This window comes from Pinus tabuliformis, chromosome 9 (genome assembly GCF_031772625.1).
Source record: "Pinus tabuliformis cultivar Carrire ecotype Pingquan chromosome 9, CPIR1, whole genome shotgun sequence".
In the NCBI taxonomy this organism is placed as follows: domain Eukaryota; kingdom Viridiplantae; phylum Streptophyta; class Pinopsida; order Pinales; family Pinaceae; genus Pinus; species Pinus tabuliformis.
The window spans coordinates 6,008,504-6,296,861 of NC_142307.1; the positions used below are offsets into that span (position 1 = coordinate 6,008,504).

General features: G+C 39.7%; 1 protein-coding gene and 1 pseudogene across 2 annotated transcripts; one reads left to right on the forward strand and one right to left on the reverse strand.

The window, feature by feature from the left end:
• Positions 1-37,555: 37,555 nt before the first annotated feature.
• LOC149146833 (thiosulfate sulfurtransferase 16, chloroplastic-like) lies at positions 37,556-208,781 on the reverse strand. Of its 2 annotated transcripts, none has more exons than XM_089441476.1 (7): positions 208,396-208,781; positions 207,906-208,007; positions 142,719-142,792; positions 142,363-142,433; positions 142,167-142,220; positions 38,045-38,122; positions 37,556-37,821 (listed from the first exon to the last, which is right to left on the reverse strand). In XM_089441476.1, exons 1-6 carry the CDS (start codon positions 208,647-208,649, stop codon positions 38,048-38,050), a joined length of 630 nt encoding a protein of 209 aa, XP_089297602.1. In that variant the 5' UTR covers positions 208,650-208,781; the 3' UTR covers positions 37,556-37,821; positions 38,045-38,047. The 2 variants fall into 2 exon arrangements, with proteins under 2 accessions (XP_089297602.1, XP_089297603.1); XM_089441477.1 differs by having other exon boundaries at positions 207,906-208,012; positions 208,396-208,533.
• Positions 127,349-129,265, forward strand: LOC149146834 (putative glycosyltransferase At5g03795 pseudogene; annotated as a pseudogene).
• Positions 208,782-288,358: the final 79,577 nt, after the last annotated feature.

Below are 288,358 nucleotides of genomic sequence, written 5' to 3' on the forward strand. Positions count from 1 at the left end.
GTGTTCAATGAACCAAATAGATGACACCAAAATGTTGTCCAGATTACCAATATCACCATAAACAATTGCTCATGAAATAACAAATAGATAAGCAAGTCCAATGTTTCTTAACTATATTAGACAACGATAATATTTAAACACAATAGAATGATAATGTGTTATTTAGAAACAAAAAGAGAGAATTTTGGTTCTTTACAAACACAATTAGCAATTCTTTGGATAAACACAAGATTACTCTTATCACAATTATGATGACAATTAAGTGCCTTAAGAGTGACTTGATTAGCAAGATTATAAACTTATATGTGAAGCTCATTTGCAACAAGTTAGTAAATCCACAAGAAACAATATAACCAATTATCCACTTCTTTAGCAATGACAGTTATAGATATTTCAATGTCACGATAATGTTAGCTAATAATGAGAGAAAAAATAATTAATCAACAATGTTATTTCTTTAGAGCAATAAGCCAATTTTATCCAATCACCAATTCATTTAGCCTTTTTGAGCACTTATGTTCTTATTTAATTTTTCCAATTAGATTTAAGATGCAAATTATGAAAATCATATGCAAGAACGCAATGTGTGCAAATGGATGCAAGAGATACAAAAATGAAATGAGATGCAAGATGGAGTGGCCAAGAAGCCAATTATTTCAAAAACAAGAAAAAAACCAAATTTCACTAGACAACACCTATTTAAGATGCACAAGATGTAAGGAGTGAATGCCAAGTGAAATTAGAGGGTTGTCAACTGCTTCTCACACCACTGTTATGACTATATTAGACTTTAATATGCATATAACTGACCTCTGATTTCTATGACAACCTTCAAGAAATGAAAATATATGCTAAGAAATGAAAGCCAAATGATGAATAAATAATAAAATATGATTGTTAGCTTGCCTTTATGCCACCATTATGTTATTTTACCACTGTTGTAGGTGATTTTAGATGGTTGTAGCAAACATATCAATTCTTGAATTTACCCAACAGTCAACAAAACTTCACTTATATGCAGTTAATTTAACCACAAGATTAATGTTCAATACCTTAAGTGATTAATTAGTGAGATTGGGACCTTTGAAATGTGTTTAGGCCTTGAATACACTGTTATCATATAATGCTTCAAAATTATATATGAGAATAGTGATGACAAAGAGAGATTAGAGGGAAAACCAAGAGGCCTAATGCCCTTGTTTATGAATAGAGAGGCTTCCAATGTACTTGATCACCTGGAATCACCAAGTTAGCTCCAAAATTGTTGAAAAATTAAATGTTATAGACAAAATGCTAATGCAAATTGACTCAATGATTGAATAATGGTTGAATGAGGGCAAGAGGAAGAGGCTAGGGTTGGAGAAGTCCAACAATGAGGTTGGAAGGGAGAAGGCCTTTAAGGCCTGAAACCAAGAGAAAATAGGCAAATGGAGGGGGTAATAAGGTTAGAGGCCCTTCTAGGGCTAAAACAAGGCCAAAAATGGCATGCGGCTAGGAGAAGAGACCCACAAGGGGTTGCAACTAAGGGTTAAGGCCGTAAAAAGGAAAAATGAGACCCTTATAATGGATGACAACAAGGGATCAAGGACCTAAGGGCTTGCGATCCTAGGGACCAAGGCCAAAATGGGTTGCGACTCACCCAAATAAGGAGAAAAGCGTTGACACGGAGGGATAAAAGGCCATGACTACGCTAGAGAAGGTGAAGATTAGGACATAGAGGCATTGAAATTTTTCTGGAACCCCTGCAAACAAAAAAATATCCACAAAATTCCGAAATTTTCTTCCTTGAGGGCCAACATCTTCCTTTCCTGGCTAGATGTTAAGCTTGGATGGAGATTGGAGGCTAAATCTTGCCTTCCTAGGTCTAGATTTGTCTCAAAACCCCAACAATCTTCCTTCGTAGCTTGAAGATCCACCTGCAAAATGGATAATAGAATTCCAAAACACAAATATGTACACAAATTTTAAAACCCTAAAAACCTAAAGTGTTAGAAAATAAAACAAGGGTTAGAAATAATTTTACAAATATTTTACAAAAGTACAATATTTACAAAATAAATTTTTAGCTCTCATTAGCATGTTAAATCTTGTTAGATCTTAGACTTTTTTATCCATATTGATAATAAGATTGTCTTTCGGATTAATCACATTATTGAGATTTTGTCGACGTTTCAAACCAACTAATGTGGTTCATCCTCAAGATCAAATCTCAATAATGTGATTAATCCGAAAGACAGTCTTATTATGTTAAATATTTCTAGCCCAAGATCTGAAATAAAATTTTGAGAAGATTTTTTTTTTTAAAACATTTTTTTATGGATGAATTATTTTGAAATATAGACTAGCCAAAACCCTCCTGCAAAAGAATTTACCACAATGAAAGCTTAGAGCCCAAACAAGTTCGGCCCTTCCACACAGTCTGTGAACTTGGAGCCCAAGGGCTAACGTACCTGTAAATCTCTATCAATTCTCAAGATAAATTGTTAAATTCATATAGTGAATCAAATCACTTAACATAACTCGTACCAATATAATGTTATTATCATCGACAAATGAAATAACAGTTAAAAAATATTCAACACAATATAGGATAAACACATAGCTAGCACATAACACAAATCAACAGATAGAAAAACACCATGAACTGAACCCCAAAGTCTTTCTATTATGACAAGAAATGTTCCTAGTAGAGCAGTAGCTCAGTACCAGCGTTACAAAATCACCACATCCAAAGATGGGAAATAGAAGCTAAACGACTTATTTATATAAAGAAAACCTCCCCAAGTGGAAAATAATGGCTAGTTGGCTTGATCCTAGAAAATTAATCTCGATTATCAAAAATAACTTGATCATCTTTTAATCTCCACCGTCGAATTTTTATTTTGAGGAAGAATTCGAATTTCTCTTAAAAACCATTTTTTATTAGTTCAAAAATTTATATTTTGGACTAATTTCCTCAAAAGATTGAATTTTCCCATATGCGGGTGTTTACACAGGATGATGTGATGGTAGAGATAAGGTTCGGAAAGTGGCATAGCCACGTGGCCACCCGTAAGATCACACAGAGCAATAAAACTATCTTACAGCCTTCATAAATGCAATTCAATGGGACACTCACACCAACTTACCAATGCCATCCCGCCTCAGCTCTTCATTATGGAAACCTCAGGCGCTCTTCGGCCTACATCCTCGTTTGTTCATGCTCCTCTGCCTCTGAAATGTAAATGCCCCCTGGCTGTCGTGAAGCCAAGCACTCGCACGACAACAGGGAGGAGATTCCATATTCTCTGTTGTATAGAGTTCGGGAAGGGCAACCACCATTCTCAGAGCCTGTTGTGTAACCTGACCCTCACTTCTGAGCCTTCCGCCTCTGATAACGCCACTCACAGTGACCATTTCTACTTCGTGCCTACTCCTCACAGTCAGTCCCCTTCTCCCTATGAAATTATGCCTCGGCTGCGCCAGCGAATGCATTGTAGGAGGGGCAGCAGTAGAGGCAGAATGCTCCATTCTTCACCCTCAACAGTCTCTGACTCCTCCTCCCCATCATCAAATCACTTCTCGGCTCGTTATCCTGAAACACACAGTGGCAGAGGTCGCACTCCCGTTGTTCACTCCTATCCTTCGCAAACCTGTCCTTCAGCCACTACTCTCCCTTCCAGCTCTCAACACTCCAATTATACAGCTCAATTCACATACCAATGCTCTCTGGATCGACCTCTTATCAAGGCCACCATAACAGTCACGTTTCAGGAGGAGCCTTCCATCGCTGAAGGACATCCCACTCGCGCAACGGAGAAGAATGATATTGCTCAGGGCGAGCCTTCTGCAGCAGAGCAGAATCGAGAAAATCGGAGAAGGAAGACATGGGTGAACTGCCAAAAGACGAGGATGACCTCGATGCCTACAGGTGTCTAATTCTTGAAGAACACCAGTCAACACCAAATGACAACTAAACCAACACGTGTCTTTAGGTTTCAGGTTCCCAACACCCAATCCTATGGTTTTATTTATGCATTTTTTAGAAAATTAGTTTATTTTTGGGTTTTGAAGTTGTTTTCAAAAGAATATCACTCTATGCTCACATGTTGGTTTCCCCTGCGAGAGCAGCAAATCTATTTTGGACTGGACTAGTTTCCCTCTTCTGGGTAGTCTTCATTTTGTTTTAGTTGCAATATGCCATGAACATTAGCTACGAACTGCAGAGGCTAGTGCCTCCATGTATCATTTTGTTACAGTAATAGATTTTAACATATTTAGAAAAAAAATAAAATAAATAAATAAATAAAAATAAATAAATAAAACAAAATAAAAATAAATAAATTAAAAAAATAAATAAATAAAAAAAAATTGACTTTGACTTAACCACTAAGTTCCAAGGGCTCAAATTTTATTAAATTATCCATTTTTCCCTTATTGGAAGACCTCCAAAAAATGACTTTTTTTTTTTACCCACGATTTTTTTTATTATTTTCCTCTTGGAGAGAATTAATTTCTCTATAATTATTTATAAAATTAATTAATTTTATGGCTTAAGATTTTTATTTAATTTAGCCAAAAAAAATAATTAATTGACTTTAGAGGGGATTAAATAATTTTTTCACCCTCAAATATTTTAGCCATAGTGTTTGACTATGAGGGACCACGCACTAAAATATTTTTACATCAAAATATTACAATTAATTCAACCCTTAGAAGGGGAAATACACTTTCAGACATAGACCCTCAAGACATTACCTAATTCTACGACACTATGATCTGGTATGAAACCAAGTGTTCTTATAATAAAATAATTTAGCCATGGTTTCTGATTGCAAAGGACCATGCACTAGAAATATTCATAAACACACTTTTACAATAGACTCGATAAACACTGAGACTCACCTAAGACTATCAACAAATTCCACCCTAGATTTGGGGTTTAAGTTGGAAGAAAAACTTTGTCGACTAGGTGTGTTTACAAACACACAGAATTCGAGGAGGTTAAAAAACCTCCTAAGATGAAATCCTTTTCCAAAATCATAGGCTTACATAGGTGTTGTCACATAATTAAATGGTCCTACTAGCATCATTTACAATAGACCCAATAGAAATTGGGTTTACAATGATAACTTCATGTTGGCAGATGACTTTAACCTTTGAAATTTTTCTCCACTTGCTTGTACACTGCTTTCTCGGACCGTTGAAAAAATTGTGGACAACATGACCCTTGCACTAAGGTTAAAACAAGTGACCTTGCAGTTCTCTTGCGGGCAATCCCTTGTAGGAACGAAGGCATTTAGGTTTAGAACTCCAGGGTAGGTATCGTTAATGAGGCCTTAGCCTCCTTTCCCTAGACTTATTCTACAACCTTGTGTGAGACTTGTGTAAAAGCAATTGAAGAGAAGGCTCTCACCTATATTAGGCATATAACTAAAAGTAACCAAGATTTTGCATTCCATATCTAGATTAGGTTATGCATTTCATCTAGGATAGATTTTTCATATCATGCTTGCAACGCTTGTCTATTTGGTAACTTGGTGTATTAATTTTTGTTGTGGAAGTATTTCTTAATTTCAAGGCATTGGTCTATCACTAATATATCTATTTTTTGTGCTTATTAATCTTACTTGTCATATAATCTAAATCCAAGGTGTTAGGATATTCATTTGTATCTCCTAAACTTGTTGATTTTCAACGAGTTCCTCATTCTCTTCACCTTTAGGGACTGCCCCCCTTAAAATGTTTTAGGAGATAGCTTAAACAGAGTGAGTAGAGATCAAAGTGACAACCCCTACTCCGAGTGTTGCACCTTGTTTGTACACTTCAAGCAACAACATTTCCTGGCATCGTTGCCGAGGATAGAGTTTTTTTGTTCCCGGTTCTTGACATCCTTCACTAGGACAGGTTTTTGTTGTTGGTTTCCTTTTACTAACTAGCATTGGGGTGCCTAGGGTTAGTCTTTTGTTTGAGTGACAACTCCACTTATTCATCCTTTCATAAGAGCGTATACTAGAATGAACCATGTAGCTTGATTAATCCCACTTTGAGTCCTGGAAAGGCCCTTAAAGTGCGATTCAAAAACCTAAATTCTAGTAAACATCTTGTTTTTCTCATGACAAAAATATCTCTCTGACATCCATTTGCTCTTTCCTGACCCATTTGAGCAAGGAATCATGGATGTGTTCACCCCTTGTAACTTTGTTAATCTATAGGGTTAGACTCATGATCTTCCAAGTAGTGGCATGACATGCTACCTAATTTCCATGGTAATAATGCAGTTAGTGTTAAAGCTCATTTCAAGGATTTTAGCACCTGGTTGGGTAGATATTCTAGAGGTGCTCAATATAATCATGAAGATGTGAAAATGAGCCTCTTTGTACTTACCTTGGAAAAAGATGCTTTGGATTGGTTCACCAAAAAGCCCAATAATTCATTTGATTCACTACAATCGATTCTCAATTCTTTTAAAGGTAAATATGGAGATAAGAAAGAGGAGAGATTTTTACTAAGGGCCATTAGCAGTATAAACAAAAATGAGAATGAGACCTTGAAGAATTAAATAAAAGGTTTAATGGTATTTTCAAAGATTTACATCAAGATTATAAACCTACCGATAAGTCTCTTCTCGAATATTACCTTGATGCATTCAATGTTGACACTTCTTATGAGTTGAGATGTGCTAAACCTATCGATTATAAGATGCCCAATCTATGGATGAAGAATTGGAACAATGCAGAAAGGCATCCAGAAAATCCAAGATTCTAGGTTTTGATAGAGATCCAATCAAACCGCGTGAACCTAAAGGGAAGGAAATCAAAGAAGTTGACCATAATCCTATTAAATAATTAATGCAATTTATTAAGGGTATGAAAATCGAACATGCAAGAGAAATGAATGCTATGCAAGCTAGGCTAATAAAAATGGAAAGATCACAAGAACAAAATCTTCAACCTATAAATATTAACAAGAATAATATTGCGTGGCAAAAAAAAGAATTCTCCAAATGAACAGAGACCACCAAATCCTCTTGAATCTGCAAATGTTGTTGAGAAATCTTTGCCATCTAGTAGACCTTGCGAAATCTTCCATGATGAAGGCTCTTGTGCTATTGCAAATGGAATCTTGGATAGTAGACAAGAGGGAACAAGTGAAAAAATTAATGTAACCACTAAAGATTCCCGCTTTCCTACAGAAGATGTAGATCACAATAATGAAATGCTTCTGTCATCCTTTGCCATTAATAATTTCAGTGATGAAAATGATCCAATTACAAAATGATATGGAGAGAATCCATCTCAACAACAAATCTTGGAGATTGTGAAAAGTAAGGGATACATTTATCATGGGAGAAAAATGATAAAAGCAAGGAACAAACTTCTTCTAAAACTTATCATTCTAGTTTGAAAATTGATTGGGTCACATGGATCAATAATGTGAAGATTTTTGTTTTTGTCCTTGAATTTTTGAAGATTCCATCTCAAAGAGCAGAATTTGTAAAAGATATTGCCATGAGTGAACAAGATAATATTCATCACATCCTAAGGATGAGGAAGTTAAGTTAAAGGATCTAAATTGATACATGAAAAATGAGTACCACCAACCTTTCTTCATGACTTTAATGGTTGATAATCATTTGTTGCATAATTGTATGTTGGAATCAGGGGCTTCAACTAATGTTATGACTAAGAAATCCATGGACCAATTGAATCTGAGGATATCAAGGCCTTAACACAATATATTCTCCATGGATTCGAAGAAGATTGAAGTTTTTGGCATAGTCAAATATTTACAAATTTTCTTAGCAACACACCCAAATGGGATGAAAATTATGGATATTTCTATTATAGACGTACTTGATGTATGAGGAATGCTCTTATCTCGAAAATTTGTGGTTGATCTTGGAGGGTGCATTTAATTGGACTTATCTTATGCTATTATCCCTTCAGCTAAGGGTGGTATGGTCAGGCTCTAAATAGAGGTTGAAAGGAGGTATCATGTTGAGAATCCAAGGGAAACCAACAATGCAAATGCTAGTGGAACGCTCAAAGACTATAACACAGTATTGACTGATTTTTTTTAGCTTGTAATGGAACGAACCCAAGATTCCACATCATCACCGACAAATAAGAAAAGGAAAAGAAAGAAATTTGATAGATCTACACAGTGCATCATTACAATACTTCATCATCCTAAGAGGATCAAAATTCATCAGAGCACATCAGAGAAGTAACCAATGGATGCGCTTGTGAGCAGACAAGTCCTTCATATTGGACTTCAAAGATGACATCTAATGCCATAGGGCATCATTTGTATTATATCTCTAACCCTACTCTTCTAGAATAGGTTTCATTTCAACATTTAGGTTTATATTTTGTTGTTAGAAAAGAAAATTATATTCCAACACTTGATATATATGATGATTTTGATTTGTATTTGAATGGATATTTTCTGATTGTTTTCTTGGATTCTCACATTCTTCACTGAAGCAACGTGTCCCCAAGTAAATCCATATGTTGACCATGCACATGTCAACAATTCCAAGAAGCAAAGTATATAGCAGTGGATAAAAAAAATTTAGTAATTGTTGTTTAGTCAATTTAGTGTTGTCTAAATTGCTATCATAAATTGTCAACCCGGGGCTCGTAAGCTGATGAAGTGAAGGTGTACAGTATATACTTAAGTAACCTCTTAGATCTTTTTGTCGTTTGGGGGTGTTGTGGTCAATTTAACTTCCTAAGATGGAGTGATGATTTTATAAACAAATGAGTGATTTGTGTGTGTATGGTGGTTTCTAAATGAGTGAGTGTGTGTAAATGGTGGCTTCTAACTACTTTTGGAACTTGCAAAGAAAGAGCTTGAAAGAAATAACTTGAAATGAAACTGAAAGCAAAGCATAAAAACCACTTTCTAATGGCACTAGTCACTACTCATGCTGCTGCAATAAAAAGGTAAGAAAAACCACTTTAAAGACCAATTATAATGTTCATCTCTTCCTAACACTCTGCTTCCAACATATAGTACTATGTGAAACACGATTAAGAAGTAGTTAGATATAAGTCTAAAAAGTAATCAAGCTCTAAGATGACAAATTATAACACCACTATGCCTCTCTCCAACATTCTGCTTCCAACATACATTGTAATGTGTAACAAGTGAAGAAAGAGTTAGTAATATAAGTCAAAAACTACTCAAAGCAAGCTGTGATTTATTAGTATTCTGATCTCCTAAAGATGAACAACTTATGATAAGGAGACCATCAATATGTTAGCATACAACTTGAGAAACTAAACTAGAAATCAAACTAGAAAAACAGAATAAAGGCAGCAACTATGAATATGACAACTGAAAATACCATTAGAGATAAAGCAAATACAACAAAGACACACAATCCCGGGCTAACACCTGCAGAAAACAATCCTGATCAGTTAAAGTAAATGCTGGAAATGAGATGACAGTGAAAGTAAATCAAAACTGTACATGTATTAAAGAAAAGGAAAATTGCTGAATTCAAAAGAAGGAAATGGCAAGACCATAAAGGTAAATTTACTGTACAAAGGCTGTTATGAATGGGGGCCCTCCATCCACAAAACCCAAGGAAAGATCAGCTACTTGAAGGAGTCAAAACAGCACAGTCTTCTATTAACTCATATGCAGAAATTACAGTAAAAAGTGTTGAAACAGCAGCTTCAAAACAGAGTTTCTGTACACACTAAAATTGTAGCAATTACATAAACAAAACAACTAAAAACTAATCCTTAAGCGTGCGCAGACGCTGGATTTTATAGGCGTATGAACAACTGCCTACTGCGTAAAACATGAAACTAGAAATTAACTGACAGTCATGCTTAATTAAATGGTACAGCAACACGTAAACAGGTCTGTGTGTTATCTGGAGGGTACGGTCGTCATGGAGGTTGAATCCAAGGTTGGATCCTGTCTCCCATAACCTGCATAGCGTGGAGGAATCGCCATCTGGAGTGACGTGACCTATCAGCTCACGCAGCACCGTTTGAGCTGGCTTTGTTGACCGAAGTTTGATCCACGTTGACCGGAGGTGTGCGTGGCGTTGCTGACCGAACCAATAGCATAGGAACCTTTAACACCTTCATTCCCACGTGCCCATGTGATTCGTTTTTCAAAATGACACGTGGAACATAGAGATCAATGAAAAGGCTGCGGAATGACTAGATAGCTGCGGAATTGCTGAATGGCTGCGGAATTGCCAGACAGCTGCGGAATCTCTGTGCATATGTCAAAAATCTAGACAAACAGTCAAACATTAGCAAAGTTAACTAATCATGCTTAAAGACATCAAATGTAATGATCTGGATAGGTTTATGAGGAAAATAGGGCAAAAGAGAGGGATAAGTGAGGAAAAGTTGTAGGTAATGATAGAGAATTAGGTGCAAGTTAGAGGCTCTACAATTGTCATCATTGTAATCCCAAATTTTGTAGTTTAAATGTAAAAATGATTCTAGTATGACTATGAAGCCATGTAATAACACCTAATTAAGTCTTTGATTCTTAACAAAGGATTTCACTCAAGGGAGTCTTTTAATCTCCCTAATTATTTGTGTTTTCAAACACTAATAATTAACATAGTTTTTTTCCAAAGCATCCCCCCAAAACTAGAGTGGAGTCTTATGGTAAGGTCTTAGGTGAGTCCTAGGGTTATTGAGCCTATGTATATTTATCATACTAGATCATATGTCTTACGTTGCAGAATTTGGTTGAGTCTAAGGGGTCATGTGTTATTTGTAAATTCCCCTTCTATGGGTGATTATTGTAAAATCTTGATGTAAAAAAAATGTTGTCTAAGAATATTTTTGGTGAATAGTTACTCATAGTTAGACACCATTTCAAAAATATTTTAGAGCCATTTAGAGTTTTGAAAATATGTGTAATCTCCTCTTGAGTCTTTTATTTAATTTTTTAGCAAAAATAAAAATAAATTTACGATAAATTTTCAAAAAAAAATAATGAAATGAGAGAAAAAAAATAATTTCTCTCCAAGTGGAAAAATCATCAAAAAATTATTGAAGCCATTTTTCAAAAGGAAAAATTCAAGTGAAAAATAAAAGGCCTCATTTCCAAGGCAGAATGTCCCAGTTTAGAAATTTGTTGGACCAAGAATGACTATTTTTCCAGCAATTTGAATTTCTTGGACGAGGTGATTAATTAAATTGCACAAGTTACAACAATTCTATTTTTGAAGATTCTCCAAGGGATCAAAAGCCACCTACAAGTTCGATTTTGGCCCATCCAGGTTATTTTTCATGGGGTTCAAAGTTTTTGGAGATTTGTACATCAGTTATCAAGGGACAAAAATAATTTGACAAGGATCAAGCCTTAGATCAAGTCAAACTAGCCATTTTTCCACTTGGAGAGGGTTTAAAACTCTCATTTTTCTACATAAGGAAGCCTAAGGCTCCTCATTTGATCATTAAATGTTTGGATTTTGTAACGAAAAAACGGAAGCAAGTTGTGAGTCGAGTTATTGGATGTGATTTTGCTTTGTAGTAATAATATTAAAATCTTTGGGGGTTTACTTGCGATGGTGTTCATTTTTTGCTTCTAGTGGTAGTGTTATTCTGAATTGTGCTCTAATGCTCTACTGAATATAATTCTTAAATTATTATTTCATTTGCCAGAAGTTGGATTATCTATTTGCGCATATATCTTGTGTTAGGTATTGGGTTTAGAAAAACGGTCTAGCTCGCTTGATCTATCATGTATCTCTAGATCTTGAGGGTCTTAGCATGTATTTGGCCCCTTATGATATAACAACTTCATTTTAAGTGTGTAGAGATAATTTGATATTCATATTTTGGGCGTGAGAGGAAGTATTCGATTGGAAAAACCAACTCCTAAGACGAGGTTTAAAAGCCCATTATTTTGAATTTCCAAAGGCTTAGCTAACAATTTGTGTGCAACAACTTGGCAATGACACTAAATTAAAATTTATTTTCCTCAAATTATTTTCAAAATTAAATTGAGAACAAAGTTAGATCTGTTTATTTGGAGCTTGTAATTTTTATTTGTGAATATTTGTATATATTTTTGGAGATTATTTTACTAATAACTTCATTTTAAGTGTGTAGATATAATTAGATATTCAGATCTTAGGCGTGAGGAGAAGTCTTTGATTGGAAAATCCAACTCCCAAGACAAGAGGTTTAAAAGCCCGTCATTTTGAATTTCCAAAGGCTTATCTAACTATTTATGTGTAGCAACTTGGCCATGGCACTAAATTAATCCCTCTAGCCATAAGTCGCAAAGCTCAGGGCATGTATTCTTCCTAGTCACATGCCCAAGAAACCTATCTAGCCTTCGTTATGAGGGTTTGAGGGCATGCTCTCATCATTCTCAAGCTAACTTTTGTGGGTGCAGGTGTTTGGAAGAGCTACATTGCATTTTTTAAGCTTATACATTATTCCCTAGTGTCTTATGGCATAACAGTGATTAGAGGAAGGTCGCAAGGCCTTGTGGGTTGTTTTGATCCTTTCATACATCCTCTGTTGTTGTCATAACGTAAAAATTTCTGAAGAAATGCATTAAAATGACCTAATCACTCTAAAAACTAATAATAACAAGTGTGATAACACATAAGAGCATCACACATTAACCTAAGGGCTTAGTTTGTAGAAGTTAAGTTATAGATTTGCAACTACTCATGAAGTTTTAATCAAAACCACGAGACACAAACATACTCTACTGCTCTCCGAACATTAATTTACAATTTAGAACAAAAATATCAGACATGCAAGAAGAAATAACACACATGCAACAAGTATTTTTATCTAGGGAAAGCACTTTGCTAAAAAACCCAATGCTTGCTTGCATTAATAAAATGAACAGAGATGTATTACAATTTTTTTGCTCAATTGAGCTCACCTTGCAAGTGCACAACCTATCTCTCTGCTCACTGAAGAAGTCTGACCCAGACTCAGTCAAATTTTGTTTCTACTTGAGCTCACATTTCCTTGCGTTGTTTGTTGAACCCCAAAATTGCTTCTTTTCTACAACTCTTTTTCACTCTATTCCTCCATTTTTTACCTTCATAACTCCAATTTGGGTATTAGTTTACAAGGTTGATAGCGTAACAGGTACATAATCATCTTCTATTTCATAAATATCATTTGTCTTTATTATTTAACTCAATATTTACCTGAGCTACTGAATTACAATGATTTTGCAATTGATATATGTTTCTGCAACTAAGTCCAAGGTTCAATGGGTTGTGAAGCTTTAGCCGAAGAACATGGCATATGGGTAGATGGAAATTAGCTAGTACAACAATATGTTCCTACTTTCGTAGCCTAGATCAATAAAGAAGACACCCTAGCAGCCCCGTCAAAGCAAAATTCAACCACCGTAGAAGGAAAACCAAGTGAGCGAGATGTAGATTAATCATCTGGTGAAGACATTATAGTGATACCTATATCTCATAAGAACCCCACCTCGAGATAGTAAGGTTTTCTTTTATTTGTAATTAGTATTGCATTATGTGTTTCATGTAGGATTTTTTTTAGTTCATTTAATCATTTAAGTTTTGATTTTTAGATATAAGTTTAAGATTATTTTGCAACAGGTTTATCTAATCATTTTATTGTGGAAGTGAAGTGAGATTTCTAGTGCACATGGTTAGAGTATAAATTAACATAGCTTAGAAGCATAGCTTTACATTGTTGTGATATAAATAGGATTTTCATTTGTAGAGTTAATCTTTCTTTCTATTAAAGTAGATTTATTTATAGTGTGATTTCCATTCAAGCAAGTGTGATTTTATTTATAAGAAAGTGTTATTTCTATTCAAGCAAGTGTGCTTTTATTTCAAGAAAAGTGTGAGTGTGATTTTATTTTTAAGTGTGAAGTTTATTTCAAGAAGAATATGATATTTCTTTTCTACAAGAGAAATAGAATTGATTCCATTTTTATGAGTGAATTTATTTACTTACACAGTTGTAGAGAAACATGTGCATTTTTTATATCTCAAATTAATTAGAAATTGTGTGAGTGACAAAGACTACTAATGCATACAATGCACATACATTTCATCAATTTACTAGCCCTGGTTGATAATTCATGTAAGTAATTTAACATCAATTAAATTACCAAACATTTTGGCGTCGTTGCCAGAAAAGTGTATATATGAGTCTTTTTATTTTTATTTTCATTAAAAAATAGATAAAAATAAAATAAAAAAGATATGCACAGGGAAAGAGATTCTAGAAGTAGAATTGTAGGTAGATGTAAGAATTTGATTCCAACATCATCACTCACCCCACCACAACCTCGTAGTGCCACACCATCCACCCAAACTCATATTCCATCAATTGTAGGCAAACATAGACTTCTTGAGGTACTTAGATCTAAAATCCAACCTAAAGATTCACCAACTTCCTCTACTAAAGCCATAGTAGAAGAATATCCTACATCCCCAACAAAAGGAGTAATTTTTCTATCTTCAACCAGAGAACAACTTCTAGGACAAGAACTAGAAATCTCAAGTGGAGAGGAAGAATAAGAAACATATTTTAACATTCCATTGATAGAAGAACCAGAGGAGCTAGAGGAGGAACTAGAAAATCCAATTTTGGAACCTTACATTAGTTTTGAGGAATCTACAATGGCAAGAGAAGGGGAAGGAGAAGTACATAATGTGAATGGTGAACAACCTAGGATTGAGGTGGAAGAGGAGAAAATAGAGGAAGTGGAAGAGGTGGAGGAAGAGGAAGAAGAGGTGGTAAAGGAGATCCAGAACCTTTTGGATTTCCCATCCTCAATGAAGATACCATAGCAACAAAAAAATATACCCTCCATCCTTCCTAATTTTCATGGATTAAGAAATGATGATCCTGAAACATTTCTCTTTGAGTTTGAAGTCTGGTGTAGATCCTATGACTACTTGTTTGATACTCAAAAGTAGAAATTGTTTCCATCCACTCTTAAGGATGCAACATTAAAATGGTTTATTGGCTTAGAAGTACATTCTATAAGAACATGGGAACAAATGAAAATTGTATTCTTAGAAAAATACAAGGATTATTGTATGCCCCATAATCTTAAATATGAAGAATTTAAAATGATACAAAAAGAAGAAGAAAATCTTGAAGATTTCGTTGAAATATTTTCTTATAATATTAGAAGGGCTAAAATGCACAATCTAGATGAAAAAACTTTGAAATCTCTCTTACTAAAATCTATCAGAGATGAGTGGATAGATCTTCTCAATTTGATGGGTAAAGGAGATATTTCTCAGTTATCATTTGAAGATATTTGTGAATTATGCATACACATTTCAAAAGGAAACACGAGAATTGAGAAAAATCCAAGAGACATGTTATGCCTAGGATTAATAAATCTGTAGTTGGGACGGTAAGTTGAGCTAAAATAGGCAATTTGCTTGACAACTTTAAAATAGATATTTTGGGGAGTCTTAGTGAAAAGATAAATACCCTTAAAGTAAGAAACAATAAAAAGGCTGAAAATGTTGCATTATCTATCTTTTCTCCAAAACGTAGAAAAAAACATGCCCTCTTGACGCAAAAAGTGTAGAAACATGTGTTATATGTGCAGAAAATCACGATTCAAAGGAATGTCCTTCAATATCGGGTCTTAAAGTTGTCTATCAAGAGGAAATAATGCCAAATCAAGTAGAACCCCTCTGTTTTATTGCCAAGATACCATAGCAAAATGCACAATAAAATATGACCCAAGGTTTCAACACTCAAACATATGCACAACCATCACAAAGTAATTGGACTGCACCCATGCCTTGGCAACCTTGGCCTCAACCTCGGGCACAAGGATGGAAAAATCCTTATGGCAAGTACCCTCAATATCCTCAATTTCAACAACATTACCCTGTTTTTCCATCACAATATTTTCTTCAACCTATTCAACCCCCTCAACCTCAAAATCCAAACTCACAATTTTCATTACCATTTCCACAAAAACCAAATCAATTGTCTGCTCAGCCACTTCCAAATCCAAATAATAAAAATTCACAACCTATTTACAATATGGAAGGCAAAGATTTCCAAAATTACATGATAACTCCATTAAATCTAAATAATGTCCAACTTAGATCTGATAGAGTATTGGAAAAGAAGTCACCCTCTATTGTTATCCAGGAGTCTAAAAAGGATAACCCCTCTGAGAAAGAGACATCTCTTCATCAAGAGGAAAATTCTAAAAAACAAACCACCCTTGCACATCATGATGATACTCCAATAAGCCCAACTCCCATCATAGAACAACCTTCATTTTCTGTTCAAACTCTACATTTTCCTAAAAGATTGAAAATTGATAAAGGGGTAGAAAAACATATTGTGTTGCCTGATTATGATATGATAGATGAATTGAAGAATGTTTGCATAAAAATTTCTTTGTTACAAGTTATCAAAGAAATATCAATATTTGCAAAGACAATCAAGGAGTTAAGTATTAAAAGACCAGGAAAAAAAAAGTTAAAAGAATTCAATTAGTTGAGAAAAATGCAAATATCATGATGGGAAAAAAAACAATTCAGAAATATCTTGATCTAGGAAATCCCATTGTGAAAACACACATCAATGGTGTTGAAATCCCAAACACATTGATTGATTTAGGAGAAACCATAAACATCATGAGTAAACAAACTATGAATCAATTGAAACTTCTTAATCTTCAATATACATCTACGTTATTGAAATTAGCAGATAGACCTAGTATCAAACCTGATGGTATGTTAGAAGATATATTTGTATGCTTAGATTCTTGGGAATATCATGTGGACTTTAGGATCTTCACACCCAATAATAATTTAGGAGGACACACCCATTGATTCTAGGAAGACCATGGTTAGCTATAGTTGATGCTTTTATAAGTTGTAGATCTAGTGATATGTTTATCTCTGATGGAAGTTCGACAAAAACAATCACATTATATCCTCCTGCAAAAAAAAAAATAGAAGTAGAAAGTGAAGAATGGATAGATGATGATATTTATATATGACCAATCTTTACTACTTCACAAATAGATGAAGAAGACCATATTTTAAATCTAATGGAAAATAATGAATCTTCATCATATTGTGAATATAGATAAAGTTTTCAACAACAATGTAATATTGAATATCTATCATCTCATTAGATGTCTTTACATTCTATGGAGAAATTTTGCAATTCTTTAATAGAAATTTTTCCAGAGAAAACTTTGAATATTAATGATAATCTAGAAGAATTTCAAAAGAAAGAATTAATAAAGATGTTGCAAGAACATTCATCTTCTTATGCATGAGAATACATTGATATGAAATGAATTAATCTTAACACTTGTATGCATCATATCTATATTGAATAAAATTTCAAACCAATCCGACAACCCTATAAAAGAATGAATCTAAATCGAAGGAAAATTGTTAAAGAGGAATTACAAAAATTATTAAATGTAAATTTCATTTATCTAATATCAGACAGCCAGTGGGTTTCACCATTGGTAATTGTTCTAAAAAGAATGGAAAATGGAGAGTATGCATTTACTATAGGGAATTTAATAAGGCGACTTTAAAATATCATTTTCCGCTTCCTTTTATAGATCAGGTCTTGGATACATTGGTAGAGAAAAAGTATTTTTTATTCTTAGATGGTTTTAGTGGATATAACCAAATTCAGGTAGCTCCAGAAAATCAAAATAAAACCACTTTTACCTGTCCATGGGGAACCTATGCTTATCGAGTACTTCCTTTTGGGTTATGTAATGCGCCTGCAACATTCCAAAGGGCAGTTTTAGGCATTTTTTCTGATCTAGGCATTCATGATTGTGTAGAAGTTTACATGATGATTTTACTATCTATGGAAACTCTTTTGAAGAAACACTTAAAATTTTGGAGAAAGTTATCATTAGATGTAAAGAAGTAAATCTCTCATTAAGCCATGAAAAATATTTTATGATGTTCACAGAGGGAATTGTTTTAGGACACCATATTTTAGGAAATGGAATTAGAGTAGATATATCTAAAGTGGAAGATATTTCTAAATTATCAGTTCCAACTTGTCAAAGAGATATTAGAAGTTTTCTTGGTTTCACTGGTTATTATAGAAGATTTATAGAAAATTCTACAAAGATAGTCTCTCCACTTTTCAAATTGCCTACAAAAGATTGTGAATTCATCTGGAATTTTTATTGCCAAAAAGCTTTTGAAACATTGAAAGAAAAGATTTTTGAAGCACCCATTTTAAGAGGACCAAATTGGAAACTACCTTTTCACATTTCGACTGATGCCTTAGATACAACTTTAGGAGCTATATTAGGACAAAAGGACTTAACTCCTTATTCCATTTACTACACGCATAAATTTGACTCATGCAGAGTTGAATTACACTGTAAGTAAAAATGAATTTTTAGTTGTTGTGCATGCCATCAATAAATTCAAACATTATATCACTGCTTATGAAACCTTCATTCACACAGATCATTCTGCAATTAGATATTTAATGAATAAACCAATTACTAATGACAGAATTATAAGATGGTTATTTTTACTACAAGAATTCAATATTACTATTTTGGACAGACCTATAAAACAAAACACAATTGTTGATTTTCTATCTAGAATCCAAAATGATAATAATGATGTTCCTGTAGAAGATAATTTTCTTGATGGATATATTTTTGCAGTATCTATTAAATCTCTTTGGTTTGCAGATATTGTTAATTATTTCGCTATAAGGAAGTTATCATCATACTTGTCTCCTCGAGAGAAAATCAAGGTTATTCAAACTAGTGCATCTTATTCATGGATAAATGAAGAATTGTACAAGATAGGACCTAACTTAATCATTCGAAGATGTGTTAGAGAGGATGAAGTACCAGAGATATTAAAGGTTTGTCATGATGAACCATGTGGAGGACATTTCGTTGATAAAAGAACTGCTTATAAAGTCTTTCTCTTAGGATATTATCGGGCCTTCTCTTTTTAAGGATGTCAAGGAATATGTTAAGAGATGTGACAGTTGACAGAGAATGGGGAAACTTGTTCCTTCAGATGAAATGCCTCTACAACCTCAGGTACTTATTGAACCTTTTGAAAAATGGGCTTTCGATTTTGTTGGTCCAATCAATCCACCGTCAAGACAAAAAAGTACATTCTTGTTTGTGCAGATTATGTCACAAAATGGGTAGAAGCTAAAACACTTTCTTTTCTTATTGAAAATGTTGTAGCTTCATTTCTTTTTGAGGATATTTTCACCCATTTTGGTGTCCCAAGGAAAATTGTGACATATCAAAGCACTCAATTTACATCCAAGTTGGTACAGAAGATAATGGAGGAGTACAAAATCATACATAGGAAATCAATTCTATATTATCCACAAGCCAATGGACAAGTTGAATCTACCAATAAAGTAATTGAAGCAATTTTTACCAAGACTTTGCATTTGCATAGAAGGGATTGGGCAGAAAAGCTTCCAGAATATTTGTGGACATATCATAGCACATGGAGAAATACAATAGGACACACTCCTTATGAACTTGTTTATGGAAGGAAAGGCATGTTTCTTATTTATTTCCAGATAAAGACTTTTAAAATAGCAACCAAATTGGGTCTTGATTTATCAGAAGCCCAAAGACAAAGAATGGAGCAATTGAATGAACTTGATGAGATACGACAAGATGGTATTCATATAACTGATATAGTCCAACAACAAAGCTCTAGGTGGCATGATAAGTTTATCAAAGAAATGAAATTTCAGCCTGGTGATTGGGCATTGTTTTTTATTCAAAATTTAAAGATTTTCAAGGAAAATTTCAAACTCATTGGCTTGGTTATTATGAGATTGACACTGTCTTTGATAATGGAGCAGCCTGAATTAGAACCATTGATGAAGAAAAAATAGCATTCCTTGTAAATGGTCATAGATTACAAATATATCATAAATCATTAACAAAGGAAGAATTCATAAGAAAACTGCAAGATAATCTTGATTTGAAGCTAGTCAAGGAAGATTCTTCTTCCTCTCCAACTTAGTTTTCAACTTTTTTTTTTCAAAATAATATATATATATATTAATATATATAAACATGAAAACCAACATTGTTGGAATGTTTATACAGAAAATCCAGGTTGAAAACCAAGAGTTCTTGGCAGCTTATATTTTCTTTTCCCTATTCCAGTCTCAATTTCTTTTTAACGCTCTTTTCTCTTTTGAAAAATAAAGTAGCTACAGAATTGTCAACAATCTGCAGCTCTAATAGAATTCTACAATTAACTTGGTAGATTGTGACCAGGGCAGATGAAGATTATGGCAAAACGAAATCCAATGAAGACAGGTGAAGCAACTTTACAACCTACAAAAGACAAATCAAAATCAGTAAGACAAAGAATCAAAGGTATGTAAATATTAAGTTATATAATAAAGGTAGAACATTTGAATTATGAAATAAATGATGAGTAATCATTATTATTGTCATACTGAATAATGATTGCTTTTAATTATTCTCACACGACTTAAGTTTTAACAAAAATATCTATGTCTTGTCAACCAAGTCGGGAATGAACCTTGATATAATTCAAAGTTCACCCTCTCCTCTCCATTCATCATTCCACTTCATGCCGAGACACTTCAATTTCACTCAACCATGTTTTATTGCTGAGATGCCCTCACCTAAACTTTGTTTCCCTGATTCAATCCATACTCAAATTTCTTCCACTCCTTAACCCCGTCGAAAGAGCAATTACGTGCTAAGCTTCTCTAACATGGGGGGCATTGTAAGATCGTAACCGAATGGGGTTAGGTTTCTTGAAGGATACCCATAGGTCAAGCAATTGTTGCAATAGGCACAGTGGCTAGAATTCGTGGAGAAATTCGATGGGCATGAGAAAGAGGTGACAAAGTCTTTCGCTAGGGCATATGATGGCATTGACGCAAAAATTGGGGACGTGAAGCTGGTGTTGACAGAGTCTTTCATAGAAGAAGCTACAAGATTACCAAGAATTAGAGAGAGTTGGTTCAAGGCTTCTCTAACATGGGGGTCATTGTAAGATCGTAACCGAATGGGGTTAGGTTTCTTGAAGGATACCCATAGGTCAAACAATTGTTGTAGTAGGCACAGTGGCTAGAATTCATGGAGAAATTCGATGGGCATGAGAAAGAGGTGACAAAGTCTTTCACTAGGGCATATGATGGCATTGACACAGAAATTGGGGACGTGACACTGGTGTTGACAGAGTCTTTCGTAGAAGAAGCTACAGGATTACCAAGAATTAGAGAGAGTTGGTTCAAGAACATAACAATTGAAGAAAAAGAATGGAAAGTTTTCCTCAAGAATCCATGTATGGACATTTCTGTGTTTAAAAAGGGAATACCAGTCACGATTTTGAAGAATAAATGGAGGGATTTGTTACTGAGCATTCAAAAGTTTATAACTTGTGAAGGAAGATTCAACAGCATGTTTTTTTATCATGCAGGCTTAATGATGAATTTTCTGGACAAGAATGAAATTTACCTATCATATTTCCTACTTCATAGCTTAAGAAAGATGGTTGGTAATGTTCAAAGAAAGATACAATCTATAGATAATGCCCTATACCATCATGACCTAGTGAAAATCTTGATTGAAGCCCATATGAGAAACATGGGAGACAATTGGTAAGATTTCTTAGTTTGAAATCATTTTAAGGAAGTAGAAAAAGAAGAGCCTGGTGGTAAGACAAAGAAGAGTAGAAGGAAGTTGCCCCTAGAAGATAACTCACCTCCACAACAAGAGAAACATTCAGAGGATGAGACTCCTCTTTCAGATATGTTAGATAATCTTAAAAAGAAAAATGTACAAAGAAAGATAACCAACAGTAATGAAGAAAGTTCATCCAAAAATAAAATAAAGCTAGAGAAAACAGAGCAGAGAAAAGTTAAAAAGCAACCCCTTACTACTAAATCACCATCTAAACCATCATCTACCATAAGAAGAAGTTCAAGGCTCAATAAAACAATGCATGAACATCCTCGACAGTCCCCATAATTTGTCAATTTAGAGGAAGAAGAAATGGAACCTAGAGTTCCATCACCCATCACCAGTTGTTAGTCTAGTTAGAAGAACTCCAGAGATTGATCCTATCTAGTAGAAAATTTATGACCATATAGAGTCTTTGGAAAGAAGAGCTACAAGTAAAGTTGTTGCATCATCCTAAAACCAAGAAGAAAATGAAGCAATTCATTCTAATATTTCAGGAGAACTCCAAGTTGAAGACACCCTCAAGCAAGAAATTTATGAATTGGAAATATTGAATAAGCATCTGAAGCAGGGGAATGAAACAGTAAAGGCACAAAATGAAATCCACAAAACCCAAAATGATAACATCCTGCTACATCTTGGTTTATGGTATAAGAAAAATAAGAAATTGACAACTCAAAATAAATTTCTTAAGAGGAAGATTATAGGTCTGCAACACATAATTTTGATGAAGAAACCGAGGATGGCCGTCACTACTAAGAAAGCAAGGAGGACTAACTTGGATGTCCTTGCTCAAGTATTGGAAGAGGCTTAGTAACATGAAGGACTCACAAAATTCTCAAATTTTGCATGAGGACATGCAATGTCTTCTGTGTGGGGGAATGTTGAACCCCAAAATAGCTTATTTTTTACAACTCTTTTTCACTCCATTCCTCCCTTTTGGACCTTCATAACTCCAATTTGGGTATCTATTTACAAGGTTGATAACATATAGTGTACATAATCGTCTTCTATTTCATAAATATCATTTGTCTTTATTATTTAACTCAATATTTACCTGAGCTGCTGAATTACAACGATTCTGCGGCTGATGTATGTTCTACAGCTAAGTCCATGGTTCGATGGGTTACAAAGCTTCCGCTGAAGAATAGGGCATATTGGAAAATGGAAATTAGCTGGTACAACAATTTGCTCCTACTTTCATAACCTGGATCAATAAACAAGGCACCCTAGCAGCCCGGTCAAAGTGAAAGTCAACCACTATAGAAGGTGAACCAGGCGAGCGAGATACATATTTTTAGCCTCATGATTTGTTGCGTTGATAGTAAATCACGAGAAAATCACGTTATCTTATCTTTCAAAGTTAATTTTAGCTAATGTCGATTAGCATAAGGTGTAATGCTCTGAAACATTTAATGCGTAGGAGTTTTATAAATATACCTCTCGGCATAGCGAACAAAAACTTGAATTCTATTTTGTAAACACTTTGTTTTTAAATACAAACTCAGTTTTGTTCCATTTCCTTTGTTGTGTGATCTCCATACATGATTAATCATCTGATGAAGACATTACACTGATACCTGCTTCTCGTAGGAGGGCCCCCTCGAGATAGTAAGGTTTTCTTTTATTTGTAGTTAGTGTTGCATTCTGTGTTTGCTGTAGGATTTTTGTTAGTTCATTTAATCAGTTAAGTTTTGATTTTTAGATATAAGTTTAAAATTGTTTTGCAGCAAGTTTATCTAATCATTTTATTGTTGAAGTGAAGCGATATTTCTAGTACACATGGTTAGAGTATAAATTAACATAGATTAGAAGCATAACTTTACATTGCAGTGATATAAATAAGATTTTTATTTGCAGAATTAATCTGTCTTTCTGTTAAAATAGATGTATTTATAGTGTGATTTTATTGCATGTGTGATTTCCATTCAAGCAAGTGTGATTTCCATTCAAACAAGTGTTTTTTCTATAATCAAGTACGATTTCCAGTCAAGCAAGTGTGATTTTATTTCAAGCAAGTGCGTGATTTTATTTCAAGCAAAGTGTGAGTGTGATTTATTTGTAAGTGTGAAGTTTATTTCAAGAAGAATGTGATTTTTCTTTTAAGCGAAAAAAATAGAATTGATTCCATTTTTATGAGTGATTTATATACTTACATAGTTGTAGAGAAACATGTGCATTTTTAATATCTCAAATTAATTAGGAATTGTGTGCATGACAAAGAATCCAAATACCTACAATGCACATACATTTAATCAATTTACTAGCCCTAGTTCATAATTCATGTAAGTAATTTAACATCAATTAAATTACCAAACATTTTTCCTTGAGGAATTAGCCCCTATTATTTAGGAAATTCCCTCAATTGAATTGCGCAATTCCTTTAGGTTGATGATCTGATTGCATGCAACACTTGTACACTCAAGTCCTACCCCTGTGGAATTCGAACTTCCCTCTTGACAAGGTCTTTGTCAAAAAATTAACACCTTGTTCCTCTGTCGGAATGTATTGCAACAACATTATCCACCTCTACACACAATCCTGTAAATGGTGATACTAGATATCTATATGCTAGGATCGATTGTGACAAACGAGATTTTTAGAGAGCTTGACGCAACTCTGATTATCATAGTAGGTCATAGTTGGATCCATCATCTAACCAAACAATCCAACAAGTATCTTTCTCATCCAGATCGCCTCACATGTTGCTTGACTGGCATCTATGTATTATGCTTCTGTTGAGATGAGTGCCACAAATCTTTGCTTCCTGATGTACAAGGAAATAGTTGCAGACCCAACACTGAAAATTCCACCTGATGTACTCTTTCAGTCTGACGGACTCCCCACCCAATCTGCATCTGTGAAGCCACACAACTTCACTCCTATGTCTGTTTGTACCATAGTCCAAACTAGGCAGTGCCTCTAAGGTATCGTAGAACATGCTTAGTTACTCTCCAAAATAATTTGGTTGGCCTAACCATAGCTTGGCTTAGCTGGTTAACTACATAGCACATATATGGTCATGTGTTCACAAGATACATTAGTGAACCCACCAATTATCGTAAACAGTAGCATCCACTTCCTCACTTGAAGTGGCATCCTCCTTCCTCCAGTTGGTCGCTAGAGGTGTCTCCATGGGTTTAAAACTATCCATGCGGAACCACTGAAGTATCTCTTTGGCACACTTTCCCTAAGAGACAAACAGTTCCTCATCACCTTGCCATACTTCCAATCCGAGGAAGTAGTGAAGGAGACCCATGTCCTTCATTTCAAACTCTCTTTCAAGGTCCTCCTTGCAAGATCTGATCAACTGCTCATCACCAATTAAAATCAAGTCATCAACATATAAGACAATAATCAACAATTTACCTTTTGCCAAGATATAATAGAGGTTTGCATCTACTTCACTTTTCGTGAAGCCCAAATCGTTGAGATAGCTATCGATCCTGGTGTACCAAGCACGGGGTGTTTGCTTGAGACTGTACGACGCTCACTTGAGTGTGCACACATGAGACTCCCGATCAAAAGTCTCAAAGTCTTCTGGTTGCTCAATGTACACCTCCTCCTCAATAACTCCATTGAGGAATGTTGTTTTCACATCCGTCTGGTGGATCTTCCACCCCATCTGTGCAGCCAAAGCTAGAATTGATCAGATGGATGAGTACCTTGCTACAACAGCAAAGGTCTCATCATAGTCAATCCCCTCAACTTGAGAGTATCCCTCGGCCACAAATCTAGCCTTGAAGATCCATCTCGAACCCACAACTAATTTGTCTGTTGGTCTTGGGACCACTTCCCAAACATTGTTATTTACAATGGATTTGTATTCCTCCACCATTGCATCAACCCATACAGGTTTCTCTACTGCTTCCTCAAAAGAGGATGGCTCAATCTCTACAAGCTCAGTCATTAGAGCCATGTAGCCAGTGTACCGATCTGGTGACCTTCTCTTTCTGCGTTGATTTGAAGGAGCACCCACATTCTCCCTCACATCCTGCACAAGTCTCTCAGCTTCCCTGGTCCTTTTCCTGCCTTCTCTGGATGGTTCTACTTGAGTGGTTGTCTCCACTCTCTGCTCCTCAATTTGTGGTTGCTCCACAACTTCTTGAGGCTCCTCCTTTGGAGCTAAAATCTCCTCTTTTGGTGGGATCTGAATCTCCCTCTCAAGAGAGCATCGCATTTCTTTGTCCTCATCGAATTTTACATCCCTTCGCACAACTACCATTCTGAGGGATGGCAAGTACACATGGTAGTTGTGGGGAGTTTCTATGTAACCCAAAATACCCCAATTTTGTTGTTGGAGCTAACTGCGTCCTTCATTCTTTGGAGACATGGAAGTAAACAGAGGCTCCAAAAATTTTGAAGTGGGACACATCCAGTTTTCTCCCTGACATAATCTACTCCGATGTAATCATGAAAACAATTCGATGAGGACTCTGATTTTGCAAATAGATTGTTGTGTTGCATGCCTCGCCCTACAAATGCAGAAGTAGGCTTTGATCATGCAACATTGCCCTCGTTGCTCCCACGATGCTACGATTCTTCCTCTTAGCCACCCCATTTTACTGTGGGTTGTGGGGCGTTGTCAACTCTCATTGAGTGCATTCTTTTGCACAAAGATTTTTAAATTCATTTGACACGTACTCACCTCCATTATCGCTCCTGAGAGACTTCACCTTCTTTCTCGTTTCTTTCTCAACTAGTGCCTTGAATTCTACGAACTTGGAGAATGTCTCATCTTTCTTCTGCACGAAGATGATCCAACGCTTCCGTGAAAAGTCAGCAATAAAAATGACAAAATATGTGTGCCTGGCAATGGAGGTTGTCGAGAAAGGTCCACAGACATCAAAGTGGATCCTTTCAAGGACTACATGTGCTTTTTTGTCTCGATCATGGAATGTGGTTTTGTGTACTTCCCCAAAGTACATCCTTTGCATACATCTTGTTGCTCAAGTGCTCCTTTGGGGAGGCTTGTGGTTATATGTTGCATGATCTTCAAAGCGTCATGATGCAAATGGCTAAGTCTTCTATGCCAAAGTTCATCGACATCGCAACTATGCACATTCTCTTCCTTTATGCTCAATGCAGCACAATCCTCCACATATACCTTGTACAGGTTCTTCACATGAACCCTAATCTGCTTCACCTATCCCATGGCTATGTGTCTTAGGAATGCCTTTCCTTTGTTGAAGATCACATGATAACCACGGTCTTCCAAAACTACAACAAAGACGAGATTTTCATTTAGGCCCAGAACAAACATGACATTCTTGAACCCCCATGGCTATGTGTCTTAGGAATGCCTTTCCTTTGTTGAAGATCACATGATAACCACGGTCTTCCAAAACTGCAACAAAGACAAGATTTTCATTTAGGCCCAGAACGAACATGACATCCTTGAACCCCCATGTCTATGTGTCTTAGGAATGCCTTTCCTTTGTTGAAGATCACATCATAACCACGGTCTTCCAAAACTGCAACAAAGACGAGATTTTCATTTAGGCCCGAAACGAACATGACATCCTTGAGCCTAAGGGGGGAGACCGACTCCCTCTAAAAGGTGACTATACCAATCTCGGTCATGTTATACCTTCCATCATCCACCATCTCAATGCGCATCTGTAAATCTTTCTCCTCCAGGTCACTGAAAAAATATTTATTTCCCATCATGTGGAATGATGCACCTAAGTCCAAGTACCACACACTCCTCATCACTGTGTTATCCATGCATGCAATGAGGATAAAGTCAAGCTCAAACTGTGAAGCCAAAGCTTCCCTGTTGCACCTCCTGAGGTATTCTTCCTTGCCTTCTTATGTGGACACTTCGTGGCATAGTACCCGAATTCAAGACAATGGAAACATTTAATTCTTGACAAATCTTTCTTCTTGCCCCCTTGACTAGATTTTTGTTTGGATTGATATTTCTTCCCTTTTCCCTTTTTTTCCTTTCTAGCCAATGCAATTTTTTCTTCATCATCGTCCTTGGATGAAGTCCCATCTCTGGTATTTCGCCTTATTTCCTCATGTACCAAGTCGGACCATAAGCACTCCCAACTCAGTGATTTCTCCCTCATATTCACCAAATAGCTATGCCAGCTCTTGGGAAGGTCTAAAAGGGCTAAGGTTACCAAGTCTTCTTTAGGGACATTAACACCGACCCTTCCAATTTCATCACGACACTGTGTAAACTTGCTCAGATACTGCAAAATTGTGTCATTCTCCTACATCTTGATACTTCAAAGTTTATCCTTGACTGCTAGCTTCCTATGGTCACTACTATTCTCGAACAATTTTGTCATTGATTTCCACATCGCGAATGGAGTTTCTTTTCCGTGGATATTCGAGACAATATGATCCCGTAATACCTCCAAGATTATTCTCCTCGCCTTGGCAACATATTTCTTCCACTAAGCAACATTATGGGCATCAGATGCTTGAGGTTTTGCAACATCTTTCTTGATGTAATCTAGCAATCCATTATCATCTAATACTACCTCCATGAAATCCTTCCATGCAACAAAATTAGAGGTGCCTTCCAAGGCATACTCTAGCCTTGGTCCATTGAAGGCCATCTTCTGAGCTCTGAAGAATCCTGCTACACTGAGCTTTAAATTCGAACCTCTGAGAAACAACTTCGAATTTCCTACTCTAATGTGAATCCATCTTTTATACCATGTAGAAATTAGGTTGTAGATTTTCAATTCTCATGAAATTTTAATCAAATCAAAAGACACAAACCTACGTTACTGCTCTGCAACATTAATTCACAATTTAGAACAAAAATCTCAGGCATGCAAAAATAAATAACACACATGCAACAAGTATTTTTATCTGGGGAAAGCAATCTACTAAAAACCCCAATGCTTGCTTGCTTGATTAATCAAATGAATAGAGATGTATTAGAATTGCTTTGCTCAACTGAGCTCACCCTGCAAGTGCACAACCTATCTATTTGCTTACTGAAGACCTCTAACCCAAAGTTAGTTGAATTTTGCTCGGCTTGAGCTCCTATTTCCTTGCATTGTTCCTTGAGGAAATATCCCCTATTATTTAGGAAATTCCCTCAATTGAATTGCGCAATTCCTTTGGGTTGATTATCTGACTGCATGCAATAGGTGTACACCTCAAGACTAGTCTACAACGGATGTTACACTACCTTGGAATCTCCACCTCAACTGGGTAACTCGAATTCTCTGTATGCACTAGCTATTTTGGGTTGATTGGTCAGTTAACTAGATGAACATTGAGTTTGACTGAAGTCCCACTACTTAACTGACCTTCCATTAGTTCCTCCAAAAGTTGGAACTAGTTTAACTGAAAACAACCTGAAATAACTTATCTTCATTGCTACACATTAGCAATCACACATGCGGAACCGAACTCGAACTCCTCCAACTCGAATTTACTAAGTAAATTGGGTGACACAAGCCATGTCACACAAGTTAACATCATCCAAGTTTTTCGTTGATGTGGAAATTCGAATTTTCTCAATTTAATCAAGGCAAAATCAAATTGAGAAATTCTTACTACAGTTTTCAATAGTCATATTGTTCTAGCTATCTTACTTGTCCATTTGGGATTGATTTTCTTGTGGAAGCAATCTCACCCTTTTATTCGCAGTGGCATATTGAAATTTGGTGCATTTGTGACAAGTAAATCATTTTCATTTCAATAGTTGATTGGTAGGTTATTGGCATTGCTATTGGTTTCTCCATTGTCTTGTCAAGGATAGCCTTGTTTGATTACTAACTCATCCCTTTGTTAATCGCATCCTCATTGTGCATTTCAGGGTTGCATTATTAGACCCATTACATTGCCAAGTAGTTTCTCTCTTGCAAATCTCATAGCATGGTTAAATCTCTTTGTTACATTTCATTAACTAATCTCACTGTTAGCAATCTCATCCAATTTACTTATGGTTGTACTTGTATAATCTTGAAAGAATTTTCTTGTTCTAATTTTCTAATCTAATAAATGAAAGAGTAATTTTAATAATAATCACACATATAAGTGATTGAGAGGCATTGATATTGTTTCATTGAAGTGCTTCTTTAATTGTTTCTTGTAATCTTGATTGATAAGTGATATTTGACATATTGGTTATAAGTGATCTTATCTTGTTGTCATTGAAGCACTTGTCGCATGATTGCAATCTCATTGAAGCATTTCTAATTGGCTCGTATCTCGCATTCTCATCTTAGAGTAGTATTGCATCATTAAAATTTACCTCCAAGCATAAGCTTGGTTGATATAAACTTAGGGCCACCTTCTCTCCCAGTTTTTTACGTTTGACCCTTGCACTAAGGTTAAAATAGGTGAGCTTGCAGTTCTCTTGCAGGTAATCCCTTGTAGGAACGAAGGCAGCTAGGTCATTATAACTCCAGGGTAGGTATCATTAATGAGGCCTTAGCCTCCTTCCCCTGGATTGCATTCTACAACCCTGTTTGAGACTTACTTCGAAACAATTGAAGAGAAGGCTCTCGCCTAGATTAGGCGTATAACTAAAAGTAACCAAGATTTTGCATTTCGTATATAGATTAGGTTTTGCATTTCATCTAGGAAAGATTTTGCATATCATCCTTGCAACACTTCTCTATTAGTTAACCTTGTGTATAAATATTTGTTTTGCAAGTATTTCTTAATTTCAAGGCACTGGTTTATCATTGGTATATCTCAAATAATAAAATTGTTTGTTCTTATTAATCTCACTTGCCATATAATCTAAATCAAGTTGCTAGGATATTCATTTGTATCTCCTAAACTCATCGATTTTCAATGAGTTCCTCATTATCTTCACCTTTAGGGACTACCCCCCTTAACTTGATTTAGGAGATAGCTTAAACGGAGTGAGTAGGGATCAAATTGACAACCCCTACTCTAAGAATTATGCCTTGGGTGTACACTTCAGGCGACAACACGCTCTATTTCAAAGGTATCCTCCTTATGTTTGTTGCACATTCAATGATCAAATGAGGTCTCTCCTCGCCTCTATTTATTATTTTTCTTGTGACAACATCTAGCATAACTTTGGGCCTTTCTTGAGTCAAGTCAACCCTACCTTTTGTGCCACTTTTGCCCACACACATAAATAAAAATTAATTTGTCTCAATCTAGACCTTCCCTCTTAGTGCTTGAAGTTGCCCCTTATTGCTCTAATGGTGCTCTTCCATCTCCAAGTGTCAAATTAACAATTCTCTTCTTGGTTTTTGCCTAACTCCCTTGGGTGAAAAAACCCCCATGCCTGGGTTCTTAGCCCACAAGTGACCTTGTGATCCCAATTCCTCCACAACCCTATAGCTTAGGGTTTGGAGTACCTCCCAAGCTACCAATCTCAACACTTCCTCTTAGTGATGGAGGTACTTACAAGACTAGGAAGTAACCCATCATCACTATCATTGCTAACAACACTACTCCAACTCCTACTGCTCATAACTACTACAAACCTTGTAGCATGAACTATGCCTTTCTCGGAAGTGTCATTGCCACTGGAAGCCTCCCACTTTTTCTTCTCCTGAAACACTTTTAGGCCATTCAATGATTCCTTCTTGCCAGCTGTAGAAGTACCCTTACTCCTCACTGACCAAGCACTCGTCTTGGGCTGCACATTCTCCCTCTAAACTTGCAAACTCCTTGCAAAACTCGACTCACTCTAGAACTCGGCTCCCTCTAAACCTTTGGAATCTAGACCTTCTCATGATCTTTAGGCTTTCCTGACAACTTGTATAGACCATGCTCTCTAACTCCAATGACCACTCCAACAGAACTAGAGCCTTTGGGCTTGAGCTTCACTTTCCCATCTTGGAAAATCACATCAAACCCCTTCTGCTCAATCATTGAGACAAACAACACATAATATATAAGCTCTGGTACATGCAGTACATAGTTAACTTGCATCAACTGGCCTGACTCCATCCAAAATGGCACGACACTTGATCTTTTGATCTCTTTTTGATTCTTTTCGTCCACCACCATGTGCAACTACGAGTCCCACTTAGCTAGAGTCTTGAACACATCCTGCGACCTGTCATGCACTCTGACATGCCACTATCCACGCACCATGCAGCCTCATTGATGGTACCGTAAGAGAAATGAGAAATTAAAGCAAAATCCTCACTCTCCAATCTCCTAGAGAGGTCATCTATCTCAGTAGAAGTGGTGACACCTGCAACCTACTTCCCCTTCTTCTTCTCATCATCTCCCTGCTTCTTCTTCAAACACTTCATTAAATGTTGACCATACTCGCCATAATTGAAACACTACAACTTACTCAAATCCTTCTTTTTCTTGCCCTTCATTCTTGTTGCAAGATCCACACCATCATCAGAAGCCTTCTTGTTCAAATGAAAGTCCTCGTCTCGCAATTCTTCTTGAATGAAGTCTTCCCACAACCTATTCTAGTCTATCAGCTTGTCTCTGGCAACGATCCCTTTGATGAATGGTTTCCACTATGGAGTAAACCCCTCTAAAGCAATCCTCACCAGCTCAAGATCTATAACAATCTCATCGATGGCAGCAAGCTCATCTGAAACCTGAGACAATCTTGTTAGATACGAAGTCACTCCTTCCCCATGTATCATCTTGGTCGCCTTCAACTTATCATGTAATACCAATAGCCGATTCTCATTCTTATTCTGGAAGAAATCTTGAAAAGCTTTCCACATCTCATCGTCAATGTTCTTCCTAGACAGATGAGGTATCAAAGGATCCTTGACAAAACTAGGATGGTCAACTTGACCCTCGTATCCATCTCTTCGTACACCTCCAGCTCCTTAGGGTCAGTGGGCTTCTTGATCTCTTTCTCGGCAAATTCCCAGATCCTATTCACCATCAGAACCAACTTGATCCTTTCCTTCCAACAACTATAGTTGGATAACCCTTCCAACTTGTCCTCATATCACAGACCAACCAATATCTATGACATTGTTATTAGTCCTTCAACAACAATGTGACCAACTCCCTCTCGAGTTGTACTCGTTATGCACACTCTAATTCACTGGCCCTTCAAAGTAGCTTTGATACCATGTTTTTCCATGGCACTAGAGAATCTAGGTTAGGATCTTAAAATCTCTGACACTACCAACTCAAATGCCACAACAAACTACTTTGCACAGCAAAATAAATACAGCAGTAAATCAACATGTGCACAAATATACAACCTTTTACATTTTTTCGACAACCCAACTTCGTTATATTATCAATCTATAATACAACAGCCTAGGGCTACCGTATCAAGGATCATGGCCCTCATACAATCACTAAAAGAATATATACTAGGTTTTGGTGTCAACAACTATGACAACCAATCTACCATGAACAAGATACAACTGGTCATCTAGCTGATCGAGTGCACCATCACAACTTCTCTTGGTCGTACCCTAAACACATATGCTCAATATTTTTGCTCTCAATCTATAGCAACACCAATAAGCATGTATCAATGATCCTGCTCCTTTAGGCTACTGAACATGGCTCCAGTATGCCCTCTAGTTGACCATTAGTCCATCAACAACCAACACACAGGGTCTTTTGTTGAGTTGTTCACAACTCCATTTGTGAACAACTCTAGATTGCCTGTTGCTTTTCCTCAACTCTTAGGGACTTCTTCCCTTTATTTCATTCATGTGTTGCTCCAATGAGGCAAACTTAGGGCATGGAGCACTGCCCACTATGACTGTAAAATGTCCTTCTCCAACTGTCAACTTAGGGTTGGTCAAACTTCTCCCTTGACCTCCTTCTTTCGTCCTTCAAAGATCAATCAATGAGCATCAACTTTCTGCCTCTTCTAACAACTCCCTTTGTCCTTCAATAGGAGTCTGTATGTTGGATAAAGTTGTCATGGATGTCAAGACTAATCCTAAGAAAACCCTTGCCCTAATAACCCTATCCAAAATCCTAAACCTATTTCTTGAACCCTAGATCTATCAAACCCTAACCCTATCCCCAGTCCTTGGACCCTAAATCTATCAAACCTTGGACTAATTATTTAATGAAATCCTAACCCTAGTCCTTATTCTCCACAAAAATCATATGAACAATTTGTTTTTGTAAACCCTAAGTCCTAAACTCCAAAATCCCTATTTACTTACACAAAAATATAATGATAAAAAAATAATAATAATAATAATAATAATAAAAGGGACCTAACTTTTATTTCTTTTCATCTCTCTATATCCTATACAAAATCCTATTCCATAGCTGGAAAATATAGTAAAATTAAATATATTCAGTTATATTTCGACTTCAGTGCCCTCATAGTTCGCTCATTAAACCAACATGTCTTCTTCACATAAAATAATCACTATATATTCACATGCAAAGATACTCCAAAGGTGAATCCCGCGCATTCCATAGAAAATTCGAAAAGGAAGATTTGGAAAGGATAGAGAACAGTTCACAACTCGTGAACTTAAGGAGAGCAAGTCTTATAATTCGATGGATTAAAATTCAGACACCGTGTACCCGTGTAAATTATCGTAGACCTCGGCTCTCTAAGAGACCTGTGGCAAGAACAAGCTCATAATTTCTGACCTATGTCAAGAACAAGCTCATAATTTCTGACTTGTGGCAAACTATTCGTTCAAATCTGAGGTATCTAAATCTGACCCTATGGAGACAACGCATAGATCTCAAACAACATTAAGATCTTAACGCTCAACAAATCTATCCTAAACTAGGACCTTTTATCCACTAGCAACAAGACAACTTGAGGATACCAAACCACATACATTTATGCTTCATTGGGTCTGTGATTTTCTCTCAATCTAGACCTCCTCTCTTGGTGCTTGAAGTTGCCTCTTGTTTCTCTAAGGGTGCTCTTCCATCTCCAAGGGTAAAATCAACAATTCTTCTTGGTTTTGGCCCAACTCCTTTGGGTGTAAAACCCACACACTTGGGTTCTTAGCCCACAAGTGACATTGTGATGCCAATTATTCCACAACCTTGTAGCTTATGATTTGGAGCACCTTCCAAGCTACGAATCTCATCATTCATGTTGAAAAAAAATGTCAAGTAAACGACGATCAAATTAATTATTGAAAATTCTAAGTGAATATTTAACTCAAAATATATATGTTGAATACATTCAGTAATGTACTTAATGCATGTACCACTATCATAATATATATAACTATACAACATAAAAGATAAACCATCCTTATACCCAATAAAGATGCACCTTTCAAATTTACTATCCAACTTGGTTCTTTTCTCCTTTGGAACATGTACATATGCATCACATCCAAATACCCTCAGATGTGAAAGAGGGGGTTTCTTACCAGTCCATACTTCTTGTGGAGTCTTATCCTCCAACACTGATGAAGGTGATCTGTTGACCAGGTAACATGTAGTCTCCACCGACTCTGCCCGTAATTCATGTCCTAACCTAGCACCACTGAGCATTCTTCTTGCATTTTCCATCAACGTCCTGTTCATTCTTTCTGCAACTCCATTTTGCTAAGTTGTGTATGGAGTAGTCTTCTTCCGTATTATATCACACTTCATACAGAACTCTTCAAATTCCTTGCAAAACTCTCCACCATTATATGTCCTCAACACCTTTATCTTCTTCTCTGTTTGGTTTTCCACCAGAGCCTTAAATTCTTTAAACTTGTCAAAGACATTAGATTTCTTCATCAAGAAACATATCCATATATTCCTTGAAAATCCATCTATAAATGATACATAGTACATTTTCTTACAAAAATCAGATTTCTAAGCAATGCGGGATCTTACAAAAATCAGATTTCTGGGCAATGCGGGAATATGTAGAACACCCGAAGGTGTTCTAATCCTTCCACCTTGCAACTTCAACTTGAATTTTCTGAGATCAACGATTCTAGCCTTCTTGTCATCCCCTAAGAAGACATCACCGCCATCATATATATCATACTCGCAGAACCACTCCCTCAAGAGTGAAGTGAAAGGATGCACCTGCATCAATCAACTATGCCTCATGATCTCGATGTGTACTTGAAGAAGAAGCCAAGTACACATCCCCACCTTCATCTGAGATGGTTTTTTCTTCTGCAGAAGGAGCACCATCAGATCCCTTTCCTTTCTCAGGAGTTTTAGATCTACAGTTTTTTTTAAGTGCCCTTCCTTTTTGCATTTCCAGCACACCTTTACAGGTTTTCCTGAAAATTAAATCTCCCTCTAGATTTATATTTCCCACTCAAGGATTTATTTTTGTTTATGTTATGGAACCGTCCTCGTACAGACAAGGCATCACCATTTTGGCCCTCCGTATTTTTCCCTCTCATCTCCTCCAACATCAAGGATGAGGCTATTTCATCAAACTATAAGGCAACCGCATTGCTACCTATTGCAACAACTAGACTATTCCACGAATATGGTAGAGAACACAACAAATTAATGCACTTATCTTCATCTGAAATTTTTATATCAACAGAAAACCACTGACTTACCACAGTATTAAAGGCGTTCAGATACTTTGTCACCAAGTCTCCATCCTTCATCCTCGGGTTATAGAGTGTTTTCGTAGGAACAATTTATTCACCAAAGACTTATATTGGTACAAATTCCCTAACTTGTCCCACAAAGTCTTCGTCGAAGCTTCCCCTGATACATTCAACAATACTGAATCTGAGATACACAACCATATTGTGCTCTTTGCCTTCCAATGAAACTTCGCCCAGTCTTCATCTGACACTGTCATTGGTTTAGTACCCAAATCTACTGTGATCCACTGATCTTTATCCACCAGCAAATCCTCCATATTGAGTTTCCACAACTCAAAACTCTTACCATTAAATTTCTCGATCTCTATCTTTCCACTACTTGTCGTCTTCTTTCACCACAAGAATAGATCCCGTAGATCACCCACTAAACAGGGTCTACCACAGGCCCGAACAAAACCCCTCAGCAGCAAAGATGTCTCGTTGAAGCCAAAACAGTTATAATACCAAATGTAGGTTTTAAACCCATACGAAAATTACCTGCATGCGAATTCTAAAAACAAAAAATAAATAATGAAGAGAGCATAAAACATAAACAGATATATATCGAGATTTTCCCCTGGATCCTAAAACTGGAACTACCACATTGATTTTTCATTATATTCCTTTCAATGTTACAATACATATATATACATGCCAAATCATCCATAAAGCCCAATCCATTAACTTTGGATTAGAGCATAATTGTAGTTCCCTTTACCAGATCTACAAAATACCATGGGCAGAAAACCATCATACCCAAAACCATATGCGAAAACCATGCACAAAACCATAGGTAGGTCCGCCCACCAAATATAGGGTACAATTTTTTTCCAGTTTCTTGTATTAGCATATTTATATTAATAAAATAAGGCTGAGTTCTTCTGCATGTTCATCTTGTATGTTCTTCAGTTGCAGAATGTATTTTTCCAATTTTGTCGTTAAATTTGTGATTCAGTCTGCATAATTTATTTATCAAGTTGACGACTTAAATTTCAGATGCAATTTCCTGCTAAATTTATATTTGGGATATTACAATCTATTGGAAGTGGGGCTGCAGCAGCATCTTCAAATGCTGAAAAAAAAATTAGGCTCAAGAAAAAAACTTGTATGATTGAATTTGTATTATCATCATGTAAAATTGTAAATGTTTTAGTTTCTAAATTACAAAAATAAATAAATCTGTCTTTCATTTTTGTATTCATAATTCACTAATTTGTTATATTTTTCAATGTGTGTGTGTATAACATGTCCTCCAACTCTTATTTCTAGGGTCACCATGTCTTGTGTTGGACAATGATATTTCCATGCCCTCTGTGGCTCATGTCATGTGACTTAACAACTGGAGTTTTCCAGTACAAATTACTTTCTTAACAGGACTTTGTCTCATCTATATATATATCATCTACCATGAAAAAATAAATAGCAACTATTAAATGAAATTCAAACAAGTGTTACTGTTATCTTACATATAAATGATTGTGTTTCATATAATTGATCGATTGGGAAGATTTGTAACTTTCAATTTCCAAAACAGTGGGTTGTACTCAAGAACAAAGAATTTAGTATAGTGATAACAATAACCTTAAGATTCGGTTCATAGGGAAATTGTTTTGTGAATCCCTAGATAACCAAAAAGGCTTATATTTCACACTCAGAAAATTATATGATCCTGCAGAAAGATAAACATGATATAATCAGCTTGATTCCTCCCAATCCCTCTCCCTGTTCTTGCATGAGAATTAGCAACCTCAAAATTTTTTTACCATCTAAAGTACCTACTTTAAATATGGATAGCTGCAAAGAGAAAATCTTCTAAATTGTTTGGCAATAACTATTTACACCAAATCTGAAAATAAGACAAGAACAAACAAAGCCAACAGTATCAACCATACAGATTATGTTTTTACGGGAAGTCCACTCTGAACCCAGGCAGAGTAGCCACCCCCTACATCAGTGACACCTGTGAAATCCTGAAAAAATAATGATACCAGATCAGGAAAACATTCTGGGAAAAGGATAAAAGAATACTTTAGAACTTGAAGCATGCTCAATGCACACTCCTTAATTTTCTCGGAAAAAGAAGACTTGTATAAACACGTGAGTTCATAACCGACAACTAGACAGCATGATAATATGAATATCACGTACCATTCGTGCAAACTCTAGCACTGATCATTTCTTTTCGTAAAAGGAGCAGAGTAGGAATAGGTGTCTTTTATAAATAAATAATGACTGAGCAGAGAAATATTATAAATCCAAATTAGAACAGTCCATGTCAATCCACCGATTTTGTAGCGCATATATATGAGACAGATATATACGATGCAAACACAGTGCCATTCCATAAGGCTTTCATCGGAAATGGCCTATTCCATAACTCATATGTTTCTACTCCCTAAGTACATCAATCTCTTTCAAGTGTTCTTCCCTGGAAACCTATCCTAAAGCGATTATCATTAAACCATATGCCAGCTTCCATTACAAAATAGCCTTAGTAGAGTATGCTTAGATGGTAAAGACTAAAATAAAACTTTCTTTATATCAATAGCAATGCTCAGATTGTGTATTATTTATTAACGTGTCGGAAGATTACGAAACTAACACGCTAGCAAGCGTGTAGGGCTCAGACGTATGCCTAAGCATCATGCAAAGCTAACAGGAGGATCAGAATGAACATCCCTACTTGAGAAAAAATGCATCTATTGAAATGATTTGCTGAAAATATAGATATACATGATTTAAAGCTAATGATTTCCAATCTATTTTGAGATGAGAATAATTTATGTTAAAGAACAAATATAAAGGACTGTAGTACCATATGACAAAATATTTCAAAGCTATAATTCTGTGATATTTCAAGGTATGTTACGAACTAGTGTCCCAACACCTTGCAAATAAAACTTCACAAGCAGATAGAAAAAGATGAGTTTGTGTGCAATGCAACCTATTCAGACACTAAAAGGAAATTGATAAAGCATCCAATGCACAGGATACCTCTAGTGAGGGGGTAGAGTATGGCCATCCACAGACCTGACATATAGTGGAAACTACCAAGGTCAACGACAGTGAATGTTAAATGTCATTCTTCATGGGGCCAAAATTCAAATGGATTCTACTCACTAGTCTGTGACTGCTAAATTTCCATATCTATTATCAGTCATTCAATATAATTGATTGGGTGGTTGTTGCTAGCTCACCCTAATCAATAGCAAATCATTATTATTAAGGTGGACCTAGTATAGAATCTAGATTATGATCGCCAATTCTAAGGCCAATACTTCAGCTCATAGAAACAAAAGTCTATAAACAATTTCTTTCTTATAGAAGAGAATAATTACCGTACTGTACAAAATATTTTTCTTATATAAAATACATAATGAATGAATAACTTACAAGGAATATTACAGTAGTGAGATAGCTGAAGCTCCTCTCTTGGAGTATGGCTAACAAGATGTCCTTTATTGAAACATTAATATACATAATGCTAATTCTGTCCTTGCAAAGGTTATATTTGGTGCCATAACATCTCTCTACTTTCAGAGATTCATTGTCCCTAATGAGGCAAAATTATCTTGCAAGAATGTTGGGAATTAGCTAGCTTTTGGTTGTTCTTATTTTCTTTCTTCTTTCTTTATGCAATATGGATCATTGTTTTTGGGATTCTCATTTTCTACTGGGGCATTTGTTATTGATCTGAGCTATGTTAGCTTTCTCTAAGCCCAGCAAAATGATTGATTAATGTGCCAGTAAATTTTTATACCCAGGATTTTATTTTTACTGAAAACCCAGAAAAAATTTAGGTCTGAAATCCATGCACACAGCTGAGCTTCTAGCAAATTATACACAGCAGAAACAAGAAATCCAAGCACATAAATTTTTACACAGTTTTTACCCTAGAAAACCCCAATGTGGGAAAAAACCAGCAAAGAGGGATTTTATTAGGCTTCAGAGAATAAATCAGGAAAATATTACACCAGCAGTTCCAGAGAATGCCAAGAACAGCCCTAGAAAAGCAGCCACTCTCCTCTGCACAGTATGGCCCTCTCCCTCTGTAGCATATGCCCCCCTTCTCTTCAGCAAACTCAGCCCAGGACATGGCTTCTCCTCCAGCATAGAACTCAGCCCTAAAGACTCGGCCTCTCTCTCTCTTGTGAACTCGGCTTGGGCACGGCCCCTGTCTTCAGCAGATGATGGCCTGAACACAGCCCCTCTCTCTGTGAACTTGGTCCCTTCTCCTCAGCTGCTTGACCTTCCTTCTTCTCCCCCAAATCGGCCAGCTTCTCTCTCACTCGATGTGATCTCCAAATCATGTCCTTCACCCACTCCTACCACCAATTTATAATTTCTCTCATAACCCTCTTTCCTCCATGAGATCTTCAAAGAAAATATAGGCCAAAATTTGATCTATCAATTTCTTTGATTTTGTCAAATGCAAATATTAATTTCCAAAGCTACAAACTTTAGAAATATGAGTTACAAAGCCAATAATAACAATTAAATTAATTAGCATGCTTTTCCTAAGTTTAAACTTTGAAAAAAAACTATTGAAATAAGTAATTATTAAGGGATCTTCTGCAAGCCTAGACACAAGGGTTATGTAGAGACACATGTCCCAGCTACAATTTAACGCCCCCTATTAGTGAGGAAGGTGTTATGGACCACCCCCCAACTTGTCCCTAAAGAAGAACTTGCCTTTCATCAAGGCCTTTGTGAGGATGACTGCAACCTACTCATCTGTAGGTACATATTGCAGCTTCACCTTGCCTTTCTACAAATAGTCTTGGATGAAGTGATATCTGATCTCTATATGTTTCGGCCTATCATGAAACACTGGATTTTCCGAGAGCCTGATTTAGCTTTGATTGTCACAATGTATCACAGTCGGCTCCAATTCTTGGTCAAACAGCCCCATGAGTAACTTCCAAAGCCAAATGGCCTCAGATAATGACAAACTTGCTGCCATGTACTTAGCCTCAGCAGAACTCAAAACAATTGACTTCTATTTCCTATTGAACAAAGAAATAGCTCCAAACCGCAAGCTGAAACAGGAACCTGAAGTACTTTCCCTGTCAATTGTGTTGCTTGCCTAATCAGCGTCTGAATAACCCACTAGTTTCACTCCATCTCCTTGGGTATAACTCAACCCATACTCCACCATACCATGCAGATACACGAGTTTCGCTACCACCCAATGCACTCGCTTTGGCTCAACCATAAATTGACTGTGTATTGACAAGAAAATATATATTTGGTCTGCTGTTGATCAGATACGTAAAAGAACCAATCACCTGCCTATATAAAGTGTGGTTCACTGCCTTTGACTTGGAAGCATCAATTTTCTTCCAATTGGTCACCATTGGTGTAGCCATAGGCCTACAATCCTGCATCTCAAATCGCTTCAGGCTCTCCACAACGTACTTCCCCTGTCCAAGAAAGGTCTACCCATCTTTCTGTCACGCCTCTAATCACAAAAAGTAATGCATCAAGCCCATATCCTTCATCTCAAACTCTGAAGCAAGATCCCTCTTGCAATCTGCAATGAGCTTCTTTGAACATGTAATAAACAAGTCACCAACATATAACACAAGAATAAGCGGCTCTCCCCTAACCAATATGTAGTACAAATTTGAGTCAACATCACTCTTGGTGAAGACTATCCCAAGCAAATAGTTGTCTATCCTGGAATACCACACACATGGTGCTTGCTTGAGTGCATATAGCGGCTCTCTTCAACTTGTAAACATAGGGATCCCTCCCATGCACCTCAAAGCCCTCTAGCTATTCTATATAAACCTCCTCTTCAATCACACCATTAACAAATGTCATCTTGACATCCATTAGATGGATCTTTCAACCCAACTTTGCACCAATCGAAATCACGGCCCTGATAGAGGAATGCCTAACTACAAGGGCGAATGTCTCATCATAATTGTTGATTTGGGGTAGCATCGGATGTGCTCTAGCCACAAAAATTGGTGGAGAGGCTAAAGCACATGAGATCTCCAATACCCAGAAATGGTTTGGGCAGATTCTAAACAGTTTGGGAGATATTAAAATAATTAATATTTTTAATGGAGTCCCTAAGTCTAAACTTAGGGAAAATAAAATATTAATGTGAATTAATATAAAATTGTGTTAGAAGGGTCCAAAAGTCATGGATCAAGCTAGAATTGATCTTAGCCGTTGATTGGGGACTTAATCTCGGCCGTTGATTTGTCAACAAGAAAAGTATAAGAGGAGGCTTGAGAGTCACTTGGAGAACACACCAAGGGAGACCAGTCAATTCAATTTCCGGAGCGGGGTTAGTTGAGAAATTCGAACTAGTGGTCTGGTGAGTAGTCAGGAGGCAGCAAGTACGGAACAGAGAGACGGCATCAAGCACTGGAGACCAACACTGAGGCAGGAGAGGCAGACGCAAGGGCAGCAGGAGAGTGCGCAGTCACTAGAAGGCCTGCGTGGGTGACGCAGAGAGGCCCAAGGCTGACACAGTCAAGCAGAGGCTAACCCAGAGTGTTTGGGAGCCACGCAAAAGTTAGCCAAACTGATGCTGGGACTGGGAGAAGTGCTGGAGAATTTTTCTCTCTGTGGGTAAGCCAATTTGGCACCCTGTTGTACTGACGAATTGCTAAATAATAAAATTCTCCCTTGCTGCATCATTTTCCCACATTGGGTTTTTCTGGGGACTGTTGTCCAAAATATCTGTGTCAATGTGTTGATTCTTGTACATGTGTTTGTTTCTGTATTACGGTGTGATATCTGTAGCAGAATTTATTTTAATGTTTATTGAAGGAATTTCATAAATAACTTATTGAAGAATAAGTAGGAAAAGTAAATCAGATGTTGTAGTGATAGAATTTTCATAATAGTCAACTCCCTTTCCTTGAGAAAACCCCTTAGTTACGAACCGAGCTTTGAACTTCTCAATGCTACCATCAGCAACGTGTTTGATCTTATAGATCCACATGAATCTGACCACTAATTTCCCTTCAGGGCATCACACAACCTCCCATACATCATTCTTCATTATGGAAGAGTACTCTTCCACCATGGCATCCCTCCACACTTGTTGCTCAAATGCCTCCTGAAAACTGGAAGGCTCAGCCTCAATCAACTCAACTGATGTGAGCCATGTAATTGGAAAATATCTTTGGTGATCTGCTCTCCCTAAATGAGATCCAAGGAGCATCCACCAACTCCTAAGCTTTCCTTAAGGTACCCTCTCCCCATTTTGGCCTCTTCATGTTGGAAGTCTTTGTTGAGAAATGTAACTAGTTTCAGTCTTCATAATTGTTGTACTCATTTCAATATGCATCCTATGTAACAAACAAGGAAAAAGAAAAAAAAAAATTGTTATTATTAAAGCATGGGTTTTGTTGACCACTGGAGTGGCACCTGATGATTATATGAAGACTCCATGCCCAAGGATGATCCAGATGACATTTGTACCATCAGATATCATCAGTCAACAGAGTTTTTTAACTCTACTTCTATCTTCTCATCATCTTTCTTGTACCCAGATTCCACACCCTACGGGGAATTGTAATAAGTGATACTAGTAATGATGAGTTTTTGAGTCTGTAACAGGCCTAGGATGTTGGGACTCAATCAGCAAACGAGTACACCTTGGAGTGTTTTTTTTATCCGGTTAATTATCCCTTCTTTTTCAGAGGCGAATAATTTTCTGGATTTTTTCACTCATTTTTTACCCCAAAGCCGGGGTGACGGTTTGAAGGTTGAGCCCCTAACACATCTTAGTGTCTAGAGTCGATGTATATTACCATACTAGATCACACAAAAAATTTCGTGGAATTTGGCTAAGTCTAAGTAGGATTTTTTAATAATTAAAAATTTCCCGCAAAACGGGATTTTTTAATTATTTTCTATGTAATGATGTAAATAAGTGGCCTTAGGAAATGTCTGGGGCATGTGACCCACTTTGGGGGTCACAAAAATGACTTAAAGTCCCTCAAAAGCCGATTTTTCAAGTGACAGTAACAAAAATGAGGAAAAAATTCAAAAAAATGAATAATTAGAAAAATTTATAAATTTTTCTAAAGTCAAAATAAGTCAAATTTGACATGGAAATTATGTGGAGAGTCAAGGGTGATGCGGCAAGCACGTGGGACCCACCTCATAAGGTATAACAGGCTCAAGTCAAAAGTTTCAAGTCAAAGTCAAAGGGGCCCACAATGAGCTCATGAAAAGTACGGACAAGCAAATGTATGAAGTGACTTTGATTTAATTTAAATCAAATGTTAATTAAAGTCTAAAGTGAAAAAGTTAAAGGAACTTGAAGGGACCCCATATAACTATAGTCTACGCATTAGTTTGATAAAAGGCACATGATAAAAGAAGCTTCCATGTACAGCGACAGCAAAGGAATATCCACGTTAGTCAAAGATATCTCCACACAGCGAAAGAAAATCAGCATAGACTTTGATGGAATGTTAAGTAAGGTTAACTCAAGTTTTCGTGAGGACTATCTACGCATTAAACTCCACTTAGCCTCCACGCTGCCAGCTAAAAAGGTACCTACAGCAGTCAAAGCAGACCAGCAAGAGACAATACGCAGTGGTCATTTAAATGAGGATTTATCACAGCAATCAAAACTTTGGTTTGGTGGCAGTTTACGACAACAAATTGATGGGAGTTAAACTCCTCCTTATCTCCACTCATACTCACACCTGGCAGCAAAAATATGGCACGTTAATCTTCAACAAAAACACGCATAGAAGATCAACCTCTACGTTGGCTGCTATACACAGATTTTATTGGCAGCATTGGTATTTGGTTGCAGATGTGTCAAATCACAGGTTTTAGTTGAAGATTTGGGTGGGAGTTTGTCTCCCATTTACTTTAGTTATATATGCACTTGGCAGCCATAAAGAATATGCACCAACAGTTGGATGAACGCTGATTTTCAAGGGAGATATACACAGCCAGTTAGGGAGCAGTTTACAACAGTGATCTCCAGCACTTGGACAGTTCTTGCAACCACTTGCAAATTCGTTTTTGCTTTGGGATCTTCACCCTTCCACTTGTCACTTGCACTCCCATTCGGATTGGCTCCCATTTTCTTATTTATATGAGTCTTGAGCTCTCATTTAGTAGGGTAGAATGAGCTGTTGGGCTTGCGGAGACTCTGCTGGATTTTGTACTCATTTTTCATATAAATAAATAAAAGTCTTTGGGGTTACTAACTTCTCTTGTGGTGCATTCTTTGGTTGATGAGGTATACTTGTGTCATTTGATGTTATTATTCATTTGATTCTACATTGCTATCTAGTTGTTTTTTTTTGTGCATTTGCCTGAAGGCATTATTGTCTAGGGAGGAGAGATTTGCAGCTATCTCAAATCTCCTTTAGGCTTGGTATATTTTGTGCTCTTGTTGTAACTTGTCATTTTCAGTTGAATGACAAGCTCAACTTGGTCTCTATATGCCAAGTCTCTTTTCCGCTAACAATTGGTTTGCAGGCATTTTTGTGTTCAAAGGATAGGTTGCCAACTCTATTGGAGTGTGAGGACTTCTTTGGTTGGAATAGTCACCTCCAAGGATATCAAAGGTCCCACAAGTTGTTCAAGCCAACAATCTCATAAGACATCAAAAGATTTATTTAAGAGTGTTCCTGGAGGCAATTCAAGTTTGAAGAAGAAAGCTAAAGCATAAGCTAAGTAACCCTTTTCCATTGGGAAACCCAAGTCCAAGGTTATTTGGGCTTTCATTTGAAAGCGTTTGACTTCATTCTAAGCAAAAATAAAATAAAAAATTCATTTCTTAAAGAGCAATACTTTGAAGGCACTGGTTGTTTATGTATCTCATGCTTATCTTATGTGTTTATGGTTATTGCTCATATCAGGTTTGCTTATAAATCTTAAATAAATAATCTATTTAGCTCTAACAATTCTCCTAGAAACTCACATCTTTGTTTTTAACTTAACTTTTCATTAGGGACCACCCCCCTTAGCTAACCTAGGAGATAGCTCAAACAGAGAGAGTTGGGATTAGTGTGACAACCCCTTCCCTGAGTTCCCTGCCACCAACCACACCTTGTGGGGTTGAAGGCTTTTCTCACTGACTTGTAGGTAGGTGTAGGCGGCATGGTCAACATCTTTTGGCGCCGTTGTCGGGGACAAGCTTTCTTGTACCTGGGAAATCGACTAACCTTTTGGTTTTAGAATTTTTGAACTTTAGATTTAGATTCTTGCTCAAGTGGCGACTCCACTATCCAAATTTTGCAAGAGTCTCTACTAGGAGAAATTCAAGTGGTCTAGTTATCCCCTCTTCTGATCCTGAAAGGGTTTTTAGAGAGAGGTTGAATAGACTTTCTTGTAGTAGAGCTCTTGCTAGTCTTGGGCAAGAGGCTATTTCTGATATTCATTTGCTTTTTCAAGAACAAGTAGAGCCTAGCATCATGAATGATCTTTTTGCTCCTTGTTACTTCACTATCATAAATGGCTATCCTCACAATATCCCTGACAAGGCTATTGAAAAGTTGCCTTCCTTTCAAGGTAACAATGCCATTAGTGCTACATCACATGTGAAAAACTTTAATGTTTGTATCTTTAAATGGTGTAACTCTGTTTTATCTTTAGAAGAGGATGCTCTTGATTCGTTCACTGAGAAACCTGTTAACTCATATAACTCTTTACAAGCCATTCTAACTGCATTTTTAGATAAGTTTGGAGAGAAGAAGGAAAATAGGCATTTGATCAAAGCCATTAGCAACATGAAAAAAAATGAGAATGAGACCATGGAGGAGTTTAACAAGAGATTCAATGAATTAGTAAAAAGCATGCCTGTTACTGTTAAACCTCCTGATGAATTTCTTTTATGCTCATAACTAGATGCTTTTGGGGATGACACTGCCTATGAGTTGAGGAGGAAGGAGCCTACGAATCTAAGTGTAGCTCAATCTGAAGCCTTGAAGATAGAAAGGGATAGAAAGCAATCAGGAAAATCTGAAATTCCTGGTTTCAATAGAGGGCCATCAAAATCAAATGATTAAAAAGGTAGTGCCAAGGAAGAGACTACACATAATCCTATTAAAGAATTAACTCAACTCATCAAGAGCATGGAAGCAAATCACATCAAAGAAATGCAAAACATGCAAAATAGGTTGGTGGCCATGGAGAGATCACAAGTGCAAAGATTCCAAACTAGGCCAAATGATAGATGGTAAAATAATAAAGGCCCTCAACAGGAACATAGGCCTCCAAATCCATTGGAATCCACCAACATGGTAGATTAGATTTCCCCTTTTTGTAGGCCATGTAATGAGTTCCATGAAGAGGCCACATGCCCATATGTGAAGAGAATCATAGAAAGTGGCATGTTAGGAGGGACAAGTGGTCAAATCAATATGTTCTCCATGGAAGATCAAATATACACCTTTGAGAGAAATCAAGAGATTGACCATAGGCCTAATAATCTTGAGGTTTACAGTATGATTGCAAATTTTGACGAGGTCACTAAGATTTCTAGGGAAAAACCTACATCTGGACAGATTCTTGCTATGGCAAAACACAAAGGGATGATTTATCAGAGAAGGGATATCCAAGTCCGGAATAATCACAGAAATTTTTCTCCTCCTTCAGAATTGAATTTTGACTTGGGAAATTGGTTGAATAATGCAAAGGTTTCTATTCCAGTGACAGAACTTTTATAGATACCATCTCAAAGGGCCAAGTTACTAAGTGCCATTGAAGTTACTCAAAGGGCAGAAAAGCCTAGTGACAAACCAGAAGACGAAGAAATTGTATTTGAGTATGAACTGTTATGTGGGGAATGAAGATCATCTACCATTTTATGTTTCTTTGATAGTGAATGATCGTCTTTTACACAACTGCATGCTTGATTCAAGGGCTTCATCAAATGTCATGACCAAGAAAGTCATGGAGCAATTGAATTTAAGGGTTTCTAGGCCCTATCACAACATATGTTCAATGGATTCTAAAAGAATTGAAGTGTGTGGGATAATTAAAGATTTATAGGTTTTCCTAGCTGCATACACAGATAGAATAATGACTATGGATATTGTTGTAATAGATGTTCCAGATTCATGGGGAATGCTCCTATCAAGAAAATGGGCATCAGATCTAGGTGGCAGCCTTCAAATGGACTTATCATATGCCACCATCCCCATGCCTGATAATACCTTTGTCAGACTTGATCGAGAGTTAGAGAAAAGATATCATGTTGAAGATCCAAGGAAACCAAATAATGAGATTATCTATAGATCATGCCAGACAGGGAGTGATGCAGCGTTGAAAATTTTCCTTCCCCCTTAACAGGACAGATTCAAAACGAAGAGATTAGGCATAGCTCAAAAGGATTGGGTACTTCAAATTTTCCATCAGAGCATTTTCAAGACAAAGCAGTAGGATTGGCAATAAATGCATCATCATCACCATCGCAACTAACCAAGAAGAAAAGAAAAAAGCGAAAAAAAGAAAAAAGATATAAAAAATGAACCACCAGTTTTGAGCAGGATCAAGCCTCAACGCATCAATAGTCGGAAAAGGAAAAGGAAGAGGTTTGGTATATCTGATGGCCACAAACATGTTAAAATTGGGGCAATTCATAATCCCAAGATAGTCAGAATTGGGCAAGGCACATCAAAGAAAGAACCTATGGACCTGCCTACTGACCTGCCTATGAGTAGGCAGGTTCTCAAGATGGATTTCACTAAAGACATTTGATGCCATGGGGCATCCTTTTGTATCATGTTTCTAACCTTATCTCGTGTCATTTTTGTTTAAGTAGTTTTATTTCATGAATAAATTGTCATTTATGCTCTTAGAATAAATTTCCATTTCTTCGTTTCTGTACTTTATCTCATTTGATGATATTTTGAATGGATATTGCTGATATATGTCTTTTGTCGGTGGATGCAGATTCCAGGTTCTTGCACACTATCACTTCATATCTAGCATGCATCCCCATATGGAGCCAAATGTTGACCACTGGAGTGGCCCCTGATGATTATATGAAGACTCCATGCCCAAGGATGATCCAGAGGACATTTGTACCATCAGATATCATCAGCGAAGAGAGGTTTCTAACTCTACTTCTATCTTCTCATCATCTTTCTTGTACCCAGATTCCACACCCTACAGGGAATTGTAACAAGTGATACTAGTAATGATGCTTTTTTGAGTCTGTAACAGGCCTAGGATGTCGGGACTCAATCAGCAAACGAGTACACCTTGGAGTGTTTTTTTATCCGAATAATTATTCCTTCTTTTTCAGAGGCGGATAATTTTCTAGATTTTTTCACTCATTTTTTACCCCAAAGCTGGGGTGACAGTTTGAAGGTTGAGCCCCTAACACATCTTAGTGTCTAGAATCGATGTATATTACCATACTAGATCACACAAAAAATTTCGTGGAATTTGGCTAGGTCTAAGTAAGATTTTTTAATAATTAAAAATTTCCCGCAAAATGGGATTTTTTAATTATTTTCTATGTAATGATGTAAATAAGTGGCCTTAGGAAATGTCTGGGGCATGTGACTACTCGAAATTCATCCTCAGAGACCCAGCATTATCCTAGGACCCACTTTGGGGGTCAGAAAATGACTTAAAGTCCCTCAAAAGCCGATTTTTCAAGTGACAGTAACAAAAATGAGGAAAAAATTCAAAAAAATGAATAATTGGAAAAATTTATAAATTTTTCCAAAGTCAAAATAAGTCAAATTTTGACATGGAAATTATGTGGAGAGTCAAGGGTGATGTGGCAAGCACGTGGGACCCACCTCATAAGGTACAACAGGCTCAAGTCAAAAGTTTCAAGTCAAAGTCAAAGGGGCCCACAATGAGCTCATGAGAAGTACGTACAAGCAAATGTATGAAGTGACTTTGATTTAATTTAAATCAAATGTTAATTAAAGTCTAAGGTGAAAGAGTTAAAGGAACTTGAAGGGACCCCATATAACTATAGCCTATGCATTAGTTTGATAAAAGACACATGATAAAAGAAGCTTCCACGTACAGCTACAGCAAAGGAATATCCACGTTAGTCAAAGATACCTCCACGCAGCAAAAGAAAATCAACATAGACTTTGATGGAATGTTAAGTAAGGTTAACTCAAGTTTTCGTGAGGACTGTCTATGCATTAAACTCCACTTAGCCTCCATGCTGCCAGCTAAAAAGGTACCTACAGCAGTCAAAGCAGACTAGCAAGAGACAATATGCAGTGGTCATTTAAATGAGGATTTATCACAGCAATAAAAACTTTGGTTTGGTGGCAGTTTACGACAACAAATTGATGGGAGTTAAACTCCTCCTTATCTCCACTCATACTCACACCTGGCAGCAAAAATATGGCACGTTAATCTTCAAGAGAAACACACACAGCAGATCAACCTCTACGCTGGCTGCTATACACAGATTTGATTGGCAGCATTGGTATTTGGTTGCAGATGTGTCAAATCACAGGTTTTAGTTGAAGATTTGGGTGGGAGTTTGTCTCCCATTTACTTGAGTTATATATATGCACTTGGCAGCCATAAAGAATATGCACCAACAGTTGGATGAACATTGATTTTCAAGGGAGATATACACATCCAGTTAGAGAGCAGTTTACAACAGTGATCTCCAGCACTTGGATAGTTCTTGCAACCACTTGCAAATTCGTTTTTGCTTTGGGATCTTCACCCTTCCACTTGTCACTTGCGCTCCCATTGGGATTGACTCCCATTTTCTTATTTATATGAGTCTTGAGCTCTCATTTAGTAGGGTAGAATGAGCTGTTGGGCTTGCGGAGACTCTGTTGGATTTTGTACTCATCTTTCATATAAATAAATAAAAGTCTTTGGGGTTACTAGCTTCTCTTGTGGTGCATTCTTTGGTTGATGAGGTATACCTGTGTCATTTGATGTTATTATTCATTTGATTCTACATTGCTATCTAGTTGTTTTTTTTGTGCATTTGCCTGAAGGCATTGTTGTTTAGGGAGGAGAGATTTGCAGCTATTTCAAATCTCCTTTGGGCTTGGTATATTTTGTGCTCTTGTTGTAGCTTGTCATTTTCGGTTGAATGACAAGCTCAACTTGGTCTCTATATGCCAAGTCTCTTTCGCACTAACAATTGGTTTGCAGGCATTTTTGTGTTCAAAGGATAGGTTGCCAACTCTATTGGAGTGTGAGGACTTCTTCGGTTGGAATAGTCACCTCCAAGGATATCAAAGGTCTCACAAGTTGTTCAAGCCAACAATTTCATAAGACATCAAAAGATTTATTTAAGAGTGTTCCTGGAGGCAATCCAAGTTTGAAGAAAAAAGCTAAAGCATAAGCTAAGTAACCCTTTTCCATTGGGAAACCCAAGTCCAAGGTTATTTGGGCTTTCATTTGAAAGCGTTTGACTCCATTCTAAGCAAAAATAAAATAAAAAATTCATTTCTTAAAGAGCAATACTTTGAAGGCACTGGTTGTTTATGTATCTCATGCTTATCTTATGTGTTTATGGTTATTGCTCATATCAGGTTTGCTTATAAATCTTAAATAAATAATCTATTTAGCTCTAACAATTCTCCTAGAAACTCACATCTTTGTTTTTAACTTAACTTTTCATTAGAGACCACCCCCCTTAGCTAACCTAGGAGATAGCTCAAACGGAGAGAGTTAGGATTAGTGTGACAACCCCTTCTCTGAGTTCCTTGCCACCAACCACACCTTGTGGGGTTGAAGGCTTTTCTCACTGACTTGTAGGTAGGTGTAGGTGGCAGGGTCAATAGGTTTCATGCTCATTATTGATGGTCTTTTTAGGTAAAAGCATGTTCTTCGTGCTTCTAGGGTTTGTTAAGTCTTAGAATTTATTGTCTTGAGCCAAAGGAGTCAACATCATGTTTATAAGACTCTTATAGGTAATTTGTAATTGTAAAAAGAATAATTTTTTAGTCTAAAAAGTCCTGGAATCTTGAAGAGTACAAGGCCGCCCTGGGATCATCAAGTCGGCCTAAAGGAGAGAATTCGACCCCTTGAGAAGGCTATATAAAGAGAAGTTGGATTTAATTTGGTGATACACACTCAATAAGTTTGATCTACAAGAAGAAGTTCGATCTGAAGCTAGGAAGAGCAAAAAAAGGAGAGTGAAGATCTAGACGACACTGGGAGGACGAAATTCTTGTTCTTGGGCTCTACTCTTTCTCACACGTACAAAATTATAGGGTTTTGGGTTACACAAACAAGTCGAAGTTGCAGGTTCAAGTTGCAGTAGGACGAAGTGCAAAATCTAGTAGTTGGAAGAAGGAAAACCCTTGTCTTGACCTCGTTGACCTTGGAGAGTTGTCTTGCTCTAAGTAGGTCTCAAGAGGAGGTTGTATTCGGGATTCTAAGAACCTGCAAGGACGAAGACGCTGGTTCAAAGTTGCAAGTCGTGTAGCATTGTTGTAGCTGGTAGGTTGAAGTTGCAGGTTATAGCAGTTTGGTGCAGAATCAAAGGACTTGAGGAAGGGCCGGAGGGCTCATTAGGGTGGCAGGGTGGTGCAAGGTAGGTGATTGGAGTCACCTTTAGGTTGTGGCCTAAAAACACTTTAGGGCGGCAGGGTGGTGCTAGGGCAAGTTGTGGCTTGCACAGGGCGTTGTGGGGTCCATTCAGTTGTGGCTGATAAACTAACAGGGCAGTGAAGCATCCTTTCCGACAACAGCTGGTAAACAAAGTGTTGGGGCACGCATCACAGGTTGGAGCCTAATCTACAGGGCGTTGGGGCGTCCTTCTAGTTGCAACAAGATATTAGGGTCTAATAGCGTCCTACAGGTTGTAGCCTATGAATTAGGGGCTTGATGCCTCCCTTAGTTGTATCTGAAATCTTGATGTAATCAATTTTCTTTTAACAGTGAGAAGACAATTACTAAAAAAGCGTTTGGTGGTTTTTGACCCGAAGGGGGTTTTCCATCTAAAAGTCTGTGTCCATTGTTTTATCTTTCTGCATTGTTGTATGGTGTTGTCTATTGTTGATCATTGTTTATGATCATCTGAAGAAAAACAATAATAATAACTGAAGATTAACTAATGCTCTGAAAAGGATTAAAAAGTGTTAATTGCTAAGAAATATTGATTCACCCCCCTTTCAGTATTCAACCCCCTCAGTATTTCCAACAAAGTGAATCCCAATATAATAGCCCAGAGAGTCATAAACCATAACCCCAAGAACAGTGCTCCTCAAAGGCCGCAGAGATGCTTGCTTCAGATCAATATATAAACCCTTCTTCCACAAATTTGCCTCAGAGGAGACCAAGAATGTCCAAAAGGTGATCACCAGACCTTTCAATAGAAAACACCTGCAAAAAGAAAAATCAACGATACCCCTATGCCAAGCAACAAAGAACCAGAAACCTTGGTTGCAAATGAAGAAGAGAGAATTACTTCAGGTCCCTATTTGAAGAGCAAAGGCACTATATTTATAAGGGCCGAAAATGTTTTTTGATAATAAGCCGACATGAGGATTTGGAGGTAATTCGAATTTATTTTTAATTTTATGGAGCCAAAAATTTTACCTCTAAGTTTGGACCATTTATATTTGAAATGTGTTGACTTTCCTTCAAAGTTTCGGACCATGATAATTTGTTGGACCTCCATGTATTAATAATATTAAATGTGACCCTTTCAACAAATATTTATTGACTTAACAAAGGTCCTTTCTAAGATTAGTGTCATGCTGCCACATCATCCACTAATTTAGGGCTTTTGACAGCACCGTGGATGCATCACCTTAAATTGGGCATATCTCTCAAACCGTGAGAATGCACGAAGAGCTCCACATACCAACAAAATTGGCATGACAAGGAGAATTCAATGGTGAGGGTCTCCAAGGAAAATTCAGTGATTTGTATCACCAAAGTCTCCAACAATCATTGGGTATGATCATCTTCCAAGGCATCCAAACCCTAGAGCGAGGTTTTCATCAATACATCATGTCATCCATGGATACCCACATATCAAGGACATCAACGACGATATCTTGCACCCACTTTGACATTAATGACAACATACTCAATAGATTGTTGAACATTGGTTTCAATGCTCCCCACGTGTTTCACAACATGGACTAACCACCTCTCGTGGATCCTAACTCTGGTGATTGTAGCAGAGAATAACGCCTGCAAGTTTTGGTCTAACGGCTATTGTAATTCCAATATGTCGTTGGAAATACTGAGAGGGGGGTGAATCATATTTCTTTTACAATTAGTTAGTTATTAAAATTTACAGCATTAACAGCTAAACATTAATAATCAACACATCACAAGAGCAATGCACAAGAAATTTTTAGGTGGAAACCCTTCTAAGAGAAAAACCACTAAATGTTTTTCTAATATTTTATGAGTACAAAAATACTTTAGCTCCAATTGAAGGGAGAGCTCCAACGTCCTAGTACTCTAAAAAAGCATTCAAGTTTATCAGGGAGCTCCAACTCGTGAAATGATGCTCCTACACCCTGGTTTTACCAACTCAAACTAGAAGGATGCTCCAACACTCTAGTTTTATCAGCTACAACTGATAGGATACCCTACAAGCTCCAATTTTCCCTAGCACCACCCTATCACCCTGAAGTATTTTCAGGCTACAACCTGTAGGAGACTTCACTCTCCTGTCGTGCACCACCCAATCACTCTAAAAAATATAAGAATAGATAAATGGTTGTGGGCTCCCATACCAGGGACAATGGCCCACCTACAAGGATATCAATAACCCCTTAACTGCAGATGTATAGTTTGAATGTACAATCAATTTTCAAACTACAGAATTTTTCCTTGCATATCATCAATTTTCACTTCTCAAATTGCAATAGATGATAATGCCTTTCAATCGAATCATACCTCAAGTCTACTAATGTAGGTTGTGTCATTGTAGTGCTTGAAGATAGAATTTTTGATGTCAAGTGTGCCACTAATGCGCTAAGATGTCTTCTTCTACCACTGATATGACCTTTGTTAGTCTACCCCCTTTTTTCTCTTATCTTGTTGTCAACTTTGTGCCTCTAATTTCATCCCATTGATGCAACTGTCTTATGCTATTGATACAGAGTTTTTACTGAACCCCCTTTTTGTCTTACAATGAATGATAAGTCAATGGATATGAGTGACCCAAACCCTTTCCTAGAAAAATTTGAAGGATGGAGCTTGTTTGCTTTCTAAGCAAGGTACTATGTGTTTCTAAGGAAAGGAAGAGAGAATTTTCAGGGTTAGGTTTATACGAATAGGCTTGTGAAGAAGTTCCTCATTCCCTAAAATCCTTGTTAGACTTGGTATCCCGGATGGTTCTTGAAAGATGGTCTTTTGAAGCAGTGGGACCACACGTGACCAAGTGGACGCGATCTAGGGTATGAAGAAAGTATGTATCAACCAACGATATTCTTACCCTAGATAAGGTGGGGAAAGGATAAAAGAAAGTATTTTCACTCAAAGATGGTGTTTTGACCCTATGAGGCCCTAGCCTTAGGGATGGAAGGGTATGTTATGATCCCAAAGCTAGGGCTTGACTTTTCTCCCAACTCCATCGTTGGAATGGCTTCACAATTGGAGGAGAGCAAGAGGAAAGGCCAGTGCAGGAGACCCTAGGAGATCGAATTCTTTTGATGGCTAGCTTGTCAGGAAATTGATGCCCTAGGTACCCCAATGTGGCTAGTCTCGGAAGGATGTGAGAAAATATGGATTTTAGTGACCACCCTTGGTAGATCAGTGCCTTAATCTTTGGGAGAATGGAGTTTATGTTGAGTAAGAGTAGGATTTCCTAGTTCCCAGTCAAGGAGGCCTCAAGATCACTTTGTTTGCCCTCTAGGTCAAGAAGAAGCAACCTGGCATCTTTTATGCTTTGATGTGCAATGAAATGGCTTGTCAAGGTCAAATTTTACCCCTAGGAGATTTCTCTCACATTACATGACCCATACATTGAAGGAATGTTATAATAGAAACAAATTCCACAACATTGAGCAGTAAATGCATGCAATAATTAGCCCTAGAACAGTGAAAATCCCAGTCCAGCATATATGACAAAAATAAACAAGAATGACATCAAAAGTACGTACTTACATGTAATAGAGTATATTCAACCATTCACAATTGACAATAAAAAAGTTGTAAGAGAAGATAAACCAATATCCACACATCGAAACTCATCCATAAAGCTCCAATTCATCCTTTAGAAAAAGTTCGAAAATCTCAAGAAAGATAAGAGATCTAAACCAAAGTGATGATGATAAATGAACTCATCTCACTCCCGTTTATACAAAACTTAGGAGTTCGAATTAGCCTCCTTGGCCTACATAAGCCCCAAACATAAAATAATGTGCTAAGAATACAACTTTTATTGACAATCCCACCAAACTCACTCACAAATGAAAAAGTAAGCCTCTCAAGAGGTCAAATAATAATATATGCATGTCGTAGGGCCCTCTAAGAGGCCTAATGAGGTCCATGGGTGCCACAATGAAGAACAGGACCCTCAAAAGCAGTGAATAAGGTGTTAGCCCCTTGTAATAACCTCTGGTGCTCCAAATGACATGTGGGGTCACACAAGTATCTTCATGGGTCTCCAAACAAATCGAAGATGCCTATAGGTCGCCAGCAAGGGCTAGGATGATAGTGTAGGTGATGTCACATCATCATACAAGTTCTGGATCATCTACCAAAATGTATGGTGTAGATTTGGTGCCAGTTGGACATGATGAATCAGGTGCATCCTCCTCGTCCAATAAGAACCACAAATAATCTCTGAATAGTTGTGGGGATCCATGAAGTGCAATCTGCTGCTGTGGAGGCCCATGGCTCTTGCCCTATATGTCCCAATGTAGCCCTCTAGAGGATTAACACCCTCTATACGGAAACCAAACCCAAATGGAAACCATCTGTAATCCTATGTAAGATCCAATGCATCCCCTAGCCTTCCAATACAACAAGTCATTAGAGAAATCGAGTAAATAAGCTTACTTAATCATGGACCACAGGTGGGAACTTCATAATGGCCTGCCCTTGCATAATGGGCTTCGGGATGTGCCAATGTCTCCTAAACTCCAAATGGGGTTAACCAATAATCCTATTAGGTGGTTTCTACTTCTAAAGGGGAGAACATAGGCAAGGTACATCCTTCAAAAGGTGGTTGCATGTGACAAATAGGTGAATGAAGTAGGGAATGAGAAGGGGCATCCCTAGGTCACATGTTGGGGTGCAAGGGTAGCTAATAAGAGGGAAGCCCACACTTGGGTTTATAATGTGTAGGAGGGAGCAATCGTGGTACATGAGGTGCCCCCGCTTTGATTTTTCCACCCTTCTTTATATGCCTTTTTCCTTTTTATGATTTTCTTTGACTAACTGCTCGGGGCTCAAAGAGTTAAAACATGATCTATAAGATGTAGCAGTGAATTCCCCCTCTTAAGGTGGGGCAGTTCATCGCCGACCATGGGTTGGGACAATCATGGGTTCCTATATGATGAAGAAGATTCATAGAACCTGTAAGAACCAAGGTGACGCCCATGATGATGGGGTAGAGCTTGTTGTCACACAAAGTGTCTAGGCACCGCAACAACGCTCAGAGTAAGAGTTGTCACTCTAATCCTTACTCACTCCATTTACACTCTCTCCTAGGAAAGTCAAGGGGGTAGTCCCTAAGGTGAATAGATGAGGATAGTCTGTGGAACACAGGCTCTAGGAGATTTTAAGGATGAACAACTTGATGAACTTAGAACAAGTCTTGGTCAATTGAGATAGAAAAATAATACACAAACATAAGATAAAATTAATTATAGACCAATGCCTTTAATTTGAATTAACCATAGACTAAATAAAAACAAGTTATCTAGAGCAAATTTATAAATGTGGCAAAGCGACGATCATGAACAATTAAATCTAAAATGATCAAAACTTTAGCATGCAGGATAATCTAGCAAAATTTATCTTTCTCCTAAAGTCAATATGATTTTTTTAAACATTTATCGCACCTGACAATAGAGAAATCAGTACAACGAAAAGACGCCAAAGAACTTTAGTTTAACAATTTAATTATTCTTTAGGCAATTAATTGAATATGGTAAATGAAGAAATAAAAAAAATAATGTGATGAAAGTAAAACAAATCAAAGGGTTAATAAATTAAATTTTTAATGGGCCATAGGCCACATTAAAATTTTTTAATGTGAAAGCGCAAATCGTCCTTTAATTTATTTCGTTCTCAATTTCAAATTCACCAAAATAAATAAATAAAAATTAGATTTTTAAAATTTTTAAATTTTAGAAATTTTTATGTTTTTTTAAATATTTTTTAAATGTTTTTTGAATATTTTTAAATGAAAATCAAAACAAAAATAAAAGAAAGGAAATCTTAAAAATAAAAAAATCAAAATCAAAAGTTAAAATAAAAAGAAAAAAAAATTTGAGATACTAAAATGAAAAATGAAATCAAATAAAAATAAAACAAATTGAGAAACAAAAAGAAAATCACAATTTTAAAATGAATCTAACCAAAGTTTAAAAAAAAATGAAAAAATGAAACCTGATTTAAAAGAACTAACGAACTAACCCTAATGCATAAAGAAATAAAAAAGAAAAGGGGAAATCAAAATGTTTTGAAGTGTTTGTATATGAAGGGCTCAACGGCGGCATATGGAGAGTCAACGATAGGCAGCGATGAGAGAGCTGAGAGTTGTAGATACAGGTTGCAAGAATGAAGCAGCGAGAAAGGAGAGAAGAGAGAGCTTGTTTGCAAGTTTGTGGATATGAGGAGGTTGAGCTGCAGGCCGACGGGAGAAGGAGCTCACGTGGGGAGTTGGACGCAGGAAAAATGGAGCACAATGACAACAGCGAAGTGAAGGAGGGAGATGGGCAGAGAGCGACGAGGGTAGAAGGTGGAGAGGGTTGCAGGCAACGCGCAGATGGCAGCGAGCGAAAAGGTCACAGAGAAAAGGGAGAGGAATGGAGGGATTAGGAGAAAGGAAGAGAAAGGAAGAAAGGGCAATGAGGGTTTAGCCCTTTACATGTACAGCGACTGAGCAAGATACATGTACTCAAATCACTCTTCAGAAGCTACCATCAATGGTTTTAAAAAAAAATTATGTATGAAACACAACACATCTTACAGTGTTTGTTACGATATTCCTACACATAGGAAATAGTTAAGAATAGCTTGGTCTAGTGTAGAGTTAGGTAAAGTGTGTTTCTTTACTTTGTACTTTTTGTAACTTACAATCCGACAGTCACGATATGTTCTAAATATGAAGTGATCCGACAGTTCATTCTCTCCTTGGTATTACTGACACTTGATCTATGGCTTAACACCCGCTTGGTCCATGTTCTCTATTTAAAGAGCATGGAGGATCATTTGTAAAGTGACCGTTCATGAGAGAAGCTTATGTAAATTTTCTTTCTTTTACATCAATAAATTGCCTAAAGTGGTCGTGTTGGCTCAAGCCGTGGACTGTATTCCTCTTTGAGGTTCTAGCCACATCAAGAATACTGGTGTACTCATTTGTGATCTGTTGTGAGCGGTGTCCCTTGGTGTTCTATATAAGGAACTTACCCTGTAAATTCCTACATGGTATCGAAGCTATTTGAGGGCTACATTTGTTGGTGATCCAAATCCGAAGCCAATACAACTGCATCCGACTGTCGTTTCCTAGATCTACTGTTTCAGACCGCTTTCGGGCCGAGAGCACTGCTCTATTGTGTTAAGAGTATCTGTTCCAGTGAGGAACCCCTTTCATTTCACGCGAAAAGGTTTCCAGTAGCCCTAGCTACGTCATTTTGAGATCTTGAGGTATACAGTCTTTATTTGTAGTTTTAGTTATTTATCTCTCTGATTATTTTGGTTTATTTATCTCTCTTTTTTTTTACCGGACCTATACCTTTCATTTATGCATATCCTCTTTGCCCCGCGACTCTGTGTGATCTAGGCAAATCAAAAACAGAAAGAAAGGATTTTCTCATGCGTATGCTCTTTTCCGTCGCGCATTTAGTGTGATCTCGGAAAATTATAAACATTGAAGAAAATATTTAGTTTCAGGCAAAATCTAACTTTAAGTCGTAAGGCTTGTTTTTTTGCATGTTCGTTTTGGATTGTGTGGTTTTTTTTGTTTTGTAGACAAAAAGGGGTTTTTTAAGTAAGCACGCACCCCAAAGTTTCAGTGAGTAAAAAAAAAAAAACCCCTTCCTCTTTTTCAAAAACTACTAACTTTTTAAACTAGCTCACTTGGTCCAAAAGTTACTTTATGAGACTAAAGGTCTTCCAATCAAGTCTTTCTTTTTGTTGAGTTACTTTTTTAAAAAGCACATGTAACTTATGTTTTAAAGTTACTTTATGTAAAAGTGTTCTTACCCATTATAAAAAGTGAGTCACTTATAATTCTAAAGTCACTTTAGCTTTTATTTAAGTTACAATTTAGTGGGTAGCTCATAAAGTACCATTTTGAAAGTGACTTTCACTTATTTATAAAAGTGGGTCACATAAAGTAATCTTTTTTAAAAGTGAGCTAATTAGATTAAGCTTGGAAAGGGGTTTCTTTTTTTAAATATAACATTATCATTCACTTCCGAACATTCACGTACTTCGTTGGCATCTTCAACAATTTTCTTCAAAAAGTCATAACTTCTTCATCCAGAAGCCGTTTTCAGAGCCGTTTTTTTTAATCAGCCTAATTTTTCGAGACCTTTCTATTGGTACACTTAGTTTTAGCATCTACAACTTCAATTTATGTTAAAATAGAAAGTCCATGCCAAGTTATTCTTGACAGCACCAACTACTTCCAATGGTTTTCCTACATTATCGATTTACTTAAAAGTAAAGGTCTTTACAGAATAGCCTCAAGCCAAGAGTCTAAACCTAAAGATGAAGATAAGCAAGCCAAATTGGAAAATAAGCAAGATCAAGCACGTGGATTGATAGGGATGTCTATTTCTTCAGACCTTAGATTCCATATCGTAGAACTTGATACCGCTTCTACTAAAGTTTTAAAGAATATCACTCCAGAAGAAGCATGGAGCTCAATTAGACCAAATGTAAGTCACTTTCGTGATTTTGGAAGTGAAGCATGGGCCCATATTCCAGATGAGAAACATAAAGCCTTAGAACCTAAGAGTGAAAAAATTATTTTTGTTGGATATTTTGAATATGTCAAACAATATAGACTTCTTCCACCTAAATCCAAAAATGTTATCATTAGAAAAGATGTAAAGTTTGCTGAAAATATATTGGCCTACGAGCCTAGTTCGGCGGATGTGCCACCTCTCTCTATCCTTTCTACTTCTGAAAATATTTCTTCTTCAAATGATGACAATCCTCCCCCATCTTCTCAAGATCCTCCTTTAGCTCCTCAGCTTCCAAAAAGGGTCCGCGCTACTCGGGATGCAGCGGGTGCTCTTGCAGGTGATCCTACAGATCAACATCGCACACGTTCTCAATTTGATAGAGCCTCTTCTTTACTGGCTCAAGCTTCAGCGAATTATGATCCTGATACCTTTGCAAAAGCTTCAGACCATCCAGATTGGGACGCAACTATGAATGAAGAATATCGTTCACTATTGGCAAATGATACATGGGACCTTGTTCCTCTTCCAAAGGGACGAAAATTTGTTAGATGCAAACGGGTTTATAGAACTAAGTTTGTACCAGATGGAAAAGTTGATAAACATAAAGCTCATCTTGTTGCTAAGGGTTTTTCACTAGTTGAAGGCATTGACTATACTGAAACCTTCTCCCCTTTTGCCAAAATGAACTCTATCCGCCTTGTTCTTTCCCTTGTTGCCTCTTTCAAATGGGAAGTCCATCAATTGGATGTTAAATCCGCCTTCATGCATGGGGACTTGCATGAAGAAATCTATATGGAACAACCTCCTGGCTTTATACAAACAGACTCCAACCTTGTATGTCAGCTTAAGAAATCCCTTTATGGTCTCAAGCAAGCCCCTAGGGTTTGGTATGCCAAAATGAATAGCTTTCTTTTAGATACTGGATTTTCTAGGTGTCATTCTGACAATACTATCTACACTAAGAAAGTGGGTAAGTCTCTTATCATTCTTGTTCTTTATGGTGATGATCTTATCCTTACTGGTAGTGATCCCAACCTTATAAACCATGTGAAGTCCAACCTTAAACAGAAGTTTGAAATGATGGACTTAGGACACTTGCATTATTTTCTTGGTCTTAAGTCTTGCAATCAAAAGAAGGTATTTCCTTTTCCCAGTCCAAGTATGTCTGTGATCTTCTACGCCAATTTCACATGGAAGACTGTAAGCCAGCCCCTTCTCCCTTTCAGTCTGGAGCCAAACTTTCAGTCACTTGTACTTTCCCTGGAGTTGATGCTACCTTATACCGTCAACTTGTAGGAAAACTCTTGTATCTGACCCATACCCGTCCTGACCTTTCCTTTGTTGTTGGCCTTATTGCTCGGTTTATGCAAAACCCACATGAAAGTCATTGGAAAGTAGCTAAAAGAATACTTCGTTATGTTTGAGGTATAGTTCAGTTTGGGATTCATTACAGTGCAGAAGCATCTCCTCTATTGGTTGGTTTCACTGATTCCGATTAGGATGGTGACCTGGATGATCAAAAGTCTACTGCAGGTTATGTCTTCACTCTTGGTTTTAGACCTATTACATGGACTTGCAAGAAACAAAGTGCCATTTCTCTTTCTTCAGCAGAAGCAGAATATCGTGGCGTCGTAGAAGCTAGTAAGGAAGCCCTGTGGCTTCGTCAGATCCTGTCAAAGTTTGGCTTTCAGCCACAACATTCGACTACACTTTGGTGTGATAATCAAAGTGTCATTCAACTATGCAAAGATCTAGTCCAACATCAACGCAGCAAACACATTGAACTACACATGCACTTTATCGGAAAGCTCATTCATGACCATGTTCTTGAAGTGAAATATTGTTCAACCGATGATCAACTTGCAAACATCTTTACAAAGGCTCTCACAGAGGTGAAGTTTACTAAACTTCGATTTATGGTTGGAGTTCAGGGAGTTGTCACTAAGGGGGGATAGGCTCTAATGCCTCCTTCCTTCTCCTATTGTGTCATATTTGTACATCCTTCAACCATATCCCAAGCTTTTCTTAAGGGGGTATGTTAGGATATTCCAGCACATAGGAAATAGTTAAGTATAACTTGGTCTAGTGTAGAGTTAGGTAAAGTGTGTTTCTTTACTTGGTACTTTTGTAACATACAATCCGACAATCACGATATGTTCTAGACATGAAGTAATCCAACAGTTCATTCTCTCCACAATATTACCGACACTTGATCTGCAGCTTAACACTCAATTGGTCCAAATCTCTATTTAAAGAGCATGGAGGGTCATTTGTAAGGTGACCATTCATGAGAGAAGCTTATGTAAATTTTCTTTCTTTTACATTTTAAATTGCCTGAAGTGGCCGCGTTGGCTCAAGTTGTGCATTGTTTCCCTCTTTGAGGGTTTTAACCACGTCAAAAATACTAGTGTATTGATCTGTGATCTGCTTGTGCGCAGTGTCCCTTAGTGTTCTATCTAAAGGACTTACCCTGTAAATTCGTACAGTATTCCCATGAAGAGTAACACTAGGAAAATTTAACTCAAAAGTCTTTATTTATTATCCAGAAAAAAAATTACACAAAAGTTTTTTGCTTAGCACACGACTTAGAGATCAAATAGATCAACTGACAAATGACTTCCTATTAAAAGATAAATCCTCCAACAACTAGTTCGAGTGATCTTCATCAAAGAAATCTTGACTATTGATGAAGATTAAAATTTCTTTTAATCTCATCTGTCGAAATATTTAATTCTTAAGGAAATTCAAATTTTTCAATTAAATGTATTTTAACTAACTCAAAAATTAAATTTTTGAGTTAATTTCCCCAAATTTTTTACTTTGACCTGACCTCAGGAATCAAAGATTTAAAATTTATCAAAATAATTAATTTACTTTAATCCCTGGACCTCTTAAAATTTAATTCTTTAAAACCGACGAATTTATCCTTTGGAGAATTTAAATTTACCTAAGACCTAGAATTAATTAAATTTTTGGCTTAGGATTTTAATTAATTTTTGGCCAAAAAATTTAATTAATTAACCTATGAGGGGATAAATTATTTTTCCAACCCTCAAGACACGTTACATCATGATTTTCATATTTTTTACATCACAAAGGGGAAAACCCATTTGTAATAGACCCCCACAAGCTATACCCATTTTTGCGACACAAATATAATCTAGCAGTCCAAGCAATTTGTAACAAAATAACTTAACCAAGTAGTTAGATAAATTCCCAAATCACTTTTACATAGACTCGATCTAGAACACTAGAACTCGCCTAAGATCCCAACGACAAAATTCATTCCAACTTTGGGGTAAAACTGAAGGAAAATTCCAAGAATGGATCGGTGAGACAAAAAACCTCCCAGAATGTAGATCATCACCAGAAAAATAGGTTTACCTAGGTCGTTACATACATGACACAGATCTGCTGAAATTATTTACATCATATACATGCAGAATGGATTTACATTATAACATCTTGGAAATCAGGCTAATGATGATCGTTGAACGGCACAGACACATCGATCAAGCGTTATCCCTTTTGCAAAAAAAGGGGGTGTACTGCTATGGGTCGTTGACACGTAGTGGTCAATAGAGCTAAAATATTGGCTTTTTCCCACGTACTAAATGTATTTGTCCCAGCCATCTTTTGCATTTTGTGGTTCATTTTCCTGTTGAATGTGGCCATATATGCTTTTATCTTTATTTTAAGCTACATCAACCCCTGGGCTTCATTCCAGGCCATGACCCAAGGTGTGGGCAAGTGGAAGGGGCAAACTAACCCTATGTGGACCCAATGGAGAAATGTGGACACAGGCTGGAAAATGATGAATGGGGTAATAGTGAATCGAAAGGGGGTAATATAAGCGGATAAGGAAGCGGGACCATGCAACCAAAATTGGGGTTTCACGTGAAATACCATCCCTAGAACCAAATGGTTAGTGAAAGAGATCCCACACGACTAGAATCCAAGGTTAATTCCTAAAAGAGGTCTAAGGGAGAGAAGCACAAACCTAGTCCATTCTTTCTGTCGAATCCCCCCATTAATCCATACTCAAAAGTGTCCATGATAAACAAACTACAATATTCAATTTCCAAAAGACAAGGCATACCTTTAGATTCGGGAGGCCCACCTTCAAACATACGATCATGGCAGATGGGCGAGGGACCACATGGCAGCTCAGGTGGCAGAAAAAATGGCACAATGAGCTAGCTGGTGGCTGTAGGGGCCTACTGACTGCCAGATGAGGACCATCTTGGAGAAGAAATATTCTCCTAGGGATATTACGCACAAAATGGTGGGTAACAGTTACTACAACAATTAGTCTCGGAAGTGCTTCGAAAACATGCCATAGAAAAGGCCTCAATTATGCCCAAGAAAATGAGATCCAAGGGCTTCAAATTACTAACAAGAATTGCCTTAGAATCACCTACAAGAAGGGTCCTCAAACTACCAACGAGGCTACCTCAACATTGAGCAATCGTCCCTCTAATTAGGGCTTAGGTTAATGGTGAAATTTGCCACAAAAAGGTCGCATTAGGTCATAGCAAATGCCAGTGAAATAACCCTTATTTTGTGGACAAAGTCACCTCCATAGAGCTGAAAAGAATGTCATAAGCCCCTGAAACAAATACGCCAGCACTTGCTTTAGGATATGCCTCATGAAGTCCTACATATACACAATTGAGTACAGAGATCCAAAATACCCCTGGAGAAAGCCTCAAAAGACCTCAAAAAGTCTCAGTCAAGGACTGAGAGTGTCAACGAAATAGATTGAGATGTTTAGGCGTCCACCGAACTAGTCTCCCACGGGGTCGAGTAGTACTTAGGCTCAAATCACAAATGTTTAACAGTGTTACCCCTACCTGAGAGGTTTGAAAAGATCCACAGATTGTAAACCCGCAGTAGCCCCAAAGATTATGAGATATTGGTCCACAAATCCTTTAATGATCCTGCCTCAAAAGGTGTTAATATGCCCACAAAGAGCCTCAAATGATGCACCTGAATCAACCTCAGGAAAAAAGCCTGAATGCCTCAGAGGTGCTCAAAACCCAGTGATGAACCATAACAAAAAGATATAGAAATTAAACCCATAAATCTTCAGACTTGGCCTCCTCTTTGACTTGGTGTGACTCCACAAGACCGCAAACAAACCTTAGAGATATACGTGAGAGTTCATGGCTCATGGAAGGGAAAACAAGCTCCCTTTTGATAGAGGTCAAAGAGGCTTCCAAGCGGTGGCCGCTTTGATCAATTGGAGGGAGTTGACCTTCTGACCTTCCAAAAATTCAAATTTGAATTTTGAAATTAAATTTTGGAGCCAAAATATTAAACCCCTTTTTGGAGCCAACTTAATCAATTATTTTTCCCTTAACTAAACATTAATTTAATTTAATTTTTGAATGAAAAATATCACCAATAGACCAACAAAAATCAAGTTGCCCTTGTCCTTTCATTTTTGGGGACCTTGACCAATTTTCAGGGAACAAACTTGGATCAAGCATATCTCCTCAACCGTGAGGAGTTATGGAGCATGCCACCTACCGTTGGAATCGGCACGATTAGGATTATCAACTGGAGATGATCTATTTAGTAGAAACATTGATCTTCCTTGTCAATTTCTTCATTAAAGGTGTGGCTTCTTCTGGCAATGCTTGGGTTGACATCAATGCAACCAAATTTCAACACCTGCAATCTATAATGCCTATCTCCCTTCATCCTTTGGTGCTTCCTACTCCCGAATCTCTGTTACAGCTAGCTCTGAGCCACAAGACTTTCTAAAATCCCTATCCTCCTCAAATTTCACATCCCTCCACACTATTATCTTCCTAAGTGCAAGAATGTAGACTATATAAGCCTTTCAGGTCTCGTTGTATCCAACAAAGATACCCTTCTCTGCAGTAGGATCAAGCTTCATCCTCTTCTCGGATGGATAGTGGCAATAAACCAAGCACCCAAAAATGCAAATATGGCCAACCTCTCGTTTCTTACCCGTGAATGCCTCTTCAAGGATCATCATCCCCAACACCTTGTGTGGACTCATGTTTTGCAAATAAACTATCGTGTTACACGCTTCTGACCATAAGAACATACGCAGATCCGAATCATGCAACATTTCTTTCACTACCCCAACAATGCTCTCATAAAGAATGGAACAAGGACACTAGTGGACCCTCCATTTGGAACCAAACCAATTGGCTACAAGTGGGTCTACAAGAATAATTATAAATCAAATGGCTCACTTGACAAGCACAAAGCAAGGCTCATGGCAAATGGATTTGCACAGAAAGGAGTCGATTATGGAGAGACCTTTTCCCACATAGCAAAATGGCCCACCATCGAGACTCTCTTTGCCTTGGCAGCTCAGAATGGATGGGAAGTCCATCAAATGCATGTGAAGACTACTTTCTTGAATGGAGACTTGAAAGAAAATATCTTCATGTCTCAACCAGAAGGCTTTGTTGGGAAGGAACAAGAACAAAAACTATGCAAGCTCATCAAATCATTATATGACCTAAAACAAGCACTGCAAGCCTGGTATGAGAAATCGATTGAGCATCTTTTGAAATTAAATTTCAAACACTTTAATCTTGATGATGCAACTTTATTTGTCAAGAAAGTTGGCAAAATTGTTATGTATCTTGTAGTATATGTATATGATCTATTGATAGTAGAAAACAATGAAAATTATATGCATCCATAAAGAAAGAGTTGAAGAAAGGATTTGAGATGATATATTTGGGACACCTATACTACTACCTGGGCATTGAAGTGACCCAACATCCAAGTTATATATTCATCCCTCAAAAAAAGTACGTTGGAGAACTATTGAACAAGTTTGTGTGAAATTTTAATTTTTAAGTATATATTGTTGCAATTACTTGTTATTCTCCTATCTTTTTAGATTACTTATCAATTGCAAAATACTTGCAACAAACACTGAATAAAACACAACAACTTCACTGAAAAATTAATACCATGTGAACTAAGAAAATTACACATACACAAATGATGGACACCAATATTTTTGGACAAATGTCCCTAGAAAAACCCCGAAGGGAAAAACAATGCAATAGATGAGGGTTTTAATAATTAATTCTTTAGCAAAATATTACAACTGGTTGTCGTAAGATGGCGAACCTCCGGAAAAAATTTCTAATTACTTCTGCAAGTCTCACTGACTTCCTGGAAGCCAATCGACCTACCAAAACCAATTCGACCTCCCTCTGAAGTTGGCTTTGGCTCACATGGGCAACTTGGCTAAGAAACTCGACCCTCCTGGAAACTCGCACTAGCTGGGTAAATAATCTCGGCCTACACTAGAAAATTTTGACCTCAACTAGAAATTTGATCCTCCTGCACAAATCGATCTCTCCAGTGCAAATTTCCTTGCTCTAGAAATTCCCCTCTTTGAGCAATTTACACTACTTGTTTGGGACCTGGGTAACTCGCACCCCTTGCTGGAGCAACTCACACCAATGGAAAATCGTCTTCTCTCTACAGAAAAATCAATCTCTGGTTCTCCTTGGAAATCTCTATGAAGAATCTCTTTGGAAATATCTATTGAAACCTTGTTGTTGATGTCCCTACACTGCCTTTGTGCCTTTGTTATCACTGTAAATTTGTGTCTCTATGTGTTCTCCAAATGCCCATCGATTTCCTTTTATAATCTCTCATTGATGAATCAACGGCCATGATCTAATCACAATCGATGGCTAAGATCATCTTGACCTCTTCTCATGTATTTTCTAGAAGTCTCTAGAGGAAAATCAATATACCCCAATTAATATTGATTAATTAAGCTTATTTCCCTAAGTTAGAGTTTAGAAAATGAATTAACTGCTTAATTAAATCTAGTTAGGAACCTTTTCTTGCGAAACCAATTCTGGGTATTAAAGAAAATGTGTTCCCTGGCCTCATAGACACACTTTGAGACTAGAACACCTGTCCGAGCTACATAAACTAACAACTTGGCATGGCTGAATGCAATCCTTTGTCCACTCCAATGGAACAAAATATGAAGCTCACATCTAAAGAAGCAAATGAATTTGAGGATGCAACTAAGTATAAACAGCTTATAGGAAGTCTTATCTACCTCACCACAACTAGACTAGACATTTCTTTTGTTGTTGGAATCTTTCCAAGTTTATGCAAAATCCTTGTGAAGGACATTGGTCTACTGCAAAAAGAGTTCTAAAGTACTTGAAAGAAACTCAACACTTTGGACTCAAATATTCACAAGTGGATGACTTCAAATTGATTGGATATTCTGATTCAGACTTTGATGGAGATAAGGAGAATAGAGTGTCTACTTTAGGCTACGTTATGAGTCTTGGATCAGGAGTTGGCTCCTAAATGTGAAAATTCCGAAAATCGAAATCCTATTGCAACAACTGGAAATTATTCTCCTAATTGTTATTTTAATTAACAATTTATTCATTGTATCCTACAACAAACACTGAATAACTCACACTGCAACCTACACAAATAAAACAACGAAAGAATAAACGTTGGAAGAAATGCTAGCACACACATAAAATAGTATTCTTATTTTTGGACAAATGTCCCTAGAAAAGCCCAACTTAGGAAAACCGATGCAGCAACTGAGGGTTTTATTATTAAGCAGCTGTGAAATAATCTGAGTACAACTGGATGCCGAAACTGGAAATCCTACAAAGAAATACTTCAAAGAAAAATCTAGTGAGGAAATATCCTCACTCCACAGGCAAATTTGGGCTCTGATCTCAGCTCAAATTGAGTTGTCCAAACTGGCTCTGCGCAACTACTACGTCACCCTAGCGCAGTCACTTCTGCACTCAGTTTGAACCAGCTTCTCCTCAAGTCGTATAATCTGTTGTTGTCTGGGAAAATGTTTCTCCTCACCTCCGGAACCTCTACCTAGGTTCTGGCACTGAAACTCGTCTTTCCCCAGCGAAATCGAAACTGCCACTAGAGGCTACTGTGCTGCTCTGCGTCAGCATCTCTGTGGTTCCTCTGCCTCTCTGCAAATGCACTCACCGAATCTGGAAATCTTCCTTCGACTTCACTGTCTTTTCCCCTCTCTCACTACTTTGATCTCACTGGCTCTCTCTCTGGCAACTGATGGTTGCTACTCTAGAAGTCGATCTGCTCATGAAAACGATCTCCTCAAGTGTATTTTCCAAGTGTCCATCGACTTTTTATAATCCTCTATTGGGACTCCAACGGCAAAGATTAAATCTTAATCGATGGCTAGGATTAACTTGAAATCGATCTGTGTGAGTTTCTAGAACATTCACACCTTGACTTAATTAATTATGATTAATTAACCACATTCCCTAAGTTTAGACTTAAGAAATATTTAAAAATTGGCTAATAATCTAATTAAGTCATTTATAGGCAGAATTTCGATAAACGATTTCTGGGTTTTAGATATCTCTAGTATTCTAGCCTCTCTACAAAATTTCGTGGCTAGAACACATCCGATGCTACAAAAACTAACACTCTCTCTTAGCAAGGAATGTGTTCTAGTGCTCTACTGCACACCTTGTAGTAGCACCCTATCTCTACATCATCTCCTATCACGATGCTGATGTTTGGCTACTGGTGCCCACCAATCACTGTACTGCTACCAACACTGCATTTGCACTACAACTCCCTCTCAAACTGAGAAGCATCCTAAATATTAAATCAACTGTGATCAGCATGATGCATCTGTCTCCTAAGTCCTGACTGCTACTAGCTACTACTCTGTCTACTGAAGACTCTGCGTTGATGTTGACTCTGCACTGTGCCAACTGCATTGTTGCCAATTCTGCACTGCGCTCCCCAACATCTGACTATTGATAGTTTCCAACTGTCACTCGGCCTCTCGCTGCATTTACTGCCACTGATCCATCCTGTGACTGCATACTGTGGACCCCCGTAGTAAGGTATTGATCCATGACGCAGAGCTCCTCCAGGGTCCTGCCCATCTGTATCACTCTAGGGCTACAAAACCAAGTCACTCAACTTCACTCCTGGAGGTATGTCAGTAAACATGGCAAAGTCTTCCTCTAGCCTAAAGGAAAGCATATCGATCTTTGTTGATGCTACCTGTTGGTCCTACTTCTCCTCCTTGTCCTTCTTCCTGAGAGGACACTAGGTACTGTAGTGACCAAGTTCACCACATCTGAAGCACTTGACCTTCGATAGGTCCTTCTTCTTCCTCTTCTCCCCCTACCCCTCACTGCGACCCTTTGATGTGAGGGCCACATTCTCCTCCTCCTCCACCTACTTCGATCTGTTGTCGCTGCCACTAATGGAGCTCTTCAATAAAGCTCGTCTCAACTCCTCCTGCTACAAATTGGCCACATCCTGTCACACCTTGGCAAGGTATCTCTACCCAAAATACTTTGGACAAATAACTGCCACTCCTCGAAGACAATGTTTAGTACCAATTGCACTAGCTTTATGGGTTGAGGCGCTATTCCCGGGCCTCCTGAATCCTGGTCAGGAAGGAGTCTATGCCTTCCTCCTGCATCCAGATGAGCCTCAACTTCTCCTCTAAGTACATCTTCCGCTACTCGGAAGTTCCCTGGTATAGCGTGGAAAGTGCATCCACATCTCTTTGGTCGTTCCCTTGACAGCTATGTATGATACAACATGATCCCTGACTCCATCTAGGATCAACCTCTTTGCCCGCACCATCTCCTTTTTGTACTCCTTCAACTGATCTACATCCTGGGGTACTGCTACCACTGCATCAATATATGTTTTCAGGTCAAACTCATCTAGAAGGAAGGACATCCTTACCTTCCAGATGACATAGTTGGAAGCCCCATCCAACCTGTCCTGATCACGAAGCCCAACAGTGGCCATCCCAACAAAATGTCGAAAACCTCCTCTTTCCTACTGCTCAGTTGTCGCTCAGCTATTCGCACTCCCTTCTAGAGTGAGAAGATTTGCTCACAACAACTACAGATTTGCAAGGAAAAATCGAACTTCCTGAGACTAGAAGATCCCTAAGGTATTTTTTTCCTCCGTATGTGCTCTTCTTCCTTCCACCCGACGTTGGCTTTACTCTAGCAAACTGATGCAAAAGCCATTGCGTCCAGCCAGAGATTTGCTCAACGAAAAATCTGGGTTCCTCCCTTTGCCTCTAGAATCACTCAATCTAGTAGGATCAAATTTTTTCTACCCTCACTCAGAAAAATCGAACCTCCTCAAGCAACTCGGCCTCCTAGCAGAATGACTGTGCTGCCCTTGGGAATTTCGGCTTGCTACCCACAATGAGCAGCGAAATTCCTTCTCTCCTCGCCATTGAGCTCTCCAGCTGATCAACCACGCTTTGATACCATGTGAAAAATCCGAAAATCGAAATCCTATTGTAACAACTTGAAATTTTTCTCCTAATTGTTATTTTAATTAACAATTTATTTATTGTATCCTATAACAAATACTGAATAACTCACACTGCAACCTACACAATAAAATTGCGTAAGAATAACCGCTAGAAGAAATGCCAGCGCATACATAAAATAACACCGATATTTTTGGACAAATGTCCCTGGAAAAACCCAACTTGGGAAAATCGGTGCAACAGCTGAGGGTTTTACTAGTATGCAGCAATGAAATAATTTGAGTACAACTGGATGTCGAAACTGGCAATCCTACAGAGAAACACTGGCAAGAAAAATCTAGTGAGGAAATTTCCTCACTCCATGGGCAACTTCGAGCTCTGACCTCAGCTCAAATTGAGCTGTCCAAATAGGCTCTACGTAGCTACTTCGTCACACTAGCACAGTCACTTATGCACTCAGTTCAAACCAGCTTCTCCTCAAGTCGTCTAGTATGCTGTTGTCTGGGAAAATGTCTCTCCTGGCCTCTGGAACCTCTACCCAGCTTTGTTAAAATTGGCAACCAGGGCAAAACTTCATGTGGGTCATCTTATTCATGGCTGATAATATTTTTATTAGATTCCTCTCGTCGAGAGGTGTAGGATTGATATAAAGATCATCCGATTCCGATAAGTATTCATGGAGATATGAATTTATTTTGATTATGGAATTATTATCAAGCCGACCTACAACTCATGTAGGCTCAGAAGCCCAACAGTCGCATCTATTCACCAACCAACATTGTGTATAAATATAAGAGGAATTTTCCTCATTTGGACTCACTCATCTCATCACATCTCTCTCTCTCTACTGCGCAGATATGAGTCTCTTCTCTACTGCGCTGAAATGGGTCTCTCTCTCTCACACATGTGAAGCCGGACGCTGTTGAACTTGAAGTTGCAACTACAGAAGTAAAGATTGACTTGCGTGGCCTAGAAGATCTCCTCTTTGGAACTGCGTTGTAGGTTCATCTAAACCTCCTTTGAAAGGCGCAACTTTTGGTGGTGGAATGAAGTCAATCCGACGAACGGTTTGCAAGATATCGACTGCCCTAGTTTGAAGCCGGAAACTGCTAAAACTGAAGCTGCAACTGCAGAAGTAAAGATTGACTTGCGTGGCCTAGAAGATCTCCTCATCTGAACTGCGTTGTAGGTTCATCTGAACCTCCTCTGGAAGCCGAAACTTTTGGTGGTGGAATGAAGTCAATCCGACTGTCGGTTTGTGAGATATGGTCTGCCCTAGTTTGATAATGAAGCCACTAATGCTGATGCTACTGATCTAGGGTTTGCTACTGCTGATATGAATCAGATTTATTGTACTATTTCTCTCTGCTGAATTATTGAAGATAAAAGAAGATTTGATCAAAGGGTTTCCCCACACATTGTGGGGTTTGTCCCTGGCTAGCCGCCACATCTTGTGTCTCTTGTCTTGGCTTGTTTTCTGTCGATGGTTTAATGTTCTATCTGCACTTCACTTTATGTACATGTGATTGCTAATCAGTGGAATATAATAAGAAAAAGAAGTAAACTGTTATAAGCATAGAACATTCCATAACTTAACAAGCTTCTAGCACTAAAATTTGTCTTTCCCCAATAGAATCAAAACTACATCTAGAGGTTACTGCGCTGCTCTGTGGCTCCTCTGCCTCTCTGCAAATGCACTCACTGGATCTAGAAATCTTCCTCTGACTTCACTATCTCTGCTCCTCTCTCACTACTTCGATCTCACTGGCTCTCTCTACGACAACCGAATGTTGCTACTCTAGAAATCGAACTCCTCAAGTGTATTCTTCAAGTGCCCATCGACTTCTTCTTATAATCCTCTGTTGGGACTCCAACAAACAAGATTAAGTCTTTATCGATGGCTAGGATTAACTTGAAGTCGATCCATGTGATTTTCTAGAACATTCACACCTTGACTTAATTAATTTTGATTAATTAACCATATTCCCTAGTTTAGACTTGGGATATATTTGAAAAATGCCTAATAGTCTAATTAAGTCATTTTTAGGTGGAATTTCCATAAATGACTTATGGGTTTTGGAAATCTCCTGTATTCTAACCTCTCCACAATATTTTGTGGCTAGAACACATTCGATGCTACAAAAACTAACACTAAAGGTCAACAAAACAGTGAATTCCAACAAATTCCATAACAGAGGCAGAATATGTGGTATCTACAAAAACAACCAAGGAGATTGTGTGGCTCAACAAAATTTTTGAAGACTTGCAGGAGAAACAAGTGAACTCTACTCTTTTTCTGATTGACAATACTTCTTTCATTATTTATTTTAACTAACTATTATCATGAAGTAATTTTTTACATATTATTTTAATTATTTATTAATATTTTTAACTAACTATTATCATAATATTATTTTTATTTATTTTATTTTAAGGGATTGGTCCCCCTAGGGTAACTTTTTCCTTAAATTATTAAAAAAGGGGTTTTGATCCCGGTACCTAGTCCATAGTAGTTGTTGGTCTTTTTAGCCGTTGGAGGCTCTGCTCTATCTATTTAACTTGCTAAGCTGGATCTGTTTCTTCAACTTGTCCTGACGATGAACCACACTGGTTAGTTCGAAACACGTTGACAAATGATGTTTCATGTGATCTTCGCCGAAAAATCTTTTGTAAACTTGATATGGATCACAGAAGCCTGAACTCTACTTTAGTGTTGTTACTCTGTCGCGATTCCGATTAAGTGTTCAAGCAGTGATGTTACTCCTCGGGTGTTGTTACTCCCCCAATGTTGTTATTCCTCAGGTGTTGTTACTCCCCCGATGTTGTTATTCCTCGTGTTGTTACTCCCTCCAATGTTGTTAATCCTCCATTATTGTTACTCCATCAAGATAAGTCGTCAGGTACATCCCAATCGACTTTGTGGATTTGATTGATAATTCATTTGACATGACTCGATATGACCGCGGAAAGTCATCCCCTTAGTTTGGGGGGGAGGTATTATAATGAATACAAAGATGCCATAATTAAAATGAAGTAATGACTTGTCGTATCATTATTGAACCCTATGCCAAGTGCATATACTCCACAATCCCCACCATACCTCGCATGGTTATCCATATGCATTGGGACTTGAATAAGTACAATTGTGTTAATGGACGGTCCTTGTCAATGCTTTGAAACGATTACCATAATTATCACTCATTATTACCATAATCTGCCATGGATTTTTCCATATTTTACCATTATCTTTCCAACTTTCACTATCACCACACCCTGTCACTACAATTTTACCTATCAAGACTCCTCAACGGTCTTGTTGTTACTCCAATTGCTGCTACAGAGAAATTGTAGAATAGGCAAGCAAGCCGTTAGGCACGAACCAGCGAATACAATGCAGGTCTGAAGCAATTTAGATGCATGGCAGGTCTTTCTAGATGCAAGATGGAGGGTGTATTTTGAGAGGCTGCAGGGATTTGACGAAATAATCACAGTGGAATTTGCATTGAATTTGGATGGAAATCATTCCAGAGTGTGTGGGTTGGATATTCTCGTCACAGAGGAAGTAATTTTGACCATCAGTAGATTGTCGCAAGGAGGGCAGAAATGGTTTTCAAGGAAATCTCCTTTGCTAGAGTTCCCGGAATTTTTTTTACAGGCTAGTGAAACAGCAGTCCAAAAGGGTAGGGGGTATGATCGAAAGTCTTTGCCGCACCCATGGGCCGAGATTGCATATTTTGTCATGAGGTACATTACTTGTGAAGGTCGGTTTTCTACTTTGTTTAAGTATCATTTTAAGCTTCTTGCATGCCTTTGATTTCGGCATGCACGGATTCATTCCCTAGACATGCCATATTTTCTATGGAACAATCTTTAGCTAATGGTGCAGTCTGCTCGTCGGTCTCGACAAGCATTAGCGATCCTTACAAATCATGGGTTGGTCAAACTATTAGTGGTGCATTCTTTGTCCTGAACTTCTGTGGCTTGGCCACAATTCACCAAGCTAGCAGAGGAAGAACTTGCAGTTATGATGCCCTCAAGGGAGGATGAGGAAGAATTTGATGGCAGAAGAAGAAGAAGTCACAGACGACGTTGCTCTACAAGAACTAGCGTCGCCTGCTGGCTCAATGGGAGTAGAAGCAATGGAAACAGGAGAGGCCACAGCCAACGCTGCTCCACAAGAACCAGCGTCGCCTGCTGGCTCAACGGGAGTGGAAGCAATGGAGACAAAAGAAGCCACAGTCGACGCTGCTCCACAAGAACCAGCGTCGCCTATTGGCCCAATGGGAGCAAAAGGAATGGAGATAGAAGAAAATGCAGTCGACGTTGTTCTGCAGGAACCAGCGGCGACTACCACTTTGAGGAGAGAATCGCCACCCTTGGATGAAATTGCAAGTGGTGCTGACACACCAAGACCAGCATCACCTGTTCAAGAAATCGAGGAACCTTTGGACGAGGCTGCAAATAGTGCTAAGACACAAGGACTAGCATCACCTGCTCAAGCGATTAAGGAACCCTTGAAGAAGTAGGGGCAGCAGCCGACATTGCTCCACAAGAACCAGTGTCAACTGTTGAGCAGAAGGATAAACTAGAAGAAGCACAGGCAGAAAAAGAAAAAGGGAGCATAGACCAACCAATGAGCACAAGGGAAGGAGGACTTGAGGCAGTAAGCACTGAGAGAATGGACACTGAAGAAAGCATTTTTCATTCTCCGCTTCTTGCATCCTTACCAAGAGGGGCAAGGAAGTTTCGTTCCCCTAGGCGCTTGGTGAAGGAAGAAGCCTCTCCCCCGATCTTAAAATTTGTTGAGGCGGTTAAAGGCACCATCGTCGAAACTGTTACACAAGAACCAGTGTCGACTAGTGAACAAATTGCACAAATTGAGGGATTGGTGATCGGCACTGTCACACAAGAACCAGTGTCGACCAAAGAACAAACTGAAGAGACTATGGCCGACACTATCCCCACAGGGCCATTAGAGGAGGACGTTGTTGTTGACGCTACACCACAGGGACCTAAAGTGACTACAGAGCCACCAAAGGAAGGTTTGAAGGATTTGAGGCCCGCAGTAGAAAACGGTCGAGAAGCGGAGCAGTTACAAGAAAAGGGTATCGCAGACACTACCCCGCAAGGGCCTGCAATGACTCCAGAACCACCAAGGGAAGAAATAGAGATTCTGAGACCCGAAGGAGAAGACGTTGGGACTATTCCCTGAGTTGAAGAACAAACAAAGGGGGTCAGGGTAAAGCAAGTGCCGGAAGTTGAATTTGTCGATGCCAAAAGAAGGCCTCCTCTTAAAGAGAGGTGCCAGACGCAATTCAAGGAAAACATGCAGCTAAAAATGGAATTTGTCAAGTTAAGGAAGCAGGTGAAACACTTACGAAGGAAAGTGAGGAGGCATAAGAAGAATGTTGTGAAACTTGGGGCTGAAACCATCTTAGCAGCAGTGCAAACCGAGGATAGACCACAACCTCCACGGCTACACAGACCGATTCGTTTTTGCATGTGATCAACGCACGGGGGTTTTTCATGACTGCAAAAATTCCGAAGTGGCAAGCTACTGCAGCTCGTGTTCAACAGGGGACCATCCTTTAAAAGCTCATCGGGAATGAGTGAAGGGACTTCGTGAGCAAGCCGCGAAAATAGTTACCGATTACATGGGGCAATTGGAAAAAGAGAAATGGAAGCAGGAGAAGTAGCAGAAGAAAATCAAGGAATTGGAAGGGCAGGTGCAGCTACTGAACGCTGATAAGGAAGAAATATTTGCTCTAGCACAACAGGTAATGGCTTGCCAGCCCCCTACCCACAGCTATGCTATGTTCCTCCATGAACAATATCTATTCTTTTGTTTAGGAAGTGTCGCCAGGAACTCATCCATGTGATAGAAAATTCAATGTAGTTTTTGCGCATCTTGAGATGCCACAATATTCTGGACCAGCACTTGATGTGCAAACTCTATATGCATGATTTCTTTATGGGCAATGATGAATCAATTAATCCAGTACCATACATGGGAGACATTCAATTGAGAGCCTTTACCTCATTCATAGTTAATCAGGTTAAATGGGAAAAGGCCTTTGACATGTTCGAAGAGAATCAAAAAAACATGCCACTTGTCCTTCGGATGGAGAATTGTCAGTCTGTGAACGTTTATAATAGACACCAAACCCTCTTAGGGATCAAGGGACGGAAAGAACAGATGTTGGAAACCCAAAAATGGTGCGTTGACATATGCAAAAAACAAATTTTTACTTGTCAAGAGTAGGCCCAGGGCAACGGCCAGAAACGGTGGACGTTATCATCATCAGTCGTCAGGATACGTGAATCTTTTGGGGCCCCCAATTTTGCTCGGGCTTTAAACAGGGTACCTTGGTATATTGCATGCATGCAGCTTCGTGGGGTTCGATGGATGGGTTTGAGGTTCTGATTCCCCATTATTTCGCTGCCAGCCGATCAGTATACTCCAGCTTACGAGGTAGGCGAGGATTGGTGGAAGTCCTCCAGACAGATGGATATAAGCCTCTAGAGACAAAAATGGCTGCAAAATATGATCTCGCACAGCTTCATGCTGCTCACCGCAACTCCAACCCCGGTCTGCGCAAGCGACAGGTTGCATGAAGACATGCAGAAAGACTAGTTGGGGGGAGATGTTGGTGGTTGAATTTGCATGTTTTTACCCACCTTTTTACCTTGTTTCTTATATCCATTTTACACCATTGTTGGTCAATTTACATTCTAAACCGCACAGGTATACCTCTTGTCATGTCGTTATGAATCATTAATCAATGAAGCATAGTCATAGGGGATTGTTGCCTAAGTGGCTTGCTAATTCAATTATTCTTGCAAATTTGGAGGAAGTATGATCAAGGCCGTGGTTCTACAATGGTGACCATCCAGCTGGCAGCGCTATCTTGAGACATTAGTTGCAATGGTGGATCAATCTTTTAATCAACGCACTATTATCTTTATATTATGTTTTGCTTAAGAAACCACTATGTAATTGTAGGCAAACAGCTACCATAATTCTAGGAGTTGTTAGTGTTAACAAATTGTATAAGTAGAGTTACGGGGCTATGAAAGACGATAGTTAAGATCGCAATGAATTACGTTAACTTTGAGTCTGTAACAGCATACATGTAATATACTTTTAATTAAAGAAATTCTGATCTTCTAAGCATTTCGTGACTTCTTGATCTCACCACAGCCCTGATCAAGGAGTTGGGCCCACTCTCCTGACTAGGTGTTGTTGGATAGATGTGTGCATAGGTTTATTTCAGTTAATTTATTTATCGCTATGAATGATTATTAGTGTGTTGTTGTGAGTATGCTTTGTTGTTACTCTTGTTGTTGTTACAATCATTACTGTTGTTACTCTTATTTGTTATTACAATTATCGCTTGTTGTTACACATTGTTAAGTTTATAGTTGAATGTTCAGTACTGGGTAGGGAAACTGTGGCCTGCATATACTTTGCATGATAGCCTTGAAATAACTCGTAGAGCCTTGAGTTGAACATTAATGTGGAATTGGGTGAGTTGCATGATTCATATCTGAACACCAACACCACTGTCAATGTTGCATCCGTACTACAACTCCCTCTCAATTTTGCATTTGTGTTGCTGCTGGCACTACCACTGCCAATACAGCATTTGCACTGCAACCTTCTCCAACTATTGCTACTACTGTTAATTTTTGGTAGGCATCAGATGTGCTCTAGCCTTGAAATTTGGAGGAGAGGATAAGGCACATGAGATCCCCGAGACCCAGAAATTGTTTTGAGAAATTCCACCAGGATGAGGAGTTACTAAAATAATTAATATTTTTAATGGGTTCCTAAGTCTAAACTTAGGAAAATGAAAATATTAATGGGTTTTAATAAAGATAAGGGTGAGAAGCTTCTAAGAGACGAGAATCAAGTCTGTTTCAATCTTAGCCATTGACTAGGTACTTAATCTCGATCGTTCATTCGTCAACAGGAAAAGTATAAGCGAAGACTTGAGGATCATTTGGAGACACACCGGCAGATACTCGGTGTCTCTAAGAAAATCAATTCTCAAGTAAAGGAGATCAATTTCAAAGGGAGAGTTGCAGGGTGGAGGAAGAGGAGGGCATCAGCAACAGGCAGTGACTAAGGAGGAGGTGACACAGGGACAGTGGGAGACAGCGCAGAGAGAGACGCAGTCCAGAGGAGAGACGCAACCCTCACACAGGCTAACGCAGAGGGACGCAGAGCCACTCAAGGACACACTGAGCCACACAGAGTGACATAGAGGTGACGCAGGAGTGGGAGCAAGGTCTCCAAAGTGTCAGAAAATCTCAAAGGGAAAGTCTCAAGTGTTTTCTTTCAGTTTCTCTGTAAAATCATTCCTTGTAAAAGCAATTTCTACTGAAGATTAATAAAGCCCTCATCTGTTGCACCGGTTTTCCCACATTGGGTTTTTCTGGGGACAATTGTCCAAAAACAACTGTGTTAATGTGATTGGTTCTTGTGCATGTATTTTCTCTGGGTAATTGTGTGATAATTGCAGTAGAATTTATTTTAATATTTCCTGAAGGGATTTCGTAAATAACTTATTGTGAATAATAAGTAGGTGAAATAAATCAATTGTTGTAGTACAAATTCAGTTTAGAAATTTTCACATGGTATCAGAGGAGAGATCAGGTAACAGGAGAGGGAAATCAACTATGGGTCAAAAGCATGATGCAGAGGCATCTACTCAAGGGGACTCGAGCAAATTTCCAAAAGCGTGTACAAGGAACATGAATTGCAATTATTCTATGTTAGCTTCCAGATTGGAAGAAGAAGTCACTTGCTTAGCAAGCACTGCCTCATTTGAGGTTTGGTATATAGATAGTGGAGCTTCCTGGCATATGACAGGAATCTGAGAATGTTTTTTAGATTATCAGGAATAAAGAATGAATTTTCAGATCACCATGGGAAATAAGGCAAAGTGTACTCCAGTAGGAAGAGGTATTGTGGTCTTTCAAACCAAAGCAGGAGAGCGGCTTCTAGCAACCAATGTGCTACATGTGCCAGGATTGAGAATGAACTTACTCTTTGTATCTCAACTTCAAAACAAGGGCTATGACGTTTTCTTCATTAAGGAGAAAGTATATGTCAAACACCCAAGTTGGAAAAAGAAGGCCCAGATTGGAATCAAAAGTAACAGGTTGTACAGGTTGCAGCTAGAATCACCAATGGCACTGATAGGCAATAATGGAGACAAAGATTTGAATGAACTATGGCACAGGAGGATGGGACACTTACACTATGGGGCTCTCAGAATTTTCAGGAAAACAATATCAGGAATCCTAGAACTAAGTACCAAACGAGATGATGTATACAGAGATGCACTCTGGGCAAGTATGCCAAAGTAGTGTTTTCCAAAAGTAACGATAGGGCTAAAGCGTGTGCTAGGATTGATACACTCAGATATCTGCAGACCAATGTCCACAAAAGGTCTTAGTGGTGCCGAATACTTCGTCACCTTCATCGATGACCATTCCAGAAAGACATGGATCTACTTTTTGAAAACCAAGGATGAGGCTTTTGGTCAATTCAAAGAGTTCAAGGCTCTAATGGAGAATCTGACAAGAAAGATGTTAAATTGGCAACTAGGGCCAAACTCCATGTGGGTTGGCTTATTTCTGGTAGCTGATATTTTTATTGGATCCCTCTAGTCGATAGGTGTAGGATTGATCCAAAGATCATCCAATTCCGATAAGTATTTATGGAGATATGAATTTATTTTGTTTATGTAATTATTATCAAGCCGACCAGCACATATGTAGGCTCTAGAAGCCCAACCGACGTGTCTATGACTCTATTCAACCTCTACATTTTAGTATAAATAGATGAGGATTTTGTCATTTAAACATATATTCTTGAGTGATCTCCTCCTCTCCACGTCTTGGGTTTTTGGAGAAGGAGTGATACACCAAGAGTGATATGTTGGCCTTATGAAAATGCCCTAGCCGCAGTACAACGCAGTCATGGTAAAACGCTGGTCCATACGCTGTTTATGAAAACATCTATTCATAATATACGTTGTTCACATTGGATACGTCATGGATGCTATACGCTGGTTTCATGTAGTCATGGGATCACGTTGATTATACGCAGCCCTAGCAATAAACACAAGAAATTTGTATTCTTCTCTGAAATGTCGTGGGTGCAGAGGATCCGAAAAATGATGGACAGAACGTGCAATCCCTTCTGTGATCATGGAGCAGATCCGCATTAGGGCAAGGAGAGTGTAACTGCACCTCGGATGGGTTTAAGGTGTAGTAAGACTAGCCCTCGAATGGAAGCAAAAAGATTGGTTTTCGGATGGAAGGAGGATGACCTCGCACTATAGGAAGACTGGCTCTCGGATGACCTCGCATTACAGTAAGGCAACAGATCAGGTCTGACCTCGCACTATAGGAAGACTGGCTCTCGGATGACCTCGCATTACAGTAAGGCAGTATTACAGTAAGGCAACAGATCAGGTCTACAGATGGAATAACATCACTGTAATCTTCACATGTCTCAACATTACAGTGTGGAACACTCAGCTTTCCAACAACCCTAGATCATGTACATCAATGCATTCGTTACAGCAATTACTCCATACGCTGTCAATAGATAAGTCTTGGCATTTATTTATAGAGATACTATATCAGTCATATGGTCTCAGTCATATGCTGTCATAAATTCATAACACGTAGGGTCCATACGCAGTCATGAAGATACCCTTACACATAGTTCATATATACGATGTTCAATGTTGCTCATGTTATTACACGTTGTTCATATGTCATGCACAGAGATATCCATATGCAGTCATAACAACAATCAAGGTATGGGGCCGTTGTAAATTCCTATAGCCGCAGTCATGCACTCACAATGACAAGGATCATGAGCAATGATGGTTACAGTATCAACATAATGAGAATGATAAGAATGATATGTCTCCGATCATGATGGGCATGGGCAGCAAGATGATGCTAAGAGTAGATGAGAGCAGCTTAGTCATAGGGTTGCATGATGATAGAGGATGCAACATAAAAGGCAGCAAGATAATTAATAAGATCATGGACATGGGAAACATGATGATAATCATGATTAGTGCAGCATGGTGTAGTATGCAGTGGTGCAGCAAGAGAACCAGATGCAGCACGATGATAGGTGAAGGAGTCACCTTGGAGGATCAGTTGAAGCAGAATGTCTTCAACTGATCTCATCGTTATAGGAGATGATCTATGCTCAGATCTAGACAAGTCAAAGTGTTGACTTCTGTTGTAAATGTACTCTCTCTCTCTTTCTCTACTGAACTTTGAAGATAAAAGAAGATTTAATCAAATGGTTTCCCCACACATTGTGGGGTTTGTCCCTGGCTCGCGCCATATCTTGTGTCCTCTTGCCTTGGCTTGTCTTCTGCGATTTATAGTTATGTTCTATCTGCAGTTTATCTTAATGCTGATGTGATTGCTAACTATGAAAATTTAAATAAATTGCTCTACATAGAACATACCTAATCTTAACAAAAGAAGATAAAAATGTTGCGCTCAGACAATGGTGGAGAGTATGTTCACAAGGACTTCAGCAATTTTTGCGCTAAGGAAGACATCAGAAGAGAGTGGAAATCTCCGTACAATCCGGAGCAGAATGGAGTAGCAGAAAGGAAAAACAGGACTATTGTGGAAGCAACCAGGGCAATGATGTATGATCAGGATATGCCTAAATTATTGTGAGCAAAAGCATGCAGCACGACAGTTTATGTCTAGAACAGGACTTCACATAGGGCATTTGGCAAAATCACTCCAGAGAAGGTCTTCACGGGGAAGACACCTGAAGTCAGTCATTTCAGGATATTTGGGAGTTTAGCATATTGTTGTATACCAAAAGAAAAGAGAAAGAAATTGGATCAAACTGCTGAGAAATAATACCTTGTGGGATATAGCGAGAACGCTAAGGCATATAGAGTCTATCTTCCAAGGAGTAGGAAGGTAGTAGTTCGACAGGATGTAAAGTTCACGAAGGACAGAGCTTTCAGGAAATCCCGAGAAATGCCTTCCAAGGAGCAGTTGAAAGACGAGCCGTTGGTCAAACCACTTCGACCAATGGAAACTAGTACCAGAAATTCCCCTGAAGACAAAGCTTCAGAATAGGAAGAATCTCAGGAAGAGGAAGAGTTGATAGATGTGCCTACTACCAGTGGAAGAACGAGTCGGGAACTCCTATAGATTTTACGAGATGTAGAGGACTTCATTGGTGCACTAAGGAATAATAAAAGGGAGCGAAGACAGCGAGACGGATACCAAGCCTTAGTAGCTCAGGTTGGGGAATCTTCTAGTTTTTAGGAGGTTGTTCAGCATCAAGTATGGGTAGATGCCATGGTGGAGGAATACAGCTCTATAATGGTCAATGATGTCTGGGAAGTGGTACCTAGGCCTCAGAACAAATCAGTGGTAGGTTCGAGATGTATCTACAAGGTCACATATGTTGCAGAAGACAGTGTGGAGAAATACAAAGCCAAGTTTGTGGCTAAGGGATATGCTCAGAAGGAAGGGATAGACTACGAAGAAACCTTCGCCCAGTAGCCAGGTATACTTCTATTAGAACCGTGATATCTCTTGCAGCACAGATGGGGTGGGAGATTCATCAGATGGATGTCAAGATGGCATTCTTGAACGGGGTAATAGAAGAGAAAGTATACATTGAACAGCTAGAAGGTTTTGAGACACATGAAAAGAAATCTCATGTGTGCAAATTAAAGAAAGCCTTGTATGGGCTTAAACAGGCACCTAGAGCATGGTACGATCGAATTGATGGCTACTTACAGAAGATGGGGTTCGTCAAGAGTGACACAGACCCTAATCTCTATTATTTGGTCGCAGAGAATGAGCCTCTAATCCTTGTGTTATATGTGGATGATCTCTTCCTGACAGGATCATCTAGGCTCATCAAAAACTGCAAGAAGAACCTAGCCACAGAATTCGACATGAAGGATTTGGGACAGATGCATTATTTCCTGGGGTTGGAAGTTTGGCAGCAGAAGGGTGAGATCTTCCTTGGACAAGGGAGATATGCTACAGAAATCTTGAAGAGATTCAAGATGCAGGACTATAGACCTATGGCTACTCCAATGATCACCAACTGGAAGAAGATTGATGCATTAGAAGATAAAGACGTTGATCCCACCTTGTACAAGCAGCTTATAGGGTCCTTGATGTATTTGGTCAATACCAGGACAGACATTTGTTGCACTGTCAACACCCTCAGTCAATTCATGGTGCAACCTAAGAGGGCGCACTAGGCAGCAGCCAAACATGTTCTCAGGTATATATAAGGAACAATCGAGCATGGACTATTGTACATCAGAGGCAATGACATCAGGCTGAGTGGATTCAATGAAGTTCAGTAGATCAGAAAAGTACAATTGGGTATTGTTTCAACATTGGATCAGGAATGACCTCCTAGTGTAGTAGGAAACAGAAATCCGTGGCTCTGAGCTCAGTTGAAGCATAATATATGGCATCTAGCACAACTTCATGCGAAGCCATATGGCTTAGGAAATTGTTTGTGAATCTATTCAGGAGAAGGATGGAAGTGACCAGGATCATGTGTGATAATCACAGTTGCATTAAGTTATCTAAGCATCCAGTATTTCATGATCGGTCGAAGCACATTGATATCAAGTGTCACTTTGTTAGAGACTGTGTCCAACGAGGAGCAGTACAGTTGAGGTACACTCCTACAGGAGAACAAGTGGCATACATCCTCACCAAGGCTCTAGGAAGAACAAAGTTTGTTTATTTCAAGGAGAAGATGGGGATGGTAAAGAATCCACTTCAGTAGCAGAAATGCATAAGTGTTAGGAGTAGCAATGCAACAGTTAGTAGTGGCGGTGCTATGGGCAGCATGTTGAGAGGAAGTTGCATTACAGGTGCAGCAGTGGCAGTGGCAGTGTCATGGACAGCAGTATAGGAAGCAGCAGCGCAAGGGATGTGAGGCAGCAGGCCAAGCATCAGCATAGGTACCGATACGGAAGATCAGTGTGATGTTTCAATAACGAAGCATTGCTAGAGCACATTCCTCGCTAAGAGGGAATATTAATTTTTGGTAGCATTGGATGTGCATGATCCAAAATGGATTTTGGATAGACTTCTAAGTTTAAGTGTTCCTCACAGAGGAAAATGAAAGTCCAAGGATGTTCCCGGAAATAGTCCCATTGCGTAGATCTTTTCATTATGAATCTACTGCAACTTGAATGGGCTAAAATAGAATTCGGATGCAGAAGTTTTCCTTGTCCTTTGAAAATGAGGCAAAATCTTCTAAAGATGGGCTTAAGGCCTTAATAAAGGGAGCATCCCTGTATATATATATATATATATATATATATATAGATATATATATATCGTAACAAAGCCTTTTATCACATCCGGAGGAAATAATGTGGTTCATCGCATATATATATATATATATATATATATATATGGGGTTTCGTTATCGCATTGGAAAAACCCAAGTTTTATGTTAAACAACTGTGGTCTTTTAAAACGGCGATAGCAATCAGCACAAGTTAATGAGGAACATTGATCTGACGCGTGGATCAACGGTCTAAATCAACCACCATATCGCATCAAACAGCAGTTAAACCGTTTGCATGTTGGGTACCCGCCGACCGTAGGATCTTGAGACTGCATCATCCGACGGATATCGGGCGCAAAGATAATTGGGCGTTAATGCAGGGATCGGACCCGAACTTTTATGGATTGGGAGTTTATAAACTCCATCAGGTCTGTAAGGATCGTTAAGAGTCGAGCAAGTTGTTAGCCTGAAATCAACGTGGGCCGTCGGATCTATTGCACGTAGATCAACGGCGAAGGACTGTCCATCAACTTTGTTTGAGTGAGGAAGATCTCAGCCGTCGATCTGGTGGCGGAAGACCAACGGCCAAGATCTAATCACATCACAACACGGCCAAAGGGAGGACTTATTGGGGACTTGAGAACTTGCGACATGCGATAAGCCGATGCGCAAATAGCCAATAAGGCCAATCGGAGATCAGGGATCGGGGAGGACATGCGACATACGATAAAGCCGGACCCGAAAGGGTTTATGGATGCGAATATATATATCTTGAGTTTCGATATGAAGCCATTTGTCGGGTTTTCTATGTATTTGGGGTTTTTCCGTTATAAACCCAAATACAAAGGAACCCGCGGCGTGCGACTTGCGATAGCGATATAAAAGCGAACCCGATGGAATTGTAGGGCGGATTCAATAATATTTGAAGTCCAATAGAAAGCATTTTGGCGGATTTTTCAGCATTTCTTTGTATTTCTCTGCGTAAATAGAAAAACAACTTTTTGGGGATTTCAAACACGCCAATGGTCCTTTCCATTTAAAAACAGGTGGCCACCATACTTGAAAGCGTTCCACAATGATTGTTTAACGCTCAGAGGGGATTTTAACGAACAGAGGTCGGGAGCCAGAGAGCCCGAAAGGGGAAACGAACATACAAGCGCCAATAAGCTTAAAAGCCACTCAATGTTAGAGACAGGGGGACAGTTGCTGAGACAAAGAAAAAGTTGAAGGCATAGCAGCTAAGGGAGTCTTGGAGTCGCGTGGAGGTCAAGAGGAAAAACTAGAGAGCTGAAAGTTGTCGAGTCAATCGGTTGGAGGTCAAGCGGATTGTTGAAAGCTCACAAAGCCAGAGCCGAGAGCCAGAGCCAGAGCCGAGAGCCAGAGCCAGAGCCAGAGCGCCAAAGAGCTTCAGAGCCAGGGAAAGATGGAATTTTAAGCCCATTGTTTCTGTGTAATACAATGGAGTTAAGCGTGGAGCTTGTACAAGATTTCAGCCATAATCCCAGAGAGCCTAGTTGAGTTGACTAGATCTCAAAGAGACGTAGCCCAAGAGTTTTGGGTGAACTCCATATTATATTGTTGTCTTATGTGTTTGTTATTTGTTGCATTGTTCCCCTATTATATGCTTTATATCAGTTTAAGCAAATCATCTTACAGCACATAAACAATTTTAAAACAAAACCTAAGCATACACCTATTTTCAAGCACTTTTAATTCCGCAATTGGTTAATCACTAGATCTTGGGAATATATAAGCTTTGGAAGTGGGAGAGGTTCTTGTAAGCTTGACAAGAAACCTTTAGTGCCCAATTTTCAGATCAGGTGCTATCAGAGCCTAAGATTGGTTAACCCCGCCTTCAAGAAGGTGATATCAAAGCTGGTTATACCAAAGCAAGGGGTATCAGCTCATAATGCTTGGTTGACAGAGCAAAGATTGCTTATCTGAAAGGTGTTTGGGCAGTCAAGGATTGATTGTCTGATTAATTGTATGCTTGTGTGCAGACCGACTATTGTTTGAGTTTGCAGAGGTGAAGGGAAAGCTATTGACAGCTCAGTCCAAGAAGGACAAGAAGGAAGAAGGGCTGAAGGCATTCTTCTATCCCAAAGGACCTCAAGGCAATCCTTAAAGCACAAGAGGTTTGTTGCAAAAGGTTGCTTCGATAAGCTCTTTGTTAATCTTGTTTGAAGTTCTTTTGTCCATTGGTATAATGACAACTTCTACAAGTGAGTCAAATTCCTCCTTCATCACAAGAGTCTTTGATGGAGACATGAGGCAAGAATTGTTCATCATGATGGACAAGGTGAGAGAAATGTATGAGGATGGAAGGAAGAGCAGCATACTTAGAGAGCAATTGAATTCCGTGGAGGAAGAGAAACAGTTGCTTTCTGACAAATTACAGGAAATGGAGAGGCAACTTCGTATTGCAAACATGAACCTGAAAGGATGCATGAGTTGGAGACACAGCTCTTTGTTTCCAAAGAAGCCTTCATCAAGTATCAGCTTGAAGAAGAGGTAAACCATTCTAGTTTGTCTTCAAATTCTTCCAAGAATGCTTATATTGGTTCTTTTGAAAAATATACTAGAGGCATAGGTTCCAAACTAATGTCCAAGATGGGCTATGAAGGAAAAGGCTTAGGTAAGCATGCACAAGGTATTGTTGAGCCAATAATGGTCGAGGAAAGGCCTAAGTATTTGGGTCTTGGCTATGGACAAGCTTATGGGGAAAGTTCCAAAGCTGCCATGAAGGCCATTGAAACAGCGCCAAGAAGGAGTTGCATTGCAGGTCTTCTACCTCAAGAGTGTGAAGATTTTATTTAGGAGGAATGCAATAAGTTGAAACATCATTTGCAAGATGCAGGTGTTCAGAAGCACACACTTGAACCAGAGAGTTGTGGAAACCCTAACAGCCTTGAAGAGATTGATGGTGTTCCAAACGAAGCCACTTCTTCATTTGATTCACCTCCTCAAGAAGGCAATAAAGGTAAAAGAGAAAGGTATAAATCTGGTTCTAATCATCTTCCTTTTGATTATGTTAAGCATGATAAATTTCCACATAGATATGGGAGAAAAATTGCATGTTCCTTTTGTGGTTTGGATAACCATACTGTTTCAAGATGTTGGAAGAGAATGACCACATACAGGAAACTTTTTAAGGAAAGGAAGCAAGAAGCCAAAGGTCCATTGGACAAGGCAAATCATGCTGTCAAGAGGATGCACATGCAATGCACTTACTGCCATAAGCAAGGGCATCTTGCTGAAAGGTATTGGACTCTGAATCCAACAATGCTTCCACGAAACTTGAAGAACGTGGAAAGAGAAAATGGCAAGCATGGAAAGGAAGCTTCCATGGTTGATGTGTTTCAGGATGATTCACATGTTGATGTTGATGTGCAGACAAAGGAAAGACCTTTGAAATGGATTGGTAAGAGATGGTTAGAGTTCTTATCCAATTAAGATTGCATGTCTATTGATACAAGGCATCTGTTTGCATTTCTTTGTTGATGGAATGCAAGTTGCAGGGTTTTACCAAGATGGTGAATGGAAAAAAAGTTGAGTAGGAGACTCACTTTATTGCCGCAACATTATATTACAGTTCAGCTTCGAAAGTATAGTGTGCTTAAGCGAAAGTTGAAGGATGAAATGCATGCATAAACTTGATATGCATGAACACAGGGATGTTGATGATTTCTTTGTATTTGAACATGTATGTGTAATTAACTTGAAGGGTTGATTGCTTTGTTGTAACATGCATGTAATGTTGACTTGGGAAAAGTTATCTTGGTCTCCAAGATGGAGATAATGATAAAGTGTTTCATCTTTTGAAAAAGAGTCCTAATGGTCTTTTTCTACATGCCTGACTTGAAGGGTCATTTGTTTTAAAGGCATGTTTTGTGGGCTTGTTATCTAGTCCATCATTTGCATGCAGATGTAAGACATGGAGGTATTTACAAGATTGGAAATCTGTTCTTTTGTTGAAGCAGGAGTTTAGTCCATCCAGTTCTTGTCTGTGTTTCTATTGTTGTTAATAGTTGTTGTTGACAGCTTTTCAAACAGGTACAAATGAAAATTTTTGTGGAGCAAATGTACTTCACATTTGTTTGAGCCACCTTGGATCAATGATCAAGGCAGAAAAGTTCAAACTACCTTCTGTGACCATCTCAGCAGGAGTTCTGCAGGAAGGCAAGGAGGAAGGCAGTTCTTCCCAGGAGGACCAGCACATCCAAGAAGGAAAGTGGTCAAGGGCTTTGGCTTAGAGGAACTATGCAAGGCAAGTGTGTGGAGGCTGAAAGAAGAGGGTGTTGTTACTCTCATTTACTGTTCAGATTAGTATATCAGTCTTTTGGAGACCAAAAGTTCTTTAGTGGGAAGGCGTGATCCAAAATGGATTTTGGATAAACTTCTAAGTCTAAGTGTTCCTCATAGAGGAAAATGAAAGTCCAAGGATGCTCCTGGAAATAGTCTCATTGCATAGATCTTTTCATTCTGAATCAACTGCAACTTGAATTGGCTAAAATGGACTTCGGATGCAGAATTTATTGGAAAAAGAAGTTTGCCTTTCTCCTTTGAAAAGGAGGCAAAATCTTCTAAAAATGGGCTTAAGGCCTTAACAAAGGGAGCATCCCTGTATATATATATATATATATATATATATATATATATATATATATATATATATATCGTAACAATGCTTTTTATCACATCTCGAGGAAATAATGTGGTTCATTGCATATGCATATATATATATGGGGTTTCGTTATCGCATCCAAAAAACCCAAGTTTTATGTTAAACAACTGCAGCCTTTTAAAACAGCGACAGCGATCAGCGCGAGTTAATGAGGGTCATTAATCTGATGCACAAATCAATGGTCCAGATCAACCACGAAATCGCATCAAACAGCAGTTAAACCGTTTGCATGTTGGGTACCTGCCGACCGTAGGATATGGAGGCTGCATCATCCGATGGACATCGGGCGCAAAGATAATCGGGCATTAACGCAAGGAGCAGACCCGAACTTTTATGTATTGGGAGATTATAAACTCCATCGGGTCCGTAAGGATCATTAAGAGTTGGGCAAGTTGTCCGCCCGAAATCAACGCGGACCGTCGGAACTACTGCGCATAGATCAATGGCGGAGGATTGTCCATCAACTTTTTTTGAGCGGGGAAGATCTCAGCCGTCGATCTAGTGCCAGAAGACCAACGGCCGAGATCTAATCGCATCGCAACACGGCCAAAGGGAGGACTTACCGGCAACTTGAGACCTTGTGACATGCGATATGCTGATGCGCCGATAGCCGATAAGGTCGATCGGAGATCGGGGATCGGGGAGGACATGCGACATACGATAAAGCCGGACCGGAAAGGGTTTATGGATGTGAATATATATATCTTGAATTTCGATATGAAGCCATTTGTCAGGTTTTCTGTGTATTTGAGGTTTTTCCGTTATAAATCCAAATACAAAGGAACTGCGGCATGCGACTTGCGATAGCGATATAAAAGCGGACCCGATGGAATTGTAGGGCGGATTCAATAATATTTGAAGTCCGATAGAAAGCATTTTGTCGGATTTTTCAGCGTTTCTGTGTATTTCTCTGCGTAAACAGAGAAACGACTTTTTGGGGATTTCAAACACGCTAATGGTCCTTTCCGTTTAAAAACAGGTGGCCACCATACCTGAAGGCGTTCCACAATGATTGTTTAACGCTCAGAGGGGATTTGAACGGACAGAGGCCGAGAGCCAGAGAGCTCGAAAGGGGAAACGAACAGACAAGCGCCGATAAGCTTAAAAGCCACTCAATGTTAGAGACAGGGGGACAGTTGCTGAGACAGAGAAAACGCTAAAGGCAGAGCAGCTAAGGGAGTCTTGGAGTCACAAGGAGGTCAAGTGGAAAAACCATAGAGCTGAAAGTTGTCGAGTCAGTCGCTTGGAGGTCAAGCGGACTGCTGAAAGCTCACAAAACCAGAGCTGAGAGCCAAAGCCAGAGCCAGAGCCAGAAAGCCAAAGAGCTTCAAAGCCAGGGATAAGATGGCATTCGAAGCCCATTGTTTCTGTTTAATACAATGGAGTTAAGTGTGGAGCTTGTAAAAGATTTCAGCCATAATCCCATAGAGCCTAGTTGAGTTGACTAGAGCTCAAGGAGATGTAGCCCAAGAGTTTTGGGTGAACTCCATATTATATTGTTGTCTTATGTGTTTGTTATTTGTTGCATTGTTCCACTATTATATGCTTTATATCAGTTTAAGCAAATCATCTTACAGCACATAAACAGTTTTAAAACAAAACCTAAGCATACACCTATTTTCAAGCACTTTTAATTCCGCAATTGGTTAATCACTAGATCTTGGGAATATATAAGCTTTGGAAGTGGGAGAGGTTCTTGTAAGCTTGACAAGAAGCCTTTAGTGCCCCATTTTCAGATCAGTTCTCTAGCTTGAAATTTGGAGGAGAGGCTAAGGCACATGAGATCTCCAATACCCAGAAATCGTTTTGAGAAATTCCACCCAGATGAGGAGTTATTAAAATAATTAATATTTTTAATGGATTCCTAAGTCTAAACTTAGGAAAATAAAAATATTAATGGGTTTTAATAAAGATAAGGGTGAGAAGCTTCTAAGAGACAAGGATCAAGTATGTTTTAATCTTAGTCGTTGATTAGGGACTTAATCTCAGTCGTTGATTCGTCAACAGGAAAAGTATAAGAGAAGACTTGAGGATCATTTGGAGACACACTGGCAGATACTCAGTATCTCTAGGAAAATCTATTCTCAAGTAAAGGAGATCGATTTCAGAGGGAGAGTTGCAGGGTGGAAGAAGAGGAGGGCATCAGCAGCAGGCAGTGATTGAGGAAGAGGTGACGTAGGGACAGTGGGAGACAGCACAGAGAGAAATGTAGTCCAGAGGAGAGACACAGCCCTCACGCAGTCTGACGCAAAGGCACGCAAAGCCACTCAGGGCCATGCTAAGCCACGCAGAGTGACGCAGAGGTGACGCAATAGTGGGAGCAGGGTCTCCAAAGTGTCAGAAAGTCTCAAAGAGAAAGTCTCAGGTGTTTTCTTTCAATTTCTCTATAAAATAATTCCTTGTAAAAGCAATTTTTGCTGAAGATTAATAAAGCCCTCATCTGTTGCACCGGTTTTCCCACATTGGGTTTTTCTGGGGACAATTGTCCAAAAACAACTGTGTTGATGTGAATGGTTCTTGTGCATGTATTTTTCTCTGGGTAATTGTGTGATAACTGCAGTAGAATTTATTTTAATATTTGTTGAAGGGATTCATAAATAACTTATTGTGAATAATAAGTAGGTGAAATAAATCAGTTGCTGTTGTAGAATTTCAGTTTAGAAATTTTCACAACTACTACATCAACAACAAAAAAGCATCCCAAATTACTGAATTGGTGTTCAGTATGATGCATCTCATTGCTAGAGTTCTGAATGTTGCTAGTCTCTATGCTGACCCTCTGAAGCCTCCACGCTGCTGCTGACCTCTACTCTGTGCCAACTGCACTGCTGCCAACTCTGCTCTACGCTGCTCAGTCTCTAGCCCTCCTAGCCACTGCAACTATCACTCCGACACTCCTCTGCACCAACTGACACAGGTCCATCCTGCTACTTCTGATTTGGGCTCCCATGGCAAGGAATTGATCCGAGATGTGGACTCCTCAAGGATCCTGCCCAACTGCAGTTCTTTTGAACTACAGTTCTAAATCATCCAACCTCCATCCTTGAGGAATCTCGGCGATCATGGCAAACTCCTCCTCCTCGATCTTCACGGCTGCAACCTTCGGATCATGCTTCTCATCCTTGTCCTTCTTTCTGAGAGGACACTGTGTTGCGTAGTGACCGAATTCAACACACCTGAAGCATTTAATCTTCGAGACGTCCTTCTTCTTTCTCTGATGCTCCTGCTACCCCTTGGATGCGAGGGTTGCATTTTCTTCCTCCTCCTTGGGCTTCAACCCACTACTACTGCGCCTGTCAAGTTTACGCTCGACCAAGTCTCTCCTCAGCTATTCCTGCTTAAGAGCTGCACACATTCCATCCCAGTGTGGCAAAGTCTCCCTGCCCAGGATGCGCTGGACAAAAACTTGCCACTCCTCAGAAACTGAATTCAAGGTCAGTCTTACCATCTCGGAAGCTTGAGGTGTTGACCCCACAACTGCCAACTCGTCCCAGGTCTCCTGAAGCTTGGTCAGGAACGGATCAATGTGTTCCCCTTGCTACATCTGCATAGATCTCATATTCTGCTCCAAGTACATCTTTTGTTGCTCGAAAGATCCATGATATGGCGTCAACAAAGCATACCACATCTCCTTGGCAGTGTCTCTACCAGCAATGTGACAGACTACATAATCCTTCACTCCATCAAGGATCATTCTCTTACTCTTCACCATTTCTCCCTTGTACTTCTTGAGTGGATCTAGATCCGCGGGCTCAACTACCACAATGTCGATGTATATCTTGAGAAAATGCTCATCCATAAGGCATGACATCCTCGCCTTCCAGATCACATAGTTGGATGCACCATCCAAACGATCTTGATCTCTCAAACCCACTGGCTACCATATTTGCCAAACGGAAGTGTCAAATGACCTCCTCCCCTGTTGTTGCTCAACAAATGAGAATTTGAATTCCCTGGTTAGGAACTCTCTGAGGAAGAAATTCCCTCAAGTGTCTCCTTCCCTCTGACGTCTTTCTACCCAGCAACTGCCTGCAGAAAACTGCGTCACACCAGAAACCCCTCTTCGTTGAAGCTTTTGTTGCACTGCTCCCTCTGCCACTAACAAATCTCAATCTGGAAATCCTACCTCTCTGTCAACTCACTCATAGAGAGATTTACCACGAAAATCTTGCCCTCCTGGCCTGAACTGCGCACTCCCTCTGGGGATTCGATTTGCTTCTTATGCAGCACTTCGACTTCCCTTCTTCCTTCAACATTGGGCACTTCCGGCGCTACTCTCTTGTTTCACCTGCAGCTCTGATACCATGTGAAAATTTAGATGCCCAAATTTCTACTGCAGCAACTAATTACGTTTCTTCTATTTTTTAATTATTGAACAAAATTATTTACTGTTTCCTACAGTAAACACTGAAACTAATACACTGCAGCCTTCACCATTTAAAATAAAATGCGGAAACAAGAAACTGAACAAGAAAGAAATACACAACACATCTACTCAATTATTTTTGGACAAATGAACCCGAAAAAACCTAGTGTGGGAAAACTGGTGCAGCAGCTAAGGGTTTTATAATTATGTAGTAATAATTCTGAGTACAATTCGTTGGATGCCCAACTGGCTACCCTATACAGAGAGAAACTAGACAAAACTAGTGAGATGCTCTCACCCTGTCACTAGAAGAATCTGATTTTGTTCTCGCTGGAATAGAGGCTTTGCGTCCTCTCTGCGTCATCTTCTACGCAGAACTGCGTCAACCCCACGCAGTCTTTGTGTCACCTCTGCTAGGGATTGCGTTGCTCCTCCTTCGGACCCTCTGCTAGCCAGAAACTTTGATTTCCAGCCTCCAGGTCTCACACACCGACTTCTAAAATCGATTTCCTTAGCAGGAATTTGATCTCCCTCTAGGCTCTGCGTTGCCATAGTGTCAGAACTGTGTGGGCCAACGTGAACCTCTCTCTATACGTCGTTCTGTCCTCTCTGCCTTGTACTCTTCGGCCCAGGAAAATTCCTCACCGGCTACTATCCTTGCCCCTTACTGCAAAAGATCACTTCAAAATTCTCTCTGGTAGCTGCTTTGCTTCAGAAAATCAATCTTTTGATCTTCACTCAGTGTATTCTCTAACTGACCCTCAAGCCTCTTCTTATATCTTTCTGTTGGATGACCAATGGCCCAGATTAACTTCTAATCAATGGCTTAGATTATTTTGGCTTGATCATCGTCTTCTTCTAAAAGTTTCACCCACAGTTAGATTAATACCCTTTAATTATTTTAATTTCCTAAATTTAGACTTAAGGTCCCATTAAAAATAATTAATTATTTTAATAAAACTGTCTCTGGGTGGAATTTCCCAAAACGATTTCTGAGTATTAGAGAATGCATGTGTCTAAGCCTCTCTGCAAATTTTGAAACTTAGAGCATATTGAAGAATCTAGGGAAACTTAAGTTAATAAGATTCTTCTCACCATGATAACTATTTGAGACGTATTTTTAACTTTTCTTAATAGCATAATCTTCATCCGTGATTATTAGAGTGTGTCTTCTCAATTCATCAAATAGTTACCAAAACAACAGAGACAAGAACACAAGATGTTGGCTTTCTACCAGGGCCAGAACCTCTCACTCTTTGAGAGGAAAGCCTGCACAAAATTCTTCTTATAGAGATTCCAATTGACGAATACCAAGACCATGACCCTCGACCTATTAGGCCACTCCAAGACCAAGACAAAAATCCTCTTCTTTGTCACTGTTGAGATCATCATCATTGCCACTGAAGTCTAAAGTCATCACTGCTGCAACACCAAGGCCTTCACTACTGTACCACTGAGATCATTTACTGTTGCATCTTTGCTACACCTCGTTGCACTGAGATCATTGTTGCATCTTTGCTACACCTCGTTGCACTGAGATCATTGTTGCATCATTGCTACACCACCAAGATCTTCATCATAACAATGAGATCTCTATACTGAGATGTGTATATATAGCTACACCGAGATCTTCATCATGACTTTGTCTTCATCATGACAATGACCGAGACCATGATTACCACAATGCTGAGATCATGACTATGTCCAGTATGCCGAGAGTGTATTACTGTGGGATCACTGTAATCCTTCTCATCTCAACTGTGCCGAGACTGTGACTATGTCCTCTTCCTACACTGAGATCTTCATCATCACAACTACACCGAGACTATGATCATCATGGTTGTGAGGATGTCGAGACTTCATCCCTATGGTACCCATCCGAAAAGCACAGAGATGTTGTCCATCCGAATTTTGTACCTCACTGTACCCATCAGAATTATACAGGGAATCTGAATTTTGTACCTCAATGTACCCACTATAATTACCCACGGGCCACGAGATTTCAGATACATCTGAGTTTTTCAGCACTTTCTGTGGTGACCCGAACCGCATATATATAGTGGTATGCCTCTACATTTGACCCAACATGACATGCTGTTAAATTGGCAACTAGGGCCAAACTCAATGTGGGTCAGCTTATTTATGGCAGCTGATATTTTTATTAGATCCCTCTCGTCAAGAGGTGTAGGATTGATCCAAAGATCATCCAATTCCGATAAGTATTTATGGAGATATGAATTTATTTTGATTGTGGATTTATTATCTAGCCGACCAGCAATTGAGGTAGGCTCAAGAAGCCCAAACGTCGTGTCTATTCATCACCTACACGTTAGTATAAATAGATGAGGATTTGATGTCATTTGAGACACTCTTCATGCGATCTCCTCTCCATGTCTTGGGTTTTTGGAAAAGGAGAACGCGAGCCTAGTATGATGCCCTAGCTCCCAGATGATACCCTGATCTGCTACCCTACGCCGCAGTCACAAAAGAAAAGAAAAGGAACAACCGTAGTAAGCCGCAGTCAATAGGAGTTAAGGAGCCACAGATCAATGGGCCAAAACGTATATGAAGTCAAGCCGCAGTCAGGTATATAGAACTGCTGAATCAATGAAGGTCACGTATACGCTGGGTTAGCCACAGTCAGGTATATAGAACCGCTGAAGAGGATTACACGCAGTCAATGAAGGTCACATATACGTTGGGTTAGCCACAGTCAGGTATATAGAACCGCTAAATCAATGAAGGTCACGTATACGCTGGGTTAGCCGCAGTCAGGTATATAGAACCGCTGAAGAGGATTACACGCAGTCAATGAAGGTCACGTATACGTTGTCATTGATATAAGGAGCTAATGCGCTGGTCACAACTCTAATGTACAAGTCATGGCATATATATATATATATATATATATATATATATATGTCATCATATACGCTGGGTTATCATCACAGCAAATAAATACGTTCTGAAGAAATACATGGAGACCACGCAGTCATAACACAAGATATATATTGGATACCACGCAGCCATTATATCTTGGAACACTGTCATATACCACGCAGTCATTATATCTTGGAACGCAATCATATATGCATATGGGAATGAAGCTAGTGGCCATGCAATCATATATATACGCTTCATGATGTATGGAACACAGTCATGTTCATACGCAGGCCCTAATACATAGAGGCACAAAATGCATATAATATACGCAGCAATGGAGTGGAGTTGGTGTTCATACACAGTCCTAAATAAGACATACACTGCCTCTATACACTATATAATGAAGTTATAAATGGAGCTCTAACTGCTGCCAAGAAGAAGATATAATCTCATCTATACATTGTTTGATGAAGGCTCCGGTCACTACTAACAAGGTCTCAACTATTGTTGTAGGGGACAGCATGAAAATAGAAGGATTGTTTAAGATGGGACTGCATGGAACTATAGCCTCGCTGCTTTGCTAGGCTGCAAGCAACGAAGGCAGATATACATTTGGTTGCATAATTATGTTGCAGCATGATGAGATCATGGCAGAGCGTGGGCAGCATGAAATATGATGATGCATGGGCAGCATGAGTAGCATGAAGTATGCATGGGCAGCATGAGCAGCATGAAGCATGATGATGCATGAGCAGCATAAAGTATGATGAGATCATGAGCAACGTGGGCAGCATGAAGCTTGAGGATGGATAAGATCATGGACATGGGCAGCATGATGATAAGCATGATTAGTGCAACATGCAGTGGTGCAGCAAGTGGACCAGATGCAACACTAAGATAGGTGAATCTGTCACCTTGGAGAATCAGTTGAAGCAGAATGTCTTCAACTGATCTCATCGTTATACGAAATGATATATGCTAGATCTAGATAAGTCAAAGTATTGACTTCTGTTGCAAATGTACTATCTCTCTCTCTCTTTCTCTGTTGAACTTTGAAGAACATAAAAGAAGAATTGATCAAGGGTTTCCCCACACATTGTGGGGTTTGTCCCTGGCTCACAACACATCTTGTGTCCTCTTGTCTTGGCTTGTCTTCTGCGATTTATATTTTTGTTCTATCTGCAGTTTATCTTAATGTTGATGTGATTAACTGTGAAAATTTAAATAAATTGCTCTAGCATAGAACATTCCAAAAATTAACATGGGATCAAAGTTGAGGTGAAGACAATGCCCAAGCAAGAATGAAAGAGCAATCACCAAAGACAGTTGGGACAAGACAAAAGGATCAATGGGTTCTTCACAATTCACTTAGGGTGAAGTCGAAGCAAAGCATATTATCAGAATGGCGCAGCGGAACTTTTGATGGCATACCTAAAGATCACTTCATTGGGAAGTTCGGATCTAAGGGTGGAAGGAAAGGTAGATTTCTTGGTTATGAGTTCAGCCCTTATGCGAAGGAGTGTCCAAATGACAAAGATGTAGGCCATCAAAGACACAGCTGACTCTTCAAGGAAGCAAGGAACCCCAGGTAAGAAGAATCAAATATTGTTTCTGATAAGATAGAGAAGTGTTATCTTGTATTGGCCCTCTCCTTTAGATTCTTTGGGAATCTGGCTTATTGATTGTAGTGCTTCAAGGCACTTCATCAGATGGAAGGGTGCACTCTCTAATTTGGTAGAGATGGAAACAATCATGGGATTACACTTGGAGCCGATGCCACCTATCCCGAAAAGGGAATGGAAGTCAAAGGTTTTACGGTGGCATTCGTCAATGGAAAGGTACGTGTTTGAAAATTGAATTTTCGAAGATGCTTTTGAGTTCAGGGTTGTATTAAGTTACAAGAAGTCCACTAGGGACCATGTCCATTGACACATAGCACCGGAGGTCTGTGAGTCAGATGGTGACAAGGAAGCCTGAATTCAAAAAGAGCATGAAAGTACATGTCTGAGATGTACCTAAGGAAAATATTACAAGGGGACCATTCCCCTCATGTAGCAGGTCCACAGGTTTGAAACAATCCGTGGAGTTTGAGATTCTTGAACGGGAATCTCATGTATACAGGTAAAATAAAGTCCTCTATGGCTTGAAGCAAGACACCCTGGGCATAGTATGAGAGGATCAGCCGCTGTCTGATGACGCTGAGATTCACTAGGAGTGAAATCGAACCAAAGCATCCAAAGGTTGTGGATGACAGACCTCTCATACCGGCACCTATGTCTGACAGGTGCAGACCCTCTCATTTGTAGAAGACAGAAGAAGTTGGATTCCGAATGTGGAAAGATAAACTGCTAGCCTGTGACTACCTCGAGGATCTTAACTTTTAGAGGTTATATGGTAGTGATGTCGGACTTGATTTGGGAAATGTCTCTGAGTTTCTAAAGCTCATTCGCGTTGATGTTCTTGGTGAACCTCCGTCTAAACATATGTTTTGAGTGTGAGATCATATTTGGTTGAGCCTCACTAGATTGGTGCCAAGAATCTTCTAAGATGTCTTCAGGACACAATCTCTCATGGATTGCGATACACTGCCAGAAATATGAAATTGCATGATTATTCGAATGTCGATTAGGCAGGTAGTGTGGAGGATCATTGGAGCACTTCTTAGTGTTGTTTCTCTTTGGATTCTACTTCGATATAATGGATGAGCAAGAAGAAGAAGTTAGTTGCCATAAGCACCACCGAGACTGGATACATATCTACGAGTATGATCTTGTATGAAGCTGCCTGGTTGGGGAAGCTCTTCAATGAGTTGTTTTGATCACATACCACTATGATCCTCTGTAACAACCAAAGGTGGTATTCGATTATTGAGGAATCCTGTATTCGACAATTGCTCCAGCTGATAGACATCAGATACTACCTTATCTAGGATATGGTAAGTCGATGAGCAAGTAGGCTCCATCGCTCTGAGATGATGTACAGGTCAGAGCCCCGGGGAAAGATCCAATTTGTGATTTTCCCGAACGACTTGGAGTCGTCAAGAAACCCTTGTACAAGGGTCCTGCATGTTGCATACATTGAGCTTTGGGAGCTCTAAGGGCTTGCGGTTCTTACTGGAGCAACATACGACCACAGGGTGACTCACCCTCTCCTGGTGGTGCGCACTGGAACAAGATGATTCGCTCTCTTGTGGGACAAGATGATTCGCTCTCTTGTGGAACAGGATGATTCGCTCTCCTGTGTAGCAGGATGATTAGTTCCCTGTGAGGCTTGGATTGATGTGTTCTCCATGGCGATTGTAGCAGGATTGATGTGTTCTCCTGTGAGGCCTTGATTGATGTGTTCTCCATGGCGATTGTAGCAGGATTGATGTGTTCTCCATGGCGATTGTAGCAGGATTGATGTGTTCTCCTGTGAGGACAGGATTGATTAGTTCTCCTATCGAGGCATCCTACCCATGCAGTCAGGGACTCATGGGAAGTACCTCTCATCTGATCAATGAGCAGAGAAATGAAGTTAGGGACCATAGTAGTACCGATGGACGCATCGTTGTATCTACCGTACTCCCTACGCTAGGATGACCTCCATTGATCTGAGATCAATGATACTGGTCTGGGACCAGTGGTAGGAGTTGTACCATACTATGACGTTGACTTTGGGTCGGTTGAGACTGGTCTGGGACCAGTGGTAGGAGTTGTACCATACTATGACGTTGACTTTGGGTCGGTTGAGACTGGTCTGGGACCAGTGGTACATACTCTGAGACTGACTTTGTGTCAGTGCAGGACTGGTTTGGGACCAATGAGAGTGGTACATACTATGACACTGACTTCAGGTCAGTTGAGACTGGTCTGGGACCAATGGTAGGAGTGGTACCCACTATGACGCTGACTTTGGGTCGGTTGAGACTGGTCTGGGACCAATGGTACGCACTCTGAGACTGACTTCGGGTCAGTGGAGAATGTTATGAGACATTCTCGATCAATTCTTCTTCTTCATGGTTCAGCAGAGCTAAGTTGAGCAGAGCAAAGCCAGCAGAGCTGAGCTAAGCAGAGCAGAGCAGAGACCGCAGAGCTGAGCAGAGCTAGCAGAGCCAGCAGAACTGAGCTAAGCAGAGCAGAGCAGAGCCCGCAGAGCTGAGCAGAGCAGAGCAGAGCTAGCAGAGCCAGCAGAGCTGAGTAGAGCTAGCAGAGCCAGCAGAGCTAAGCAGAGTTGGGCAGAGCAGTGCAGGACACTGATGACAAAGATAATACAGTCGGACTTATGGATCAGTGGATGGAGTTCTCCCTAGTTGAGAGGGAGTGTTAAATTGGCAACTAGGGCCAAACTCCATGTGGGTCAGCTTATTTATGGCAGCTGATATTTTTATTGGATCCCTCTCGTCAAGAGGTGTAGGATTGATCCAAAGATCATCCGATTCTGATAAGTATTTATGGAGATATCAATTTATTTTGATTATGGATTTATTATCTAGCCAACCAACAATTGAGGTAGGCTCAAGAAGCCCAAACGTCATGTCTATTCATCACCTACACGTTAGTATAAATAGATGAGGATTTGATGTCATTTGAGACACTCTTCATGCGATCTCCTCTCAACGTCTTGGGGTTTTGGAGAAGGAGAACGCAGGCCTAGTCTGATGCCCTAGCTCCCAGATGATACCCTGATCTGCGACCCTAAGCCGTAGTCACAAAAGAAAAGAAAAAAGGAACAGCCGCAGTAAGCCGCAGTCAATAGGAGTTAAGGAGCCACAGATCAATGGGCCAAAAGGTATATGAAGTCAAGCCGCAGTAAGGTATATAGAACCGCTGAATCAATGAAGGTCACGTATACACTAGGTTGGCCACAGTCAGGTATATAGAACCGCTGAAGAGGATTACAGGCAGTCAATGAAGGTCACGTATACGCTGGGTTAGCCACAGTCAAGTATATAGAACTGCTGAATCAATGAAGGTCACGTATACGTTGGGTTAACCGCAGTCAGGTATATAGAACCACTAAAGAGGATTACACGCAGTCAATGAAGGTCACGTATACGCTGTCATTGATATAAGGAGCTAAAGCGTTGGTCACAACTCTAATGTACAAGTCATGGCATATATATATATATATATATATATATATATATGTCATCATATACGTTTGGTTATCATCACAGCAAATAAATATGTTCTGAAAAATACATGGAGACCACGCAGTTATATACCACGCAGCCATTATATCTTGGAACACTGTCATATACCACGCAGTCATTATATCTTGGAACGCAATCATATATGCATATGGGAATGAAGCTAGTGATCATGCAATCATATATATACGCTTCATGACGTATGGAACACAGTCATGTTCATACGCAGGCCCTATTACATAGAGGCACAGAATGCATATAATATACGCAGCAATGGAGTGGAGTTGTTGTTCATATGCAATCCTAAATAAGACATACGCTGCCTCTATATGCTATATAATGAAGTTATAAATAGAGCTCTAATTGCTGTCAAGAAGAAGATATAATCTCATCTATACACTGTTTGATGAAGGCTCCAGTCACTACTAACAAGGTCTCAAGTACTGCTGTAGGGGACAGCATGAAAATAGAAGGATTGTTTGAGATGGGACTGCATGGAACTATTGCCTAGCTGCTTTTCTAGGTTGCAATCCATAGCAAGCAGCTAAAGTAGATACACATTTGGTTGCATAATTATGTTGCAGCATCATGAGATCATGGGCAGCGTGGGCAGCATGAAGTATGATGATGCATGGGCAGCATGAGTAGCATGAAGTATGATGATGCATGGGCAGCATGAGCAACATGAAGCATGATGATGCATGGGCAGCATGAGCAACATGAAGCATGATGATGCATGGGCAACATGAGCAGCATAAAGCATGATGAGATCATGAGCAGCATGGGCAGCATGAAGCTTAAGGATGGATAAGATCATGGACATGGGCAGCATGATGATAATCATGATTAGTGCAGCATGCAGTGGTGAAGCAAGTGGACCAGATGCAGCAATAAGATAGGTGAATCCGTCACCTTGGAGAATCAGTGGAAGCAGAATGTCTTCAACTGATCTCATCATTATACGAAATGATATATGCTAGATCTAGATAAGTCAAAGTATTGACTTTTGTTGTAGATCTACTATCTCTCTCTCTCTCTTCCTCTGCTGAACTTTGAAGAACATAAAAGAAGAATTGATCAAGGGTTTCCCCTCACATTGTGGGGTTTGTCCTTGGTTCGCGACACATCTTGTGTCCTCTTGTCTTGGCTTGTCTTCTGCAATTTATATTTCTGTTCTATCTGCAGTTTATCTTAATGTTGATGTGATTAACTGTGAAAATCTAAATAAATTGCTCTAGCATAGAACATTCCAAAAATTAACACATGTTGAACGGGTGTGACTCTATAGGTGAGCCGACATGACTTCTTTAGCTATTTTTGTAGGCTTGATTTCTTCAAGAGGATTGTGCGTGTCTTTGGAAGGTTGTTAGACATTTCTATAGACTTGTATACATTGAACATAGGCTTAAGAAGAACTTCTTCATACATGACATTGACTCTTTGACTTATTAATAAATCCTAAGGCTCTCAATGGGAGCCACTAACAAATAAACCTCTTGCTCATGAAACCCATGCAGCAAGGCATACAAAAATTATTTTATTTCTTTTATTTCATCATTTAAAATGATCATGTCATTATGAAGACCGGACCTAGTTACACTTTCTTCAACGAAGCGCATCTGATGCTACCAGAAATCAACAGTTTAAACTTCTCTATTGGGCAGATGGAATCCTAGGGTACTAGGGCCCGGGTAGACCCTTTGTCTGATTTTTTCACAAACCATTTATCAACTACAAATCTCCTTGGCTTTGGGTCGTATCACGCCAACCTTGAGGAATATGCAGTTGGGTGATGAGTTTATTGCAAAGCAAATTGACATAATTTTGATTGTTGAAATTCTATTTCAGCATTTCCCTTTATTTCTTCAGCGAGCGGGTTCGAGGGGATCTCTAACCATTTCTTGATACTCTTCGAAATTCTGCATGGACTCCATAAGTCGACTAGTCCTTTAAAAATGAACTCCAATTGGGCTCTTGATTCGGGTTTTCCTTATCTTTTTAAAGCAAACAAGCGTTGTTTCTCTGAAGTAGCAGACAGATCTGCGCGGAACATTTCCTACAAAAGTTAAAAGACATAAAAATGTTGACAAAGGAATGTGCGACCAAACATCGATTGGAGGAGGATTCGAATCTCCAAGAGATCGAACTTCAAATCGAGCAACAATCCTCTTCCAGTGGTGATGAAGTTCCTTCCCATAACTGTGGGGCTAAGTTTTTGCAGCTCTGCTCCAAACGAAAGGCACATTTAGGTTCCAGGGAGGCCACATGGAGATTAAAAAGAAGGGCCATATCGCTGGAATGTGGAGATGAGTACAAGAAATTCTTTCATTCTTATGCTAAAGGGAGGAAGATCTCAAACACTATATGGAGTATGCGGGGACCGGGGGGGATGTGTCTACCATTGAAGGACTATCCTGTGAAAATTCCAAACTGGAATCCTATTGCAGCAATTGGAAATTATTCTCCTAATTGTAAACTTAATTTAACAACATATTTGTTGTTTGCTACGGCAAATACTGAATAAATCACACTGCAATCTATACAAATAAAACTGCAAAAGAATAAACATTGGAAGAAATGCTAGCACACACACATAAAATTAACACAATTATTTTTAGACATAAGTCCCCGGAAAAACGCAACTTGGTAAAACCGATGCAGCAAATGAGGATTTTATTATTAAGCAACAACGAAATAATCATAGTACAATCTGGATGTCGAATACTGGCAATCTTGCAAGGAAAATACTGGCAAAAATTTAGTGAGGAATTTTCCTCACCCCACGGCAAATCCGAGCTCTCACTGTAGCTCCAAGTGAGTCGTCCAAACTGCCTTTGCGCAGCTACTCGTCACCCTAGCGCAGTTCCTTCTGCACTTAGTCTAATCAGCCTCTCCTCAAGCCTTCTAGTCTATTGTTGTATGGGAAAATGTCTCCCCTGGCCTCCGAAACCTTTGTCAAGCTTCTGGCATTGAAAATTGTCTTTCCAAACATAATCAAAACGGCCTCTAGAGGCTATTGCGCTGCCCCAACGTCAGCCTCTTTGTGGCTCTCCTGCTTCTCTGCAAATGCACTCACCGGATCTAAAAATCTTCCTCTAGATTCACTGTCTCTGCCCCTCTCACTGCTTCAATCTCTAGCTCTCTCTCCGGCAATTGATTGTTGCTACTCTGGAAATCGATCTGCTCAGAAATCGAACCCCTTAAGTGTCTTCTACATCACCACATTGACCTCCTCTTATAATCCTCTGTTAGAGCACCAACGGCCAAGATTAAAACTTAATCAATGCCTAGGATCATCTCTGGATCAATTAGTGTGAGTTTCTAGATGATTTTTGCCTTGACTTAATTAATACTGATTAATTAACCATATTCCCTAAGTTTAGACTTGGGAAATATTTAAAAAATTGGTTAATAATCTAATTAAGTCATTTCTAAGCGGAATTTCTAGAAACAATTTCTTGGTTTTGGAGATCTCATGTATTCTAGCCTCTCCACAAAATTTCAAGGCTAGAACACATCTGATGCTACAAAAATCAACATATCCCAACTAGGTATGAACCATTTTCAACCAAGATATACTTAACCTGATAGCACTAACATCGCAGAGGCGATCAGGGTTGCTCAATACTGTCCAAAATTTGTTCAGGTGGAAGATAATATGGGTCTAATGGTAGAGGTTTCGCAGGGTGACCTGAAGGAAGTCTTAACTCACTTTCAAAAAGGAAAAAGTCTTGGCCCAGATGGCTGGGCAGTAGAAATTTTCAACGCCTACTTCGAACTAGTGGGACCAGATCTCCTTTCGGTGGTCAATGAAGCTAGGGAGGGAGGATTTATTCATTTGGCTTTCAATTCAACTTTCATTTCCTTAATTCCTAAAGTGGAAAATCCGGTTTCTTTTGAGGACTTTTGTCCAATTGCTCTTTGCAACTATGTGTACAAAGTCATTACAAGAGTGATTGCTTAGAGACTAAAGTCAATCCTCTCTAGATGTATTTCACAGGAACAATTTGGGTTTCTTGAGGGAAGGCAAATCCACGAAGCCATTGGGGTAGCTCAAGAATGTCTACATAGCCTTAAAACTTTGAAATCAAATGGGGTGGTCATAAAACTGGATCTCTCAAAGGCATATTATAGAAAAAATTGGCTTTTCTTATGGCTTTCGCTGACTCATGTGGGGTTTCAAATTCCATTTATTAACTGGATAATGAATTGTGTGACGACTGTATCATTTGCAGTCATTATTATTAGTTTGGATTCTACTTTCTTCTCGTCTCAAAGGGGGCTTAGGCAGGGTTGTCCTCTTTCACCTCTATTGTTCCTCCTTATTGTGGAAGGGCTGAGGAGGATGTTGTTAGAGGCTAAAGTTAGGGGTTTCTTTGAGGTCATATGTGTCGCTCAACTACTACACATCACCCATCTACTATTTGTAGATGATATCCTCATCTTCTCCACGAGTCGAGATCTGGAATCGTTGCAAAATATGCTTAGCCTTTTTTGCAAGGCCATGGGGATGGTCATCAAGGATAATAAGTCTATGGTCTCTACATCCAATCTCAGTGATCAGGTCATTCAACGGATTAGAATTTTATTCCCTTACAAGGTAGAGCCTATACAAAGTGGACTCAAATACCTGGGTTTCCAACTAAAGCCAAATTGTTATAAGAAAGAAGAATGGAGATGGTTGATCACTAAACTGGAGAAATGATAAAAAAGTTGGAGCTTCAGATGGCTCTCTCAAGCAGGTCAATTGGTTTTGGTCAAGTCAGTCCTTGCAACTATCCCTGTTTATTGGATGTCCCTGGCCTGGATCCCTAAGGGAGTGTTCGAACAAGCCCGTCATCTTTTTTTTAAATTTTTATGGGCGCGGGCTAGAGATGACTCTGTGCTCCCATGTGTCAAGTGGACACACATTGCAGTTCCCAAATTACTAGGCGGTTGGGGTTTAAAAAATATTTTCATTTCGCGAAAGCTTTGGCTACCAAGTGTGTTTCGAGACTTATTGACTCTCAAAGTCTTTGGACAAAGGTAATCACACAAAAATATTTAGCTTTGTATTTTGTTGAGCAGTGGATCTGTATTCCTCAACATTCTAGATCCAACATTTCTGTTGATGTTTCTAACTTTACTTAGTTTAGAAACCCTTCATGCACTTTTTATGATTTATTCCTACCTACTTGTTATTTTTCTTTAACAAGTTATTTACAAAGTAAATACTGAAAATAAACACTAGTGCATGCTCAACATATTATCGATCAGCAATTAAAAGAAACAAGAACAAACACACCACATGACACCATTATTTTTGGACCAATGTCCCCGGAAAAACCCAATGCGGGAAAGCCGATGCAGCTATCTGAGCGTTTTCTTAGTAAGCAATATCAAAGTACAATCTGGGTGTCAAAACTGGCCTACCCAACAAAGAATTTCCTTCGCAGCTATACCTCACAGTTTGAGAGAAATCTCCTGGATGAAACCCCGAAAAATCCTTCTGGCAGCTCAGAACAAAACTGCTCTGCAACCCCAGCATCTGCCCAATCTGGACTGTGTCAGCCCCTCTCTGTCTCACGTTGGCCCTGCGTCAGCCTTTCTTAGCCTGCATCAGCCCCATGAGACCTTGCGTTAGCTTTCTGGGCCTCTGCATCAGACACGCTAGCCTCTCTGGTGCTCTACGCAACACTTGGTTGCCTCTGCATGACCCTGCATGAGCCCTTGCTGGCTTTGAGTCACTCTCCTTGGCTGCTGTGCTGCTCTCCCGGCACAATCTCTGCCTTCTCTGTTTCTCTGTACTCAATGCCCCTCAACTGCTCTCCTGATCACTGATTCTATCTCTCCTAGCCAACCCCACTCTAGAGAATAGAATCACTGATCATTTTGGTGTATTCTCCAAGTGACCCTCAAGCCTCCTCTTATACTTTTCCTGTTGACATCTCAACAGCCGGGATTAAGTCCCTAATCAATGGCTAAGATTAGATTTGGCTTGATCCATGTCTTTTGGACCATTCTAACACAGATTCATATTAATACACATTAATATTTTATTTTCCTTAAGTTTAGACTTACGGACTCCATTAAAAATATTAATTATTTTAATATCTCCTTATCTGTTTAGAATCTGCCCAAACCCTTTCTGGGTATTGGAGATCTCATGTGCCCCAACCTCTCCACCAAATTTCGTGGCTAGAGCACATCTGATGCTACCCCAAATCAACAATTTTAGTGTTTTGGACAGTTGTTTTAAGCTCATTTGAGGTGATCTCGGTGGGTTTGGCTTGGAAAATTGGATCAGGCTCCAAAGCTTGCCTGGGTATGGATCCATGGTTGGGCAGTGATAACAAACACATCCTTTGTCCAACCCTGGTTGTTTGGCTTTGGGAGTGCGGTTTCACTAGATTGGTCCATATTGATGACCCGACTCATACCACCATTTGGTGTTAGGGGTGGCAATCAGCCTCTTGCCTTGGTCTTCCTAAAGCCTTCCGTAGGGAATGAGCGTTGTTTCTAAATGCTCTAAACTCAGCCTATATCAGACTTTCGGAGGAGGAAGATGTCCTCATATGGACAGGCAATACAAATGGATTATACACTCCCAGAGAAGGCTACATTTATTTAAATATCATAGCACAGGCTATACAACCTACCTAGTGGTGGAGGGTGCTCTTGCAGGCCAAATTTCCATCAAAATCAAAAATTCTATTTTGGTGTATTCTTATGGGTAAAGTTCCCACTTGGGACATCATGGAAAAGCGCCACAAGATTGGCTCGGGTTGGTGCAATTAGTGCAAGCATGTTGAAGAGACTATCTTTCACCTTTTCGCTCATTGCCCGTTTACAAGACAAGTCTGGTCAGCCTGTAGCCGAGTTTTGGCGGCGGTTTGCAGATGGGAGGGCACATCTTTCATGGATACTTGGCAAGGATGGGTAGAGAATAGGGAGACCTATCAGTTTAAATATCTGCCCCTAATTATTGCATGGGGCATTTAGTTGGGTTGCAATCAGGCTATTTTCAAGGACACTTCTTCTTCCCCAACCCGGATCGGTGTCGACTGTATGGCTATCATGGAACATTACCCACAGTCTCGTCCACAGGCTAACATTCGGGAGGTTTTGGTGGAAAAATTGGACTTAAACTTGCCTTGGGGTTGCTTTGATGGGACCTTACAAGAGGATGGGGCTATGTGTGGTGAGGGCTTCGTTCTTCATTTAACCAAAGAGGAGTTCTTTCATATCAGTATGGACTTGGGCAAGGCAAAAATAACTGGACTGAACTACTGGCGTGCAAATCCTCGATTGCCTTTGCTCTGGAAAAAGGTTGCGACCAACTTCAGATTTTCGGGGACTCTCCCCTGGTGGTCAACTCGGTCAATGCTTCACAATTATGTCACTTTATTTCTCTTTCACTTATACTTGCTGATATTCTTCATTTAGAAGCTTCATTTGTTTCCATGTCAGTTAATCATGTCTACAGAGAATGGAATAGGATTGTTGATAGGCTTTCTAAAGAAGGCTTGTTCCTGGATCGAGGGCTTTGGCAAGTAACAGAATTTGGTGGACAGGTTCCTTTGCAGTATTATCATCATCCTTTTTCTGAGGAACCTGTTCTAGAGGATCCTAGCTTATTCATTCAGTCAGTTATATGTTGTATATATTTTATTGCCTGGACTTCTTTATATTTATTTTTTGATTAGTTTCTATTATGTTGTAGGACATATAGATTTAGGTGCTTAACGCACAACATTGGGATACTCATACTTGTGTATTTGGGTCTAAGTCACCTGACACGGGGATTCGGGACACGTAGGATTTGGGATTCGTGGTGTCAGATTCAGGACACGCTGACCCCCCGGAACAGGACACGTTATATATTATTTTATTAAAATATATATATATATATATATATATATATTTAAAAAAAAAAAAAAAAATATATATATATATATATATATATATATATTAAAAATTATATATTATCATATTTCTTACACAAATTTTAATTAATGATACAAATTTATTGATTTCAAACATAGATCTTGATTCTTCATCTATAGCTATGCCTATTACTAATTAGCATGCATAGTACATACAAAATTCAAATAAATGTCAGTGGTACTGGTCACATAAATGATAAATTTATTAAAAATTTAAATCATGATTCATAATTCATAACTGAAAGACAACTTACAACTACAAGATAGTAAGATAAACACACTGACAACTGTAGTTTTCTCATTAAGTCATCAAATCAAAATCTGTTACATAGGTAGTGTTGGTGCAATGCCAATGGAAAATAGAAATAGAAAATATAAAACAACTATAGGTATACAAACCTCAAGGCATCAATCAGCATCAGAATCAGCATCACTGTCCCCATCATCATGGTCCCCACTGCTCTCCTCTGCATCCTCCTCCTCCCTTGTATCCATAGTCGCCTCTGCATCTACTGGTATGGAGGTTGACCCCTCTAAGTCATCAAATCTAACAGGCTCAAGCACTGGATCACTGAGATCCATGTTGGCCAATGCCAACTCAACAGTGGTGTCCAAGACTCCAAACCCATATCATCAGGAAAGACATCCCACATCTTTGTCTTTCCCCTCAACCACTCTTCCCTCTGCCTATAAATAAGACGAAGGTTGGTGTGCACATACACCATTGTCTCTACCCTGGACTGCTCAAGCCTGCTCTTCTTCACAATATGCAAATTCCCATATGTGCTCCAATTCCTCTCGCAACAAGAGGATGAAGTCACCTGAGAGAGGAGCCTCATGGCTAACTGCTAAAGAGGAGGGCTTGTTGCCCCATGATTTGCCCACCAAGAATAGGGCTTCTTAAGGCCCCTGTCTCTAATCACATCATAACCTCCAAATCGACCAGTGCCAGTGGAAAACTCTGCAAAGGCATCCTCCACCTCAGCAAGCAATGCACTATCATGATAAATCTGCCTCAATGCCTCTTTCCTCCCCTGTGAGATTTCACCATCCATGTGAGGAGGGAATCTGTGGGAAGGTCCACCATTCAGCCACTCATGGCTGTAGTATTTGGGGTTCAATGAGTGAGCCAAACAATGTAAAGGTGTACAATTCTTGTCCCATCTGCGGACAGGAATATCATGTATGGTATCGCAGAAGGCCTCTGGTGATGTCTCATACAGGGGGCACTCACTCTGTAGAATAATGCTCCTCACAGACTCAATCATGGAATCCCATCCCTCATAAACCTCTCCTAGGATGGGTTTGTCTGTATCTGCAACTCGAAGCAAAGAGATGATAGGGTCCATGATCCGAATAATTAGATCTACCCTCTCCTACCAAGCATCATCTAGTACCGTGTCCTTCACTCTTTTAGAGGCTGCCTGATCTGTCTTTCTCCAAAAAGACCAAAACTCATAAATAACCATGGACCCAAGAGCAGTCTTGACCCTCAACCTCTTCAACATCATGAATGAAGATGCAAACGTGTATCAGCAATCTTCAACAATGATAGATTGTTGTACTCCTTGTAGATAGTGAGGGCATTTGTATGATTTTGCACAAAGTTACGGATATGTCTTGCATCCTCAATAATGCTTCCAATCCAAAGCACATCGGAAGCAATGGATTTCAGTGCTAAGTTTAATGAATGGACAATGCAAGGTGTCCAAAACACTTGCGGATATTTAGCTTCCACAATCATGCCAGCCGCCTTGCAAACAGGTGCATTATCTGTAATGGTTTGCACACAAGATTCAACACCTACCTCTTCAACAACTCTAATAAATAACTCACCCATAAATTGTGCATCCTTGTATTCGCCAAGTGTATCCACTGCTTTCAGGAAAACTGGACCATTCAAGGAAGACACCATGAAGTTGATGATTGGGTGTCGTGCTGGATCTGTCCATCCATCAGAAACAATGCTAACCCCAGATGTTGGCCATGATGCCATAATAGGCTCAAGCATTTTTTGCACCTCTTTTTTTGCCTTCGTCAACAATGTGGTTCTCAGCTTCTCTGACCCAGGAGGCACATACCCTACTAGAGCCCCTTGAGTTAGAGCTCGGCACATCTCAACAAATAAAGGTGAACGGGCAACATTAAATGATATGAAGTTTTGATAGAAGAAGAATGCAATGGTGAGATCAAGCTCTTCCCGTCTCTCTTTTTGGAAAATCCTGTCCATTGGACCAAGTGATCTTCTTTTTAATGCTTGCCCCCCAGTAGAAGTAGAACTCTCAAATGGAAATTTGGTGGTGGCTTTCCTCAAAAATGGAAGGGGGTCTTCATTCTTGCCCTTGGGTGTTTTTGATTTTGAAGCCAGTGCCACATGTTCCATACCAACATTGGCCTCCTTTTCCACTTCTTTTCTCTTTTATGAAGTAATAGCCTTACAAGATCCAATCCCAAAACCAGGTATAGCCAACAAATGTGATTTCACACGGTAATATGTGCTTTTGAAAGAAATGTTACAAAAGTTGCATTTCCATTGCACATTGCCTCCTCCCTTTCCCTTGTTGTTTGGCCCATCCTCTCTTGTGACATATTTCCACAATGGATATTTATCATTGTCTTTAAGTCCTCTTCCCTCAACATTACTTGCAGCAGACTCTGATGATATTGGGGGAGGAAGGGCATCTCTACCCATGACATTCTTGCCCTTCCTTGCTGCCTTTGATTGAGCCATGAACACTGTTACCTCAACCTGTAAAAAAAATGAACAAACTGCTGTAAAGATTTAAAAATGCAAAAGAAATGAACAAGAATCAACACTAATTTGAATTGTAATTTGTTACCATTACCAATTTATTGCATAGATGATGTGCAACTGAGGAAAGAGCACCTACAGGCTACAGCAATGTGTTTATAAGTTATTTTAATAGATTTTATAATTTTCAAGCAGGTGAACTTATGGCTTGTACAAACATCTGTCATCAATAAAATTGCAATCTCATTGGAATTTTGTAGTTGGTGCTGTTCCTGCACGGCTACTTTTTCGTCATAGTGGTCAAGCCTTTCTCGAACTTGCCTTCTAGCAGGCTGCTCAACATTTTTATTTTTGTGCGATGTGTAGTTATCACTATAATGATACAGGCCCCAGGGTTACACAATGTTTATGTAATCGATTCTATGTACAGTGTACAGTGTCATCATGTATCACAGCATCTGATCTAAGTGATTTACTTCTAAAGTTCTATAAGACAGGCCAGAGAAGGAAAAGGCAGATAATATCATCATATATCACAGGATCTAATTGATTTACTTGTCTAAGACCAGCATATTACATAAGGAAAAGTGTGTGCATAGTTTGAGAAGTTGAGCAGGTATTGCCAGCTCCTTTTCATACATTACAGCCTACAGGCAAGCAGTTGAAGGCAGTGAAGGAAAATTAGAAGTAGGATTATATATTTTACTTGTATGTGAAACATCAAGAGACCACAAAGAGGAGTAACGGGAACAAACTGTGCACCCATGCTTCTAGTGAATCAGTTATTTGGCCTCCCACATACAGCAACCTATTTGATATTATTGAGTAATGTTGCATGCTGTCTTAATTGAGTTTCACGTATTACATCTCCGTAGATGGAATCAAGTCGGACAGTTTCAACTTTCATCTATAACATCCAGGTGAACAAGATCAAATGTGACTGTGTGGAGTACTGAAAACCACAGAGAATGGGTTGACAGATTTGTACAGGAACAAAGTAGGTAGTTGAATAATGGCAGAAAAATTACACAAGTCCAGCTCTGAACCTTCAAAGGTAAGATTGTGTGGATGCAAGGTTTATATTCAGTAAATAACATGGATATTAAACTTGCATTTTGCTTCTCAAGTAAACTCAGAGATGACCACTAATATATATATATTAGTGTATCACGATTCACTGCGATACTTGTGCTTCTCGGATGGACTTCATATGCTTTACGTTGGAGGAACTTCATATTTGATATTTGGATTGTTATCATAACCTTAGATCATTGTATGTAACATAAATGTGGTTCAAAGTACTCTAATTTCATCATAATTTTATAACCGGCACTGCTGATACAAAGAACTGCGTTATCTGGTGGATCGTGGACTACTTACCTCAGAACTTGAAGTTAGAACTGGTGGACTGTGGACGTTGGGTGGTCTGCTCCTCGCTGCAATAGCACAATCCTTTGCCAACTGACTTGCAGAATGAGCCGTCTACCGAGCAACACGCCCCTTTTAACCTAGCAGCAGTTCCGAGTCCTGGAAAGGAGTCCGAAAACCAGGGCACGTCATAAAAATTGAGACACGCTTGGAAATTCATGACACGTTACCGGGCACGACGTGTCATAAAAGGACACGACGTGTTCTGAAATCTGGACACGAATCCGCAGAGAATCGTGTCGGATTCGAGCGATTCGCGATTCGTCAAGGGTTTTGGACGAATCCGGTATCATAGATTTGGGTACTACTCTTCAGCTTTTTGGACCGTTGCGTTTTGTGGTTAATTTTCCAGTTTTTTTGCCCCTTTTGGGATCATGGATGTTTACCTTGGAATGCATGGAAATGTGCATATACTGTGTTTTATTTTTTGCCACATATGGGAACATGGTTGTTTCCGGAATGCTCGATGGAGTGTGTTGACCACTACGTGTCAACGACCATAGTAGTACACCCTCTTTTTTCATAAAAGGGATAGCACTTGATCGATGTGTCTGTGCCGTCCAGCTACGATCATTAGCCCGACTTCCAAGATGTTATGTAAACCCTTTCTGCATGTGTATAATGTAAATAATCTCAGCAGATCTGTGTCATGTATGTAATGACCTAGGTAAACCTACTTTTCTAGTGACGATCTCCATTCTGAGAGGTTTTTTGTCTCACCGATCTATTCTTGAATGGTCAACAGAGTTTTCCACCAGTCTTACCCCAAAGCTGGAATGGATTTTGTCGCTAGGATCTTAGGCGAGTCCTAGTGTTTTAGATCGAGTCTATGTAAAAGTGATTTGGGAATAATCCTAACTATTTGGTTAGGTTATTTTATTACAAATTGTTTGGTCTGCTGGATTATATTTGTGTCGCAGAAATGGGTAGTCTGTGAAGGTCTATTACAAATGGGTTTTCCCCCTTATACTGTAAAAAATATGAAAATCATGATGTAAAGTGTGTTAAGATATTCCGACACACAGGAAATAGTTAAGTATAACTTGGTCTAGTGTAGAGTTAGGTAAAGTGTGTTTCTTTACTATGTACTTGTGTAACTTACAATCCGACGGTCACGATATGTTCTAGACATGAAGTGATCCGACGGTTCATTCTCCCCTTGGTACTACCAACACTTGATCCGTGGCTTAACACCCGCTTGGTCCATGATCTCTATTTAAAGAGCATGGAGGGTCATTTGTAGGGTAACCGTTCATGAGAGAAGCTTATGTAATTTTTCATTATTTTATTAATAAATTACCTAAAGTGGACGCGTTGGCTCAGGTCGTGGACTGCTTCCCTCTTTGAGGGTTTTAACTACGTCAAGGATACTGGTGTATTGATCTGTGATCTGTTTGTGAGTGGTGTCCTTTGGTGTTCTGTCTAAGGAACTTACCCTGTAAATTCCTACATGGTATTAGAGCCATTTGAGGGCCGCATCCATTAGTGATCCAAATCTGAAGTCAGTACAACTGCATCCGACTGTCGTTTCCTAGATCTATTGTTTCTGACTGCTTTCGGGCCGAGAGGACTGCTCTATTGTGTTAGGAGCATCTGTTCCAGTGAGGAACCCCTTTTGTTTCACACGAAAAGGTTTTCGGTAGCCCTAGCTACGTCATCTTAAAGATCTTAAGGTATACAGTCTTTATTTGCATTTATAGCTATTCACCACTCTGTTTATTTCGGTTTATTTAGCTCTCTGTTTTTATTACCGGATCTATACCTTTCATTTCTGCATATGCTCTTTGCCCCGCGACTCCTTGCGACCTAGGCAAATCAGAAACAGAAAGGAAGGATTTTTCTCATGTGTATGCTCTTTTCCGCCACGCCTTAGTGTCATCTCGGAAAATCATAAACATTGAGGAAAATATTTAGTTTCCGGCTAAAACTAACTTCAAGCCATAAGGTTTGTTTTTTTTTTGTATGTCTGTGTTGGGTTTTATAGACAAAAAAAAAGCGTTTTTTCAAGTAAGCACGCACCCCAAAGCTTCAGTGACTAAAAAAAAACCCTCCTTCCTCTTTTCCAAAAATTACTAACCTTTTAAACTAGCTCATTTGGTCCAAAGTTACTTTATGAGAATAGAGGTCTTGAGTTCACGTCTTTCTTTTTCATGAGTTACTTTTCCAAAAAGCACATGTAACTTATGTTTTAAAATTTCTTTATGTAAAAGTGTTCTCACCCATCATAAAAAGTGAGTCACTTATAATTCTAAAGTCTGTTTATCTTTTATTTAAGTTACAATTTAGTGGGTAGCTCATAAAGTACCATTGTAAAAGTGACTTCACTATGAGTCACATAAAATCTTTTTTTTAAAGTGAGCTAATTAGATTAAGTTTGGAAAGGGGGCGGAATTTTTTTTAAATATAACATTATCATTCACTTCCGTACATTCACACACTTCATCAGCATCTTCAACAACTTTTCTTCAAAAAGCCATAACTTATTCATCCAGAAGTCGTTTTCAAAGCCGTTTTTTTTAATCAACTTAATTTTTCGAGATCTTTCCATTGGAACACTTAGTTTTAGCATCTACAGCTTCAGCTTCTATTAAAATAGAAAGTCCATGCCAAGTTATTCTTGACAGCACCAACTACTTCCAATGGTGGTCCTACATTGTGGATTTACTTAGAAGTAAAGGTCTTTACAGAATAGACTCAGGCCAAGAAACCAAACCTCAAGATGAAGATAAGGCAGCCAAATGGAAAAATAGGCAAGATCAAGCACGTGGGTTGATAGAGATGTCTATTTCTCCAGACCTTAGATTCCATATCATAGAACTTGATACTCCTAATGAAGCAATGAAACAACTCAATAAAGTTTTTGGAATTAAAAATGAAATTAAAGCCCATCAACTCAAAAATGAGTTGCTTAAATTGGACCCCAATAATTTTTCTTCAATTGAAGATTTTTTGTCCAAGTTCAAGACCCTTAGACTTCTCTTAACAGGTGTTAAGGTTAAGAAAGAAAATGGTAGCCTTATCTATTCCATTCTTACTAAGTTGGGACCAACCTACTCTGTGTTTGTTTCCACCTTTCATTCTACTAGAGAAGCCTTTATTTCTCAAGGACAAGACTACAAGTCCCCCTCTTTTGATGCCTTTTGTGATTCTTTAATAAGAGAACAAGAAAAGCTCTTATATCTTGGTCTTCTTAATCTTGGAAACTCTTCTAAGAAAGCCTTAGCCACCCAGTAGCAACCAAATTCAAAGAATCCTATGAAGTAGTGTCCTAAAAACAATGGTCATAAACCAAACAAGGGTCCTAAGCAATTTCAGTCTCAAAATGAAAAATCATTTCAACAAAATGATAAGGCAAATAAAAACAAAGGGAAGAAGACTGATAGACATTGCCACTTTTGTAATCGAGATGGCCACTTAGAATCCAAATGCTTTAAAAAGATGGAAGCCTTGGAAGCAGCAACGAAGGAGCATAACTTCCATTTGGAGCACTCTTCAACTTCAACTTCATCTTCAGAAATAGCACTTTCTGCATGTGGTTCTCAAGCATCTCGATCTGGTTATGCACTAAACGTATCTTCTTCTTCTCATTTTCATGAGTGGCTCATTGATTCTGGAGCTTCTTATCACATGGCCAAAAACAAAGCCATGTTTTCTTCTTTAAATGATTGTAACACCAAAAATATATATGTTGGTGATGATAGATCTCTTAGTGTTGTAGGGACTGGAACTGTTCATCTAGACAATGGTCAATTTAATGATGTATTATGTGTTCCTACCTTATCCTGCAACCTTCTATCTGTATATCAGATAACTCATTCAGGTGAAGGTAAAATCGTTGAATTTTCACCTCACGATGTTGTAATTAAGGACCTACGAGATCCTAGACAGATTTTAGCTACTAGCATAGCTGATGATTCTACAAGGTTGTATAAGTTTAACAACTTTGGGTCATCAAATCTTCCCTCAGTATTTGTTGCTCATAATGATGAAGTGAGCAAACTTTGGCATGAGCGATTTGGTCACTTAAACTATCGCTCCCTTCAGAATCTATGTAAAGAAAATATGGTGATAGGTCTTCTAATGGTATCTTGCAGAGATGGTGTTTGTTCTAGAAGTGTACTCGAAAAACATCATCAGAATAGTTTTGAAAATGTGTCTCTTGGCATGCCTCGGCGGCTTTACAGCTTGTGCATAGTGATTTATGTGGTCCACTTCTAGTTGTTTCATTCTCTGGCTACAAGTATTTCTTAACTTTCATTGATAATTTTTCCAAACGCACTTGGGTATACTTCTTAAAACTCAAGAGTGAAGTATTTAACATGTTCTTGGCCTTTAAGGCCTTTGTTGAAAAACAATCTGGACATCAAATTCTTAAGCTAAGATTTGATAATGGTGGAGAATATGTTAACAACAAATTCATCAACTTTTGCACTGAGAATGGAATTCAAATGCAACATATTGTTCCATATACTCCACAACAAAATGGTGTAGCTGAAAGGAAGAATTGCACCTTAAAGGAAATGGCTAATTGTATGCTTCAATTTAAAGGACTTAGTCTTAATTTTTGAGCAAAAGCAATTAACTATGCAAATTACATAGTAAATTGCACTCCTACTAAGGTTTTAAAGAATATCACTCCAGAAGAAGCATGGAGCTCAATTAAACCAGATGTAAGTCACTATTGTGTTTTTGGAAGTGAAGCATGGGCCCATATTCCAGATGAAAAACATAAAGCTTTAGAACCTAAGAGTGAAAAAATTATTTTTGTTGGATATTCTGAAGATGTCAAAGGTTATAGACTTATTCCACTTAAGTCCAAAAATGTTATCATTAGAAGAGATGTAAAGTTTGCTGAAAATATATCAGCCTACGAGCCTAGTTCGGCAGATGTGCCACCTCTCTCTATCCCTTCTACTTCTGAAAATATTTCTTCTTCAGATGATGACAGCGAGGATGACAATCCTCCCCCACCTTCTCAGGATCCTCGTTCAGCACCTCAGCTTCCAAAATGGGTTTGTGCTACTCGGGATGCAGCAGGTGCTCTTGCCAGTGATCCTACAGATCAGCGACATACACGTTCTCAGTTCGATAGAGCCTCTTCTTTACTGGCTCAAGCTTCAGCGAACTCATGACACCTTTGCAGAAGCTTCAGGCCATCCAAATTGGGACGCAGCTATGAATGAAGAATGTCGTTCATTATTGGCAAATGATACATTGGATCTTGTTCCTCTTCCAAAGGGACGAAAACTTGTTAGATGCAAATGGGTTTACAGAGCCAAGTATGGACCAAAAGGAAAAGTTGATAAACATAAAGCTCGTCTTGTTGCTAAGGGTTTTTCACAAGTTGAAGGCATTGACTATACTGAAACCTTCCCTCCTGTTGCCAAAATGAACTCTATCCGCTTGCTCTTTCCCTTGTTGCCTCTTTCAAATGGGAAGTCCATCAAATGGATGTTAAACATGCCTTCTTGCATGGGGACTTGCATGAATATATCTATACGGAACAACCTACTGGCTTTATACAAACAAACTCTAGCCTTGTATGTCAGCTTAAGAAATCCCTTTATGGTCTCAAGCAAGCCCTTCGGGCTTGGTATGCCAAAATGGATAGCTTTCTTTTAGAATATGGCTTTTCTAGGTGTCATTCTGACAATACTGTCTACATGTTGAGGGCCCCGAAATCGGGTCAACAACAAAGGGGATACCCACCCGGTCCGGAACCTGGTTGGCGGCTCCTTACCCGTTTGGAGTAGCGGGTCCAACTGGGGATAACGGGACCAGCTTCCCGATGCATGGGATGTGTGTGTGTGTGTGAAGTTTGATTATGTTAGTTCTGAAGACATTCTATAACTACTGTAAATCTGACTTGCAAACTGACTCTAAGCTACTGTAATCTAATGGGAACAACACACAAGATCTACATAAACCCGGGATACATCTTTTCCATTATGCAACCTAGAAAGATTTCATACGATAACTGGTAATAAAGATTATTCAGCTATCATAAGAATATAAACCATTTAAGATGAACTGCTCTGCCTAAGAAGTTAGACAAAACAGTTGTGAAAAGCACATCGCATAATCAAATCATTCGCATATCAAGCATAAATAAATAAGTCCACCGTACAGAAGTGCCAAATGATAACCCATGTGTTCATACATTAACATGCAAACAATATCAGCTGTATATCACTCTAAGAATGCAAGCAGGAATTAATCAAGAGATAAAAGTACCATTTATGACTAATTCTTACTCACAGACTTCAAGCAATAACGATCTACCTCTACTTGCTCTTAACATCTACCAAGAGTACAGAAGTGCAACATCAGTAGCAGACATTAAGACACAAACATAAATAAATCTCGATCCTTCCATTTATCAAAACCTCCTCTGAGGGTGCAGAAGTGCATGTTCCGAGGACAAGTTTTCGACAAATTTCTGGACCCTTCTCCAATGCAATGAGAAGGGTTGAAATACTACTATCTAATCCTAATAATAGTATTATTACAAAATTTAGGACACGGTTCTCAAATGACCGCCCTTTTTCTAATTCAGTAAAACAAAAAACAAGAAAAAACAACTTTCTAAATGAAATTACTTCTTAATTTGGTCTCTGAAATTGCAGTTTTCAAGCATGGGCTTGAGAAGAGTCGGTTGGCCGACTTCTGTGTTTAACTGGGCTGTGAAAACGGCATCCATAAGAGCTGGCACTACTTTCTCGGCCGTGTTCACGATGCATCTTACTGTCATGCATTGGCTGTGGGGCTTAACTAAGTAAGTCCAGTAACTTTCCCAGTTTAGTCTAGCCAATGTCTGAATTGTCTTCCCGTTTGCCTGTGTGATTTGTTCGTCCCACTTATTGAAGAGCAGTTCCTTATGATTCTCATTAATCTTGGGTGCCCCTGCTCTTTTCCCTTCCTCGTCATTTTGCCAAGCCAGATATTCTGTTACTCTTCTGTTGGCTTGGTCATAGTCATTCCGCAATTCCACCACCTGGCTGGTGATCTTGTCGCTTAGCTCACAAAAATGCCTCCACTGTGATATTTTGCGCACCATATCCTCCTGTTGCTGTGATAGTTGGTCGTTCAAGCCGATGGACTCTGAAATAAACTCTGCCAGCTTGGGTTCATCCTTGTGCATTTCTTGCACTGAGTGCAGCTGCTTTTCTTTTTCTTCAATACTTCTTTGGTGGCTCACCTGCATCTGGCGAAAGTCTTCTTGTAGCTTTTCAAGCTGCTTGGAGGCTTCAGCGTTCACATTGGCTTGTCGCAACTGTTGTTGCAGCAGTTGTATTTGACTCTCGCGTTCTTTTAGAAGTTGCTGAACTTCAGAAGCCTTATCGATAGTCGCAGAAGCGTATGCTCCTGCAATCTGAGACAATTTCGTGAGATTGTCGGTTGGATTGTTATTCGGGTCTTTCCACAAGACATCTAGGTGTTTAGCATTTTGAGATAGAGCGTCTTCGAGCTTTCTTTTCTTTCTTTGTCTCCTTACAACTGCCCTGTGCTGTGGGCTGTAGAATACGTCCAGTGGAGGGATCTCTTCTACGCTAAGTAGAAGTTCTGAGGATGGAGCGATAGGAAGATGCTCCATTTCTGCGGTACTACTGACTATGGTTGAGAAGACCTCTTGCACCACCTATGTATTGCTCACAGGTGTTTTCGGGGCTTGGCCTTCAAGATTAATTAGTTCATTGAAGGTCTCCCATTCTTTATCTAGTTTTGCTGTAACCAGAGGTGCTTCGGTGACGGGAGGGGGAACTTCTCTTGGTGGCGAGGCGGCAACTTGCTGCTGAGCCATCGAACTTGACTGAGCCGTGTCCTTGATTGTTTCTTCGTTCTTGTCTTCTTTGTGGACAAACTCTTCAGGATCTGGAGATATTTCTTTTACGGCGCTGGAATCAGATTTGGAGGCGTTGGAGTGTTCACTGAGGCTGATGCTCGGAGTCGGTTCTCTGGTAGCTACTCGCAGTCTTTCCAGTGGAACATTAACCAGCCTTCTTTCTCTATACAACGTGAATTTCCAGAGGTCGTCCAGGGACAGCCTTGATTGAGCTTCCTGCAAAACTTCTTCGAGCGAGTTCTTGCCCTGAAAGAGATCGTCGAATAGATCTTTCTGCCCAGAGAACACACTTATCCTGACGTTAGTTGTAAATTCCTGGGCCACCTTATTTGGGTCAAATGGCCTTGGTGAGAATTTAAATAGTTGGAGACACGTCACATTCTCCACCTCGCCAAAAGCGTGTCCCACATCGAATAAAGAGAAGGCCCCACATGTGACTGGGAATTGAGGCCAAATGGCTTTCTTTTTGTTCTTTAGATCCTTAGTTAAACCGCCTTCAGAGCAAGTCTGATAAGCGATCTCTCGGGCCAACAATTTATCTGGGATGTACAAGGGTAGGACATGAGGAGGTGTTGTGCTTCCAAAAACTCGGATGTAGGTAAACCATTCTTCCCCAAACCATCTTGCGATGGGGGTGATATCAATTTGTGCCTCGGGAGAGCACCTTGGGGGGTCTTTATCGTATATTATCCTATGTATGGGCAACATAAGCCCATGACAAATCTGGTAAAAATGGGGGGCGAACTGGGAATCCCACAAGATTTTATGATAGACATGAATAGGCAATGGGTCCTGGGTAGTCCATTGCCAACCCATAGTAGGGAATTTTGATACATGACAGACAGAGTCCATTATATAGGCAGACAAATAAAAAGGAGGATAGAACCTTTGGGAGAAGGATCTCTTAGAACGATAGTGGAGAACTGCTGTGTATAGAGTGTCAGAAAGGATTTTGGCCCAATCTACTATCTCGGAGTTAGTCGCGGCATCAATTAACGGTAGCCATTCAGATGGAAATTTATTGATATCGGGCTTACCAAATAGCCTACAGAGCATGGCTGCAGCAAAACAATACGGAGAGGTAAGAGAACCAGTGCTATACATACCGTTCTTATCTTTTTTCAGTGGTTCATCCCTTTTTGACCATTCCTTGGTAGTGTCTGATAGGTCCGGATTCTCTGCTGCGAACTTCCTAACAAAAACTGCATTGTAGGTCGTTTGTGGTTCAGGAAGGTGATACATGAGCTTCAGGTCTTGAGCCGCGAACGATCCCACGAGCCCATGTCCTTTGACTTTGAACTGCCTATGATGCAACTCCGCATCATCTAAAATCCACTTGATCATGTCTGTATACGGTAGGATCTTCGGCCTTGCCGCTATTCTGTGGAGGAAAGAGCACGCTAGGTCTTCCAGGGATGCTTCTGAAGGACGTGGTGCATCTGCGACAGCAGCAGTTGCCTTGATTATTCTAGGGTTCTCTTCTGTTAAACACACATGGACAGCAAACAATGTGAAAGATAAATCAGTGAGTACATATTTTTATTAACATGAGATGTACATTTATAATACAATGTTGTGACTCTTGGGTTTCAGATCCCAAGGTCTCTTGGACTGCTTAGTCTTTTCGGCTTCCACACTAACCCTTTAGGATTAGGTGTCCAACATTCCCCCCCTTAATCCGAAGGGTTATGTATGAGTCCAAGAAAAGAGCTGTAATACAAAATGTGCAAAAAATGCATGGCAGCACTAGGCTGAATGTGCTCTATGAAATGTTGGTAAAAAAGGGCGGTGGTTTAAGGATGACCACCAACACTGGAATGCTTAGTGTAGTTCCCGGAACTCTTCCAAAACTGGCAAGAAACTGAAGTTTTCTGCTAGAGGAAGTGATCCTATTGTTTTAAAGAGGGAAACCTTCAACCATAAAAGGGAGGCCTCACCTCGCATAAAAGGTAAAACTTCAACCTGAAAAGGGAAGTCTCAACCTGTGATGGTTTAAGGATGACCAACAACTCTGGAATGCTTAATGCAATTCCTGGAACTCTTCCAAAACTGGCAAGAAGCTGGAGTCTTCTGCTAGAGGAAGTGTTCTTAATCTGTGATAGTTTAAGGATGACCAACAACTCTGGAATTCCTGGAATTCTTCCAAAACTGGCAAGAAGCTGGAGTCTTCTGCTAGAGGAAGTGTCCCAGATTGCCAACTGAAGGCATGTTCAGGCATCTTTGTCTCTGGCTGCAACTCTGAAACTGGTGTGACAGGTTGTGGCTCAGGCTCGCTTGATGTGGCTTTGAAGCTTGTAGATGACCATCATTTCCCCCCCTGTCAGGTACAAGGTGAGAAGATGGAGAAAACTCAACTGCAAGACTGTTCAATATTCTGGAACAAGTTCTGACATGTGTTTGGAATATCTTCTTGGCTGTTGATGCCCATTGCCAAGAAGCGATCCATCCAAGATGAATCTTTGTTCTTGCAGGACGTTTGTTTCTGAAGCATCTGTGTGAAGAATGGTTGGTTTTATGACAGTGCTTACATGGATGAAGATCAAAACAGTGATCTTTCAGACGGCCAACTCGGTCACAGTGTTGGCATTTCACAATCTGTTGTTGTTGTTGTTGCTGTGGAAGAGGGGCAGAGTCTGGAACAGCTGAAACTGAACTGTCATAAGGAGCAGGTGAACTGTCATAAATGAATCCAGCACTCTGAAACTGAATGGGCTTGGTGTAGTCTGGAATATGAAAGGACAAGTCCTTGTCATATCCAATACCAGTTTTGTGCTTGTTGTGGACAAGCTGTTCCCAAGGTCTGATGATGGGCTTGGGAAGTGCAGACTGAACCTTTGCATCTGCATGTAACTTTGCTGCTTTATCTGAATGAACTGTAACATTATTGACTTGCTGTTTATGGGAGTCTGCTTCATTGTTCTGAACAGAAACAGGTTCAGAATGATGACTCCACTGCTGTAGCTTTGTTTCAAGCTGCAAAAACTCAATATTCTCATGTGCAGTTTGCAGAGAGGTTTGGATGTCAAAGAGAGTTTCTTTGTTAACTTTGAACATCTCATCAACAGTGGAATGAATTAGGATATTCAATAACTTTAATGCATCTTCAAGTCTGGCCATTTTTCTTCAATGTCACTTAAAAAACACAACTGAGGCAACAGCAACAGAAAAATAATATTGTACTCTTACTACAAGATATTGTAAGGGCTTATCAAGTGGCAACAATGTCGCGAAAAAGGTTGATGGAGCAGGACCTGAGTAAGCTGGATGTTACCAAGTTAAGCTACAATAAACATTTCTCGTCAAGCTACAATAAACATTGGTACAATTGGGCACATGGTAAATCAACAGTCCACAGTTCGTTTTAAGAATGAACTGGAGCATAACATCACCAATGCAAAAATATATAAATGTGAAGATGAGCGCTGTCCTCAACTTCAAACTTCAGAGCATCTAGCTGCTATGGAAATCATGCCAAATCTCTACAAGAAACTGCTCCAAAATCTCTACAAGAAACTTGCAAAAAAATGACTTCCAAAAATGTCTTCAAAAATGCTTCAAATTCACTTCACAATGCTGATCACTTCTCCACGAATCACTTCACTCAGAGGTTGTTTCAAATTGTTCCATGGACAACACCAAATCTGCTTCGAGGTGGCTTCAATACTGCTCTTAAAATCTGCTTGAGCATGTGCCAAGTCATAAAAAATTTGACTTACAAATCATCTATCAGCGTTAACTCCAGAAATTTGGGCGTTTACCCCCATATAAGTGGGGGGTGGCGATGTGCCATGAAGACTGGCTGTTATGGAGGGAGTGCGCAGCCTTAAGTGGAGTCTCGCCCTGGTTCTGGTATTAATCATCGCCAGCTTTTCCATCTTTGACACATATCATGTTAATCTACTGTTATCGTATATTTCATCACAATCTCATGCAATACCGAATTATGGATTGCCTTCGCATGGTTCATCCTTGGTCGGTTCACCTGCTGTAGTTCCTCATAACAGAAGCCCTGTCAATGAGAAGCAAGAAAGACGTGGTATTCCGAAGGTGGAAATCGACCTGAGGCGCGCTCGGGCTTCAATAAGGAGAGCGGTTTTGCATGGAGAACAGAAAGGGGCACCCGGGGGTAACATTTCCACTAGTGACATCTACAAAAATGTCGTTGCCTTTCATCAGAGCTATTGGGAAATGTGGAAGCGTTTCAAGATCTTCTTATACCGAGATGGGGAACCGCCTCTGGTACACATTGGGCCGTGTAAGAATATCTATACGACGGAAGGCAGGTTCATTGACGAGCTTGAACTGGGGAATCGGTTCCTGACATCGAATCCGGAGGATGCCCATGTTTTTTTTTCTTCCCTTCAGCGTAACCCTGATGGTGAGCTACATTTACAAGCCCTATTCATATGATCTCAAGCCCTTACAACGCTTCATGGCAGATTATATTCACATGGTTGCCAACAAGTACTCGTTTTGGAACAGAAGTCAGGGGGCCGATCATTTCATGCTGTCATGCCACGACTGGGCACCGATTGCATCTAGCGCAAATCCATTATTGTACAACAATTCAATTCGTGTTCTGTGTAATGCCAATGCTTCAGAAGGATTCAATCCGACAAAAGATGTAACACTTCCAGAGATGAATTTATATACTGGTGAAATGACTGGCTTGGTTGGTGGTCAATCTGCTCTGGAGAGACCTATTTTGGCATTCTTTGCGGGTGGAAATCATGGACCTGTGAGACCCCTATTGTTCAAGCATTGGAAAGAGGGCACTGATAGTGATATACATGTCAGTGAGCGTGTCCCCAGTGGATCATCTTATCATGAGTTTATGAAGAAGAGCAAATACTGCCTATGCCCAAGTGGATACGAAGTGGCCAGCCCTCGAATTGTGGAGGCAATTTACAGTGAATGTGTGCCCGTCATAATTTCCAAAAGCTATGTTCTCCCCTTCAGTGATGTACTGAAGAAATTCATTAAAGAATCGATGATGCCGCCATTACTGGACAAGGCGGAGTATCGGATTGTACATGCTACAGCAATCTATTATTCGATTTGAAATGCACAGCAAAGTGGAGGGAGGTCGGAGCAGTTTGAATGACACGCAGACCAAAAGGAGAATCAAACGAAAATGAAGAGTTTTGTTGAGTAACGCGCAAGCGGAATTGGGATACTACATTACCATACGTTAGCTCTGAGACCATACATTACCAGGCGTTTCAATTCAGCACTGGCGCTACTGCTATCAGTGCAACTCCTCCAACTGAGCCAGCGATTATATTGGTAGTCTTCAGAAAAAGAGTATTCAGGCAACGTGCGTTTCACTCAGCAGTGTTTCAGGCAGTGTTACCGTTTCAGCTCTGACATCATTTGGTATGCAGCTTCAGAAGAGCAGGGCACAGGTACAGCGCAGGGATGGCAGAATTAATGGAGCATTACAGAAGACTAGGCCAGCTCTAGTCAGCACTATTCAAGGCAACTCAGACCAGTTGCTCAGGGAAAACAGGCCACTCATCATGGCTCTGATACCATGTTAAACACACATGGACAGCAAACAATGTGAAAGATAAATCAGTGAGTACATATTTTTATTAACATGAGATGTACATTTATAATACAATGTTGTGACTCTTGGGTTTCAGATCCCAAGGTCTCTTGGACTGCTTAGTCTTTTCGGCTTCCACACTAACCCTTTAGGATTAGGTGTCCAACATCTTCTTCTAACAGCCTATACATGCCTTCCCATGTGGAAATGCCTGCATCTTTATTGCATGTGGTATCTGTGTAGAGGGGCGCCATCTCCTTGGTCTTTTCCCTTGTCTCTGAGCTCTGAGCTTTGTTCTTCTTCCCCATCTCGCTTATCGTTTCTGGTTGATTTTGCCTTCGCACTTTGCTCCTGCAGGTTATGAGTAAAATGGAAAGATTGATCAGAAAGGTGATGGGAGAGTTTTAAATGCAAGAGATAAATCAGATACGCCACCTTACGTGAAGCAAATCTGCATTAAGGCACGCGTCTTTATGCCACTTAATAACTGACAACTAATTCATTACTAACATTAAAAGCGCATAATTCCTAAGTCAGGTTATAGTAAGTTGATTTTCTTTGGGTGGCGTGCTCAAAGGAGTCGTACTAAGGTGCTTTTAAGACTTGCCAACGTATCCTTGCATGTCGCACGATCGCAAACGGTAGTGATCGCAACATCGCAGATCGCCCTAATTCAATGCTCGCCAACGTACCCTGCCTCATTTCTGCGATATGCGATCGTGCGATCGCAACATCGCAGATCGGCGGACTCGTAAGCTTTTGTTCATGGATGCTAACGTATTGCGATGCGATGTTGTCTATTAATACCGAGGCGATGTGCATATATGGCTTTTTTAGAGGGGAGACGAAGGCGTTTATTTTTTCGCGATGCGACCTTGAAGGTTTGCTTTTATGAACACAGGTTTAGGCTTAAGTTGTCCAAGAAACCTTTCCTAAACTTATGCTTGTAACTTCAAAAGAAATCTTTGTTTTTTCTGAAAATTAACTAAGGGTCCCCATTCATTCTAGCATCATGGCCGATACTAGTTTGAACGAGGGGGGTTGTTGCTGGCCACAACACTACACCAAGAAAATGGGCAAGTCTCTTATCATTCTTGTTCTTTATGTTGATGATCTTATCCTTACTGGTAGTGATCCCAACCTTATAAACCATGTGAAGTCCAGCCTTAAAAAGAAGTTTGAAATGACGGACTTAGGACACTTGCATTATTTTCTTGGTCTTCAAGTCTTGCAATCCAAGGAAGGTATTTCCCTTTCCCAGTCCAAGTATGTCTGTGATCTTCTACACCATTTTCACATGGAAGACTGTAAGCCAGCCCCTTCTCCCTTTCAGTCTGGAGCCAAACTTTCAGTCACTTGTACTTCCCCTGAAGTTGATGCTACCTTATACCGTCAACTTGTAGGAAAACTTTTGTATCTGACCCATATTCATCCTGGCCTTTCCTTTGTTGTTGGCCTTATATCTCGTTTTATGCAAAACCCACATGAAAGTCATTGGAAAGCAGCTAAAAGAATACTTCGTTATGTTCGAGGTACAGTTCAGTTTGGGATTCATTACAGTGCAGAAGCATCTCCTCTATTGGTTGGTTTCACTAATTACGATTGGGTTGGTGACCCTAATGATCGGAAGTATACAGCAGGTTATGTGTTCACTCTTGGTTCAGGACCTATTACATGGGCTTGCAAGAAACAAAGTGCCCTTTCTCTTTCTTCAGCAAAAGCAGAGTATCGTGGTGCCATAGAAGCTAGTAAGGAAGCCCTGTGGCTTCGTCAGATCCTGTCAGAGTTTGGCTTTCAGCAGCAGCATCCGACTACACTTTGGTGTGATAATCAAAGTGCCATTCAACTATGCAAAGATCCAGTCCAACATTAGCGAAGCAAACACATTGAACTGCACATGCACCTCATCAGAAAGCTCATTCATGACCATGTTCTTGAAGTGCAATATTGTTCAACAAATGATCAAGTTGCAAACATCTTTACAAAGGCTCCAAAATAGGCGAAGTTTACTAAACTTAGATTTATGGTTAGAGTTGAGGAAGTTGTCACTAAGGGGGGATAGGCTCTAATGCCTCCTTCCTTCTCCTATTGTGTCATATTTGTACATCCTTCAATCCTATCCCAAGTTGTTCTTAAGGGGGAATGTTAAGATGTTCCGACACATAGGAAATAGTTAAGTATAACTTGGTCTAGTGTAGAGTTAGGTAAAGTGTGTTTCTTTACTATGTACTTTTGTAATTTACAATCCGATGGTCACGATATGTTCTAAACATGAAGTGATCCAACGGTTCATTCTCTCATGGGTATTACTGACACTTGATCCGTGGCTTAACACCCGATTGGTCCATGATCGCTATTTAAAGAGCATGGAGGGTCATTTTTAGGGTAACCGTTCATGAGAGAAGCTTATGTAAATTTTCATTCTTTTATTAATAAATTGCCTAAAGTGGTCGAATTGGCTCAGGCCGTGGACTGTTTCCCTCTTTGAGGGTTTTAACCACGTCAAGAATATTGGTGTATTGATCTGTGATCTGTTTGTGAGCAGTGTCCTTTGGTGTTCTGTCTGAGGAACTTACCCTGTAAATTCCTACAAAGTGTCTTGAAGGTCGAAAAAATAATTTTTCCCCTCATAGTTAATTAATTAAATTTTCTGACCAAAAATTAATTAAAATCCTAAGCCATAAATTTAACTAATTCTAGGTCTTAGGTAAATTTAAATTCTCCAAGGGCAAAATTCGTCAGTCCTTAAAAATTAAATTTTAAAAGATCTCGGGACTAAGGTAAATTAATTATTTTGCCAAATTTTAAACCTTTGATCCCTGGTGATTAAGTCAAAGTCAAATTTTTGGGGAAATTAACTCCAAATTTTTATTTTTGAGTTAATTAAAATGCATTTAATTAAAAAAATTGAAATTCCTCGAGAATTAAATATTTCGACAGATGAGATTAAAATAAATTTTAATCTTCAGCAACGGTCGAGATTTCTTTGATGAGAATCACTCGAACTAGCTGTTGGAGGACTTATCTTTAAATAGGAATTCATTTGTCAATCAATGGATCCAATCTTTGAGTCGTATGCTTAGCAAGAAGCTCTTGTGTAATCTTTTTCTAGATAATAAAGAAAGACTTTGGGGTTAAGTTTTGCTAGCGTTACTCTTCATGGGAATACTGTAAGATGTGTTGTTTTCATGCATAATTTTTCTAAATCCATTAATGATAGCTTCTAAAGAGTGATTTGAATACAGGTATCTTGCTCAATTGCTGGGTCTGAATAATAATCTAAATTTTGAACGTAATAGCAGGTATCTCTATTTGTCTGAGTTTTATTATTATGTTTTTGCTCTATTTTTAATGGTTGGATCGAATTTTGCAAGGAAATCTTGATTTTAGATCCTCAGGCGTTAAGGGAAGTTTTTAGTTGGACCAGCCAACTCTCGATCCATGTTTTTTTAGGAGCCCAGTGAAATTAATCCTGGGCTTATCATAAGATTTTTTGTTGGTAATGCACGAAGGGTTTCGAGTTAACACTTCCTTAAAATTTAAAAATTTAATTTTTGTGGGGGAGATTGATAGATTTGGTTGTTGAGAACCTTAGATTATCAAATCTGGGAGCGGAGTTGAACTCATACTCCTCATATCTGATAGATCTACCATTCTTGTGCATAGGTCTGTAAATTTTGTAATTAATTTTCTAACATGGGTTTTTCTGGGTTTTAATTTTTATCATTGTATATATTGTTTTGGTGTTTTCTTGTTGTTGTGCAGCTACAGATCTGAGGAAGAAATTTGTGTAGAGTCTAGATCTAGGCCCTGGAGGGTAAGATCTGGATCTCTAGGGTTTATCAACATAATTTTCCAGGGATATTATTCAGATTTTTTGCAGTCCAAAGTTTTAAAAGTTTTAAATCTGGAAATTTTCATAAGGGTTTCACGGATAAATCTGAGGCAAAAGCATATCATTTTAAAATAAGATTTTCTGGGAAATTTTCTTGGTTTTTTGGCTACCATTTTTCTCCTGTCTGCTGCCATATTGAGCTTCCATTTTCTGTTGCGTTCTTCTCCTCCGGAAAATTTCGAAAAAAAAAATTGTTATTTGCGTTTTGGGGTTTCTGGAAAATTCGAATCCCTTCTGCAGCTCCTTGTCTTCACTGCCTTAAATCACTGGCATGGTTGTTCTTCCTTTTCACTGCGGCCCTAGCTTCGCCCTCATCCTCCTGCCATCTTTCTTCCTACAAAAAACGAGTGCCAAACCCCTGCTCGCAGTCTTTCCCTCTTCCATGCTACCATACCTGCACTTTACCTCCTTAGCTTATGCCGGCTCATCTCCTCGCAACTCTCGGGCCTCCTCGTCGACCTACGCTAGTCTTCATCATTGCCCTCTCGTTGTCCCTTCTTTTGCGTGAACTCCTTCCCTCTCTCATCCCATCGCTCCTCCCTCATTATGGCTCCCTTCTTGCTGCAACTCCAAACGTTATCCATTCTCCACTGCCATCGCTACATCGAACTGCAACAACCACTGCCATTGTAAGAATTTACAGGGTAAGTTCCACAGAAAGAATACCAAAAGGACACCGCTCACAACCAGATCTCAAATCAATACACCAGTATTTTTGACGTGGTTAAAACCCTCAGAGTGCAAGGAGGGAAACAGTCCACGGCCTGTCCCAACGTGGGTACTACAGGCAATTTATTAATCAAAGAATGAAAATTTACATAAGCTTCTCTCATGCACGGATTACCCGAACAATGACCCTCCATGCGCTTTAAATAGAACTCATGGACCAATCGGGTGTCAAGCCACGGATCAAGTGTCGGTAATACCGAGGTGAGAGTGAACCGTCGGATCACTACATATCGTGACCGTCGGATTGTAAGTTACAAAATGTACAACGGTAAAGAAACACACTTTACCTAACTCTAACCTAACTCTATACTAGACCAAGTTGAACTTAACTATATCCTATGTGTCGGAATATCCTAACATCCCCCCTTAAGAACAACTTGGGATAGGATTGAAGGATTTACAAATATGACACAATAGGAGAAGGAAGGAGGCACTAGAGCCTATCCCCCCTTAGTGACAACTTCCTGAACTCCAAGCATATATCGAAGTTTAGTGAACTTCGCCTCTGTGAGAGCCTTTGTGAAGATGTCTGCAACCTGATCATCTGTTGGACAATATTGCACTTCAAGAACATGGTCATGAATGAGCTTTCTGATGAAGTGCATGTGTAGTTCAATGTGTTTGCTGCGCTGATGCTGGACTGGATCTTTGCATAGCTGAATGGCACTTTGATTATCACACCAAAGTGTGGTTGAATGCTGCTGCTCAAAGCCAAACTCTGATAGGATCTGACGAAGCCACAAGGCTTCCTTACTAGCTTCCACAGCACCACGATACTCTGCTTCTGCTGACGAAAGAGAAATGGCAGCCTGTTTCTTACAAGCCCATGTAATAGGTCCTGAACCAAGAGTGAAGACATAACCGGCAGTAGACTTCCGATCATCAGGGTCACCAGCCCAATCAGAATCAGTGAAACCAACTAACAGAGGAGCTGCTTTGGCACTGTAATGAATCCCAAACTGTACTGTACCTCGAACATAACGAAGTATTCTTTTAGCTGCTTTCCAATGACTTTCACGGGGGTTTTGCATAAAACGCGCAACAAGGCCAACAGCAAAGGAAAGATCAGGACGAGTATGGGTTAAATACAGGAGTTTTCCGACAAGTTGACGGTATAAGGTAGCATCAACTTCAGGAGAGGTACAAGAGACTGAAAGTTTGACTCCAGACTGAAAGGGAGAAGGGGCTGGCTTACAGTCTTCCATGTGAAAATGACGAAGAATATCACAAGCATACTTGGACTGGGAAAGGAAAATACCCTCTTGGGATTGCAAGACTTGAAGACCGAGAAAATAGTGTAAATGTCCTAAGTCTGTCATTTCAAATTTCTTTTTAAGGCTGGACTTCACATGGTTTATAAGGTTGGGATCACTACCAGTAAGAATAAGATCATCAACATAAAGAACAAGGATGATAAGAGAGTTGCCCTCTTTCTTGGTGTAGACAGTATTGTCAGAATGACACCTAGAAAAGCCAGATTCTAAAAGAAAGCTATCCATTTTGGCATACCAAGCCCGAGGAGCTTGCTTGAGGCCATAAAGGGATTTCTTAAGTCGACAAACAAGGCTGGAGTCTGTTTGTATGAAGCCAATGGGTTGTTCCATATAGATTTCTTCCTGCAAGTCCCCATGCAAGAAGGCAGATTTAACATCCATCTGATGGACTTCCCATTTTAAAGAGGCAGCAAGGGAAAGAACAAGGCGGATGGAGTTCATTTTGGCAACAGGGGAAAAGGTTTCAGTGTAGTCAATGCCTTCAACCTGTGAAAAGCCCTTAGCAACGAGACGAGCTTTATGTTTATCAACTTTCCCATCTGGTCCATACTTGGTTCTGTAAACCCATTTACATCTAACAAGTTTGCGTCCCTTTGGTAGAGGAACAAGATCCCATGTATCATTTGTCATCAATGAATGATATTCTTCATTCATAGCTGCTTCCCAATGTGGATGGCCTGAAGCTTCTGCAAAAGTGTCAGGATCATGATTTACTGGAGCTTGAGCCAGTAAAGAAGAGGCTCTTTCAAACTGAGAACGTGTACGTCGCTGATCTGTAGGATCACCGGCAAGATCACCTGCTGCATCCCGAGTGGCACGGACCCATCTTGGAAGTTGAGGATCCTGAGAAGGTGGGGGAGGATTATCATCCTCGCTTTCATCATCTGAAGAAGAAATGTTTTCAAAGATAGAAGAGATAGGAAGAGGTGGCACATCCGCCGGACTAGGCTCGCAGGCCGATTTATTTTCATCAAATTTTACATCTCTTCTAATGATAACATTTTTGGACTTAAATGGAATAAGTCTATAACCTTTTACATCTTCAGAATATCCAACAAAAGTACATTTCTCACTTTTAGGTTCTAAAGCTTTATGCTTTTCATCTGGAATATGGGCCCATGCTTCACTTCCAAACACACGAAAGTGACTTACATCTGGTTTAATGGAACTCCAAGCTTCTTCTGGAGTGATATTCTCTAGAACCTTAGTAGGAGTGCGATTGATTATATAATTTGCACAATTAATTGCTTCGGCCCAAAAACTAAGACTGAGTCCTTTAGATTGCAGCATACAATTAGCCATTTCCTTTAAGGTGCGGTTTTTCCTTTCAGCTACACCATTTTGTTGTGGAGTGTATGGAACAGTATGTTGCATTTGAATTCCATTTTCGGTGCAAAAGTTGATGAATGTGTTTTTAACATATTCTCCACCATTATCAGTTCTTAGCTTAAGAATTTGATGTCCAGATTGTTTTTCAACAAATGCTTTGAAGGCCAAAAAAGTGGTAAATACTTCGCTCTTGAGTTTTAAGAAGTATACCCAAGTGCGTCTGGAGAAATCATCAATGAAAGTTAAGAAGTACTTGCAGCCAGAGAATGAAGCAACAGGAAGAGGACCACATAAATCACTGTGCACAAGCTGTAAAGGGGCTGAGGCGTGCCAAGAGGCACGTTTGTCAAAACTGTCCCGATGATGTTTTCCGAGTACACATCCGGAACAAACACCATCTCTGCAAGATACCATAGGAAGACCTGTCACCATATTTTCTTTACATAGATGCTGAAGGGAGCGATAGTTTAAGTGACCAAATCGCTCATGCCAAAGTTTGCTCACTTCATCATTATGAGCAACAAATACTGAGGGAAGATTGGATGACCCAAAGTTGTGAAACTTATACAACCTTTTGGAATCATCAGCAAGACCAGTAGCTAGAATCTGTTTAGGATCTTTTAGATCCTTGATTACAACATCATGAGGTGAAAATTCAACAATTTTACCTTCACCTGAATGAGTTATCTGATAGACAGATAGAAGGTTGCAGGATAAGGTTGGAACACATAATACATCATTAAACTGACCATTGTCTAGATGAACAGTTCCAGTCCCTACAACATTAAGAGATCTATCATCACCAATATATATATTTTTGGTGTTACAATCATTTAAAGAAGAAAACATGGCTTGGTTTTTGGCCATGTGACAAGAGGCTCCAGAGTCAATGAGCCACTCATGAGAATGAGAAGAAGAAGAAGATACATTTAATGCATAACCAGACTGAGATGATTGACAATGAGATGCAGAAAGTGCCATTCCGGAAGTTGAAGTTGAAGTAGGCTCCACATGGATGTTATGTTTCTTCATTGCGGCTTCCAAGGCTTCCATCTTCTTAAAGCATTTAGATTCTAAGTGGCCATCTCGATTACAAAAGTTACAATGTCTATCAGTCTTCTTCCATTTGTTTTTATTGGTCTTATCATTTTGCTGAAATGATCTTTCATTTTGAGGCTGAAATGGTTTAGGACCATTCTTTTGAGGATATGACTTCTTAGGATTCTTTGAATTTGGTTGCTGCTGGGCGGCTAACGCTTTCGTGGAAGAGTTTCCAAGATTAAGAAGACCAAGGTGTAAGAGTTTTTCTTGTTCCCTTATTAAGGAATCACAAAAGGAGTCAAAGGAAGGGGGCTTGTAGTCTTGTCCTTGACAAATGAAAGCTTCTCTTGTAGAATGGAAAGTGGAAACAAATACAGAGTAGGCTGGTCCCAACTTAGTAAGGATGGAATAAATAAGGTTACCATCGTCTTTCTTAACTTTAACACCTTCCAGGAGATATCTAAGGTTCTTGAATTTGGACAAGAAATCTTCAATGCAAGAAAAATTATTAGGATCCAAAGTAAGCAGCTCATTTTCAAGTTGATGGGCTCTAATTTCATTTTTAATCCCAAAAACTTTAGCAAGTTTTTCTAATGCTTCATGAGGAGTCTCAAGTTCCGCAATGTGGAATCTAAGATCAGGAGAAATAGACATCCCTATCAAACCACGTGCTTGATCTTGTCTATTTTCCCATTTTGCCGCCTTGTCTTCATCTTTTGGTTTCTTCTCTTGGTCTGTGGCTATTCTGAAGAGACCTTTACTTCTAAGTAAATCTTCGATGTAGGCTACCCATTGGAAGTAGTTAGTGCTGTCAAGAATGACTTGGCATGGGCTTTCCATTTTTTTTAAAAAAACTGAAGCTGAAGATGCTGAAAGTAGGTGTTCCAATGGATAGATCTCGAAAAAATAGGCGGTTTTAAAAAAAACGGCTCTGAAAAAGGCTTCCGGATGAAGAAGTTATGGCTTTTTGAAAAATAATTGTTGAAGTAGCCGGCAAAGTGCGCGAATGTGCGGGAATGAAAAAATCCGCCCCCACAAAATGGAGACTTGAACCCAAGACCTCTACTCTCTTAAAATAGCTTTGAACCAATTGATCTATACAAAAAATTTGAGAGAGAGAGAGAGAGGGGGGGGGGGGGCCTCGGTTTGCGTGCTTGCCTTGAGAAAGCTCTTTTTCCCTACAAAACACAAAACACAAAACCCAACACGAATATGCAAAGAAAAACGAACCTTGCGGCTCGAAGTTAGCTTTAGCCAAAAAACTAGAAATTTTAAAAAATCTCAAAGTTAGCTTTAGCCGAAAAACTAAATATTTTTCTCAATGTTTCTGATTTTCCGAGATCACACTAAGGTGCAGGGAAAAGAGCATACGCATGAGAAAAATCCTTCCTTTCTGTTTCTGATTTGCCCAGATCGCACAGAGTCGCAGGGCAAAGAGCATACGCAGAAATGAAAGGTATAGATCCGGTTAAAAAAAAGGCTAAATAAACTGAGACCGAAATAAGCAGAGAGAAAATAACAGTAAACTGCAAAAAAAAACACTGTATACCTCCCGATCTGAAAAATGACGCAGCTAGGGCTACCGGAAACCTTTTCGCGTGAAACGAAAGGGGTTCCTCACTGGAACAGATGCTCCGAACGCAACAGAGCAGTCCTCTCGGCCCGAAAGCAGTCAGAAACAGCAGATCTAGGAAACGACAGCCACATGCAGTTCTACCGGCTTCAGATTTGGATCACCAACGGACGCGGCCCTCAAATAGCTCTGATACCATGTAAGAATTTACAGGGTAAGTTCCACAGAAAGAATACCAAAAGGACACCGCTCACAACCAGATCTCAAATCAATACACCAGTATTTTTGACGTGGTTAAAACCCTCAGAGTGCAAGGAGGGAAACAGTCCACGGCCTGTCCCAACGTGGGTACTACAGGCAATTTATTAATCAAAGAATGAAAATTTACATAAGCTTCTCTCATGCACGGATTACCCGAACAATGACCCTCCATGCGCTTTAAATAGAACTCATGGACCAATCGGGTGTCAAGCCACGGATCAAGTGTCGGTAATACCGAGGTGAGAGTGAACCGTCGGATCACTACATATCGTGACCGTCGGATTGTAAGTTACAAAATGTACAACGGTAAAGAAACACACTTTACCTAACTCTATACTAGACCAAGTTGAACTTAACTATATCCTATGTGTCGGAATATCCTAACAGCCATATCCCTCTCCTCTATCGAGCCCCTCCAAACGTTTCTTCCTCCGTCGAGTTTTCTTCCCCGCCGTTGCTGCCTGCAAAACCCAAACATTTCGACATTTTTTTATTATTTACTTCATTTGTATGTGTATCATTAGGTTTAGGTTTTATTTTAGTTAGTTCTTTTTTTTATTTCATTTGATTTTTTTTATATTGGTTGACTTATTCCTTTTTTTATTTTTTTAAATTTGATTTTTTATTTTTATTGTTTGTTTAGTTTAGGATTTGAGTTAGATTTATTTTATTTTATCTTTTAGATTCGTTTTGATTTAAAATTTTATTTTTTTTATTTTATTTTTTTTGTCTTGTTTTGATTTCACATTTTCTTCTTTTTCTTTTTTATGATTTTTTATTTTGATTTTGATTTCCTTTCCTTCTATCTTTTTTTTTTTTTTTGCTTTAAAAAAATTTAAAAACATTAAAAATCTAAAATTTAAAAAATTTCAATTATGTGACTTTAACATTCCTAAAAGAATTAAATCAAAAGGGGAATTCGTGCCCTCACATTTAAAAAAATATAATTTTTTATGTGGCCTACGGCCCATGAAAATTTTCAATTTTAACTAAGGTCTTTTGATTTGATTTTTAGTCATTAAAAATTTGATTTCTTCATTTACCACATTAAATTAATTGCCTAAGGAATAATTAAGTTGTTAATTTAAAGTTCCTTGGTGTCCTTTTGTGGTAGTGATTTCTCTATTGTCAGGTGTGATTAACGTTTTAAAATCATTGACTATAGGAGAAAGATAATTAATTCTAGATCCAAGTTATTGAAGAAAATCATTTTTAATCTAGAATCATTGCTTAGCAGTTAATTTTCATAATTCTTCATGGGATTTAATTGCTAGAATATATTGCATTTTTGGGCGTTTACACTTAATTGTTCATGATCGTCGCTTTCTCGCATTATAAATTGCTCTAGGTAACTTGTTTTTATTTAGTCTTTGGTTAATTGAATATAAAGGAACTAGTCTATAATCATTTCTATCTTGTGGTTGTGTCTTGATTGTATTAGTGTTTAATCTATTCATCTCAGTTAACCAGGACAACATTTACGTTCGTCAAGTTGTCCATCTTTAAGTCTCCTAGAGCCTGTGTTCCACAGGCTATTCTCATTCATTCACCTTAGGGACTACCCCCCTTGACTTGTCTAGAAGAGAGTCTAAACGGAGTGAGTAAGGATTGGAGTGACAGCCCTTACTATGAGCGTTGCCGTGGTGCCTAGACACTTTGTGCGACAACAGAGTGCATATGCAAAATATGTTTTTGGACATTTTTGAAATGAATGAAAATACAGTGTTTTTTCCGAGGAAAAAAAAACCTAACTGGATGTTCTAATTGAACCTTTGATGGGGATAAAGAAAACAATGTCATGAGTCTTTGATTCATGAGTCTTGGATCAACAACTATCTTCTTGAGATCACTCAAACAATCAATTCTAGCAAATTCCACAACAAAGGCAAAATATGTCATAGTTGCAAAAGCAACAAATGAGATTGTGTAGCTTAGGAAAATACTAGAAGATTTGCAAGAGAAACAGGTGAATTCTACTCTTCTTCTAGTTAACAATAATTTTGCAACCATTATGGCCAAGAATCCCAGATTCCATGATCGAACCAAGCACATCAACACAAAGAACCCTCTAATTCGATATCATGTAGAGGCCATATATTGCTCCACAAGTGAGCAAATTGCAAACATCTCCACCAAAGCACTTGGAAGATAAGATAATTATATTAATATCGAACAAATGACCACGAATATAGGTTAGTGAGACTAGTCAGTACAATGGCGTCAATACAAAAGCAGGAGTGCGGCAATGTCTCCTATATAAATAACAAAAGGTAACATAAAAAGATAAAGTCTATATGAAAAAAGATTGAAAAGTTCAAAAGGATGCTTGGACTTACAAAAACCCCTTCGAATTAAGAATGGAATGTTAGATACCTAATCCTTAGGGATTATGATAAATTGTAAAAATTATTGTACGCATTAACTTAGGAGAAATATGAAAAATCATGGGTGGTTAGGAAGAGTCATTAAAATTTAAGACCTCCTGAAAAATTAAACCGTCACTTCTATTTATATCAATGTATGGCTCACCTTAATGAAATGCAATTCAAGCATGAAGTTGTTCCTTAACTTAAGGAAGAGAACTTCAAAAATAATATTTAAGCCAAATTCCAATGACAATAAAGAGACTATCCAAACGAACTTAAATAAGGCAATATGCAAGATAAAAATGAGGCTCTTACAACAGCTATGAGATCTTTCGTCGCCATAAGGGACCTTCTCCCACTCTGGCATCCCTACAAAGCAAAGCAATCAGAAATATAAAATATAAATAAAACAGTAGAATAAATGAACTAAAGAATTGTAGAAGCAAATGCCTTCGTATCATAAAACAAAATCATAACACCAGAAGTCACTTATCATTGGTAATTGACATACAACAATGATCTTGTCATCCTTGGTGAAATGTGATAATACTTCCTCAATAAAATTAGGGTTTTTTACCATTCCTGCATGATGATTTCACAAACTGTAGAATCAGTTAAATGACATCAACTGCTACTACATTATAAATGATGAAGCAATTTAGACTGAAATTACTCCAGAGTTTAGCAAACAACAGAAATATTCAACAAGCCACATCAATTTTGCCAGATTATAAATGATCCTATGATTTCATGAAATGCTCCAGAACTTAGAAAATATTCAAAACCTTAAACACCATAATACATATAGATAGTGAAAACTAAAAGACACAAAAGGTATTCTGAGTATTTTGTAAGATGTCAATATACCTTCTCCGGCTTTGAACATGTATGGGACATTAATAGCATCTTCCACATGGCCTGCATTAAACTCCTCCAGTGTCCTACCAGGATACCCAGAAGAAAATTCCATGGTTAGAATGCAACATTGCATGGTATAGTTGCTGCGTCTGAATTGAATGCCTTTGATTTGATATTATAAGTTTAAATAATACATATTGTATGTAGCCAATCACTGGAAATAGTCACTCAACTTTCAAAAGGTAAATTTTAGTATTCTATATGAGTAAAACCATGTTCAATTCTGGATACAAAAATTTTGTGAAAATTTAAATGAATCTGAAATTTTATTAATGTTCACAAATGAACAAAATAGGTCCATAGGACTCAAGGATACATGTACTAACAACTATAAAGGGTTTGGATAAAGCAAATCCCAATGAAGAGAACATTAAAAGGGAAGTTACGTCTTTACCTGAATATAAATAGGCAATAGAAAAGCATAGCTACTAAAAAAGGTGGACCAAAGGAGAAACGTTCCCACACAAAATAAGGGGAGCCAGTAGCTCTCATTATTTACATCCATAACCGATATGTCAACACTAAGAGTTTACCAAATAATGTCCTTAGGTGAGCAGCCCAAGCTAATGTCGCACTAGGTGGGCAATCCTTACCCTCCCATCATGTTTGAGAAAGATGTCAAAAAAGCAGAGACAATCATCGCAGCCAAGACTAAGGAATCTCTATTAGTATTACAATAGTTATTGCTATACATCAAAAGGATAGTATCTCACGGTGATGTTGGTGCCAAGTGTGTTTCACCCTCCTCCAACATCTCACAACAAGACCTAGTATCTTTGTGGCACAGCTCAGAGCAATTTCAAACAAATCTGTGGTTAACAAACCAGGTGGTAGCTATATGGGATTTCATCATGCCGATGTTCGCCACAAGATGGAAGTAGGGTGTAATCTATGTAGCTGTCACAAGAGGGTTGCCTCTCTAATGAACAAGACTAGACATCAATGGTCAGGATAAGCAAAGAAGGAAGATATGAATCCACCCAAATCATTATAGAGGAAATGATATCTCCTATTCATCTCATAGTAGACCAAGCATTTGAAGATAACATGTTCCTCTATCTCTACCTCACCCAATGAGAAAAGTTTGCAAATCTATTCCTCCCTACAAAAATGGTCATCAACTTCCAACTCCAGATAGGTGTGAACCCACAAGGAACCGACCCATAGGAACATAAAAACCATGTAGTCAATGATGTTGGAGAGGGTTGGGTTGGACGATGAGGTAAACAAAAATCTGGAGGAAGTGTTTAAAATAGAAAGCCACTTTACGACTGTTACCCACCAAAAGTGGGTAACCCCATGGAAGAAAAAAATTCTTCTATCTTGGACAGCCAGCTAACCAGCAGCCCTATACGTTGCTCAGTTGTGATGATATGCCACATTCCTCCACCATTTTCATCAGTCATACACCCCTCACCATCTAGCATTCCTCTCGAAGGAAGGTTGACTACCACTCTGCAGGTATTGTAACTATCTTGCAATCAAGTGCTTTTACTTAATGTTTTGGGCATTCTAACATGGATAAAGGGGTGATCTCAATGATTGAATGATCTTGACTATTAAGTTTGTGAAAATTTCATCTATTGCAGCAACTGGGAATTATTCTTATAACTGTAAATTCATTAACAGTTGATTTGCCCAGACAAATGACGAATAATACACAACTGCAATTTTCACCAAAATAAATTATGCAGAAGATAAACTGGAATTTGAGAAAATATTGTCACACACACACATATAAAATATGACATAGTTATCTTTGGACAAAAGTCCCCGAAAAAACCCAACTTGGGAAAATCGGTGCAGCAGCGAAGGGTTTTTATTGTTAAACAGTAGTGAGAAATTTTGAGTACAATGTATGGATGCCCAGCTGGTTATCCAATCAATAAATATCTGACAAAAGTAATTAGAGAGAAAATTCTCTCACTCCACAAGCAATCATGGAACTGGCTCCTCCAGGAAAATTGGTCGTCCAAACCCTTGCGCAGGCCCTCTGCGCAGTCCTTGCGCTGCCTCTCGCACGTGTGGCTCTGTTCAGCCTTTGATCAAGCTCTCATGCATGTCTCTGCTGCTAGAAGTGACTCTTCGGGCCTCTGGAAGACTTTCCCAACCTCTGGAAGCATAATCGACTTCCTCTACAGATAAATCAAACTGCTCTGTTGAAGCTTCTACGCATCCCTTACGCAACTTCTGTGCGGAATACTTCTGTCACTTGTTGTTGCCTCTCTAACTCTGTAAATCTTCCTCCGGACTCACTGTCCCTACCCCTCTTTGTCTTTGCTTCCCTTTTCTGGCTCGAACTCTTGCGGCAACTGCTACTGCTCTCTGGAAAATCGAACTGCCCAAGGAAATCAATCTCAAGTGTGTGCTCTCCATCTACCCATCGACCTCCTCTTATAATCTCAGGTTGAGACTCCAACGGCTAAGATTAAAACATAATCGATGGCTGAGATCATATCTGGATCGATCCGTGTGAATTTCTAGATGATTCACACCTTTCTCAATTAATATTGATTAATTAACCCCTTTTCTTAAGTTTAACTTGGGAAATACCAAAAAGTAGGCTAATAATCTAATTGAGACACTTCTAGGTGGAATTTCCAGAAACGATTTTTGAGTTATGGAAAACTCTTGTGTTTTAGCCTATCCACAAAGTTTCGAGACTAGAACACCTCCGATGCTACAAAAACCAACAAACTTGCTCTCTCACCTTACCAAGGGAATTCTCAGTTAATCTTTAGCCCTAGTCTAGTGGAACCTCCTCTAAGGCCTTAGGGTTTTAGGAGGGGCATTACTTGGTAAACATGGATTGAAGTAGTGTGCCCATAACCATTCCATACTTAACACCTTTCGTCATTTCCTTGATTTCACATCCATCCTTCAAGTTCATTCTCATTGCTTCATTGGGATTTGGCACCCTCACATCCACATCCTTATGCCAAGGACAAGGCCAAAAAAAATTTCCCTAGATGTTGATGCAAATAAAAGAAACTTAAAAGTATAAGATGGCCACAACAAAAAAAAAAAAAAGTTAAAATGCAAAAGATGGTCAAGACATTGATTAGCGCATGGGAAAAAACCTAGTATGAGCTCTACCCCACTCCCATTAGCCACCACTCAGTTCATGAGCACTTGATGCTCCGTCACATCATAAGTTATGCTCTTCATCAAAGCATTATCAAAAATAAGTAGAACATGCACCAGAGGGGTGGAAAAAGCAACCGAGGAAAGGGGTATCTCATGCCTCCACGATTGTTAACTCCATACATCTATACACTCAAAATGATGGACCTCCATCAGCTAGTCCCTGTTGATAATTGGTTGTAATTGATGTCAACCCAAGCAGCAGCCAGAAGAAGCCCCACTTTCGATGAAAAAACGACAAGGAAGATTTGAGTTCTTGGGCTCAAGATCACCTTCATTGGATGGTCCTTGTCATGCCAATTCTAGTGATAGGTGGTACATCTCATAACTCCTCTCGGTCGAGGAGACATGTCCATTCAAAGTTTGTGCCCTGGAGGTGTGGTCCAAGCCCCCAAAGTGAAATGATTTTTGGCTCATGTTACTTGCTAATTTGTACCTTGGCAGGGAAAAAGACCCCATTGCCCAATGGAGGAGGCACTTAAAAAAAATTGAAGATTAGAAGTCAACTGGGCACCTATGCCCACGTTTTCTCTCCTCTCTACATTCTTTCTCTCTCAAATTCCACAACCTTGCAGGAATTATATTAAATGTCGCTAGCATGATGAAATTTTTGTAACATGCTGAGAACGCCATAGAGGTGATAGGCAAAATACGACTGTAGAACAGGGATCCGACTGGTGTGAGGGTTTACAGTCGTTAGCAGACGTTGAACTCCATGGAAGGCGCAAAGGAGGGAGCTCCACTCCCTCCTACAAGCAGGCTGTAGCCAGCCGAGGTAAGAAGCCAATAGAAGAGGTCAAAGGTATTGCTGAAGTAGGGAAAGAAAGCATGGAAGAAGAGCAGGAGGTAAATACAGCAAAGGAGAATAATAGCACAAAACTTAGGAGGAAGATGACAAGGAATAGGGGGCAAAAATCAAGGCACAGAAGGGTCCATGTAAACCCAAAACCGAAGTCAAACCCAGAGTAGTTCTGAACGATCCTGCTCTACAGACACACAGGGACCACATGCGGAAATATGCTATCATCTGTAAATTTATGGGAGTATGGCCCACTGAAAAAGCATTACAAACATGGATTAAATATCATTGGAAACCAAAAGGAAGCATTGACCTACATCTTGGGTCAAAGGGATTCTTCACTGTGGTCTTCACAAATATTGAGGACAAAGACAGAGTGTTTGAAGGGGGGCCCTACTTCTTCGCGGTTGTTGGCCTCTATATGAGGTCATGGATGATGAACTTTGTCCCAGAGCAAGAGACATTTACCTCAGTTCCAGTATGGGTAAGGCTTTACTCCCTTCCTCTTGATTATTGGCAAACAGAGTCGTTAACAGCCATAGGAAATAAATTAGGACATTTTGTCAAAGCATCTGAAGCCACCAGAAGGGGAAAATACACTTCCTTTGCACGAATTTGTGTGGAAATGGATCTATCCGGAGCCCTACCGGATGAGGTTATTTTGGAGGTTTTTGATGAAGAATGGGTTCAAACAGTTGATTATGAACATATTCCATTTAGATGTCACAGATGCCATGAGCATGGACACTTTTTCAGGGATTGCCCTCTTAAGAAAGTAGAGAATAAGACCAAAGCTCCCACCATGAAAGATTCTGAAAGCTTTCATAAAGTGAGCCATAAAGGAAAAGGGGGCAAAAGGGGACTTAAGCAACATCAAGCAAAAGGGCCTCAGGTCAGTCTGAACAAGTACCAAGTGCTCGAAGAAGAAGAAGAGACAAAAAAAGCAGATCAAAGCATGGAGGTAAGTCCAGAGGAGAAGGAGAAAGAGGAAGACAAGGAGCATACAAAGGATAATAATAAACAGAAAGAGGCTATGATGAGTGATGCAGAATTGGATATGGACCAGGAAATGACCCAGAGCGAGATGGAAATGGAGGACCATGAGCTACAGGAGATTCTTGAGAGAGAAAACCTAGATTTGGAAGGGTTCTTGAAACAAGGAACCATGGGAGGGGTAGACTCGTTACCTCAAGAGGAGTTCACTAGAGTACAACAGCTGTACTTATGGAAACCCAGAATACAGGGATGGTCAGGCAACGTAATACTGCAAAACAGGGTAGCGAAGGGGTGAAAACTTTGAAAAACACACCAGGATTAGCACCTAGATGCCCAGGTAAGAAAAGAGGCAGAAAAAAGCAGAATGAGCTGTTGATGGAATGTGGAAAGCTAATGATAGATTCAGGTAAGATGAAAGACCTAACCAGTTACTCCTTCACAAATATTTAATGATGAAGTTCACTTCTTGGAATATAAGGGGTCTTGGTAGTAAAAGGAAGTAAAGATTAATTAATAACAGAAAGAAGCAAGAAGCTCCGGATATGATTTTTATCCAGGAAACTAAATGTTCCATTCAGAAAATTAAAGAATTATATAGCAAATGGCTCAATCGTTTTGAGTTTTTAGAAGTCAAGGCAGAAAATTCAGCAGGTGGCATTCTTACTCTTTGGAACCCCCAAAAGATTGGGATAATAGATGCTGAGGCTTCTAGAAATTATTTATCAGTGGTTATTCAACCTGTGGGGGATAGGGAGATCTATTTGGTCACGAATGTTTATGGCCCTCAGAGAATGGATGATAAACTCAGGTTTATAGACTCTCTGGTGGATCTTAGAGCAAGATTTGGAGATATACCTTGGATTTTGGGTGGTGATTTCAACATGATCAAATCACTATCGGAGAAAAAAGGGGGTACCAGAACCCTAAATAAAGACTCCTTAGCCTTTCAAACTTTTATGGATTCTATGAAGCTAGTTGACATTGTTTCCAGTAATGGTCTCTTCACTTGGAACAATAAAAGAGGAGGAGAGTCTCTAGTTGCATCGAAGATAGACAGATTCATCATCTCAGAGGACCTTATGCTCAATAATAAGGAAATGGCAGCGAGTATTCTCCCCTTTGGAGGATCAGATCACTGGCTGGTCCAACTGGAGGTCAAAGGCATAGGCACCCCTAGGAATAGACCTTTCAGATTTGAAAATATCTGGCTCACCCATCCAGATTTCATCAACAACATTTCAGGTTGGTGGTCTGAAGATTTACACATTCAGGGTACAAGTATGTTCCTTCTTCACAAAAGATTAAAACATATCAAGTGCAAGCTAAAAGATTGGAACAGGAATGAATTTGGTAATATTTTTGAAGGAAAAAAAGCTGTTGAAAACAAATTGCAGGAACTAAACCAAGCCCTTATCACGGTTGGCTTTGACAAAGTCAGAAATGAGAAAGCTACCAAACTCCAGCAAGAATGGGAGAACTTTTGTAAACAAGAAGAAATATTTTGGAGACAAAAATCTAGAGTGCAATGGCTAAAAGAAGGAGAGCAAAACACCATATTCTTCCACAGATCCACCTTGGCAAACAGAGCCCATAATAGAATCTCTTCGATCAAGGATGAGGGAGGGCAACTTCTCAGTTCCCACAAAGACATAGAAGTTGTGCTAGTCCAGCACTTTCGTGGGATAGCAAAGGAAACCATCTCGGACAGAGAGCATTTCATCAAGGATTTAACAAGACATATACCCAGACTAGTGTCCAGAGAGGATAACTTTAACCTCAATAGGCTAGTGACTGAAGAGGAGATCAGTGAGGTCCTCAAGGAAATGCAGAATGGTAAAGCGTCAGGCCCTGATGGTTTCAATGTTGATTTCTTCAAAGCTTGCTGGAATATTGTTAAACAGGACATTCTGAATGTAGTAGAAGATTCCAGGAGGAATAGAACTATTCTGAAAGCACTCAACATCTCTTTCATCTCTCTGATCCCTAAACAGGATAATGGCCTCACTCCAAATAAGTTTAGACCCATAGCATTGTGCAATGTGGTTTACAAGATAATATCCAAGGTTGTAGCCAACAGACTCAAACCTCTTTTGCCCACTCTTGTGTCTAGGGAACAATCTAGTTATGTGGAAGGCAGGCAAATTCTCAATAATATCATTCAAGCACAGGAGGTGGTGCACTCTCTGACTAGCAACAGGAAAGCTGGAATGATCATGCAACTGGACCTAGCCAAAGCTTATGACAAGTTGAATTGGACCTATATTAAGAGGGTTCTTATTGCTTTTGAGTTTGATCACAATTGGGTCAGATGGGTCATGGCCCTGGTAACTTCTCCCAATTTTTCTATTTTGGTAAATGGTTCTCCCTCCGAGACTTTTATTCCTTCAAGAAGGCTTAGGCAGGGTGATCCACTCTCTCCCTTTCTCTTCATTCTCATGATGGAAGGTCTGGGCCAGTCCATCAAGCAGGCAAAGGAAGACAGCAAAATCAAGGGTCTACAACTTTCTGAGAATGGACAGGCCTTAACTCATCAACAATTTGTGGATGATACCATGTTGCAAGGAATCCCTACGGTCAAAGAGGCTCTAGCATACAAACAACTTCTAAGTGACTTTGCCATGGCTTCAGGTATGGAGGTTAATCTTTCCAAATCCAAGATTTTTTTCTTTAATACCAATATTGCTATTCAAAGGAATATCTCCAGAATTCTGGGCTTTCAAAGGGATTTCCTTCCTTCAAAATATTTGGGTGTTCCTCTAACTGCTAAACCTCTGCATAAGAGCATATGGGAGCCGGTGATTAACAAGATGCAGGATAAAATTAGAAATTGGACCATCATAACTTTAAACTTGGCTGGTAGATTGGTGCTTATGAAGGTTGTTCTTCAATCTATCCCAGTTTTCATGCTTTCAGCTCTCCCTGCACCAAAAGGAGTCTTACAACAATTCAGATCCATTCAAAGAGATTTCCTCTGGGGCAAGGGGGAGAACAGAAAGAAATGGACCTTGGTAGCCTAGGAAAAGTTTTGCAAACCTAAAAATCATGGAGGTCTTGGTTTGGACGATCCAGAGGTACTAAGCAGGGCCCTAAGCGCTAAACTTCGGTGGCGTTGGGTTAAAGAACCAAAGGCCCAGGGGGCTAGTATTTGGAAAGAGAAATATGCCAGTACTTGGAAAACTAACGATCATATAAGGATGTCTGGAAGTATAAAGGGCTCTTATATTTGGAATAAGGCATGGGAGAATAGAGGCTTAGTTCAAAAGAATAGCTTCTAGGAAATCAGAGAGGGAGATCTGGCACTATTTTGGGAAGACAAATGGCAACAAGAACCAATACTGTTAAAAGAGGATTTTAAGGACCTCAAGATAGAGACAGACATCATAGGGCTATCTAAGGTTAAAGATTTTTGGGATCAAACCAATAATGCAGGAAAATGGAGAAACTGGAGGAATATTGTCTACAAGGAAGACAGCCCCTTGAAAGCAAAAGGAGAAGCTCTTATGAAAATGTTGGAACAAAGGAAGATTCTAGTACTAGGGGGGCATGATCAGTTAAGATGGGGCAACAACAAAGAGGGCACCTTCAATCTTAAGGAGGCAAAATGCATACTCCTTGAGCTGGATTCTATTGCTCTAGATAGAATGTGGCAGAATCTATGGAGGCATCATGGCTGGATGAAGATTAAACTCTTCATGTGGTTGGTTTACCATAGGAAAATTCTGACTTGGGACAACATTCGGAAAAGGGGGGTTGTGGGGCCTTCCAGATGCCAGCTCTGTGAGGCCCAAGAGGAAACTATGGAACACCTCCTCAACAATTGCATCTTCACCTCTAGATTGTGGGACTCTTTTGCCACCATCTTCCAAAAGACAGACAGGGATAGAGGGAGTATTTTCAATACCCTAAACAACTGGAGGAGGAATTTTTCTGATTCTGAAATTCTGTGCTCAGCTTGGGCTCTCACGCCTAGCTTCATTATTTGGAATGTCTGGAAAGAAAGGAACAATAAGATCTTTAAAAATGAAAAGAGACCTTTCCAATGTCTTTTTGAGCAGACATTAAGACAACTTAGGGAGACAGTTAGTACAATTGTGAGAAATCCCCCTAAGAATCCTCCTTCAGATGTTGAAATGAGAATTCTCAGACAGTTGGGCATGCAGGGGCTTCTTCCTCAAGGCCTAGACAGAATGGTTAGGATAATGGAAACTGAGCAGGACTTTTGGCATCCTCCCCCTCAGGGTTTTCTGAAGTATAACATTGATGGGGCCTCTAAAGGCAACCCGGGTATTGCTAGCTTTGGAGGGGTGTTAAGGGATGAATCAGGTACTATCATTTCCATCTTCCATTGCCATTTAGGCAGAGCCACTAACAACATGGCAAAACTAATGGCTATGGAGCAATGCTTAGAAATCCTAGTGAAGGATAATCGGCAAAATGTGATTATCGAAGCTGACTCTGAGCTAATCATTAACTCAGTCAAAAGAATCAGCTGGGGCACAGGGCCGGAGAAGGTTTCAAAACATTGGAGGTTGATCCAGGTCTTTCAACGGATCCAGCTCCACCTCATGAACCTACACACGGTAAGTTTTAACCATGTTCAAAGGAAGGCTAACAAACTAGCGGATTTATTGGCCAACCAAGGAGTGAATAGTACCATTAGTAGAGTCGCGATGGGTTGGCAGGGGTTGTCTCAGAACAGACTAAAGGAACAGTGTGGCTGCCAAGCCGATGAAGACATGACGGTGTATCGCAACAAAACTATGGAGCCTTTGGCCAGTTAGATTGGTTTCGGTACGAGTTGCTACTTTTTCCTCATTTTTTCCCTTCTTTGGTTGCTCGGCAGATCCAGCTGCCCGGGTAGTTGGCCGGAGGGATGGGACTGTACTTTACAGGGGTTCATCAACTGGTGCAGAGGGGTTGGAGTGAGAAGCCGAATTCCGAGCTTTCGTGGTGGTCGGGATTTCCTTGCTTCTCTTCACGAGGACGTAATTCCGCCAGCAAAGTGGTTTTCGGGTCATCGAGCGCCTTTCAAGAAGAAAGTGGTTTTTAAGTTTTGGGAGCGATCCCACTCAAGTTGCTATATGTTGTGGTGAGGTGGGTACAAATACCACCCTCATCGCACGCTAACCTGCGGTGCTTTAGGCCGGTGCGATATGATCCTGGGCCGTCGGATCAAGCATGGAGGATCGACGGCTAGGATTCATCGTGCATGTCAGTGGGTCCATGTGGTTAGAAGGCAGGCTTTTTGGCAATGCGATATCTTCCTCTGTCGTTGGGAGATCTATGGTCAAGATCCTTAGTGCATGTCAGTGGGTCCATACGGTTAACCGTCGAGCTCCTTGGCACTGCAATTTCTTCCTCCACCGTTAGATCGGGCAGGGTGTTTTGATGATGGCGATTAAAGGCTTTAACGTTGATTTTAGTTTTGATTTAGATATTTCTTGGGTTTGAGTGTTAGTCCCACATTCGGTTAGTGGTTAGTTGAATGGCTGACCTTGGCACGGTCGGGCACTTGAGGGTTTGTGATGTTTTGATTGGGAGAGTTCAGGGTTTAGACCCTTAACTTGTTGCCCCTGGTTGTTGGGTGGTTGATTTTTCCTGTCCATGGATCCACCTGAATGGTTGTAATCTATGTAAATTATTTTCTAATTTAATGACAATGAAGGTACGACTCTTGCTTTAGCAAAAAAAAAGAATTTTTGTAACATGCTTAGGCAACTTAGAACCCAGTCATCAAGTGAGTCCACTCTAGAGTTTTATTTTCACTTACCTAATTATTCTCACTTTTCAAAGATGAATAACTAACTGAATTTTTTCACTTACATGCCTCCAAAGCTAGAGTGTGGCTTGATGATGGAGCCTTGGGTCTGTCCTAATGTCTAGAATTGATGTATATTACCATGCTATGTCGTATTTAAAGTGTCGCAAAATTTGACTAGGTCTTCTAGGATTTTTTTTAGATAATTAAAATTCCTGCAAAATGGGATTTTTAATTAAATTTTCTATGTAATGATGTGAACAAGTGACCTTTGGAAATGTTGGGGGCATATAAGAGCTCAAATTTCATGCTCAAAATCCCAACATTCTCCTAAGACTCCCTTTGGGGTCAAAAAATGATGCACCCTCCATGAAAATCCACTTTTCCCAAGTCAAAGACAAAAGGGGAAAGAAAATTGTAAAAGTGGCCCGTAAATCAAAGGATAAAGTGGCTCTACTAAGCCAAGATAATTGGTTGTCATGGCAGCTAAAATTTAGGAGCCGACAACCCCATAAAAAGAGGATACACAACACAATTCAAGGTGCTGTCAGGCCTGAAATAAAGAGTTGTACACACAGCATAAAAAGAGGATATGCAAGCCTAAATGACAGCCTATTACTAGTATCAAAAAAGGGATACGCAGGCCTACCATATGACAGTCAATCAACTCAGCAAAAAAGAGGTATATGCAACAGTTAAGGGGCTGTTAACTCGGCCAAATTGAGGGAGTACGCTCAACCTAACAGAAGGAATTCATCGGGCCTGTTACCCACCATTTTGTGGGTGATATCCCTAGGAGAATTTTTTTTCTCCAAGATGGTCCTTAGTCGACAGCCACCAACTAGCTCATTGTGTCGATTCTCTGCCAACCATGTGGTCCCTCACCCATCTGCCATGATCGTTTGTTTGAAGGTGGGCCTCTCGAACCTAAAGGTATGCCTTGTCATTTGGTAATTGAGTATTGTAGTTTGCTTATCATGGACACTTCTGGGCATGGATTAATGGGGGGATTCGAAGGAAATAATGGGCTAGGTCTGTGCTATTGTCCCCTAGACCCCTTTTGGATATTAACCTTGAATTCTAGTCCCATGGGATCTCTTTTACTAACCATTTGGCTTCAAGGATGGTATTCAACGAGAAACCCCGATTTTAGTTGTGTGGTCCTGCTCCCGTACCCGCTTATATTACCTCATTTTCGACTCATTATTACCACATTCATCATTTCTCCCACCTGGGTCTAAATTCCTCCACTTGGTCCACATATGGTTGGCTCACCCCTTCCCCTTACCCACACCTTGGATCAAGCCTGGAATGATGCCCCGGAGGTTGATGCAACTAAAAAGAAAGATAAAAGCATATTTGCCCACATCCAACAGGAAAATGTACCACAAAATGCAAAAGATGGTCGGGACAAACACATTTAACACGTGGGCCAAAGCCAATATATGAGCTCTACCCCATCATCATGGCCATCACCCTAGTTCCTACAGGTTCTATGAGCCTCCTTCATCATATAGGAACCCATGATTGTCCCAACCCCTGGTAGGAAATAATTTGTCCTACCTTAAAAGGGAGATATTCACTACTATATCTTCTAAATCATGCTCTTACTGCTTGAGCCCCCAGCAGTTAACCAAAGAAAATCATAAAAAGGAAAAAGGCATATAAAGAAGGGTGAAAAAATCAAGGTCAAGGTACCTCATGTACCACGATTGCTCCTTCCTATACATTCTAAACCCAAGTGCAGGCTTCCCTTTTATTGGCTACCCTTGTACCCCAGCATGTGGCCCAGGGCTGCCCCTTCTCATCCCCTACTTCATTCACCTATCTATCACATGCCACCACCTTTTGAAGGATGTACCTTGAACATATTATCCCCTTTAGAAGTAGAACTTAACAAGATACTTGGTTAACCCCATTTGGAGTTTAGGAGACAATGACACACCTCGATGCCCATTATGGGAGGGCAGGCCATTATGAAGTCCCCACCTGTGATCCATGGTTGGTAAGCTCATTTACTCGATTTCTCTAACGACTTGTTATACTAGAAGGCTAGGGGACGCATTGGATCTTATGCAGGATTGCATAAGATCCAATGCAATCCTGCATGTGCCCTGTTGGCCACTACGTATCAACGACCCATAAGAGTACACCCCCTTTTTTTTGCAAAAGTGATAGTGCCTGATCGATGTGTTCGTGCCGTCCAACTATCATCATCAGCTTGATCATCATCATATAATGTAAACCCAGTCTGCATGTGTATAATGTAAATAATCTCAGCAAATCCGTGTCGTGTCTGTAATTACCTAGGTAAACATACTTTTTTGGTGACGATCTACATTCCGGGAGGTTTTTTTGTCTCACCGATCCATTCTCGGATGGTCGGCAGAGTTTTCCTTCAGCCTTACCCCAAAGCCGGAATGGATTTTGTCACTGGGATCTTAGGAGGGTCCTAGTGTTCTAGATCGAGTCTACGTAAAAGTGATTTGGGAATAATCCTAACTATTTGGTTAGGTTATTTTATTACAAATTGCTTGATCTGCTAAATTATATTTGTGTCACTGAACTAGGTAGTCTGTGAGAATGGGTTTTCCCCCTTGAGATGTAAAAAATTTAAAAATCATGATGTAAAGTGTCTTGAAGGTTGGAAAAATAATTTATCCCCTCGTAGGTTAATTAATTAAATTTTCTGGCCAAAATTAATTAAAATCCTAAGCCAGAAATTTAATTAGTTCTAGGTCCTAGATAAATTTAAATTCTCCGAAGGCAAATTTCGTCAGTCCTTAAAAATTAAATTTTAAGAGGTCCAAGGACTAAGGTAAATTAATTATTTTGCTAAATTTTAAGCCTTTGGCCCCTAGAGTTAAGTCAAAGTCAAAATTTTGAGGGAATTAATCCAAAATTTTAATTTTTAATTAATTAAAATGCATTTAATTGAAAAATTCGAATTTCCTCAAGAATTTAGAATTTCGACGGGATAAGATTAAAAGGAATTTTGATCCTCATCAATGATCTAGATTGCTTTGACGAGGATCACTCGAACTAGCCATTAGAGGATTTATCTTTAAATAGGAGGTCATTTGTCACTCAGTTCATCCGATCTTTTGATCATGTACCAAGCAAAAAGCTCTCTTGTAATCTTTTTTATGAGCAATAAAAAAAAACTTTGGGGTTAATTTCTGCTGGTGTTACTCTTCGTGGAAATACTGTAAGGTGTGTCGTTTTCATGCATAGATTTCCTTTTAGCCATTGATGATAGCTTTCTGAAAAGTGATTTGAGTACAGGTATCTTGCTTAGTCCGCGGGGTTTGAATGATAATTTAAGTTTTGAATATAATAGCATGTATCTCTATTTAATCTGAATTTTATTATCGTTTTCTCGCTCTACGTTGATGGTTGAATTGAGTTTTGCAGGAAATTCTTGATATTTTTAAATCATCGGGCGTTCGAGGAAGTTTTCGGTTGAACCAGCCAACTCCCGATCCATGTTTTCTAAAGAGCCCAGCTTAATTTGATCTCGGACTTATCATAAGATATTTTTTATGGGTGATGCATGAAGGGTTTTGAACTCAGTACCTCCTTTAAAATTCAAAAACTTAATTTTTTTGTGTTAAATCGGTAGATCTGGCTGTTGAGAGCCTCAAATTATCAAATCTGGGAGCGGAGTTGGACTCATACTCCCTAGATTTGATAGATCTCCCATTCATATACATAGATCTGTAATTATTTTCGGTTTTCTGGGTTTTAATTTTTTGGGTCATTGTATATATCGTTTGGGTGTTTCTTGTTGTCTTGCAGCTACAGATCTGAAAGAGAAATCTGTATGACTCCAGATCTAGGCCCTAGAGGATAATATTTGGATCTTTGGGGTTCATCAACATCATTTTGCAGGAATATTATTCAGCAGTCCGGGGGTTTAAGTTTAAAAAAAAAAATCTGGAAAAATTTATAAGGGTTCCAAAATTTTTTAGATCTGGAAATTTCTCTTCGGTTCTTGGGCTGCAATTTCTCTGCTGCCTGGGGTTTCCTAAGCAGAAAGTTTCGAATTTGTTTTCACTATTGTTTTCTAGAAAATTTCGAAATTATTTTTTGGTTTGGGCTTTAAAAAAAAATTAAGATCTAGAAAAACTTGGGCTTCTTCCTACGTTTTTTTCTTCTGTCTATCCTCGCAACAGTGCCCTTCAAAACCCTCTACCTTCTTTCCATCGCTGCTTCGATCCCTCACCTGCGTGGTGCCACAAACATCCTTCTCGCTATCTGTCCCAGCTCTTCCTCTCTGCCCATCTGCATGTCCCTTTCCACAGCGAATGCACACAAGCCTGCATCTCTCCGTCCAGACTCGCATATCTCAATCCGTGTTGTCCGTATCTCCATACCCATCGCAGCCTTTCCCTTTCCTTCCACATCGTCCAACCCTTGTTGCACCTTCTTCGCTGCCTCAACTCCATTAATACGCAGTTGTAAACCCTGCATCTTATGCCCTTTCCGTCATCCATCTCTCTCCATCTACCCTCGATACAACCTTCCTTGCTGCCATTCCTGCGTTGATCCGCATCCCTCATCCTTTTTCCATCCAACTTCTCCCTTTCCTCCTCTGCATATTCATTTCCCTGTCGTCTAGCTGCTCATTCTAGCTCCCTCGACCTTCTCTCGAACCCTTTCCGCGGTCGAGTTGCTGCGCCTCCTTCACCTGCACACACGCACAATAAAAAGGTTCGATTTTTTATGCTTTATGTGTGTTAGGTTAGATATCAGTTTTATTTAGTTTAGTTGGATTTCATTACTTTTATTTAGTTTAATTTAGAAAAATTGATTTTCATTTTTATTTGAAACTTTGTTTAGTTTTGTTTTAGTTTAGAGTTTCGATTTTCTTTTCTTTTTTTATTTTGATTTCATTTCATTTATTTATTTATGATTTTAAAAATATAAAGTTTCAAAAATCTAAAAAATATAAAATATAAAAATTCTTTAAACATTTGATTTTTCCCCTTTTTTATTTTTTGATTAAAATTCTAAAAATTTAAAAAATTATAATATTTTAAAAAATCTTAAAAAACATTAAAACATTAAAAAATTCTAAAAAAATTAAATTTTGTGATGAAGGAGTTTAAATAAATTAAAGGAATTGCGCTTTAATATTAAAAAAAAATTAAAGTGGCCTACAGCGCAGTAAATATTCGATTTATTAACCCGTTGATTTGTTTTACTTCTTTATATTTCGCCTAAGGAATAATTGAAGCGTTAATCTAAAGTTCCTTGGTGTTATCTCGTGGTTAAATGCATTTTCATGATTTTTCTATGGTCAAAGTGTGACTAATCTTTTAAGATTTATATTGGCTATAGGAGAAAGTTGATTAAATCTAGATATGGGAAGTTAACGAAAATCATTTTAAATCTAGAATATCTTACGTGATAAAGTTTCGGACGTTTATATCGATCATTCATGATTGTCATTGTTCATCACATATTGGAAAAATATTCTGGATGACTTGTTTTCCTACTTAATCTATGGTTAATTTAAATTAAAGGTACTGGTCTATAATCATCTCTAGTTGGTGGTCGTGTCTTGGTTGCATTAGTGTTTAATCTATTCATCTGAGTTAATCAAGATTCATTTAAATTTATCAAGTTGTTCATCATTAAAATCTCCTAGAGCCCGTGTTCCACAGCCTTTCTCATCCATTTACCTTAGGGACTACCCCCCTTGACTTGCCTAGGAGAGAGTCTAAACGGAGTGAGCAAGGATCAAGAGTAACGGCCCTTACTCTGAGCGTTGTCGCAGTGCCTAGACACTTTGTGCAACAACATTTTTTGGCATCGTTGTCGAGGATATTTTATTCTCGGCGTTTCATCGACATTTCCTCATCATTCTTCTCATTTCTCACCTTTTCATTTGAGCCAGCAACGAAAACATTTTTGGCATCGTTGTCGGGGACATTTTATTCTCGGCGTTTCAATGACATTTCCTCATCATTCTTATCATTTCTCATCTCTCATTCGATCAGGCAACGCCAACATTTTTTGGCGCCGCTGTTGGGGATAGAGTTTTTTTTGTCCTTGGTTTCTTCGACATCATTTTAATCATCTCATCTTTTCCGCCATTCATTATTATGTCAAACAGCACAACATTTCCTTGCGTCATTTGATCTTTTCATCGCCTTACCTTTCGTCATCTCATTAATCGTTTCATCTACACCTTTAGCACTTGGACATATCGGTTTGTTTCTTGTTTGGGTGGCGACTCCACTTATTCATCCATTATTTCTCAAACAAGGAACCCTCCCTTATATCCAGTTGTTGGAGCTAGATTCATGTTCAAGTGGTGACTACACTTCTTTCATTTCTTACAAGAATTTCTACTAGAAACTCGCTTCTTGTGGATCTCTTATTTTCTTGAGCAGAGGTCTCTCTCTAGCATCAATTTGGTCCCTCCTTATCCCTTCAAGCAAGTCATCATGGATGATTCGTTTACCCCGTGTCATTTTACTGATTTTCTCCATGATATACCGAAAGAGGCCATTCTAAATTGTTGTTGTTCTCTGGTGGTGATTCAGTCGTTGTTATAAAGCATCTACGCAGGGTTGCTCATATAATAACCAAATATTGTAGTTCTCCCCAATATAAACATGAAGATGTCAAAATGCGTCTATTTGCCTTTTCTTTGGAGGGTGATGCTTTGAATTGGTTTAATAGTTGTCTTGAAGATTCATTCGCTTCTTTACAAGACATTGTCAAAGCTTTTACAGATAGATAGGGTGATCAAGGTAGCTCGCCTTGTGCCCCTAACATTATGCAACAAAATGAGAGTGATATTGTAAAGGATCCAACTGTCAGTGAAAGATTTCAAGACAATTCTCCATATCAAAACGTGCCATCCACTTGTACCATTGCAATTCAAATCCATGACAGTGGGAAAACAGGGACAAGTTGTCAAATCAGTGTCGACAATGAAAGGGAAAATGATAAGCAAACTATAGAAGAACTAACGCAGCTAATAAAAAATATGGAGCTTAATCAAGAAAAATTTGTCACTGATTACGTCAAGGGTATGAGGACTTTGTACACCCACCTGGAAAAACATGATAAGGAGATGGAAATCATGAAAACTAAATACTCTGATCACGTAACCGACATGCAAACTCAGCATGCTAAGGAAATGGAAACCATGAAAGCTAATCATGACGGAGAATTTAATTCTATGCAAAGCAAGTTATTAGTCCTAGAGGAAAAGATGACGATCATGGAATTCAATCATTCAAATCAAGTGACTGCCATGGAAGCAAGTATCAAGAAGAAATAAGTTCAATTCAAAACAAATTGTCAACTATGGATGAAGAATGACCATCATGAGATTCGATTATAATAATCACTTAACTACCATGCAAGAAAATCATAAGAAAGAGATAAACTATATGCAAAATTGTTTCATGGGCATGAAAGCAAAGAATGATAGAATTATAAAGGACATGGAAGTTGGTCAAATATCTCTTCAGAATAGATTATTGGCCATAGAAAAAAGCAGGTACCATGTGTCATAAATACAGAGGGAATACATATCACCGAAAACAGATTAAAAATAATGGAAGATAATCATTCTAATCAAATGTCCATTATTAGAATCAAATAAAGGCTATGCAAGCTAATCATGTCACTATGCAAGAAAGATTCGTGAAAACTGAACTCAATCAAGCGAAGTTAATAGTAAGACATGCCAGAGAAATGGGTTCATTACATAAGAGGCTCGAAGAGAGGAAATCACAGGTCCTGTCTTGTTGTGAATATCCCGAGAAAAAGGCTAACTCCATTAACGAAGATTTAACTAAGAAGGACATGATCAAAGAAGAAATTAAAAAAGGTCAAGTTATAACTCATGACATCTGTGCGACTGATCCATCATTCTTGACAGAGCAGATGCAAAATGAAGAAAGAAATGTTACGCATATCTTACATACTTCATCTGAGAGTTTTGAAGAAGAATGTTCCACGTCATCAGTGATCCAGCCTGCCACAAAGAAAAAGCTCAAAAGAAAGAGAATGAGAAAGCGATTTGATGCATCAGATGGCCACGAGCAGCATGATTTTCAGATAGGAAAAAGTCCTACCGTATCCAGGATTGGACATGGCACATCTGAGAAACAGCCGACAGATTTGCTTGAAAGCAAGCAACTGCTCAGTATGCACTACATTGAACACATCTAATGCCATGGAGCGTCCTTTGTATTGTATTTCTAACCCTACACTTTGTCATTTCATCGTTTCATTTATGTTTTAGGATTAGATTTATTTTTCATGTTATAGTTAATAAATGAAGAGCTTATATCTTTCCTGTGCTTAATGTTATATGATGATTTTTTTTATGGACGCTACTTATGTTAAATTGTGTGTTGCATGGATGCAGATTCTGGATTCTCACATTCCTCCAGTGTGGCAACGTGTCCCCAAGTAGAACCAGATGTTGGCAACTACATGTCAACGACCCATAACAGTACACCCCCTTTTTTTCACAAAAGGGATAGTGCCTGATCAATGTGTTCTTGTCGTCCAACTATCATCATTAGCTTGATCATCATCTTAAATGTAAACCCAGTCTGCATGTGTATAATGTAAATAATCTCAACAGATCTGTGTCGTGTATGTAATTACCTAAGTAAACCTACTTTTCTAGTGACAATCTACATTCCATGAGGTTTTTTGTCTCACCGATCCATTCTCGAATGGTCAGCAGAGTTTTCCTTCAGCCTTACCCCAAAGCTGGAATGGATTTTGTCACTGGCATCTTAAGAGGGTCCTAGTGTTCTAGATCGAGTCTATGTAAAAGTGATTTGGGAATAATCCTAGCTATTTGGTTAGTTTATTTTATTACAAATTAATTATTTTGCTAAATTTTAAGCCTTCGGTCCCTGAGGTTAAGTCAAAGTCAAAATTTTGAGGAATTTAATTTTTGAATTAATTAAAATGCATTTAATTGAAAAATTCGAATTTCCTCAAGAATTTAGAATTTCGACGGATGAGATTAAAAGGAATTTTGATCCTCATCAACGGTCAAGATTGCTTTGACGAGGATCACTCAAACTAGCCACTGGAGGATTTATCTTTAAATAGGAGGTCATTTGTAACTCAGTTCATCCGATATTTTGATCGTGTACTAAGCAAAAAGCTCTCTTGTAATCTTTTTTATGAGCAATAAAGAAAGACTTTGGGATTAATTTCCGTTGGTGTTACTCTTCGTGGAAATACTGTAAGATGTCTCATTTTCATGCATAGATTTCCTTTTAGCCATTGATGATAGCTTTCTGAAGAGTGATTTGAGTATTGGTATCTTGCTCAGTTGCTGAGGTTTGAATGATAATTTAAGCTTTGAATATAATAGCAGGTATCTCTATTTAATCTAAATTTTATTATCGTTTTCTCACTCTACGTTGATGGTTGAATTGAGTTTTGCAGGAAATTCTTAATATTTTTAGATTATCGGGTGTTCGGGGAAGTTTTCGGTTGAACCAGCCAACTCCTGATCCATGTTTTCAGAAGAACTCAGCTTAATTTGATCCCGAGCTTATCATAAGATATTTTTATGGGTGATGCATGAAGGGTTTTGAGCTCAGTACCTCCTTTAAAATTCAAAAAAATTCATTTTTTTGTGCTAAATCAATAGATCTGGTTGTTGAGAGCCTCAGATTATCAGATCTAGGAGCGGAGTTGGACTCACACTCCCTAGATCTGATAGATCTGCCATTCATGTACATAGATCTGTAATTATTTTCAGTTTTCTAACTTGGGTTTTCTGGGTTTTAGTTTTTTGGGTCATTGTATATATCGTTTGGGTGTTTCTTGTTGTCTTGCAGCTACAGATCTGAAGGAGAAATCTGTATAGAATCCAAATCTAGGCCCTGAAGGGTAAGATATGGATCTCTGGGGTTCATCAACATCATTTTGCAGGAATATTATTCAGCAGTCTGGGGGTTTAAGTTTAAAAAAAAAATTATCTGGGAAAATTTATATGGGTTCTAAAATTTTTTAGATCTGGAAATTTCTCTTTGGTTCTTGGGTTGCAGTTTCTCTGTTGCCTGGGGTTTTCTAAGCAGAAAGTTTCGAATTTGTTTTCACTGTTGTTTTCTGGAAAATTTCGAAATTATTTTTTGGTTTGGGCTTTAAAAAAAAATAAGATCTAGAAAAACTTGGGCTTTTTCTTGTGTTTTTTTCTTTTGTCTATCCTCCCAGCAGTGCCCTTCAAAACCCTTTGCCTGCTTTCCATCGTTGCATCTAACCCTCGCTGCTTCGATCCCTCACCTACGCGCTGCCACAAACATCCTTCTCGTTGTCTGTCCTAGCTCTTCCTCTTTGCCCATCCGCATGTCCCTTTCCACAGCGAACGCACACAAGCCTGCATCTCTTTGTCCAGATCCGCATATCTCAATACACGTTGTCTGTATCTCCATACCCATCGCAACCGTTCCCTTTCCTTCCGGCATCCTCCAACCCTTGTTGCACCTTCTTCGATGCCTCAACTCCATTAATACGCAGTTGTAAACCTTGCGTCTTCTGCCCTTTCTGTCATCCATCTATCTCCGTCTGCCCTCGATACAGCCTTCCTCGCTACCATTCTTGCGTTGACCCGCATCCCTCATCCTTTTTCCGTCCAGCTTCTCCCTTTCCTCCTTTGTGTATTCATTTCCTTGTCATCTAGCTGCACGTTCCAGCTCCCTCGACCTTCTCTCGAACCCTTTCCGCGGTCGAGTTGCTGCACCTCCTTCACCTGCACACACTCACAATAAAAAGGTTCGATATTTTAAGTTTTATGTGTGTTAGGTTAGATATCAGTTTTATTTAGTTTAGTTGGATTTCATTACTTTTATTTACTTTAATTTAGAATAATCGAATTTTATTTTTATTTGAAACTTTGTTTAGTTTTGTTTTAGTTTAGAGTTTCGATTTTCTTTTCTTTTTTTATTTTGATTTCATTTATTTTTTTATTTTTTTTATTTATGATTTTAAAAATATAAAGTTTCAAAAATCTAAAAAACAAAAAAATATAGAATTCTTTTAACATTTGATTTTTCCCTTTTTTTTATTATTTTTTATCTAAAATTCTAAAAATTTTAAAAGTCATAAAATTTTAAAAAATCCTAAAAAATCTTAGAAAACATTAAAACATTAAAAAAATTTAACGTGGCCTACGGCCCATTAAAAATTCGATTTATTAACCCGTTGATTTGTTGTACTTCTTTATATTTTTCCTAAAGAATAATTGAAACGCTAATCTAAAGTTCCTTGGTGTTATCTGGTGGTTACATGCATTTTCATGATTTTTCTATGGTCAAAGTGTGACTAATCTTTTAAAATTTATATTGGCTATAGAAGAAAGTTGATTAAACCTAGATCTGGGCAGTTAACGAAAATCATTTTAAATATAGAATATCTTGCGTGATAAAGTTTCAAGTGTTATATCAATCGCCTGCAGTGGTATTTTCCAGAACTGAGTGTTATGTCTCCATGATGCAAGCAGATCGAGAAAACTCTCGCAGATGCAAAGCGGGGAGCATAGACTCAGACTTGACTCAAACACATGAGAGTTAGATCTCCGTGATGCAATCAGATCGAGAAAGTTCTCACAGATGCAGAGCAGGGAGCTCAGACCCAGACTTGACTCAAACACACCAAATGACTCTAGATTTCGAATGCCCTCCTCTTCTTACAATGTTGGTATTTATAACATCTTAGCAAGTTAACCGGTTAAAACTTTTACCGGAAACCTGTAACAGGAGGAATCTACTTTCGGTATGAATATCGCGCAGGAAATCATATCCGAAGGACTATTAGTAATACGAACTTATAAGATTCGGGCAAGTGGGTACTACCACCTGTTATCTCGTCCCTTAAAGGCAGAGCCATATGGGGACCGAATCTGACACTATCTAAAAAGCAAGATTATATGATCTATAGACAAAATGGCCGAAATCTAGGACATCGGCTCATAATAATTACAAAGTGGATATTTTGAAGAAAACCCACAAAAATAAGATGTACATGATATCGAATGAGTGATCATATACATCAATCACTATTATATTGCCATTCTTCTGCAGCAGCATATTCTCTGTCGGCCTCATCCATTTCTAGCAATTGTTCTATGTCGGGAGCAAATATATCATGAGGCAAAGCATCATCAAGCCATGGTGGTGCTTGTTCCAAGAAACAACAATAAAATGGAAAATGGAATACGTTTACTGGTCTCAGACTAGATTCTGTAGAAATCTCTCCATGGAAGCTGACTTTCAAACTGAATGATGGTTCATCTTATTGTCTATCCTATAGGACTACTTTTGTACCAGTATGAAGAAATTCAAACTCTACAGTGTAGTCATGTTGAGCAGCAATATGGATTTCCCAAATTAAAGTGCTAATGGTTTCCTGGAAATTAAAACGACAAATCTGCTCACCCCTAGGCATATACTGAAACATGAACAGCTTAAACCAGGGACTCCACCAGTTATTAGCACTATCTAACTGTGTCGCATATGCAATAACTCTAACATAACCATGTATCCTGGCCCTCTGATGGATAGAAAAATAATCTTGCCATGTCCAATCAGTATGTTGGACAAAACCAAAATAAATGGGGACTGGTTCTCTAGACAGTGAATAATAGACACGCCAAGGCCTATCTCTATAAGGTAACTCACTATTATAAGCTGTCATACCAGACTCGGAATCGAACCAATTCTGCAAAATTATTTGGATGACTTCTACTGGTAATGACTTGACTCTTAAAACAAAACAATCCCAACAGAATTCATATTTACACTGACTACAGACCAAGACTGAACAGGTTTTGGACTGACAGACACTAGACTGGACTGGACTTTTACTTGAAGAACTTTCTCCTTTGTACAAGGGTCTGAACATCTTGATGTCTTTTACTTCCAGAGCTCCTTCTCTTGTCAACATGTCTGCTAAATAATTTTCTGCCCCTGATTTGTAGACAATATCGAAATCAAAACCTTCTAGCCAAAGAGCCCATCTTAGAACCCTGGTATTTCCTTGTTCTAGCAATTTCTTGTTGGACAGAATACCTTTCATGTGTTTCAGATCAGTTCTAACTAAAAATCTGACACTTTTTAAGAACAATCTAAATCTTTGAATTCCTCTTTTGACAGCAAGTATCTCTTTGTGGGATGATGGATACTTAGCTTCTGTGTCATCAAAAGTACCAGAGGCATATGCACAAACAAGTTCTTTCCTTCCATGTTTCTGTAATAACACTACAGCCCATGTATGATCAGATGCATCTGTTTCAAGAATAAATGGGAGATCGGTGTCAGGCAGTTTTAATTTGGGAAGTTCTCTGATTTTGCTTTTTATGTTCCTTACTACCATAGTCATCTCATTAGACCATTCAACTTTTTCTTTCTTCAACCTTTTCTGCAGAATCTTAGTATCTTCAGATTGCTTTTCATAGAACTGACGGATGTAATTCAAGCAACCTAAAAATCTCTGAAGCATTTTTACATCAAGGAAAGTATCAGGAAATTTCAGAAGATGAAGAAGGATATGAGGTTGAAGCTCTATGTGACCCTGTTCAATATGTAATCCTAAATAGTCTATTCTGACTTTTCCAATTTGGAACTTTTCCTCTGAGTCAGATAGAACTAAACCATGCTTGTACACTATTTCATAGAATTTTTCTAAATGCAGCTTATGAGTATTTACATCCTTACTAAATACAAGAAGATCATCAATATATACAATCACATACTCTACCCCTCCAAAAATATCTTCCATCCGCTTTTGAAACTCAGAAGGAGCAGTCTTCAAACCAAATGGCATCACTGTCCATTGGTATTGGCCATGTGGAACTGTGAAGGTTGTTTTATATCTGTCATCTGGAATGATACCAATTCGCCAGAAACCGCTTTTAAGGTCAAATTTGTTGAAAACATTGGCATTGGCGATTTTAGCAAGCAACAATTCTTTATTGGGAAGGGGATACCTGATAGGCATTAGAGCCTCATTAAAAGCTTTGTAGTTAATTACCAACCTCTTCTTTCCACGTTTCTGCTCACTATGTTTGTTGACATAAAAGGCTGGACATGCCCAAGGGCTTTTGCACGGCTCAATCAAGTTCTGTGCAAGCAACTGCTGGACCTCCTGTTTGCACAAAGTCTGTTCAGTAGGTGACATATGATTAGCACTTGCTTTCTGTGGTTTAGGAACATACCCTTATTTATAAGGTAATGCTACAAAATATTTCTCCCTGGTCCAGAAAGCGTCTGGCCTACTTGTTGTGCAATCTTGGTGCAGCTTATCTAAGATTGCTTGCAATATCTTTTGGCCATGTATTTCTGCATTCTTGACAATCTTTTGGATTTTGGTAAGATCTTGCATGGTATTCTGCAAATTGTCTTCATCACTGGGCTTGACTTTAAGCTGGTAATCATTTTTTGCAGGAATCATAATTGGCCCTTCAACAGTAGTGAATGTGACAGAATCTTTGCCAAAGGTGACTGGAAGAAATCTCTTCAAAAAATCTTGCCCCAATAGGACATCTGATCCTGTATCAAAACTGTACAAAGTAACATATGTCTGTACATGGTTCAAATAAACTGGAAAATCAGGAGATATATGGTTAATCTCCATTAATTCTTTATTCATAGCTCTGAAGGATAATTTAGTAGGCTGCCAATAATAAGAAGGAATTGCACCAAACTTGCAGCAACTACACATAGCTCCAGAATCAATTTGTGCATCTAAAGTGTATTCCTTTAAATTTGGTAATTTTATTTTCAAAGGAATTACCACTTTATCTCCTATTCCCATGATATTTACCAAATCTACTTCCTTAGATTTCATGGGCATTTCTTCTGGAATATCCTTCATCGGGATTCTTGTCAATTTGGAATTAGCATCATCATAATCAGAAATAAGACTTTGGAGTTTAGCTGATAATTGCAATATTTCTGATCTTGTTAGTTTAATAGATGATTCTAAACTGCTAATTTTCTTCTTGAGAGTATTGATTTCATCCATACCTGTATATTGAGAAGCTTCTGTAATATGCAATGGTTTGAACATTGAATCAAACTCTCTTTCGATAAAATCATCATCATCAATTATTCTTTTGGAAGGTAATTGTTTTTCCAAACTTTCCAGCTTTTCTTTCAATCTTCTTCTAGCTGTTAACTGGGACGGTTCCAGCTGTGCTAGCTGTGTCTTGACCTCATCAATCTGATTTTGCAAATTGTCTGTTTTGTTGTAGTAAAACATTTTAATATCAGCAATAAATGTTTCATCAGAGTCAGAAGAATCAGATTCCAAACTTATTCTTCTGATATTAGGTAAATCATCAATATCTGAAGTAGAGGAGTCACTGGAAATTTCAAAATATTCACCATCTGAGTGGGAAATGAGGTCCCAATCTTCTGGATTGTGAACTGTAGTAAAAACATCCATGATCTTCAACTGTTTCTTATTCTTTTTCTCTTTGCAAGTATTAGCATAATGGCCTTCTTTACCACATATAAAACATGTTACCTTTTTAGAAGGCTTTTCTCTTTTCCTAAATACTATCCTCTTCTTTTTGGAAAATTTAGAAGGATAATATTTTCTCTTAGGAGTATACTTGTTTGTCTTGCATGAGCATGAAACTTTTGACACTTTCTTTTTGATTTGCTACTACATCCAAAATCATAAGTTTCTACAAAATTATTACACAACTTTGTACTGAAATGCATCTGCTTCTTAAAATTCTTTTTAGCTTTTTCTGATGCACATTCTTTTTGCAAAACAGAAACTATCATTTGATGTACTGCAGCAAATGAAGAATTCTCAATTTTTACTTTGTTGGTCTCAATATACTGGTTAATCAAATCTGGAATTTTTCCTGGCATTGAAGCTATGTAATACCTCAAATAAGCAACATTGTGGGGATCTGCTGCTTGATAAAGAAGTTTTTGCATAACACAATAATAATCATGCAGATAATCTATGTTACACAGTCTTTGAGATAAAAAGAGTTGTCCATGATGTACTGAATTGTCTGGTACTACTCCCACAAACTCATGTGTTAAAGCATCAAAAATAGCTTTCAGGGGATCTGTTGGATGTTCAATGATATTGTGCATTTCTTCTTCAGACAACTTATCCCACCATTGTTTTAAAATACCAGTAAAATACCAAACAATTTGTGTGACTATATCAGACCATGATGCTTTAGTTTCAGCCCTACATTGTAGTGCCCAAGCATGGACATTATGCAAAACTGCTATAACTTCTTCGGTTTCCATGCAATCAATATTTACCAAAAGTGTATTGCCAAATCCTTTAGCTAATGGATTTTCAAATTTGGCAGGGACACTTTCCAAATTGTCTCTATATCTAGAAAAAGGACTATCTGCAGATGCTTCATGTGCAAAAGTATCATTTTCACCTTTCTTTCCTTTATGTGTGAATGTAAATGTTTCACCTCTATCTCTTTTAGAACTAGTTTCTCCTTGAGTGGATTCTCCATGAGTATGAGAGGTAACACCAGACATGGCCAAAATTTGTGGAGCAGATGGTTGGCCATTTTCTACAAGGGTTTTAAGACTGACATAACCCTTTGGTAAACTCAAGCTTTCAACAGTAGGAAAAGTGGTTAGCTTCTCTCTCATCAAATCTGTTTTTTCTCTGGCTAACAGTATTCCCTTTTGTACCTTCTCAATCTTAGCAGTATCTATGTTATTAATGTTCTTGAACAAAATACTTCTAAGACCATCTTTTAGTTCATCTGGACTGGAAGGAAACTTCAATTTTGAACTTGAAAGATCTACTTCCCTATAATGAGGTGAGAATTAAGTTGTGGTAATGCATCTCTTAAATGTTCAAGGGACCTGGAAATAATTCCCATGTTGGAATTGATATCATTCAATTTCTATGTATGCTCATTCTGTATTCCCAAACATTCATTATAACCACTGTGCATTTTCTTTATATGTTCCTTAATCTCTAGCACATCTTTGGCTATGTCATCTATATTTTGCAGCATACAAACAATCTGATAGTTTGTGTAATTATGCATTTTTTCTGTTTCAGTCTGATCCGCATCTGACATGTTTTTCATCTGTATCCATTGGAAATCTGACTTCAGAGTACCATTCTTGAAAGTTTTTCTAGAGTTTGCAGGCTCTAAATATCTTTCATTAATCTTTGCTGTCAGATTTTTTTAAGCTCTGGGAAGACTAAAGCTTTTGATATCAAGTAAGAATGTTTCATGCTTTTGATCTTCTAGTTGGAAACTTGAAGATGGACTCGATACACAGAATTGGCAATCATTAGATTTATGGGACAAAGGTTTCTTTTGATCTCTTTTGGGAACAGAATATGATGGTGGGACTGGAACTGATAAAAGTATAACTTAAGGAGGTATTACTGTTTTTGTACTGTATCTGCTTTCTAAAAATGAAGATCTATCTAAGATAGTCATAGATCTGGCAAGACGGGGGCTTGTGAACTTGAGACCAGAAGAACCATCAGAATGTTTGACAATAGACAATTGTCTAGGTTCTTTTGATGTTTGCAGTTGGGGATATTTTTGTGACAATGGAATGTAAGTACTATTCCATTCATCAGGTAGAGTGCCTTCTGCAAATCCTATCTGTAAGGGGGCAGTATTACCGGGACCAACTATTACGCCTTCTTTCAAAGCTCTTGAACACAATTTTGGATTGAGTGGAGGCATTGTGCTGGAAACAAATCGAAGACAAATAGAAGAATGAAGCTGAGCAATTAAAGTCCGTGGGGCGACATTGGAACCATTGGACTGGATATAGGCATTCAGAAACTCATTTATATATGGGTCATTCAAAGAAACTTGATATCTGGGAATTACAGAAGACCAGACAGGACCATTATTAAGAGGACTCTGGAAACCTCCCAACAATGCATCATTAAAATCATTCATTCTGGTATCCAGGACACAAGTCAGGCAAGAAGCATTTAATACTGGTCTAACAAGAGGATTAATCCCGAATTGAATCATGCCTATATGAATATATTTGAACCCATGCTCCAAACCCCATTCAATATCTTCTCTTTTAATTAAAGGAACCTGGTAGACTTTCTAATTAGTAGAAATAGGAATATTCACAGAAGTAAAGCGAAATAACTGAGTTGCTCTGAACTGAAAAGCAGGGATCTTATATAATTTATCCACTTCTATCTCTGGCAATGTCCAATTTGGTTGCGGCTCAAATTCTTGAACTAAAACTTTTTCATCATATAATTTTTCTTCAGAAGTTTTGTTCATGTACTTATTCAGAAAAGACCATCTCTTTTGCTTAGCAATTTTCCTATCCTCGGGTGTTTGAAGAACAAATTCATTCAAAGAACTAGCCATTGAGATTAAATATAAGTATGCACCTGAACAGAGGAGAAAAATTCTATGTACTCCAGGAAAGCAAACACAGCAGTCCGTCGCCTCAAACGCTCTCAACCAAAGCTTTATCGCAGACTTCAACTCATAAACAAAGGCAGGGACAAATACAACTCAATGGGAGAACCAGATAATTATGAAAACTGCTTGGACAAAGAACTAGATGGCTCTGATACCAAAATATGAACTTTTCCTCTGAGTCAGATAGAACTAAACCATGCTTGTACACTATTTCATAGAATTTTTCTAAATGCAGCTTATGAGTATTTACATCCTTACTAAATACAAGAAGATCATCAATATATACAATCACATACTCTATGGTGTTGAACAGCTTCCTGAAAGCCAAAGGGTTCTGCAACCTGAGCTACCAATGCTTTGTATCTATCTAGTTGTCTGTGTTGCCTTTTCTCGGCTCTAGGAGCTCCAACAAACTCCTCTGCATCCCTCAGTATTTGCCACACTTCTCTGCTCGTTCTACCACTGGTGGTGGGAGGTTCAACCAATTCTTCCTCCTCACTTTGTTGTTTTGTCTGTTGAGACGCATCTCCATTTCCTCCCTCTGAGGAAATACTAGTACTGGTCACTGTACTTGTCCCAAGTGTATGCTCTTCTGCCTGTCCTTCTTTGTTAAATTTGGCAACTAGGGCCAAACTCCATGTGGGTCATCTTATTTATGGCAGTTGATATTTTTCTTGGATCCCTCTCATCGAGAGGTGTAGGATTGATCTAAAGATCATCCGATTCCGATAAGTATTCATGGAGATATGAATTTATTTGTGTTATTGGACAAATTGTCAAGGTCAGACAGCAACCAAATAAACCCCAGAAGTGCTCAACATTTTAGTATAAAAGGAGATGACTTAGAGTCATTTCTAACACTCACTTCACTCATGATCTCTCTCCACTTGTTTTGGGTTTGGTGGCTAGAGAGATCTAGAGGGAGAAGCCCTAGACGCTAAACCTAAGATGCCCTAGTTGCAGTGTTATGAGGAGATCATCTTGCAGGTAAGACGAGATCTATACGCTGCCATAGAGGAGCCTAATTCGCTGCCCTAATAAGATCTAGACGCAATCATGGAGGATCATGGAAGAGTCTTATACGCAGCCCTAATCACAATCATGCAAGAAGACCATCTAGCCACAGTCTTGAAGAAGATCTGGCCCAGATCCAAGAAGCACTAGCCACAGTCAGTTCTAATACGCAGTTAGAAGAGGCCATTATCCGCAGCTAGAAGAGCCCTAATCCGCAGCAAAAGGAAGGCCCTAATCCGCAGTCAAGAAGAGGACAAGACGTGAGGAATGATAGGACTGTTTTGGATTAGTTTCTCCCTCTACACAGGTCCAAGTTGAGGGAAAAGGAAGCCGCGGCTCATAGAAGGATTCTAGGGTCACTTAAGGGCTGACTTAAAGAGCCGCAGAGTACTGAAGTCTTAACACAGCCGCAGGTCATTTTGAGCAGCTGTAAAAGGAGGTCGAGACTCTATTTTAGGGAGTTGTTCAGCTCAGCAAGAATAAAAGGAAAGGCCGCAGCAATTTCAAGGAAGATTGGGTATGTTTGAGTGGGCAGAAGATGATTGTCATCTTGCCTAACCAGACCTTAAATTGCAACGGAGATATATCAATCAAGGGGAAGATGCATGTTGCATCTATGTTGAGTTTGTGCTAGGTGGAAGATTGTCCATGCGTGGACAGAAGTTTATGTAGCCTGTGGGAGCAAGTGAAAACAAGCTACGGCCTTGGGTGTATGATCTAGGTGACTAATGTAGTCATGGATGGAGCAGAGATCCGCATTATAGAGGACAGTTTAGGATGTCCTTCTCAGAGGTTTGATGGCTTGGATGAGGTACAGTTAGGTACCTCTGCTAAATCATATCTACAAGTTACAGCTAGTTGCTTTGCTAGGCTGCAAGCCATAGCAAGCAACTAAGATTGTTCCATGACTGTGTTGCAGTATGCAGCATGTAGATGACAGCATGTTGGGTGCAGCATAGTAATGAAGTGTTGCATAGCGATGATGAGATACAACATGATTAGATGCAGCATGATGAGATGCAGTTTGATGTTGGATGCAGCATGGTGATGGATGCAGGAAGGTGATGGAATTACCTTGAAAGAATGTTTGCCTTCATCCAAATTCAAAACTGCAGTCCATGTCCTCAGATCTGCAACCTCATCTTCATGGTGAAGATCTCTGCTCTTATTTTGTCAAGTCAAAGTGTTGACTTCTGATGTACATGTACTATCTCTCTTTGCTGAACTATTGAAGAATATAAGAAGAATTGATCAAGGGTTTCCCCACATTGGGGTTTGTCCCTGGCTGGCGCCACATCTTGTGTCCTCTTGTCTTGGCTTGTCTTCTACGATTTATGTTTATGTTCTATCTGTAGTTTACTTTAATGCTGATGTGATTGCTAATCTGGAAAGATATGTGAAAATTGAAATAAATTGCTCTAAGCATAGAAAATACCTAAAATTAACATGGTATCAGAGCTGAGGTGAAGACAATGCCCAAGCAAGAGTGAAAGAGCAATCACCGAAGATAGTTGGGAAAGGACAAAAGGATCAATGGATTCCTCATCCCTCTTCAAATTCACCAAGGGTGAAGTCGAAGCAGAGAATATTATCAGGATGGTGCAGCGGAAGTTTCTAATGGCCTGCCTGAAGATCACTTCTATGGGAAGTTCAAATCTAAGGGAGGAAGGAAAGGTAGATGCCTTGGTTGAAATAAGTTCGGCCATTATGCAAAGTAGTGTCTAAATGGCAGGGACACATCACTTGATGATGATAACAATCATTCCAGGGACATCTTCAATGATCAGAGGAATGACAGTGCAGGTCATCAAGGTAATGGCTGACCCTTCAAGAAAGCAAGGAACCCCAGGTATGAAGAATCAAATGTTGTTTCTGATAAGATAAAGAAGTGTTATCTTGTATTGGCCCTCTCCTTCAGATTCTTTGGGAATCTGGCTTATTGATCGCAGTGCTTCAAGGCACTCCATCGAATAGAAGGATGCTCTCTCTCTAATTTGGTCGAGATGGGAACATTTGTGGGATTATACTTGGAGCCGATGCCACCTATCCCGAAAAGGGTGTTACCCCTCAATTGAATGAGGGTAACTCGATTCATTTACAAGAATCTCTTTTATGTACCTGATTGCAAGAAGAACCTGGTGTCCATTTCAGCAATGGAAGTCAAAAGGTTTCAGGGTGGCATTCATCGATGGAAAGGTATGTGTTTGGAAATAGAATTTTCAAAAATGCTTTTACTCATGGGTTCAAGGTTGGCAATTTGTATCAAGTTGCAGGATGGTCCATTGGGGACCATGTCAATTGACACATCTCATCTATAGCACCGGAGGTCTATTATGGGGCCCTACTCGATGTAAGTCAGATGGTGACAGGGATGCCTAAATTCAAGAAGAGCATGAAGGTACATGACCGAGATGTACCTCATGTAGCAGGTCCACAGGTTTGGAACAACCCAAGGGGTTTGAGATTCATGATCAGGAATCTCATGTGTACCGGTGGAAGAAAGCCCTATATGGCTTGAAGCAGATCACCCCCGGTTTGATATGAGAGGATTGATAGTTGTCAGATGAAGTTGAGATTCACTAAGAGTGAAGTCGATCCAAACCATTGTTTGAAGGTTGTGGATGATAGACCTCTCATAGCGGCACCTTCTGAGGACGATTTATTTCAAACAGGTGCAGACCCTCTCACTTGCAAAAGTAAGAGGGAGTTGGATTCTGGATGTGGAATGATAAACTGCAAACCCGTGACTACCTCGAGGATCTTAACATTCAGAAGTTATATGGTGATGATGCCGGACCAGATTTGGGACATTCCTCTGAGTTTCATAAACTCATTTGCAATGATGTTCTTGGTGAACTTCTGTCTGGACATATGTTTTGCAGTTAGCATGGTGAGCTCATATTTGGTTGAGCCTCACTGGATTGGTGCCAAGAATCTTCTGAGATATCTTTGGGGCACAATCTCTCATGGATTGAGATACACTGCCGTAAATATGAAGCTGCATGATTATCGAATGTTGACAGGGCAGGCAGTGTGAAGGATCACTAGATCACCTCTCAGTGCTAGTTCTCTTTGGATTCTGCTTCGATATCATGGATGAGCAGGAAGCAGAAGTCGGCTGCTATAGGCACCGTCGAGACCGAATACATAGCTATGAGTATGATCTCATGTGAAGCTGTCTGGTTGTGGAAACTCTTCAGTGAACTGTTTTTACACATGATGAATACCACTGTGATTCTCTGTGACAACCAGGGGGGGATTCGATTGTTGAGAAATCCCGTATTCGATGATTGCTCCAGCAAATAGACATCAAATACTGCCTTATCTGGGATATGGTAAGTCGATGAGCGAGAAGGCTCCATCGCATTGAGACTGATGTACAGATCGCAGACATTTTGTCAAAGCCCCGGGGAAAGGTCAAATCTGTGACTTTCCCGAACGACTTGGAGTCATTGAGAGACCTTCTTATAAGGGTCCTGCATGTTGCATGCATTGAGCTCTGGGAGCTTTGGGGAGCTTGGGGTACTTACTAGAGCGACATACGACCACAGGGCGACTCACCCTCTCCTGGTGGTGCACTATGTACAGGGTGACAAGTTCAACCCTCCCCTGTGATACCCCGTGGCAACTGTGGAACAGGTTGATTAGTTCTCCTGTGGGTGTTAAATTGGCAACTAGGGCCAAACTTCATGTGGGTCATCTTATTCATGGTTAATAATATTTTTAATAAATTCCGCTCGTTGAGAGGTGTAGGATTGATCTAAAGATCATCCGATTCCGATAAGTATTTATGGAGATATGAATTTATTTTGATTATGGAATTATTATCAAGCCGACTTACAACTCATGTAGGCTCAGAAGCCCAACAGTCGCATCTATTCAAACATCAACGTTGTGTATAAATATAGGAGGACTTTTCCTCATTTGCACTCACTCATCTCATCACATCTCTCTCTCTACTGCACAGAAAAGGGTCTCTTCTCTACTGTGCAGAAAAGGGTCTCTCTATCACACATGTGAAGCCGGAAGCTGCTGAAACTGAAGCTGCAACTACAGATCCAAACTTTGACCAGCGTGGACCTTCAAACCTCCTCTTCTGATCTGCGATATAGGTTCATCTGAACCTCCTTTGGATGCTGCAACTTTTGGTGGTGGAATCAAGTCAATCCAATGGACGGTTTGCGAGATATCGACTGCCCTAGTTTGAAGGAAGCTACTGAAACTGACGCTGCAACTGCAGTTCCAAACTTTGACCAGCGTGGACCATCAAACCTCCTCTTCTGATCTGCACTGTAGGTTCATCTGAACCTCCTTTGAAGGCTGCAACTTTTGGTGGTGGAATCAAGTCAATCCGACGGACAGTTTGCGAGATATCGATTGCCCTAGTTTGAAGGAAGCTGCAACTGCAGATCCAAACTTTGACCAGCGTGGACCATCAAACCTCCTCTTTTGATCTGCGTTGTAGGTTCATCTAAACCTCCTTTGAAGGCTGCAACTTTTGGTGGTGGAATCAAGCCGATACGACGGTTGGTTTGTGAGATATTGACTGTCCTAGTTTTGATGATGAAGCCGCTAATGTTGATGTTGCTGATCTAGGGTTTGCTACTGCTGATATAAATCAGATTTATTGTACTATCTCTCTGCTGAATTATTGAATATAAAAGAAGATTTGATCAAAGGGTTTCCCCACACATTGTGGGGTTTGTCCCTAGCTAGCCGCCACATTTTGTGTCTCTTGTCTTGGCTTGTTTTCTGTCGATCGTTTAATGTTCTATCTGCACTTTACTTTATGTACATGTGATTGCTAATGTGTGGAATATAATAAGAAAAAGAAGTAAACTGTTATAAGCATAGAACATACCATAATCTAACATGGTATCAGAGCTCAGGTAAAGACAAAGCCCGAGCAAGAGCAAGAGCAATCACCGAAGAGAAGATTGGCAAGGTTATCCTAAAAGAAATATGGAGTCCTCAGCACTCTTTCCTGCCGAAGACAAGCTCTGTGAGAAAGCTGACTATCACGGATGGAAGATGTCTATCGATCTAACCCTAGAAGATCAAGAGTGCTGGACCATGTAAGAGGCTCCATCAAATGCATCCACTGCTACCTGGAACAAATGGAAAAACGGAGAAGTCAAAACAAAGAAGATCATCCAAGACTCTATCGACAAGCACTTGGTGGCCTACATCTCTGAACTGGACACCTCCAAGGAAATCTACGATAGACTGGTGAGTATATTTAAAGTTAATGATGCAAATCAAGTTTTGTTTCTTAGAAATAAACTGAGGGAAATCAAGAAGGGTAAAGATGAGAGTATGCAAGCATACTTCTTAAGAATCATCGAGATCAAGAATGATCTCCTATCTATTGGGGAGACTATTACTGACAGAGAAATGGCACTCACAACTCTTGGAGGATTACCATCCGAATGGTACGTGTTCAGGACTACTCTTCAGAACAATAATATAATTCCTGGTTTCAAGGAATTAATGGCAGATGCATTCAGGAAGAAACAAGGGTAGAAAAGCAAGAAATGTCCATGCCTAAAGATCCTCCTGCTACCTTTTCTTCTCATGCTAAGAAAAGAAATAATTTCAGGACTAAATCAAAAGGAAAGGTTGGACCTAAGGGTGGAAGAAAAGGACGATGTTACATCTGCAATAAAGCAGGTCACTATGCAAGGGAGTGCCCTGATAGAAAGGACTCACACCGGGACGATGATCAAAATCCCTCCGATGGCAATCAAAGGAATGACAAATTCAATAGCAAAGGTAAGAGAAGAGTTGGGAATCAAGGAAGAGGATAACCATTCAAGAAGGCTAGAAATTCCATGATGTATTAAATGCACCTGACCTCAAAAAGAACCTGGTGTCCATCTCGACAATGGAAGACAAAGGCTACAAGGTAACCTTCAGCGATGGCGAGGTACTTACATGCATTAATAATGTTAAAGATGCCTTTACTCTTGGGTTTCGTGTTGATTCATTATATTAGGTCGACGGAAGTCCGCTAGGTGTCATGTCTTATGACACATCTCTTTAGTCCGAACTTTGGCATCGGAGGTTTGCCCCCCTTCATTGTAAAGCTCTACTCGGTGTAAGACAAATGGTGATAGGGATGTCCGAATTCCGAGTAGAGAAAGAAGGTGTATGTCCAGGATGTGCCGAAGGAAAGCTCAAAAGGGGACCATTCCCCTCAAGCCAAAGCAAGACCTCTGATATATTACAGTTGGTTCACTCGGGCATATCTGAGGCTGGCATTAAGAGGGAGACTACTACACCACATACTCCTGAACAAAATGGTGTGGCAGAAAGGAAGAACCGTACGATTATGGAAGTTGTCTCTATGGGTAGATGATGTAACAATGCCTGATGTGGAGAAACCCATGGATCCTATTTATCCACCTAAGCCTTCCTCTTCTAGGAAGAGGCCTTCATGGCTTAGGGGGATACTTGATGATGCTGAAGGACATGTTACACCCCGAGGAACCTTTCGTGAAAGTAAGAAACATAACAGGTATCAGGGATCCCTGACCATCATGAGCACGATCATACAAAATGAGCCTTCATCATTCTCAGGTGTCGTCAAGCATCAAGTATGGAAGGATGTTATGACCAAAGAATAAGAGTCTATTTTGGAGAATGATGTCTGGGAAGTAGTTCCCAAACCCCTGGACAAGACAGTTGTTACTTCAAAATGGCTTTACAAGATAAAGCTGCAACAGATGGAAGTATGGAATAGTATAAGGCTCGTTTTGTTGCTCGTGGTTTCTCCCAAAAGGAAGGTATAGACTACGATGTGATATTTGCACCTGTTGCCAGATATACGACCATTCGCTTGATCATAGCCCTTGTGGCTTCACAAGGATGGAACCTACATCAAATGAATGTCAAGACCGCATTCTTGCACGGTTCGATCAAAAAAGAGGTCTATGTGGAGCAACCCAAAGGATTTGAGATTTATGATTGAAAATCTCATCTATGCAAGTTGAAGAAGGCTCTCTATGGGCTGAAGCAAGCACCCCGAGCATGGTATGAGAGGATCGATAGCTACTTGAAGAAGCTGGGATTCACTAGGAGTGAAGCCGATCCTAACCTTTACCTTAAGGTTGAAGATGACAAGCCTCTCATACTGGTGTTGTATGTGGATGACCTCTTTCTAACAGGTGCATACCCTCTCATTCACAAATGTAAGAGGGAGTTGGGTTCTGAATTTGAAATGAAGAACCAAGGACTTTAAGTGTGGCAGAAGCCAAGGGAAATTTTCCTATCTCAAGGAAAATATGTGGTGAAGATTCTGAAAAGATTATGATGGACTGCAAGCCTGTGACTACCTCAAAGATCTTAACTTTCAGAAGTTATATGGTAGTGATGTCGGACCAGATTTGGGAAATGCCTCTGAGTTTCAAAAACTCATTCGCGTTGATGTTCTTGGTGAACAACCGTCCAAACATATGTTTTGCAGTTAGCATTGTGAGCTCATATTTGGTTGAGCCTCACTAGATTGGTGCCAAGAATCTTCTGAGATGTCTTCAGGACACAATCACTCATGGATTGAGATACACTGCCGGAAATATGAAACTGCATGATTATTCAAACGCTAATAGGCAGGTAGTGTGGAGGATCACTGGAGCACTTTTAGTGTTGTTTCTCTTTGGATTTTGCTTCGATATAATGGATGAGCAAGAAGCAGAAGTCAGTTGCCATAAGCACCATCGAGACCAGATACATATCTACGAGTATGATCTCGTATGAAGCTGCCTGGTTGGGGAAGCTCTTCAGTGAGCTGTTTGAACACATACCACTGTGATTCTCTGTAACAACCAGAGGTGGGATTCGATTATTGAGGAATCTCGTATTTGTCGATTGCTCCAGCAGATAGACATCATCTGGGATATGGTAAGTCGATGAGCAAGGAGGCTCCATCGCATTAAGATGATGTACAGGTCGATACACCTTGTCAAAGCCCCGATGAAAGATCTAATCTGTGATTTTCCCAAACGACTTGGAGTCGTCAAGAAACCCTTGTACAAGGGTCCTGCATGTTGCATACATTGAGCTTTGGGAGCTCTAAGGGCTTGCGGTTCTTACTGGAGCAACATATGACCACAGGGTGACTCACCCTCCCCTGGTGGTGCACACTGGAACAAGATGATTCGCTCTCTTGTGGGACAAGATGATTCTCTCTCTTGTGGAACAGGATGATTCACTCTCCTCTGTAGCAAGATGATTAGTTCTCCTGTGAGGCCTGGATTGATGTGTTCTCCATGGCGATTGTAGCAGGATTGATGTGTTCTCCATCCGATTGTAGCAGGATTGATGTGTTCTCCATTGTGATTGTAGCAGGATTGATGTCTTCTCCTGTGAGGCCTGGATTGATGTGTTCTTCATGGCGATTGTAGCAGGATTGATGTGTTCTCTTGTGAGGACAGGATTGATTAGTTCTCCTGTTGAGGCATCCTACCCATGCAGTCTGGGACTCATGGGAAGTACCTCTCATCTGATCAATGAGCAGGGAAATGATGTTAGGGACCATAGTAGTACCGATGGATGCATTGTTGTATCTACTGTACTCCCTACGCTAGGATGACCTCCATTGATCTGGGATCAATGATACTGGTTTGGGACCAGTGGTAGGAGTGGTACATTCTATGACACTGACTTCGGGTCAGTTGAGACTGGTATGGGACCAGTGGTACGCACTCTGAAACTGACTTTGAGTCAATGGAGGATGTTACTGGTCTGGGACCAGTGGTAGGAGTTGTACATATTATGACACTGACTTCGAGTCAGTTGAGAATGGTCTGGGACCAGTGGTACATACTCTGAGGCTGACTTTAAGTCAGTATGATACATCCTCGATCATTTCTTCTTCTTCATAATTCGGATAAAAGCAAAGCAAATCAGTACAGGGCAGAACAAGACAAAGCAGAACAGGCAAAATAGAGCAGAGCAGGGCAAGGGTCAGGCTGTACAGAGCAGTGCATTTGATGGATGAATAGTAGCGACCGACATATAGATTGCAGATGAAGTTCTCCCTAGTTGAGAGGGAGTGTTAAATTGGCAACTAGGGCCAAACTTCATGCGGGTCATCTTATTCATGGCTAATAATATTTTTATTAGATTCCTCTCGTCGAGAGGTGTAGGATTGATCTAAAGATTATCCGATTCCGATAAGTATTTATGGAGATATGAATTTATTTTGATTATGGAATTATTATCAAGCCGACCTACAACTCATGTAGGCTCAGAAGCCCAACAGTCGCATCTATTCAAACATCAACATTGTGTATAAATACAGGAGGACTTTTCCTCATTTGCACTCACTCATCTCATCACATCTCTCTCTCTCTACTGCGCAAAAAAGAGTCTCTTCTCTACTGCGCAGAAAAGGGTCTCTCTCACACATGTGAAGTCGAAAGCTGCTGAAACTGAAACTGCGACTGCAGATCCAAACTTTGACCAGCGTGGACCATCAAACCTCCGCTTCTAATTTGCATTGTAGGTTCATCTGAACCTCCTTTGAAGGCTGCAACTTTTGGTGGTGGAATCAAGTCAATCCGACGGACGGTTTGCAAGATATCGACTGCCCTAGTTTGAAAGAAGCTGCTGAATCTGAAGCTGCAACTGCAGATCCAAATTTTGACCAGCGTGGACCATCAAACCTCCTCTTCTGATCTGCACTGTAGGTTCATCTGAACCTCCTTTGAAGGCTGCAACTTTTGGTGGTGGAATCAAGTCAATTCGACGGACGGTTTGCGAGATATCGATTGCCCTAGTTTGAAGGACGTTGCAACTGCAGATCCAAATTTTGACCAGCGTGGACCATCAAACCTCCTCTTCTGATCTGCGTTGTAGGTTCATCTGAACCTCCTTTGAAGGCTGCAACTTTTGGTGGTGGAATCAAGCCGATATGACAGTTGGTTTGTGAGATATCGACTACCCTAGTTTTGATGATGAAGCCGCTAATGCTGATGCTGCTGATCTAGGGTTTGCTACTGCTGATATAAATCAGATTTATTGTACTATTTCTCTCTGTTGAATTACTAAAGATAAAAGAAGATTTGATCAAAGGGTTTCCCCACACATTGTGGGGTTTGTCCCTGGCTAGCCGCCACATCTTGTGTCTCTTGTCTTGGCTTGTTTTTTGTCGATCGTTTAATGTTCAATCTGCACTTTACTTTATGTACATGTGATTGCTAATCTATGGAATATAATAAGAAAAAGAAGTAAACTGTTATAAGCATAGAACATACCATAACCTAACAGTGGGCCGAGATGATTAGTTCTCCTATCGAGGCATCCTACCCATGCAATCTGGGACTCATGGGAAGTACCACTCATCTGATCAATGAGCAAGGAAATGGGCTAGGGACCATAGTAGTACTATCAATGGATGCATCGTTGTATCTGTTGTACTCCCTATGCTAGGATGACCTCCATTGATCTGGGATCAATGAAACTGATTTGGGATCAATATGAGTGGTTTGAGACTCTCTTGCGATATTGATCTGGGATCAATAAAACTGACTTCGGGTCAGTAAGAGTGATATGACACACTCCCTTCAAATGCAACCGACTTCGGGTCAGTAGAGAATGGTATAAGACATTCTCGATCAATTCTTCTTCTTCATGGTTCAGTAGTGCAAGGGATTGATCGCAGAGATAGTACAATCAGACATATGGATCAGCGGATGGAGTTCTCCCTAGTTGAGAGGGAGTGTTAAATTTGGAAACTAGGGCCAAACTCCATGTGGGTCATCTTATTTATGGCAGCTGATATTTTTCTTGGATCCCTCTCATCGAGAGGTGTAGGATTGATCTAAAGATCATCTGATTTCGATAAGTATTCATGGAGATATGAATTTATTTGTGTTATTGGACAAATCATCAAGGTCGTCCAGCGACCAAATAAACCCCATAAGTGCTCAACATTTTAGTATAGAAGGAGATGACTTAGAATCATTTCTCACACTCACTTCACTCATGATCTCTCTCCACTTGTTTTGGGTTTGGTGGATAGAGAGAGCTAGAGGGAGAAGCCCTAGACGCTGAACCTAAGATGCCCTAGTCGCAGACTTATGAGGAGATCATCTTGCAGGTAAGAGGAGATCTATACGTTGCCATAGAGAAGACTAATTTGCTGCCCTAATGAGATCTAGACGCAGTCATGGAGGATCATGGAAGAGTCTTATACACAGCCCTAATCACAGTCATGCAAGAAGACCATCTAGCCACAGTCTTAAAGAAGATCTGGCCGCAAATCCAAGAAGCAGTAACCGTAGTCAATTCTAATACTTAGTTAGAAGAGGCCATCATCCGCAGCTAGAAGAGCCCTAATCCGTAGCAGAGGGAAGGCCTTAATCCGCAGTCAAGAAGAGGACAAGACGTGAGGAATGATAGGACTGTTTTGGGTTAGTTTCTTCCTCTACACAGGTCCGAGTTGAGGGGAAAGGAAGCTGCAACTCATAGAAGGATTCTAGGGTCACTTAAGGGCTGACTTAAGGAGCCGCAGAGTACTGAAGTCTTAACACAGCCGCAAGTCATTTTGGGCAGCTGTAAAAGGATGTCGACTCTATTTTAGGGAGTTGTTCAACTCAACAAGAATAAAAGGAAAGGCCGCAGCAATTTCAAGGAAGATTGGGTATGTTTGAGTGGGCTAAAGATGATTGTCATCTTGCCCTAACCAAACCTTAAATTGCAGCAGAGATATATCAATCAAGGGGAAGATGCATGTTGCATCTATGTTGAGTTTGTGCTAGGTGGAAGATTGTCCATGCATGGATAGAAGTTTATGCAGCCTGTGGGAGCAAGTGAAAACAAGCTACAGTCTTGGGTGTAGGATCTAGGTGACTAATGCAGTCATGGATGGAGCAGAGATCCGCATTATAGAGGAGAGTTTAGGATGTCCTTCTCGGAGGTTTGATGTCTCGGATGAGGTACAGTTAGGTACCTCTGCTAAATCATATCTACAAGTTACATCTAGTTGCTTTGCTAGGTTGCAAGCCATAGCAAGCAGCTAAGGTTGTTCCGTGACTATGTTGCAGTATGCAGCATGTAGATCACAGCATGTTGGGTGCAGCATAGTAAGGAAGTGTTGCATAGCGATGATGAGATACAGCGTGATGAGATGCAGCATGATGAGATGCAGCATGATGTAGGATGCAGCATGATGAGATGCAACTTGATGTTGGATGCAGCATGGTGATGGATGCAGCAAGGTGATGGAATTACCATGGAAGAATGTTTGCCTTCATCCAAATTCAGAACTGCAGTCCATGTCCTCAAATCTGCAACCTCATCTTCATGGTGAAGATCTCTGCTCTTATTTTGTCGAGTCAAAGTGTTGACTTCTGATGTACATGTACTATCTCTCTCCGCTGAACTATTGAAGAATATAAGAAGAATTGATCAAGGGTTTCCCCACATTGGGGTTTGTCCCTGGCTAGCGCCACATCTTGTGTCCTCTTGTCTTGGCTTGTCTTCTGTGATTTATATTTATGTTCTATCTGCAGTTTACTTTAATGCTGATGTAATTGCTAATCTGGAAAGATATGTGAAAATTGAAATAAATTGCTCTAAGCATAGAACATACCTAAAATTAGCATTCTTTCCGCCCCTATTGCTCTTGGACTAACGGAACATCTCCTGACTAATCTTCTGCGGGCATTTCACGAGATTTCATGAAAGCTCTATCTTCCATGAACTTTGCATCTCGTCTTACTACAATCTTCCTGTTGCCTGGAATGTAGATTCTATATGCCTTTGAGGTCTCGTTGTATCCTATGAGATACCCCTTCCCTGCAGTTTGATCCAATTTGCTACGCTTCTCGTCTGGAATGTGGCAATAAGCCACACTTCCAAATATCCTAAGATGACTGACTTTTGGCTTCTTCCCTGTGAATACTCCTTTGGGCTTCTCTTCCCCAATGCTTTATGAGGAGTTCTATTCTGAATATATAGTGTCGTGTTGCAAGCTTCTTCCCATCAATACTTAGGTAGATCCTGATCATACAACATGGCCTTGGCTGCCCCAACAATAGTTTGGTTCTTTCATTCCACCACTCCATTCTGCTTTAGATTATATGGAGTTGTCCACTCCCTTTTGATGCCCTCCTTTGCGCAGAAATATGTAAAATCCTTGTCTGTAAAATCAACAAGAGCCTTGAACTCTCGAAAACGATCAAAGACCTCAACCTTAGTCTTTAAGAAATAGATCCAGGTTTTTCTAGAGTGATCATCGATAAAAGTGACGAAGTATTCGCCACCACTAAGAGCCCTTGTGGACATAGGACCACAGATATCTGAGTGTATTAATCCTAATACATCCCTTGCTCTATTGTTACTCCTGGGAAAAGTTGCTTTAGCGTACTTTCCTAGTACACGTCCTCTGCATATGTCATCATGTTCATTGCTTAGGACTGGTACCCCTGTAATAGTCTTTCTGAGCATCCTCAGTGCTCCATGGTGTAAATGCCCCATTCCCCTGTGCCACAATTCATTTCTCTCCTTCTCACCATTATAGTTGTTTCCTATCAATGCCATTGGTGATTCGAGCCGCAACCTATACAACTTGTTGCTTCGAACCCCAATTTGCTTTTTCCTCTTCGAGCCTGGATGCTTAATGTATACTTTCTTTCCGATGAAGTATACATCATATCCCTTGTCCTGTAACTGGGGCACTGGAATTAGATTCATCCCTAATCCTAGCACATACAGAACATTGGTGGCTCAGATACTGGTACCTGCTTCCATCTAAAAAGTTATGGTGCATGTCCCTATGGGAGTACACTTCGTTCTGTTTCCCATAGTTATTTGGAAGTCCATTTGTTCTTCTTGATAGCTCGAGAAATGTTCTCGTACTCTAGTCATATGAGATGAAGCCCCGCTATCAATGTACCAAACATCCATTGATGTTGAATTAGCTAAGCATGTGAAATCTTCATCTAATCTGGTAGACAAATCTTGGATATTTTGAGTATCCATATTGTGTCAATTTCTGACGCTAACGTATCCCAGCAATTGTTGTAGGAAAAATTGCGTCTTCCTTCCTGAGTCTTCTGTTGTGTTGTTCCTTCTACCACTGATAAATTTCGACTGAAAAAGACTTACCTCTCTGTCGGCTCACTCAAAGAGAGTTTTCCCACGAAATCCAATCTCTTTGGTTTGAACTGCTCAATCCTCTAGGAGATTCGAATTTCTGCCCTTGCAGGGATTTCAAATTCCCTTCCTTTCTCAACGTTGGATCTTTCAGCTTTTCTCTTCTGCTTCCCTGTAGCTTTGATACCATGTGAAAATTTCTAAAATGGAAATCCTACTGCAATGATTAATATGACTTCTTCTACTTATTACTTCAGAGATAAGTTATCTACTGTATTCTTATGGCAAATATCAAAACATATTCTACTGCAGCCTTCACAATTAAAACATTGCAGAAATTAAATGTATGTATAATGCCAGCACATAAACAAACACAATGACATAGTTAATTTTGGACAATTGTCCCTAGAAAAACCCAATGCCAGAAAACCGGTGCAGCAGATGAGGGTTTTATTATTCTTCAACAAAAATCAACATGTACAAAATTTCACCCAACAGTATAGAACTGAGAAATATTTACAGACGTTCTTGAACAAGTGTCTAACCCGAGAGAGAGGTTCCTTGACCCTCTGCATCTCTCTGGCTTGCCCAACGTCAATTTCTCTAGCCTCTGGACTAGCCTGCACAATGCCTACGTCACTCAGGCCAGCGCTGCCTCTCCCAGCGTCAATCTGCCTAGCATTGTTCCTTCTGCTACTCTGTGTCCTTATCCCTATCTCCCTGACTGATGTTGAATCCTCTCTGTCTCTCCTCCACTTGCAACTCTCCCTCTAAATCAATTTTCTCTTGCCAAACTTCGACCAGTGAGAAAATCGATTTCTCATGGGCAACTTAGTATCTGCCTAGTGTATTTTCCAAATGACTCCCAAATCCCTTCTCATATCTTCCTGTTGAGCAATCAACGACCTAGATTAAAACATAACCAAAGGCTCAGATCGTTTTGACTTGATCCATGGCATATTCTAGAAGTTTCACCCCTGATTAGATTAATATCCATTAATACTTTAATTTTCTTAAGTTTAGACTTAAGAACCCCATTAAAAGTATTAATTATTTTAATAAAATCACTTTTGGGTGGAATTTCCCAAAATGCTTTCTGGGTTCTTTGGAATCCCTGTGCCCAAGCCTCCTTGCAAAATTTGAGGCTTAAAGCACATCCGATGCTACTCCAAATCAACATGCCCTTCCATAATGGAGTTTAAAATGTATAGGTGTTCCCAGATACAAGAAAGAGGTTAATCAAGAACCCTACTAGGCGGTTTTAGCCTCCAAGGGAGTGACAAGTCCATGGTACATCCCTCAAATGACAAGTGCCATATGACATAATGATGGAATGGATTGGGGGCATCAGGGGAGGCTGCAAGCCACATGCCATGATACAATGGCAACAATAATGAGGGAAGACCACACATGGGTGTATAGATGAAGGAGGGAGCAATCGTGGTACATGAGTTACCCTGGCCTTTGTTTTTCCACCCTTTTTCATATCTCTTTTGCCTTTTCTTGATTTTTCTTTTTATAATTGCTTGGGGCTCCAAGGAATGAGAGCATGATGTGTAAGATATAGCAATGATTACCCCCTCAAAATTTGCAGGGAGGCAGGACACATGTATTCCAGAATACCCAGAAATTGTTTTGGGAAATTCCACCCGGAGATAGTTTTATTAAAATAATTAATTATTTTTAATGGGTGCCTAAGTCTAAACTTAGGAAATTAAAATAACTAAAGGGTATTAATAAAACTGGGTGTGAATCTTCTAAATGAAGACAGAGATCAAGCCAATATGGTCTAAGCCATTTATTAGAATCTAATATGGGTTGTTGATTACTCAACTTGAAGATTATAAGAAAGAATTCGATGGGCATTTCAAAAAGAAACCAAGCAGATACTCAGTTGCCCAAGTAGATCGATTTTCTCACTGGTCGAAGTTTGGCAAGAGGAAATCGATTCAGAGGGAGAGTTGCAAGTGAGAGAGAGAGGGTATCGGCATTAACCGATAGTGCAGGAGCAGAGAGAAGAAACAGAGCAGAGGAGGGACAACGCACGCTGGGACTGCGCAGTCACTACGCAGAAGGTGACACAATGAGGGCAGTAGGCCCTCTCCAGAGTCAAAATTTCACTATGTAGCATGAGAAAATTATCTGTAAAATTTCTCACGAAAATTCCTCTTCTATTCTACTGGTTGTATCTTATACATGAGATTTTGCTGAAAATCAATAAAGAAAACCTCATATGCTGCACTGGTTTTCCCACATTGGGTTTTTCCAAGGACAATTGTCCAAAAAAAACTGTCATTGTAATTATACTTGTGCTAATATTTTTCCTTGAACTTACTTTCCACAGTATTTTAATTGTGAAGGCTGCAGTAAAATTTATTTCAATATTTATTATAGGAACACTGTGAATAATGTTGATTTGGGGTAGCATTGGATGTGCTCTAGCCACAAAAATTGGTGGAGAGGCTAAAGCACATGAGATCTTCAATACCCAGAAATGGTTTGGGCAGATTCTAAACAGTTTGAGAGATATTAAAATAATTAATATTTTTAATGGAGTCCCTAAGTCTAAACTTAGGGAAAATAAAATATTAATGTGTATTAATATAAAACTGTGTTAGAATGGTCCAAAAGTCATGGATCAAGCCAGAATTAATCTTAGCCGTTGATTAGGGACTTAATCTCGGTCGTTGAATTGTCAACGAGAAAAGTATAAAAGGAGGCTTGAGGGTCACTTGGAGAACACACCAAGTTGATCAAGATTTCAATTTTCTGGGGCAGGGTTTGCTGAGGAAGTCGAAAGAGTGATCAGAGTTGCAGCTGAGGGTCAGTGAATACAGAAGCAGAGAGGCAAAGATGTAAAAATTTCTGTTTTCCCACCCCGGTTTTCAGTTTCTCCTTATTTCTCCCATGTAGTTAAATGTCCATTCCCATAACCATACATTTAACAGACTGAAAAAAATAAATATTGCTGAAAACACAAATTCTGGAAATTTTTCAGAATGCTGGAAATTGCGGAATTAAAAATCAGCAATTAAAAACAGCCTTTAAAACACTGATATTTTTGGTCAACTTGACCCTGGAAAAACCCCCTACAACTCTTGGGGAAAACCAGTTTGAGAGCTCTTCTTTATTTCTGAAAATTGTCTTTTTACAGTGAGAATTATTCAGCAAAAAATCAGCAAGCAAATTTACAACTTATCTCCTTTCCCGTGCCTCACAGCAATCTGGAAATTACAGCAAACAGGACAGCAATAAATGCTGTACGACCTCCGTTTTATGTGCAGAAAAATCAGCAAACTGCTCCTCGATTTTTGTGCAAAAATCTGCCTTTCACTATGTGCTGAATCAGCTGTACAAATCTGCTCAACTGCTGCCTTGGAATGTGTGCCAAGCTGCTGTCTCCTTCTCCCTGCTCAGAAATCTCTCTTGCTCTCTTGCTCTCCTTCTCCCAATCTGCTCATGAAAGAATGAATGACCTTTTCCTCCTTTTCCTCCTTTAATATAACTCCAAGTGACTTTTGGGTGATCCAAGTGACTTTTGGGTGATCTCTAAATCCAATGGCTGAAATAGATTTAGATCAATGGTTGAGATTAAATGCTCATTTAAATCTCACTTTCTATTTTTTAATTCACCCCACTTTAATAAAGACCCACTTAGTCATTTATTTCCAAAGTCACTTTTCCTTTCTAATTTTTCATTGACTTTATAAAAGTCACTTTAAAATTAGACTTAATAACTTTATCACTTAAAGTCACTTTTAAATTAGATTTAACTTTATAAAATTATAAAGTCACTTTAGGAGAAAAATTAAATTCTTTTGGACACTTTTCCCTAGGCCAAAGATCAAGGCCTAAGGGAACCACCTGTCCTCCGGTACCAAATTTCAACACTCCCTCTTACCGAGGAAGGTGTTCCTCACCACACCCATCTTGTCTCTGAAGTAGACATGCTTGCCCCGTGGTAAGGCTTTGGTAAGGATATCTGCAACCTGCTCATCAGTGGAAATATACTCAAGCTTCACAGCTCCCTTCTGAACATAGTCTCTGATGAAATGATATCTGATCCCGATATGCTTTGACCTGTCATGAAATACTGGATTCTCCGTGAGTTTAATGCAACTCTGATTATCACAGTAAATCACTGAAGGTCTCAACGGCTGACCAAATAAGCCAAACAACATCTTGCGAAGCCAGATGGCCTCACAACTAGCTAGACTGGCTGCCATATACTCTGCTTCCGCTGAACTCAGTGCTACTGACTGCTGCTTCCGGCTGAACCATGACACTACTGCTGAACCCAACCCAAAACAACACCCTGAAGTGCTCTTCCTATCAGAAGCACAACCTGCCCAATCAGAATCAGTGTATCCTGCCAATCTCACTCCATCTCCCTGCCTGTAGTCCAGACCATAATCCACTGTCCCCTGCAAGTACCGCAAAATGTGTTTTGCAGCCACCCAGTGAACCTTCCTAGGCTCACACATAAACTGACTCATCGTGTTGACTGCAAAACAGATATCTGGTCTAGTGTTGACCAAATACATCAAGGAACCAATCAGCTGCCTGTACAATGTGGGATCCACCAACTCGGAATCCGAAGCATGAAGCTTCTTCCAGTTGGTGATCATCGGTGTCGACATGGGTCTACAATCCTCCATGTGGAATCTGCTAAGGATGTCCACAATATACTTCCCCTGCCCCAGGAAGAAATGCCCCTCCTCCTGCCACACCTCCAAACCCAAAAAGTAATGCATCAAGCCGATGTCCTTCATCTCAAACTCCGCCGCAAGATCTCTCTTGCAGTGCTCTATGAGTCTCTCTGCACCTGTAATGATCAAGTCATCCACATACAGCACCAGAATGAGAGGCTCCTCACCAATCACAATAAAGTAAAGGTTCGGATCTGCCTCACTCTTTGTGAAACCCATCCCCTGCAAGTATGCATCTATCCTGGAGTACCAAGCTCTGGGAGCTTGCTTCAGGCCATAAAGGGCCTTCTTCAATCTGCACACATGGGACTCCTTCCCATGCACCTCAAAGCCCTGTGGCTGCTCAATGTACACCTCCTCCTGTATGAAGCCATTGAGAAATGCGGTCTTCACATCCATCTGGTGGATCTTCCAACCCATCTCTGCTGCTATCGATATAATGGAGCGGATCGAAGTATATCGAGCCACGGGAGCGAAGGTCTCCTCATAATCAACTCCCTCTACCTGGGAGAACCCTCTAGCCACAAACCTCGCTTTGAATTTCTCAATGCTGCCATCTGCAGCATGCTTTACCTTGTAAAGCCATCTGGAAGTAACCACGGATTTGCCCTCAGGCCTCGGCACCACCTCCCAAACATCATTCTTCATGATAGAAGAATACTCCTCCTGCATGGCCTCTCTCCAGACCTGCTGGCTAGCTGCCTCCTCATAGCTAGAAGGCTCAGAGTCAAGGATGCTGGTAACCATCGCCATATAACTACAAAACCTCTCAAGTGGTCTACTCTCTCTGACCGGCCTCTTCGGCTCAGCAACAGATGTGGCATCTCTCAAGGTGTCCTGAAGCCACTTGGGCTTCCTCTTCCCTGAGCGCACTTCTTCCACCGGAGAATGAAACTCCTCCTCATCATCATCAGTAGCCTGAACTCCTGACTGTTTGTCTGCTGTCCTCCTGCCTGCACCTGAACCTGTAGAAGCTGAGGTACCGTGTGAACTGTCCATCAGTGGACTCCCTAGTGAACTGCTCTGTGAACTGTTCTGCATGCTGCCCGGAGCACCACCCCTCTGGCTCGATGAGCCACTGCTCACTGACGGACCTGACATCCTCATAGATGTACCTCCGGATCCTCCTGATCCCTGCCCACTGGATCCCTGCAACTGACTCAACTGCTGCTGAGGGTCTGGCTGATCCAGATACTCTAACTCCCGTGACCTCCTAAAGGCCCTGTCCTCCTCGAACTTCACATCCCGTCTGACAACAACTCTCCTCTGTGCAGGAATGTAAATCCGAAAGGCCTTTGAGGTCTCACTGTAGCCCACAAAGATACCCTTCTCTGCGGTGGGCTCTAGTTTGGTCCTCTTCTCTTTGGGTATATAGGAGTATGTAATGCATCCAAAGATATGAAGATGACCAATATCAGGCTTCTTCCCAGAGAAAGCCTCCTCCGGAGTCATGTGCCCCAAGGCATGATGCGGACTCCTGTTCTGCAAGTAAACAGCTGTGTTGCAGGCCTCTGCCCACAAGAACAATGGCAACCCCTGATCATGTAACATAGCTTTGGCAGCCTCTATGATGGATCTGTTCTTCCTCTCCGCAACCCCGTTCTGCTGGGGGTTGTAAGGAACAGTGAACTCCCTCCTAATGCCTACCTCCGCACAATAGTCAACAAACTCTCCAAGGGTGTACTCTCCTCCATTGTCCGACCTCAAGGACTTGATCTTTCGGCCTGTTTGTGTCTCCACAAGAGCTCTAAACTCCTGAAACCGCTTGAAGACCTCACTCTTGGTCTTCAAGAAATAAATCCAGGTCCTCCTGGAGTGATCATCAATGAATAAAACATAGTACTCATACCCACTCAAGGAAACATGAGACATCCGACCGCTCACATCGGAATGAATCAAATCAAGTATCCCCGTCGCTCTGCTGTCACTGCTGGGAAAAGGGGATTTGGCAAATTTGCCCATCACACAACCTCTGCAAGTATCAAAGTGATCAGTACTGAAATCTGGCACACCTGTAGTGATCTCCCGCAATGTCCTCAAGGCTCCATGATACATGTGTCCCATCCTGCGGTGCCAAATCTCACACAGCTCAGAACTGCTAGCTCTGCTGTCGGTACTACTGCTCAATGCCAAAAGGGGCTGGAATGCAAACTTGTACACCTTTGCATGGCGTACACCTATCACTCTAGCTGAATCAGCTGGAGCGTCCCTGGGATACATCAACACCTGTCCTCCCCTGAACAGTACCTCATATCCTCTGTCCTCCAAAGCTGAGACGGATATGAGGTTCTTCCTCATCCCTGGCACATAAAGAACCTCTGACACCTTCAAGGGAGGTTTGGACTCCCTCTGAAATGTCACTGTCCCCACCCCGACTGCTCTAACAACTCTGTCATCACCGAGTACTACCTCAATATCAGTGCCACTCTCTGAAAGCTCTGAGAAGTACTCCCGGACTCCTGTCATGTGCCGTGAAGCCCCACTGTCCACATACCAGATACCTGAAGATGCTCCGCTAATCGAGGGAAAAGCATGCTCCCTCTGAACCTGTGTGGCAGGTGATCCTGTACTAGAGGACTCACACGTAGTGAACGCAAACTCTCGGTCAAAACGACCAGCAAAGTCCTCAATCTCTGCTGAAGCTGCCACGTCCTGGTTCTTCCCCTTCTTCTTCTTCTTCTCCGGACACACAACTGCATAGTGTCCCATCTTTTGACAATTCCAACACTTCACCTTGGAATAGTCCTTCTGTGAGTTACCCTGTTTACCTTTACCTTTGCCTTTGCCCCCACCACTGCTTGTGGAAGCCTGCTTCTTCCCTTTGCCTTTCTTGCCTCCTGCCACCAGTGCTACGTCCTCATCCTGCTCAACTGGCTTGGCTGCCCCAAGCTGTCCTTTCCTAATCTCTGTCTGAATACAATCATCCCAAAACCTCTCCCATGTGGGAAGGGTCTCACGTGCACAAACCCCATCAGCAAAGTTCAACCATGAACGGGGGAAGCCATTCACTGCAATACGCACCAACTCAGTGGATGGAATGGCCTCTCCAATCGCTGCCAACTCATCTCTCACATTGGTAATCTTTGTGAGATATCCAGCTGCACTATCATTACCCATCTTAATGTTCTTCAGCTTCTCCTTCAGGACCATCTTCCGGTTCTCATTGGTACTCTGGTAGAGATTGGACAATGCTGTCCACATCTCATGGGCATTGCTCTTTCCTCTCACATGAGGAATGCAATGGTCTTTGATTCCGTCTAGAATCAGCCTCTTACCCTTATTGTTCTTCTTTTTATACTCAGCCAACTGAGTAACATCAGTGGGCACAACAACAGGGTTCTGTGCGGTATGCACCATGATATCTCAGACTTCTGCCTCCTCAAAGATACTCTGCATTCTCTCCTTCCAAACGCTGTAATTTATATGCCCATCCAGCCTATCCTCCACCCTCAATCCCAATGACATCCTGCTGTCCTAAAACTGAAAAATAGCACTGCTGTAGTAAAGATAAAACTGTTGTTTATGAAAAAAATCAGCTTGCTGGAATTTTCTGAGTGAAAAATCAGCAACTGTAATTTTTCCTTTTGCTGTCCCAAACTGCCTTCAGCACTCAAGCTCTGATACCATGTAAAAATTTCTGTTTTCCCACCCCGGTTTTCAGTTTCTCCTTATTTCTTCCATGTAGTTAAATGCCCATTCCCATAACCATACATTTAACAGACTGAAAAAAATAAATATTGCTGAAAACACAAATTCTGGAAATTTTTCAGAATGCTGGAAATTGCAGAATTAAAAATCAGCAATTAAAAACAGCCATTAAAACACATTAAAACACTGATATTTTTGGTCAACTTGACCCTGGAAAAACCCCCTACAACTCTTGGGGAAAACCAGTTTGAGAGCTCTTCTTTATTTCTGAAAATTGTCTTTTTACAGTGAGAATTATTCAGCAAAAAATCAGCAAGCAAATTTACAACTTATCTCCTTTCCCGTGCCTCACAGCAATCTGGAAATTACAGCAAACAGGACAGCAATAAATGCTGTACGACCTCCGTTTTATGTGCAGAAAAATCAGCAAACTGCTCCTCGATTTTTGTGCAAAAATCTGTCTTTCACTATGTGCTGAATCAGCTGTACAAATCTGTTCAACTGCTGCCTTGGAATGTGTGCCAAGCTGCTGTCTCCTTCTCCCTGCTCAGAAATCTCTCTTGCTCTCTTGCTCTCCTTCTCCCAATCTGCTCATGAAAGAATGAATGACCTTTTCCTCCTTTTCCTCCTTTAATATAACTCCAAGTGACTTTTGGGTGATCCAAGTGACTTTTGGGTGATCTCTAAATCCAATGGCTGAAATAGATTTAGATCAATGGTTGAGATTAAATGCTCATTTAAATCTCACTTTCTATTTTTTAATTCACCCCACTTTAATAAAGACCCACTTAGTCATTTATTTCCAAAGTCACTTTTCCTTTCTAATTTTTCATTGACTTTATAAAAGTCACTTTAAAATTAGACTTAATAACTTTATCACTTAAAGTCACTTTTAAATTAGATTTAACTTTATAAAATTATAAAGTCACTTTAGGAGAAAAATTAAATTCTTTTGGACACTTTTCCCTAGGCCAAAGATCAAGGCCTAAGGGAACCACCTGTCCTCCGGTACCAAATTTCAACAAAAGATAGTACAGGGAGGATCAGCGCAGAAGCCGGGAGAGAGGGACGCAGAGCTTGCCAAAGGTTCATGCAGAGCCAGCCAGGGCTCACGCAGAGGCAACCAAGAGCTGCAGAGTGCCTCATAGAGCCAGCGTGGGTGAGAGTGCCTCATAGAGCCAGCGTGGGTGACGCAGAGGCTCTAAGGGCTGACACAGTGCCTCCAGAGGCTGATGCAGGGCGAGCTAGGGTGACGTTGGGCAGACGTTGGGCCAGAAAGGGCTGACGCAATCCCTAGAGGTTGACGCTGGGGTTTTCATGGGGCAGATTGGAGCTAGGAGCTATCGAAGTGTTTATCCTGGGTTTCAGTTGGAATATCTGTCTCCAAAGGAGAGGAACTACTCTCGAGATTATTCTCTATTGGGTGAGCCAGTTTTGGCACCCAGATTGTATTCTAAAACTGCTTAATAATTAAAACCCTCAGATAGTTGCACCGGTTTTCCCGCATTGGGTTTTTCTGTGGACATTGGTCCAAAAACAACGGTGTCACTTGTGAGATTGTTTTGTTTCCTTCAGTTGATGATCTGTAATGTGTTGAGCATGTACTTGTATTTATTTTCAGCCTTTACGTGGTAAATAACTTGTTAATTAATCAAAACAAGTAGACAGAAATAAATCAGAAAAGTACATTAAGGGTTTCTAACAGTTAGACTTAGAAATTCCAACATGGTATTAGAGCGTGGTTGCAGATCACAGGAGAACTAAAGACATCAGCCGAGCAGAGCAACAGCAACAGAAAATAGTTGTCTCGAGTGACAGAAGTTGTTCCTAGCAAAGAAGCAGCAAGGAAGGGTGACGCAGTGCCTGCGTCATCAAGTTTGAGCCGAGAAGAGGATCAGCGCAGTGGCAGAGGGGAGCAGACTCGATCTATGCAGTGCCCGGTCATCTTTCTCAGTCAGGAAGGATTGACGCCCATGGCCAGGAGGTGCGGATTTTGCTAGTGTCGGGATTGCACAGAGCCTAGAATCTCTAACCTTCAGTTTGCTAGAGCTTAGGAGGCTGTGGGTAAGTTGCAGAGTGAAGAAGGTGGAGTACTGTAGTCAGAACGGTACCTAACAGGGCAAGACCAAGGAGAGAGTTACTATAGAGGATTTCTAACCAAGAAATCTGGATCAGTGGTGCAGCTGCACTAACAATCGGAGTGGGGGCATCTCGACATTGGCAGAAGGGTTTCCAGGAGGGAAATCGAGGCTCAGAGAGAGTCACACCGAGAACTTCCAGAAGGGAAGTAGAGGAGAAGTGAGGTGGCAGTTAATGAGGTAAGAAACCAGGATAGACTAGACGGAGCCTCAAACTTTGTAGTCTGGGAGGCCAGAATCTTGTCCGTTCTAGACAGGAATCGTGTCAAGCACGCACTTCGCCTTGAAGACGATAACGATCCCAGTTGACCCAGCTAAGAATAACAAGTACAAGGAGGCAACGGCGAGGGCCAAGAACATCGTCCTTGACGGGGTCAAGGACCATGTAGTACCACATATTGCCGAAAAGAACACGGCAAATGAGATGTGGGAGGCCCTAAAGAAATTGTACCAGCATACTTCTGTGCAGAGAAGGATGCTACTAGAAAATCCGTTACCAGATGCAAAAGGGAGAACAGATCGACACCTTCCTCAGTCGATTGAAGGAGATCCAAGAGCAGCTGACTTCCATAGGGGCCACGTCGGATCAAGAATTGATGGTGAGAACAGCCATGAACGCGGTCTCTGAAGATTGGGAGGTGTTTGTCCACAGCATACTGGGCAAGGCGACCCTTCCAGATGGGGAGGAAATGTGGGTGCCTCTTTGCCAAGAAGAGATTAGAAGGCTAAGCAAGGCGGGAAGCAGCGGCAAGGGGATCACAATCAAGAAGGAGGAAGAGGAGGATGTTGCCCTAGCATCTGATGGAAAGCAGGAGAAACGGAAGAAGAAGGACCTCTCCAAGGTCAAATGCTTCAACTGTGGGGAACTGGCTCACTATGCAAGCCAGTGTCCGAGGAAGAAGAGCAAAGGAGAGGCTTCCGAGACCAAGGCTACGCCAGCAAGGGCGGAGAAGGAAGTGGAGACAAATGATGACTATGCCATGAGTGCTCACGCGCCACTTGAGAGGAAGTGGGGGGACATCGAACTGTAGTCAAGCAGACTACAGGCGATGAGGGGCAGGATCCTCAAGGTACCTAGCCTCTTGGATTATACCTTGCTACGAGAGCCCCGAAGAGGAGTAGCAGTACTGGCGGTTGTCAGTAGAGACGGATGCAAATGGAGTGTCAGAGGGAGCTACAGTTCAAAATTCCCAGGACGACGTGAGGCAGCAGTGCGAGAGGCATAGAGTTGTTGCAACAGCGCAGAGGTCAGAGAGGGAGCACTTGTCAGTAACAGAGGGACATTCGGCATCGAAGGTGTCTCTAGCCTGACAGAGATGTCAGAGTTGGAAGGTCAGTTACTTACTTCTCAGTAACTGAGTTACAGTGCAGCAGTTAGTAGTGGCAGTGCTATGGGCAGCACAATGCAACATGATGAGAGGGATTGCAGTGCAGATGCAGTAGTGGCAGTGGCAGAGCCATGGATAGCAGCACGAATGTAGAGGGAGTTGTTGCAACAGTGTCAATGGGAGAGCCATGGGTAGCAATACATGATGCAGCAACTTCAGAGAATGTTGGGCAGCATGCCTAGCATCAGCATAAGGATCGATGCCGGATGATCAAGGTGATACTTAGTGAGGAGTATTACTAGAACACAGTCCTCGCTAAGAGGGAGTGTTGATTTGGGGTAGCATCCGATGTGCTCTAGCTACGAAAATTGGTGGAGAGGCTAAAGCACATGAGATCTTCAATACCCAGAAATGGTTTGGGTAGTTTCTAAACAGTTTGAGAGATATTAAAATAATTAATATTTTTAATGGAGTCCCTAAGTCTAAACTTAGGGAAAATAAAATATTAATGTGTATTAATAGAAAACTGTGTTAGAATGTTCCAAAAGTCATGGATCAAGCCAGAATAAATCTTAGTCATTGATTAGGAACTTAATCTCAGTCGTTGAATTGTCAACGAGAAAAGTATAAAAGGAGGCTTGAGGGTCATTTGGAGAACACACTGAGTTGATCAAGATTTCGATTTTCTGGGGCAGGGTTTGCTGAGGAAGTCGAAAGAGTGATTAGAGTTGCAGCTGAGGGGCAGTGAATACAGAAGCAGAGAGGCAGAGAAAATACCGGGAGGATCAACGCAGAAGCCAGGAGAGAGGGACGCAGAACCAACTAGAGTTTCACGCAGAGCTAGCCAGGGCTCACACAGAGGTAACAAAGAGTTGCGCAATGCCTCAAAGATCCAGCGTGGGTGACATAAAGGCTCTAAGGGTTGACGTAGTGCCTCCAGAGGTTGACGCAAAGGCTCTAAGGGCTGACGCAATCCCTCCAGAGGCTGACACAAGGCGAGCTAGGGTGACGTTGGGCAGACGTTGGGCCAAAAAGCGCTGATGCAGTCCCTCGAGGCTGACGTTGGGGTTTTCGTGGGGCAGATTGGAGCTAGAAGCTGTCGGAGTGTTTATCCGGGGTTTCAGCCAGAATATCTATCTCTGAAGGAGAGGTACTACTGCCGAGATTATTCTCTGTTGGGTGAGCTGATTTTGGCACCCAGATTGTATTCTGACACTGCTAAATGATTAAAACTCTTAGATCGCTGCACCGGTTTTCCCGCATTGGACTTTTTCCGGGGACATTGGTCCAAAAACAACGGTGTCACTTGTGTGCTTGTTTTGTTTCCTTCAGTTGATGATCTTTAATGTGTTGAGCATGTACTTGTATTTATTTTCAGTATTTACATGGTAAATAATTTGTTAATTAATCAAAACAAATAGGCAGAAATAAAGCAGAAAAGTACATGAAGGGTTTCTAACAGTTAGACTTAGAAATTTCAACAAATAACTTATTTCTGAATTAATAAGTAGAAAAAATAATATCAACCACTGCAGTTGGATTTCTATTCATAAATTTTCATAGTTGGGACAATCATGGGTTCCTTAATGATGCAGAGGACTCATTTAGGGGCCCTAGGAACCAGGGTGATAGCCATAATGATAGGGGGTAGAGCTCATGTTGGCTTTTGCCCATGTGCTAAATTTGTATGTCTCGGCCATCTTTTGCATGTTATGGTACATTCCCTGTTGAGAGTGGCCAAATTATGCTTTTTATTTTCTTTTTAGTTGCATCAACCTTTGGGGCATCATTCCAAGCCCAACCCAAAGTGTTGACAAGGGGAGGAGAAAGCTAACTCCTTGTGGACCCAATGGACAAATGTGAGCCCTAATGGGAAATATGTGGAAATGGGCTATAATGAATGGAGAGTGGTGATGTTTGTGGTGTCAAGCAGCGGGACCACACAACCAAAATCGGGGTTTCCCATGTAGTGCCACCCCTAAAGCTAGTAGCCAATGAAGAGATCCCACAGGGCTAGGATACAAGACTAACCACAAAATTGGATAAGGGGACAAGAGTATAGACCAAGCCCATTCTTTCCGCCAAATCCCCCCGCTAATCTATGTCCAAATGTGTCCATAATAAGTAATCAAAAATACCCAATTACATAATGAAAAGCCATACCTTCAGGATTAGAAGGCCCGCCTTCAAACATACGATCATGATAAAATAGGTGAGGGCACATAATGTATGGCTTAGGTGGCAGAGATGATAGCACATCAAACTCTCTGGGGGCTGCAAGGGGCTGCTGGCCGCCGGCTGAAGACAATCTAGGAGAAAAAATTATCCTATGAGTGTCACCCACTGGTGGTGGATAACAAGCCCCACTGATACAGTTTGGTCACCAAGAAACATTAATATTGTTGACACCTAATCCTCAACGGATGGGTGAACTGGACAGTCATCAAGAAGATGAATTGATCCGACATATTTTTGTATATAAATGTTAGTTAGCTTATGAATAATATATCACAATTTCTTCCGCTCATTCATTCTGGAGTTACCCTGGCCTAACATGGTATCAGAGCGCAGGTCCCAGATGGGATTCCTTGTAACTCCTCTGCCTGAAACGTCTGCCTGGCTATAACGCCTTTGTCTGCATAAACGTTAGTCTCTCTGCGCATATGCCTGACATGGTAGCGCTGCCACTGCTGAGACTGCGCCCTCTGTCCTGAGACTGCGCGCCTCTGCCCTGAGCACACTGTCCATAGTTATGCGCTGTTGAAGTGCGTTTTGGAAATCTGAATTTGCGTTTTGGAAATCTGAATGTGCGTTTCTGAGACTCTCCGCCTCGGTACTGGTCTACACAATCGTAGGTTTTGAATAAGCATAGAGTCTCCGCGTCCATGTCAGTTCATTTTATAATGATTCAAATTCTTTCAAGATATTCTTTACTATGCCAATCTTTTGCTTACTGATAAGAAGATTCAGGAAATTCAGAGTATAGTTTTGAAACTTAGCATCAATCTTTTCATTTGAATACGCATTGTGCCCGTTTGCTGGCCTAAGGGATTGCGTTAATCAATCTTTTCATTTGAATACGCACTGTGCCCGTTTGCTGGCCTGAGGGATTGCGTTAATCAATTTTTTCATTTGAATACGCACTGTGCCCGTTTGCTGGCCTGAGGAAGAGCCGTCAAGAAGGGGCCGAACCCACGACAGCAAGGATATGCTGCTCTTCTGCGAGTTGAAAAGCTTCAGGTATTGGAACGTGCAACACTAAGGTCAAAGAGTCGACACGCAGCATTAGAGCTCAAGCTTTTCTAGTGACCATGATAAAGTACCGTAAATATACGTGATTTATTATGCTTGGTTTTTTTTGATAGTCGGATTTCACTGTTATATGATGAACCACAGTAATGCTTAGAAGTTAGAAGCTTTGGGTTGCTTTGTATGAGCACCATTGGTATGCTCTAAGTGGATACATTCCGAAATCCAGATTTGGATAGCTTCTCAAAATAGTAATGCTGTAGTATTGCGCTGTGTTATGAAATGCTATAGTAATGTTGTAGTATTGCGCCGTCTCTATAAAGCATTGCGTTGTTTTTTCAAAGTGTTCATTCAAGGCAGTTTTCAAAGCATTCAAGTTATATCAGTCAGGGTGTTTTATATATCAAAATATTTGTAGTGTTGCATAATATATGGATTATTGAAGTGATATATTGATGAAGTGAAGTGATCCCTTGCGCATTTGCATAATATATTGATATATATATTGAAGTGATATATCCCTTGTGCATTTTTAATATATTGAAGTGATATATTAATAGAATAAAGTGAAGTGATCCATTGTGCATTTTTCAAACATAGTAATATTGCAGTGAGAAATGCTGATGCTTCTATCAAACGTAGGAAGAAAATAAAGTGCATAAGGCTGTGGCATAAGGATTTTCTTTTTCAGCAGTTTTTTTTTCAACAGAAGTTTTTTTAGCAGAGATATTCTTTTACAGAATGCATTCAATCATTTCTATGGTCGGAATAGTTCTCACTGGCAAGGAGAACTATTCTGAATGGTCTCGGATGGTAAAACACACCCTCATCTACAATGAGTTGTGGAAAGTAGTGTGTGTCGGAGAAGAAGACAAAGACCCTGTGCAGCCTACATCAGATAAAGAACTTTTCATTTGGGAAAACAAGAACAGCAAAGCCTATGCTTTGATTGCAGCATCTGTAAATGAAGAAGTAAGTCGTCATATTTCATCCTATTCCACTGCCTTTGAAGCTTTACAAAAGCTAAAAGAACTCTATGATTCTCATTCTGCACTTGAAGTTGTTCAGCTCATGATTAAATTCTTCACTCTTGAACTGAAAAATAATGATCCCCTTGCTCTTGCATCTGAAATAAAGTCTATAATGCATGATCTTAAATCCACTAAGGTTGAGCTGGATATCTCTCTTATTGCCTTTCTCAAAGCACTCTATCCTACCTACTCTAATTATCTTGAGTCTTTACAAGCAAATGGAAATCTTAAAGACATAACCTTTGAGTCTCTTGTGAAAAAGTTTGTTGAAAGAGAGAAAGCCTTTGGAAAGAAAACAGTCCCTGAATCTTCTGAAGAGACTGTTTGCCTTGCTCATAAAGAAAAGCATCCTGCTCAAGATTCTACAAGAGGAAGAGGTGGACGAAGAGGAAGAGGAAGATACTTCAGAGGCAGGGGGGGCAGACATTCTCAAGCAGAAAAGGCAGATCTGCATTGCATTCGCTGCAAACGAAATGGATCACATGATGCTTCTACATGCAAGCTACCATGGGACAAAGTTGAGCAGAGAAGAAATCAGCAGAAAGGTAAAACTGATGACACAGACAAAGGTAAAGCACCTGAATCCGCTCACTATATTGAGGCACAATGTAACATTGGAGTAAATGAAGATTTGTTTAATGCTTCACTTGCTTCTTCGAAAAATGACTGGTTGCTTGATTCAGGAGCAACCTGTCATATGACTCATAGGAAAGATTTTTTTGAAGATTTCACTGATAATGTTGATGGAGCAGTATACTTTGCAGATCAGTCAAAAATCAAGCCATCAGGGCTTGGCACAATCAGGCTTAAACTGCCTGGTCTTCCAGACTTTCTTCTGGATCATGTTCTATATCTCCCACAGCTCAAGAGAAACTTGTTGTCCCTGGTTCACATCCGCCAGCAAGGTCACTCCATTCACATGTTTGATGGCAAGCTTGAGGTAAGAAAGGCATCTGACCACTCACTTGTCATGAGGGGTATAAAAGAAGAAAGACTTCTTAAACTGCAAGGAACCTCTGCTCATGCACAACATTTCTCATATATTTCTCATCATGAAGAAGGTACACTTCCATCAAGTTTATTATGGCATGCTAGATTTGGACATTTAAACTATGATAGTCTCCGCTTGTTGAAGAAAAATGGCGTTGCTGGTTTGCCTACAATTCCATGAAAACATAAGCAATGTGATGCTTGCATTCTAGGAAAGCATAGCAAACAGTCTTTTCATGATTCACATTCAAGAGCACATAGGAAGCTTGAACTCATTCATTCAGATTTATGTGGGCCAATGCCTGTTTCTTCTGCAAATGGAAATAAATATATCATGACATTTATTGATGATTACACCAGAATGTGTTGGGTTTATTTATTGAAGAACAAATCTGATGCTTTTCAAACATTCAAGAATTTTCATAAATGGATTGAAAATGATGCACAATCTCATATTGGGTCTATTCGCACTGATAATGGAAAAGAATATACATCAAATGAATTTGAACACTATCTTCGCCAACATGGGATTAAACATCAAACAACTGTGCCTTATAATCCTCAACAGAATGGTGTAGCTGAAAGAATGAACAGAACAATTTTGAATATGGTACGATCCATGCTTTTCTTCAAAAATGTAAAGACAATGTTTTGGGCTGATGTTGTTCTATGTGCTGCATATATAAAGAATAGATGTCCATCTAGTGCTATAAGAAACAAGACTCCTTATGAATTGTGGTATGGACATGTTCCTTCGGTAAAACATCTCAGGATTTTTGGTTCCACCTGTTATGCTTTAATACCAAAGGTACATAGAAACAAACTTGGTGCTAGAAGTCGTAAGTGTATCTTCCTGGGGTATTCAAACACATCTAAAGTATACCGCCTCTATGATGAAGTAAATAAAAAATTTGTTTTATCTAGAGATGTCATTTTTCTTGAATCATCCAAATCTGACAGTGTTGTTGAGCGACAACTTGATCGCTTGGATAGATTCACAAAACCGAAATCATTTCAAGAGTTTGATAATCAGATTCCACATCTTGAAGGGGGGATTCCTATACTAGATCAACATGTAGAATCTTCTTCTGAAGAACAATCTCCCTTGCATGAAACTCCAACACCGGATGATCCTTTAAGTGATGTAATTGATAGAATTGGGAGACTCAATCTTGATTCAGACCCAACTCAATCAACAGAGCAGCCTGGACCATCTCAGAAAGGTCCCCCAAAGTGGCTGACAAAGACACTTGAAAGTGTTCATCCTGATGAAATTGGAAAAACAGGAACCAGAAATCAGTGTTGCACACATCGCGATCGGGATTTAATCGTCGGAAAAAAGCGGGAAAAATCACAAATTGGACCAAACGATCCCGATGAAGATACAAAAAATCGCGATTGATAAAAATCGCTCGATTTTTTCGATAAAAATCGCGCTTTGAATCGGCAAAATTAAAAAATCGCGATTTTACGATTTTATCGCGATTTTATCGCGATTTTATCGCGATGTGTGCAACACTGCCAGAAATACAAACCGACAAGATGGAGGTGATGTAGATAACTCTAATTCACCTGTTGATATGGATGTTACTTATGATTGTGAATTGAACTTGTCTACAGATTTTGAAGCAACTTCCTTCAAAGAAGCTGCTTCTCATGATGAATGGAAAGAAGCGATGCAGAAGGAGTATGATGCCCTCATAAAGAATGGCACTTGGAAGCTGGTTGATCCTCCATTTGGAACCAAACCAATTGGCTGCAAGTGGGTCTACAAGAACAAGTACAAAGCTGATGGCTCACTTGACAAGCACAAAGCTAGGCTTGTGGCAAAAGGTTTTGCACAGAAGGAAGGGGTCGATTATGAGGAAACTTTTGCCCCCACAGCAAAATGGGCCACCATCCGGACACTCTTTGCACTAGCTGCTCAGAACGGGTGGAAAGTCCATCAAATGGATGTAAAAACTGCATTCTTGAATGGAGATCTAAAAGAGAATGTTTTTATGTCCCAGCCTGAAGGATTTGCTGTGAAAGGACATGAACATAAAGTATGCAAACTTGTGAAGTCCTTGTATGGCCTCAAACAAGCACCACGAGCCTGGTATGAAAAACTAACTGAGCATCTTCTGAAACTCAACTTCAAACATTTTGATCTTGATGATGCAACTTTATTTGTCAAGAAAGTTGGCACTACAGTTGTATATCTTGTGGTATATGTAGATGATCTTTTAATGACAGGGAACAATGAAAGCTATATTGCATCCATAAAGAAAGAATTAGGAAAAAAATTTGAAATGACTGATTTGGGTTATGTTCATTACTATCTTGGCATTGAAGTAACCCAACATCCAAAGTCCATATTTCTTTCTCAAAAGAAATACATTGGAGATTTGTTAAACAGATTTGGCATGACAGAGTGCAATCCTCTTTCTATTCCAATGGAACAAAACTTGAAGCTCACATCTATTGAAGGAAAGAAATTTGAGGATGCAACAAAGTATAGACAGCTTGTAGGAAGTCTCATCTACCTCACTACTACCAGACCAGACATTTTATTTGCTGTTGGAATCCTCTCCAGGTTTATGCAAAAGCCTTGTGAGGGACATTGATCTGCTGCAAAAAGAGTTCTAAGGTACTTGAAGGGAACTCAAGACCTTGGAATCAAGTATACACAGGTGGACGACTTCAACTTGATTGGATACTCTGATTCAGACTTCGATGGAGACAAAGAAACTGGGGTATCTACTTCAGGATATGCTATGAGTCTTGGATCAGTAGCTGTCTCCTGGAGATCACGCAAACAATCAGTACCAGCAGATTCCACAACAGAAGCAGAATATGTGGCAACAGCTGAAGCAACGAAAGAAATTGTGTGGCTCAGGAAAATTCTTGAAGATTTGCAGGTAAAACAAATACAATCAACTCCACTCATGATTGATAACACCTCTGCAATAAAGTTGGCCAAGAACCCAAAGTTCCATGATCGTACTAAGCACATCAATACTAAATATCATCTGATCCGACATCATGTTGAGGCCAAAACAATCCATCTCCGTCATTGTTCCACAAACGAGCAAATTGTAGACATCTTCACCAAAGCGCTTGGAAGAGAAAAGCTTGAAAGATTCAGAACGATGCTTGGACTCACCAACATCCCTTCAGATTAAGGGGGGGAATGTTGACACCTAATCCTCAACGGATGGGTGAACTGGACAGTCATCAAGAAGATGAACTGATCCGACATATTTTTGTATATAAATGTTAGTTAGCTTATGAATAATATATCACAATTTCTTCCGCTCATTCATTCTGGAGTTACCCTGGCCTGACAAATATTAAATTGAGCTAAGGTTATAATTATTAAAATTAATAAATAAATAAAACAACCTAGGTGTATGCTTCGTAAAGAGAAGTTGTACATATCCAACTCCATTGGAAAGGAAGTTATATAAAAAAAAATAATCTGTGTGGGTAAAATTTACCAAAATTTTGATTGTCAGACAGTAACAATCCATTTCAATAAAATTGTACTGTTTTGATTTAACTCATGCAGAAAATCACCTTACAATTACCACAGAATAGCATGGCCCATTGAATATTAAAACTGGGATGCATTTTGTATGATATATTTCCACTAATTCACCGTTAATTGCATTAAAGCAATAGCTTTGTAACATTTTAGATAGAACACCCGGGCTTTAATTCAACAACTACTTTCTCAGGCAAATAAAACTGTGAGTCATGTTCGAAACCGGCCAGCACTAAAAAACAATAGAACCTCGAAATATCATACGAGCTATTTATTCACCTCACGTCCAAATAGCGATGGCCTGCTTGAACAAGCTCAAAAGCAACCTGCACTGTTACGCTTTTTGGCGATGTGTCCATATTCTTCCCCGTTGCTTGTGTCCTGCACTACAACAGCATGGATTTATACAGGTTCCACTAAAAGGAAATTATAATTCTGAACGCATTAGCTCGTGTCAGCTGGTGTGTAACTACAGAAAATGCAAATGGAATTTTTTTAAATCGCTAATTGAATCATAGATACAAGTGGCTATCCTATTCCGGGTAATACATATTTCATTTCAAAGATGCAAAATGAAATTCGGCCAAAAGAAAACCTTAAAACCGATAACCAATTTGAACAAAAGAAAAATAACGCATACCAAACGATAACCTATTTGAACAAACGAAAAATAACACATACCAAAATACATTCCTTGACACTAAACTAACCTAATGGAAAAATTTAGGGATTTGAATCCCATACCTGAAAGAAATTATAGCATACATACCTCTTCCTATCGGAGACTCCACTAAGGACTCTGTCAAAGAGATATTGCGGGGTTCCCTGCGAATGATTCTTGGAAGTGCTAAACATAATGTGGGGCGATGCATGCATAATCTGAGATTTAGGGAGTGCAAGAGCCCTGTAGGACCCACGAAAGGTAAAGAATGAATTGTTCCGCCATTGCCAGCCAACGAAATATGGATGACAAAGATGGGTTACGCCCCATTCTGTCTTCCCACTCGAAATAGCGACGTCCATGATGCAAATAGTATTGGGAATGTCTTCAGTGCTGCTAAGATGCTTGGTGCTCAAATTTAAAATGAAAAAAAAAAATTGGAATATGTTCAGTGCTGCTTTATTATTCTGATAGATTTTGGGCGGCTGAGCCCGAACGAGTTTCAACCGAGATAATTCAATCTGAGAGGTTATTATTAATTTTTAATTTGAAGTAAGAGAATCAGTGGTTAAAGATTATGATGATTGATTTTATTATCACGCATTTGATCAACTATATGAATTTCTTTGTAATTTAATAATGCTGAATTTTATAATAATAAAAATAAATAAATAAAAATATATATATATATATATATTAATATATTTTTGTTGCTATTGGTTGTTAGTTTAGAGATGTGAATGTATCAGATGTGATTATAAAATGTATCGTGATAGGTGAATTTGGTGGGTATATTATTCATGGTTTGCACGGTTGAATGGTAGGGTAATTACTACATAATTCATGTTTGTAGTATAGGTCTTTGTGGGAAGGGTGATTATTACATAATTAATGTTTGTAGTATAGGTTTGTGAGGGGATGTTAATTTGATGGATACAACAAATATTAACTTCACTTCGATCATTGTAGAGAACAAGTTTCGTTAATGTTTTAGGTTTCCAGTATATCTTGTGTATTTAGACAAATTCTTAGGTTATCTTCGCTTAAGATATCTTACCAGGTAATAAAAAAAAGTAGCACAACAATGAACGCTATCAAATCACAATTTTGAATTTCATGTCTATTAACTTTTTCCTAAATCTTTGGCTATTGATGTCGACTATACAAGTGGATGGCATTGAAATCAAGATCAATGTGACGATAACTCCTAACTAAGTAAAATCAAAGCTATGATCCAACAATCCATTCGCGCAATCAACCCCATCAACTGATATTCATGTTTTTGCACAGAAAGTTAATGTGGCCAGTGGCCACCTATTGAAGTTAATAATTATTTTAATTTCTCGTGCATTTGTATCTTACCAAGTTACCTAATCTCTCCATGACACGATGTTTACCTGGGAACGTTATGACATATATTTATGAAAGAAAAACGAACTTGCTTTCATTATAAAAGAAAAATTTTAGTTTTTCTTTGAAAGTAATAGAGACCTATTTTCTTCCAACCATCTTTATCTAAATTTCAAATTTTGAAAATATTGCGGTCAAAATTGAGCTCATTCTTACAAAAAATTCGAGTCTCTCAAAAGGACCCGACCCTAGATGCATTCTTCGAAAATCAATTTAGTTGGAGAGGAGTTCATACAATTTAATAAATAATAATTGTATATAAACAATTTGGTCGATCTGGTAGGTATCTCCATGTAGATATCTTGACATTGATGTAACACCCTCCTCGCATATTTACCCAAGCTAACCGATCCACTAGGGTAAACATGTGATGAGAGGCTACTATGATGTGATTCAACTCCCCATGTACAGTTAAGGAAGTGAAACCGACAAAACAAACCTAATCTGACTTTAATCAGGAACTACAAACCCTTCAAGAGACAACTAACCCTTCCAGGGTGCCTAACCCCTTAGACAACTTGTCTTTTTGCTCAACTAGACCCCCAGCCGCTCCCATGACAATCCATGCATGTGAATGAGGCCCTCCAGTCATTCCCATAGAAAATCATGCCAACAAAAATGGCCTTTTTCAAGCAGTTTTGTGCCAACGACCCTGGATTTTATGCCACTTTTTCAGAGCTAGGTCTCAAGCAATTACTCAAAACTTCATGAAACTTCTAGAAATGTTAAATAACCATGAATAAAGCTACCAATGCAAACATTTGTACAAGGACTTGACCGAACCCCTACTAGCCATGACAAGCATTTCGTTAAACATATCACAAATATGAAATCTACAAGTCATAACAACATATCTGAGCATAGGGGTCTCATACTTATTTGAGATTCATAAAGAAGTGTTGATGCCTTATCACAATAGTTGCATTATCATTTATTAGGTCATATACTCATTTACATTTCATATATTAATCAAATCGTAACGAGAGCCATAACAAAAGTTTGTCATAAACCATGCTTATAACTAGCATATAACCAACAAAAATAACAAGGATATAACAACCATAAAACCACATATTAACAAGTACATTTACACATGAAATACCAAAGGAAAAGGAAATCTTATTAATGTGCATAATCCATCCAAGTCAAGGACTTCCATGAACCACCAGACCATAGATTGACTGAACCAAATCTTTCTTTCAGCCAATCACCCCCGTGCCATATTCCAAGCATGAATGTGGGACTCACAACAAGAACAACCAGGGATTCCCCAGGCTTTACCATATATCCTACCAAGGGATTCCTAGGTACAATACTCTCATCAATACAACAGGCTTTATCGCACCCCCACTGGATCACTAGGCCTATATAAGCTTGGATGCCTCCAGATCTCTCCAACTAAACCATGAGGAATTTGTCCATCTCAACCTCTCAGCTTTACCATGTATCCTGCCATTATCGAGTAAGGGATTCATAGGTTTGTGAGGTCACCACCCTTTGGGATTTACTATGTATCCCGTCATTACCGATCAAAGGATTCTTAGGCCCAGTCAAGGTTATTCACAATCAGGCTTTACCGTATATCCCACCCTGGGATTCCTAGGGCTTGTGATTAATCCTAATACCACCCCACTCAACTTCAAATCCATCTAGAAATCTAGCTCAACCAAAACAATAGAACCCCATCACACCATGGCTATCTGGAAATGGTAAGGTAAGGGTGAAGAACATTGTCACACCTAGAAAAACTCATGCCAATGCCAACAACAAGACCAAAAGCACACATGCATGTACCAAGCATGCCAAAACTATCAAGGAAATCATACATGCAACTCGATACTTGCAACTACTCCCGCTGTAGTTGCTTGATCTCGCTCTTCCTTACTTTATCTTTTGCTTCATATTGGTTTCTTGCTCTTCCTTTGCCCTCTTTTCTCCGATGCTAGAGTTCTCTTAGAATGCTCTAAATGTCCAAGAGTATGAGAGAGAGAGAGAGAGAGTAGAGAGAAAAAGCTCCAAAACTGAACTGACAAAAGGTTGTGAACTGATCCTCATAAGCATTTTTAGTAATGAGGCCTCTATTTTCATCGATTTCCATTCTCACATGCAACCTTTGACCTTTCACCTTCCTTTTCTCCTAATTTCCTTTATTTTCATAAAAATTTGGCAATTAATGCCTCTTGCCTTTTCAAAGACTTTGTCATTGTCTTTGCCAATTTCCTTAGCCATAATAAACCAAATGAACACCCACACTAGGATGTTTTGCCCAATATTCAACTTGGAATAAGTGTTCCATGTCGTTGGTTATTATTTTCCCTTTGTTAACTTTATTACATGGAATTTTGACCATGGATGTTACAGAACCATCCCCCTTGGGGGAACATCATCCTTAGTGTTCAATGACACCTACCACCAACAACACCGCTGAAAAGAAAAACATATTTCGCATGGAGCTTTATAAGTTAGCTCGATGCAGTGTTTACAATGATCATCCTGCTAAAAATAAGACCATCATGGAAACATAATAACATGAAACCCATACCACTTATTGGAGCTTTATAACACATCTCATGGCGATATTTACATCCATATACATATATAAATATACCAAAACATATGTCAAAAGAATTCACTTAACCTGTGAATAGAGAAGGATACATAGCCTACATCTTATCAACCATTTCCCATGCAGCTTCATTGAGTCTAGAGTGCTTCCATTGCACTTAACCTTCTTGATTGCTCAGTTTTGGAGCATGAGCATCTTTCTCTGCAAAATACACTTAGGTTCCTGCTGGAATTCTCGATCTGGATCCACCTGCAATACAGACTAGTCAATCACATGGTCAACATCTTTAGCATACTTCTTAAGTAATGACATATAGAAAACATCATGGAATTTCATTGTTAGAGGAAATGCAATTCAATAGGCTATTGGTCTCATCCTTTCAAGAATCTTGAAAGGTCCACAAAACTAAGGTGCCGACTTGGCACATGATCAAATCCTCAAGGAGCTCTTCTTCGACTTGATGCACAAATCGACCTATTACCCAGCCTGAAACTCATTAAACATCTTGTTCCAATCTGCATAACTTTTCTATATGTCCTGTGTTGCATTCATATTCTTCTTCATTACCTGCATTTCATGTTCCATCTTTGTCAACATGTCAAATCCTATCAACACCCTCTTCACTGGATCACTCCAACTGATGGGAGTATTACAACTCTGCCCATAGAGTGCCTCGAATAGACTCATCCTCGATGACTCCAAATAGCCATTATTGTAAGAAAACTCAACCAACAAAAGGTACTCCTCCCATATCCTTTGTTAATGCATCACATACATCCCCAATATGTCCTCCAATATTTTGTTGACCCTCTCTCTCTGTCCATCTATCTGTGGATTATAACTTGTGTTGAAGGCCAACTCTGTGCCCAAACTTGCAAACAACTCCTTCCAGAATCTAGAAGTGAACTTATCATCCCTGTCTAACACAATCTTCCTTGGAACACCATGCAACCTCACAACATCTTGGATTAAGACTTGCGCTACATCATTAGTTGAATAAGTAGACTTCACTAGAATGAAGTGTGCTACCTTCTTTCAACCAAAACCATGATGGAGTCACGTTGTCAAGATGTCCTCGACAAACTTGTGATGAAATTTATGGAAATGACCTCCCATTTACACTCTGGAATCTGAATCAACTGAAGCAACCCTCCTGGATGCTTACACTCTGCTTTCACCTACTGACAGTCTAGGCATCTAGCCACAAACTTTGCCGCTTCCTTCTTTAGATTCAGCCAATGATAAAACTTCTTCACCGCTCTCAATGTCTCATGATATCCTCGGTGACCTGAATATGGTTTTACATGAAATTCTCACAAGATAGTCTTCTTAAGCTCACAATCATTTGACACATAGATCATGTCCCTGAATCTGACCAAACCATCCATTATAAGATGCTAGTCCACATCTTGAGCACCTATACCCTCCTGTAACATGTGCATAAGCTCCATGTACCTGTCATCTTGTTGTCCTACCTGTAAAATGTGATTGTGTAAATCTATCCCATAGGAGCTCATAGATGCTATATGATTTACGTGTATCCTCCTGATAAGAGAATCTGCAAACCTATTCTCTTTCCCCTTGATGTACCTTATCTTCTAACTCAATGATCATGGAAAACAATCTATCTTGTCTGGCATTCATATTCGGTTGGTCAAATAGATACCTCAATCCATTGTGATCACTCATAAGTACAAGCCTCCTGCCAAGAAGATAATGCCTCCACATCTTCAATGCATGGATGATCACTGCCAACTCAAGATCATGTGTCGAATAATTATGCTCATGCTCATTCATTTTTTGTTATTCATAGCATACTACATGTCCTTCCTACATCAAGACTCCACAAAGTCCTCTCTTGCAGGCATTTGTACACACCACAAACTCTTTTTCTGGATCTACAACCTTTAGCATTGGAGCATTTGTCAATATCTGCTTCAACTTCTCAAGTTTGTTGCACATTCCTCCAACCATTCGTATTTCTTATCTTGCCTCGGTAGTGACGTAATAAGATATGAAATTTGAGAGAAGTTCATGATGAACCTCATGTAATAACTTGATATCCCCATAAATGATCTTACCTCATCCACATTCCAAGGAGGTTCCCATTCCATGGTAGCTCTTATCTTTTCTGGATCCATTATTATGCCTTCATTGGATACCACATTCCCCAAATAGTGTACTTATGTCTGAAACAAACTGCACTTACTAACCTTATCGTACAATTGATGCTCTCTTAGCAATCTCAATACTGCAAACTTGTCTAGATAAGGATGCAACACACTATTCATAATGCATGTAAAGGTAGATGGATCATTATTCAAACTAAATGGAACTACAACAAACTCATAATGCCCATACGTGGTTCAGAAAGTAGTATTGTAGATGCCATCTTCTTTAATGTGTACCTGGTGATATATGGATCTCAAGTCAATCTTTGAGAACACTACTACTCTCTTTAGCTGGTCAACAAGTAATCAATCCTCGAAAATGGATACTTTTTCTTGATGGTCACTTTGTTCAATTGCCTGTAATCAATGCATAATCTTAGAGTGTAGAAATTTGAATAATATAATACTTATTCATAGAGATTATCCTGATTATACACTATTTGCGGAATGCATGCATAATACATAACCTCCTCTACCATTGATCATCAATTTGCGGAATTAAAAGCAATCGCAGGCGCACATTGAAACATCAATCACACATATCAACACAGTATGTAATGGGGAAAGCATGCAGCTGAAAACCCCCAACTATCTGTATATTATAATGATAGAGAACATGTAACAATACATAGTACAATACTCCTCACAATTACTCAGTACTATCTCCACCTGCTACACACAAACTAGCTCAGATCTAAACAAGTCACGGGTTCAAATCTCCTCCACTGTTTGCTTGCCTCTACTACGTAATCCAAGTTGAGAATTCCCTTGGCCTGTATTGCGCAATCCTAATTGGAAATCTCAATCAATGATTGTGCAAATCTCATGCACAGCGATAGTCACAACTGATAGTTGTCTTACCCTTTCACCCACCTCTAGCACTTGTCTCCACTAAACTGTCCATGCACTGAGTTAACTGATGTATTCTTTAGTTGATTTATGAGTTAATAATTAGTGAAATAATTAATAATTAATTCACATCACTCATCACTAGTGTATTTGGCAGTTAGACTAAATACAACTAGTTCAACTAAGTCAAACTGAACGCAACTCCGTCAACTCCTCAATCAACTCCACCAAACTCAATCACTTGAGTTCTAACTGAAGTCCATCATGCAATAGCTCAACTAACCCATAGGAAAAGCGTATTTCCTTCTGGAAATTGCATGTGCCACATCCGTAGCTCGAATTGAAGTGCTGCAAGAGGATAAGATAATGTTTATAGTCCAAATATTACTAAGAGCTAATAATATTCGATTGTTCTATTTTTTGACTGATAGTCTAAAAATAGACTCCGCCCATATGTATAAAAATAGAGGTCCATCTATTTTTACCAACATGACCAATCATCCATAAATATCATCCTGCAACTCATAGACCATGATCCATATGTCTAAAAATAGACACAGTCTAAAAATAGACTTTGCGCCAAAAATAGCCTACGGGCCCACTTAGTGAAGGCGACTTCTTTTCACTAAGCTCCATCATCTTGTTGCATTTTCAACACTCCCTCTCAACAAGATATGGATTATCTGCAACCCCTATCCTGCCTCTGTGGTATTCGAATTGCTCCTGGTGAGTGTCGTCGTCAAGATATCAGCATCCTGATCCTCCGTGGGAATGTATGAAAGTAACATGATTCTCCGCTGCACACAATCTCTGATATGATGGTACCTGATGTCGATGTGCTTGGATCTATCATGAAATACTGGATTAGCCGAGAGTTTAATGCAACTCTTGTTATCACAATAAATCACAGTAGGCTCCAAGTGTGACCCGAATAACTCGACCAAAATCTTCCTCATCCATATAGCCTCGCATGCAGCCAAACTTGCTGCCATATACTCGGCCTCTGCTGAATTGAGTGCCACGGATCTCTACTTCCTGTTGTACCAAGAAATTGTTGTCGACCCGATACTGAAGATCCCTCTAGATGTGCTCTTTCGGTCCATTGGGCTTCCTGCCCAATCTGCATCCGTGAAGCCACATAGCTTCACCTCATCCTCCTGTCTGTACCACAATCCATATCTCGATGTGCCTCTGAGATAATGCAATACATGCTTTCCTGCCTTCCAGAAGAGCTTGGTTGGCTTAACCATAGCTTGTGAAAGCTGGTTAACAACATAGCATATATCGGGTCGTGTATTGACCAGATACATAAGCGACCCCACCAACTGTCGATAAACAGTGGCATCCACTACCTCCACTGAAGTAGCATCCCCCTTCCTCCAACCTCCAGGAAGAGGAGTATCAACAGGCTTGCAGCCATGCATGTTGAACTTCTCCAGTATCTCCTGGGCATACTTACCCTGAGAAACAAATAGTCCATCACTACGCTGCCGAATTTCCAATCCCAGGAAATAATGAAGGAGGCCCAAGTCCTTCATCTCAAACTCTCTAGCAAGATCCTCCTTGCATGAAAGTATCAACAGCTCATCAACCTCCAGGAAGAGGAGTATCATCAGGCTTGCAGCCATGCATGTTGAACTTCTCCAGTATCTCCTGGGCATACTTACCCTGAGAAACAAATAGTCCATCACTACGCTGCCAAATTTCCAATCCCAGGAAATAATGAAGGAGGCCCAAGTCCTTCATCTCAAACTCTCTAGCAAGATCCTCCTTGCATGAAAGTATCAACAGCTCATCTCCCGTCAAAATCAAATCATCTACATAAAGTACAATGATCAGCAACTTACCCTCCACCACAATCTGGCATAGGTTAGGATCCGCCTCACTCTTGGAGAATCCAAGTCCAGTGAAATAACTGTCTATCTGTGTCTACCAAGCATGAGGTGCTTGTTTCAACCCATACAACGCTCTCTTGAGCCTACACACATGCGACTCGATGCTGAAGATCTCAAAACCTTCGGGCTGCTCTATGTACACCTCCTCCTCAATGACTCCGTTGAGGAACGCAGTCTTCACATCCATCTGATGGATGTGCCACCCCATCTGCTCTGAGAGAGAAAGAATCGTCCGTATGGAAGAATAACTTGCGACAGGTGCAAAGGTCTCCTCATAATCAATCCCCTCTATCTGTGAGAAGCCTCGGGCAACAAATCTTTCCTTGTACTTCTCCACACTCCCGTCAACTGCCTGCTTCACTTTGTAGATCCATCTCGAACCCACCACTGATTTCCCCTCCGGTCTTGGGACAATCTCCCATGCATTGTTTCTGACAATCGAATCATACTCTTCCACCATGGCATCTACCCATGCGGGATCCTCCACAGCTTCCTCGAAAGAGGATGGCTCAGTCACGACACATTTTCTCACAAGAGCCATGTATCCAGTGTACCGATCAGGTGACTGTCTCTGTCTACGCTGTGTTGTAGGTGGTCCTACAACCTTCTCTGCATCTTGAGCCAGTCGCTCAGCTTCTGTAGTGTGCTTTCGCCCTCTGATGGTTGGCGCTACATGAGTGGTCTCTTCTACTCCATGAACTTCATCTTATGGTTGATCCACATCCTGAAGCTCATCCTTAGGAACTAATAGCTCCTCATCTGCATGCAAGTGTGGCTCCCTATCAAGCAAACACTTCATGGCTTTCTCCTCCTGAAATTTGATATCCCGTCGCACAACAGTCTTGCGATTGTCTGGCAAATACACACGATAGTTGTGGGGCATATCAGTGTACCCCACAAATATCCCAACCTCTGCGGTCGGCTCCAACTTCTTCTTGGCATCCTTTGTCACATGCATGTAAACAGGAGAACCAAAAATCCTCAAATGGGAAATATCAGGCCTCTTACCAGAATAAGCCTCCTCGGGTGTACTCATGCCAAGTATCTTGTGAGGACAATGGTTCTGCACATATGCCTCCACCCACAAGTGAAGGGGTGGGCCCTGATCATGCAACATCGCCCGTGCAGCACCCACAATTGTTTTGTTCTTCCGCTCAGCAACCTCGTTCTACTGTGGGTTATGGGGAGCTATGAGCTCTCTTCGAATCCCTTCTGCGCTGCAGAAGTCCTTGAACTCGCCAGAGATGAATTCACCACCATTGTCACTCCTAAGAGCCTTCACCTTCTTCCCCGATTCCTTCTCGACCAGTGCTTTGAACTCACATAACTTTGAGTATGTCTCGCTCTTCTTTTGCATGAAGAAGATCCAACACTTTCGAGAGAAATCATCAACAAAGATCACATAGTACTTTTGCTTTGTTGTCGAAGCTACTGAGAAAGGTCCACACACGTCTGTGTGAATTCTCTCAAGGATCGTCGTGGCGCGACTATCCTTCTCGTGAAAGGTGGCTTTCACAAATTTTCCTAAAGTACACCCCTTGCACTAATCTCACTGCGCAAGAGTGCCTTTAGGAAGCCCAGTAGAAATCTGCTGCAGTATCTTCAAGGCTCCATGGTGAAGGTGGCCCAATCTCCGGTGCCACAACTTGCCATCATCCCAGCTCACCAATCCTTTTACCTTGCATGCCATTGCTGCGCAGCCATCTACATGCAATTTATAAAGGTTCTTGACTCGAACCCCTATCTTTCGGGTTTCTCTAGTTGTCTTACTGCGCAGGAAATCCTTTCCCTCGCTGAAGACCACATCATATCCCTTGTCTTCTAACATCGCCACAGAGATAAGATTCTTCTTCAATCCTGGAACATGCATCACTTCCTTCAATACGAAGGGTTTACCAGACTCCCTCTCAAAGGAAATGGTACCGATATCGGTCGCACTGTATCTACCATCATCGCGCATCTTGATGTGCACTCCAAGATCTTTCTCATCCAGATCAGAAAACAAATCTTGATCTCATGTCATGTGAAAAGAGGCACCACTATCCAAAAACCATATTGATCCCATCACACTTGATACCAAGCATGCGATCAGCGAAAAATCCAACTCAAACTGCGAGGCTAAGGCCTCTCCCGCTGCAGATCCAGCAGCGTGCTTATTTTTCTTCTTCTGCGGACAATTTGTGGACAGTGAAAGCACTTCACCTTGGACATGTCCTGCTTCTTGCCTTTTGCACCAGAATGAGAAGCTTTCTTGTTCTTCCCCTTCTTTTCTTTGGCAGCCAAAGCGCAATTTTCTTCATCAGATGCCTTTGATGAAGATCTGTCCCTGGTATTCCGCCTGATCTCCTCTTGCACAAGATCAGACCGAAGTGTCTCCCATCCTGGCAATTTCTCCCCACCATTGACAGAGTCCTGATAGGGTTGCCAACTCTTTGGAAGACCAAGGAGAGCCAAGCTCACCAAGTCCTCATCATCGACAGTCACCCCCACACTTCCTAGCTCATCCCGACATTGGGGTGAACTTTGTGAGATACTTGGGCATACTGTCTCCTTTCTCACACTTAATGTTTCTGAGTTTATCCTTGAGCGCCAACTTCCTCTGGTCGCTCTTGCTTTGGAATAAATCTGTCAATGCTTTCCACATCAAGAATGGAGAAGCCTTTCCATGCAGGTTGGATACAATGTGGTCCTTCACGCCCTCCAACAAAATCCTTTGACACTTTGTTGTCTTCTCTTGCCAAGCCTCAACTTGAGCAGCATCAGTAGGCTTTGGGACCTCAGCCTCTATGAACTCCTTCAACCCATTGTCATCTAACACCGCCTCCATCCTGTCTTTCCATGCAATATAATTCGAGCTGCCTTTAAGGGCATACTCCAATCGCAATCCGTTGAAAGACATTTCAACTTCGAAACCAAGAAAACACTGCTGCAAATTCGAATTCCACCAGCTCAAAACTCAATCGCTTCTGATCTAAAATTCATGAGAACAAAGTATTTCTCGTATAGAGATTGACTGCATGGGCATTTACCGGATATCTCACCTTCCAAAAGAAGGATGAATCCAGAGGCTACCTGGCCCGATTACAGACTCTGCCTGAAGAAATAAAATGTAATCACTTTCTGAATAATAGATCTGATGATCAACTTCGCTCTGACACCATGTAGAAATTTGAATAATATAACACTTATTCACAGAGATTATCCTGATTATACACTATTTCCGGAATGCATGCATAATACATAACCTCCTCTACCATTGATCATCAATTTGCGGAATTAAAAACAATCGCATGCGCACATTGAAACATCAATCACACATATCAACACAGTATGTAATGGGGAAAGCATGCAGCTGAAAACCCCCAACTATCTGTATATTATAATGATAGAGAACATGTAACAATAAATAGTACAATACTCCTCACAAGTACTCAGTACTATCTCCACCTGCTACACACAAACTAGCTCAGATATGAACAAGTCACGGGTTCAAATCTCCTCCACTGTTTACTTGCCTCTACTGCGCAATCCAAGTTGAGAATTCCCTTGGCCTGTATTGTGCAATCCTCATTGGCAATCTCAATCAATGATTGTGCAAATCTCATGCACAGCTATAGTCACAACTGATAGTAGTCTTACCCTTTCGCCCACCTCTAACACTTGTCTCCACTAAACTGTCCATGCACTGAGTTAACTGATGTATACTTTAGTTGATTTATGAGTTAATAATTAGTGAATTAATTAATAATTAATTCACATCACTCATCACTAGTGTATTTGGCAGTTAGACTAAATACAACTAAGTCAAACTGAACACAACTCCATCAACTCCTCATTCAACTCCACCAAACTCAATCACTTGAGTTCTAACTGAAGTCCATCATGCAATAGCTCAACTAACCCATAGGAAAAGCGTATTTCCTTCTGGCAGTTGCATGTGCCACATCCGTAGCTCGAACTGAAGTGCTGCAAGAGGATAAGATAATGTTTATAGTCCAAATATTATTAAGAGCTAATAATATTCGACTGTTCTATTTTTTGACTGGCAGTCTAAAAATAGACTTCGCCCATATGTCTAAAAATAGAGGTCCATCTATTTTTACCAACATGACCAGTCATCCATAAATAGCATCCTGCAACTCATAGACCATGATCCATATGTCTAAAAATAGACATAGTCTAAAAATAGACTTTTCACCAAAAATAGCCTATGGGCCCACTTAGTGAAGGCGACTTCTTTTCACTAAGCTCCATCATCTTGTTGCATTTTCAACATACAGTACCATCCTTCTTCTTCACAAACAACACTGGTGAAACCTAAGGCGGTACACTTGGCCTAATGTATCCCTTTTCACGCATTTTCTTCAACTAAAATTTCAACTCTACTAACTCTGGTGTGCTCATCCTATATGGTTCCTTTGATGTTGGTTTTTCCCCTGGTACCAACTCAATGGAGAAGTCCACTTCCCTATGAGATGGCAACTCTGAAATTTCTGCGAGAAATACATCTTGAAATTGCTACAAGATTGAGTACCTCTACATAACTTCATCATCCTCAACATCCTTACCTTTATCACAAGAAATATGCACTGCAAATAACACACACCCTCTTTCTGCGACTGCGCTCTCCCTGCATATTTATCACCATTCTAACTGATGTAGCTTTCTTCTTACCCTGCAAGATTCTTTGTTCCCCATTGTCATCCAAGCATGCAATAGCTTTGTCATAGCAATCCACCTTAGTCCTATGAAGAGAGCAAATCTAGGTCACCAAAAGGTCCAAAAACTACCAAAAAATGACCTCTCTGCCTCTTTTTGGAGACACAAAAGAAGTCTTGGGAGATTCAAGTTTTGAGGGGGGAAATTACCTCCAAATTCAAAAATTCTAGTTGTTCCAGAAACTGGACTTGAAGATATTTCCAATGAGCTATCTTGGGCTCAATTTGGTTAAGGGAAAGGCCTCCAAAAGTAGGTGGAAAGTGACACTGCGCTTTTGACCAGTTTGCCTAGAAAATCAAAATTTCGCCTGGTTTGATTGCGGATTTACTTTCTCTCTCCTCATGGATGATTTCACTGATGTAATTGATGACATGACATGTAAATTTAATGGTAAAATAGCCTTAGAAGGTAGATTCATTAGTTAGAGGTGGTTTTGATGCTAATGAATCAGTTTCCATGCTTATAGAGGCAAGTAGTTACACTGTCTATATTCCTAGTCCATGTTTGGAAATAGTTGTAACATCCCCTCTTCTCATGGATTCGACCCATGATGGTCAGGATGAGTGGTTTTGAGGTCTATATTATGTATTTTCTTTGTCATTGGCAAGGGTTAGATTTAGTTGGATGCTCATGAACTAAACACTTATCATTTTGTAGCAGTTTTGGCAGGAAACTAATAGAGTTGCAGCTATTTTTATGGGATTCCTGTGGTATGGCCTTTAGAACATGTTTCTTCTTATGTTAATATGTTCTTGTGTTATTTATGTATGCCTCTTCCATACAATTTTTTTTGATTGGTTGTTTTCAAGTCAGATAGGTGGAATACATTAGGTTTTAATGCTTTACCTCGGGAAAACACCAGATTTCATGTTTTTTCTTTTGTTTAGGAAGGATTCTTGACTTGCTCAAGCCCTTCTTAGCTCCTCACCAGTCTAGCCTTTCACCCCATCAGGCTTTCAGTTGTTGAAGATCATACCTACCTTGCCCCATAAAATCCCTGCAATTTTGACCTAGTTTCCCAGACCCAAATTTCCCAACTCCTCTTGATCTGTCAAAAACATCAACCAATTCAATCAAAAACTTTGAGCTACTATACCTAGCATAAAATCTTGTTCATGATCCATTCATTTTGACTGAGATCCATAAGGAGAGAGTCCTCTCCCGACCTAGTAGGGCTAGCTACTAGGTTAAGTGTGGTTTGTGGTTACCCTATAATTGCCTCCCTTCAGCCTGAGGTCAATCTAGGCAATAACATAGTGGCGACCATACTGGGGAATGTAGTGTTATGTTCCTCAGCAAAATGTATCAAGTTTAGATCTGATTTTTGATGGTGGACAACGATCAGTCACCGAAATGCTGAAATCATTCACTTGGCGACTCCAAATCAGTGTCGAGATCAGAGCCAAGGACTCCACTAGAGGATGACCCTGACCAGCAGAAACATGAAAGGACAATATGGAAAGATCGGGTATTCAAGTTGGAATTTCATCCAAGACATTATGTTCTTTGTTATAAATATTTCTTCTCTTTTTCCGAGAGTGTCAAGAATGCTTTACAAAGTATATTGTATTTGAGAAAAGATCCTAGACCTGCATTTGATTCTTTCCCTTTGAAGATTGTGAATTCAAAATGTTCGCATGCCCTTGATCTTGATCAAGACCCTTCTTCTGAATCTTATGATGACCGTCTTCAAACTGATGAGCCTAAAGAGACCAAGACTAATTCTACACCTTCTGTACATATTCCTATACCTTGTAAAATTCCAGATAGATACAAGCCTCTGATTTTACCTCCTATATCCCATGCTTTCCCTAAAAATCATTACCTATATCTACCAAGATTTGATGGTGAATGTGACAACATCACTGCTGAGAGACATGTATTGAATTTTGAGTATTTTCTTGACATTTTTGAAGTTAATGAAGAAGATGTCAATATTAGGCTTTTTGCTCTTTCTTTGCAAGGCAAAGTCAAGAGTTGGTTCAAAACCCTGCCTGATGCGAGCATCTTAGATTTCCAGCAGTTCGTCAAAGTTTTCCTCGACAAGTGGGTGGTCAGACAGAACCCTTTCATGATTCTAGAAGAGTATAACCAGCTGAGAAGACAACTAGAGGAGATAGTACAACAATTTTCTGCTAGATTTAACCAAGTCTATTTTTCAATGCCTACTAATATAAGACCTCCTCCTGGATCCGCTCTCTTGATCCGGAAATGGAATTTCAGCTGAGAGAAAGGAACCTTGCAACACTTGAAGAGATGCAGAATAGTGCAGTAGATGGAGAGGCTAATTTGCTGATCAGAAGGGCAAAGTTGAAGGAAGAAGAGATGAAAAGCATAGATCCAGAGGAAACGACATCTTTAGAGGCAAAGCTCGACATTCTAGTAAGTGCAGTGGAAGAGATGATGCAAAAGATCACCACAAGGAATGAGTATGATGTTCAAGACCATGACTCACTGATTGAAGAGGAACAACTGGTCGATCCAAAACATTTTCTTTCTTATCCCAGTTGTCATAGATATGATAATGATTGTTTTATAGATCATCCTGGAGAAGAGAGATCTGTTGATATGACATATATGCTTGATGATGTCTTTTATACTGATGATTTCCCTAAGTCTGATCCGCACGCTGATGATAATGTTCTCCAAACAAAAGCTAATCTTGCAGACAAATCGACAGCTTGTTTGTGGGAGGAGGAAGTTCACTTTCAATAGTTCGAATACAATGATTATCCGTTGCATATCAGCTATGGAAGTGAGGAGGAAATTGCATCAAATTTTGAAGTAGGTGAGGCATCTTTGCCTTTTTGTTTTACTTCGTTTCAGTTCATCAGAGACAAATTTTGTGCAATTAGAAATCAACTGTCGATAAGTTTCTATCTTGACCATCTAGAGGGCAATGAAATCCTTGTTCAAGACTTCTCATATATATATTTGCAGCCCCTCAATGCCATTGGTTGTCAAGTTGTAGATGAAGACTTGGAAGCTGGAACATATGATCAAATGATGCAAGATGATTCCGTACCATTCTGTTTTGAATCATTTCAGTTTTTGAAGGGAAATTTGCATAGTACATCTTCAATAAAGGATGAGCAGCCTATAGAAAATCATGCAATCTCATTAGAACCAACAGAAAATGGGTTGCAACAATCTTTTCAAGTTTTTCACGATCCAATAACTGATGTGTTGGATGATGTCTGCAGTCAAAGTCCTTCTCCATTAGCTACCTGTGAGCTTGAAACAAGTATTGATACAAATTTGATCTGACAGTCGGTTTCTTTGTCAGTTTCAGCAAGAGTCTCGTCACAACGCTTAGATGAAAGTTTGCATTCATGGTATGAGGAGAAAAAAAGTAATCCATTGGATGAGCTAAGTCCCAGTGCACATGAATTTCAAGATCCTTATGTAGTATTTTTGGAATTAGGTAGAAAATCCATATTATTCAATCTGGGAAAATTTGGATCTGTTTACAAGCTTTCATGGGAGTTGCATTACAGTAGTTTTCTCTTCTTTCACATAAACAAGCATTTGCAGAGAATTCAAATAGCAGCCAAAATGCTTACTTGGTTGCATTGGTTGTTTCATTTCACCTTATCAGGTGATGAATGGAACAGTTAGAGTGGGTTTTATTGAATAAGCTCCATTTTGAGCATATTTTCTAGTTTGTCAGTTGTGTTTTAGTATCGAGTCAATTTTTAGTTGAGTAAAAGTCAGTTTGTGTCTTTAAGTCATCAACATTCAGTCAGGTATTTCAGATTGGGTTTTGTTTTTGACTCCATGCCCAATGGATAAGGCTACTTGGTCTACAGTGTTCTTAGCACCTCCAATGAGCTACTATCCCCAATGGAGCCAATGTTAGTGTTAGTCTTTGAAGCCTTCCACCATCAATCAAACATGCTCTTACAAAGTGGTCTTAGGGTGTCAAAGTCAAATTTTGTCATTTTAGTGAGTCTTCAAGTAAAATTTGGTCACTAGGTATTAGGTCTAGGATTTGTTTTCACTCCTTTATTTTTCAAAGTTTTCCAAGTGTCAGTCCATGTCACCATTCGATTGAGTGTACCATCATTCGAAAAGTTGTCATCATCATTTCAGGTTCCAATGGGTCATTTTACACCTTGTTCATGCTTCAGTTGTACTTGGGTATGGCTCATTTCCCTCTCCTAGGGTTTTGAAGGTAATTTTTCTTGGATGGTGAAATCATCATTAAAACTTGTATCTTGATGCTCATACACCTTCCCCTATCCTTAATATACCTTCTTAAGCACTTCCCATCATTGATATCCCTCAAATTCATCATTTTCCCACAAACCCTAGCTTATTGCTACAATTTGACAATTTTCTAGGTTAGGCCTGTGTTTTGCCCTTTTGGACCCCTTCCCCTCATTCAATATTTGAAATTCCACTTTCCCCTACTTCCTAATATCCCTCCCTATTTTTAAAAATTTTCTCAAGAATTTAGAAGCCCCTTATCCCCTTCATTTCCCTTCATTTCTACAAATCCCCTGTTCCACATATCGGGATAGGTTTTATTCCAATGATGTTTTTGAGAAATAGAAGATGAATTTGACAAAAGTAAGAGAGGTCGTTGTCCATCATAGACCCAAGAAGAAAAACCTCTTTCAATTTTTACATAGGTTTCATGGTTTGGGATAAATGTTGAAAATATCATTTGCCTCAAGAGGGTTGATGCACCTCTAGAGTGACCTTTGTAAAATAAATTTTTCTCCTAGATGGAATGACCAAATGACGTACTTGATGAGTCAAATGATAAGTAGACACAAATATATTTCCAATAAGCTATCGTGAGCTCAATTTGGAGTTGAGGAAGACCTTAAAAAATTGACTGCAACAACACTATGCATTTTGGCAACCTAATTATGCACATTTTTCCCAGTCTTGGGAGATTGAGCTTTTGATAGGGCAAATGAACTCCAAATTGAAAAATTCAAGATGTTTCGGAAAGTAGACTCGACAAGAATTCCAACAAGATATCCCATTCCCACTTTGGACGCAGGGAAGGCCTCTAGAAGTTGCCTGCAAAAGGCGCTGCGCTTTGAGGCAAAATTTCCAATGCAAAAATCAACTGGCACTGCGCTTTGAGGGAGGCTCTGTGCTTCTGTAGGGTGGCACTGCGCTTTGGCCAGAAAAGCCAAAAATCACTCCAAACTTCAACTTTCACTCAAATTTCCTCCAATTTCATGTTTTTTAAGTAAGTACTCCCTCCTATACAGTGTCTAGATTGCACATCTCATGTTTCGAACCTATCCTCCATTATTCTTGCTAAACCATAATCCTCCTCCATAAAACCCTAATCTCTTTGTTCATTTCACTAAAACCCTGATCTCTTCATTCATTTCACTAAAACCCTAATCTCTTTGTCCATTTCACTGTTTAGCCTCAAAACTCAAGCCTTTCACTTATCATTTCCTCCATCCTCACCTACTTTTCATCACTTATATTTCAGTCCCATAAACCCTCCTTTCACCCTTACAGTTTGTGTCCTAACCAAATACATTCACTCATAAACCCTGGGGCATACCCTTCACACCATTTACATTGTCCCATCTACATTATCAACATTTGTGCAATTAAATAGTTAGTTAAATGGATAGAGGAAGTGATTCTGACTATGATGAAGAGACAGTTGGGCCTTCAACTCATGTGGAAACAGGAGATGAACACCAAGAGACAAAAACTACTGAGATATTGGTGTTCGTGACATATCAGAGAGGGTCAAGGAAGTTGTTTGCAGCTGTCAAGCATGTGTTTACTCCACAAGGTGTGGAAGGGGCTTTGCCTTCTTCGTCAGCAAAACAGGTACAAGTTGAGCAACTGAGCAAAGGCAAGGAGAAGATACTGGAGGATGACTTGGATGATGACCAAGAGAGGGAATTTCAGTTAGAAGAGCGCGATGATGAGCCACAACACCATACCCATCATGGAGTGGAGATCATTGATTTAGAAAGCCAAGATGAAACTACAACTCAAAACATGCTTATGATGGAAAAGGATTCACACATTCGAATGTTGATGGACACTATAGCAAGGGGTAGATATATGATCACATATCTAGAGCAGGAGAACAAACAGTTGAATGATAAGCAGGTCCTCATGGAACTTGAAATTCTAAAGTTGAAGAGGCAAAGTGACAAATAGGCTCATGTCACTTTGACTTCCATTAAGAAAGAGATTGAAAATGATAGGGAAACATGGCTTGAGAGGGTAAACATACATCTTGAAGGACTAATTGAGAAGGCCATCAGGGATAAGAAAATGCTTTGACACATGGCCTACCTGGGTCAGCAACAATGATGTCTGGCCATGTTTTGAGTCGTATTTTGAGTTGCATGTTAAAACTCTAAAAGTGATGTTATGTTTCCAATCACTTGCCAAAACAATAGTGTTTGGCCTTATGTATGTAAATCATGTGTTTCAGTGATGATGTGTTTTCCATCACTTTTTGAAGCAACCATGATAGGTTGGACTTGTTGTCATAGCTAGGGTATTACATCCATCTTGTTGTAAACTTGACCACCAAGTATGTGTTATAAACTCGTGGCAAGTGTGGAGACGTTTGGGTCTTTAGTTTGGTCATGTCATTCAAAGCATGTGATTTGCAAACAATGTACTACATGTGGAAGAAGTAGTAGGCATCGGCTCGTTGCTTAAGGCTCCGAAGAACAAAGGTGAAGGAGATGGAAGCGAGACCTTTTTAGGATGCTTGTGATGTAAACAAGGTACAGAGAGAGTTGCAGATCATTTTTCATGCTTTTGGAGGACCAAAAGCTCCTTAGTGGCAAGGATTGATCCAGGTGGCTCAAGAGACACACACAGGACAAGGAGGACTCAAAAAAGCTCAAAAAATCAAACTGTTTGGATTGTGCTCGAGCTAGGACTAGAGCGTAGATCTCATCTTCCTGATTGCGGCGGTGCAAATAGTTCGTCAATCCGAGTCCGGATGCGAAAGTTAGAAGCAGTCAAAGTTGGGTTGACTTTTTTATGACTAGGCAGCTTAAAGAGGCCACAATTTCGACCAAACCTGGCCCTATGTTTCCAACCAGCTCCAATGGCCTAAATTTCTGAATTTTAAAAATGGCCATTGTTTGTTTTAAAAAACAAAAAATATATATTAAAATGGGGTGGGGGCCATCAACCCCACCACCCCCCCAACACTATACATATACAATGGTGAGGCTAGCGGTAGTTGAACCTGTTAGCGCTTGAAATTTCACCTCAGGCTGAGAAAGGTAAACCTCAAGGCAACATCAAGCCACTTAGCCTCGTAGCTAGCCCTACGGGGCAGGAGAGGGCTCTCTTCGGTCTATCTCGATAAAGATCTTCAATGGGCGAGATAACCAATAGGGTAACACTGATTTTAGGCTAGTAAACTGATCAAAAGGGTTGATTTGGGATTTTTAGGGTTTTTGGTGGAAAATTGGGGAAATGGCAATTTTAGGTGCAGGGATTGGACACAGTTTTCGCAGGGGGTTCTTTGGGGCGAGGTAGGAAACGATATTGATGCCTTTAATAGAGATGGATGGATGAGAATGACCGGTGAGGAGTTAAGAGAGCAAGCAATGACCTTGAATTCCCTTTAAACAGTCGAAAACATTGATATTAAACAAACTTAAAAGCAGAGCATGACAGTCATGAGTTCTACTTTAACACTTCATTTGCCTAATGTGCAGAAGGAAAAGTAAGGAAATGATTCACATAACACACTTACAAGTACAAATAGAAACACACCATCAATACATGTGACCACAAGAATCCCAAAAAGGACTGCAAAACCCTGGTCTTCCTTTGCCAAAAATTGCAGAGATACAGTGAGTAATACAATAAGAGCTTCTCCCTCAAGAGTCCAACCATGAAAATGAGCAAGAGAGTACATAATATAGATCATCTAACATCTTTCCCTGCTTCTAGGGGTCGAGCTCACTACCCTAGGAGCTGTTTCAACCAATTCTAAACTAAGCACTGAAAACTAGGCAGTCAAAACAACTTGCCTTTATAAACTAGGAAACCAATTCATTCATTTAATTTTCACCTATCTCATGAATGAATCTTCCAGAAGAGATACATAAGTGTAAAAGTGTCATAAATTTACATCATTTACAACAAGAAGGATAAAAATCAACTCCAGAAAGTCAAACACAGTCAAAACTGCGTTTTGCTGAGCTGTAGGCTGAAATCCTGAGCAATTTGCCTGATGGGTCGCGCGCCTTTGAGAGCACTTTTGGGGCACTTTCAGGTGTCCAAATGAGGTGAGAGTAGGCTTGTTGGAAAGGTCTGTGAGTCTACTTTCCAACCCAACTAGAATTTCTAAATTTGGTGGTCATTTGCCCCTCCAAAATTGCAATCTCCCAAGACTGCTTGCTGTGTGTCGAAAATGTGGCAGAAAGTCATTTTTTGCTTGTTTTTTGACTTTCAAGAGGCCCAAAACTTCATAAAATCTCTTGGAAATGGGTGAGCATGTGTAATTTTTCATGCCAAATCCAGAAATGCCGAGTTTTTTGAAAATATAGTTGCCAAGTGAAAGGGTCGCGCGGGGGGTGAGACCCGTCAAGCGGAAAAACCTGTTTTTTGCCTTAAAAACCAAAAATCACCCAAAATGCTCAAAATTTCTTGGAATTTGTGCTGGGAGTCCCCAATAAAGTACCATGCTCAGTCAAAGAGGCTTTGGCCAAAATTTGGAGTGAATCGGGCCTTTTCCGTCGTTTTTAGTGCCTTGGCCAACCTCCTTGGATCCGACGATTGTAATTTTGATATTTCTCTAAAACCATGACACCTGTACAAAAAGTGAAGGAGGTTTTTCTTATTTGGCATGTTGTGGACAAAAACCTCTCTCAGTTTTCCAAAATTCATCTTCTATTGCTCTGAAACATCATTTGAGTGAAACTTGTCCCGATGTGTGAAACAAGGAATTTTGTCGAAATGAAGCGAAATGAAGGGGATAAGAGGCTTCTAAATTCTTGGGGAAATTTTTGGAAGTAGGGAGGGATGTTCGAAAGCAGGGGAAAGTGGAATCTTAGAGATTGAGTGAGGGGAAGGGGTCCAAAAGGGCAAAACACAGGCCCAACCTAGAAAATTGCCAGGTTGTAGCTAGAAACTAGGGTTTGTGCCAAAATGAGGATTTTGGGGGATCTCAATGATGGGAAGCATTTGATAAGGTACTTTAAGGATAGGGGAAGGTGTATGAACATCAGGATACAAGTTTCGCCGATGATTTGACCGTCCAAGAGATATTGCCATCAAAACCCTAGGAGAGGGAAATGACCTTGCCTGGGCGCAACTTGAAGCATGAACAAGGTGTAAAATGACTCATTAGACACTGACATGATAATGAAAACCCTATGAATGATGATAGACTCAGCTGAATAGTGACATAGATTGGCATTTGGGCAACTTTGAAAAGAGTGAGATCAAACCCTAGACCTAATGCCTAGTGACCAAATTTTGCTTGAAGACTCACTAAAATGACAAAATTTGACCTTGAAACTTCAAAATCACTTTGTAAAAGCATATTTGATCACTGGAGGAATGCTGGAAAGACTGACACTAACATTGGCTCCAATGGGGATGGTAGCTCCTTGGAGGTGCCAAGAACTGCAGATCTTTGGGAGAGCAGATGAGTGCCTTATCCATTGGGCAATGGAGTCAAAAACGCAAACTAAAATGCATGACTAAAAAATGATGACTTGACAACACAAATTGACTCTCACTCAACTAAAAACTGACTCAATACTTAAACACAACCGACAAACTGGAAATGATGCTCAAAGGGGAGCTTATTCATCAAAACCTACTCTAACAGTTTCATTCATCACCTGATCGAGTGAAATGAAATAACCAATGCAACCAAGTAAGTATCCCATCTGCTGTTCGAATTCTCCACAAGTGCTCACTTATGACCAACAAGAGAGAACTACTGAAAGGCAACTCCCATGACAACTTGGAAACAGATCCGTTGGATGATATGAATTCTCTATCCGCCTCCAAAAACACTGCATAAGGATCATGAAATTCAAGCACCCTGGAACTTAGCTCATCCAATTGATTTCTCTTCTCCTCATACCATGAATGCAAACTTTGATCTGAGCCTTGTGATGAGACCTCTGCTAAAAATGACAAAGAAATTGGCTGTCGGATCAAGTTCATGTCAGCACATGTTTCAAGCTCACATGTAGTCAATGGAGAAAGACTTTGACTGCAAACCTTATCCAAAACATCAGCTATTGGATCGTGAAAAACTTGAAAAGACTGCTGCAATGTATCCATTGAAAATGTATGACATCCTTCTAGCTGTTCATCTTTTTCTTGAGAGATTTTATGAAGATTCTGCCTTATAAACTGAAATGCTTCGAAACAAAAGGGTATAGAATCTTCCTGCATCATCAAATCATCTTCCACAGCTTCATCTGTAATCTGCCCTTCAATTTCATTTGGTGGTTGCAAATCTGATGCTACAGGCTGCTCAAGAATTTTGTTATCTGTCTCATCCTCAACATTAACACTGAAATATTGTTGATTTGTTATAGGCTGTTCATTTGAAGATTTACTATGCAATCTACCCTTCAAAAACTGAAATGATTCGAAACAGAATGGTATGGAGTTACTTTGAATCATTAAATCACGTGTGTCCACTTCCAAGTCTTCAGCTGCAACTTGACAATCAATGGCTTTCAGGGGTTGCAAATCTGAATATGAGAAGTCTTGAACAAAATTTTCATTGCTCTCAAGATGCTTCAAATCAAGACTTGTTGACATTTGATTTCTGATTGCATGGTAGTATCTCTGATGAACTGAAACGAATCAAAACAAAAAGGCAAAGATCCTTCACTTACTTCAAACTTTGATGCACTTTCCTCGTCAATGTCATAGCTGATATGTGATGGCTGAACATTGTATTCAAGCTGCTGAAAATGAACTTTTTCCTCCCACAAACTAGCTGCTTGTGTGATTGCAAGATTAGCTTCTGTTTGGAGAACATAATCATCATCATACTGATCAAACCGAGGCAAATCATTGGTATAAAAAACATCATCAAGCATGCAGGTCATATCAACAGTGCTTTCTTCGCCAAGGTGATCTACAAGACAATCATTATCAGATCTATGACAACTAGGATAAGAAACGAAATGTTTTGGATCAGCAACTTGTTCTTCTTCAATCAGCGCGCCATGAGCTTGAACATCATAATCATTTCTCGCGTTGATCTTGTCCATCATCTTTTCCACTGCACTTACCAAAATGTCAAGCTTCACCTCTAGAGATGTTGATTCAGCCGGATCTATGTTTTTCATCTCTTCTTCTTTCAACCTTGCCCTTCGGATCAGCAGATGAGCGTCTACATTTACTGCACTGTTTTGCATCTCGTGAAGTGTTGCAATATCCCTTTCTCTCAGCTGAAACTCCATCTCCGGATCAAAGGCGCCCGGATAGTGCAAGAGAGCAGATCTAGGAGTAGGCCTTATATCAACTGGCATCGAATAATAAACTTGATTAAATCTGGTAGAAAATTGTTGTACTGTCTCCCCTGGTAGTCTTTTCAGCTGGTTATACTCTTCTACAATCAAGAGAAGGTTTTGCCCGATCATCCACCTGTCGAGAAAAACTTTGACAAACTGCTGGAAATCTGAGATGCTTGCATCAGGCAGGGTTTTGAACCAACTCTTCACTTTGGCTTGCAAAGAAAGAGCAAAAAGCCTAATACTAACATCTTCTTCATCAACTTCAAAAAGGTCTAGAAAATTCTCAAAATTCTGCACATGTTGCACAGCGTTGACATTCTTACTTTCACCATCAAACCTCGACAAGTATAGATCATAGTTTTTGGGGAAAGCATGGAGAACAGAAGGTAAAATAAGAGGTTTATACCGATCTGGAATTTTACAAGGTGTAGGGGTATGTACAGCAGGTATAGAATCTGTCTTGGTCTCTTGAGATTCATCAATTTGAAGATGGTCATCACAAAATTCAGAAAAAGGAACCTGATCAAGCTCAAAAGCATGCAAATCTTTGGTATTCACGATCTTCAAAGGGAAAGAATCAATTGCAGGCCGAGGATCTTTTCTCAAGCATAGTATACTTTGCAACGCAATCTTGACATTCTTGGGAAAAGAGAAGAAATAATTTAGAACAAAGAACAAAATGTCTTGGATGAAATTCCAACTTGAATACCTGATCTGTCCATGTTGTCCTTTCATGTTTTCACTGGTCGGGATCATCCTCCAGTGGAGTCTTTGAATCTGATCTCAAAACTAATGTAGAGTCGCCAAGTGAATGATTTCAGCCTTTCAAGTGTCTGATCGTTGTCCACTATCAACAATCAGATCTGAACTTGATACATGTACTGGGGTAAAATGCAAATGAAGTGCTGTATTCACAAGCTCACGGAGATAGACTGAAGTAGCGTTTATCTACTTCCGCTTATGCAAAGCAAAAGCATTTCGAAGGCTACCTGGCATAACTTCAGGCTCCGTCTAAGACTTATGAAACCAACACATCAATCAACAAACAATTTGTTCTCCCCAGTATGGTCGCCAGTATGTTAGCGCTTGAAATTTCACCTCAGGCTGAGAAAGGTAAACCTCAAGGCAACATCAAACCACTTAGCCTCGTAGCTAGCCCTACGGGGCAGGAGAGGGCTCTCTTCGGTCTATCTCGATAAAGATCTTCAATGGGCGAGATAACCAATAGGGTAACACTGATTTTAGGCTAGTAAACTGATCAAAAGGGTTGATTTGGGATTTTTAGGGTTTTTGGTGGAAAATTGGGGAAATGGCAATTTTAGGTGCGGGGATTGGACACAGTTTTCGCAGGGGGTTCTTTGGGGCGAGGTAGGAAACAGTATTGATGCCTTTAATAGAGATGGATGGATGAGAATGACCGGTGAGGAGTTAAGAGAGCAAGCAATAACCTTGAATTCCCTTTAAACAGTCGAAAACATTGATATTAAGCAAACTTAAAAGCAGAGCATGACAATCATGAGTTCTACTTTAACACTTCATTTGCCTAATGTGCAGAAGGAAAAGTAAGGAAATGATTCACATAACACAATTACAAGTACAAAGAGAAACACACCATCAATACATGTGACCACAATAATCCCAAAAAGGACTGCAAAACCCTGGTCTTCCTTTGCCAAAAACTGCAGAGATACAGTGAGTAATACAATAAGAGCTTCTCCCTCAAGAGTCCAACCATGAAAATGAGCAAGAGAGTACATAATATAGATCATCTAACATCTTTCCCTGCTTCTAGGGGTCGAGCTCACTATCCTAGGAGCTGTTTCAACCAATTCTAAACTAAGCACTGAAAACTAGGCAGTCAAAACAACTTGCCTCTATAAACTAGGAAACCAATTCATTCATTTAATTTTCACCTATCTCATGAATGAATCTTCCAGAAGAGATACATAAGTGTAAAAGTGTCATAAATTTACATCATTTACAACAAGAAGGATAAAAATCAACTCCAGAAAGTCAAACACAGTCAAAACTGCGTTTTGCTGAGCTGTAGGCTGAAATCCTGAGCAATTTGCCTGACGGGTCGCGCGCCAAATCCTGACGGGTAGCGCGCCTTTGAGAGCACTTTTGGGGCACTTTCAGGTGTCCAAATGAGGTAAGAGTAGGCTTGTTGGAAAGGTCTGTGAGTCTACTTTCCAACACAACTGGAATTTATGAATTTGGTTGTCATTTGCCCCTCCAAAATTGCAATCTCCCAAGACTGCTTTCTGTGTGTCAAAAATGTGGCAGAAAGTCATTTTTTGCTTGTTTTTTTGACTTTCAAGAGGCCCAAAACTTCATAAAATCTCTTGGCAATGGGTGAGCATGTGTAACTTTTCATGCCAAACCCAGAAATGCTGAGTTTTTTGAAAATAGAGTTTCCAAGTGAAAGGGTCGCGCGGGGGGTGAGACCCGTCAAGCGGAAAAACCTGTTTTTTGCCTTAAAAACCAAAAATCACCCAAAATGCTCAAAATTTCTTGGAATTTGTGCTGGGAGTCCCCAATCAAGTACCATGCTCAGTCAAAGAGGCTTTGGCCAAAATTTGGAGTGAATCGGGTATTTTCCGTCGTTTTAGTGCCTTGGCCAACCTCCTTGGATCCGGCGATTGTAATTTTGACATCTCTAAAACCATGACACCTGTGCAAAAAGTGAAGGAGTTTTTTCTTCTTTGGCATGTTGTGGACAAAAACCTCTCTCAGTTTTCCAAAATTCATCTTCTATTGCTCTGAAACATCATTTGAGTGAAACTTGTCCCGATGTGTGAAACAAGGAATTTTGTCGAAATGAAGCGAAATGAAGGGGATAAGAGGCTTCTAAATTCTTGGGGAAATTTTTGGAATTAGGGAGGGATGTTAGGAAGCAGGGGAAAGTGGAATCTCAGAGATTGAGTGAGGGGAAGGGGTCCAAAAGGGCAAAACACATGCCCAACCTAGAAAATTGCCAGGTTGTAGCTAGAAACTAGGGTTTGTGCCAAAATGAGGATTTTGGGGGATCTCAGTGATGGGAAGCATTTGATAAGGTACTTTAAGGATAGGGGAAGGTGTATGAACATCAGGATACAAGTTTCGCTGATGATTTGACCGTCCAAGAGATATTGCCATCAAAACCCTAGGAGAGGGAAATGACCTTGCCTGGGCGCAACTTGAAGCATGAACAAGGTGTAAAATGACTCATTAGACACTGACATGATAATGACAACCCTATGAATGATGATAGACTCAGCTAAATAGTGACATAGATTGGCATTTGGGCAACTTTGAAAAGAGTGAGATCAAACCCTAGACCTAATGCCTAGTGACCAAATTTTGCTTGAAGACTCACTGAAATGACAAAATTTGACCTTGACACTTCAAAATCACTTTGTAAAAGCATATTTGATCACTGGAGGAAGGCTGGAAAGACTGACACTAACAGAACCCACCCAACCATGTGGGTTGGCCCACTAGGCGGCCCCATAACAAACTTAACTAAATAATTGTACGCCCAAATATATGAACCAAAAAATATGTGCTGGTGTATGGCCAATCAATGCGGAGGATGGTACGGGGGCGGGCTGCCCAAGGCGGGCCTAGCCACCTGAAGTTTATTTTAAAACAAAAATTTGTTTGATAAAACAAATTCGGTGTAAGAAAAGGAGGAGGTGGGGTTTGACTGCTTGACCTCCTCCCTATTAACTAGTGATTTAACCAACATGCCAAACCAATTACATTGGTTTATCCACCCATAATTTTATTTAAAATAGTCATTTTTTCTGCCAGAGGGAGGAGAAGGAATGCACGAATTTCGAGACAGGAGCGGGCATGGATTTTGAGGCAGTTTAATAATTTTTTAATTCAGGACCATGAATTTTGCAGGAGGGCAAAATTTTCAACTTCTCAGAAATTGACAAATTTTATAGGGATTTTACACCTCTCATCGCCACGAACACGATGGTGCTTTTCATTTTTCAATCTGAGTTCTGCATCTTCCAGTCATTTCTAGAATGCATGCGGAACCATGATTTCAGCAAAAACAGGGAGCGAAACCATGAGCCATGAAATTTTCCCACGGAGGTAAAATTTCACTTTGTCAGAATATGGTTGAGTTTATACTTGTTTTTCATGGTTTTCCATAAGGACCACAATGGAAAAATCAGATTTGACATCTGAGCGGATTTTTAGCTCATCCCTGAAACAAAATCTTTGAGGAAACCCGAGGGAATCTAAAAGATTCCTTGAGCTCCAAATTTTCAAATTCTTAGAATTTGGATTTTGGATAGTTGTTTCAGCACTACTCAATGTCACAAATCTGATGGTGTATTCAGACTTGTATTTCTCACATTTCTTCTTTCAGTCACTTTTTTAAGTGCCAGTGTAGATGTCCAACTTTATGTGCGAACAATCTTCTTCTTGCGATCGATGTTTCAGCAAGCTTCAGCACTTTGACAGCCTTTGCTTTAGATGGACCTTGGTTGTGAGGTATATGATGTGTTCATGTACTTGTTCTTTCTGTATTATGCTGTACAGATCCATGATTGATGTTGATGCAGGATCTTGTTTATTACAAGTTGTCATGATTCCTTGCTTGATTTGATGTGAAATATTTTATGTGATGTACTTGCTATCATAACTCATCATGTTATGTTTTGAGATCCCTTGTTGTATGTTGCTGGGATACTCTTGTTGTCGTCATGCATGATTTTTCATTGAGATCCCTTTTGTGCCTTGTTGGTGGGATACTCATGATGCATTTTTTTTGTGTCATACTAATAGGTGTCTTTTGATTGAGAGTTCTAGTTGTGGAACATCTCTTAGATCCACTCCTGTGTGAGGGAATTTTTCCTTGTATGATTGCGACATCATCACTTGTGTACATCACCTTTATTGACAGCAGTTAATGTAGCGGCCTACACCATCTTGACACCAGGGCTCGAAGACGTAGTCCCTCCTTGACGAACTCCATTATCAACAACTTTTGTTCTCATGTGCTGATGATTGTTATGTTCCTCTTCTTTTCCGCATGCAGGTGTATTCTTTAATGTTCTTTTAAAAAGACAATTTTAACACATCATGAAATTAAAAGGTCTTGGAAGGGTCCTTCTTCACACCTGGACCTAGATCACTAAAGGTTGGACAGAGAGGACAAGAGTGTTCTCAGAAGGAAGTTGAGTAGAAGCATTTTAAAGTGGCCATAGAAATTTGGCAGCAGTAAGCTTTTGAAAGCTTGGAATGGTCTTTGATTTAAATATCATTGATATGCAAGTAACAATAATTAATAAAGCATCTCAGCAAGAAGATCAAAGCCTTAATAGATGTGATGAAGGAAGCCAGTAAGGGTTTCTAAGAGAGTGTGGCCAAAACCCAGTATTTCAGTTGTGATTTAAATACAAGAGGACAATTGTGTTCTCAAGTGTAGATGAGTTATGCATGTGAGCCTAGAAGGAGCAGAGAGAAATGCTCGAGAGGTTCGTGACAGAGAACTAGTGCTTGCCAAAAGACCAAGTCCAGAGGAAAGCTTGGTGAGGTAAGTGGCAGTAGAGAGGACTTGCTGTTGCAGGGGCTTAGTGAAGCTCATAGTGAGTGTGAGAATCTCATGAAGATGAGGAGGAAGATGACTACTAAAATTCATACCAGAGGTTCAGGAAGAAACCACAAAATGAAGAAATAAGATGCCAAAGAAAATGGCATATGGAGGCAGATGAGTGATGAAGAATACGAGAGGGAGAAGGCTGAGATAATAGTCCATCTTGAAGTATTGATGGAACTGTTACAGAGGAATGAGGAAGACCAGAGGTGTGGTATTCGTATGAGAAGAAAAATAAGGTGGCATAGGCTATAGAGGAGGGAAGAGCAAATGATGAATGCTCGACTGAAGGAAGAATTACTTAGAATAAGTGAGTATTAGGAGGAAGACTTGAAGACTGGAACTTCAAGTGAGACCAAGAGGTCTTGTGGTGTTAAATATGATAACTTGTGTATGTTTGCAGGTGGAACATGTGAGGAAGGGAAATTTGATGAAATTGTCATCAAGGAGGAAGAAGACAGGAAAAATCTAAATTCTGTTCCGAAAGAAGATGGGATAGCTAGGTCTCATATAAATATCCATACATAGTTGGGGAAAAGTGTTGCTTTTCACCATATTGTATGGGGTAAGAGAAAAGAAAATTTGGTTTATGATGATGGCCAAAAGCAAGAACAAGTGGTGATCTAGGTGGATATTAGTAGCCATCTGCCAATTCCACTTGGACCCCCACCGTTTCTTCTTTCCGTTTTTCAGTTTCCTTAATTGTAGCACAATTTACTATTTTTAGCAGTTTTTCGGGTCCTAAACTTCCGGAGCCGTTTTGAGGCCCTAAACGATGTTTTTTTGGAAATATACCACCAACGATTTTTTTTATCAAAAATCTTCTTTTCCGTCGTAGTCCTCGGAGAGATCTTTCTAATGGGCTATCATGTGTGTCAACTAGAGATAATATGACCAAGTCACGACCTCGGGAAGTTGGTTGTCCAACGAGGCCCATAAACTCTTGGTGTTACATCTCCTCGGGTTCGGGTTTTGGTTGTTTAGGGTTTGCTCTTATTTTTCAATAATAAAAAGGCCCTTGAGCCTCATTGTAGATTAGTTCAAAGGCATGTAGCCACCACATCTCTTCTCAGAGATAAGCTACCATTGCCCTAGCTGGTGTATTTCCATTTCTGTTTGTAAGCATATTTAGTTATTTTACAGTAATGAAATGAAGTATTATTTCGTTGTATCTCTGTTTTTATGGTTATCTCTGTAATTTGTTGCGTTCTTGTTTAAATCTGGATCAGTGGTATCAGAGCGGTCTACTTTTTTCTCTGTTTTTCTTTGCATATCCCCAATGAGGTGGGGATATAAGGAGTTAGGACTTGAACTGGTCGAACCTTTGCAAGAACAGCCTTGCAAATCCCGACGGCCTCCCATGGCAGATGAAAAGAAAGACGAGGGGTCAGGAGAGCCTATCAAAATCTTGCTCAAAGAAGCCATCGAGCGACAAAGGAACGCGATGATGGACAACTTTGCCCAGATCCTTTAGTGGCTACCCAAGGGCGACGTATCAGCTTCCAACAGCTACTCTGGAAATGCCACACCATTTAAGGTACAAGTTAATTTTGAAATCCCCATATTTTAGGGTCAGATAGATGCAGATGCTGTCGATAAATGGTTAAATTTGCTAGAGGGTTATTTTTCTGTTCATGATTTTTCCAGTAGGCAAAAGATTATTTTTGGTCTTCTCAAAACAACCCCCCACGTCAAGGACTGGTGAAAAACCTACTGTGAGCAGAAGGATGAAAGTATAGGCTCACTATTTTTAGCTGCACCCACTTGGAATTCATTCCGGGATGCCATCAAGGAGCAGTACTACCTTGTCGGAAGCTATGAGGATCAATACATAAAGTGGACCACACTGCGGCAGGGAAGGGACCAAGACGTGCCATAGTTTACCAATATTTTCCATAACCTATTCACAAAGTTGGGTGTCAAGGATTTAGAGCAACATTTGGTACTCAAATATCGCGGCTGCCTGCACAAGTAGATCCAGGAAGAAATATAATTCCTAAACATCTCCTCACTCAGCACGACATATCGATATGTTGTCAAGGTCGAGCAAAAGTTTAAATAGAAGAAGTGAGACTTTGGATCTACGAATCTGAAGCAAAGGAAAGGTGCCCCCAAACTACAGAACAAAGGACAAAGCCAAGGCGGGGTGGTCCAAGACAACCAGCCAAAGCTGCAAGCAAAGAATAGCGTCGCGAAGCCGAAAAAGGACATGGGAAAGTTGTGTGAGTTCCATAAGAGCTCCACTCACAACACAAGTGAGTGTCGGGCCAAGAAGTCACTAGTGGCTGAGCTAAAGATTTTAGAATTAGATGCATGTTCCGACTCTGAGTCAGAACCCGACAAGGGGAATGACAAAGGGAAGCAGATTATCGATGTAGAGCCCAATGCCACAATTGCCATCACGAAGATCCAGAAGGAGGAACTTGAAGATCCAGAGGAGGAGGAGCGTCTCTTCCACTCCCAGATGTGGGTAAAGGGCTCCCCACTACAGTTCATTGTCGACAGTGGGAGCCAAAAGAACCTCATTTTGGCAGAGGTCATGAAGCGGCTGGGCTTACCAACCACAACACATCCACAATTGTACACCATCGGGTGGCTTCACCAAGGACGGGATCTTTGCATGAGCTAGCAGTTTCGCCTTCCATACAACATCAAGCCCTTCACGGATGAGGTATTGTGTGACATTGCGCCCCTTGAAGTTTGTGATGTATTATTAGGACAACCATACTTGTGGAAGCAACATGCTATGTATGAATCAAGGCCCCGTGCTATTATTGTTACTTTGGGAAATAAGTTGTACAGGGTACCGAAGGTAGCACCGCCTACCACCATCTCTTTGGTTACTACAAAACAATGCAGTAAGCTCATTTCCAAATCTGGGAAATTCGTTTTCCTGATGATATGCCCTCAAGGAAAAAAGAATAAGGTGGCCACGACCTCTAGACAAGGTCCTTCCGCACGACAACTACAGATGGACAAGGTCATGGAGGAGTACGAGGACATCTTCACCTCCCCCGCAGGGGTTCCTCTGCACTGTCAGGTCAAGCACTCCATCGATCTGACCCCAGGTGAACCGCTTCCCAATGGACCAATATATCTGTGCTCTGTTCTAGAGAACGATGAAATCAAGAGGTAGATTCAGGAGCTGTTGCATAAAGGTCACATCCGTTTGAGTTTATCACCCTGTGGGAGCCCGATTGTGTTGGTACAAAAGAAGGATGGGACTTGGAGACTATGTATTGACTATCGGGCGCTGAACAAGATCAATGCCCATAATAGGTACCCGATCCCATAGATTGATGACCTCCTGGACCAAATGAAGTGGGAAAAATATTTCAGCAAGATCGACTTAAAGTCAAGATATCACCAGGTACCAATTGGAACCTTCGATGTGTGGAAGACTGCCTTCAAAGGCAAGGAAGGCATTTTTGAATGGTTGGTTATGCCTTTCGAATTGATGAATGCTCTTGCAACCTTCATGAGGCTAATGGATGACATCTTGTGGCCATTCACCAACTCATTTGTAGTGGTATACTTGGATGACATCCTGATCTTCAGCTAGAGTTGGGAAGAGCACCTCCACCAAATCTGACAGGTTCTCCAAACACTATGGAAACACAAGTTATGTGCCAATTTGGAGAAATTCACTTTTGGCATGACCCAGGTTCAGTATTTGAGATACATTATTAATGAACAGGAGGTGCATGTGGATCCAGCCAAGATCTAATTCATTTGGGATTGGCCATCTCCAACCACTCTAACAGAGCTCCGCAAATTTCTAGGTCTTGCCAACTTCTACCACAGGTTCGTGTTGGGATTTTCTCATATCACTTGGCCCTTGAGTCAAGTCACCAAGGGAGGAGTGAAAGAAAAATTCTTTTGGTCTGAATCTCAACAAAAGGCATTCACAGAGTTGAAAGATCGCCTCTACTCGGCACCAGCGCTCACATTACCAGACTTGCAACAACCATTTGAGGTCGAGATAGATGCCTCTGACTATGCTATTGGGGTATTCCTTACTCAACATGGGCATCCAACGGCATATCACAGTGAGACACTTTCAGAAAAATTCTGGAAGTATCCCACTTATGACAAAGAGATGTATTGCATGTGCAGGCCTGTCGACAATGGAAGGATTACATTTTGGGGAAGGAAATGGTCATCCACATAGACCACTGACCCCTGCAGTTCGTATAGACCCAAGGGAAGTTGCAGAATGATTGCTATCAGAAGTGGTCCACATACCTGCAAGAATTCCATTTGAATATCAAGTATAAGAAGGGCAGCACCAATAATGTTGCAGATTGCCTCAGTCAACCATCAATCATGGCATTAACCACCGTGCTCAACTCTTGTGGGCACGAGACTTTTGATTGGCCACTTCTCTACAAAATTGACCCAGAATTCAGCCACACATACCAGACACTCTTGGAGGGTCAGCATGTTCTAGATTTTCACCTCTAGGATGCCCTGTTATGCCACCTGGGTCACCTTTGCGTTCCTTCAAGCGAGCGTGCCAAGATGATTTGGGAAGCACACTACAGTCAGGCTGCTGGGCATTTCAGGGTTGAGAAAACGGTGGCAGTATTGCAAAAGTATTTCTATTTGCCGAATCTTCGACAGGATGTTAGGAAGTACATCAGATCATGCACTGCCTGTGCCATTGCCAAACCGACCATCAAGAAGCAAGGCATCTATACCCCGCTGCATACCCCTAGTTGACCTTGGGAATCCATCTCCATGGATTACATGTTAAGCCTTCCTTCCACTATGTTAGCGCTTGAAATTTCACCTCAGGCTGAGAAAGGTAAACCTCAAAGCAACATCAAACCATTCAACCTCGTAGCTAGCCCTACGAGGCAGGAGAAGGCTCTCTCCGGTCTATCTCGTAAAATCTTCAATTAGGGAGATTACCAATAAAGTAACACTGATATTAGGCTAGTAAACTGATCAAAGAGTTGGTTTTGGGGTTTTTTGGGTTTTTGGTGGAAAATTGAGGAGAGGGCAATTTTGGGTACAGGGATTGGACACAGTTTCTGCAGGGGGTTCCTTGGGGCGAGGTAGGAGACAGTGTTGATGCCTTAAACTGAGGTGAATGGTCAGAAATGAAAGATAAAGAGCTAAAGAGAGCAAACAATAACTTTGAATTCTCTTTAGACAGAAGAAAACATTAAAATTAAACAAACTTAAAAGCAGAGCATGGCAAGCATGAATTCTTACTTTAACACTTCATTTGTTTAATGTGCAGAAGGAAAAGAAGGAAATGATTCACATAACACACTTACAAATACATATAGAAATACACCATCAACACATGATTCCACAAGAATCCCAAAGAGGACTGCAAAACCCTGGTCTTCCTTAGCCAAAAATTGCAGAGATATAGTGAATAATACAATGATAGCTTCTCCCTCAAGAGTCCAACCATGAAAATGAGCAAGAAAGTACATAATATAGATGATATAACCTCTTTCCCTGCCTCCATGGGTCGAGCTCACTATCCTAGGAGTTGTTTCAACCACTTCTAAACTAAGCACTACAAAATAGGCAGTCAAAACAACTTGCCTCTATAAACTTGGAAACCAGTTCATACATTCAATTTTTACCCTTTACATGAATGAATCTTCTAGAAATGTTACATAAGACTAAAAGTTTCTAAAAAGTACAATAATTACATCAAAGATAATCATCTTCCACCCAAAAAAGTAAAACTAGGTCAAAACTGCGTTTTCTGGGTTGAACAAGTCAATTCTGGCAAAAACTGCCTGACGGGTCGCGCCCCCCTGCCTGACGGGTCGCGCCCCTTTGGAGCCATGTTTGAGGCACTTTCAGGTGTCCAAATTGAGCAAAAGTGGGCTTGTTAGAAAGGTATGTGAGTCTACTTTCCAACCCAACTAGAATTTTTGAATTTGGAGGTCATTTGCCCTGTCAAAACTTAATTCTCCCAAGACTGGTTTCTGCAACTCAAAAAAGGGGCAGAAAGTCAAATTTTGCATGTATTTTGACCTTCTGGAGGCCCAAAACTCCATAAAAACTCAAGTCCATCCATAGGCATATGTAATTTTACATGAAAAATCTAGAAATGCTGAGTTTTTGCAAAAAGGAGTTGCCATGACAAAGGGTCTCACCGGGGGTGAGACCCGTTAAAGAGCCAAAACCTGTAAATTACCAAAAATTGCCAAAATTACCCAAAATTTTCATAATTTTTTGGGATTTGAGCTGTGGCTAGGCTAATGAGTGCCATGATCCTTGAGTGAAGCCTCAGCCAAGATACGGAGGGGATTTGGCTTCTTTCTCCGTTTTTGAGCCTCGGTCAACCTCCTTTGAAACACTTTCATTTTGGCTTTGCATACATGCATCCTTGCCCAATAATGATTTTTCATATTCCTCAACAACTTTTTCTCTTGGTTGGCCTTAGCCAACAGCCTCTCTAAGTGTGCATTCACCTGGATGAGCATAGACTCTCGGTCAGCAGGCAATGGATCACCGGGTCTTCTTCGGTTCAAAACTCGGTCACTACGAATCCTCCATAACTCATCAAGTACTTTCTCCTCCTCCAATTGTTTGTTCTGCTGCTCCAGGTAAGTGATAGTCCATTGGGCAGGCTCAAGTGTCCTCTGCAAAACATCATTTTCAGCCCTGAGATGCTGAATGATCTCCTTTGCCTCTCGGCTAGGAGAACTGGCCTCAAGATCAATCATCTCAGTGTCTGGAACTCCTGATGGACCCTCATGAATCATGGGCTGTTTGCCCCTCTGTGGTACCTGTGCTGGTGAAGAAAACGAGGCCCCTTCCACCTGATGTGGAGATAACACTCGCTATGCTGATGATGAAGGCGAGACCCCTTCCACCTGCTGTGGAGATAGTACTCGCCTGGCTGCTGCAAATAAGGCCCTCTGGCCTCTCTGATAAGTGAGCTGAGGTGAAGAACAAACATGTCGAGTCACCGAATATCAGGCTGCTGAGATGGTCCTCCCTCCTCCTGAATGACCTCTGGATGTGGCTGGGGTGGTGCTGTGAAAAACTCACGGGAAATGAACTCCTCCCATGAGATGCCCTGTTGAGTCAACTGATGCAAGACTATGAGCTGAATCAAACCATAATGACATAGGCTCCTGTACTGCTGGGCCGGGGTCTTCCTCTGCAACATGGGCACCATCCTCTGAATGTTCTGAAAGAAGAAGACCGGGATGTTCATCATCCTCACTCGGGTGAAGTGCATCAAGAGGCGAATGTGATATGAGTACACCTGTGAAAATCTGCCCTCACAGGTAAAATAGTGCATAATAAGCCTCATGATGGGAGCATACTCGCTCCGGAGAAATCTGAATGGAAAAACACCCGCCAAATGTCTCATGAATGGTGGCCGGACATAGGGCTCAAAGTGAACAATATCTAGCAACTTGCGCTTAGGCCACACCTCACCAACATTCAGTATCCCTGTAGCATGTGAGATCACCTCGGGTGTCAATGTAAAATCTACCCCTGCTAGATTGACATGTCCATCATGCAAATGTAAAACAAAGAGGCGGGCCAACTCTCTGTGATGTTGAATCCGAGAGATCCTCTCACAAAACTGATAACAAGACATGTACTGAAAACAAGTAACTGCCATAGGACAAGCCTGTAATTCTGCCAAAGAGGTGGGCTCCTCTCGCTTATGATGTCCACCCTTACCCCCCTTACGAGGCCTCCTCTGTACCTCAACCTCTGTAGATGATGAATGGTCATCACTTTGCTCATAAGTTTCGGTTTCTGACATGGTTTAGGAGCAAAGTGGACAAGATGAACTGCTGTCTCTGCCTGCAAAAAGTGTTGAACTCTATGTTGTTTCAAGGGGGAAAAGACATGAGGGAAATGTTAGGGTAGGGATCTTTTAACAAGGAATGGGAATATATAAATATAACAGGGAATTTTTAAAGGGAAATGTTGCAAATCATTATGCATATAGGAATACATATTTATAATTGGGAAATCATTTGCAAAGATCATTGCATATGGGAAAAAAAAAATGTATGAAAGTGAACATGGGAATATGCATACATGTATTAATAGGGGAAATAGGGAAACCATGCATAAAACATGTTGACATATTTACCAACACTTTTTGTTATTTACACATGCATATGGTGGAGAGGAACTAGGGTTTTGAATTTTGTTTTTTGGATTCTTTGGGAGAGGGGTAGGGTTTTCATTTTTAGTGATTAGGGATGGGGAAACATTTGCATTTCATTTGTAAAATAATATGGGAAAAGAGATGAACATATAAGTGTGAGTGAAAGGGAAAGGAGGGAAACAAACCAAAGGGAAAAATAGCTTGAAACAACACAAACCCTAGCACAGTTTGCTCATTAACATTGCAGCCATATAATGTCTTTTCACTTGCATGATTTGAGGTTAAAATACAAGCATGAGGGCTTACATTCATCACCAACCACAAAAATGATGTGTAAAGAGCCTACCTCGAACAAATTTGATGACTTGGAGGAAGATTGGGCAATTTGTTTGAAGTTTACAGCAAGACAGTTCAACGGGTCGCGCGCCATGCCCAACGGGTCGCGCCCGTTGTTTTTCTGAACTGTGGGAGACCCTCTGACGGGTCGCGCCCCTCTCTGCTGCCCGAAATCGCTCTGCCTTTGCTCCTTTCTCTCAATCACTCTCTCAAACCTCTCTTGCAAGCGTTAGGATGCACAATGAGAGTGAAAGGAGGGAATTTGAGCTTTTATAAGTTTCATTTGAAAAAAATTTCATTCATAAACCCACTTTCTAAAGTTTATCTTTGACACTTTTATAACACTGATTTTTTTGGTTTCCTTTATCCTGAATTTGACTCATTGAGTGCTTTGACTTGATTCTTTTTTGCAGGTAGATCATCTGAGGGATCTTGGCAAGGGGACCAGGGTTGCATTTTGTCCGCTGAAGACTTTTGAAATTTCATCACTTATTTACAAAAACTGAGAAAATGACCTTGGCTTTAAAAACAGAGTTTTTAAATCCAAGGTGAAAGTTCACTGTACAAGATAAAAATATCGAAGAAACATGTTTACAATCCTCCCTCTGGCTTGCTGAGTACTCATGGATTTTCAAAGACATGACCTTGCAGAGATAAATGACCAAAACCCTAGACCTAAGACTTTGACCTCAAGACAAATCAAGACAAGCTTGAAAAATTTAATGACTGATATGACCTGATCCAGCAAAGCAAAGAGGGGTATAAATAGACCAGCTCCTTCATCAGGGTTATGGCATGCCTAACGGGATGCAAAATTTGACACTGATGAGACACCTACTAATGCAAATGCAAAGAGCTTTGATCGCTGATGGAGGGATTTCAAGACCGACACTAACATTGGCTCCAATGGGGATGGTAGCTCCTTGGAGGTACCAAGAACCTTAGACCTCTGGGAGAGCAGACCAGTGCTTTATTCATTGGGCAATGGAGTCAACTTATTCACGTGTGACCAAATTTAAAACAACTTTATTTGACTTGGCCAATTGACTGAAATCCTAGACTAACTTTGACACTAACTTTCTTACTTTATGCAGAAACTGAACTGACATGAAACAACTTGTAAAACTCACACCAACTGATCACCATTTTCAGAATTATAGCCTTCACCGTGGGCCCCAAACTGAAGATGAGAGATCAGTTTCACAGTTGCTGCAGAATGAAAATAAAATGGTAATTACAATGAGAGTGATTAGAGCAGAAAATGCTCAAGCATGATACCTTTTGAGCAGCCGGCCATTCACCGACCCACCAAGACATTCATCACCGTTCATTTCTTTGAGAAGAAAAGCATTTGGACCACGGTATGCTGCAATTTTGTAAGGACCCTTCCATAAGTTGTCGAATTTTCCATGCTTCCCTTTGTCTTCATTGCGGGCATCCCATCTCAACACAACATCATCAATCTGAAAATCATCTGCTTTGGCCTTTTTGTCATAGATTTTCTTTATGCGCTCCTGCAACTTAAGGGAATTCTGATAAACCTCATCTCGTGTCTGCTGTAAATGAATCATTTGACTGATCCGCCGTTGCATAGGATCCTCCTCACCACTAGCTTCTTGAAACAACTTTGCTACTGGAACACTAAGTGAAGTAGGAAACACTGCATCTACTCCATAAACAAGTTCAAAAGGTGACATACCAATTGACTTCTTTTGACTTACCCGATCAACCCATAATGCATTTATTAACTTCTTGTGCCCGCTCTTCTTATTTATTTCCAGCAATTTCTTTATGATGTTCACTAGAGATTTGTTCGAAGATTCGGCCAGCCCATTACCTTGCGGATGGTAGGCGGTTGAATGCCCCAAGCTGATGTTATATTTATAGCAAAAATCAACCAACTTCTTCGATTTGAATGCTGCTGCGTTATCTGTAATTAACTTATGTGGACAGCCGAAACGTGACAAGATATTATTTTCAAGAAAGGAGATAATTACCGAATCCGTAGCTTGCCGGGTGGGAATGGCTTCGATCCATTTTGTGAAGTAATCTGTGGCGGTCAAGATCCATCGATGCTGCCCGGAAGATGCTGGGTGGATTTCGCCAATAAAATCCAAGCCCCATTGCTGAAATGGTGCGCTGATTTCAACCGGCTTGAGAGGCAAAGGCTGTAATTTCTGTTTTCCTTGAAAAATTTGACATTCATGACAACTCTTTACCGCTTTATACACATCAGAAAACAAAGAAGGCCAATAGAAACCAGCTCTCAAAATCTTATTAGCCGTGGTCTTCCAAAATAAATGACCCCCACAGTCACCTTTATGGAAATCATCTACTGTTGTCTTAGCTTCCTCTTCGACCAAACAGTTCAGCAAGATGCCACCGGGATCTTTCCAATAAAGTGCAGATTTGATAATGCAAAATTTGGCAGCCTTTAGTTTCAATGTTCTAGCTTTGTTTCTAGGCATTCCAGGAGGTGAAGATAAATTTTGAAGCACATAAACTATATCAGCATACCAAGGAGAAGACACAAAGATATCGGACACCGGTAGAACTGAATTTTCTTCATCTTCATCGGACAAGGCAGCAATCAAATTGATATCAAGGACGTGAAGATTTGTTTCAGCCATCAACTTAGCTAAACCTTGACCTTTAATCAACTTGGTAGGCTTAATTTCTACATCATACTCTAAGAGTGCAGCGATCCACTTACCCCTTCTTCCTTCCGGTTCCGTTTGCACTAAAACATCCTTAACAGCTGCATTAGGAACATATGCTAAAATATGAGAATTCAATATGTAAACCCGGAAATCTTTCAAAGCTTTGATCAGCGCCAATGCTTGCTTCTCAATGATATTATAATTCAGCGCTCCGTCTCTTATGATGCGGTTGAAAAAAGCTATGGGCCTCTCAACTCCATCTCTCTTTTGCATTAACATGGCTGCCAATGTATGCTCAGAGGCGAATGAAAACAAGATGAAATCCTGTGTATAATCTGGGCTGATCAAAGTTGGGGCTGAAGATAAGATTACCTTTATCAAATTAAAAGACTTCACCGCCTCTTCGGTCCATTTGAGCTCGCTGTCCTTCTTGAGCATATTTGTTATCTCTCTAAGATGTTCAACAAGATTGGGGATGAAACGACGCAAAAAATTCAATTTACCATTGAAGGACTGTATTTCTTTCTTGCTACGGGGCTGCTCCAAATGCTGAATTGCTTCCACTCGTGCAGGGTCTATACGAATGCCATCTTTAGAAATGATATGGCCCAGCAGCTTGCCTTCACTCATAGCAAAAAGACTCTTCTTTGGATTCAATGAGATGCCATATTTTCTGCACTTTTGAAACACCTTAGTCAAATGAAACAAATGCTCTTCATCTGATTTAGAAAACACGGTCAGATCATCAAGATAAACAACTAAAAAGACATCTTTCTCATTTGCAAAGGCCATGTCCATTGCCCGCTGAAATGTGGCACCCGCGTTCTTCAATCCAAACGGCATCTTGGCATAATGAAATGTACCCCATGGAGTAGTAAATGCTGTCTTGTCACGATCATCTTCGTGCACCAAAATCTGATTGTACCCGGAGTAACCATCAAGCAATGACATCCTAGATGCCCCCACTACCCGCTACAATATGTGATCCATTTTGGGCAGCGGATAATTGTCCTTTAATGACACCTTGTTCAGATTTCTGAAGTCTATACACAAGCGAATCTCACCGGTTTTCTTCCTCACGGGCACCAAGTTTGAGATCCAATAAGAAAACCGGATTGGCACTATGATTCCAGACTTATACATCCTGTTGACTTCCTTCTCAATCAATGGCATCAATTTAGGATTAATTCTTCTCAACTTTTGCCGGAAAGGCTTTTGATTTGGTTTTATGGGAATGGTATGCTGAATGATACTTGTGTCATAAGTTTTCAAATCTGAATAGTCCCATGCAAAAACATTAGAATACAGAGACAATAATCTGATATACTCTTGCTTTACTTTAGGCGGCAATGCTTTCGAAAGCTTCACCATCTTTGGATTTGTAGCTGTCCCAAGATTTACATCTTCAACTCCTTCGTCCGTTGGCCTCAAAGTTGGCTTGCGGGCCACATCATCTTGATCGAACAATTCTTCCAAAGGAATCAATCCTTTAGGAATATAATTGTCCTTAAGCTGCAACACATTCATCTGATTTACTCCTTCAGCTTCCGTGTCTATTGAAATTTCTTCAAATTTACCCTCAACTTGCAGAAAATCTTTGATTTCTTCGTCATCTTGGAAAACTTGCCAACACCTTTGGTTATCTGGAACTGTAGGATGATGCTTTACATATATCTCAAACTTATTGCTGGAATTCATGGGTATTTTCAGATTACTCGCTGCCTTAGCCAATGCATCCGCAACACCATTTTGAATCCGGGGCACACATGTCAAAGTATGTTCAGAAAATCTTTTTAAGATATCTAAAACAGCATTCCGATATGCTCTCATGCGAGGATGTTTGGCCTGAAATTCACCTTTCACTTGCTTGATAACTAACTCGGAGTCGCCATATACCGCTATCTTCTTTGCTTTCAATTTCTGAAGGATTTTCAGACCAGCAATAAGAGCTTCATATTCCGCCTCATTATTTGAACAATCAAATGCCAATTTATAAGAACATACCCGTACCTTGCTTGGAACTTGATTTTGGGCTGAGAATGGGCTTCGAATCCACACACCTATACCAGCACCATCGCTGCCCACTGCACCGTCAAAATCCATGGTCCAAAGACCATCCTCATCATCTTCTAAGTGCTGAAAATCTGATTTTGATTCATGTTCTGTTTGCTGCCCTTTTATTTCAGCAATTGGCCTTATGACAGCAGACCTTTCTTCACTTTCCTTTCTCAAAACTTCTCTGAAATTTTCTGAAATGTTTGGTATATCTTCTACTTGAACTAACTGACTATCTACCTCATTGAAATTTTCCGCAAACAAAACAAAAGATTCTAAATCTGTCTGTACATAATTTACGGGATGATTGACGGGCTTTTCCTTACTAGTGATCATGTATTTCATCTTTTGTTCCCGATATAACTTCCTCATTTGACCGAAAACTGGAATTGTAGCATATGAGAAATCTAGCTGAAGTGTACCTTTGAGTTTGGCTCCCCATGATCTCGACAGCAACATGCCAAACCGCGGGGGAATATCCGCCACCACTACATCCATCAGAACATTCTTCGCTGGAATTTGATCTAGACTCACAACCAAGTCTTTGATCAAACCAATACATCTTACCCGGCTGGAATCAAACGAATACAAATCATGATACTTTCTTGTGATGTCAAGTCCCAGCTTCTCCATGATTGTTTTCGGCATCAAATTATGTGAAGCTCCCGAGTCAAACATGGCATTGTGCAACACAAACTCATGCAATCGCAAACTGATATAAAATGGAGGAACATCACTTTCGGGAGACTCACCATTTAAAGCTGGCCCAAAGATTAACTCCGGCTGATCATCTTGTACATTCACCATGTCTAGCATTGGATCAAAATTCAGCAACTTGGAAATTTGGCCTCGGTAAGTGGTGTTCTTCATGACCTCCGTCAAAGGAATAGATATCTTCAACTTTGCAATCTCATTCTCCAAACTGAAAACTGGAAGCTTCTCACCTTCTTTTGCCAGATTATCTCTTTTTTCAGCTTTATCTTTTGGTGCATTTGATGGCTGATCTATCTTGGCTGCTGGTGATGATGGAGTTGTTGAAGGACCGACTATGTCTTTTCCTTTTGAGGAAACCGAGTCATTCTTTGCTGCAATGTCTTTCTTTTTCTGCACGGGATTTATGGGAATAGCTCGGTTTCTCAATTGCCTTTGCTGTCCTTGCTGAGCTGACAAAGCATTCAAGTACCCTCTTTGATATTCTTCAGATTCTTCTTCAAGTATTGCATCGTTTGACAAAATATAATGCTCATCTTGGGGAAAGACGGAATTACTCACCAACTCATCTTCTTCTGTAATATATGTGGGCATATCATCAGGAGTGAAGAAGTGATTTTCCTCTCCAACATTATCACCTTCATCTTCAGATTCTTGGCTAACAAAATTCTGTTGAAAAGGTGATTTCATTTGCTGCTGAGCTGCTGTGTCTTGTGCCTTTGTTTCGCGCTGCTTGATCCTATATTGTTGCTGCTGTTGACCTCTGAAATTGGGATTACGACTCTGAGGCTTCGGCTTGTCAATAGTAACCTTTTCAAATGTCCTTCTAAGCTGCTCAAGCTGCTGGAGAACAACCTGATTTGATGTGGATGCTTCCTCCTTGATTGTGACTCACTTTTTTGCCTTCATCCTTGCTCTTTTGTCATTCAAATTTGCCTGAACGTTGACAGCAATTTTCTGCATTTCCTCCAAGGTAGGTGGATCTCTGTCTCTCAATGAATAAGCCATCTTCGGATCAAAGCCATCCGGGAACTTAAGAAGTGCTGACTTTCTAGATGGCCTCAAATCATCGGGAATAGAATTATAAACTGTATTGAACCTGATTATGTAATCTTGAACAGACTCACCCGGATTACGCTTGAGGTTGTTGTATTCGGCATTAATTTGAAGCGGATCCTTTCTGATTTCCCACCGATCTAAAAACTGATTCTGAAGTGCTTCCAAAGTAGTAATGCTGTTAGCTGTCAACCCTCTGAACCATTTTCTAACTTCTCCTGCAAATGTTTTCACAAACAGCCGCATGGTAACATCTTCCTCATCTAACTCATATAGATCAAACAATGTGGTCATCTTGTCGATATGCTGCTGAGCGGTAATACTTTGTGGAGTGCCATCAAACATGGGGATTTTACTTTGGTAATTAGCTGGCATATCATGAAGATTTGCAGGCAAAACCAGTGGGGCAAACTGGGCAGCCATTGCTCTCGGAGGGGGAGTAGGATGGGTATGAGGAGGAGGAGCTGTGATAGCAGGGATTATAACAAGATGAGGTGTAGTTTGTGGAGTTTGGGGAGTCGGAGGTGTAGGAGAAGAAGGAGGAGAACCAACTGTTGATTCGGGATAGGTAATTATAGGTGAAACTGAAACATAAGGAGGGTAAGATTCTTCGTGAGCCGTGATAGTAGATCCAATGTGATCAGAGATATTCTCAACAAAATCAGGAAGGGTAGTATCTTGAACACTTGACTGAAGATGTCTTAAGATGAAATTTTCAACCAATTTATTATGTCTTTCAAAATCAATAGCAGCTGCAAAATCAGGGTCAAGAACTAGAGAATCGAGCGCACTTTCAGACTTAGCTTTAAACAGAGATAACTCAAAATTTTCGTCAAAATCTAAATCTTCAAGATAATCAAAGATAGCTGGGCACGAATGAGATCTGAAAATGGGTTTAGGATCTGTAGCCAGCTTGTTTTCTCAAAATGACTAGGAAAGAAAAAGCATTCAACCTTTGAAAACTCTCAACCTATCATCCACGGTTCAGAGTTAACAATTATACTGGGGTAAAGTGTCAATGAAGCGCTATGTTCACAAGCTCACGGAGATAGACTGAAGCAGCGTTTATCTACTTGCGCTGATGTAAAACAAGAGCGTTTTCGAAGGCTACCTAGCGTAACTTCAGGCTCCATCTAAGACTTATGAAATAACACGTCAATGAGCAAAGGTTTAGATGTTCTCCCCAGTATGGTCGCCAGTATGTTAGCGCTTGAAATTTCACCTCAGGCTGAGAAAGGTAAACCTCAAGGCAACATCAAACCATTCAACCTCGTAGCTAGCCCTATGAGGCAGGAGAAGGCTCTCTCCGGTCTATCTCGTAAAATCTTCAATTAGGGAGATGACCAATAAAGTAACAATGATAATAGGCTAGTAAACTGATCAAAGAGTTGATTTTGGGGTTTTTTGGGTTTTTGGTGGCAAATTGAGGAGAGGGCAATTTTGGGTACGGGGATTGGACACAGTTTCTGCAGGGGGTTCCTTGGGGCGAGGTAGGAGACAGTGTTGATGCCTTAAACTGAGGTGAATGGTCAGAAATGAAAGATAAAGAGCTAAAGAGAGCAAACAATAACTTTGAATTCTCTTTAGACAGAAGAAAACATTGAAATTAAACAAACTTAAAAGCAGAGCATGGCAAGCATGAATTCTTACTTTAACACTTCATTTGTTTAATGTGCAGAAGGAAAAGAAGGAAATGATTCACATAACACACTTACAAATACATAGAGAAATACACCATCAACACATGAGTCCACAAGAATCCCAAAGAGGACTGCAAAACCCTGGTCTTCCTTAGCCAAAAATTGCAGAGATACAGTGAATAATACAATGATAGCTTCTCCCTCAAGAGTCCAACCATGAAAATGCGCAAGAAAGTACATAATATAGATGATCTAACCTCTTTCCCTGCCTCCATGGGTCGAGCTCACTATCCTAGGAGCTGTTTCAACCACTTCTAAACTAAGCACTACAAAATAGGCAGTCAAAACAACTTGCCTCTATAAACTTGGAAACCAGTTCATACATTCAATTTTTACCCTTTACATGAATGAATCTTCTAGAAATGTTACATAAGACTAAAAGTGTCTAAAAAGTACAATAATTACATCAAAGATAATCATCTTCCACCCAAAAAAGTCAAACTGGGTCAAAACTGCGTTTTCTGGGCTGAACAAGTCAATTCTGGCAAAAACTGCCTGACGGGTCGCGCCCCTTTGGAGCCCTATTTGAGGCACTTGAAGGTGTCCAAATTGAGCAAAAGTGGGCTTGTTGGAAAGGTCTGTGAGTCTACTTTCCAACCCAACTGGAATTTTTGAATTTGGAGGTCATTTTCCCTGTCAAAACTTAATTCTCCCAAGACTGGTTTCTGCAACTCAAAAAAGGGGCAGAAAGTCAAATTTTGCATGTATTTTGACCTTCTGGAGGCCCAAAACTCCATAAAAACTCAAGTCCATCCATAGGCATATGTATTTTTACATGAAAAATCTAGAAATGCTGAGTTTTTGCAAAAAGGAGTTGCCATGACAAAGGGTCTCACCGGGGGTGAGACCCGTTAAAGAGCCAAAACCTGTAAATTACCAAAAATTGCCAAAATTACCCAAAATTTTCAGAATTTTTTGGGATTTGAGCTGTGGCTAGGATAATGAGTGCCATGATCCTTGAGTGAAGCCTCAGCCAAGATATGGAGGGGATTTGGCTTCTTTCTCCGTTTTTGAGCCTCGGTCAACCTCCTTTGAAACACTTTCATTTTGGCTTTGCATACATGCATCCTTGCCCAATAATGATTTTTCATATTCCTCAGCAGCTTTTTCTCTTGGTTGGCCTTAGCCAACAGCCTCTCTAAGTGTGCATTCACCTGGATGAGCATAGACTCTCGGTCAGCAGGCAATGGATCACCGGGTCTTCTTCGGTTCAAAACTCGGTCACTACGAATCCTCCATAACTCATCAAGTACTTTCTCCTCCTCCAACTGTTTGTTCCGCTGCTCCAGGTAAGTGATAGTCCATTGGGCACCCTCAAGTCTCCTCTACAAAACATCATTTTCAGCCCTGAGATGCTGAATGATCTCCTTTGCCTCTCGGCTAGGAGAACTGGCCTCAAGATCAATCATCTCAGTGTCTGGAACTCCTGATGGACCCTCATGAATCATGGGCTGTTTGCCCCTCTGTGGTACCTGTGCTGGTGAAGAAAATGAGGCCCCTTCCACCTGATGTGGAGATAACACTCGCTGTGCTGATGATGAAGGCGATACCCCTTCCACCTGCTGTGGAGATAGTACTCGCCTGGCTGCTGCAAATAAGGCCCTCTGGCCTCTCTGATAAGTGAGCTGAGGTGAAGAACAAACATGTCGAGTGACCGGAATATCAGGCTGCTGAGATGGTCCTCCCTCCTCCTGAATGACCTCTGGATGTGGCTGGGGTGGTGCTGTGAAAAACTCACGGGAAATGAACTCCTCCCATGAGATGCCCTGCTGAGTCAACTGATGCAAGACTATGAGCTGAATCAAACCATAATGACATAGGCTCCTGTACTGCTGGGCCGGGGTCTTCCTCTGCAACATGGGCACCATCCTCTGAATGTTCTGAAAGAAGAAGACTGGGATGTTCATCATCCTCACTCGGGTGAAGTGCATCAAGAGGCGAATGTGATATGAGTACACCTGTGAAAATCTGCCCTCACAGGTAAAATAGTGCATAATAAGCCTCATGATGGGAGCATACTCGCTCCGGAGAAATCTGAATGGAAAAACACCCGCCAAATGTCTCATGAATGGTGGCCGGACATAGGGCTCAAAGTGAATAGTATCTAGCAACTTGCGCTTAGGCCACACCTCACCAACATTCGGTATCCCTGTAGCATGTGAGATCACCTCGGGTGTCAATGTAAAATCTACCCCTGCTAGATTGACATGTCCATCATGCAAATGTAAAACAAAGAGGCGGGCCAACTCTCTGTGATGTTGAATCCGAGAGATCCTCTCACAAAACTGATAACAAGACATGTACTGAAAACAAGTAACTGCCATAGGACAAGCCTGTAATTCCGCCAAAGAGGTGGGCTCCTCTCGCTTATGATGTCCACCCTTACCCCCCTTACGAGGCCTTCTCTGTACCTCAACCTCTGTAGATGATGAATGGTCATCACTTTACTCATAAGTTTCGGTTTTTGACATGGTTTAGGAGCAAAGTGGACAAGTTGAATTGCTGTCTCTGCCTGCAAAAAGTGTTGAACTCTATGCTGTTTCAAGGGGGAAAAGACATGAGGGAAATGTTAGGGGAGGGATCTTTTAACAAGGAATGGGAATATATAAATATAACAGGGAATTTTTAAAGGGAAATGTTGCAAATCATTATGCATATAGGAATACATATTTATAATTGGGAAATCATTTGCAAAGATCATTGCATATGGGAAAAAAAAATGTATGAAAGTGAACATGGGAATATGCATACATGTATTAATAGGGGAAATAGGGAAACCATGCACAAAACATGTTGACATATTTACCAACACTTTTTGTTATTTACACATGCATATGGTGGAGAGGAACTAGGGTTTTGACTTTTGTTTTTTGGATGCTTTGGGAGAGGGGTAGGGTTTTCATTTTTAGTGATTAGGGATGGGGAAACATTTGCATTTCATTTGTAAAATAATATGGGAAAAGAGATGAACATATAAGTGTGAGTGAAAGGGAAAGGAGGGAAACAAACCAAAGGGAAAAATAGCTTGAAACAACACAAACCCTAGCACAGTTTGCTCATTAACATTGCAGCCATATAATGTCTTTTCACTTGCATGATTTGAGGTTAAAATACAAGCATGAGGGCTTACATTCATCACCAACCACAAAAATGATGTGTAAAGAGCCTACCTCGAACAAATTTGATGACTTGGAGGAAGATTGGGCAATTTGTTTGAAGTTTGTAGCAAGACAGTTCAACGGGTCGCGCGCCACGCCCAACGGGTCGCGCCCCTCTGACGGGTCGCGCCCGTTGTTTTTCTGAACTGTGGGAGACCCTCTGACGGGTCGCGCGCACCCAACGGGTCGCGCCCCTCTCTGCTGCCCGAAATCGCTCTGCCTTTACTCCTTTCTCTCAATCACTCTCTCAAACCTCTCTTGCAAGCGTTAGGATGCACAATGAGAGTGAAAGGAGGGAATTTGGGATTTTATAAGTTTCATTTGAAAAAAATTTCATTCATAAACCCACTTTCTAAAGTTTATCTTTGACACTTTTATAACACTGATTTTTTTGGTTTCCTTTATCCTAAATTTGACTCATTGAGTGCTTTGACTTGATTCTTTTTTGCAGGTAGATCATCTGAGGGATCTTGGCAAGGGGACCAGGGTTGCATTTTGTCCGCTGAAGACTTTTGAAATTTCATCACTTATTTACAAAAATTGAGAAAATGACCTTGCCTTTAAAAACAGAGTTTTTAAATCCAAGGTGAAAGTTCACTGTACACGATAAAAATATTGAAGAAACATGTTTACAATCCTCCCTCTGGCTTGCTGAGTACTCATGGATTTTCAAAGACATGACCTTGCAGAGCTAAATGACCAAAACCCTAGACCTAAGACTTTGACCTCAAGACAAATCAAGACAAGCTTGAAAAATTTAATGACTGATATGACCTGATCCAGCAAAGCCAAGAGGGGTATAAATAGACCAGCTCCTTCATCAGGGTTATGGCATGCCTAACGGGATGCAAAATTTGACACTGATGAGACACCTACTAATGCAAATGCAAAGAGCTTTGATCGCTGATGGAGGGATTTCAAGACCGACACTAACACACTAAGCATGGAAACGACTGTGTTTTTGTGGTCATCGACAGGTTCTCGAAGATTCCCATTATGGCGGCGTGCAAGAAGAATATCACAGCTGAAGCCACTGCTAAACTCTTCTTTGAATGAGTGTGGGTATACTTTGGGATCCCACAGTCTATCATCTCAGATCGGGATAGTAGGTTCCTCAGTACATTTTTGTCCAGTCTCTGGTCGATGCTGGACACCAAACTCACTAAGTCCACAACCTTCTATCCTCAAACTGATGACCGGGTAGAGGTTGTCAACAAGATGATCGTACACATTATGAGCATTTACAACTCAAAGCATCCACGCACATGGGACAAGAGCCTCCCCTATGTTTAGCACAACTACAACCAGGATCTCCACAGCTCGACTGGCCATAGCCCTTTTTAGGTGGGCTTGGGATTCCAGCCACTATGTCCCATTCATGTGGCCATGCCATTTGCAGCTACTCACGCAAACGGCTCATGTCCAGTCCGAAATAGATAAGGAAAACAACTTCATTGAGCACATCCAACATATTCGCCAGTAGGTCCATGACATTTTGGAGAAATCAAATGCCAAGTACAAGCAACGACATGATCAACATTGGGTGCCACACAAGTTTCAGGTGGGCGACAAAGTTTGGTTGCATTTGCAAAAAGAACGCCTTACCGGAGCCTATAGGAAACTCAGGCCACTCTGATATGGTCCTTACACCATTACCAAGGTTATTGGAGACAATGCATTTGAGCTGAACATTCCCCCATTCCTTGGCCTGCACCCAGTGTTCAATGTGGACCGCCTTCGGCCATACTTTCCACCATTACTAGACACATCCGAAATTGCAGAACAACTCACACCCACAGAGTTAAATCTAGATTGCATGGAACAAGCTGCAACTGATTGGATCATGGACACACAGATCAAGCACACTTGCCAGTAGAATATCCAACTGTATCGAGTTGTTAAAGCAGTTTAACTCCTTCACCAAGGAAAGTGGCTCACCAGGGACCAAGTTCAGCAGAAGTTTCCTCATCTCATGGAGGAACTCAGTGCAATGGGGACCCTTGCTTCCTAAGGGGGGAGGAATTATCTAGGTGGATATTGGTGGCCACCTGCCAATTCCATTTGGACCCCCACCATTGCTTGTTTTAGTTTTTTAGTTTCCTTAAATGTAGCACAATTTACTATTTTAGCAGTTTTTCGGGTCCTAAACTTCCGGAGCCATTTTGAGACCCTAAACAACGTTTTTTTGGAAATCTACTACCAACAATTTTTTTTTCTAGAATCATATTTTCATCGTAGTCCTTGGAGAGATCTTCCAATGAGCTATCATGCACGTCAAACGGAGATAATAGGACCAAGTCACAACCTCGGGAAGTTGGTTTTCCAACTTACCCCAATGGGGCCCATAAACTCTTGGTGTTACATATCCTTGGGTTATGGTTTTGGTTGTTTAGGGTTTGCTCTTATTGTTCAATAATAAAAAGTCCCTTGAGCCTCATTATAGTTCAATTCAGAGGCATGTAGCCACCACATCTTCTCTCAGAGATAAGCTACCATCACCCTAGCTGGTGTATTCCCATTTCTGTTTGTAAGCATATTGCAGTATTTTAGAGTAATGAAATGAAGTATTATTTCCATTGCATGTATGTGTTTATGGTTATCTATGTAATTTGTTGCATTCCTGTTTAAATCTGGATCAATTGGAGAAGGATATCAAGCAACCAAGTGGAGGGCTTGAAGAGGCTAAGAAGAAGACCATTGACAATTTTCTGAGTCATGTAGAGGACTTGGAACAATAGGAGGACTTGATGATTGAATCATCAAATGAGATCATGAGGTCTTGTGGTTTTAAAATTGACAAGTTTTGTGTGATTGCAGGTATTGCGGAAGACAAACCATCCTTTGGAACTGTCTTGAGTGAGGCTGAAAGTTGCCAATCAAAGTATGATGATTTTCTTTCAGATGAAGATCAACATGAGTTATGGCAGCAGAAGGAGTTCATAAATTCCTTTCTTAGTGAAGGAAGTATCTTCAAAGGAGATGAGACAGTTATTTATTACGATGAGGAACCTATTATTGGTAAGGACAAAGAGGAATTGGCTTTCTTGAGTGGCCAAAGAAATACTGTTGGACAAACATCTAAAGTTGTCACACAGATGGAGAATCAAACTTTTATTTTGATGAAGATTGAAGAAGTAGTGTCACCAAGAAATTGGACTTGTGACAAAGAAGAAGATAGTGAGGATTGTATAGAGTCTTTGGGAGAAATTTCAAGTGAGATGGCAGATTTGTGGCATAAGTTAAGTCTTTTGGAGAAAAGGCTAGAAAACCAAATAATAAGTGTCCAGATTGTAAAATCAGAGCTGAATGAGAATGAAGAGGTTGTGATGGATGACAAATGTGGAAAATAAGTTGTCAAACATGTTGGCAAACAGAGAAAACATGGTGAAACATTTATGATTAATGAATTCGTTGATTCTGATGTACTAGATAATAGAGAAGAAAAGAGAGATGATTATATAGTCGTGAAGATAATAGGCAGTAAGTCTGAAGATATGAAGCAACAAGTGGAAGTTGCAGAAGAAGAAGTTCACTATTGTGAACCAAAGCGAGGAGACATCCTTGGAACAGATTATGTGGAGGAGAGATTAGCTGTCAGTCTCGTGGATTCTTTTGAGAATCTAAATCAACATACTAATGTGCTAACAAAGGAGTTAGAGAAAAAATCATAGCAGGATACTGAGATGTTTCCAGAGGAGGAAGAGACCATAAGATCTTATATTTTTAATTATGATAATTGGTGTATTATTACAGGTTGTGATGAAGATACTGTTGCAAAGACTAAAAAATATTTGGCATATAAGAACAGTCAAATGAAGGAGGAAAAGGAAGATTCCATGATAGTACTTAAACCATGGAATGAAAACATTAAATCGTTGGAAAGTAAATTTGCAGACAAGGAGCAGAAATTAGATGTTGCAGAGGGAGATATCTTCAATAATATTCAGGAAGTTTGGGTTGCAGCAATATATACAACAGTATCTGGAGAAATCTCAAGAGTAATAGCAGAAGCTGAATTAGAAAAAGCTAAAGAAAGTAATTATCAGTTTAAATATGAATGGACAATGTGCAACGATATGCAGTGGCAGAGTAATAAAAGAAAGATTTGTTATCAGCAGAGGATTGAACTGCAAGAGGCCATTAGATGAACTATGGGATTTGATGCAAGTACCTAAGAAAAGCTGCAGCAGAGCCAAGCAAGTAATCTACTGTAAAGTTGAATGGAGGGTGAAGAATCATGAAGGTAAAGATAGTGGAGCACTACAACATAAGGCGTGGAAGCCTGGAAGGTTACAGCCAAAGAGAGATGAAGACAATGAAGCTTATGGACAACAACAAACAAAAGTTTGGGACCTTGGAGGTTTTCATCAGCATATGAAATCACATGATCAGGAGATCATGAATGTTTTCAACTTTGGGAGTCTGATGTAGGAGCATTGGCTCTCAAAGATCAAGCTCGAAGTATCTAGTCAGACCTAAAGGTCTAGATGTCAACCCAAGAAGGGGCCATTGTAAAATTTCATGTAAAACAATGTTTATTTCTTAGCAAGCGTAGATAGGGAATCTATTTAGTTTTTAGGTGTCAGTTAATGATATCCCTGAAGAAATGGGATGACTCGAAAGAGTAGTTGTTGTTTGTAGTTAATAGTTGAATGAGTCATAAGTTAGAAATAAGGGTAGTTTTATTAAAATAGAAGTTGTTGCATTAGTCTAGGAACTAATTATAGGTTTGTAGGAGTTGGTTGTGAGAGTTGGATAAGCTCATATTGGCAGTAGAAAAAGAAGGAGAGGAGATCAATGAGAGGGAGGTCTAGAGGGGATAATTGATTTTGAGTTTTTGAAGGAGAGAGGAGGAACATTTTTGGGTGTTGGAAATTTTGGTGTGAGGTTGAAGTTAACTGAACAAGATTTATTAGACCAGCGGTTTTTGTAGTAGCAAATCGAATCTATGAGTGTGTGTGAGATAGTTATTTTCTTATGTCTTTGTGAGGTTTATGAACCATAATACTAATATTAGGAGATTGAAATTGATTTGGTCTTTAAATTGCTATGTTGAATGAGGACTTCTTGCACTGTATTTTCTCTGTTATTTAAATTTAAATGAGAACCTGGAGAATCATATTTCAGTTAATATTTTAATCCAGTACTTTTTCATCCAAGATTTTGTATTGGAAAGAGTCATTTTATATTTCAGATTCGAGAATACAGAGCACTATGTATCCAACAAACAGATGAAAGACAATTCGTAAAAGAAAACCGTCACCAATTTTGCGGGTCGATTTATGATCAAAGGAAGATGATTTTCGAAATTTTGGCATCTGGGTTTTGTTCAAAGCAGGGTCTGTTTGGTAACACAATAGTGATTTCCCAAAAATATCCTTCGTTTGGGAGTTACAAAAGGATCTTTAAACTGTGTTTTTACAGACTACATGATTGAAAAAAAAAAACAACGTGTTCTTCCTGTAAGAGCACCGTAGTTTGCTGTGAGAGTTTGTAACAACACTGTAGTTTGCTGTGAGAGTCTGTAACAAAATTTCAGTTTGTTGTGACAGGTTGTAACAGCATTGTAGTTGGCTGTGAGAGTCTGTAACATCATTGTAGTTTGCTGAGAGGGTCTGTAACAACACTATTGTTTGTTGTGAGAGAAAATATTTGTTGATTAAAGAAGAATGCAGAGGATGTTGTAGCACACTTCTGAAAGCAGGAAAAGGGTGCAAAAGTGAGATGGATCTTTAAAAATATTTACCCAACATCACCAACTTACGAAGGTCTATGGTTGACTCTGTTTGGTGCAATTCAGATCCAAGTGCGAAGAGCTTAGCCCCTCTTCCCTGTCCTTCATTCACTTCCCATGGGTGCTTCTACTAGAACATAATATGGACTCTTTTCGAGAATGGTCTGCTACTTTGACCATTATTTTGGTCCAAATAAGTTTTTGTTTGTGAGACCATATATTCTCACTAACATGTCAAGATGTTTCTGAGTATTCTCTAGGATCTCTTCAAGACGATCCTTTCCCTTAACAAAGCAAGAAAATACACTAATTCTTCATGTCTTGGCTCAAAGACACTAGAAATAACAATTCCACTGTAATAAACTTAATATTCACAACACCATATTCGCATATAATATAACCCTCAACTCCATTGTGAATAAGAAAATGCCAATATTAATATCAAACGAACTACATGTAATCCACCAGTTAAAATTTTATGAAGCAATAAGCCCAACATTACAACATTTGACTAGCGATATGTCTAATTTGAAGGGTCAACGATACTGTGGATTTTGAACTATAACCATAGCTTGCAACGCATTTAATGGCAACGGCTCAGTGAAAATACAGTGGGAGATAGCGCTGAAGGTACATCCTTCGCTAGGAGTATTGTAGAGACTGCAGCCAGTCAATCCTCTCTTCGATCTCCACGACACCGATAATGAAAACGGCTTGGTGAAAACACAGTGGGAGATAGTGCTGCAGGTGCGTCCTTTTTTTTGAAATACTACTTTCAACTGCAGCACCAATTAAAACAGCAGAGCGAGACTAGATTTTTCCTTACACGATGCAGATTTTGTTTTTCGGGATCAAGTAAATCAAACATTGAAGAACAAAAAAATCATGGCAGAGTTGGTAAAAATAGTAAACACCAGGTTTTATTGCGGACATGGAGAATGTACCGCAACATCCAAAAATTTCAGGAATTAAACTTATCTGTCTGCTCCTGCATACCTTGTTTTAACTTCTAGTCTTGTCATAAAAATTTTAAGTAGTTTTTTTTTTTACAGTACACACAATGTTTTTTTTTGATGACTATGTAATGTAATATGTAACACACAACAGTTTGTATGAAAGAAGTTTTTTTTTCACAGCGGTGTTAATTTTCAGCAGAGACAGAGTGTTTTGCAATGCACAACAATGCAGAGACAGAGTGTTAATTTTTCAGCAGAAACAGAGTATTTTGTAATGCACAGCAGTGCAGACACAGCAATATCAATTTGCAAGCAGAGACACCGTGAAATCTTTGGAACTGCATCTGAAGTGTTCCTACTGTAATCCCTCTGTGAGAGGAAGAATTTTGTAACAACAGTTTTGTTAATTAATACGAGTTTTTTTTTCTCTGTGCGTTGTTGAAACAACGTATTCAGAAAATAGTTTCTCGGCGTCAAAATAGAGTGTTGTTGAAACTCCAGTTTTAGTGCTGCTGAAACACCATCGCTGAAACTCTGTTGACGAAACTCTGTTTCTGAAACACCAGTTTCAACGTTGCTGAAACACCGTATTTCGCAAACAATTTTAATTTCTTGTGTTAAAACAGAGTGTTAAAAACAGAGCATTATTCTCTGTTTGTCTGTTCTGGAATTATCAGAAATTTCCAACATGGTATCAGAGCTTGTCCAGGCTCTTTGAAGGTGTCAAAGAAGCTGAAGGAAGGATTTCTTGCTGCAGCAACTTCTCCAGTAGAGTGAAGACTCAGTCAAAAATCCAAGGTATTTCTCAAGCTAGTTTTCTGTGTTGCTGTTGAAGACAGTCAGTTATTTTAATACACAGTCAAGTATTTTGAAGAGTGCAAGAATGGCTGGAGCTAGCACTAGCATGGGTATTTTTAATACTCAGCTCCCACAATTTAATGGGAAAAACTATGACTATTGGGCAATAACCATGAAAGCTTTGCTTGCCTCACAAGATTTATGGGAATTTGTTGAGGATGGTTTTGAAGAACCAGCAGATGAAGATGAGTTTAATAGGTTAACTCAGGCAGAGAAAGATCTGTTGAAAAGCTATAAGAAGAAGGATTCTAAAGCCTCTGTTTTTTGTATCAAGCAGTGCATGAGAGTGTGTTTCCAAGGATAGCAGTAGCCAAGACATCCAAAGAAGCATGTCAAACTCTCAAGACAGCCTATCAAGGCATGGAGAAAGTGAAGACAGCAAAACTACAGTTGTTGAGGAGAGATTTTGAGAATCTATGCATGAAGGAGTCAAACAATATTGACTCATTCTTCACACATGTGATTGGTCTGGTCACACAGATAAGGTCTCATGGAGAGATTCTTGAAGAAAGGAGGATTGTGGAGAAACTATTGAGGATCCTACCCTCAAAGTTTGATGTGGTTGTCACCACCATAGAAGAGACAAAGGATCTCACAAACTTCTCAGTTGATGAACTACATGCATCACTGATAACACATGAGCAGAGATTGAGTAGAAATGAAAACTCATCTCTAGAACATGCTTTTAAGAACTAGATGTCCTTTGGAAGAGGAAGAGGTTAAGGCAGAGGAAACAAGAGAGGAAGAGGCAGAAGCCAAAACAGAGGTGGAAGAAACAGTCCAGCAAATGCTCAAGGAAGAGGCAGCAATCCAAATCAGAACCAAGGCCAAGGCAGTAGCCAAAAAAGTGGACAACATCATGCTCAAGGACAAAGGTATGATAAATCCAATGTCCAATGTCACTATTGTAAAAAATATGGGCATTATGCAAATGAATGTAGAAAGAAGCAGCATGATATGAATAATAGAACTAGTGCAACTTTCACTAGAGAAAATATCAGCCAAGAAAATTTGTTTTTAGCCTGTAATATAGCTGAAGAAAAGAATGAAGATGTATGGTTTCTAGACTCCGGTTACAGTAACCATATGATAGGAAAAATAGCCCTGTTTTCTATGTTAGATCAGAATGTGAAGTCACAAATCACACTAGGGACTGATAGTAAAGTTTCTGTTATGGGAAAAGGAGAAGTAAATGTATTAACAAAGAAAGGTGAAAAGAAAACCATAGCAGATGTTTATTATGTTCTTGGAATAAAATGTAATCTCTTAAGTATTGGACAACTTGTTCAAAAGGGTTACAATTTTTTCTTTGTGGATGATGTATGCACCATCATGGATAAAAAACCCAGAAAACAATGTATTGCTGAAGTGAAGATGACAAGGAACAGGATGTTCCCTCTCAGAATGACAGCAGATTTGAAAAATGGAGAAGAAATAGCAGCTGTGACACAAGAGGCTTTCCAAAGCGAACCAAAAGATGAAAATTGGTTGTGGCACTTCAGATTTGGACATCTCAACTTTGGAGGTCTTAACTTGTTGAGTAGAAAAGGAATGGTAAGAGGATTACCATTGATAGAGAAACCGGACAACCTTTGTGAAGGTTGTATCTTGGGGAAACAACACAGAGAAAGTTTTCCATCTGGGAAAAGCATAAGGGCAAAAGAACCCTTAGAGATTGTGCATTCATATTTATGTGGACCGATGCAAACTCCATCACTTGCAGGCAACCACTATATTCTAACATTTATTGATGATTTTACTAGAAAAACTTGGGTTTATTTCCTTAAGAACAAAAGTGAAGTGTTTGAAAAATTTTGCAATTTCAAAGCACTTGTAGAAAACCAAAGTGGGCAGCATATCAAAGTTCTATGAACTGATAGAGGAGGTGAGTATATCTCCAAGGAATTTCTACGCTTTTGTAGAGAAAATGGAATTCTTAAGCAGTTTACCACTAGGTACACTCCGCAGCAAAATGGAGTTGCCGAAAGGAAGAATAGCACAATCATGGATATGGCAAGGAGCATGTTAAAGGCAAAGCATTTTCCAAATGATTATTGGGCTGAAGTTGTACATTGTGCAACGTACATTTTGAATAGATGCCCTACAAAAGCAGTCATGAATAAAGTGCCGGAAGAAGCATGGAGTGGGAGAAAGTAAGGAGTCACCCACATGAATTTTTTTGGATGTGTGGCTTATGCACACATTCCAGATCAGCTAAGGAAGAAGTTGGACAACAAAGGGGAGAAATGTATTTTCATTGGATACAGTGAGGAATCCAAAGTTTACAGGTTGTATAACCCATCGACCAAGAAGCTTATTGTGAGTAGAGATGTTCAGTTCATTGAGGAGGAAGCTTGGGATGGAAGCATAGAGAAAACAATGAATGTTAAAAAATCTTTGTCACATGATGAAGATAATGAGGAGATGGCTGAAACACATCCCCAAACAGCAGCTCCAACACAAGAGCAGCAAGAGACACCCTTGAGGAGAAATGAAAGTGCTTCTCCAAGCACAACACAAGGAGGAAATTCAAGTGCTTCTTCAAGCACATGTACACCAAATGAACGAGGTAAGAAGCTCAGAAATTTAAGTGACATTTATGAACAAGAGGTAGCAAATGAAGGTATGAACTCTTTGTTTGCTTTATATTTTAATGTTGATGACCCTGTGTTAGGATATTCCGACACATAGGAAATAGTTAAGTATAACTTGGTCTAGTATAGAGTTAGGTAAAGTGTGTTTCTTTACTATGTACATTTTGTAACTTACAATCCGATGGTCACGATATGTAGTGATCCGACGGTTCATTCTCTCCTCGGTATTACCGACACTTGATCCGTGGCTTAACACCTGATTGGTCCATGATCTCTATTTAAAGAGCATGGAGGGTCATTTGTAGGTTAACCCGTCCATGAGAGAAGATTATGTACATTTTCATTCTTTTATTAATAAATTGCCTGAAGTGGCCGCGTTGGCTCAGGCCGTGGACTGTTTCCCTCTTTGAGGGTTTTAACCACATCAAAAGTACTGGTGTATTGATCTATGATCTGTTTGTGAGCGGTGTCCTTTGGTTTTCTGTCTGAGGAACTTACCCTGTAAATTCCTACATGGTATCAGAGCTATTTGAGGGCCGCATCTGTTGGTGATCCAAATCTGAAGCCGATAGAACTGCATATGACTGCCGTTTCTTAGATCTATTATTTCTGATTGCTTTTGGGCCGAGAGGACTGCTCTGTTGTGTTGGGAGCATCTGTTCTAGTGAGGAACCCCTTTCGTTTCACGTGAAAAGGTTTCTGGTAGCCCTAGCTCCGTCATTTTTAAGATCTGGAGGTATACAGTGTTTATTTGCAGTTTACAGTTATTTTCTCTCTGTTTATTTCAGTTTCGGTATATTTAGCCTTTTTTTTTTTTTTTTATTTCTGGATCTATACCTTTCATTTCTACGTATGCTCTTTGCCCCGCGACTCTGTGCGATATGGGAAAATCAGAAACAGAAAGGAAGGATTTTTCTCATGCGTATGCTCTTTTCTGCTGCGCCTTAGTGTGATCTCGGAAAATCAGAAACATTGAGGAAAATATTTAGTTTCCGGCTAAAGCTAACTTCGAGCTGCAAGGTTCATTTTTTTTGTATGTCCGTGTTGGGTTTTGTGTTTTTTGTTTTGTAAGGAAAAAGAGCTTTCTCAAAGCAAGCACACAACCCAAAGCTTCAACCCCCCCCTCTCTCTCTCTCTCAAAATTTTTGTATAGCTCACTTGGTCCAAAGCTAATTTGTGAGAGTAGAGGTCTTGAGTTCGAGTCTCCTTTTTGTGGGGGCGGATTTTTCATTTCCGCACATTCCCACACTTTGTCGGCATCTTCATCAAATTTTCTTCAAAAATCCATAACTTCTTCAACTGGAAGTCGTTTTCAGAACCGTTTTTTTTAACAGCCTAATTTTTCGAGATCTTTCCATTGGAACACTTAGTTTCACCATCTAAAGCTTCAGCTTCTGTTAAAATGGAAAGTCCATGCCAAGTTATTCCAATGGTGGTTCTACATTATGGATTTACTTAGAAGTAAAGGTCTCTATAGAATAGCCTTAGGGCAAGAAACCAAACCGAAAGATGAAGATAAGGCAGCTAAATGGAAAAATAGGAAAGATCAAGCACATGGGTTGATAGGGATGTCTATTTCTCCAGATATTAGATTCCATATTGCAGAACTTGATACTCCTGATGAAGCATTGAAACAGATTACTAAAGTTTTTGGAATAAAAAATGAACTTAGAGCCCATCAACTTGAAAATGAGTTGCTTACATTGGACCCCAATAATTTTTCTTGCATTGAAGATTTTTTGTCCAAGTTCAATACCCTTAGACTTCTCTTGGAAGGTGTTAAGGTTAAGAAAGAAGATAGTAACCTTATCTATTCCATTCTCACTAAGTTGGGACTAGCCTACTCTGTGTTTGTTTCCACCTTCCATTCTACAAGAGAAGCCTTCATTTCTCAAGGACAAGACTACAAGTCCCCTTCCTTTGATTCTTTTTGTGATTCTTTAATAAGAGAACAAGAAAAACTCTTACACCTTGGTCTTCTTAATCTTGGAAACTCTTCTAAGAAAGCGTTAGCCGCCCAGCAGCAACCAAATCCAAAGAATCCTAAGAAGTTGTATCCTAAAAGGAATGGTCCTAAACCAAACAAGGGTCCTAAGCAATTTCAGCCTCAAAATGAAAAATCATTTCAACAAAATGATAAGACAAATAAAAACAAATGGAAGAAGACTGATAGACATTGCAACTTTTGTAATCAAGATGGCCACTTAGAATCCAAATGATTTAAGAAGATGGAAGCCTTGGAAGCAGCAATGAAGAAGCATAACATCCATTTGGAGCACTCTTCAACTTCAACTTCATCTTCAGGAATGACACTTTCTGCATGTGGTTTTCAAGCATCTCGGTCTGGCTATGCACTAAATGTATCTTCTTCTTCTCATTCTCATGAGTGGCTCATTGATTCTGGAGCCTCTTATCACATGGCCAAAAACAAAGCCATGTTTTCTTCTTTAAATGATTGTAACACCAAAAATATATATGTTGGTGACGATAGATCTCTTAGTGTTGTAGGGATTGGAACTGTTCATATAGACAATGGTCAGTTTAATGATGTATTATGTGTTCCAACCTTATCCTGCAACCTTCTATCTGTATATCAAATAACTCATTCAGGTGAAGGTAAAATCGTTGAATTTTCACCGCACGATGTTGTAATTAAGGACATAAGAGATCCTAGACATGTTTTAGCTACTGGCATTGCTGATGATTCTACAAGGTTGTATAAGTTTCACAACTTTGGGTCATCAAATCTTCCCTCGGTATTTGTTGCTCATAATGATGAAGTGAGCAAACTTTGGCATGAGCGATTTGGTCACTTAAACTATCGCTCCCTTCAGAATCTATGTAAAGAAAATATGGTGACAAGTCTTCCAATGGTATCTTGCAGAGATGGTGTTTATTCCAGATGCGTACTCGGAAAACATCATCGGGACAGTTTTGAAAAACGTGCCTCTTGGCATGCCTAAGCCCCTTTACAGCTCGTGCATAGTGATTTATGTGGTCCACTTCCAGTTGTTTCATTCTCTGGCTACAAGTATTACTTGACTTTCATTGATGATTTCTCCAGACGCACTTGGGTATACTTCTTAAAACTCAAGAGTGAAGTATTTAACATGTTCTTGGCCTTTAAGGCCTTTGTTGAAAAACAATCTGGACATCAAATTCTTAAGCTAAGATCTAATAATGGCGGAGAATATGTTAACAACAAATTCATCAACTTTTGCACTGAGAATGGAATTCAAATGCAACATACTGTTCCATATACTCCACAACAAAATGGTGTAGCTGAAAGGAAGAATCACACCTTAAAGGAAATGGCTAATTGTATGCTTCAATCTAAAGGAGTTAGTCTTAATTATTGGGCAGAAGCAATTAACTGTGCAAATTACATAATAAATCGCACTCCTACTAAGGTTTTAAAGAATATCACTCCAGAAGAAGCATGGAGCTCAATCAAACCAGATGTAAGTCACTTTTGTGTTTTTGGAAGTGAAGCATGGGCCCATATTCCAGATGAGAAACATAAAGCTTTAGAACCTAAGAGTGAAAAATGTATTTTTGTTGGATATTCTGAAGATGCCAAAGGATATAGACTTATTCCACTTAAGTCCAAGAATGTTATCATTAGAAGAGATGTAAAGTTTGCTGAAAATATATCGGCCTACGAGCCTAGTTCGGCGGATGTGCCACCTCTTCCTATACCTTCTACTTTTGAAAATATTTCTTCTTCAGATGATGAAAGCGAGGATGAAAATCCTCCCCCACCTTCTCAGGATCCTCCTTCAGCTCCTCAGCTTCCAAAATGGGTCTGTGCTACTCGGGATGCAGGTGATCTTGTCGGTGATCCTACAGATCAGCGACGTACACGTTCTCAGTTTGATAGATCCTCTTCTTTACTGGCTCAAGCTTCAGTGAATTATGATCCTGACATCTTTGTAGAAGCTTCAGGCTATCTAGATTGGGAAGCAGCTATGAATGAAGAATATCATTCATTATTGGCAAATGATACATGGGATCTTGTTCCTCTACCAAAGGGACGAAAACTTGTTAGATGCAAATGGGTTTACAGAACCAAGTATGGACCGGATGGGAAAGTTGATAAACATAAAGCTCGTCTTGTTGCTAAGGGTTTTCATAAGTTGAAGGCATTGACTACACTGAAACGTTCTCCCCTGTTGCCAAAATGAACTCTATCCACCTTGTTCTTTCCCTTGCTGCCTCTTTCAAATGGGAAGTCCATTAGATGGATGTTAAATCTGCCTTCTTGCATGGGGACTTGCATGAAAAAATCTATATGGAACAACCTATTGGCTTTATACAAACAGACTCCAACCTTGTATGTCGGCTTAAGAAATCCCTTTATGGTCTCAAGCAAGCTCCTCGAGCTTGGTATGCCAAAATGGATAGCTTTCTTTTATAATCTGGCTTTTCTAGGTGTCATTCTGACAATACTGTCTACACCAAGAAAGTGGGCAAGTCTCTTATCATTCTTGTTCTTTATGTTGATGATCTTATCCTCACTGGTAGTGAGCCCAACCTTATCAACCATGTGAAGTCTAGCCTTAAAAAGAAATTTGAAATGATAGACTTAGGACACTTACATTATTTTCTTGGTCTTCAAGTCTTGCAATCCAAGGAAGGTATTTCCCTTTCCCAGTCCAAGTATGCTTGTGATATTCTACGCCATTTTCACATGGAAGACTGTAAGCCAGCCCCTTCTCCCTTTCAGTCTGGAGTCAAACTTTCAGTCACTTGTACTTCTCCTGAAGTTGATGCTACCTTATACCGTCAACTTGTAGGAAAACTTTTGTATCTAACCCATACTCATCCTGACCTTTCCTTTGCTGTTGGCCTTGTTGCTCTATTTATGCAAAACCCACGTGAAAGTCATTGGAAAGCAGCTAAAAGAATACTTCGTTATGTTCGAGGTACAGTTTAGTTTGGGATTCATTATAGTGCTGAAGCAGCTCCTCTATTGGTTGGTTTCACTGATTCCGATTGGGCTGGTGACCCTTGATGATCGGAAGTTTACTGCAGGTTATGTGTTCACTCTTGGTTCAGGACCTATTACATGGGCTTGCAAGAAACAAGGTGCCATTTATCTTTCTTCAACAGAAGCAGAGTATCGTGGTGTCGTAGAAGCTAGTAAGCAAGCCTTGTGGCTTCATCAGATCCTGTCAAAGTTTGTCTTTCAGTAGCAACATCCGACTACACTTTAGTGTGATAATCAAAGTGCCATTAAACTATGCAAAGATCCAGTCCAACATTAGCGCAGCAAACACATTGAAATGCACATGCACTTCATCGGAAAGCTCATCCACGACCATATTCTTGAAGTGCAATATTGTTCAACAGATGATCAAGTTGCAGACATCTTTACAAAGGCTCTCACAGAGGCGAAGTTCACTAAACTTCGATTTATGGTTGGAGTTTAGGAAGTTGTCACTAAGGGGGGATAGGCTCTAGTTCCTCCTTCCTTCTCCTATTGTGTCATATTTGTAAATCCTTAAATCCTATCCCAAGTTGTTCTTAAGGGGGGATGTTAGGATATTCCGACACACAGGAAATAGTTAAGTATAACTTGGTCTAGTATAGAGTTAGGTAAAGTGTGTTTCTTTACTATGTACATTTTGTAACTTACAATCCGACGGTCACAATATGTAGTGATCCGACGGTTCATTCTCTCCTCGGTATTACCGACACTTGATCCGTGGCTTAACACCCGATTGGTCCATGATCTCTATTTAAAGAGCATGGAGGGTCATTTGTAGGTTAACCCGTCCATGAGAGAAGCTTATGTAAATTTTCATTCTTTTATTAATAAATTGCCTGAAGTGGCCGCGTTGGCTCAGGTCGTGGACTGTTTCCCTCTTTGAGGGTTTTAACCACGTCAAAAGTACTGGTGTATTGATCTGTGATCTGTTTTTGAGCGGTGTCCTTTGGTGTTCTATCTGAGGAACTTACCCTGTAAATTCCTACATTCATTTCGAAGAAGCAATTAAAGATAGGAAATGGATAGAAGCCATGGATGAGAAGATCAATGCCATAGAAAGAAACAAGACATGGGATTTAGTTGAACTACCAAAAGGAAAGGAAGTCATTGGAGTTAAATGGGTCTACAAGACCAAGAGTAATGCTGAAGGCAAAATAGAAAGACACAAGGCAAGACTAGTGGTTAAAGGATATAAGCAACAATATGGGAGAGACTATGAGGAAACTTTTGCACCGGTTGCTAGAATGGAAACCGTGAGAGCAATGTTGTCCATAGCAGCACAAAACAAGTGGAAAGTTTACCAAATGGACGTGAAGTCAGCATTCCTAAATGGAGTGTTAATGGAAGAGGTTTACATTGAACAACCTCTAGGCTACGAAAAGAAAGGCCAAGAGCACAAAGTATGCAGATTGAAGAAAGCTCTTTATGGGCTGAAGCAGGCACCAAGAGCATGGTACAGTAGGATAGATTCCTATCTACTAGAAAATGGATTTGAAAAGTGTGAAGGAGAACCCACCCTCTACATCAAAGAAATGGATGGTAAAATATTAATTGTTGTGTTATATGTTGATGATGTTATTTTCACAGGTAATGATGATTACCCTATTGAAAATTTCAAAACAGTCATGAAAGAAGAATCTGAAATGATCGACATGGGTTTGCTGAGATACTTCTTAGGAATAGAAGTAGAACATAATGGAAACAGGATTTTTATTTCACAAGCAAAATATGTTAATGAAGTGTTGGAAAGATTTAACATTCAGGAGAGCAAAGCAGCAATCACTCCCATAGTGATGGGATTAAAACTCAGCAAAGAGGACAGCAGCAAGGATTTTGATCCTAGTTTGTACAAGAGCATAGTTGGTAGCCTAATGTATTTGACTGCAACTAGGATGGACATAATGTATGCTGTTAGTTTAATTTCCAGATTCATGGAGAGGCTAAAAGAAGCACATTGGCAGGTAGCAAAAAGAATTCAAAGGTATGTTAAAGGTACTAAAAGGTTTGGCATTTTATATACTACTTCAGAATGTTAAGATTTAATTTGATACACTGATAGTGATTGGGTTGGAAGTGTAGATGATCAAAAAAGCACATCCGGTTATGTTTTTCACATGGGTTTAGGAGCCATTTCATGGGCTTCTAAAAAACAGCCTATTGTAGCGTTGTCTACAGGAGAGGTAGAATATGTGGTAGCTACAATAGCAGCTTGTCAAGCAGTTTGGATGAGAAAGACGTTAAGGAGTCTATACTAAGAGCAAACAAAAGGAACAATGATTTTTTGTGAAAATAGCTCAGCTATTGCATTATCCAAGAATTCTGTGTTTCATAAGAGAACGAAACACATTGACACAAGGTTTCATTACATCAGGGAATTGGTAAACAATGGAGAAATTGTTTTACAACACTACAGAACTCAGGAGCAGGTTGCAGATATTCTGACCAAACCATTGGGGCAGAAAAGTTTTGAGTTTTTGAGGAAATGTCTGGGTATGACTGATAACCCAGCAGTTGAAATTAAAGGGGAGTGTTGAAATACTACTTTCAACTGCAACACCAATTAAAATAGCAGATCGAGACTAGATTTTTCCTTACACGGTGCATATTTTGTTTTTCGGGATCAAGGACATCAAACATTTAAGAAAACAAAAATCATGGTAGAGTTGGTAAAAATAGTAAACACCAGGTTTTATTGCGGACATGGAGAATGTACCACAACATCCAGAAATTTCAGGAATTAAACTTATCTGTCTGCTCCTCCATACCTTGTTTTAATTTCTAGTCTTGTCATAAAAATTTTAAGTAGTTTTTTTTTTTTTTTTTTTTTTTTTTTTTACAGCACACGCAATGTTAGTTTTTGATGACTATGTAATGTAATATGTAGCACACAACATTTTGTATGAAATAAGTTTTTTTTTCACAACAGTGTTAATTTTCAGCAGAGACAAAGTATTTTGCAATGCACAACAGTGCAGAGACAGTGTGTTAATTTTTCAGCAGAAACAGAGTATTTTGTAATGCACAGCAGTGCAGACACATCAATATCAATTTGCAAGCAGAGACAACGTGAAATCTTTGGAACTACATCTGAAGCATTCCTACTGTAATCCCTCTATGAGAGGAAGAATTTTGTAACAACAGTCTTGTTAATTAATACAAGTTTCTTTTTCTCTGTGCGTTATTAAAACACCGTATTCAGAAAATAGTTTCTCGGCGTCAAAACAAAGTGTTGCTAAATCTCCAGTTTCAGCATTGTTGAACATCGTCGCTGAAACTCTGTTGACGAAACTCTGTTGCTGAAACACCAGTTTCAGCGTTGCTAAAACACTGTATTCCGCAAACAATTTTAATTTCCTGTGTTAAAACAAAGTGTTAAAAACAAAGCATTATTCTCTGTTTGTCTGTTATGGAATTATCAGAAATTCCCAACACTTTTCCATGAGTATTGTAGAGACCGCCCGGTCGATCCTCCATTTGTTCTTTGTGACACTGGTCTGCAATTATAAGTTGTTGGCCTATGGAAAAACTCTTATGCACCCCACACCTAGCATACCAACAATCATTGGTCTGGATCAACCTTCACACTCATTGTATAGCCGATGCCGATGAGGGTGATCCTAGGCTCATATTGTTTCACACTGTTCATCCTTCATTTTGTAGCTCAAGCTACGCTTCTATTGCTATATGCCTGTGAACAACGCCCTCCCCCCTACAGCTCTGCTTTAGCAAAATATGAATTCTACTAAAATTCTTGATCCTCGGTGGCACCCCTTGTCCTCTAATATTTAGTTAGTGCTGCTCTGCTATGTTCCTCACTGTTAAAAACTCCACTCCATTTCAGACGTGACTGCCCTCCTTCTATTTTCCTGAATTCAAAGCCAACTTATGATGCTAATACCGAAATTGGGGAGATCCGATATCCACGACACTTCTCCAGCCGGTGCCTTAAACAAACTAGGACACCCTACTATCAATCGCAAGAGGAATTTATAGTGGCAGACTCAGAGTGATCCATATATGTAACGTAGTGGGAAATAGGTGCATTGCTTTGGTGGGCAATTCCTATCACATAAGCACGGTGGATCACTACGTTGTCTGTATGGACGATGTAGACTCTTTGTAGTGACAACGATCACATCCAGACACCCTTAACCCTGAAACCGATCGATTAGATGGTGTACAATGATTTATTCTAAATTGTCATTTGATATTCTATCTCCAACTGTACCGAATTGATTTGCTTCTCGATCTGGAGAATTTGATAGGTCTGCCACTCAATATTTGAATTAAACCCCCTCCCAAATGTTGGGACCCCTTTTGGCACCACAATTTTCTCAAATCTCCAAGAATGACCTCAGAATGGACCTCGGTAGAATATCTATGTGATGGATATGCGACCCTTCAGATATCGCTTCTACGTGCTTGACTGTTCTTCGACGAAGGCCTCATACAACTTCTACATGACTGATATGGACCTTCGGTCTTGAACTTCTGTGTAAGGGATGTAGGGTAGCGTTACTCGACCTCGTGGTCAAATGACTATGCACGGAGTATGGCCCGTCGGTCTTTCAAGAATATACCTTCCTCTTGTGATTTATCAACAATCCAAAGATAAATCAAGATTCATTCCTGTGACCTTTGGCGCAGAGCTTTGCTGCAGTGGGATCGATGACGGCTTGTGCTTCAACAAGGTGCGAGGAACATGCCTGACCTTCTGACCCTTGGATTTGATCAATTAGTGGTTGTGACCAATGAATGATGACCCTTTATCATATATGAATATATGCAAGGCTTGATGTGAGTTTCCAAAATTCAACATACAGACCCCTCAATAAGATTATGATGGTCTTGATTCGGGAAGAGTGTTAGGAAACCTGCAGAGATCTAAAAGTTAGTGCAAATAAATGGATCGATGCTTTGAATATTGAATGGACATATTCAAATCTATTCTCAAAACCCTTCTCGAAATAATTAACTAAAAATAAGAAACCAATTAGGGTGATACCAGATACCACAAAAGATGGAAACTCTCTGCTAGGGTGAGAAGGATCCCACCAAAGTTATGACAATCCTATAAACCAAAATCCCTCATGCTGGCAGGATGCACATCTTTGATACCATTGTAAGATTCCAAACGTAAATAATTTTAATATATCTAGCACATTTTAGTGTTCTAAATAAAAAGTTTTCAGCAAGAAACATGAACACAAACGGGATCTGGAACTGCAACCCTTTATTTATATTATTAATGGAAGAAAATAGTACATGCCCATACATAAATATGAGAACCCATGTAATGGCATGACGACTTCTCATCAAATAAGAAAACAAGAAACTAAAGCATAATCGTGGACCCTGGTTGGATCCACTTGACAATTTCACCCACGAGGTTTTCATCCCAGGATCAAACTAGAATTGGTCTCGCCAAGTTCTAAACAAAGACAAATCATATAGATAACTCAGGATGATCTCAATGTCTATCCCCCATCCCCTTTTATAGGCTTCATGGACTCTATAGAAGCTTTATTTTATTATTTTCCCTCGAAAAATGAAGGAGAATACCGTGGGCAGATACCATGGTAAAATACCACAATAAATACCATGGGTAGATTCCGTCTATTTTTACCATATCTAGAAAAGAGAATATTACACTAGAAAAGAGAATATTGCACTATCAAGCTGTGTTACAACTGGGCCACGAGGAGGAAAATAGGTTCCATTCTTTCGAGTGAATTTGTTCCATAGCTTAGAAAAAATCCAAGAGGGATAGGAGGAAGAGAACACAAAGAGGATTTGTGAACTATAGTAGCCCATGGGTCACAAGCCATACTTCTTTGTACGCATAGCCATATTTCCATTGAGAGAAAAAGAGAAGAGTGACCTCACCTTCCAGTTGGGTTTTTCTCCCAAAAGGGTCTCCCAGGTCATATCATGCGTCCAATGTGTTTGTGAGATTTTATTTCATCGTTCTCTATTTTATTTGTAATTTTAATTCACATGCATAAATAATTAAGAGTATTCTACAGATCTATAAATCTAAAGAGAAATAAAATTGTAATAGTGTAGGTCTTGGAATTTTAAGTATAATTTTATTAGATTTGTTGTGACGAGCTATCCAGTGGAATATCCATGGTAGTTTACGGATCACTCCCTCTACATGTGGCTTGTAGGTTTTGACCCTATACATAAATTACCTTCATACGAATTTTAAAAATAGAAAATAAATAATTGCGAGAGCATAAAACATAAAACAAATATACACAGAGATTTTCCCGTGGATCCCAAAACCGGGACTACCAGATTGATTTTTCATTATGTTCCTTTCAATGTTACAATACATATATATACATAGTGAAGCATCCATAAAACCCAATCCATTAACCCTGGATTAGAACATAACCATAGTTCCCTTGATCGGATCTACAAAATACTATGGACAGAAATCCATCATGCCCAAAACCATGTGCGAAATCCATGCTCAAAACCATAGGTAGGTTCACCTCCCTAATATAGGGTCCAAAAAAAAATTCTCAGCAACATACAAGAATAGATACCACTTCCCCTATGACCCCCTCGCGCATGCCTAGGATTTACCCTAAATACCATGGAATCACTAGCTGAAGTTGGTAGTGAGTTAGCAAGTGTTGTAGTGGATAAAAGGGCTTCATGGTAATTTGGATGACATATTCTTGTTCCATGGAGACACAAGTTGAACAAGCTAATTTTTCCCTACATACATGACGAATTTTATTAGCAATGCCTATTTTAAACATTTTATTATAGTAAGTGTTGGCATGTGTGTTGTTTGGGATTTCAAGGTTCCTACTTTTAGGAGGGGTCACTGTTATTTTAAGAATGCCTATTTTCAGGTAGTGATGTGGTGCTTACAAGTGATGATTGGTAAAAGATATGGTTCCATGTGTGGATGGTGCCGCTCTCTTTTGCATGAAAAAATAGAAACAAAAGTATAATTTTTTTAGCATAAATTTTGGTGTTCATTTTTTTTTTCTAAATTGGTGACGATGTCAATATTCTGATGTGGAAATATGGTGTAGAATTGCAACTACTCAAGAAACTAAACTAAAATCAAGAGACACAGTTCTACTCTACTGCTTTGCGGAAAGTAATTCACAATTTAGAACAACATGCACAAACATGCATCATCAAATACACAAGTACAAAAATGTTTCTAGGGGAAAGAAACTGCTAAAAACCCCTTAAGCCCGTTTTTCATTAATCAAGTGAATTGAGAAACAATTACAATTGTGATCTCTCGCTCCGAGGACAAACTACAAAAGTAAACTTAGTTTCACTCTACCTACACTCCGCTACCCGTAGTCACGCTGCCTGCATTCGTGTTTCCAACACGATGCTGCCTGCACTGGCTCCTATTTTCTTGTGCAATTCTTGAGGAAATAAGCCCCTATTCTCCCCTATTTTCTTGTGCAATTATGAAGGATTTATCACCTGACCAATACTCTAAACTGTGCACTCAATCTAGTATATAATTAGCTGTACAATGCCTTGGAATCTCTACCACAGCTTGAGAATTCGAATTCCTTACATGAATGAGATATTTTGGGCTGATTATTAGTTAGCTGGATGATCTCTGAGTTATATTTCTATCCCACTACACAACTGACCTCCAATTGGCTCTAATAACTATTATAACTAGTTTAACTAAGTACAACTAAAAATAATTGGACTAGATTACTAAAATTTAGCAATCACACATGCATAACTAAACTCCAAGCTCTCTAACTCAACTTTACTGAGCTAACAGAGTGACAAGAGCCATGTCACCTCAATTAACTTCTGCCAAGTTGTATGGTGATGTGGAAATTCGAATTTTTTTAATTTGACCAACACAAAGTCAAATTGGAACTTTCTTGCTACACTTCTCAACACTCCCTCTTAGCAAGAAAAGGATTTGTCACCACCCCTATCCAGCACCTGTGGAATGTATTGTGGCACTACCTCTCACTGTTGTTGCTGCTACTACAACAACTACAACTAAGAGGCATTAAAAAAACATTGAATCAACTGTGTCTACAACTATCTACTGGGAAAATTGTGTTGCTGCTGACTTTGCTATTGAGCCTCTTTCTTTGCTGTCAAAAATGCTCTTTACTCCCTAGTATATGAAGAACATTGATCCTCTTTCTACTGAAGGGTGTGGGCCCTTATATCAAGGTAATGATCCATGAGGAGAACACCTCATTGGACCCTCCCTAAATTTTTGTAACTCTAGCACTAAGGATCTACATCACCCTACCTCACTCCAGGAGGTATAGCTGCATGCGAAGCAAAATTGATCTAATCATACTATTTTCGATAATCTGTTGCTACTTCCACACTTTTTTTGCAACTACTACAATAATAAGTATGATCTCCCCAAATCCTCAAGTACTAGCTTCCATAAGGCTGCTCCTTCTGAAACTAGACTCCTTCTGAGTCTTGATCTCCATGCAGCAAATATCACTACTCCTCAATCTACCAATATCAATGATCACAACTCCTTTTTGTGTAACTAAACATTGGGTCACTAATTTTCCCACTAGAAACCTTCTAGCTCCATTAAGAAGTCTGCACATAGGATCTTCTGGATCAGCCCTGAGCTAGGGATCCATTAATCTGCTTCCTAACAATCCATGGCTCCTTTCATGCATATTGTACTTGAGGGCTTAAAGTTGTTGCATACTACGTACTAAAGTCAATGTTCACAACTACGTTTGTGAATAGTACTCAGCCTTCTAGATCTTCCCTATCTCTGTGGCATATCAGCTGCTACTGTCACTCTTCTTAGGGATTTTATATCTACCCACATACAATCACTCCTTGACTGATCTACAACTTTTGCAACAAGCCCTCTTATCTCTGATTTTTCAAACACCAAACCAATGAACTAGGGTAGCAAAACTAACCCACTTGACTGCTCTTAGCTACTCCAAAAGTCAATCCTTAGGGTATCAAAATACAATCCACTTGTTGTGACAAGTCTACCACTTGTCCACAACACTTAGGGAAATTAGAAAACCACTAACAAGAATCCAACACATAGTACATAGGTTGAATACTTGGTCTAATGTGAATCTTTCTCTGATACCATGTAGAAATATGGTGATATAATTACAACTGCTCAAGAAATTAAAATAAAATTAAGAGACATAATTCTACTCTACTGCTCTGTGGAAAGTAATTCATAATTTAGAACAACATGCACAAACATGCATCATCAAATACACATGTACACATATCTTTATAGTGGAAAGAAACTGCTAAAAACCCCTTAAGCCTATTTTTCATTAATCAAGTGAATTGAGAAACAATTACAATTGTGATCTCTCACTCCGAGGAAGAACCACAAGAGTAAACTTGTTCTCACTCTGCCTGCACTCACGCTACCTACACTCGCTCCTATTTCCTTGCATAATTCATGAGGAAATAGGCCCCTATTTCTCCCCTATTTTCTTGTGTAATTCCCAAGGATTGATCACCTGACAACTATTGTAAACTATACACTCAATATAATATATAATTAATTGTACACTACCTTGGAATCTCCACCACAACTTGAGAAATTCAAATTCCTTGCATGCATGAGCTATTTTGGGCCGATTATCAGTTAACTGGACGATCTCTGAGTTAGACTATTGTCCCACTGCACAACTTACCTCCAATTGGATCTAATAATTGTTAGAACTAGTTTAAATGAGTACAACTGAAAATAACTAGACTAGATTACTAAAATTTAGAAATCACACACACATAACTAAACTCCAATTTCCCTAACTTGAATTTACTGAGCTAACTGAGTGACAAGAGCCATGTCACCTCAGTTAATTTCCTCCAAGTTGTCTGTTGATGTGGAAATTCGAAATTTCTCAAATTGACCAAGGCAAAGTAAAATTGAGACTTTCTTGTTACACTTCTCAACATACGACATAGGTTCTAATGGCATAGAACATCACCACTATGGAAAATTTGTTGGAATAAATACTTAGCATCGGAATCGGTCTTCTGATAATGGTTATAATGACAGACAATGTGGAAATGATGAAAATATTGTTAGATCAAAATAACTTTGTGTCAGTAGACTGAGGTAACTTTCAATTGATCATTTGAAGCCATGAACATGAATAATATGACAACTTTGTTGAAAGAAAAGGGCCCTTTTTTCAGTAGACTAACTTTCCAACCTATCAGTCATATGATGGATATGTGTAGGTTTTTGCGATCATGGCCTTCAACTCCGTGTCGCTAGACTGATGCAACATGTGTTGAATTTACCAGGACTATGTGGAGAGATTTTGACAAAGACCTTTGGTTTGGACCACTAAGGTTCTGACGAATACTTGGGATTTCTAAATTTCGACTATATAACATACAACATTTATTGGAAACCAGATCTGTCAAGAGAGTGATGGCACGGGGTCAAAAGAACAGCCAAAGGTCATTGAAAATTTACTAAGTTTGTAATAGTGATATTGTTTTATATAAGGACAAAAGGTTTTTCAATGCATTTTGGACTACATTGTGAGAGAAGATGGAAACAAATTTGAAGAGGTCTACAACATTCCATCCAAAGATAGATGGGAAGACATAAGTACTTAATAGGACTTTGGTGTAGCTTTTGATGGATTACAATTAGAAGCATCCAAATGCTTGGAATAAAAATATAGTATATATAAAACAATCTTATAATAGAGAATTCAACACTTCTTTTGTTAAGTCTCTATTTGAAACTTATTTTGGATATTTTCCACCTTCACCTTTGGATATTGCATATGAGTAACAAGGAGGAATGAGGGAGGATCTTATAGGGGATTATTTAAGGGAAGAAAAAATTGCTGAGATAATTAGTAAGGTCCATCTATAGGTACATGAGACATTGTAAAAGTCACACAAAAATTACAAAACCATACATGACCAACACAAAATAAAGAATTCATTCAAGGTGGGAGACAAGGTATGGTTACCATTGAACAAGAAGATGCTACAAGCTCCTAGTAAGAAAATCAAGTCTTTGATATGGCCCCTTTGAGATACTAGAAAAGGTTGGAGATAATGGCTATAAACGCATTCTACCCCCATAAATGCACATTTACTCGATGGTGAATGTAGATAACCTAAAATTTTGTGAGCCTTCCATGTCAGATTATGAACAGGATTAGGTCCTACCTTCTATAGGGGATTTGGCACTAGATGCTCAAGTGGAGTTGACAAAGGATACAATTTTGTAGAATAATTCTAGAATTACAACATAGAGGTAGAATGATATTTGGAAGATTAGGTTGAAAGGACAACTTCCAAGCAAGGTTAAATGGTACTCCAAGGAGAAGGTAGAGGAAAAATTTCCTCACCTCATTTAGTAAAAGGTTTTGGGGACTGAAAGCCTCCAAAATGGGGAGGTATGATCCATATTGGATCAATATCTTATTTTTCATCCATATCGATTCTTTTAGAGTTGTTGATCCGAGTTGACTCAACTCACAGATTTAACAAAGATCTTTTTCTTTCATGATGTGATTAGAATTGCATTTAAAATTGCATAAAGGAATATAAATGCATGTTGTAAAGAAGAAGGAACATGACAAGAATCAACAACATAAAACACAAGACGTTGATAACGGAGTTCATCCAAGAGGGACTACGTCTTCGGGCCCCAGTGTCAAGATGGTGCAGGCCGCTGCATTAAGTGTTGTCAATAGTGATGATGTACATAGGTGGTGACATGACTATCATACAAGGAAATTCCCTCAAGTAGGAGTGGCTCCACGAGATGTTCCTCTATAGGAACTCTCAGTCAAAAAGGACTCCTATCAGTATGACATAATTGCACATAATACAATAATGAGAATCTCGCCAGCATGGCATCAAAGGGATCTCAATTCAGACATACATAGTGACAACATGAGTATCCCATCAACATGACGACAAAGGATCTCAAATAAAACGTGAGGAATCATGACAAAAAGTACATCCCACAAATGATTCCATGTCACATAAAGAAGGAATCATGAAACAAGTAGAAAAAAAAGATCCCACATCAAACATCAAACAAGGATCTATGCAGCACAATGCATCTCATAGTAAAAAGAAGTACATGAACACACTGCATATACCTCACATCCTGGGGCCATCTGAAGAAATGGATGTCAAATAGCTGAAGCTGTCCATACCATCAATCTAGAAGCGTCGAATCTCATGGAATGATTGTTCGCACGTTGAATACTGACACTTGCACTCCACTTTGAAAGTGGCTGAAAAATAAATGATCTAATGGAAAATCTAAATGCACCGTCAGATTTGTGGAGTCGAATAGTGTAAAATCAACTGTCAAATTTCTAAATTATGAGAAAGTGAAAATCTGGGGCTTAAGGAATTTTTTAAATTCCCCCTAGATTCCTCAAAGATTCCCTCTTCCAGGTCATCTGAAGATCTACTGCTCAAATCAAAATTCTGACTCGCCATCAGGTTTGTGTCACTGGGAGGTGTAAGATCAACATAAAATTTGTCCAATTTGGACAATGGCAAAATTTCGCCCTCTGAGAATTTGGCTCAATCATGGTTGCGCATGCGTTTCTCCAAGCTCATGGTTCCACCTACAAAACAATCTCAGTTTTCATGCCGCGCCCTTGGCCTTTGTGCACTGAGAAAATGAGGGTTTATATAATGTTTTTTTGTGGGAGAATATTACAATGAGGTGGTTGTAGATGGATTGGAATAAAACGTCAAATTATAAGGAGAAGGTCAGATGGTCAAACCTCGACCCATCCATATTAACACACATTTTGTTTTGAAAAAAATGGCATTAATATATTTTTTGGGGGTCGGTCCGCATTAGGCGGCCCGCCCCTTAACCTCCACTGATTGGATATGCTGGGTGATGTAATATGGCATGTTGTTGGTGTTGTGTGGATTGGGTCATTGGGGCACATTAATGGTGGCGTGTGAGGGTGCTCGGGAGGTGGGCTGGCCACAACGGCCAGGAAGGTTTGAGCCCCGCCACCCTTGGTTCAATAAATGGTAGGCAGAGGTTGGGTGTGGGCTAGGTCCAACAGAGGTGGCCCGCCCACAACCCTTAATATGTGTTTAATGTGGTTGGAGGGTCTGGCGGGGTCATGGCTACTGGCCCATTGATAATACATGAATTTTGTTATGTGGGTTAGCTGGGCCGACAGGGGTCATGACTTGTTGGCCCAATTTTTTTTGATTTTATAATGTTTTTTTATATGCAGTTGGGAAGGTAGGTGGCAGGGGTCATGGCCCGCCACCACATAATATATATATTTTTTGTTTTTATTTAACAACCCACATTTTTTCGAATTTGTCTAATATAGGAGATATTAGACAAATTAACGATCCAACAAATTCGCCCACTTTCGGGAGCTAGGTTCATGCCCCGGGGTCGGTCAAATTGTAGGACATGTAAACCTGGCCCACTACCCAACTTTGACCAAAACTTTGACTGGCCCGTTCTCCCTCATATGAGCTCGTATTGACGAACCATTCACATCATTGCGATCAGGACGACAAGATCTATGCTCTGGTCCTAGTTCGAAAGAATTACGATCACTTTGATTTTCGAGCTTCCATAAGCCCTCTTTGCCTTGTGTGTGTCCCTAGAGCCACCTTGATAAATCCTCCCTACTGAGGAGCTTTTGGTCCTCCAAAAGCATGAAAAGGTCTCGCTTCCATCACAAGCATCCTGAAAAGGTCTCGCTTCCATCTCCTTCACCTTTGTTCTTCAGAGCCTTATGCGAGAAGCCGACACTTGCCACCTTTGCAGCCTGTGGTAAATTGTTTTGCAAATTACATGCTTGACTTACATGACCAACTAATGACCCAATCATCCCACACTTGCCACGAGTTTATAACACATGCTCAGTGGTCAAGTTTACATCAAGATGGACACAATACCCAAGCTACGAAAGCAAGGCCAACATATAATTGTTGCTTCAACAAGTGATGGAAAACACATCATCACTGCAACACATGATTTATAAAGATAAGGCCAAACACCATTATTTGTTTGAAAAGTGATGGAAACACAACATCACTTTCAGAGTGTAAAATGCAACACAAAATAAGACGAGACATCATTATTTCTTAACAAGTGATGGAAAACACATCATCACTTTTACATTTTAAAATGCAACAAATGATTTACAAATGTACAACCATGACAAGCTGACATATATAGAAACCATTTTTCATTTATCAATGTGAATGGGTCACCCCTTTGTGGCGGTTTTTCTTGTCGAACAATTGTTTCACCTGGTTCATGCACCGATGCTCTATCTTTAAGGCGTTGCTCTGGATGGAGCCTCCAACATGTGGCTCTTTGATGGCCACTTCTATTGCAATGACTGCAATACATCTTCTCCCTCCATATCTGCTTTACCTTCTCCTTTGCCTGCTGCTGAGAGGGTCTTTCATGGATCCTCCTTTTTGGTGCTGCTAT

What these genes read in the sequence shown, in the direction of transcription:
- LOC149146833 (XM_089441476.1), bottom strand. Translation starts at nt 208,649, where the DNA reads ATGGACGTCGCTATTTCGAGTGGGAAGACAGAATGGGGCGTAACCCAT. An exon ending in GGAGTCTCCGATAGGAAGAG is followed by an intron (nt 208,008 to 208,395) that starts GTATGTATGCTA and finishes GTTGTAGTGCAG; the next exon opens with GACACAAGCAACGGGGAAGA. An exon ending in CGAAAGATCTCATAGCTGTT is followed by an intron (nt 38,123 to 142,166) that starts GTAAGAGCCTCA and finishes TTATTTTTTCAG; the next exon opens with GATTTCACAGGTGTCACTGA.